The following is a 288358-nucleotide window of genomic DNA, read 5'->3' on the forward strand; positions in this document are numbered from 1 at the left end:
TGAAATCTGTTTGGGCCTCTCAGTCCTTGGCAGTAAACGATCTGAAAATTGTGACCAGAGATGGGGGTAATTGAAAAGGTAGTGTAACAAAATAAGCATTTCCCTCCTAGTTCAGAGAACCCAAAACTGGAGTACAAGTGGGTGTATTTGGCTTTCTGTTTTGGGATATGTCCAATTTTAATACATGTGAAGTACTTAGAGGTGGAAAAACACCTTGTAGGAAAGCTGTGGTAACTGTCCTGCTGCATATTTGTGTGCTGTGGAACCAGGTAAATGCAATGCACTCTACTGCTTCAGTCATTTAGATAGATAAAACCAACCTTGGCTAGCGAAGCCCATTAAAGCTTCTGAACTTTGAACTGGACGTTGGCCTTTTCCCTAATAGTTTTTTCATTAAATTCATTCTTGTGGCAGGTGCAGCACAGATACCTGAGAGAGCACTGGGTTAGGCTGCAGTTGCACAGTGAGCTGTGAGGTGTGCATTTTACTCCTCATCCTCTGTCTGGTGTGTCTTTATTTCTGTTGGACAAAACAGCAGAAATGATCCAATCTTTTGCTGTGGTAGTTGTGTATGTGCCCATGCCAGAGCTTGTGCAGAGGCAGAGGAGGGATCTGTTGCAGTGGGTCACTGTGCCCTGTGGCACCATTCCTCTTTGCCCTGTGTTTTCTCAGAATCTTTGAAAACTGGGACATTCCTGTTTCTTGCTTTGCCTCCTTGAGATATGTGTTAAGCTCACATGTAGTAAGCATGAGTATTTGGTCTTTGTTGTTCTTCCTGGTTCTTGCCAAAGATATCTTTCTCTGTTTCCCTTTTTCTTATAATTAGTGATGAAACATGGGTCCCTGGCCCTGGAAGCACCAGTGGTGAGGTCCCATAGGCACATCAGTGTCTCTGTCACTCTGTCTTGCCAAAGGTCCTTTTCACAACACTCAGTTGCACTCTCAATGGAGCTAATGCTGCTTCTGAGTGTGTCCTGAGAGAGCAGGGAAAAGCTCAGAAATCGGAGGGGAATTACCGTGCATGCACACATGTGTGCACAAACACACACACACACACACACACACACATACATGCTTTCCTCTGCTTTCCTCTGCTTTCTAGCTTCACATCTATTCACAACTGAAATACTGGTTTTGTATGTGAGCATGGATGTAGCTCTTTGTCACAGTAGTGGAGCTGGAAAACCTTTTGGATGTTCAAACCCTGTTACTCTGATATTGTGAAAGATCTTTTGGGTCCTCTTCAAACCATGTGACATGCCTTTTGGATTGCTGGAAGTTGAAGGGATACCATGACTATTTTCTCTTCTGAGACCCTGTAACGATTTCTGTGACGTTCCTAGAGGTCTTTGGGCAGGCAAATATTCTCAGACTGTCTTCACCTTAGCTCTGAGTGACAGCTCTGCTGTATATGTGTGTCAGGATGGAAACTGGCTGTAGGGTTACGGGTTGAAAATGAACCACAGGAGTTAAGAGTATGGAAGCTAAAAGTTTTCATGATTTCAGGGTGAGAGTGGAGAGGTTCAAGGAAGAGAAATTTATTAAATAATCATCATAAGGCACAGAAGGTTCCTGAGCTGAAAATAGCTGGAGGGTTGGAGCGTATTAGGGATATCTATCATATACTCTGGCAGTTGTCATGCTGTTGGAGGCAACTCTTCTTTGGCAGGGGCAAAAAAAAATCAAATTATATGCAATCTGTTTTAATTAAAAGAAGTATCCAAACCTCTCACCCTATGTTGCTGAACTTTTATTTGTCTCTTTTAAGAAGCTTTCAGTTGCTTATGTCATTCAAGTTACTTACCTCTAATTAATTCATCCTGAGATTGGAGAAACCATAATGTTGTAATGAAGGTTTGCCAGGACACTAGAAATTTCATGCTGGAAATACTCAGAATTTTCAGTCCTCCTTTCCATGGCTACTTCATGCTGATGGTTGATAGTTAAATTTTGATTGAGCCAAGCTCTGCCTTGAACTCCATATCCTTGTTAGCACCTTCTCAGCTTAGTAGTGCCCGAGTGACCTTGTTTTTCACATTGCTGATTCGTTGCTCTTTTCCTGATGTTCTTGAAGTCACCTGTTCTTCTTGTACTCTATTCTGCTTAAGTTAGTTTTGACAATGCCTCCAATTTTGTGCCATCAACATATTTCACTATCACTTTTATGCTCATTTGACCAGTGTTGCTAATGATAGGAAGAGAAAAAAAAAAAATCAGGAGAACAATTGCTGTTGTACTGTGTTTATATATACTATAGAGGCTTTAATTCTGGAATTTCTCCTGCATCAAAAAGATGAAGTGTTGCGTGTAGATGCTGTACTGGGTGAAATCAGTGCCACAACAAAAATACTGGATTGGCTCAGTGAACTGAAAATTTAACTCAGAAGTATTATCAAAGTAGGCTGATTGTTACTGGTAGCATTTTGCTTTAAAGCCTGCCATTGAGGGTCTACTTAGTAACTTAATGCCCCTATCACTTTGGTAGTTATTATGTGACTAAAAATAGTCATGGCAAGTAGTCTTGATTTTTTTCCTATTGGAATCAGGCTTATTGCATATTCCCCCTAAATGTATTTGATTAAGGTAATTGTCTTTCACAGTATTCTTTAACTTGTCAGGTCTGTGGCTGGTGGCACATAAAACGTTGAGTAATGAGTAAAATAGCTTAGCAACAGTGACCATGGTAGCTACGGGGAATTTCAGTGTCTCCTGTGTTTATTTGCATAATAATTTGTTTCATAGTCAGTGTTCAGTGAATTACTAAATTGAGAATACTTCTTAATTAGCCCTTGTGTTATGACATCTGAGAAGTTATGCCTGGGTTTGATTAACTACATTTGAGTGAAATGAAAGGCAAACCCCCTGTTCTGCCTTAGGAAGTACTAATAAGTTTTGCAGACTGTAGTTACTTTTCTCCCTGAGACCCAGGATTAGTCTGGTTGCCAAGATGATGCACACTGCCTGTGGTCTTACACTGGCACTGGGTGTGAGGCTGGCAATACCCAGGCTGACATCTCGACTGCTATCTAGCATCCCTGGGAGCGTCCATGTGCATCACTAGGAGGTGCTGCTGCGAAAGCATGAGGAAGATCATGTGGCTCTTGCTCATGGAAGGTGCCTAAAATTGACATCCACACAGAAAAAGTACAGCAGCTTGCTCTAAGCTATGGGACAGGTTCTGTTCCCTTTCTCTGTTTTGGCCAGAGCATATTCAGGTAAATCCATCTTTGACCCACAAAGTCAGCTGCTATAGCATCGGCAGCTGCTATGGTCCTATTGTTAACCCCTTGCCCACACTGCAAGTAGAGCTCAAGCTGAAAACACCTTGAGTTAATTTTGCCCATGCTCATGCTCCTTTTCTGGTGTTATCATTAACATCTTCAGTTAGGGACTTGAAAAGAAAATATCTATCAGTCCAGCTTGTTCTTTATACTTACACTATATAACTTCATACTTATACTGTATAAAGTATATGTTATACTGTATATTGTATAAACTTCATATTTATACTACATCAGTTGCTTATTCAGTTATAGCTGAAGTGCTCCTGTCCACCCATGGTTTCTGACTTTGCCCCAGGCAGGTGCTAGGTGTAACACCCAGTGTGCAAAGTGGTGGGGTTCAGTATGCAGTTTTTTTGGTCTGGCTCTGTTGAACTACTCAAGACCCTAGGTGGGTCTTGCCGTGTTTCTGTGCCTGAACACTGGGCACCCTGATATTGTAGGTCTGGTCATGCAGTCATTCCCTTGGGATGTGAGCCATCCTGTGTTGGAGGTTCCTATTAATGCTTAGAAAAAGAGCCTTAGTGTTGTCTGAGGCTCAGTATGGTGCTGTAGGACTGAAAATAAAATGGGACACCTCTTAGCTCTGAACAGAGTGGGAATGCCCCGTAGTCCCTCAGGGCTGACTTAGCTGGGCCATCTATGCATTGCTCTGCTCTTCATGCACAAACTCCTAAACCTCTTTTTTCCCCAGATCAGGCTGCCTTGCACATTCTGTAGGGTTCATATGCATGGTTCAATTTCAGAGGAATGTTTTAGGTTTGTTTTTAATATCTGCTGTATAAACTCTATGTATGACACCTTTTGATTTAAACATTTCTCATTATATTTATGCTTTTGGCAAAAGTTTAAGGTTACAAATGAAGTCATTCGGCTCTCAAGTTAAAAGCCATGGAAGCAGGATCTGACTATTTTAAGGTTTCAGGTGTAAAAGGCAGTAGCTATTCATAATTGTCACTATGTCTTTTATCTCAGGTAACTTAGGGTTTAGCTTGGCTTATTCTGACCTTGTAAAATGATCTATTTATGGCTGTTGTATTAAGCTAGGGTCAATTATTAATATTTAAATGTTACATTATACACTTTCCTCTGATTAATTCCTTTTTCACAAGATACTTTCCTGGAGAGGACACAGCAGACTAACTGATTATAAATCAAAATATTTTTTTATAGTGCAAAAAGAAAATATTATTCTTATTGAGGTGGAAAAAAACCCTTGAGTCTATATAAATACCAGGAGAGCTGTATTCATAGCATCAGTAAGGATTTTTTTTTTTTTTGCCTTAAAATTTAGAACTGAATTAACCCATTAATGCTTAAAGTGCTGGATGGTTTCTAGTTTGGATTTTTTTAAAGATTGATTGTGAGGAGTGCAACTTTATTTTTTTTAGCTTGGTTTTGAGGGGCTACCTTAGGGCAGTAAGGAAAGAAATTGTTCAGAGCCTCTCCAGCAGTCCTGTGGATTAATTGTCGAGTGGAGTTTATAAAACCCACTCCATAATGTGTGCTTTACTGTGATCTGCTGGTAGCTTGTCCTGTGGCTGGCCCTTCTGAGCATCTCTGCAGGAAATGTGTCAGTATCATCACTGCGACTGTGAAACAAGCAGCACCAAGCAAGGGACAATGGCTGCTTGCAGTGATACCACTGTCAAAAGAAATGTATGTCAAACCAAGCCCTTTGTCATGCCATAGATGGTATGCAGTCTGCCAGTCAGTACTGAGGAACAGTAAACCAGAGAAAGTACTGCATTTTGGATTAAGAAAACCCCTATCCCCACCCGCAACAGAAAATTGAGATCCAGACCACTTGTGAGCATCAAGAATTTATGATATGGGCTTGGGGGAGGGAGAACAGGTGTTTGAGTTTTGATTATTTTTATTTTAGGATGATAAGCATTTAATTGTGGTGTCCGGCCAATTTGTGGCTGAGAGTTAGACCATGATCCTAAAACCCTTTGTAATTTCAGATGTATGGGGTAATCATTTGGTGTCATAGACTGCTACTGCACACTCTTAAGCAGATGCTTCATTTCATCCCATAGGTGAATACACTTTAGTGATGCATAAATTGATTTTTAAAATATGGAGAGGAGAAAAACAATGTACATGCATGGTTAGCTCCGAAAGTCACAAAGCTGTTGTTTACTGGACGGCTGAAGGAATGAGCTGAAAGAATCCCTTAGATCTGGTCTGGGTCCCAGCTTGTGTACAATCCAGTGCTTTGTTGCAGTTTGTCATTTCTGCAGTGCCTGAAGCCTCTTGGCAGCAAAAGCAAATCTGGGGTGTGGGCTGCGAGTCTGCAGCTGAATCTGTGTTGCAGGATGAACAGAGATTTGTGGTCTTTAAGGCAGGCTAAATATGGGAGATGCAAGTCCTAAGGGAACAAAAGCAGCATCTAGTGGTTAGCTGCCATGAAAGAAAGGTGAGGACACAGCGTATCCCAGGCTTAAGTGTGTTTCAACTTAAGGATAACATCTGTCCATACTGGCACTGATTTGTGCATGTGAATTCTACAAAGCTGTCTTCCCTAGAACTTTGTTGGAAAAAAAAAAATTGTTAAGAAACAAAATATCATCCTGCTAGATGTGTTATAAACACTTTTGAAAATGTAATCAGAATTTAACTTCTGTTCACAAAGGATGGCATAATTATGTCACAAAATGGAACTTTGATACTTTAAAAGCTTATACTGTGCATACTATCCTAAAGCTATACTTTGTCAGCTCAAAGTTTTTACAAAAGATTGAAAGACCTGTTCTCTTTATTCCTCTTTATTCCTCAGTATCCACTGAGGATATGTATGAAAGAGATGGATAAAACTGATCAGCCTGTTAGAGCTGTAATTCATAAATACTGTTTTCGCAATTGTCTTTGACAGCAATTGCTGGAATAAAACACACAAAATGCAAAAATAATAATGGCAGCTAAATGAATACCTCTTTATTTATATTTTTATTATGCGTGATACAAAGAGGAACAGTCAGCAGATATTTAATTTCTATTTTCTCTCATTAAACAGACAGTCCCAAAATAAATGAGTTTCAGATTAGTTTTACTAAACCTGTTTATCTAATTATGGCTTTCACTGCACTTGAATGAATGGCTGCGAATCAATAGGTCTCTTAGGTCACCAGGACATGCATTAAAACTGGTGAGTCTCCAAGCTGAACAGCAGGAGTGATGTCTCTTGTTTTTTTCCACTAAGATGTCTGTCCTCAGTATATAGAGAATGCATAAACTGAGAACGTATCTGAAGCTCTGTTTAAAAAAATCCCATTTTTAAGTTGACTATTTGCAATTCAATTTATCTATAAATATTTACATTACATTGGTAGAGGTACATTGCATACACACACACTCCCCTCCCTTGCCCCAGTTATCTCAGGGGAAGCTAGTGTAGATAGCTAGTGTAGATAGACCCCATTGTAGTGGGTCAAGATGATGGTTCATCTAGTCCTATATCCATAATTGTTAAGGTTAATCTAACAGGTAGCAGTTTTAGCCACAAATATGAAGTTTCTTGTGATTTCAAGAGAGTGTGTGGGCAAATGTGTTGTATAGTCTGCCTTTCACATTGATTTTTTTTTTTTTTTTTTTTTTTCTGGTTTCAAAAAGTCAGAGATACCTTATACTCTTGACACTTGGGAATTGTTGCCTTTAATCATTCTAGTTACAGCTTTTCACACTGCACATATACAAATCCAGCCTTTTAATTAATCTGGCTAGTGTTTGGGCTTCAGACTCATCTTGGAATTCACATTTATAGAGCTTGTGTGTGGGATTTGGTGATAATGACTTTATAGGGGATGGAAAAATATGTTGTGTTTTATTCTGTTGTTAATGAAAGCATATCTTTTTATTAGTTTTGATTATCCCACCTTTAATTTCAGTGACCTTTCTGTTGTTCCTCTGAGGCAATAAACTTCCAACTTCTGTACAGTTAGCTTTTATATATTCTTTTTTACAGCTGTTTTTTTAAAGCAAGAAATCCCAGCCTCTCTAGATGCCTTTTCTCATGCTGTAATCATGTTTGTTACCTTGTTTTGAACTTTGTCTGGTTCTGCAGTGTCCCTTTGAACTTGTGGTGGCTTGTGCTGAATGTGATATTCTGGATGAGACTGCATCACTGATATATATAAATCATGCAGTTTCCTCCCTCTCTCGATTGTGTAGGCTTTTCATCCTAACAATTTGCTATCTTTTTAGAGTTCCTGGTGGCACCGATTAGTTTTTCACTGAAATGTTTTCACAGCCATCCAGGTTGCTTTCTTTAAGTTGATATAGTTAATTTAAAACCATGTAGGTTGTCAGCAGTTTTCCTTCCATGGATGTTACTTTGCATTTCATGTGGATAAACAATTTAACACACAGAGTTATCTACTCACCCACCAGATAGTGGACTTGAGGTCCATTTAAAGTTGTTAATAGAGTTCTGATTGTGACTAACTGAAATCATACAAGCAAAATTTGCTTATCTTGACACTGACATTGCAAATACATTTTATTTAACAGCATTAGACCTAGGTTATAATGTTGGGACATCTTTCAATTTTCCTTTTCTTAATGGAAACAGCATGTTTAATCCTGTTCTTGTCCTTCATTACTTCACTATTACTTAATCAACTACAATGTTTTGTCTCTCCAGGAAAGACAATTTTAGCTTCTTTTGAGGAGTTCTGTGTGCTAGGGTGAATTTTTACTATCTTTGTTGAAGTTGGAGGTCCAGCTTTAGCGTATTACTGTTTAGAGGGTCTCTAAACGTACAAGAAAACCAGCTTAATATCATATCAGTCTTTGCTTTGTTACAATATACTGTGTCAAAGGCTTTCCTGCTCTTGTGGGGAATGTAAGAATGCTCATGACTGGTGAAGCTCCTGTTGGTGGGTGGACAACTGTTTGGAAGGCTCTACACAGATCAGTAACCAAGAACTTTGTTAAATCTTTGGATGAGAGTGTTAATTTGATGAAGGATAGGGGTGTTCTGCAGGGGGATCTGGACAGATTAGGTCGATGAGCTGTGGCCAATGATATGAGGTTCAACAAGTCAAAGTGCTGAGTCCTGCCCTTGTTTCACAACAATCCCGTGCAATGCTATAAGCTTGGGGATGTGTGGCTGGAAAGCTAGTTGGTGAAAAAGGACCTGGGCTTGCTGTTTACAACACTGATATTAAATCAAAGTTGTGGTCTTACTTAAAGCAATGCAAACATGTGCTCTTTGAGAATCCATTTGTTGTGGCTATAGAAAAGGGCCTACTTCAGTTGCTTATTAATAGCAAGACGTTACAGGAAAATTTATGGCAGGATGGTGGGAGTGGATAAGGAAACATATTCTTCCATTCTGTGAATAAAAATAATTCCAAAGAAGCCATCCAAAGCCAATAATTATGTCTGGTTTATAAACCAGAGTTAAAAGCTTTCCCCTGCCACTGAAGAGCTAATGGTAAATTTTGCGAGACTTCCAAAACTGAAAACCTGATTTTTTAGTCTTTTATTTGAGTAAAGCAAGAAAACAAAGTGAATCTTCATCCCTTGCTTTAGCAATTCTCCTTGTTATCTGACTTTTAGAAACAAAGCTAAATACTTTGGCTGTGTGAGTCATCTTTTCAGCCTGAGCCAACTCCAGTTTCAGTATGTGTATGCTTGTTTCTTTACATCCTGACTTTTTCCCTCCTAAGTCATTGTTATCTCTTGGCATAGTGGAGAAATTAAAAATGTCAACAAGCATGAGGCATGCTAAAAACATGCAAACACACCTTCTATGTAATCTTCCAAACCCCAGAGTGTTCCTGTTCCCATTACTTTGTTGTTCGTAAACTCATCTGATCTTTTGATCATATCCTGGTGGAGGGAGCAGGGAAGTGAATTCCAAGGCAAGGGTTTATTGACCAGGAATGGTTTCCCAGAAGCCCTCTGCAGCTAATTTCTGGTGTGTCCAGTGCCTACAACAAATATTATTGCATTGCATAGAGAAAATGCAGTGAATAGATTAGCAGTGAAGAAAAATACATTTTTGCAGGCTTTGCTTTTTGAAGAAATGTCTGTGTGTATTTACATACCAAGAAGATGCTGGAACTCCATTTAATTTTGCTAAAGTTATTTTTGGCACTTGAGAGGTGACTAAATAAATATGTTATCCCATCGGCTTAGGCTGGCTTAGATGAAATAGGTGAAGCCCATGTGGTTTGTGGTGGTGGTTCCAATGAGACAAGGACTGGTTTAAAGTCATCTCTAGAAAGCTGTCATGGGAAAGGATGGAGCAGTGAGCAAGTTGATCAGGGTGAGAATCAAACGGTTCTTGAAGACAGTGTATCTCAAAATGAAGGTCTCTTACAGTAAGTGGTGATTTGCCATCAATCTGCTCCACTGCAAGAGTTTAACTGATGGCTCAGGTGTCCTTGCTGCTATTGAGCTGGATGGGCCTTTGAGATTGTCATGGCGAAGGGGCTAGAAGAGTCTGAAGAGTTATTATCTACTTTGGTAGGGCATCCAGTCTTCCTTGGTTAATTGGTGAGGGCAGACTGAGCATCACAACAGCCTGTTAGAATGTCACTGACATCTTGCTTTTTGATAGTGTTTATAGAAACACAGGTAGAGCATCTCTGCTAGTCTGACAGTCAGTCACTGTAATGGGGAATACTGCAGTATATTAATCTTCTGGATCATTTTGCTTCCCTGCTTTCAGTCTAAATTCTCTAACAAATTAGCATCTTCCGTGGACATATTGCTTGAACCAACTTTTAAAGGCAGCAGTTCCCCATTTCTTCACCTCTCTTTCCCGCTTCCTGCTTTGCATAGGTCAAAAAACATTTGTTGACTTAAAGTAGTATTTATTACTGACTTTCAAATCTGGGTGGGCTGGTAGCCACAATACAGTGGGCAAGTGTAAGGAGGATAACAACATATTGAAGTGATCAATGTTGCAAATATCGGCTATGATGCAGAATATTAGAGAGAAAGAAGGTTAATTCTCTTTGCCCCTAGACCTGAAAAAACATGGTCAGTGTTTACCTCTGATTCTTTTATTTTGATAGGACAAAGCATACCTTCAAGAATCTTGGAGTGAAGACTCAATGTGGTGAAGCAGAAGGTGGTGGCTCAGTTCTGCTTTAAATGAATATGCTAAGGAGGATCCTGGAAGAATCCTGCACAGTGGTGTGTGTGGTAGAGCAAGGAGGGTGCCCCAAGTAGCACAGGGAATGTATGAGCTGCTGCTTCGTCTGGTGGTCAGAAGTTCCTCAGAGGTACTTTTTTCTAGTATTGGCTGCCAGGACTGACTGTCCTCAGGTGGTGGAAATGTGACCCTGTAGAAAAGGCAGTGATGCCTGAGTCTTTTCCTCTGATTGTACTATGGCATCAGCAGACCTATCTGCTGGCTTCTTTGAGGTTGCTTTGTTCAGGATAAGCTCCTATACTTTGGCTGTGAGTAATGCAGAGGCTGTTCTGCTTTTCTTTGATACACCCTAGTTCACACAACTGAAAAGCATTCGTGTATTCACATTGTGTCCCTCTGCTTCTCTCTTACGTGTTCTGATGAACATTTCTTTAAAAATAGTTATAATGCTATGACTGCTGTTTTCAGTGAGGGTTGAAGTACCCTTCTGAGTTATTTCAGGTTCTGCAGCTGCAGGCTGTGCTTACTGCATCATGCACGTTTTGAAACAGCCTAAAAAAGGTCATCTACAAATTTCAAGCCCAAAAGACTTCTGTTTTAAAACAAAGGCTTATGGTCAGTTGAGTAGGAAGGCTGCTTAACAGAGTTTCACTGAATCGTGCCAACTACAGTTAATCCCTTAGCATGATCTTCTGATACATATTTTCTGGACTATCCCCATATCTGGTGGACTCCTGTTCTATCATGAGATGGAACCCCAAACAGTCCCTCTGGAAAAGTAATATTAGTTACAGCATCTGATGTACAGAGATCTTGTTGAAATCACAGAGAATTCAATCTCTTTGCCAAGAGATACATTTTACACAAGCATGTATGTTCAACTTCATAACATACAATTCCCCTTGGATCCTCGCACTGCTGTAATATCATGAACTTGTTTTTTCCCACTGCATGCATGTTTTTCATGCTAATTTAGACTCTAGCACTCTTTTTTGTTTGTTTGTTTTGTTTTGTATATGACTGAATATGGGAATGAGATTGACTAGCGTACAGACATCATATGGTAGGACTTCTGCTGGGATACAAAACTAGTTAATAGTTGCAAATGCAATTAAAGGTTAATTAATTCAGATAATCGGATGTAAAATTAGAAAAATCTTACAGTTCTTTGTCTTTCAAATTGTGAGGTTTCTTTTCTGTTTAAGGAGTAGTACTTTTCTTGTAAAAGAAAATCAAAGTGGGCCTTTTTGATTGTTTAAAGACTTCCTAGCGTATACAAATGAAAGAAAGAAATGGGAACTATATGCTTTAAATACCAGGTCTAGTTTTCTGGAGGGTTTTTTTCTGAGGGCTGGGTAATTACCAGGATTCATGACTTATGTGGGACAAGAGGCTGATGTGGGACAAATTGAAGGAAGATTTATTTATATATTTGTTTATTTATTTAGGCTGCCCAAAACCATTTATTCATGTATACTTTCTCCATAAAGTGTTTAGTGCAACACAGTTTAATACTTCCTGTTTCTATGAATTTGACTGGAGTATTATCACAGAGGGTATTAATCTCATATGAGTAGCTTGTCAGATTCTGTGGCTTTTTGCTTAAATTGAGTTTGGTTTAACATCTGAACATATTCTAAGCCGGAGGTGCAGGGATCCCCTGTGCAGGCCTTGTCTTACCTCGCCCATGCTGTCTTGAAAAGAAATTATGAGCATGGAGAACCCTTATAAGGACCAGTTCTACTTGTGACATTTTTGAAGGCCTCTTGTTGAAGCGACGTCCTACCCTTCAAAACTGTAGATCAAAATGAGACAACTCCCTGGCACCAGTTGGAAAATCTCAAGACATAAAGAAACATCCAGCCCCACACAGAGGATTCAAACTTTCACATCAGTAGGAAGGAGGAGTTGTAGACTTCATGGAGTTTAGAGTGAGTAAATTTACAGTGTGTAAGTTCAGAATAATGCAGTATAGACATGATGTGACATATCCATATGCTTCTGTAAAATCAAGTGTGTGCAAACAATTTTTATATGAATAGAGAATTAAAATAAAGATGTATATCAGAAGAAAGGCAAGTAATTAAATTTAAGGGTAAAGAATATCAGTAAGGAAATCTGCCTCTTTAGAGTGGTAGCCCTGCCTAACTTCAAAGACTATCTTCTGTTCATGAAGGATGTTCCTATCTACAGATGTTTCTGTGACATTATGGGGGTGCTGAGCACATCTTTTACTTTCTTAATACCTTAATCTGCGTAAGGTATGTTATTTATATTATTTGGTTATGATCTTATCACAATAAATAAAACTTGTATCTGTTATGTACTTGGCACTTGATCTGTTTCTCCATGTCAAATAATAGACAAGACTCATCTTTGTTCTGCACCTATGATATTTTCTGGTTCTGCGAAGTGTCTAGTGAAATCTAAATTTACCTAAGCTGCTTTTTAGTGGTTGGTTGTATATTCTAAACTGTTTATGTTCTAATCCTATTCCATATCTACTGGTTACTGCACACTACTTTCCATGTTACTCCATGTGCTATGTAATCAGGATTGAATGATAGGGATGCAGTGGTTTCTGGCACATTGGCAGAGACTTTTGAACTGCTTTGTTTTTCAAGTCCCTCCCTATCTCAGAGGTAACAGGCATCCTTTGGGAGATGGAGTGCACTTGAGTTTTCATTTGTTCCTGCCGGTAGTGGAGCTCCAGGTGCTGCCGAGGCTCTATCAAGATCAGCTGAGGAGTTCCTGGATCTACTTTGCTGAGGAATTGTTTGTGTGATCCAAGGGAACAATTTTTTTTCCTTGCATATTGAATGCTTCTTAAGCTCTTTATACAGTGATGTCTTGACTGCTTCATGAAATTGAAATAGTTAAACTTTAATGGTTTTCTACAAGCAAAGTACAGCTGTTCTGGAAGTGGTTAAGAACTCCCACTATCCAGCCCATAGTAGCTTATGCCAAGAGCTACTGTCAGTGAAAATAATATTGTTCCCAAGAAGTCACATAACAAAATGCTGCCAATCCAAAGAACAGCACTGCAGGTTCTCAAACTGTTAAGGCTATAATGCAAGCTTCTTAAACCAGAGCTGGTTCATCCAGCCAGGAGGCCACTCCCGCTCTCTGAAAACCTCAGGAAAGCAAAAATGAGCAGTTTTATTCATGATTTCCTGTGTTTTGAATTTCCTATAGGTATTTGTATTTAGAGCGGGGCCACCGTGGCTACCCAGCAGGGAGCTTGGGTGTTTCTATAGCTATCTTCATCAGCAGGTCTGTAAGTGTTTTGCAGAGCAGAGTGGTCATTGGTTGTTCCCATTCTATGGGAAGGGAAATAACTTGCTGAAGGTTGTGACCACACCAGGTTCAGGAATAAAACCAAGGTATGCTGAATGGCCAGATGCTTTGTCCAGTGGGTCAGTTGGTCTCTGCAAAATCAGAATATCAGTTTATTGGAAAAAAAGAATGAAGAATTTCAACATCTTGTGTCTGAAAGGAGTAACTTTTCTCTACTTCTAGGAATAAGGTTTGGGAAATTACCTGGTGACCTGCCTTTTGTGCAGGCAGTGGTGAGATTGGAGCTCTCTGAGAGCAGGGACATTAAAAACATACCTTTGCACACTTGTAAAGCAATTCATGAACCGTTTGTCCATGTAAAAAAAAAACAACAACCCCATACCTAGAAATATAGGCATTTGTCAAATAGTAAACTAAAGTGCTGCAATTTACTGTGAGGTATTTTCATAAATCATAATGAAGTCATTGAATTTTAATTTTGTTTTTTCATACATGAAACATTAGATGTACTGTAGTTATTGAAGTCTATTAAGCTGATTCTTTATTTGCAAATTGCTTTTGAAAAAACAGTTTTTAATGGATTTTGTTATTCAATAATATATATACTTTGTATTGACATTTTTACCTATTATTGTCCACATCATTCACAGCTGATTTGCTGAATATTTGCTGATATGTGAAGTTTTGTTCCTGCATCTGTGTTCACTGAAATAGCTGGAGCACTATGGAATATTTTTTCCCTTCTGATGCTTGTTATAGTTCTCGCAGCAGAGGTGAGCATCCTTGCATCAGGGTCGTGGGGGCAGTTCACAAAAAGGCTCCTGAGCCTGTACTGGGAAAAATCAAGTACCTAACCATGCTGATTTTGCCTGACACCAGGGATGGAACATTTGAACTTGCATCTGCACAATGGATTGTCAGTAGTGATAGATGAGATGAATCACTTGTTTAATTGATAGTCTGCTTTAAAAATTTTATAGTATTTAATCTCTGACAAAAGTGGATTGCTGAAGGCTGAGTTCTGGCACCAGTGTTATCTGCAGGAATGTTAACAGCATAAGTGCATTGGCTCCTCAGCAGTTGGTACCTGGTATACTGGGTATATGTGATGGGGAGAAGTTTTGGTGAAAGACTGACATAAAAATATGTGTTTTTTTAAGAGCCTTTTTTAAACACAGGGTGCATCTAGAAAAGTGTTTCTGGTTGCTCTGCCGCTCCACAGACTTTCTCTCCCATGTATGATGCAGCTGGAGGTGCAGAATTAAGTTATTTCTGGGAGTGATGGAACAGGACAGGATTATGGAATACTTGGACTCGAAGGGACCTCCCGAAGGTTGTCTGATCCATTCCCTGGTCTGAGCAGGGATAACTTCAAAGCCAGAGCACTTGTGCAGGACATTGTCTGGTCAAGTTATGAAAACTCCAGGAAGAAGACTGCACAGCGTGGGCAGTTCATGTGTTTGACACATAATTTCCCCATGAAATTTCTTTTTTACTAATGTGTGCTTGTGAGTCAGGCTGCCTGGCTTGCCGAATGTCTTTGCCAAGTTGCCATCCTTCTTTCTTTAATTTGGAAATGTGTTGTGAGAGGGCATTTTGCTGGCAACAAAATTAATATGCCAACAGAGGTACTTTGAAAAGCAGTGCAGACAATCCACATTTTCCTACTCCTGACCTCTCTTATTATTGTTTTGTTCATGTCTTCATTTAGATCTATCTGAAAAGTCATGTAACTTGTCAGTGGGGGGGCATCTTTTTAATTATAGAGTGAAATATCCAGTATGCATTCTTTGGAAAGCTCCAAAAAATGATTATTAAATTATAACTTGCATCATTAGAAATATTAATTGTTGCATAAAATATTACTGATCACTAAAACCCCCACCCATCTGCTCTTGTGTGCTACCCTTCAGATCAAAACCAAACCAGATGCTGATGACCAGGAAAACAATGGTAGATTACAACGATAATCTACTATATTTATTAGTTGAAGAGCTTTAAAGAAAAATAAATGCAGCAATATTGATAGATTTTTATGGTGACGGTCTGTATAGGGCCTATTTTGTACTGAAGAAAAGGGAGGATATTGCTTTGCTGTGAAATGTTACTGGCAACCAGGTGGAGTGAAATGCACTGGGAAGCTTTTAAGGTAGCATTAGGCAAGGTATAGCTGAAATAGCAAACTAAAGCACAAATATTGCAACAAAGTTGTGTTAATGAAGGAGCACGAATAGTCAAGTGTACTCTGCATATTTTAATGTTATGTAAAACATGATAAAAAGCAGTAAAATTCTGATTTCTCCTTCTTTTCATATTTAATGAACTCTCATTGCAAACACTGTATTAGCATATGAGTTGAAAATGTCCATAATTATTTTTGTAAGAAGGAGAAGAGAAAACTAGTTTAAGCTCTGTTTCTGTGTCGTAGACTATGGCTGTAGTCCATGCAGTCTGTAATTGATCTATGGAGTTAAACAAGATGGGATTTCTGTTTTACTTAAACTGATGCACTTCTGTGAACATGAAGGTGGGAAGTAAGGTTCCCTATTACTGAATTTTGTCATGTCAAACTTTGCATTTTGTCATGTCATTTTTTATGGGCATAGTTAACTTCCTTTTTATGTGGACAAAGAAGAGACACTGAGGATTTATTAGGCATGTTTTATACCATTGTTCCTTGGATAGTTTTAATTCAGCATAAACAAATGCTTCCTCTGAGCATAGCTGTACCTTCCTGCCTCTCTCAATGTCCCACTGCTTTCGCCTGTGCCCCTGCTGCCTGCTTGCTAGCAACGGTGTTTGTATGGCTCCGTAGTGACTGGTGGAGGGAAATGATCTGGCTTAAAATGAATCATTTTGTAAGCCAGTTCAAAGCTATTGGTCCTTCAGCTTGGTTCAGGACATGGCTTCACAAACACATGTGGAAGCACAAAGCAGAAGAGTGGTGGGATGGGAAGGTGAGGCAGGAGGTGGAGAGAGGACCCAAACAACTTGTCAACAGCCTCCTTTTATAGTACTTTAATCTGGTTGTGGAAAATACATCATTAGCAGGAGAGTGGCCATCTCTTTTTCAAGGAGTATGAAGTTTCTCTAATTCTGGCATCGGCCATTTCACCACTCCTCCCTTTCTCTCAAACTGAGTTGGCTTTTGTGTCAGGATGCCCCAGCTTTGTTTGAGGCACAGGATAAAGACGGAGAGGTTCAGGCCTGTCATGGTGCCTTTCTGAAGCTGGATTTAGGCAGAGCTTTCCTGCCATGGTAGGACTGCGGAAAGGAGGGAGGAGAGCAACCAGCCAGTCCTACCATATTGTCTTCTATGATATTCTTTCCTATTCTTAGCTTCTTTTAAATAAATAAAAGGGCATTGCAAACAAAATTTGCTCAAGTGCATTAGATTACACTCCTTGCAAGACTTTAAAAGTGGCTGGCTTATGCCAGATTAACTAAAAAAGAGCACTGTTCAAAGCATAAACCCATTCAACAATATTTAGTTTGGTATGTACTGGAAAATATGCTTCTAAACCCATTGCTTTCCTGACTGTTGTCATCTTGGAAGTAAGTCTTTAAACCTGAGGAGCACTGCTTCTCTTTATAAAGAGCAGCCATTTTCTTTGCAGATACCTTTCTGTTTTGAGGGAGGTGGGAGTGAACCATGAATTATGGGCTTCTCTTTTGTGAAATAATTTTGCAGGTTCATTTTATACAGAAAGGATGTGAGAATATACTCTTTAGTTTCCTTTCAGTAAACTAAAACCCATTTGGTTTTCTCCAAAGACCTTTGCAAGCTTACCTGGGTATCCTACATTGGAAGCTCTGCTAAGTACAGATTTTTCTTTTTATAGGTTTTTTTTTACCTTTTTATGCTATACCTAAGTATATGAAATTTCAGATTGTCAGGTGAAGATAACTTAAAAAGTTTTATATTTAATTTTCAAAAAATACTAATAAAGAGAACTGTTCCATTGGATGTTCTTCATTACATATGAATTCTGACAGTGGGTTTCAAGAGGAGCAGTGGAGGAAGGTTGTTTGTTACGAATATTATTCAGCAGAAAGTCAGTCATATTCTGTGTTTTCATATGAATGATAACTGCTGAAAGTCAACTACTTCCGACCCAACTCTGCTTGCTGTGCCTTAGCAACCATGAGGAAAAATCTGTTGCCACATGGAAACGGATTGGGGTTCATGACAACACTTTGTATACCCAACCACCCTCAAACAACAGTAGCATTTCATCTACCTAACACAGCACCCATGTAATTTCTGCTTAGAACTCCTGATTTAGACAGTAGCAAGCAATGTCAAATGCAGAAATTCAAGGTGACGAACTGATAAGCCAAATTGTTCATAATTCTATCTCCCTTCCCCCACTCATGCCTGGCATGAGTAAGCACTGGGAATAAATGAGCATTTACTCCTCCAGAAATCCTTCTTGCGTTGCAGGTTGAGGAAGGTGTGCTGGGCAGGTACAGCCCAGCTTTGTTCCAGGATTCATGTTCAGATTGGGGCAACTGGAGGGGAAACTGTAGTTATTACATCCGCTTGCTTTTAGCAACTCCAGCAGATCTTTTTGAAGACAAAACCCCAGAGGGTTACATTGGTTGCAACAGTGGCAGTAGTTTCTATCACTGTTTGGCGCTATCAGTGTCATGGTTTGTAGTGAGAGAAAGAAATCTGTCTAAGAAAATTTACTTACTTTTTGATTTGTGCATGGAGTGGGAGAGAAGCCTGAGGGAAATTAGGTAAATACCCTGGTGGTTTTCTTGAAGCACTGTATTGTTAGAGTTGAATGATTGGTGAAGAGCGAAAAGCATAAACAGGTGATTGTTTTTGAGAGTGAATTTGGATTCAGCCTTATTTGTGATTCTTTTCTGTATGTTGTCTCTCACGGTTGGAACATGAGAAGTTTCCATCATGAATAGTTGTGGAAGTGTATTTTGGGCTTGGATGCTAAGATGCTTGTTGAAAATCTGTCTGAATATATAATTTCCTTTGTGGTCACATTAGGCAATTTAGGATTTAGGTGTTCAGTGGTTGCAGAATCCCCGTCAGGGAACAGAAACAATCTCATTATCAGGTAGTCTGTGTTACACCATGTGCATTTCAAAATGAGATTATTTTTTTTTCAGGCTATTCATATTTAGGAAGTAAGCCCTGGTAGAGCACAACACTGAAGCATTTGGTTAATTTTAAATATATCAAGTAATCCAATTTGGAATGCACAAGTGCCATCCTGAATTTTTTAGGGACAAAGGGATGCTGCCCTGAAACTATGAATAATTCTTTTCTTATATTTGTACACTAGAACATTCCTAGAACTGTTCAGCAGTGTGGAGTTGAACATGGGCATGTTTGCAAATGAAACACTGATCAAACAGACAATATTGATGAGCCTGTTGTAAACTGGAAACAGGTGAAGTTTGAGTGCACATTTAGTGAACATTAAAATAATGTGGCATTATTTTAGTAATGCAACCAGATAGAAAAATTTGAAAAATTTGGAGTGGAAGTTTAAACAACTTGCTGGGGGCAGGGGGAAGAGCCCTGATCTTGCTTTTTCTTTCTTCTTTTATTTTTGAAACAAATTCCTCTATAAAAGATTTAGAAACAGGAATAATCTTGATTAATAATTATAAAAAAGTCTTATTTTTGCTGTTGTGTTTTTGTTTTTGTTTTTCCCCCCCTTGTGAACTGCACAGGGATGTCAAAAGCTCTTAGAAGAAAGGCAAAACATTTGTGGCCCATATTTGAAATTATTATTTTCCTACAATTTCCACACCTGCTTCTGTAGTGGTACAGTGTGACTTCTAGCATAGACAGGTTGCTGGCTGCTACCACTATACTAAATCCCAGCTGAGGAAAGCACTTGAAGTGGAGCTCCGAGCACTCTTGCTTTGTTTCTTTCTGAGCATGATGGTGATTAAATTGCTAGCAGATGTATGGAGCATTGCTGATGCTACTGTGACTGAAGTGCTGGCAATGGCAGAAATATCAGCAGTTGTTGGAACAGCTTGGGCAGGAGGCAGAGCACAGGCAGCTTGTAGGCAAGTCATCCTCTGAAGTTGAGATGAGGCCAAAGCAAAATCCCAGATCTAAAAATGAGGAGAAAACTCAAATGCATCTTCAAAAGTTATGGCTGAAAACATGCTCTATAGTTTCTTTAGCACTTGATTAGAACATTAACTAGGTTGTAGTAAATGCATAGGGAGTTGTTGTAGTGGAGCCAGTTCAGTATTCTGCTGAGTAAACAACTAAGTTAACATTTCCCAGTAAGATACAGCTTGATCTTTCAAATGGAGACTATTCGGAGAAAACTCCAGGAACAAACTTGCCAACAAAGTTTTCAAGCTGACAAGCAGGTATTCTTTATTGCAGCACTGGGTGACATGGGGGATAGCTCCTCCTAACGTGTGTCCCCCTATTGCTACACAAGGCGTCTTTATATAGTCCCTGGGCATACATACATATTCATGAGGCTACATATAGATTACATCATTTTCCAGAAAGATCCCTGCATGCGTACAGACTTGTGGTGGTGGTCTCTGAGGGTTGTTTACTTCTTCCAACAATCTTCATCACTTCTGGCATCCTTTGGAACATGCCCAGTAGATGCTTATACCAGCTTAATTGGTTTGTTAGCACCAGAGACATAATAATCCTCCTGTCCTCCTACTTATCAGTTAATTTAACTGTAGCCCATCCTGGACACCTGCCATTCCCAGATACTCCTTATCCCCGTGTCCTGTTCTTCTAGACTGTTTTTCTTAAAACTATGTCAACTATAATGATTTATCTTGTACAAGAATTCTCAGTGTGTTCTCTAGCTGTACTCTATTTTTTCTATGTATCATGCATCTCAGTAATTTTCCATTGCTACTGTTACAAAGCCATGAAACTTAACATTACTTAAAACTGATTCTAAAGGTTTATATATTCTGTTTTGTAATTTTGTGCCCCTCCTTGTCTCAAATCCCCCCTTTTTCCATCCTTTTGCAAATTCTTTTGCAACACTTTATATACTACCATTGCCATCTAAAGTCTTTTTGAAATAATTTCCCATTTCTACCTGATGCTTAATTTCATTCCTTTTCCAATCTTCATGATTTATCATAGATCATTTACAACACTAGAGGGAACATTGTATCATACCACAAGTAATCAATATTAAAATAATTAACGTCAATATTCCTGCAATCAAGACCAAAATATGCTTTCATTAGTGCACTTTGCTTGTGTAGCATGTTGTGGGGGAATACCTTTACAAACCTTTAAAAAGTGAGTTTGTGCTCATATATTAAGATATTATCATCAATGTCATTGCATGCTTAACTTTAAATAAGGGCGGAGATTCTCAACTTGTTTAAAAGTAATTGTCCAGTTGACGAAATACCAATTTAAACCCAGATATAAACCTTGCATAGTAATATCAGCCATTGAATTAGCTACTGCTTTTAAAAGTCTGACTGGATTATTTGATTCTTCAGCTTCTAATTCCATGAGCTAGCTGTAAGAAATATTTTCTAATGGTTGTTTTAAATTACTTGCTGATCACTTTTTCTAATCCTCCTGTTCTTTTAACACCATTCTTCTACTCCCTGCATTTCCAGTAGTTTTATATACCACAGTGAACTCCTTTCTATTTTTTTTCCCAGTTTATCCGTGGTTTATTCAAATTTGAATCCTGGCAGTCCTATTCCAAAACTTCTTCCTGGGGCATCTCTTCTAACTGTCCTCTCCTGTCACATGCAAGTTATTACCACAAGCTAGGATGCCGTTCCTGTGCTACATTCATACTTCACCCTCCTGGTTCACCCAGCAGGGACCAGCTCCTTGCCTCTATCTTCCTGCATATCCAGTAGGGAAGCTAAAGTCACCTATGCACACCTACTCAGGTATGATGGGAAAGCCCTTCTGGGGAGGACACCCAGCTCTCTGGATCTGCTCCGCATATGGTTTCCTGTCCCAGCAGCATATGTGCTGCCACATCCTCATCTCCTCCCTGAAATATGGCTTAACAAAGCTTTTCCTCAAGCTGATGAAGAGGCACAGGGAGACACTGGGGTGGCAGTGCCTAGAAAGCAGCAGTTGGCATGGGCAGCAATAGCTGTTCCAAGGTAGTTTACGTGAGTGATGAGTTGTTTGCTTGATGACTCATTCTAAGAGTTATTTGCAAATGTATTTTGAATTAGTGTGTGCATTAAAATAATTTGGGAGGAGCAGTCTGTATTTACCAAATGTCTTCAGGGAGGAGTGGTGTTTCTCTCCTCATGGCAGCCTGAATTTTGGGGTTTTTAAACAAACCGGGGAGCCCTGATCCACTCCGTCTTCATTCTGTTTCTGGAAGGGAACTGCCCAGTTTGTCCCCAGCAGCCAGTCTGCTGAACAGAGGTGTGCTCAGTGGTTAAATATTTATTGAGGCAAGCTAAAAAAAAAAGCACAATCATACTGTTTTGGGATTCCACAGACAGAATTCATCCTGTCTTCTTTTTTCCCATTTCAGGGCTTACATTCCTTCTCTCTCCCCTGGACCAAAGCTGGCACTGTGTGGTTTGAAGGATAAACTAGCAAATTTTTTTCTGAACAACCCTGTTGTTCTCAGCCTGTTCTCACAGGGAGGTAGCTCCAGCCCTCTGATCATTTTTGTGGCCCTTCTCTGGACCCACTCAGGCAGGTCCATGTCTTCCTTATGTTGGAGGCCCCAGAGCTGAATGCAGTAGTGCAGGTGGTGTCCACAGGAGTGGAGGGGGAGAATTACCTCCCTTGACCTGCTAGCCATGCTCCTTTTGATGCAGCCCAAATGCAGTTTGCTTTCTGGGCTGTGAACACACATTGCTGGCTCATATTCAGTTTTTCATCAATCAATACCCCTAAGTCCTTCTCAGGCTGCTCTCAATCCACTCATCGCTTAACCTGTATTCATGTTTGGTATTGTCCAACCCAGGTGCAGGACCTTACACCTGGCCTTTTTGAACTTCATGAGTTTCATATGGGCCCACTTCTGTTGCCTTTCAAGGTCCCTCTGGATAGCATCCCTCCCCTCTAGAATGTTGATCACACCACAGTCATACCACTCAGCTTGGTGTCATCTGCAGACTTGCGGAGGGCACACTCAATCCCCAACAATGTTAATTAATACTAGTCCTGGACCCCTGAGGGACACCACTCATGATTGGTCTCCATCCTGATATCAAGCCATTGACCACAGCTCTTTGAGTGGGACTATCTAGGCAATTCCTTAATCCCCAAGTGGTCCACCTGGCAAATCCATGTCTCTCCATTTTAGAGACAAGGATGTGTGTGGGTCAGCAGTATGAAAAGCTTTGCTCAGGTCCAGGTAGATGACATCAGTTGCTCTTCCGTTATCCACCAAAGCTGTAACCTTCTGTAGAAGACCATCAAATTTGTCCTTTTTTGCTGAGTTTGGTTTTATATTGTGATATAACTGCAGCCTGCAGCAGCAGCATTTTCCCTGGCTGAGGCTCAGCCGTCATCTGAATGCCAGGGACCAGGACAATACAATGTCAGGATCTGTAGTTCCCACTGGCATCACTGGAATTAACTTGCTGATTACAAGTTAAATAACATCATTAGCACCATCTTGGGAACGGAGCAGAGAAGGGGGAAATCGATGTATAAGCTTTTACTGTACTGCTGCAGTGAGTGAGCCTTGTTGAATGAAAGACTTGGACAGAAACCAAGTGAAGTGCTGTTATTTAAGACTGCTGCAAAACCAAGGTGTTAAAGATGTGCCAGCTAGGAAAAGTAAATGGGATCTGAGGTAATGTTACGTGCTTACAGCATCTTTGTTGGGTACGAGAGGGGAATTAAGCTTTTATGTTATAGTATTTCTATATGGAGCTACTGTTATACATGTAACTACACTACCATCTGTGATGAGCGTGGAAGGGTAAACAGTTTTAGATGCTTCTGTGGTTCCTTGTCACTTCTCTTGCCTGTCTAAAAATACGGTAACAGGAATATAGAGGGGGAAAAAAAGACAGGTGGCACTACTGAAATACAAATTCTGTAATTCTTACAGGGTGTGAAGGGTGTTGAGTTGGGGTTTTTTTATGATTGCAATATACCAAGTGGGAATTGGATCCTTCTCAAAGTGAGGGATTAATTATGCTGCCTACAAGTTGGAATAATATGAGGGACCACCACACAATCCTCCTATTGTGCTGCCAGTACTCCCGCACAACGTCTTCTGTTCCATTTCCAAACTTCTTTTAGGCAATGTTTATTTGTGTCTTGTGTGACTTGTAGTAAGATAGAAGTTGCCAGCAAGCATCACAGTAGACAGTATCTTGTCTTTTAACACTGGCAAGATATGGAAGTATCATGTTGTGTAAAGTTGGAACAACCTGGCTCTAGAAGAGATGTTTATCCTAGCTGTTTGCCTTCCAGAATTTTAGGTTCACGGTTAATTTTATAACTTTAAATCCCCAGTCTTTATCAATCAGTGGTAAGGTTTTGGCATTTGTATTTCCCTGCTGTGAAGAATTATGTGTCATTTTCCTTTCTATCTCCTCAAACATGAATTCTCTCAAATTTCATTTGGTGGTCATTTATTCTCAGTTACATAAACCAGAGCACAATGTCTGCCTTTTCGTTGATTTGTATAATTGCATTATGTGTCTTGTAATCTCTCCTTTGTAAGTTAAATAGTTGCAGTCTTTTGTGTCTCTTCTCATATTAAAATTTATCCAGATCCTTTATTATTCCTACTACTGTTATTGTCTGAATCCCTTCTAACACTGGGGAGTCAATTTTTTGAGATGCTGCTATCAGTGCAGCATGTGGCGTGGTAGGGACAATGCTGTTCTACATTAAAGCAGTGTTACCTTCCCATTGGTCACTGCTTTATTCCTCATTTATCCTATGTTTTTTTAACTTCAGTTAAGAATTTCATTTGCGAGAGTTGTCTTCCTTGAGAAGTGTTCTGTGACCCTGGGGTGTTTTTAGTAAATTGATAGTTTGCTATAAGAGCTATTAGAGCATGTGTAATCACATTTACTCCCTCTAGTAGATGCTACTTTTAATGTTGAGCTCATGATGATACTGTCGTTTTAGCCAGCTTTTTCTAGGTTTATCTTGAAATTCTTCCCTGTCATTTTTGGTCTTTCTTGACCCAAATAATTGTGTGTGGTGTACACACTTTGCCACCTCATCTTTTTTTCCGTCTCAAGAATAAATGTAGCAAAACCCCACAGAGCTGAATTTGCCAGTCCTTTTTCCTGATGTGAGAAAAATTATTTGGAGACTTCAGTTAGACTGCACAGATGATTTGATAAATTCTTTTTATTTAGTTTTCAATAGCTAAAACAGCCTAGACTGCTGCTTCTTCACAAAAATCAGAGCAAAACTAAAGCTCTACCAAACTGTTTTACAGACCCTGTCCAGAAGAATTTCAAATCCCTACCTGGAAACTCCTTCAAACAAGGTACTTGTCAAGCTTCTTCTTAATTCTATTTCATCAAACAACATACTAGGAATCATTTTGCTTTGATTCAACCTCTTAATTGTAGCTTTGAAGACACTTTTGAACGTGGCCTGCCATTAAAGCCAGTTAACAAGTTATAATCTGTGTTAGAAACTGTCTTCTAATAGTGAATTTGCAAACTGAATTTTTGTGAATTCCAACATGCACTCACTTCCCAGCCATTTAAATGATTTCCACTGCTTAGCTTACCTTTATAATATTTGAGAGCTCTGCATTTGCATGTTACCATACTTCACTGTCTCAGGACTATTTTATATTCCTTGAAAAATTTCTAAACATAGGAAACAAAACAGAAACAAAAAAGGTGATACCGCAGCATTGTTTTTCTTTCAAGTTAGTTGTTTTTAGATGAAGCTAGATGTGTTTTACTGGGATAGTGAGGAAACATCACACATTCCTCAGAAGCCTGGGTTAAAGTGGTGTATAGAGTCCAGGTGGAGTATGGTTTTATGGAAGATAGAGTTGGGTCTCGTTTTGATAGACACATAGAATCATAGATAGTTTTGGTTGAAGGGACCTTAAAGATCATCTAGTTCCAACCCCACTGTCATGTGTAGGGACACCTTCCACTGCATCTACAGCCTAGAGAGAGAAGGTAGAAATCAGGTGTAGGGGAAGTCAGAGTGCATCCATTCTGAAAGACCACATCCTCCTGGCAAAATACAGATCAACTGACATGTAACTATCATAGGACACCTCCAAAGATTCTGAACAGTACCAAAAAGCTATGAAATGATGTCAATGTGTATTAGGGTTGTATTAAATTGTTTAACTCCAGTAAATATGGAATAATGTTTAATTTTGACTGTATTTGTGTGGTTTTAAAAATAATGTCTGTCTGCTTTGATAGAATACCACTTGTTCTCATTCAGATTTATCTGTTCAAAGGAAAACTGACATATAGTAAAACCCCTGCTTTCCTAAGGCAGCAAATGTACAAGTAGTCCACCCTATGGAGGGGATTTGCAATCCATGATACAACTGAGTATGGCAGAAGCTGGGGTGCATTTCCTATGAGGCTTTCATAGATCATAGAATGGTTTGTGTTGGAAGGGAACTGAAAGGTCATTTAGTTTAATTTGCCAATGACACCAAGCTGTGTGGTTTGGTTGATACGCTGGAGGGAAGGAATGCCATCCAGAGGGACCTTGACACACTTGTGAGGTGGGCTGATGCCAACCTCATGAAGTTTAACCATGCCAAGCGCAAGGTCCTACACCTGGGTCGGAGCAATCCCAGGCACAGCTACAGGTTGGGCAAAGAAGAGATTCAGAGCAGCCCTGCGGAGAAGGACTTGGGGGTGTTGGTTGATGAGAAAATGAACATGAGCTGGCAGTGTGCGCTCGCAGCCCAGAAAGCCAGCCGTATCCTGGGCTGCATCAAAAGGAGCGTGACCAGCAGGTCGAAGGAGGTGATCCTGCCCCTCTACTCTGCTCTCGTGAGACCTCAGCTGGAGTATTATGTGCAGTTCTGGTGTCCTCAACATAAAAAGGACATAGAACTGTTGGAACAAGTCCGGAGAAGGGCCATAAAGATGATCAGGGGACTGGAGCACCTCCCATATGAAGACAGGCTGAAGAAGTTGGGGTTGTTCAGCCTGGAGAAGAGAAGGCTGAGTGGAGACCTCATAGCATCCTTCCAGTATCTGAAGGGGGCCTATAGGGATGCTGGAGAGGGACTCTTATAGAGACTGTAGTGACAGGACAAGGGGTAACGGGTTAAAACTTAAACAGGGGAAGTTTATATTGGATATAAGAAGAAAATTCTTTCCTGTTAGGGTGGTGAGGCACTGGAATGGGTTGCCCAGGGAGGTTGTGAATGCTCCATCCCTGGCAGTGTTCAAGGCCAGGTTGGACGAGGCCTTGGGTGATATGATTTAGCATAAGGTGTCCCTGCCCACGGCAGGGGGCATTGGAACTAGATGATCTTAAGGTCCTTTCCAACCCTAACGATTCTATGATTCTATTCCAACTAATGATCCAACTAAATGATGCCATGGGCAGGAATACCTTCCACCAAACCAGGTTGCTCCAAGCCCTGTCCAACTTGGCCTTGAACACTGCCAGGGATGGGGCAGCCACAACTTCTCTGGGCAACCTTTGCCAGTGTTTCACCACCCTCACAGAGAAGAGTTTCTTCCTAATATGTAATCTAAATCTACTTTTGACTGCTTGCTTATTATTTAGCTGGGGAGAAGGCATTGCTCAGAGAGAGGGATTGGACAGTGGCAAGGCAATTTACTACAGAAGGAGTAAATCTCTATTTGTCACAGTTTTCAATTTCTCTTTTCATTCAGATTTCCTGTGCTGGAAGAACTCTCAGGAATATTTTTATTCTACAAGCGTCTGACCTGATTAAAGACAGGGTGTACCTTACTGGCATTTGCAGGTAACCTGAGATCATTCATTCTAATCAACTGAATGGGTTTTAATTGCATTTGTCTATGCATCGATTTGACAAGAGAGTAAATTCTAAGAGCGAGATTTTGTGTGTTACTAAGAATTGAAACTATTTTCTAAAAAATTCTTTAGAAGCTCATGTGTTTTCATGCCTTTTCTTATGTTACTTCGTCAGTTGTCAGAAAGCAGCAGTGGCCCAATTGTATGTCCATTAATTTAATTGCTTATCGTTTCATATAAAATTGTGTCTGTTATTTTGCTGAAAAGAGAGAGTATTAAATTCAGCCCTATCTGGGAGTTATAAAAGAGATTAATTGGACTTCTAAGATTTAATTACATAGTGATTTTTGCATGTAATTCATGGAATATTTCTGTAATGAAGTGATTTGCCATTTATGTTGCATTACAATATCACAGTATCACAGTATGCTAGAGATTGGAAGGGACCTCAAAAGATCATCTAGTCCAATCCCCCTGCCGGAGCAGGAACACCTAGATAGTGTTACACAGGAATGTGTCCAGGCGGGTTTTGAATGTCTCCAGGGACGGAGACTCCACAACCTCCCTGGGCAGCCTGTTCCAGTGTTCTGTCACCCTCACTGAGAAGAAGTTTCTTCTCAAGTTTAAGTGGAACCTCTTGTGTTCCAGTTTGTACCCATTACCCCTTGTCTTATAATTGTTTGCCACTGAGTAGAGCCTGGCTCCATCCTCGTGACATTCCCCCTTTATATATTTATAGACACTAATAAGGTCACCCCTCAGTCTCCTCTAAACTATAGAGACCCAGCTCCCTCAGTCTTTCCTCATAAGGAAGATGCTCCACTCCCTTAATCATCTTTGTTGCCCTGCACTGGACTCTCTCCAGCAGGTCCCTGTCCTTCTTGAACTGAGGGGCCCAGAACTGGACACAATATTCCAGATGCGGTCTCACCAGGGCAGAGTAGAGGGGAAGGAGGACCTCTCTCGACCTACTAACCACCGCCCTTCTAATACACCCCAGAATGCCATTGGCCTTCTTGGCCACAAGGGCACAGTGTTGGCTCATGGTCATCCTGTCGTCCACTAGGACCCCCAGGTCCCTCTCCCCTACACTGCTCTCTAACAGGTCGTTCCCCAACCTATACTGGAACCTGGGGTTGTTCCTGCCAAGATGCAGGACTCTACACCTTCCCTTGTTATATTTCATCAAGTTATTCCCTGCCCAACTCTCCAGCCTGTCCAGGTCTCGCTGGATGGCAGCACAGCCTTCTGGCGTGTCAGCCACTCCTCCCAGCTTAGTGTCATCAGCAAACTTGCTGATAGTACACTCAATTCCCTCATCTAAATCATTGATGAATATATTAAATAATACTGGTCCCAGTACTGACCCCTGAGGCACTCCACTAGTTACAGGCCTCCAACTAGACTCAGCCCCATAGACTACAACTCTCTGGCTTCTCTCCTTCAGCCAGTTCACAGTCCACCTCACTACCTGATCATCCAAACCACACTTCCTCAATTTAGCTGTGAGGATGCTGTGGGAGACTGTGTCAAATGCTTTGCTGAAGTCAAGGTAGACCACATCCACCGCTCTGCCAATATAAATGCTTATTTCTGTTTTCAATTCTGCCAAAATGTGTAGGTCTCTGTTATAGCACTGTTCATTCATATCCATATTTAAGAAAAAGCCATAGCTTTGTTTTTAAAAATATAAGTTTACCAATAATATGTAAGATGACGTACATTCTAAAGCAACACTCAAGGTCTTACACATAGATTTTGTAGCTGTATTGCTTATGCCTGTGCTTGGAAAGGAAATAAAGTCCCAAGGTTAAAAGCTATATTTTATTTAGCTTTTTTCCATTTTTGCATGACTGTCTGTAAGCAGCACAAATTGATAAAAATATTACATATTGTTAAGTGTGCTGCATGAATTAGATATGTGAGGGAACTTGCTTATCTGACACTAGTTCCCTCGTAACTTGGAGCATCCCCTGAGGCTTGCCAAATTAATTTCTTGCCTTGAAATGAATAGGATTATAGAAATTAGTAATTGAGATAAAGGGTTTTTCCCTGCCGAACAAAATTATTCACTTTTAATAGCTTTAAAAAAGAGCTCTTTATTATAAAAGAGCAGTTTAACATTACTGTAGTATAAGAAGTGATGTTTTGCTTATTTTCAGGAGAAGCTGTGTTGGATCAGAACTGGTAGACTGGCTTTTGGAGCAGTGCCCATTTGTTAAGTGCAGATCTACAGCAGCTGGAGTGTGGCAGCTCCTCCTGGATATGGGCATTATATTATCAGGTCAGTTTTGGTAGTACTTCTAGCATGATGAAAGCTAAGAATTTCTCCTCTATAGGGTAAATAAGACTCATGTTTTTGATGGAAGAGAAAGGAGGGAAACTAAAAAAAAATGCAGATAGATCCAATTTTCTTGACAGTTTTTTATTTTACTATCTCTTAGGTAGGTTCACCTCTGTGGTCTTTCATTTCATAAATACCAAAGATGAATCTCTTTTAGCTAATTTCCTTCCTTTTTCTTTTGCAAATGTAATTGCTTATTACTAACCATGTGTGTCTTTTCCAGCCTATTTTTTTTTCTCTGCAAGCTCTTTTGGGGTTTTCACAAGACAAAAGCTGTTCAGTTGCTGCAGATCATGGCTTCACTGGATGACTTCCCTAGCTATTAGTGATTTTCCCTTTGTTCCAGGTTCTTAGGGTTCCCATGTACAAATACTCGACACCAAACATGATACAAACCATCAAATGCTCTAGTCTGTTGTTGATGCGGGAGTCACAGACAACGCAGAGACGATCAATGTGATCAAGCGATTGCCAAATTTATTACAAAGCTTTAATTCCTTATATACTATTTCTTACATGCAGTTACAGTGATTTGGCATATTATGATTGGATACATGTCTTGAAGACCCTTAGTGACTAACATATAATTGGTTAAGCACAGATGTGAGAGCTTGACCTCAAAAGCTTGCCAACAGTCCACAGTTCTCGTTAACTCAGTGAATTCCAGCTTCTTCTTATCTTGCTTGCTTAAGCTTCCTCGGGCCTCTCATGGCCTTGCTGTATCTTTCAGGATTATTCAGAGTTTATGTACCAATTATGCATTCTCCTGTGAGAACACTGTCTCCAAATCTCCCCCTTTTTGTTTTAGATATGTTTTGGGTGACCCTACTTGAGCAGGGGATTTGGGCTAGATCATATCTCCAACATATGCCAACTACAGGCTGCTGGGCCTGCCCCTTTTTTCTGCTGTATAGCTCTCTGATAACAGGGGTGGCCATCCTTCACATCAAGGTCTGGCATGGCATGTGTCCCCACCGCTCCACGCCTGCTGGGTTGCAGCCAACAGCGGAGCTAAAGGTTCTTCTTGGTGGCAAACACAGAGGCCAATCCAGTCTTGCCCTTGACTGTGGTAGCAGGCATTTTGTCAGCCTCAGTCCTTGAACCTTGTTGTCAATGCAGAGTTTCACCTGCTTCATCCAGTGACAAGTCGCTACTACAGCAAGGCACACACAAATTTACATTAGCAGAGTAACTATTACATGGTGCAGCAGCATGTTGAAGATGCTGATGGCAGCGAGGGACTAGCCAAAGAAATTTCTTACCAGTGGAATTCTCCCACCCTCCTAATTTGTTCCATCACCTGCTTTATAACACTACCATTGTATTAGAATCTTTCCAGCTTTTGCCTTAGCATTTTCTAGCAGCTACTGCAAATTTCCATACTCTAACATCTCTTTTACAAGTGACAAATCTATACAAGGTGTAGTTCCTCATTAGCAACTGGCTAGTAAATACAGGTGGTTTTATACACAAAATCACAGCCTCTAATAATAGCTACTTTACAAGCACACATATATTCAAGCTGTTACTTTTCAGTGCCCCCAAGTGATGTTTTGCAATCATTCGTTTTTCTCTTCCTCTATCTCATTCTGCTTGGGGTATTCACGGTCAGCTCCTGTAGCTGAGGCACCAGGTTTTTCCATTCGTCTGTCCAGCTCATGGCAAGGCTTGACAAACTTTGCAGGCAGTCGCCATGGACCTGTAGGCAGAAGGACACAAATATAGCCCCTCCTCCAGGTTATCAGTTCTTGAGAAGCAGACAGGTTAAACTGCACATTGTTAACAGTCGAAGAGTTTGCTGCATCATTGCCTCTTTTTTTTTTTTTCTGCCACCCTGATGCTGCTTATGTGGCGGCTCATAAAGCTTGTGGTTGTACTACCCCTCTTGCTTTTTTAGTTAGCAGTTCTTATTTCAACCGATCTATCTATTCCTCCAAGTCTTGGATTCACCCCCAGGTTACCTTAAGCATACTAAACAAGGCTCCTACCATGCACCCACTGTGTTGCAGGTGCTCTTTAGGCTTTGTCTGTGGTGTCTCTACAAACTGCCTCAATACCTCAGTAGATTGAGAGGTGGGGTTTTGTTTTTTTTTTTTTTTGTTTGTTTGTTTGATTGTTTTTTGTTTGTTTGGTTGTTTTTTTTTCCCTTCACTCCTTGGCTCTGGCGTCCATCCTGGCCGTTCCGCCAGTGGAGCACCGGGAGCTGAATCGGAGGTCAGCTTTTTTTCTTTTTTTTTTTTTCCCAGAAGTCGCTCACCCTGCTTTGCACAGCTACAAATGCCGGCCTGCTCGACAGCAGCTATAAAAGCCTGCCTGCTGGGCAGCAGCTACAGCTGCCTGCCTGCTTCAGCAGCAACCATAAATACCTGCTGGCAACTGCACTTTTGCATTAACCCTTTCTTGCCCGAAATGTTAAACTATTACCTGTTAAAAACTTTTACATGAACCCAACAACAAAAAATACGCAGAACAACGTCTGCCCTCAACACACACACATGCACACACACTTATGGGATCCCACAAGCACGCTCCACACAACTACAATATTTGAAACACAAAAAGACAATTATTACTCCCACTACAGTCCCATGTACAGAACGTGGCACAAGGACCCTGTGGAGACTAACAGGAAACCAGCTCCGAGAAGCATCATTGCCGTGCGAGGTGGCAGGCTCATCCTTAGCGGCTGTCCCCACAGAGGCTCTGCCTCCCCCACATTGTATGAAGCTTGGGCTTTTATACTGACCAAAATGCACACTCATTCCGACACAAGTGGCCAGCCTATGGAAGAAGTGGCCAGCAATATCTTTAAAGGTCTCCAAAGGTCGATAGAAACCTGGACATACTTATATTTACCAACTTCTAGTACATGAGTATCACAGAGAAACTGTATTAAATGAGTTGTATATGGGCTCCCAAGTCCATGGTCCGTCACAGTATGCCCAATACCCCTGATAAGAGCATAAGAGAGACCTTCCCACCACCAGAAAATCACACAATACATCTGTATCCCAAGCTGGTCTCGCTTCCCTGGAGGTTCGGGGGAGGTGGTGGGTGGGGGTGGGGGTTGTTTTTTTCTGTTGTGTTTTGTTTTTGTTTTTTTTTTTTACTTTAATGTAAAAAAGGGTTGCTCGCTTCACTTTAAGAAAGGCTGAAAACATCCATAAAACGGATGTCCTGAGCTCAAATTTCAATTCATTCAATCACTGACAAAGGGGGTGTCCTGGGGTGATGCTGACTCTTTCCAGGGTTTCACCCATCGAGCTGGCACCCACCGCAAACCGGAATCTGTAATTTACACACATATAACCTCAACCTGTTAGTTTTACTTCCACAGGACCTTTCCAAATGCCGGTTTCCAAATCCTTGTACTGGACAAGAATACCCGGAGTTTTAGTCGTACAACCTGAACCTAATGCCTGACCGTGTATTATAGCAGGGGAGTCATTAAAGTCTCCTGTCAATTGCAAAAAAAATCATAACATATACAGCTTGAGTATAAGAGGATTTTAACCCATATGTGGTCACTGATTGTCAGGCCTCCTTAACTATTTTGAGATCAAAAGCTTCCCACTCTTTAACCCCCTGCTGTGTAGTAAACACAGGATATGCAGAGAGGCCCATTGCAGAAAATTCACCAGTAATAATTGCATCTTTGATTAACCTGTGCCAACAGTGCGCAGGATTTGTGCCCCCTGATACCTCTCTCACCCCCTCCCCCTGTTTGCCTTCTTTAAGGAAGGGGTTTTGCGGAGGATAAGGTGGAGGCACTGATGGAGATGTCTCAATCCCAGTCTCAAGGGCTTCAAGCTTTTTCATCAATTATTGCAGCTGAGCGTCTCCAAGGCCAGTGAGTAGTTGCTGATGAGCTGAGCAGACTGACCCGGGAGACGAAGAGTCAGAGTCTGGAAGCAGAGGATATAAATGTGGCTCAGATTCAGGGGACTCGGAGTCTGATACTGGGTCGAACTCAGGGTCTCCATTGTTCGCAGCTATGTCTTTCTTGTCAGGTGTCTCTCGTTCGGTATGTGGCCATCTGCGGACCTGGCTCTTGCTTTCATCAGCTCGGGGCGTTGATTTTTTCGGCGCCGTTCCAGGTACCACAGGAGGTGCAAAAGTCATAGCTGCAGCACTATGAAGGGGGTTAGGGGAGACAGTCCCTTCTGGAGCTGTGGCAGCAAATACAGAAGCTACCTCAGCCCTTTCCAATTTCATCTCTTTCAAAGTCTCAAACACCAGTCTCCAAAGTGTAGAGTGTTTCTGTGCATCTTTGGTGCCTTTACTAACCTCGCGATCATGGGACCACTTTAACAGCCTCTGTAAGGTGGCACTATCATATTGCAGTCCTCTCTTAGAGAGAATGTGTTGGAGGAGCTTCACCACCGCCTGTTCCTCTTTGGATAACAAGTGCCCCATCTCCTCCCTGGCCGCTCACCTGATCAGGGCGAGATTCCTGAAGTTTTGCAGACGTCTGACTTCCCAGCGCTGGGGCAGCGCTGAATTTTGGCCGGCTCTCCGCCCCCTCCTTTTCATCGGACCTTCAAACTCGTCTTTGTCGAGTTACCGATCGGAGGGTCCCTGTTTGGGCTATTGTTGACACGGGAGTCACGGACAACGCAGAGACGATCAATGTGATCAAGCGATTGCCAAATTTATTACAAAGCCTTAACTCCTTATATACTATTTCTTACATGCACTTACAGTGATTTGGCATATTATGATTGGATACATGTCTTGAAGACCCTTAGTGACTAACATATAATTGGTTAAGCACAGGTGTGAGAGCTTGACCTCGAAAGCTTGCCAGCAGTCCACAGTTCTCATTAACTCAGTGAATTCCAGCTTCTTCTTATCTTGCTTGCTTAAGCTTCCTCGGGCCTCTCATGGCCTTGCTGTATCTTTCAGGATTATTCAGAGTTTATGTACCAATTATGCATTCTCCTGTGAGAACACTGTCTCCACAGTCTATTTATTGAGTTACTAGTGCAAAGCAAGTACATATATTAATGCAAAACAGGTTACATACATTCCAACCCCTGGTTGCATGGGGTACCACCGAGGAGAAGAAGAAGATGGAACGTGTTGCCTGGTCAGAGGGGTGGTAGGCAGTGCATTGTCAGGGTGTCCCCCGAATCAAGATGTGCATCTGGCTTTCTCACCTGTCTGTCTCTGCACAGGTCCTTATATCCCCCCTTGGGCTGGAGTGGAAAATTACCAGTTGCAACATCAGCCCATATGTGGCCAGCATGTGAACAGAGGTTTACTGGTATAAGACTCCCTTTTGCTAACAGCGGTGTTAACTCCCTTATTTCCAAGGTTATGTTCCCACAACCTGTGCCAAACAATACTTTTCTATTTTTGTGTTTCACCACGGACCATTATCTATTATCAGTGACACACCCTGCATCTCCTTGTTTTTCATAGTTTTAGATTGCAATGGATTGAGAGGGGACTCAGCTCCTTGAGACGGTGGTGATGCCAGGTTCTACCTGTATGCTCCCACCTTCCCAACCAAATTTATGGGTTTGGTGCAGCTAATGTGGTTGGCATTAATTGCACCAGTAACCAATCTCTGGAAATCTCATGGAATTGACTTTGTAGTTTTGTCGCTATAGCTACTGCGGTAGCTCAGCTCAGAGCATACCCCACCCTGGGATCTGTGCTAGGCACTTAACCTTTCTCCTTGTGAAAGGTGAGATGTTATGGAATATTTCCTCTTACGTTCACTTTAACCTTTTCTGCCATATGCTGATGGTATGGTGATCATGCAGCCTCAGCAAGGGCTGAATGACTCTCCCAGCAGGAGGTTGTGCTCTTGGCTTTGGACCTCATTCTTAGGTCCCAGCTCAATCCTGATTTTGCCGGGGAAGATGCTGTTGTAACAGCACATCATCTTACCTAGGTCTAGTTCACAAATCCAGCAGCCCTGAATTTGAGGAGAAGCTGGGATAATTAGTGGCTGCATCTCCATTATTGAACTTTGTTTATTAGTGCCTGACCATTAATGAGGACAGACTAGGAACTAATGGAAATTGAGGCTCAGAAATCTGACGAATGGAAGGTTTTTGTCTTCTAATTCCGAACTGTTCCAAAATTGATTGAATACTCAGCAGTCTTAATGCTTGAATTTCAGGAGCCTGGAATTCTTCAAATTGAGTTTTTGGGGTTTTCCTGTTTGGGTGCACTGAAGTAATACTTCAGGGCAAGATTGCTTCTGTGCCAGGTTTATAATCCCTTTGCCCTGTATGGTGGCGCAACTCAGCATTAAGGTCAAGAGCAATACAGAATGAGGTGAGGACACAGAACCCTTACATGGTAAAGGTTTACAGGCTATCTAATGTTACCTTTTTTTCCCTAACAGTGGACAGACAACTCTGTTTTCAAGACACTCGCGCTTTCTACCAGTTCTCAGTGGATGAATGTACCTACCTATTCTGTGACTATGAGAAAGAGGAAGGATGGAAGAATGGAGTAAAGCTCCTACTTCAACTACTGCCGTTATCTCCTGCCAGGATTGACATGTGTAATCTGTAAGTGTTCATGTACAGCTGTTTGCAACTTTTGCTGACTGTTTTGTAAGTCGCTGTCTTATAATGACATTGTTTACCTCCAAACCACTGTGCAAATGAGACAGCTTTCTTTTCAGGGTTGGCAAGCTTTGTAGAGATGGGCTCTGTAATTGTGGGTAGATAAACTAAGGCCCTCAACTCGGGGTTTTTGGCATATTGTGGTTCTTATGCACTAGCTTGCTGACTCTAGCTTACTAGATTACCTGAGCAAATGGCTTTATTTTTTTTTTTTTTCTCTCCTCTTACATCCAGAAGTTTGGCATGAATTAAGCAGCAGCCATGCTGTGGAGCTGACTGACTGGTAGACCAGATTCCCTTGCGCTGTGTCAAGATCAGCCATCAGATGGAAAGAGGGAATAGGTAGAAATGTGATAGATGATTTTTGCTGGCTACTGCACGTTTGCCAGAGCTCTGTAATCTCACATCATTATTTCTTTTTCAGAATCCACCTTTTAAGAGTTTCACTTCCTACATGTCTCCTCTTCTGCCTGATGTTGGATACCTTCTGTGCTGATACAGATGCACTCTAATGTTACCTATTTAGATCAGCTAGAATGAAATCAAAGTTATCTCTGCCACAGTAAGAGGCCAAAATATAGGAAAAAGGTCTTGGTGAGAGGTCTGGAGGCTCATGATCTCTCATGCATTAAGAAATCTGTAGAAGCTGGCCTGGGTAGGCAAGTTGGGTTAAATTCCGTCTTTGTCCCTAGCATAATGAATCCTCAAACCCAGTACTTATACTGTGAAGAACTATTACTCTGCCAGTGCAGTGTCTGTCAAGACAAAACATTCCTCTATAAGTACTTTCCTTCTCTACAGGTTAGATTTTTAAAACACATTCTCTCAAATAAATGTCCAATGGAAATGGTTTAAAGGAGCACCAAAGTCCCTGTAAGCTATCTCAAGCCCAGCTTCTTAAATTCAGACATCTTGAGCTGGTGGAACAAAATCTCAGTAATTTCTCTGCATGGCTCAGGGTGGAAACTTGATTTTTTCTAAGCAGATGATGCATATGAGAGAAGAACTTTGAATATTTTTTTTTGCAAATTGTAATTCTTGTCTTCCAGCCTATGCTGGTGCTAAGCAGTCTGGCTGTCCCTTAAATGTGAAGGTGATTTTGTCCCTTAAATACGAGGGAATTGAGTTTTTCTCTTTATCACTGCAAATCAGTCCACTTTTCATGGTTTATGACTTCTCGTGCAAAGACTTTGAATCAAAAAGAGCAGATAGGTTATATTGATGTGATACGTGAAAGATGCTGGATAGGAAAATGCATTGAAAACTTTTTAGGTCTGAGTTTACAGTCTGCCTTGCAGTTTTATCATTCCAGTGCAACTGTCATTTCTACTGGAGGATGATCCCTGTCACATGAATTAAACAATTACTCATTAATGTACATTTCCGGCTCCTTCTGCTCACATTATTCAAATTTTCATAGAAGTTGTAATCCCTTTGGGAACATTATCACTGAAGAATTATTTTATGGAGGTTTTACCTGTCAGATTGTGAGGGTGCTTTTTTAAAAATATAATACATATATAAAATAAATATATATACATATCTATATTATACATATATAAAATATGCATATACAAAACCTGAATTTTAAATAATGGCATACTCTTGAGGGACAGTAATATTAAAGGGAAAGGAGGCTTTTCGGATTCAAAATTCTCCATTCTCAATGCAAATAATACACAATGCACAATCTGGAAGGGAATAGATGTGATGAGGTGTTTGTTGAAGTTATCTGTTATAAATAAACCTATATACTCTTTATATATATATGTATGAAGAAAGAGGGCAATTCTAAAACTCTTGTTGCAGTGAGTGTTTGTCCTTTCTCAAGTATATGAGCTGGTTTTCATATCAGTAGAATCATAGTGTTTCTTATGTGTTTTTTTTTGTATTTATTTTTCTGTCTTAGTTTTTCTCATAGTCTGTATTGAAGGCATTAATTTTGTGTATACATAGAGATGAAGAAATACTTACTTTGTTAATTAGATTGCCCGCTTTTGATGAAGTCAGAAGCGACTGCCTGCTTGTGCACCAAAAGGCAATGCTGAACATCTCCTGGTGGTCTCAGGAGCCAAATGAGCTCTGCCTCCTCCACAGCAGCCTTATGCTTGCCTGGACTGCTGGCTGCATCAGTGGATCTCTGTGGAGTACCATGGATCTGCTTTCCATGAAGGAGTCTGTAGGCCTGAGTAGGCAGTAGCAGCTCTGGGAAGTTCCTTCAGAATTCCTTCCAGAATTTCTTCTGGAAACCCTGTTAAATAAATGTGGCCTGGTCTCAACTTGCTGTACAGATCTGTGAGGTATTTGCATTTGCTTCTGGTCAGTATTAGCAGTGTTACTATATAGTAAGTTCTACAATGAAAATAGTCTTCTGAATCCTGAGACATGCTTGCAGTTCCTGAATAAATGTTGCCTTTTCACTTTGGCAAATTCCCCACACACTAAAGCTGCTCACACTAAACTGAAGGCTGATGTTGTTATGTGTATTCCACAGGACTGAACTGCTGTAAATGCCAAATGAGATGGGACTAATGCAAAGGCCTCTTGGGCTTGTTAATCACAGGGTTATTCTGTTATTCACAGAAAAGTATTGAATACTGCAGTAACCTGGAAACAAAACATCTGTATTGAAAGCTGTGCCACAGACTTCCTTACAAACTTGAGCAATTACTTAGGCTCTCATCCAGTGCCTCCTGAATTGTTTTCAAGTGACTGTAATGGCTTTGTATCAGGTGTCTAATCTTTGTATGCTTATGTATCCTCCTTTGTAAATGCGGGTGTTTATAACAACACCTAATTCCCAGAGCCACTGGTAGACTCAATGAACATTTCAAGAATGCATTGGGTACCCTAGACTATTGAAATGTATCCCATAACACTTTTTTTAATTATTTGAAGAGATATTAACGGGATTTTTTTTCTTTATCTCATGTTCTTTGTTATTTTCTTTTCTTTATATTTTGCACTAGATTCTGTATCTTCTGTCCTGCAATAATTTACATTTTATTAATTTCGGAAAAGTAATTTGGTTTTAAGATATATAGCCACAATGGGATATTCATTTAGTTATTGCCTTATGGAGTTTTTGGAAAGCTTTTGCTGAATGCAGACAACTCTCAGGTATCCATGGCTCTTTTATTGTCACTGTAGGTGGAGTGTAAAGCCAGCATAGAGACATATGCAGAGGCTCTGCATTGGAAAGTTGAGGTCCAAGACCAGGACCATCGCTGTATCACTGTTGCTTCCTCTGTCAGTGGGTTGGGAAGCACTGTAGTTGCCTTCACATGGTGCACTACTGTACACCAGTACAATTATGCCAGTACCAGAAAAAGTGTGCTGGGCCTGACTTGCCTCTAGAAGCTGTACAAGCCTAAGTCTTGTTTGCCAGGGCTTTGTAGCTTTGTACCAGCCTTACTAGCTCTTGGTCTGTCCCCTTTTGAAAAAATAGGGTGATATCTGAGCTGATTCCGTTCCTCAGCATCCATTCGTTCTTACTTTTTTTCCATTAGCCTGGGTATCACAATACACTCTTCCTCTTTGATTATGTACTATAATTTTTAGTATATTGATGGTTTCAGAAGTATTGAATTTCATATGTAGATGAATGCTGGGAGTATTTTTAAATACAAGATGAATTGATAAAGGCCCAAGATGGAAATAGCTATGCTATATGCTGTTTTGAGTTTACAGATTGCATCTGTGGCTGTGTCTACTATCTTCTGTCTGCAGTTTAGAAGAGCCAAGTCCTAGCCTGCTTCTGAGAGATCGGAAGCGATCAGATGTGCAGGGAAATATAAGCATCTAAAAAGGGCAGTTATTTTAATCTCATTCTGAGTTATAAAGTCTGAAAATCAGTATTTGTAAACGAAACTGCATTCATTTATTTCTTTTGGGTTGTTTATAACACTTAAAAATGTTAACTCACATTTTTCTTTGCATACGAAAGGCAGTTGTGAAAATAATCAATTTCTAATCTGATTTACCATTTTGGTCTGAATATACCTGTCCCAGAATGAATGCATGTGTTGTTCTGTGTTTCTGATTTTATTTTTTTATCAGGGAAAGAAATTTTTGGACATGGGATGTAAGAACCACAATATACCAGCTGCATATTCCAGACATACTGTCAACTCTCCCCTTAAACACATCAAGGCATATGAGCAGTTATTTAATTTAGTCAAAGATAGAAGCTTCTGCTAATACCTGAGATTTACAGCAGCTGCAGTTTTGTGTATCTGCTTGGTTTGCTGGCATGCCATGCATCTTGAATACCATGAAAAGTAAAGATCTCAAGGGCATTTTCTTTTTCTTCTCATAGTAATAACCCCATCATATTGGTATCTTTCTTATGATTGGCTTCTGAAAGGCTCATAGATGTTTTAATGATGGAATTAAACTGGTAAAGAAAGCACAGAAACACAGTCCTATCCCATGCACTGTCCACAGCAGCTTTTGTGTGGCTTTTTCCATATAGCCAGACTTCTGTGACAGTTTCCAGAAGGGTTCTTCTTGTACTGTCCCACTTCTGCAAAGACACATGAAGTCTGTCTTGTGAGTAACTGTCAAGATAACCTAATAGTGTTCTCAACCATTGCTCTAATTTGCTAATTTATGGCTTCTCAATGTGTTCTCATGTTCACATTGTTATTTATTTATTTATGTATTTACTATCAAACTTCATGTGTCATATAACGATTTTGATGTTGTCTGCTTTTATCTATGTGAGCTTACATTCCATAGGTGTTACTCCACACTAAAGTGTGTGTGTGGGGGGGCAGATGGAAAACTCTTTGGTCTGTTAATGGAGTGTTTTTTAGCAGAGCAAAATGCGCACTCAAATAAGCAACTCTGAGCTAAGAGTGTCCTGCAATCTTCAGTTATTCATCACATTTTTATAGCTGAAGAATTCTCTAATTGTTATATGTTAGTCCAGTCAAAAGAGTTCTTGACAGCAGAGGACAAAGGGTATACTCTTGTCGTTACTGACAATTAATTATTGTCATGTTGCAGTCAGCATTTTGATGTGGAATGTCAAAAAGCCCTTTTACCTTAGTGCCTGTGGCTACACAGTTCCTTGCTTTTCAGGAATCAAAAGATGTTGAAACAGAATGAAAGAAATAATAAAATCTTATTTTTATTTTTTAAGGCCTGATCACAGAATAGACGATACAGCAGAAACCAATGCCGAGATTCTTGCTCATCTCAGTTCTGCGGTAAGGTCACTGCATCAAAGTTTGTACTGTTCATGTTTGAAATATTGTCATGTTTTGGATCCTTTCAAATTAAAGACTTGGTCTTAGTGAGCAGGTGTTTGTAATGCAAACTACCTTTTTGTATCTGAAAGGGGGAAGCTTTATTGAGTTCTCACCGTACAATTCTAAAGCTATTATAATCAGTCCAAGCAAGGTCTGTTGCAGCCTGATCTCTTGTAAACTGTGCTATTCATGGCCCAGGAGATACCATTTTTGAAGATAGGTAGCTTACACTCAGATTCTCTTGGTCGACATCAGTGTAAAGACAATGATGGCATGGGGACAAAAGGAAGAGAAGGGGCCTCAGCAGTGCTGGCATAGATTATCATAAGATTCTGAGGAGACCCACCCAGGAAGGCTGGGTATCTGTCTTCTTAGCTATATTTAGCCTCAATGAACTCCCTCATAATAAACAACAGCTTATCCTGTCTGTGCTAGAATTTGATGCATCTTGTTTATCTTGTTGTAAGATCCTTGTTCTAATAAGCAGACAGAAATGACTTCAGAAGGTTAAGCTAGATTCATTCAATCTGAAGTAATCTGCATGATGGTACAGAATGCACCCTCAGCAAGTTTCCAGGTGATGCAGAACTGGGAGGAATGGTTGATATACCAGATTTGCCATTCAGAGGGTCCTTGACAGGCTGGAGAGATGGGCCAGCAGGAATCTCATTAATTTCAACTAAGGGCAATGCAATGCCCTGCATCTGGGAGAAATGACCTCATGCTCCTCTACAGGCTAGGGACTGACCATCTGAAAACAGCTTTGCAGGAAAGGACCTAGGGGTCTTGGTAGACACCAGGTTGAATGTGAGGCGGAAATGTGCCCTTGTGGCAAAGAAAACCAACTGCCTTCTGTAAGGCCATTGTCCTCTGGCTGGGGAAGGTGATTATTCTCCCCTGCTCAGAATTGGTGTGACACACCTGGAGTGTTGGGGCCAATTCTGAACTCCCAGTGCAAGAGACATGTGGAGGTACTGGGTTCTATGTGAGTAACCATGGAGATGGTTAAGGGAGTAGAGTATCTGACTTACAAGGAGAGGCTGAGAGAGCTGGGAACTAAATGTGGAGAGCAGAAGGCTATTGGAGGACCTCATCAGTGTGTATAAATACTGGATAGAAGGGAATAAAGAAGACAAAGCCGGGTTCTTGTTGGTGGCATCTTGTGATAGGACAAGAAACAGTGGCACAAACTGGAATTCAAGAAATTCTACTTAAACATGAGGAAAACCTTATTTATTGGGAGAGTGATTGAACAGTACAACAGGTTACCCAGAGAGGTAGTGGTCTCCCTCCTTGGAGGTATTCAGAACTCAACTGGACATGGTCCTGAGCAACATTCTCTAGCTGACCTTGCTTTTGAGCAGGGGTTTGGATCAGGTGACTTCCAGAGATGCCTTCCTACCTCAGCCGTTCTGGGATTGTATGGTTTGGCAAACATCATACCTAAATCATGCTATCATCAAAACATGGAATTAGTACAAGTTCTGCCTTGGATGTGTGAGAAGGTACAGAGATGAAATTGAACCAAGTGGGGTAATGCTGCCATGAAAAAGGCATGAGGGAGGATAAAAGCTATCTTAAGTGAAATAAGTATTACCTTGAAATAGCTGAAAAATGGAAGGGAAGGAGAATTTGTGCTCTCTCTTATCTCTCCCGAATATTGCTTTCCCTCCATATAGTAGACAGGAATCTAAAGTACTCACTGTGAGTTTGTGGAGAGGCTTTATGTGTTATATGTGTAAGGGAATTCGACCATTCAGCTTGGACCACTCAGCAAAGGGCTGAACTCACCAGGATACAGGTTCTCACTCTTATTTTTTCCTGTCAGATTCAGAGTTTGTATGAAAAAAAGGGTCCTGTGAACAAAGGCTGGAAACCAAAAGTGAAAGTATTAGCCTGCCGTGTTCACACTGTCTTGATTTTTGGCTCACATGTATTTTGTACAGAATCAAGCCAGTCTTCCTTGAAGAATTCAAAATTCAGAGTCCTGTTCACAATACTATTCAGGCTAGTTTTTCAGAAGTGAAAAAAAAACCACCCCAAACCTTATTTGCAGCCCAGCACTAAAACAGTCAGGGATTAGTATTGACTTTTTTGTGTTTTTCTAGGTTTGAATGTTCAAATCCTTTTGGTGTTGGTAACACCGCTGTATCTTTTACTTTTCTTGTTGCTTTCCTTGTAATTGAATAAAACATTCCATGGCAGGTTAGAAGGATTCTTCTGTGTCAGCTTTTCTTTTTTTGGAACTAAATTTTCAAACCTAAACTGATTGTGAAGGTCCAGCCCAAGCAGCACTGGAGGAATCTGTGTGCCTAAAAGAAAAATCACCATTTTAGTATTTGAAAGTGCAGGGAAAAACTGTAAGCAGACATGCACGTACGGTCTAATTATATATTTCTGTAACTCTATAAAATCTATTGCTGTTGTAAAGGGTAGAACTAACCTAAACGTAAGTAGCCATATGGCAAGCATATACATCTGAACTAGTTTCCCAGGCACTCCTTACAGGCAGGGAACAGTAATAGGGCCTTTTAGGATGCTGAATATATAATTCATTTTGAAAGTATACTTTAGGGAAAAAGCAGTTATACTTTAAATTCCATTTGTAAGGTATGCGCTTGCTATGAAGGAGTTATGGAATGACTAGCAGAGACAAGCATCTGTACAAGTTTGGTGAATTACTCTCTCCACCTTTTTTTCTTTACTGTAGCCTGGCTTTTGTTATTGGCCTTTCTTTTATTACTTATTTCCTACTGCTTTTTGTTACAAGGTGGTGTTTTCCTTGTTCTTTTCACATTCACTGCACAATTTGTGACTATTTTTTTTAATAATTTTTGTATTATTTTTATTATTTTTTATGATTTGGCCAGTCTACAACTGATTAGTTAGGGAAATGCACTCTTGGTTTTAGACAAAGGTTATGGAGATTGTAGAAGATAATAGCAATAGCTGCATGAATGATGCAAAGTCAAAAGGACAGCAGGGAAAAAACTACTGGTTTCTTTATCATCTTAACTTGTGCCTAATGTATGGAATGCACCTCTTTTAAGAGCAGAATCAGATATAGAAGATAAGTAGCTTGTTGAGGGTCTCGCTTTTCTTTTATGTTTTATTCTACAGTGGAAGAAGCAGAGTCAGCCAAGATAACTGAATGGAGGCTATTGAATTATATGCTCATATCATACGCTCCATTGCAATGAGGCACTGACAACACCATTAAACTTAAATTGCAAAGGTAGCTGACATGCAGGCAGTGCAAAGTGCCTTTTGAAATACGTTTGCGTTGGATAATCTTTTTGGTCGTGAAATTTTAAGAAAATGTAGTGATTACTCCTGTGTTTAAAGAAGCATTTCAGAGCTGTCATGCATCCAGTGTCATGTCCCAAAGAGAAGCTTCAGTGTCTTGTCTGTTAAAAGCAGAGCACAGTGGGATGGCTATGAGTGTTTACACTGCAAAGCTCTTAACTTACCTTGAGATGGGACAGAAGAAAATATCAGGATGCAGCGAATCTGGGAAATACAGTTTTCTGGTACTTTAAGAGGTCAGCCAATACCACTTTTGTTTTTTTTTGTTTTTTTTGAGTCCATCGAACTATCATTACTTGACATGCAAAAATGTGAACTAGACTTTCTTTTCTTAAACCCCTGCTGTTTAGACCTTTCTGTTGCGGGATTTAATTTTGAGCTTCTGTAGGGCTTACCACTTTGTCTCTACATCTGAAGTTCTATTTGGCATCTAGAATAGTCTCTAGAATACTGTTTCACAAAAGACTAGTATCAGCAGAAAAAAGAGAGGGGGAGAAAAGCAAAGGTGATATGAACTGTCTAATAGATGTAAAGCTATGCTTTCTATGATAAAATTACCAGATTCATGGATAAAAGAAAGAAGTTGTCATTTACTTTTGAAAAATCTTTCTCTGTCCTTTGAAGATGAGAAAATTCACTCTATAAATATGCCATTTGTATTTAATCTAGCAGAAGTATATGTGGGTACCAGTCTGTATGTACACTCTTGCTCTTTCATACTGAAAAAATAAAACTGATTAAGATGCGGTAATGTGCCAGCAACACACTCACAATATTCTCTTGTAAGACACATAATATTTCTGTAAATAACGTGGTAAGCAGGCCTTTAAAGTTTTGATATCTACAATGCTACTTAAAATGGGATACTATTTAGATAATGTAGCTTTGCAGTGACAAGCTATATGTATAAACCAATTTTTTGTATTTAATATCTCAATGTGGTAGGCATAGTTCCTCTTTGAATTTGTATTTTACTTTGAGTCCACATTATTATGTTCAATGTGATGTGCAACTATTGATTTTGTTAAACAGGCAGTAGCTGAAATCCTATTAGGAAGAAGTATGATAATGGGTAGCATGTGTGCAGTGAGGAATGAATGTTGTACATGGATTTCCAACGGTTTAATGATGCATAGGAATTGCATGTCCAGCTGAGATGTCAAGTGCATTTACGCTAAAGTAGACAAAAGCATATAGATTATGAAATCTAGGGACATTGGGAAGATCAAAAGGATGCGCAGCAGTACCAATTTATTGTGATTTCAGTGAGTCCTATGAGTGGGAGCTCAGAGCGTCACGATGAAACCCTAGGATGAAAGAACATCTGCTTAAAACTAGAGGAGCATGCTTTTCTCTTGCTTTAATTGAAGGATTTTCCTCAGATTAAGTAATATGCCGGTGCATTTCTGGCACATGGCAAAGAATTAGGTGTAGACAAAATACAGAAAAACATTCTTTCTATTGCCTGGAAAGTACTACCTAATAAGCAAAAGTAATACTGCAGATATAACCACAGGATGCCGCAATGCTGCTTTTTCTTCTGAGAAGATGGGCTTTTCTTTACAGTCACTGGGAGATTTGCATTTTTCAGTTGTTTGGGTTAATTGGTATAGTTTACAACTGTTGCAGATTGTAGTGTTTCTTCAGGATAATCTTGAAGACAATGTATTTATTAAATGCTAAAAGAAAAATTTGAGACGTTAGTGCAGTAAGTGTTTCTTACTGTCATAACCTGTGAGAATAGACCAGGATCAGGGCATCGACATTGCTGAGGTTAATGAATACAGAGGGTCAGATCAATTTAGCCATGAAAAGTCATTCAGAAACAATTTGGGCTTTTATTGGAAATCCTGCTTTTACTCTGGGTTGCTTGTCTATGTTGTTACTAGTGTGCATTAATTGCTGCAAGCAATCCGGCACGCAAGTTATTTTTCCACAGAACTGTTCTTTTCCATCTTACTTGTAGTTTATGCTTACATTAGCCATGATTAACAGTTCTCCAGACATGGGAATGAGTGTACAGGAAGGAAGGAAGGGAAGGTAATACTGCCAGCTTGCACAATTGTTCTGGAAATGGGGCAACATTTAAGAAAACTGTGGCACTGCGTTCATATTTTCCTGCTTGGAGTGGCAGAAAGCTCTCCCTCTCAGTGGGGCAGCATCAAGGAGTAGAAAAGATCCTTGTACCTTGCAAGGACAGCAAAAAAAACTCCTTCATCCTTTGCCACAAGGGAAGGAAGGATGTAAGCAGAGGAAGGGTATGGCCTGTGGTATGACTGCCTTCTGCTACATGTAGAGTGTACTGCTGTGTGGCTGTTGATCAGTGAATGCTGGAGTTACCACTGTAGTGAGATGACCTGGCTGATTTTGTCTGTCTTTCAGCTGAGACCAATATTATCTTAACTATCCTTCTTTCACATTTTCAAACTTTTCTTCAGAGTCATGAGAGTGAGATGTTGACAGTTGTTAGTAATTTTATTACTTTGAGGATCCTCCATGGGCTTTGTGCCTTATTGTGAACATACCACGTCTTGTGAATGATGTTTTGAATTTCACATGCTCTCAGAAACTGAATGCAAAACTTCCACTGTAAAGTAGCCTTGAGTTTTGTATAGGTCTGTTAGACAAGAGGGCTAGTATACCCTACAGGAGACTTTGTACAGAGAAGTAAGATAGAAAAATAGTTGGAATCTCCTATATTTGTTTTCAATACTAAAGACAGGCTGCCTTAGGAAAATGAAGGAAATTGAAAGGAGCTGTGAGGTATATGAAAGAGTCAGAACACGGATGGGGCAGAGGAAAGGAAGAACTGAGGTTTATGCAGGAGAGTGTCTGGGGTGCTGTAGGGTACAATGGGACAGGAGATGGCAGTGAGGAAATATGAAGCATAAAAATAATGCTTACTACAGAATTTTACTGTTAGAAAAAGGAATAGACCTGTGGAGAGAAGTGGGTGTTGAGTTGGCTACAGGTGATCATGCAGAGATTATAGGGAAAATATGATGAATGCAGAGACAAGAGGCTGCAGAAGGGAGCTGGCTAGCATGTCAGGGCTGTTTCATCACAGGCTAAGTAAAATAGCCTGTAAATCTGGAAATCAGATTACTTCTGCATGTTCATCTAAAGCTAAACTTCAGTCCTGAAATGCTCAGCCATGCTATTAGGAGGGGTTGTTTCCTCCTGAAAGCTCAAAAAACTGAATGTCACTTATAGATGTGAACCTCAGCCAAACCCCAGCATAGAGAACTCTTTTATCCTGGAGTCACACATAAATCCAGCCTTACAGGGTGCTCAGCAGAGGCAAAACAAACATTTAACAAGGAAAGGAAGAAGCTTCAAGTGTGTACTTGTGAAAGAGATATGCTGTGCAAACAAGTTACAGGTTGGGCTACTGAATTACCCATTCTCTAATGTCATGGGAATTCAAGGAATGTGCAGTATTTACCTGAAATTAAAGTTGTCATAGAATTCCTAGCTGAAAAGAAAATAGACTTGCTAGGAAAAGTGACTGCAGTTTCAAAACCAAGTACCTACATAATTCCATATGCAGTGGACAGCTCCAAAGGTTTGATAGCCAGTATCTTACAAGTGTTGCATTTTGTTTCATTTGACTGTGCTAGTAACTATAATCATCCTTTCCTTTCCTGGTATTTTAGGTGCAGAGAGAACTGGCTGCTGTCATTGCCTTGAAAGCAAGGAAGTCAGGTATGTCAGGCTGGACCTGAGAGGGAGTTTTATAATGCCATTCCCTTATGTCATTTATTAAAGTATTTGAATTGTCACTGTTGTTTCATTAGCATGGGGAAGCAAAGGGAGCAGACCTTGTTCCTCTCTCCGTGAAGAATCTGTATATACATATATATATATATATAGCACAATGCAGTTACTGCCAAGCTTTGCTTCCCCTAGCTCATCAAATCTAATGGACTAGCTGATCAAATCAGAGTGTTACAGTTGAATGTCAACATGGGTCTCCTTCTTGCCCAAAACACTATTTTCTCTGGGCTTGCACTTTATAAAAGAAGGCTGTCTAACTTAGATTTAAGACAAGTAAGTTGATAATTTTCATATGTTTTCTTTTATGGCCCAATATCTTGTACCATCTTTGCTGTGTTTAACCTGCCCAGTCAGCAGGACAACCACAAAAGGACAACTTTGTGCATGAAGGCGCTCTTTCCTGAGGACTTGTCTGTATATCTGTATTGATGTGAGGGAAGTTTCTGTTATCATGGCAGTAAAATGGGAAAGGCAGATGGATGATTGTCCTGGGTTCAGCAGTAGCAGTCATGTTTTTTTCCTTTGTGTTAACTGGTGCAGTGCTGTGTTTTGACTTCTAGTTTGAGAACAGTGTTGGTGAAGCCGATGTTGTCGGTTGTTGCTAAGTGATGTTTACCCTGACCAAGGACTCTGTGAGGCTCATGCTCTGCCAGGAAGGAGGGGAAGCTGTGAGGAAGCAGGGACGGGGCGCCTGACCCGGGCTAGCCGGGGAGGTATTCCATACCACAGCACGTCATGCCCGGGGTGGGGGGTAACTGGGAGTTACCCGGAAGGACAGGAGCTTCCGGGTGGAACTCGTTTTCTTGGCCGGTGGTATCGTATTCTCTTCCCTTGTTATTTTCCCTTATCATTGTTTTAGCTGATAGTAGCGGTGGTGATCTGTTGCTGGACTGTTCTTGTCTCAACCCGTAGGAGTTGCACTCTCTCGATCCTCCTCCCCGTTCCTCCGGGAGCGGGGAAGGGGAGAGCCCCGGTGCGGGGGGGGGGGGGGGGAGACGAACACGGACCTTGATTGTTGTCAGCTCAGCACCACTCACTGGGAGTGAGTGAACAAGTTACCTGACTGGGTTTAAACCACGACAATGATTGAAAATCTTTGGCAGTATAAGCATTTAGAGTAAATGCTGGTGATACAGTGCAAAGGCATTGGAATATGTGGTCATCTCAGCTCTATCAGTGTTTGATAGCACAGCCATTTTCAGAAGGTATCAGCATTCCTGAGCTGGAGTGGAAGCAAGAGACCTGTTTTCCAGGCACTGCAGGGGAACTAACAAGACCTACTTGGACAGACCTGAGTCTATGCAGAGTTAACTCTCTGATGTCTTCATGTACAGTACAGTTAATCTGCAGCAAGGTCAAACTGCATATGCTGAAGTGAGAGTTGAATGTATTTCTGGAGTAAAACAGAGGTGGAGTTTCCTGAAATTACTGGCATGTTCCCAAAGCCCCTGAGGTCTTTGGGAGCATTTTCACTGACCATCTTTTGTTATCTTTGGTGATTTTGCTGGGAATTGAGATCATCTATCCTGCATTTTTTGAGCTATTTTCTAACCTGCTAATAATATTGTGTCATAATATCTGTATCTGCCTGTCTGTGGCTTAAAAGTACAGCACAAAAGTTATTACAACATACACATGACACATAACATGATATTTTAAACTGGAGGTACCAAAAAGATGTGGCTGGCATAACTGCAGATACGTCCTTGTGAAAATGTGAGTATTACAGATATATTCTAGACACAGTTTGATGCATTTTTGTCTGCAAATAGATGTACCCTTAGGTCATATCCACAGTCATCCGTAAATGTAAATCTGCAGAAAGTAAACAAAAATCTAAGTGTGAATTCAGACCTAAATTGCTTCTGTGTAATAGCTTTGCATCTGAAACTGCTGTTGTATATGATGTCAAAACCCTTCAGCTGCTTGCCCTTACCTGATGTAATCCCTGTCACACCTGAATTATAATGGGTGAATATGGAAATGTTTCTGCTCTGGTTTAGTGCAGGAATACACAGGCAATTTTAAGGAAGAGCTCAAGGTAACCTTTTGTTTTTCTGTAAAATAAGAGTATGGTGCCGGGTACCTTTTTACCTAGTGCTTATACAGTTTTAGGAAATCTCCTTCCTTGCTTCTTGGCAGTTGTGTTGGCAAATATTACTACTGTTACTGGCAATAAATAAAACTCCATTCCCCAAAAGAATTGATTTTAACCTGAATTAGCCTCTCATTTCCTTTCAGTAGATGGCTACATAAATGGTTGTGTCAGTAGAAAATGGGAGGGGAGTTAGATTAGGAATGTGCTGCAGGAGGTGAAAATAGAAAGGAGGGTAGCTCTTGGAGCCTACTTTATACTAGTGTAATTGCAACCCATATTGAGCAGTTAGAAAGTTACAAATCATGTTTTAGTTAAAAATCACAGCTTTAAATAAACAAAGTTCCCTATAGAGCTTTGAAGTGCTGACCAGCCTTTCCAAATACTTTAAACACTGAAAATATCCATTTAGATCTGAACAAAATATACCTCTTTAGTCAGTTTAACTAGTGCATGCTTGTTGAAATTTGCATTTCTTTATGCCTCATCTTGGATGACTGTAAAAAATGTCTACATGATAAGGCAAAACTGTAAGGTCTAATTTAAGTTAATGCCTTTACTACAGTAGGAGCAGAGTAGATTAGGGTGGTTGATTATGCTGTTTTGTTTTATTGCTGACAGTTATAGCAGTTACTGACAGCAGTTACTGACAGCATAGCAGTTACTGTTAGCAATCAAGCTATGGTGCTGTGCCTGGTGAAGAGAGGTGTATTTCAGAGGAAGTACTTCTGGAGCTAAAAGCCACAGTATCTTTCGAATATACTGTTCTTCTAACTCTCTCCAGGACTCCTTATAATTCCAGGAAATAAAGATCAGACAAAGGGTTTATTTTGGCCTGAAAAGAGTGGAACATTAGGCCAGCTGCCCTGGGTGGCTTCTAGGCTGGTGGGAGGAGAGTGGGTGCCTGGCTTATTTGCCCTGAGATATGTGAGAGGGGAGTGCAGGTGATGGGCACAATCCTAACTTGCTGTCTGGAACCTGCCTGCAGTGGATAATTGATTCATTAACTGAAAGCTTTCCTAGAGATTGGCAGCCTGAAAACCAAAGCTGTCGTGTAGAACTTCCTGCACTGTTCTTGATTGGTGATTTTTAAATTAGAGTATTTCCTCTAGATAGCTGGTTAGCCCTGTGTCCTGGGTTCAGCAGGAGCAGTCATTTTTCTCCTTCTTAGTAGCTGGCAGTGCTGTGGTTTTGACTTTCAGCCTGGGAACAACACTGATAACACCAATGTTTTTAGTTGTTGCTTGGTTTACCCTGACCAAGGACTTTCTGAGTTTCATGCTCTGCCAGGGAGGAGGGGAAGTCGGGGGGAAGCAGAGACAGGACACTTGACCCAAACTAGCCAAAGGGGTATTCCGTACCACAGCACGTCATGCCCAGTATATAAAGTGGGGGCAGTTACCCAGAAGGGTTAGATCACTGCTCTGGTCAGGCTGGGCATCGGTCGGCAGGTGGTGAGTGGTTGTACTCTCTTCCCTTGTTATTTCCCTTTTCATTATTATTACTGGTGGTAGCAGTAGTGATTTGTGTTATACCTTAGTTGCTGGACTGTTCTTATCTCAACCCATGGGAGTTACATTCTTTTGATTCTGCTCCCCATCCCTCTGGGAAAGGGGGGAGGAAGGCGGGCGGGAGTGAGCGAGCTGCTGCGTGGTTCTGAGTTACCTGCTGGGCTTGAACCACGACAGTTCTTTGCTTTTAAGCATACAGAGGATTTTTATAGGTGACATAATATTTTTGGCACAGTATCACGTAACAATAATTTCCAAACGTCTGTTTTCAAAAGGCTTTCTCAGCATCACCAGTTTCTTTCAACTGTCAGCCACTTATCACAGAAAAGGTGAGCAAATTTGGAACACTTATCTTCTAGTGAAAAGAACCGTATAACTCATCTTTGAGTTTGAAAAATCCTTCAATGCACTTTGCCATGAGATAACTGGTGAACCTGTGTGTGGTATAAAATATTTTTATGGTTGCTCCCCACCTCATAGTACTACTTAAAGGTCATCTTGGTATAAAATTAACCTCACTGATGACAGCTTCTAGCACCTTGTACACTTCTGGCTCTAACGTGTTTGATTCAATAGCTTACCTATGAACAGCACAGCTTTTTAATTTAATTTGGTGCAATTTCTGCAAGCTTACCCATGAATCCTCTTGTTGCTGGGGTTGGTGTAGTTGCTGTACTTGGAGTTGGAGTAACTGCATTATCTGTTGCTGTCAGAGTTTGAGTAGCTGCTGTACTTGTCACTAGGGTTGGTGTAGCTGCTGTATTTGGAGTTGGAGTAGCTGCATTGTCTGTTCTGGTCGGAGTTTGAGTAGCTGCTGTACTTGTCACTTTTGCCACTTCCTCCCAGTCAGGCTGATTTCAGCCTTCAGTACAGTCAACTCTTGGGATCCTCCTGTCACTCCAGAAACATAAATGGGTTCCACCCCTTGACAGCTTGATGGCATAAGGGTACACTGTGCGCCGGTATCTACTAGAGCCTTATACTTCTGTGGGACCGATGTGCCAGGCCATCTGATCCACACAGAAGTGAGTGTATACTTATATGCGTATATTTATAAGAAGTATAAGAAAGGGAGTGAGTGAGCTGCTGTGTGGTTTTGAGTTACTGGCTGGGCTTAAACCACAACATGCTACCAGTAAGAGCAAAATGTGTTTTTTTTGCTTAATGTGAAGACTGTATAACTTTTCCTGAATTACTTTAATTTCTGGATTTACCTCTGCCCTTAGAGAGGCACTTCGCAGTCATTTAGTTGTACTAGAAAAACTGGCTGATTAAAGCTTCCATATTACTTGTCTAGGACTGTTGTAGATCACTGGAAAAGTGATTCACATGGAAAGAGCTGTACAAGCACGTAAACGCCACAAGTACATAAACACCACAGCTCCTTCTACAAGAGGGGAAGAGGCTCCAGCTAGGAAGGTTTGCTATGCTTGGAGGGGGGGAAACATTGCCTTTGGTTACCTGGCTGAAACAGTTTTGTTTTGTTTACATGAAGCTTGGATCTGCTACCTAGTGTATACATATAAAGAGTAGTAATTACAACTATTTCAGTTCTTGGGTCAGAATTGATGTTAAAGAGATTTAAACACTGTTTCTACAAACAAAGTGCTTTGAAAACCAAGGCAGAGAGCTGAGTCTGCTGTGGGGTAGGGCTGAGTATCAAATTGTTGCTAGTGCAGGATCTGACTTGATGGAGAATATTGGCTGCCAGAAAATAAAAAGCCAGCAGGGTGAGAATGCCTTATCCCAAGATGTGTTCTTATGTTTTTATTGTCGGGTGGAAGAGTAGGAGAAACACATAAAACTGACCGGTGGCTGAAGGAAAAATGCAGAACCTGAAAACTGAAAAACTTCTGCACTGTCGAAAAAAAGCTCTATTTTCATATTTCAGATGTATATTGCAGGTATACCACTCTGATAGCAAGGCATAAGATAAAAGAGAGGTACTTTACAGCTGTCATGCAGAGTTTTCTTTGCAGATAAAACTAAAAAAGAAAAAAGTTAAAATGAATGTCTGTAATCCTGAGGCTTTGATCGACGTCAGTAACACTGTTGACTAGAAAGCACATTTATATTTCATTAGAATAAAGCTCTCATTATAAAGGTGACCTAGGAGAGGGAAATGACCTTATGCACTTCTCTGTGGCTTATAAAAATGCATAAAGAAGTGTTCTTACTTAACCTTCCTTGGTTTGGTAAAAGGTCTTTGGGAAGCAAGTAACTGGAGCAGAAGAGAACTTTCCTTTTAATTGTAGGCACTTGGCATTAGAATTGTGTGTATTTATACCTTGCTGGCTTCTGATGGCTTCTGCAAATGTGCTCAAATGTATCAGAAATGCAGCCTCTCATATGGTTTACAAGGGGTGGCATTTTCTCAATTGCTTGTCATGGCTCATGGCATGTTTCTTATGAGTTAGAGATGATAGCTAAAACAAAGATAAAAAGCAGCAAATAGCCTAAGGCTGGAAGCTTTAGCCAGTAGCATAGCTACACAGGTACATCTGAACTGATCAAAATCTGTCAGGGAGATACTCTGAACTGGTGCTAATCCCCTCCCCTCCCATACAAAGCACTTTGGATTTCTGTGCATGAACCTAGCTGCACCCCATGGCATCACCCATTATATCTAAAGGAATTTCTATAACTTTATTTGTGCAAAGGGCCATTAGTAAGAGCATAGTTCTGTTCCTTGTGTTTCTGAATACAGGGCCTAATTAAGATAACAGCTGACATATCAATGAGGTAGGAAGAGGATGATTGCAATTTCTCTTCAGGCATTGCAGGAGCAGCAGCAGGGCTGTGGGTGCTTCTCCCTCCACCTGTGAAAGGCAGGGCAGCCAAAAAAGCCCTAGCACTTGTGTGGTTTTGCTCCCTCTTAAGAATGGTATTCAGTTTTCCACAATATAGTTAGATACTTTTTAGTCAGGCCATTTTTAAATTGCCAAGCTGTACTAATTTGTTTTAGAAAATGGGTCATTTACATTTTATTTATAATAATATAACTTCTGTAATGTATTAACTTTATATTTGAGACCTTCTGGATTACCTCCACCCTATTCTGACATCTATGTATGCATATCCACCCTTCCCCTTTTCTTTTGTATTGCTTCTGTCAGGACCTAACTACCTATGTGATTTGCTTAGTATTTCTATTTTAGATGATTCAATACAAAGCAGTCACTGGGGCTTGCACTTTGCTGACGTGAATGAAAATCAAGCTGTGAACAGCTATTCCTTTCCCCAGCCACTGCACCACCTCTACAGCACTCTGTCAGAGCTGGTTGCATGACTCAACTCGAACACACCCCGGGCAATGTCAGCCCAGTTAAAAACATGAGAACAGCCAGGCTGAGTCCATCCAGCTGCAGTCCTACTGTGAGTGATGAGTACGGGATGCTTAGAATAGAGAAACAGAGCAAGTACAGTCCTTCTTACAGTCCTTCTTCTGATGTGCGTACTCAGCATCTACCAGTCTATGCTAGAGGGATTTTGCTGTACCCACACTGCTGTGTTATGTAGCCTTTCTGGACCTTTTCTCCATTAATTCATTGAACTGCTTTTTAAGCCTGCTTATACTCCTGACATTCATCATTTCTTGTGGTGGCAAGTCCCACAATTCATGTGTGTGGTATGTGAAAGCACATTTTTCACTTGTTTTAAATACATTCCCCACAACCCTCATTCTGTTGTGATACAGCTCTCTGTTGATGGAAAATGGTAAATAATCCATGCCCAGTTCGACATCGTACTGCTCTGGATTTTGTGCAGCTGAGTTGTCTCATTTCCAGGCTAAATCACTACTCATTCATCATACCAATTCTATTCCATTAAATCTGATCATCTTTGCCACATCTATTGTATTATTTTCGAGATGGGGCAGCAGCATGTGCTGGAGTCAGCACAAAATGAGGGTGGCAGCTTCTTATCAGGGTAGGGAGGTGATGGGATAAGGGAAGGAGTACAGTAAAACCCTTTTGGCAGCATTAAGCTCTTTTATCAGCTTAGTTAACTCAGGGAACTGCATCTTTACCATTCAGCCCTTTTCCTCAAGTAGCACAAATCGTTGTGAGACTTGTTGATAATTTTGCTTCACAATAATTAGCAAAATCTTTATCATTTGGAACAATATGAATGTTCTATGTTATGTCGTTACTTTTATTTACTTGTAGAGCAGAGTTGTTACATAGACAATGGAAATAATTAGGAATTTTAATTAGGTTTGTATGCATAGTTAAAAAATGATCAAAGATCATTCAAGAATGGAGCAATTCAATGTTGTGTTTAAATCTCAAACATATTAAGTAGCCTTTGAATGTACAGGTTTTGTAAACAAGCAGATATCTTTCTGGTGTACAATGTGCACAGTTTATTCTCATATATTTTCTGCTACTGCAAAAGGGCTTAAAGAGGGATGAAAAAACTTGACCCTTTCTACAGAATAAAGTGGCAATTATGTCAGAGAGGTGTGCATTTTCCTTTGTTGAAAAGCTGAAAGTTTGAAGAGTGGAGAAGGTTAATATCAGTAGGATCTCACTGTTTTCTGTGTCCCATTATGTCCCTTTAATGGGTATTTACTTAAGTAAGACCTTATTTCATTACAACTTCAATTCCTCCAAGCATCCCCTTCCTTAAAGCAAGATGTCCTGGGTTCAGCAGTAGCAGTCATTTTTCTCCTTCTTAGTAGCTGGTGCAGTGCTGTGGTTTTGACTTTCAGCCTGGGAACAACACTGATAACACCAATGTTTTTAGTTGTTGCTTGGTTTACTCTGACCAAGGGCTTTCTGAGTCCCATGCTCTGCCAGGGAGGAGGGGAAGTCGGGGGGAAGCAGAGACAGGACACCTGAGCCAAACTAACCAAAGGGGTATTCCATACCACAGCACGTCATGCCCAGTATATAAAGTGGGGGCAGTTACCCAGAAGGTGCTCCGGTCAGGCTGGGCATCGGTCGGCAGATGGTGAGCAGTTGTATTCTCTTCCCTTGTTATTTCCCTTTTCATTATTATTATTGGTGATAGCAGTAGTGATTTGTGTTATACCTTAGTTGCTGGACTGTTCTTATCTCAACCCATGGGAGTTACATTCTTTTGATCCTCCTTCCCATCCTTCTGGGAAAGGGGGGAAGAAGAAGGGGGTAGTGTGCGAGTGGCTGCATGGTTCTGAGTTACCAGACGGGCTTAAACCATGACACAAGACTAAAACTTAACAGAAGGTGTGGAATAAGAGTTCTTTTGCAAATGTTACTCATAGCATTCATTCTGGAGAAATAGCCAGTAAAGGTGCAGGAGTGTCATGCTGGTGGTAGGTCTCAGTAGCTTTATCTTTACTTTTCCTTTGCCCATTGAAATGTGGTTCAAAATAAAAGTTCCGTATGAAAACATAGCTAGGAATATTTTTAAAGTTATATTGTGCCTTAAGGATTTTGTACCTTGAAGTAAGGGAGGTACTTGTGTGTCTTCTTTAGGAGATCCTGCTTAAACATTTTATGCCTTATTGAAGAGAATGCCCACCAATGTCTTGCTTCATCCCATGAGACTCTTCCAAGATCAGGCATACCAGTAAACTAGCAATGCCTGAAAAGTATAAGATCAGACTGCTTCTAGCCCTGGGGAATGGTGCTCATTGTGTTGACCAGTCAGGAATACTATGTATGTCTCACACAAACACAGTTCTGCTGTTCTGTGACTGCATCGGCAACCACTCTCTTTGTGCCCACTCTGAGCAATGCTGGGATTAGGAAGTGCCCTGGACAACATCAGTGAACAGACTACACAGTTGTGCTCACCAGCTTTTGTGTATTCAACAGCTGATGTAAAGCAGAATGGACTCTGAGTCTTGGAAGAAGGAAAATAGCTCCCAAGAGCTCTCTGGTGGCAATTACACTGAGAGGGATTATGGCAGCATAAAGTCTGTTTTTTGCAGTTGTTGCAGAACTTCAGGCATAGTTCTTTCTGTGTAATCTATAAGGCACTTGCACAGAAGAAATGAACCATGCAGAATAGCTGTGTAGGTGACTTGATATTTTGCACAAAAAGTCAGAAAGACAGCAATTGTACCACAAAAACCCAATTCCCAGGTGAATGTTTTGTTTCCAATGCTTTGGGAGAGAGGCACTTCCAGACAGTTGAAATAATTTATTTGTTCAGTGTCCTCTTTGTTTCCTGCTCCTTTCCTGGCTGTGCCCAGAGGGCGTTTCTATGGAATAGAGCGGTCTTCTCCTTTGCACCAGCCTCCTCAGTGACTGTCTGTACCTCATTGTTTGATCAGTTCTCAGCAATCATTCTCCCTGTGCCTGCTGATCATATAATGGGCTCTTCTACACCCTTTCATCATCATGTTTCACGCAACACTGCTATAGATACATTCACTGCCACTTTATTTTTTTTTTGTTGTTTTAATTTTAAATACCATGTGCATGAGAATGAATATCTAAAAGCACTGAGTAGCGGTGCTTTCTGCATTCAGCCATCAAATGGTTTTCCTTGAGCTGCTATTGCTACAAAAACCATTTATTTTTGTCTGTTCCTGTAGTAATCCTGTGGTGTTTGCAACTTGTTTTCCACTTTTTTCTGCATGATAAAAAATTATGTGAGTTTGCATGTTCATAGAGTGGGTGTAAAATGTAGCTTTTCCTTTGTATGTATCACAAGGTGCCAGGCACTGAAAATCAAACCTCCCCTGGCCACATGAATTGACAGTAGTTGATTATCTATTAAGAAATACCTCTCTTGTTTAGCCAGAGGTGTTTTACAAATTATATATTTCTAATGCACCACAACCTTGAATGAAATATGGGCCTTCAAACCCAGATGAAATGCTTCAATTCTGATAACAAAATAAACAGAACTTCCTAACAAAGCCAGTTGAACGATAATGTGAAAAGAATAGCAGCAAAAGCTCCTGACCATAATCTGAGTTGTGAAATATTGGTAGCTTTACTTGGTATGCTCATTTTTTAATTTACAATGGCTATATAATGTAGGTGGGCCTGAGTCTCATTTAAACTGAGGTTTGTCTTTCCTCTGGTCATTCAGATGCAGTGGAGAGGAACGCCACCATAATGGTGTGCGGATGAGGAAGATCAAATCTACATCTGTCAGCCTTCTTTTTTACCACACTGGTGCTGCTCTGTTTAGATTCCAGATTCCTACCCTTGCTGTTATCTGTTCCTTTTGATAAACTCTGCAATGAGAGGAAATGTCTTTGCATCATTTTTGGGAGTCTCATTTCCTATTTGAGATCTGAGAAGTGGCTTGGAGCACTAGGACCTTGGGAACTTATTTTTCTGTGTGGAAACTAGTCCAGCAAAATGAGTACCCTCTGTGCAAATTCAGTATTAGTTCTAGATCTAAGGTCAAGCAGAAGTTAATGACCATTTTTTACGTACAAATCACTTATGAAACCAACATTATATTTCATGCTTTTGTCATTTTAAACTGAAGTGAAATGTTGGATTAATTTATATTAAATTGATTTAAACTACAAAGCATAAATATCATGAATCCCAGATTCACGTTTGAGAGAAAATGGCATTGTCACTTGCGCCGTAGTTCATTCCCCAATTTACAAGCACCTTTATTCCACCCCATACTTGCTGTGGTTTTGTAGATACAGAGGTGCTGAACAATGCTGTAAGCAGGAGAGTCTGTCTTTAATAATTTTTGCATTTTCTTTGTTTCTTTAATTATCTGATTTACTCAGCTGATTGCACAGCTGTCTGGGCAACACCCCAGAGGGATCTGCCAACTGTTTCAGAGATGTGTAGTGCACTCAGTGAAGGGAAGTCTGTACAGTAATTTGCATATATATATATATATATGCAGAAATAGTCGGAATGAATGAGAAAGCTCAAAGGCAATTTTTGTATTGCTAATAAAAGGAAACATGTTAAGGATAAGCTTAAAAAGCTTTCTCTTTTCAGTAATCTCTGGGAAAAGATTACAGTTTTGTGGTAAATAAGGAACAAGTTCTCAGTTGGAGGGTTTTATTCTTGGGATTATCACTATCTCTTATATTGAGTTTTTGGGGGATTCAGAGATACTCAGTGCTGGTTGGTTTTCCCCCTTTAATTTGGAAATAGGACTTGGAAAACACAGGAGTACATATGAAGACCTCGTCTGGCTTAAAAAGGGTCCCCAAATCTGAGGTTGGTAAAGCATTTACTTGCCTTACATAACCTACAGGATCTGGCTTTTAGTTTCCCCAGTGGTATCAGCATGAGCTATTAAATGTTTTTCCACTCTCATAAATTAATAAGCATCATCAAATATTATAATGCTGTTAAACAGTTTAGACCTGCAATAGTAACCACCATCTCTAGAACTCTATGTATAATCTCCACAAAGAATGATAGGATACCACAAGCACTATTGCTCAAAATAACAAAAAAGTTTTCAAAAATCATGAAATTAGCTTAGAATTATGTGATTAAAAAAAAAAAAAAAGCTTCTCTGCTATTTGTTTCTGAAAAGCTTCATGCTAGCAACTTCCTTTGGAAAAAAAGCCAGAAAAGAAACATGCATCTCAGAAAATTTGGGATGTAAGAAGAATGCTAGAAATTGTGAGCTTCCTGGCAGATGACAATAAATCAACTGGTGCAGGCTGTTGGCAATTCAGAGCACTAGAGCCTTCCTCAGGAGAATATTCTTGCAGATTCCTGAGGTCTTTTCAACAGTGATGGTTTGACAGGGACAGAAAAACAGGCTATAACCATCCAGCAGGGATGAGACATTGAAAATCTGTTGGCTTGTCAAATAAACAAAGTTCTTCTGTTCAGAAGTAGACTCTTTACTGCTTCCAGGGTGGTATGTGTCTTCTATCTATAGAGGGCATATAGGTGCCTTTTGCTGGCTAGCTAGAAAAAAAAAGAGATGCATGCATGAATTTCGGTCACATAGTACTGAAAGGATTGCATTCTTACAAAGGGCAGAGTAGTTTGATGTTCTAGGATGTCAGCAGGTTAAAGAACACCACTAAATAATAAATGAACATCCTCGTTTGAAATGAAGCAGCATTGATGAGAGCATAAGGGACTTAGCCTAAGGGCTGATGGAGCTTTGTACAGCAAATGGAGCTGCCTCTGGAGCAGCTGTGGGGACAGTGAAACCCTCATCCGGCCTACCTGGATAACAAGGCTGTGCCTGAGGCTTTGCAACATTGAAGCAAGTTCAGTCTTGGGAGCCGCCTAGGGCAGTGCAGAGATAAACTGCATGTTTGCCAAGGACAATGTTTATGGGCAGGAGCCCCCAAAAGGCAGGCAGTCCTGGTGCACAGTTGGATATCAAGAGCTAAAGCTGTGTGGCACAAGGAGTCTGGTAGCCATGCCTGCTTGTAGGATCCCCTGTCCCTTCCCCTGCCCTGCCTGTTGCCCGAGGCTCTGTTCTCAACCAGCTCAGCAAACTGAGGCAGATTAAAAGTAACCCTTTGCCAATCCACAAACCTCAAATGCTTTATGGTAGTACAGAGAGGGTATAGTAAGTACAGGAGGTGTGGGACAGCTAGCAGTGATGGGGAGCTAAATTGCTTTCTGTCCTTGCAATGACTGTAAAGACCTGATCACCATGTTCCAGTGTTCAGAGGGTGTCTACAATGAAGATGGAGATTCCCTTTTTACAAGGAGTCACATGGAAAAGATGAGGGGTAATGAACACAAGTTACTCCTGGGGAGATTCTGGTTGGACACTAGAGGAAAATTTTCCACAGTGAGAACAATCAGACATTGGAATAATCTCCTGGGGGAAGTGATGAACTTCCCAGTGTTGGGAACTTTAAGGATTCAGCTGGACAGGATGCTGGGACATCTAGTCTTCTAGTCTTGGTCATGCTTTGCCTAGAAAAGTTGGACCAGGTGATACTTGAGGTCCCTTCTAACCTGGTATTCTGTGATTCACCCAGAATAAGTTGCCTATGGATGGGCAGATGTCCCTGCCTGCTGTTCAGCAGCAAAGTGGTTAACTGTGATGGCAGTCCTCTTTTAAGATTAAATAATTAGCTTTCAAAGTTAACACCCTATTAAACCAAAGGGAGGAAGTTCACACCTCTCCTGGTGTTATTGTTCCAGTCTGGCTGGCTTCAGCAGCGGAATGATGTTAGTGCCTTGGTTTGTGTTGTGAACTTTATCTCTGTAGCCAGAGGAGTAGAAAGTAGAAACTTCATTTATAGAAAAGGAAGAAAGCACAATACAGCAAAGCCTCTGGGAAGACTGCAATGCTCTGGGTTCCAGGAGTTGCTTTGTGTGTGGATTTTACATATTTTTTGTTTCATAACTGTCCTTTCCACTTTCAGTTGGGTAAAAGATTCTTCTTTGTTGAGTAAGGCAAAGTATTAAACTGAAATAATGGGTATTGTATTATGTGACTTATGAAAATCTTACTCAGAAAATGTAATACATTTACTTTCATGTTTGGGGGCATACAGAACAGCAGATTGTGGAGACACAGCCCTGTGGGTAACCCTGACACCTTTGTCAGGATTCTTCCATGGGTAGGAGAAGGTCCATAGTGCTACAGGTGGCTGTTGTGACCCTCACTGCATGCCCATCTGTTTAGCTAAGGTGAGTCCTTTAGCATGCCTGTAATGATCATGCTGCTGAGGAAGACAAATCCCTTCCAATATCTTAAATCTATGTTAAAATTTGTAGCATGGCAGTAAAAGTAGGGGGAGCACTCTTGGTGGATAATGATAGCACAAAGGAAGTGGTGGATCCAGTGTGAGTGATGGTTATGTTCCCTTTCCCTTCAAACCCCCATGATTCTGCTGATTCTACTGTGGTAGCTGGTTGTTGTGGTTTAAACCCAGCCAGACAGCTTGTTCACTCACTTCCCCCCCTTCTTGTCCTCCCCCTAATCCTGGAGGGATGGAGAGGAGAATCGAAAAGAATGCAACTCCCACGCATTGAGATGAGAACAGTTTAGTAACTAAGGTATAACACAAATCACTACTGCTACCACCAATAATAATGATAAAGGAAATAACAAGGGAAGAGAATACATCACCTCACCACCAGCCAACCAATAACTTGTCTCCCCCCCCAGCCCGACCAAGCACCGACCGATACCTCCTCCAACCCTGCAGTATCCTAGCCCTTCCACGTAACTCTCAGTTACCTCCTGGGCATGACGTGCTGTGGTATGGAATACCTCTTTGGCTAGCTTGGGTTAGATGTCCTGACTCTGCTTCCTCCCAGCTTGCCCTCCTCCCTGGCAGAGCATGAGGCTCACAAAGTCCTTGGCCAAACCGAAACATCATTGTTATCAGCTCTGTTCCCAGGCCGAAAATCAAAACACAGCACTGCACCAGCTACCAAGAAGGAGAAAAATGACTGCTACTGCTGAACCCAGGACACTGGTACAAAATTATTTACTTTTGTTTCTTATTTCTTTGTTATTTTTCTGCTAATTTAATGAACTGAAATGGGATTTCTAAAGGACAAGGCTCTCCCCCACAAGAATGCTCTGTTCCAACATTTGTTTATGGAAGCATCTGCTAGCAAAATCTCAGCTCTGGTCTATGGGGGCACAAGCAACTTGGATCAGATGATGGCCCTTGTGATCTTTAAGTGACCATAAAATGTCAACATCCTGAATCCCTAGGCTAATTTGCAAATGGGCACATTTGAACTGTAGTTATCAAACTCATTTAACATCTTTTTCTTTCATTCATGGTGACCTCCCCTCCAAAGGAGGAGGAAAGATGCAGGTAGGAAAGGGTCAGTTTATGTTTGTTTGCTTTTTTGTTTTTTAATTGTCTCTCATCTCAACCCTGAACCCAAACATGGAATCATAAAATGGTTTGAATTGGAAGGGACGTTAAAGCTCATCCAGTTCCAACCCCTGCTATGGTCAGGGACACCTTCCAGTAGACCAGGTTGCTCCAAGCCCCATCCAGCCTAGCCTTGAACTCTGCCAGGAATGGGACAGCCACATCTTTTCTGGGCAACTTGTGCCAGTGCCTCACAACCCTCTCAGGGAAGAATTTTTTCCTAATGTCTCATCTAAATCTTCTCTTTTAGTTTAAAGCATTCCCCCTTGTCCTGTGCCTACAGGCCCTTGTAAGAGATCCCTCTCCAGATTTCTTGTAGGCCCCCTTTAGGCACTGTAAGTTGCTCTAAGGTCTCCTCTGAACTTTCTGTTCCCCAGGCTGAATAAGTTCAACTCTCTCAGCCTGTCTTCATAGCAGAGGTGCTCGAGCCCTCTAAGCAGCTAAGCCCTCTAAGCCTCCTCTGGACTCATCCCGGCAGGTCCACATTCCTCTTGAGTTGGGAGCCCCAGAGCCAAACACAGTACTGCAGGTGAGGTCTCAGCATGACATTAAATAGATACATATAGATCAGGGTAAACCACCTTTGCCTTTCCCTGGTGTTGCTGCTTTGTAAGATGTGCTAGGGCATTTGTATCAAGGAGCAAAGCCAGTTTATGCTGGCAGAGGAAGAAGGGTTTGGCCCAGCTCCGAAGTTCACAACTGTTTTGTATGTACATGTAAAGGTTTTAGGGAACTGTCTCAGAATCAGCGCTTGCATGGGGAATAGTTTCCCATCCCACCCTAACCTTCTGTTCACTTTTCCTATGGTTGTATTTGCAATTTCAAGCTTTTTTATTAAGAAATAACCAGCCAACTGACTGTAAGTGTGAAATTTTCATTGAATTATTACATTTTGTGAAAGAATTGTACTGTGTGCACAAGAGCTCATGAGTGCCTGGGACAATTCTGACACACTGAGTATAGAAATACAACAGTTGTATTCTTATGTGTGTGTGATGATACCCTGTAACACAGATTTCTGAATATTATTCTGAAATATTTTAAGAAGTCCATATTTTTTTCTGTATTTTATGGACAAATATGTGGTAACTTTTTCATAGAGAAAACAAGAAATTGTAATTAAGGATTGTTATTCATCTGTGTGGCCACTTCAGCCTTCAAGGAACAATGTTCCTGTGATGAAAAAAATTGTTTGAGGTGGCGTGTTTCCTTGAGTAGGTTGTAGTTAAATTGTTCACCTGTGGTTGGTTCTTAGGGCTTTGGGTAAGAGGCAGAGAGGACACAAACCTCAAGTTTGTGATGGAAATTCGATGAAAAAGAGACCCACTGCTCCCTCTGTCCCAGGAGGGCTGCGAGAATGTCAGTGTGAGGTCTGGGACTTTTTTTCCTTTAAGAAATTATTTACTGGTTCTTTTCTACATTTCTTACATAGTCTAAACAACATTGAAGCCAAGGAGATCTGGGTTTGGATTATGAACTTTTTAATCTTTATTAGAGTTGAGCTGTGAAACTGCTGATAAAAATAGCTTTTCCATTTCTTTTTTTTTTTTGTCATTGACAATATGTCTAAACTGAGATCATTTTCTCATGATCTTTAAAATTTCTCATGCTAAAATTGTTCAACACCCAAGGATACCTGTATCCATTGCATTGTGGACATATGCCCTCTTTCTCTTTGTGCCAGGTAAGAGATACTACAGTTTGTTTGCTGCTTGTCACTAGCTCCCCAACTGGATACCATCCCCTCGATAATCTGCTAGCCCAGCCCAACAGCTCCTTGAAGGCCCATCTGTTTGATTTGTTTGAGGATGCTGTCAGGTGCTTGCCCTGGCACTGGGAAGTGAAGGGGACACTTGTAATAGGAGCCAGTGACAAGAAGCTGGTTGGCAGCTGCTAACCTTTTCCCCTGGTGCAGCTGTTTGCAGAGCATCCATCTGCTCAGGCTTGTTTGAAAAGCTGGCTGGGTCAATGTAAATTGCTTAAACCTGGACCCCTGGTCTTGTTAGTAGCTAGGTGCCACTTCTTTAAATGCTGTGATTAATAGCCAGCGTCTGTGGGGATGTTTTGCCTATCAGTGGCTACAGCAAATTGATTTTAGAAGAAATCAGAAAATTGAAAGGAGAGTTGGGGAAATGTGTTTCTGCTAATGCAGCCACAGGCTTCAGAAATTTGCAATTGCTCAAACAACCATTTTTTACCATTCAGCCTTCTGGCATTGCAATGTTCCTATCTCATTCTGATCTGACTAGTGTTCAGCAAATGGATGTCCCAAATGCTTTCTGTTTCCTGCAGTGACAGTGGGTAGAATGCGGTCACGCACGTGTGAGAGTGTGCAGAAGATGAGGCAGCTCTTGAGGTGGAAGGCTGGGAGGTGGGTTACAAGGAAAGAGACTGCACAAAGCGCCCATCCTAGTTGGATGGAGTAAGTTGCTTTAGGAAACCCTAACCTACACTAGGAAAGCAGGGCCCACAGTGTTGAAGCAATCACTCTGGTTACTTCACTGGGTTGTTACTTCAAGCCTGGGGCAGAGGTATGCCACAATGTCCCAGGCATGTTCAGATTTCCCCTAGCTTTAAATGCTGCTGGGATATAACCCCCGTTACACATGCTTTCTGTTACAGCTATAGATTGACCCTGTGTTTTCAGCATTCACCTTGAATTTCAGAGGCTCACTGGTAAAGTGATGCCAGCAAAGACACTAGTGAAGGTTTATACCAGACCTCTGTTTTTGATAATGGATTTAAAAATATCCCTGAATGGAATAAACTGTATTGACAGAATGACTTTTTACCCCTTATAATTGCTTTTTTATTACTCATTTGTTTGTTTGGTTTGTTTTTTTTATAGCATAATTGGAGGGGAAGAAAGAAGAATTATACCTTACATGACATAGCAATATCAGCAGAAATTCTGCAGTAAAAGAAAAATAAATCCATATGCTTTATGTTAGAGAGCAAGGACAGTCTGAAGTTACTTTTATGTTTAGTTGCTGGATGCTGCCTAAGGTTAGGCTGTTTTTCATCTACAGCAGAGCCCAAGCAACCACACAGACACATGAAGCTAGACCTCATGGCTCACACTGCATGTAGTTCAGCTGTAATAACATGGTTGTATGCCTAAAGATTCAGGCTGAGGGCTGGGGAGAGCTTAGGTGAGGGTTCCACCTCAGGGCTAGTTCCTGCCAGCCCTTCTCCTGCTCCTTCAACAGACTATCTATTCACCAGTCAAATCCTGGGCTGCCTCAGCTCGCAGAAATAGTTTTAAGGCAAAACGGGACTGGTGATCCTTGTCTAAAAACAGTGTGCTGTGGGCTGTGGCTGTTCAGATGCAGCCTGATGACCGGTCAGCTCCAGTACCCAGGGACGAAGGAGAGGAGGAAGCACAGAAACGGAACCCTCATGCCCGTCCATCAAAGCCGTGAGCCTGGTGTTCAGGAAATAGATTTGCCAGGTCTACTGCTTCAAGGATGCTTCTGTTGTCACAACTGCTGTGGCTACACTGGGAAATGATTTGATGTACACACAAAGTTGATGATATTTGAGTATAGTGCTTGTAAGTAAACAAGTACAGTATAAAGTCAAGTCACTCTGATTGTGTTTCATTTGGTCTGACCCTCCTAACCTGCTATGTCTCACATTTCAGAATGTATGAGGGCTTAATGTCCCACCAAAATATAGCAGGTGGGTGTGTTGACTGGAAGGGTATGTTTGGGCTTTAGCTAGTAAAAATACTCATAGATGTAGCTGTTCGCAATACAGAAGTCTGATGTGGCCCTTCAGAAGTGGTCCTTGTTTCTTTAGTTAGGTAAACTGACAACTCTAGTTTCAACCCTTCTGGAGATTACAAGTTTGATCCAAAACTTTTTTTCATTAAAGTCTGGCACAACTTACTGGTGTTAAGCAACGTTAATTGAGCTAAGTCACTGGTTTCTCTGATTGTGCCAACAGCAAATGGCCTTCAGTAGAGCATCTTCTGCTACCATTTATTTCTGGAGATGGCTTTCATGGATTGTGGTGGTGTTTGTTAAGATTGAGATCACTTTGCTTACGAAGAATTTTCCAAGTCTGAGATGAGGGCTAAATCTGTTTATTTTGTTTAGTCTGGATTGACCTTCTGCAATGTAATCAAAGTAAAGGGAAGTCTGATTTTCTTTATTCTCTATGACTTATCAGGTCTTGTTATAGTGTATGCAAAAGTGGCATTTCCTTAAGCATTAGATTTTTATCAGGACTAACAGTAGCAGGAATATAACTATTTACTACTGCATTTTACTGCCTGGGAAGAATAAGGTACACCTTATAGTATTTGTCCACTCAAGGAGTTAACTAGAAAGCTAAACTCGGAATGAGGCTTCTTGAATGGTCATCCTATCTGATCTAAACTGGGCCATGATGCTTTGCTGCTTCTTGTGATTTAAACTTCCTGTTTCCAATACATTCCCTCTTCCTTACTTTAGTAATTCATCAAAATGAAGAAAATGGTGGTCAAGACATAAGAGGACTAGAACAGCTCAAGGATACTTCTGATACTCAGGTAAATGTGTAAGATTAATGGTGTCTTGGGAACTTTTTTGGATTTAGAAGTTGAAGGATCTGCTTCCAGTAGCTCTGGAAAATGGATTTTCCTCAATGTTCTGTGCAGGGGGCTGTAGGAAGGAGAATGTCTGCTGGATCTTGTCTTGTGTGACTATTTAGAATAAGATTGATGATTACTCTGGGAATTAAACCCATGATGTTGCAATTGGACAGCATTTTTCAGCTATCTTTCTGCTCTTTTTAGAATATACATATAACGAGTACCAGATGTGAAAATAAAATGATGTATTTTAGAAAGCAAGAGCATGTGCCATTTTGACTGAATTTTAATCACTGTAAGTAGACATGCAATGAAATGAAGATACTTACTAGTCACTGAAGTGTAAGCAACAACCTTTTTCTTTCCTTCCCTAACTGGCCTCATTTACAACCAGATCGTTCTTCTAGATATTGCTCAGAAGAAACTTAACTGCCTCTTAGAGTGTTTTATTGTGGAATTGGTTACCCTTTTTAATTCTGTGAATCTTTTTTGATTACTCTCCAGTTCATTTAATCATTCCATTCATTCATTCAGACTGTGCAAGCGTAGCTATACTGCTCATTATAATGGTGCTGATTATTGCTTTTAATTTAAAATTGATTTTTCCTAGTCTTGGCTATTTTTTTTCTCTCTGTTTCTCTTGCAAATCTCATGTTTCCCACCAGTTGCCACCTTTTCTCCTTGCTGAATATGCGATTTGCAGTTCCTGTCACTGATTTATCTCCTAACACCTTGCCCCCCTAAAAGCTGTGTGCAAGAAAGACAGGATTTGTAGCACTGTCTGTGAGCAAACCTAGCAGAAGGGTGTACAAACCATGTAGCTATGTGAGCAGCACCTTTATCTTTCTAAAGGTAGGGGCTGTCTCAGCCACAGTGAGGCCAGGAGGAGCTGTAGCAGACCTGGGACATGGCAGACACCTGGAGAGTGCAGGCAGAAGTTGGGGACCATTCAGGTATGCCTACTGCATCAGTGTGTATCTGGCCTTTTCTAGCTCATGCTTTGGAGTAATGCTCAAGCAACATGTTTGGGAGTGGCCTGCTCTTTTCTTAACTGCACATAGTTTCAAATCTATTAAAAAAGAAAAAAAAAAGAAAAAGTAGTAGGAGCCCTAGTATGTGAAAATTTTGTTACCTGACTGATTCCTAATTCACATCAGCATGGGGTTGAGGAGCAGGCTTCTAGAGTTATAGAAAAAGACCCAGGGGAAAATACTGACTTCTGTTTCTTTTTTTCAGGTTTTATATTACTCAGTTCTACTTGATTATTGTTGTGATTATTATTTTTTGAAAATGTTTGTTCATGTTTATGTCACAGATGTAAAAAGGAAGGCTCTGATGTGTGTGCTCAAATCTCCTAGGTAGCCAGCTAATAAGATTACGTGGGCAGATTATAAAAACCCATGAGAATTTATTATTGGGATATTGATTTGCTCAGCTTTTATTTGCCTGGAAACCATCTTCTAAAATTTGAAAGTATCTGAAACACATTTAAAATTAAACATTCATTAAGTAAGCAGTTAAAAAAAAGGACCATGTGCCCAACTAGGAGGGGAGTGAGAGTGTTATCCAAGCAGCTGTTGCTCCAATTTGTTTGTTAATGCCATAAAAATGACATCCTGTGATCACCCAATACAGTTTGGTTTATGAGTGTGAATGATTTTATTTTTTCAATCTAGTGAGGCTGGGCATGTGACTGGAGCAAAGCAGCTGATCTTTCAAGGCAGTGACGTATGTTTTTAAGTTGTCAGGTTGGTCAAAGGTGAAGCCCGTAATAATTACATTGTTTTCACCAGACACAGGAGACAGAGGTGCAGTGTTAAAAAGCCAAGCCACTGCAAACCTCTTGTGTTAGCAGAGCTGAAGGGTGTGCTGCCTGCTGTGAGCACCGCTTTGCAGGACAGAGGCTTTACTTACATTGGAATTAGTTACAAAACTGTTACAAGTGTGGAAAGAATTCAGTACAGGGTTTTTTAAAAGGAAGCATGCTGTAAACAATGTAAATAATGTAAATAAAAAATCCCATCCTGTCTGCCTAGGGATGTCTTAATTCACCTCCTTGTCACTGCTAGCATATTCATTTATGGCCTTTGCAGGGGGAATATTTTCCAATGGATGTGCTGAAACAGAAGATGTGTTGTCAGCATCTCTGCTTTTTCAACCTTAGTAGTGACTAATTTACTCCTTCTCATTAAACATTTTATTTCATTTCAAATATTGCATAAACATGTTTAATTATAGTAATTTGGGGCCAGGAATGGTAGTGAAACCTTGATATAAAGCTCCTACATAATTTTATCTTTCATTAAATTAAAGCCAGTTAAAATATGCAACTTCATTATTTTCACCTTCACATAAGTTAGTCCTTGGGTCTCTGTTGAGGTACATGAATTAGAGAACTAAGCATCAACATCTGGGCATATGGGACTTTGGAAGGTGTGTGCCCACACAAAATACGAATTGAAATTGTACTTTGCAAGTAGAGCAATTTGGCTTTATGCTTCTGTCTAATAGCTGCAAAGGTATTGCTTGCAAATTAAATTTATGGTGACAAGTGAAAATAACCAGTTATAGGAGACTCTGACAACATCTTCTCAGCCAGCTTTTGGAAGCTGTCATCAATTAATTTATTAGTTGACCCGCGTGCTTTCTTATAAATATTTAGCAGAAAGATTTCTCATGAAAAGTCAGCATAATTGAGGAAATCAGAATTAAAAGTGATTAATATTTTTCTTCTTAATTATGAAAAAACATTTGTATTTCAAGTGCATTCTTTACTGCCAGAGACAAGCATGTACAATTAACTTAGTAATACCTTAGCCCTCCCAGAAATGTTTTAGTTGACCTTTTGTCCTCTGAAAATGCAATAAAATAAATACATTTTTTATATTCTCTGCAGTTCTTTAAATTAAAAAATAGTTGGGGGAGGAGGGCATATGTTTAAATGTAAGATTTCTTTCTTATTTGAAATGGGACAATATGATTCTTTAATGTAATTGCCAGTTTGAATACAGACCATATTTGTGGCAAGGCTAATAGGTCTGTATCTAGGTAACTTCTTCCCTGGGGTGCTCATCCATGCAGGAAGAAATAATATGCTCTGTCTGTAGACAGGCAAAGGGCAAGGACTGAAAAAGAGTGAGGTCCATGTGTTCAAAAAATTGTCTTTCTCTGGTATGTTTCTTCTATTTGAACAAACTGAAGCCAGCTGTTATCCCAAAACTGAAGCCCCCTTCCTCATCTTAGCATAAGTGGTTTTAACCACTGGGCTTTGCTTCATACACTGAAGATCAATAAGTTATTTGTTCAACAGAGTGAACACTGCATTGTCGATGTCCATCTGACATTTGAAGTACAGGAACTCATAGCCATCTATGTCAATCATGGTCTGACTTGTCTGGGCACAAGAAGAAGGCGTGAAAAGTGCCTCTGCAGTACCAAGGTCCCATAACCAAAGAGATTATAAATCTTTATATTCCCAAAAATCCTAATAGGCTGTAACACTTTGAGTTGTCCTTAGCCTACGAGCCTGGGGCTTGTTATACTCTGTGCTACAAGCATCCCAAAGCCATGAAATAAGCAAGTTTGGCTGTAGTTAATATCCCCACCTAGGAAGTGCAGACATCAGACCTCAGCAAAGTCTGTGAGGATTACCTACATTCTGTGTATAAATTACTGGAGAAAAAGCAGAATGCTATGAAACAGCTCATCTGATAATTTTTAAATACCTACTGTAGAGTAAGATATTTTTCTGTTTACAAGTTTGGACAACTAGTTCAGTATATTCTTCCACATTTGATAAAACCAGTCTCACTCCTGATCTGCCGGTGATAATGGTGTGTCAGAACGGCTTTATAAATCTGTGTCTTTTATAGGGGGGTGCTTAGGGACATGCTTAATAGTAGACTTGGCAGTGCTAAGTTAATGGTGGGACTCGAGCTTAAAGGTCTTTTCCAACCTAAACAATTCCATGGTTCTATAATTTAAAGCTAAGGAGCTAATCTCATGGAAAATGTAAGGACTTTTGGGTTAGGCGCTGCAATTCCTTATTTTCTTGGTGGATTTCTGATCTTCAAACCAGTGTGTAGGTTACTTATGTGGGAAAGTTGAGTTCCTCAGGAATCTGGGCACTAAGCATAGGATATGCAAACCACAGACTGCATCTGAAATTATTCTTCAGAGCACAAGTGCCTGATGTAGGTTTGTGAGGGGATGACTTCATCTAGACTGGATCAATGTAGGCATGTAAAAATGTCATTCAAATAATTTGGTAAGGATAACTCTGGACTCAGTCATGGAACCTAATTTTTTTCCATCAGTGTTAAAGTGCTTATTTAGAAAGCAGATTTGTTCTCCTCCTCAGCTGAAGAGACCTTAACCCTCATTTCCTTCATCTTGGTAGAGAAACCAGCACACAGTAGGATGGTTCAGGTGAGCAGCCTCACACCTTCAGCTGTCATGAGCAGGAGTTTCTCAAGGCCAAAGGATTTGAGCCTGCATGGCACTAGGGGTTAGCAGTAAGGGTACCTCTGGCTTTTGGTCCTGACTCACTAGATGTTTTGTGAATTTTGGAGTAGATACTGGTTCAGGTGAACTCTGGATGAACAGTAGAAAGAAAAGGGTGGAGGAAGTGGGGAAAAAGGTTTATTTGCAGATTGCCTTTAAAGTAATTTAGCAATACCCTGGCCATGCCACATTGCCAGGCTCTCCCAAGGCATACACTGTCCCATCAGGAAACATCTGGTCTAATAAAAGCTGCTTGGCATCATTGAGCAGGGTCTTGGTTATGCAGAGGCTGTATACATGACCAGATCATGGAGGGTGATGTTAGCCACTCATCAACTAACTTTGTGATGTGTCTGGTATGCCCGTGTGCAAGTGTGAATCCATCTTTATATATATACGTGGTATTTTTATAAAAAAACCAGTGCTGAATGTTTTGATGAAACGCTGTCAGCATAGTTTGAATAACTTGGCAGAATATTAGCAAAAAAACCATAGTTCTAATGTGGATTTTAAAGCAAATCTAATTTTGTTCCCTAAACAAAATGAGGAGATACTGCTTTGTTATTTACAGAATAAATAAACATGGTGCAACTCTCTTCTAACTCTTGAGGCTTGCATACGCGAAAAATGTTTGGAGCTGGAGCAGATGGAGTTGTATGCTGTTATTTTTAGGTGTGACCTCATTTGTGCTTCATTCTTTTTCCAGGGCTGTTCCTGGCTAACTTTCCCATGAGTTTTTAACCTCTTGCTCTTGTTCTCTTACGTAACAGGAAACAGGCTGACAAGAATAAATAAAACACAGGGTATCTAATAGTCACACTCAGAGGAACGGTTGATTTAGTTAGCCCTGCCTTTGTTCCTCCAAAGTAGATACATTTAGAGATTCATATGTGCCTCAGCTCTTCTCCAGTTGTTTCCCAGGAAGCAGTGATTTGTCTGTGTTCAGCAAGTGTACCAAAGTACCAAAAATATGAGAAAACAGATGCATTTCTTTTAAGGTTGAAATCTGTAGCGGTGTCATGTCTTGGGACTGTGGATTTAAGTATCTCTTTGCTCTTTCTCCCACCCTTAAGGCAGGGGTTTTGTGCAAGCTCCAGGGAAGAGATGACATTGGACGGATTGAGCTGGTCCAGAAGCTGGCAAGAGAAAACTGCCAGTTTTTGCAGGCGGATAGAAAACAACTGAAGAAGGCAGAGCAAGTAAGACATTTCTTGTTTGGGTTTTTGGTTTCTTTCTGGTAGGGAAGGGAGATTCAGGTTACAAAACTGAAATAGCAAATCTGATGGTCAGAATCCAGGGCACACATTAGTCGTGAAGCTGTAGCTGTTGTCCTCTGGCATTTACATTTCTCTGAAGTCCGTTCAGTTCAATAATTGTCAACACACTTGAATTACTACATTGTCACTGTCAGTTACTGTTATTAATGTCATGTACACATAGGAAATAGTGGATGATTTCAGGATGCTTTCTACCAAATTGTTTTTAGTGATTATGAAATACTTGGGGTTTAGGATGTATTTAAATAATGTATAAGGTATATGAGTGCTTCAAGTACTTTGTCTTAAAATTACTTTGCTGCTGGTATATTTGGATGCAAATATTGGCTGGCACTTTTCAGTAGGAGTTAAAAAGAATGGTGTGGATAGGCAATTCAGCAGTTTCTTTTAAAAAATTGTGTTTTCAACCAAAAGTGACACTGAAGAAAGCAGCATTCTGTTTAATGCATCTGAAAGCACTCATTCAGATGTTAATAACTGGATTCAACATGCCGTAAAACTTCACGGGTCCGCTTATAGCACAATGTATTGTAATTTTGTTCTCCTAGTAAAGATTTCTGTTCTGATTGCATATTCATCTAAAGATGCCCAGGATAATAACTGAAAGAAACAACAAAAATCCCACGTAGTCCTCATATGTCTTGCTATTCTGCATATGTAATTTATTCCATTTGCTGCTCACTGGACAGTAGAAAAAAAGCATATATTTAGGAAAGATTTTTCAGCTCATCTGCAAGCTTGTTCCTACTGAAATAAGGTTGTGCAAAGGAAAATAGAAAGATGGAATCTTATTTCAGAACCTCATGCTGTTCTGTTTCGCAGAATTTAAGGTCTAGTCTGGTGTAATTAAATATGTAATTTTTTCAGTAGGTATGCAGGAGGGAGGAAGATAATTAGCTAGGCTCAGATCCCTGAGATTGAATTGTAGCTCAGCTGATCCACTAGCCATTGACATCTGGCAGAATTTCCATCTATCTTTAAACCGTATCTGCAAAGTGCAATTAAAAGTTTAGGTAATCTTCTTAAGTAAAGAAGATTTTAAGCCAGGGGAGGTTTCTATTGTGTTTCAGGATTTGGAAGCAAGATTACAGATGCTGCGGGCATAAGGGAGAGGGGAATGTTGGGACTGACAGTCTGAAAACTCAGTGGATACTTTTGCTGCTTACTTCAGTCATTGCAAATGGTGCTGAGGTGTCAGCTGCAGCTCTGTAGCTGCACAGATTACAGAACAGTTCCAAAAATTGAAAGGAAAGAAGTGTTCAGCTTTTCTTCTTTGAAAAGTATGGTACTTAGCAATTGCTGCTATTTAGGAGATGAGTGACTTCAGTCTAGTGGGAGCTAGAGCAAGCTGCTCATATCCATACTGAGCAGTATTAACACAGCAGTTACTGCTCTTGGGCAAGGATGTGCCTTTATGCTTAGGAGGTGACAGAAAAGAGAAATGTCGCCTGAGACTGCAAAAGACCAGGTCATTCCTCATATGCCTCTTATTTCTGGGGGAGGAATATGTTACAGCTCAAGCTGGCAATTACAAATTATGGTTGCTTCCCTCCCTCTTCCCCCCCCATTCTATAAGGTGGGGGTGACATGGAATTTCCTGATGGTCCTGGAAGCTCATGCCTCGATGTAAGACAGACTTGCAGTCCTCAGTTAGCGTGTATTTGCTAAGCCCACAGTCAGTCTAGTGATTTCATTAGTCACCCAGAAGGCATTACTAAACATGGGAAAGGTCTGTCATAGGGTTCTGAGTTTAGCTGACTCAGGTAATTTACTTTCACTGGAAAAAAAATAGGCTTTACTGTGGTGGGGCAGTTCGCATACATTCAGGAAGCTGTGAGCTTCCATCCCTTCCTCCCCTCCCTCCCTTGTGGTCTAAGAGCTGCCCTGGTGGATGTGCAGGTGGCAGGATTTGGCTGGCTGAGCAGAGTTCACTGCTCCAGGGAGCTGTTCCATCTCTTCTCCAAGGAGAAAAGTAGCAGGCTGGGTTGTAGTAAGTACCACTCAAATGCAGGCTTTCAGACCTTCCAATCTCCTCCTGCTGCTGTGAAAGTGGTGGCAGATTCATTGGCATCGACTTACCGCCCAGTCCCTTGTGCCTGCTGTAAATGTTAGAGGAACAGCATGTTCAGGGTGTGGTGTCCTTACAGAATTATGTGTATCATGCCCATCTTTGTTCTTCTTAAAAAAAAAAATAAAATAGTTAAAAGCATAGCTCACTCTTACATTACTTTCTTAGAGAGTAATGAGCACTTGATCTAGGCAGTAAAATGGAGCGGCTCTGTGTGTTCTCCACAGAACCCTCATTTCTCAGCAAGTATCCCTGCCCACCAGCTTTCCCTCCTGGGGCTCAAACTGTGCTTTCATGGTGGATCTGCCTCCCTCAAAGGGAATGGCATTTGGCCTGTAAATGTTATGCCTGAACATCCTGCCAGGCTCCTCTCCCTGCACTCGGAGAGCTGGCGATCTGGGCTGGCCTCTTGGCAGCCCATCTCAAGGCAGAAATGCTGCTGGTTTGCAGAGCTCTGTGTGTCAGTCAGCCCAGGGCGGTGTTGCTGTTTGGGGCTGGGGACATTGTAACCCGCTTGGAAGTGAAGCTGCTCTTTCCAAGATGGCCAAGGGGGAATTTTTGCTGAAAGCAGTGTTCTAGTTCTCCTTTAGGAATACGCAACTTCCCTCCCCAACTTGTGTGCACGATTATAATTGTGCATATGTATAATTCCTCTCTGCATGTACTGTATCCCATGCACATAATGGGAATTGGAGTTGGGGCTCCCCTGATGCTATCCACTGTGTTTTTAAAGCAGCTCTCTTCAGGTTATTATAACATCACGTTTTCCAACATTAGCAGCAAACACAAGCATATCATGATTGAGCTGTATATACAAGCATAGTATGACAGAGATCTAGGCTGTGAGGAAGACTGGTGAGCCCTCCTATCATTCAAGTGAAAAATCACCATCTTTGTCTGAGTTTGAGGACAGATCGTAGTGACTACTGTAGGAGATAGATGACATGGATGCACAAGTCTGGTCTTCCAGAGGTTTTTGGGCAGGTAATGTACCTAAAGGTGTTCTTCAGCATGTGGTGGTGGAGGTCTGTGGCCCTCAATGGGCAGGTGAAGCATGGATTGGTTTGGGTCGCTGGTTTGAAATGAGGTGAAATGTAATTATTATTTCTCAGAAAAAAAAAACAGATGATCTAGAAGAGGGAAAATACCTGACAGCTGGGTGGTTCACTGGAGGAAAGCTCTGTTTGGAACTGTGGTGGGAGAGAGAAGGGATTGCTTCAGTTTAGATGTGTTCTGGAGGGTGTAAAATTAGGGTATGTATATATGATGATTTTGTACATGGCTACATTTTTACTTGGTACTTTTAGTACCGAAGTCAGAAAGTCCATACTGCTTTTGTTTCAGGTTTCTAGTATGTTATCATTCTTTTCAGATTTATGGTCTGAATAAAAAAAGTGTCCCCAAAAGTCCTGTAATTTAGAAAGTTTTGTGCTCTGATTCTATGTGAGCTGCTTATTTGTTTTTGATACTGCAAGCTTGCTGTGACCGGGTTAGACTGGTATATTGGAATTGGTGTTCTGTGGCACGCTGCCAATTTCCTCTTTGGTGAATATAGTGTTTGCAGAATGCTCTAACTGTAATGTTGCTCACAGACTTGTAGAGGAAACAAAAACTAAATTAGAGTGATTTTTTTTCCCCAATCCCACTTGCTAATGTGTTAGAATGAGGTACTTAATTAAGGCATATGTGTTAGGTTTCCTAAAACTTCAGTTTTGCTAATGGGTAGAAAGTAAATAGTAATAAATAAGCTTCTAAATAGGCAGATAAGCTTCTTCTCTGTACTGTTGCATTCCTACAATTATATTCAATGTATTGATAAATAAATAAAATGAAATGGTTGTCTAAAATCCACAGAAATTATTTTGATATCAAACGTGGGCTAGTGTAAAAATAACTGTGAAAGCTTGCAGTTCTAATTTATCATTACATGCAAATCGCATTTATAAGCATAGGGAAATGTAAAACTGGATTTTTGTATTTTTATGTTATTTAAATGTTTCATACCCTTAAACCAATTGCTTTGACAGAAAACAGATGAACAATCTGTATTGAAATATTCAGTTATGAAATGAGCCTGCTGTTTTGAAAAGTTTGCTTAGTCTTAGCGTTAAGTAAAATGTAGAAAGCAACTTCTGTCTGTAATCATTTGAAGTAATTTGTCGTAGCTTTTTTTGCTGAAGCATGCATTTGAGATGCATTTGAGGCACATTTGCACTCAATTGCATTTTTTTAATTATTTTTAAGCAACTACAGCTTAATTAAATTAAGCCTTTGTAATAGCTGTGATAGTTTGTACAGTGTTTCCAGATATTATTTCAATGAAGCATTGCACTCATTAATTAAATCACATCTGTTTATAGTTTTATTGTCTTAGCAAACTTATAGAAGTGCCTTTCACCTCAGCAACAGAGGGAAAATATTCTTTAGATTATATATAGTACCACTTCCATAGTCAAATCAACTGAATAAGTTTCTACAAATTGACACTAATTTTCAAATAAAATTCAAGATTCTCTAATGTGTTCATTAGAGAGCAAAAGAATATAAATTTCTTTATTCAACTATACAAATAATATTCTAGGCTGGGGGTCTTCTGGTACTTTTGTGCACCAATGGGGAGGGAAATGTTTCCAAAATCCACCTTGTAATACCTTTACAGATTAATATATGTATTAGAGTTATGAACTGTTTAAAAGTATGTAAGTACATATAGCTTGAATGTACTGATTCTGTGATTTAGCTAGTTAAAAATGAAAGAGATACAGGGGTGTCAGGTATGTTTTCAGAAGGACAACAGACACTGAAGAACAGATCTGTTAATTTACTTTTGTAATCAGTGTTCTCATTAAGAAGACAGATGATTTGCTCATTGAAGCAGGTTAATGGTGGGGCTGAAGTTGTTAAAAGGCTTACAAAAGAAGATTAACAGTTTAGAGCCTTGGGTCCTATAGATTACTCACAACAGAGGAATTTCTTGAGGACATTCCAGCCATGACGCATCAAGGTTATTTTAGGGTACACCTACTTGTCCAGCTGGACACCTGCATGGAGACAAGAACTAACGTCGGGACATGTCCAGAGCTGTAGTTTTTGTAAGCTTGACAAAACTGTGGCCTTGCACCATTGTACTATTGAATTCATGGTCAGTAATTAGAGCTCTGGTAAAATGCTAACATCAAATGTCTGAAATCTGTGCTTTTCTTTTTAAGAAAATCTTCACTGCTTTTGTTGTATCTGCTCCGCCTGGGACAGATCTATTGGGTAGCTTGATGGCAGATTAACTGCTTTTGGCTTTTGGAGCCTATACTGCATCTCTTGCAGAATCAACATGAACCCAGCGACTATAATCAAGTGAACCTAACGACTATAGCACACTAAAATTTTTTGCAGATACTTTTGTGGCTTGAATAGCTGTGAGGTGGAATAGATGTCTGAAGTCAGTGAAACAGAATGGATTTAGCACAACAGCGCAGGAGTTTGCTGTTTCCCTTCACACCTCTTAGATTGACCAGCATTAGCAGTTAGCTCTACCAGGATGCTGACAGTTTGCAATTTTTGACTTAGTCTTCCACTACAAGCCAAGAAAAAAAAGAGTCTATCAACGAGGTTGTTAGTTTATAGCTTCATGTTGAGTAAGAGCAAGTAATTAAGAGGTAGGTACATGGGTGCAGTAGAGGTAACCTGAAGTTCAAGTCTTTGGTCTGAATCAGTAGGAACAGGGACTTGAATCTAGTTCTGTCATGTTCTGAAGAGAGTATCCTATTCCAGACGGTTGATCTTTCATCTGCTGGAATGAATGCATAGCCCCAGGTGATCACCTGTTCTTCATAAGCCAACTTCTTTATCTTCTAAGGAAAAAAAGTCTTCTTCAGGTCCTAGAATTTTTTTTTCTTATTTTTATTTTTATTTTTTCAGTGCAGAACAGGCACAGGCATCTTTTTGAAATGGAAAATGTTTGCCAGAGATAAGGATTCTCTTGCTCAGATGTAGGGCTGGGATCATTTGGCTGCTAGGAAAAGCTTTGTTCCAGTCTCTTCTAATGGGTTTGTTAAAATAATAAGAAAAGTATGTTTATTTACTATGTACTTTTAAGAGGACTTACTATTCTTTTTGTTGAGTTTATTTAATGTGGCCAAAATTTTTGAGGTTTATGACCTCTTGCCAGGAGTGCAAAATAGCAGTGAAATTACATGATCTGTCCTTCTGTAAAAATAAAGCATTTGAGGAGAGTCATGCCTGTTCTCCCATGATTTGCTGTGAGCATAGTATAGGAACATGTCAAGCAGGAAGCTCACTAGTTTCCTTTGAGTTATGTTACATATTCCCATAATACTTCCTTTCCTCCAGATGTTTGGCCTAGAGTTTGAAAGAAAAGAAAGCCTAATTTGCCCCTCTTTGATTTATTCTGTAACACTAAACTACTTTGTATAGAAGGAAATTCCACATACACATTTTGCATGCTGGGCTTTCTTTAGCGTGGAACAGTGACTCATTCTTGTATGGGACAATACCTTAGCTACTGGGCTAAAAGGGGTAAAAAGGGCACATGGTACTTAGCAGGCTAAAAACTGGGAGCCAGAACACTGAATTTTTATTTTTGACTCCATCAGTTATTTAATAAGTAACCTCCAAATTATGTCACTTCCCTGCATCTTTGTCTACCCAGGTATAAAATGGGGTCTTAAACATGTAGGACCTTGAAGGGTGCTATAAAACTGCAGTGATTAATGAATGTTGATAAATTGCTTTGAGATCCTTGAGAGGTGATTTGAGGATCCCAGAAAGCTGGAAGTGGGCTGGACTTTGAACTGCTGGGGGCAAAGAGGTTATTTTATAAAAGCCAGCACATAGCTGAGGCCAGGCAGCCACTGCACAGCTTCTGGGTCCTTGGGAATAACTTTTCGTGGCTGTGCCATTCCCAGCATCTCTACCCCAGCTGCTTATCCCCAGCCCTGGGCTGCTCTGAGAAGAGACACAGGGAATAATTCAGCTGAAAAATAAAATAAATACACATTTATCATGGGGTTGTTTTCCAATTGGATCAGTTTCTTTTCTGGTATGGGGATATAGATAGAGGGTGAGAATGAGACATGGTGTCACAGACTCTTATTGGCAAAAGCTACTCTGCTTCTCATGGTGAAACACAGCCTTCCTCCTTCATTTGCCAAAACCTTGTGACTTAACCAAATCCAGAAACTAAACTGGGTCAAATTAAATGAACATGTGGTCAGCATCAGAGAGGAAGATGCTAATCTGAGCTGGCTGCAGTGAAGAGGCTAGAGTTTCAGTTTTCTCACATGTAAAACCTATTTGTTCAGGCTTTGAACTAAAAACCAGATACATTCAGGCCTGGGTTTCCTTGTGTGGATGGTAGATAGCTGGAAAGCGTACTGACAGTCCAGCTTTGTCTCATCATGTGTGAAACCTGAATCTTTTCAGTGGAATCCACGCATTGATTCAGTCTGTCTAAATTATCTGTCAGTCTGTACACAGTACCTACAGCGAGCTAATCATTGGGCTATATTGATCTCTTTTTTGTTTCATAGATTTGATGAACTTGAGTAAAAGAAGCATGTGGCTTCTAAACAAAACCTCCTTTGCAGTGAGTTCTTTACTTCTATTCCCGCAAAGGCAGAAGTAGTAAATTAAGCCTGGGTGGAGGATTGTCCTACCTGCTTTATTACTAGCACTGAAAGACTTTCCAGAGGAGTTTGAGCAGTTCCTAGTGTCCCACTTGGGGACTCATCAAATCCTGCACATTGCAGGTAATGGCATCTGATCCCCAAGGATATGGCAGAATCCCCTTCAACCAAAGAACTTGGGGTGCTCCTTCTTTAGAAGGAGCTCCTATGTGTGCATGTGCTGTGTGTATTTATTCATTAAACAGTCTGAAAACCTTGCTAAAAGCCAAGTTAATTTCTTACAGGGACTACTTATGAAACCTTTTTTCACCCCCTAGAAGTAACTACCCATTTGCATAGTTTTGGTAGCATAAAAAAGCTGATTTCTCCTGGTGACCCATTTGTTCTGGCACTCGTCTCATCCTCTTCAGATTGCATCGGGTTTTCATCTAGGAGTTTCTGAAATGTTTCAACCTCCTTTTCAGTTCTTCAGATGAAAACCTGAACCTCAGGTATTGCATTTGAGACCTGTACAAACTTCTGTGTCCCTACCTTGGGCACATCAGGGCTGTGAATATCAGTGAATTTCTACTGCTCACAGAAAAAAAAATATAGATCCAGGCTGTCTCTTCATTGGGTTATCTTGCAGATAACTCTTTGTAGGTACATGTTACCAAAGATGCCTCCCTGGAGAAGAAGGGGGATGGTGGAGTCAGGGTGTCGGGGACTCAGGAGTTCCCTGTCCTATGCAGGCTTTCTCTGAGACCTTGGTGAATGACCAAACCTCTCAGATCCTTACTGGTATATGAAGTGCTGCTTACCTACTTTCAGGAGCATTGTGAATGGAGGCTCTCAGGATGCTCTTCCACACTGATGTGGTGTTTGTGTAGTTAGGATGTACTGGCTGGATGATGGATGCCATAGATAAGTTGAAGCAGTTTCCCTTTCAAAGTCTGAAAAGGTTGCTTCAGGTGATGAATTTTTGGTGGGGAACCCCAATATCAGGTACTTTCTTAAATGTTACCCATTTTATTTTATTTGTTTGTTTATTTATTTAAAGAGGGCTAGCTATAGCCTTCATTTCAGGAGACCCCTAAAAATGGTTTCATTTTAGACATCTTGTAGGAGCATACTCGGGAACCGAAGGAGCATACTGCAATTTTACAACAGAGTTGTGGGTGTCTGTGCTAATTTGTGGGGGATCTCAGCCATCCATAGAAATGAGTTGCTCTGTTCATGCACTGGGTGGCCAACTGCTCCCTGTGATTTGTCTGTTCTCATTCTCTCACCCTCAGCTGTCACACAGATGCACTACATATATATACAGCTACAACTATCTCTTCCCTGGTGCAAAACTTAGTTTTGTACTATGTAGGTAAAAAGACTACAATTCCACTATACCATTTTCCTTCTCGGCTGCTGTAGCAATGCACATAAATTCTGTATAATATTTACTAGTTAATCAATTGACACATACTGTTTTCATTGCAGTGACATGTAAATAGTAAATATTTGTATTAGACAAAAGCTATACAATAAATCATGTGTATAACTGCTGTTTTAACATGCTATTAGTTTTTAATTTGTGTGATATTCAATATGCATTAAAGGGCCCCTAAGAATAGAAACAGTAAAAAAATCAGCGATTTACTCATTTAATTATGATAGAAATTCAAGTCTTACCTGCTGCAAGAAGAAATAAAGGTTTAGCATTCCAGCAGAAATATCAAGATGTTGTGAAAGTTGCTTGACCATTATAATGTGAAAATTAACTATAAAATCATAGTAATTTGCAGTTTTACTTGTAATTCATTAACACTGCAGTTTCCAGTATTCCACTGCTCTCGTGCATGGAAAAGATCTGCATCAAATGGTTGGGTAAGCAGCCAGCTTGAAAAAAATCCTACTGATGACGATCTAATAATACTTCCCATTCTGGGGATTCTTCATTTGAGCAATTTTGCTAATGCAGCACAGCATGTAATATCAATATGCCCCTATTACTTCTGTTTTTATGACAATTTGTTCCAATCTTTTTTACCTTTTTTTTTTCCCCTTCAGATTTGCCATGCACTCGTCAAGTGCTTACTACAGCAAAACTTCTTTTCTTTGCTACCTCAGAAAATCTGTTTAATTAACTTTATCTGTACTGCATTAAGGGCAAGGAGGTAGCAGCAAGCTCTAAATAGGCTAGGGCTTTTACGAAAATGAAAAGCCCCATAGAGTTGCTTCATCATGGGAAATCACTGCCAAATGTTGTGTGAGCTCTTTCTTTCCTGGCACACACAATGTAGAGAAGCATTTTCATTTTTAGCATCTTGACATTCAGCTTTTTCTATTGCTTTAACACTTTTTAGTATATGAATATTTTCCATTAAAATGGTTTGTTACGCATTTGCTTATATTGAAACAGCAACTGAGATAATATAGAGATACAGATAATTAGAAGCTTAGATCATGCTGTACAGAAACATCTTAATAAGATCATATTAAAAACTGCATTTTATTTTTAGCATCATCTAATGTTTAATAAGCTAAAGCTTAAAATCTGATGAATTTATAATGATTTTGTGATTTGATATTCAGAAAGACTATGTCCTGAATACCAAGTGAATTAAAGTTATTGTGGATTACCATTGCTGCATTTTTTATTTTGACTTTAGAAACTGTGTTTGTTTAGTGTTTTCCACATTGCTAACCTTGAAACACAGTAATTTGAAGAACAGTGCTGAAGGTTAGCAATGCTTTCACTTCAGTCATCAGGGGGCAACAGTCTGAAGTTTATGGGGGTTGAGAGGAATTGTCTCTAAGATCTTCAAATAGCCTGAAAGTTCTGGTGATGACACTTTATCATTATCCTAAAAATGTCCTTCTGTGATAGTGAAGTCTCACATAGCTAAAGGCAAAGGTGGCTGGGGAAGGGGGTTTAAGTGATGTCAGGAGGATGGAGATGCTTGAGAAGCTGCTAATCAAACCCTTCTGTTGCTTTGCGAACATATACACCTGTGTCTTCACAAAAATATCCTTTGGCACAGCATTGTTTTGATAGGTCAGGTGAGTAGTATGTGCAAAGGTTATACTTCTTATGTCAAGTAAATGCTCATGAGCCTAAGGTCTTGTCCCCCTCTTTTGCTGGTTGTTAACAGGTAGCCACTGCACCAGTACAGATTAAAGGTAGATGAAGAAACATGCTTTGCACAGGGAGAGTTTCCTCTGGAATAGGTAGCCATGTAAGACAAAGATGACAGGGTTTCTTTGTCTTTACAGAGTGGGTAGTTGCACTGTAAACTGCACATCATTACTTATACTGGAAAAAAATCCTAACAGAGATCTTTGGGAACATTAAATTGTCATCACTTGCCTTTTAAGGGAGCAAAGGAAAATGTAAGCAACTTCTGCTTAGAAACACCTGAAAATATCATTAATTTTATTAAAAATCTAGCAGAAGCCTAGTGTTTTAGATGCCTAGGATTTTAAAGACTTTGTCTTCCCCCCCGCCCCGCCACCTTCCCACCCCAGTCAAATCATTGTGCTCTTTCCTTGCAGTCTCCTAATCCTCCAATGCCTGTGTTAAAATTCAAGGTATCCATAAGGCACACATCCTCCTGACCTAGTGCTGTAGTTATGATGATGCATGAAATAAGTCATTACAATTACTGAGGCAGTCTTGAGCGCTTAGTAACTCAGGCAATTGCTTCTTGAAACATGACTGAACTGAAGGAAGGATCATTAGTTATTTCCCTGGAGTACTTGGGTATTGTAACTCTCTCCCCAGGATTCTGTTAGGGAGTTAAGACCTGGTCATTTGTTCATACTTCTCATTTTATCTTTCTTTTACTCAAATGCTCTGTGGCAGCTGATGAATTCCAGATTGTGTCTCTTCTTCAACCACAGCATCTCCTTACCTGTCAAAGTTCAGCTCAAATAGCAAATGACCAGGTGGGAAGGAAGAGCCCAGCAATGACAAAAGAAACAGATTTAAGAAGTCATTACTGGAAGGTCTTATAAGATAAAATAACTTTCTGAGACATATAACTCAAAAATGAATTTTCTGAATAAGGAGAAGGAAGTTGGTTAGATGAGATCCCAAAGTTCTACACAAAAAGAGTATCAACCTGTAGAAAGCTATATAACATGTATAAAGCTATGTAAGTCAGGCAGGAATTGAAGCCAGAAATGGGGTCTGGGTCAGAAATGGAGGTCAGGATCAGAGATACATGAGGATTTTGATATTTATTGGATGACATCATAGGTTTTGGGAGTGTCTGAGTAGTCTGTACTATGCTGTCTGATGGTAATGGGATGTGGTGTGAGGAAGAGAATGGGATCAGAAGAATATAGGTGTCAGTGGGCATTTTCATCCCCGGTTGAAGCCCTTGCTGGCTGAAGAAACGACTGTGCATACAGCGTGATACCAGAAGCTGTCAAGTCGTGTCACAGCGTGGCTCTCTCTCCTTATAGATAATATCACTCAGGTTGCTCAGGAGATGAAGGAGGAGATATTTTGAGGGAGGAGAAAGGGAGTGATCAAAGGGAGATTAACTCTGGAATCTGCTGTCAATGCTGCTCCTAAGGGTGAATTAAAAGGATAGGGAAGGAGCCTTGTGTGGGCATGATTGTGGCTGAAAAAGAAGAGCTAGAAAAGTGCTGCAGGGAAGTACAGTCGAAGCCTAGCAACTGATGGATATTTAATGCTTTATGAATGGGACTGGTAGTAGAGCAGTATGATTTGAGGGGATTGTTCTGGAGAGCTTTATATTGTTAAGAGCAGGGAAGAGAGGAGGCCCTCTTAGGGAGAGGTTATACATTAGCTGATGATAATACCAGAGCCCAGTAAGACATGCAGCAGCCTGGTTCAGGGCTGATTCAAGGATATATCAGATGTCCTTGTTTTGGCGGCGGCAGCAGCCATCAGAAGGGTGGGGAAGATGGCACCTCCAGCTGCCCCAGTGCGATGTGCTGCTGTACATGTGGCAGCTCTTCATACTGTCGGGAAGGTTTTTTTTATTCTACTACTGTTATGAACAGTCTTCTGATGCTAGGGTACAAAGTGAGTTTGAGAGCTACACTGTCATTTATAAGGTTTCTTTGACCTGACTGAGGCAAATCCTAGCAAAACATTTAGTGTTTGATCTTTTCTTTTCAATATTTCTTCTAACTCTAATGATAGATCACCCCATGCAAAAATAAGATACTGGGTTGCTTCTATCAAGTTTTTTAGAATAGACAGTGAAATCTGGACTGTGTCACACTCCTGTGCATGCTCCTCCACAAAGGAGGAACAAAATTCTGTGCAGAGGAGGCCATGCAAGCACACAGATGCATTTAGTAGAGATGACTTGTATCTCATTGCAGATATCATGTGATTTAACAGTTGCCATGGTAACAATGCATTTTTTCATTCCATAACTTGAATAAATGTTGAGATTGCCTTTGGTGTAACTAACTTACCTCCTTCCTGAAGTTGGGCATGATTGTATTATCTGAAGAAAGCAGAGAGGAATCTCTCAGTATTCATGCTGAAATAAATTTTTAAAGCATGTAGCTAGTCAAGAAGTAGGTAGATGATTCCATCTGGAATAAAATAAAATATGTGACTACTTAAAATCACAAAATGAAAGAAATATAAAAAGTTACTTCATAATGTGGTGACTGGCACTGTATAACTGTAATTTCTACTGTGTGTGACACTTTGGTCTTCTTCAGTACACGAAAATTTGATTAAATTTATAATTTTATAGAGGTATTCTTATGTAGGCATGCAAGAAAGCACTTCTTTTCCTTGTTGTAATATTGCAACAAAATTTCTTTATTTCTTGTGTTAATTTGTTCCCATGCATGTAACATTAGAAAATATCATTTTCTTCACTGACGTTAGTGAGCATTTTATCCTACACAGCAGACGCAGAGTCAAATCTCCTGCTATTAGGCAGAAGGAGTGGGTTTTATTTTTCTTTCTAACTCCTTTTCATTCTGGCAGCATTATTGCATGCTCTATGCATTTGTGTCTACTTAGGATACATTATCAAGTCTGCGAGTGATTAGTGGCTTATCTATTTTTGAGTGATTTAGATGCATGAATTAATTAGCAAGAAAAGAGCCATTAGGAAGCATTAGTAAAAAGGCTGGTCATTTCAGACTATTTTGGAGGGAATTAAAATCATCATTCAAACCCAATAAAATTGTATTCATAGTGATTTATGCTTTTCTCTAAAGAAAAATCACTGCATTATATCTAACTTAGCTGAAAACAGCCACCAAACCACAGGATATAAACTCTGTCATGTCTACTGTTGGTCTAGAAGTTAGATAAATTTGTTTTATTTTAAACATGAACTTTGGATTTTTTTATTTTTTTTTCCTGCTTTACTCAGTGCTTTTTCACACTTTCTGTTTAAAGAATTGGTTTAAATGTCAGTACATTTGAGGGAGTTTGATTCTGGAGTTCCTAAGCTTGGGCTTTGTATAGTATTCTCTGGTTTAGAGTTCATCTTAAACCTTTTGGGAGGCCAGAACCACCTCCTGCCTTTGCTGAGTACTCTCATGAAAAATGAGCTGCATTCTTCTGTGAGCATAATGCATCCACTAAAAGATATATGCCTTACAGTGATAAATGTAATGAACAGCACCTCAGTTTAATAGACAAGTTTTAGTCTTTCTAGTTGGAATTGTGGCTTGTAATGTGGATAAGTGTATATATTTAATTTAATTTTATTTTTATTAGAGTAATGGGATTGGCAGCATTCAGAGGTGTTACGGACATAAGGCAAGAGACAAAGGTTTCTTTGATAGACACTAAGTGGCTAAGCCAGGTTTTTTAAATAATATTTTACTTTGCACGAGGTATAAACTGGAATGAAAGGCAAAGAAAGGGATCAGCAATTTTGTCTGTTTGACTTAGAAGTTGTATGTGTTCAGCACTAGTAACTAGACCAATATAAGGCTGAGAGTATTGTATATTTACTGCCATCTCTCCTCCTTTCCTTCAGGAGACCTTATTTGTTGCTACTTCCATTATAACGGTTGTAAGGCTTTGGTAAACGTGTCTTTACCACGGTGAATATTAGTCTACATTAATAAATTAAATCCACTAACATTAGTGAGCTACCTTCTGCAGCTTTTATTCTTGTGTGAATGCTGTATGGAGGCTGCCATAGAAGCCAAGTTCCATCCCTGCTGAATGTTAATCGTCATCTAGTTCCCCTCGTATCCTAGTAATTTCTAGAATTTCCTCCTTCTGATGTTAAGATTATTCTCAAGTATAAATTCTGTATATCCAGTCAAACATCTTCCATTTTTCTTTTCCTGAGGCATATGGTAACAGTAGTATCTGTTATCAGGCATGGGCTATCTGGGTTAAGTGTGCAGTCCTCCTTGAATCCTTGGCATTCCTCCTCCCTTCATGGCTCAGACATAAGTCCTGCAGTTCTTATATCGTTTTCCTCATACTTTTCACTGCAGCTAAGGCTTGGTCTGCTTCCACTGATATCACTGAAAGACAGTCTTTGGTGGCTGAAGGGATTTAACTGTTGCTTCATCTACCTGTCCTGTCCTATCCTGTTTTTCTACAAATGCACATGCTCTAGGCCTGCAATTCTTCCATATCCCAGTATTTTTGAAGTGCTGCCCTGCCAGCTGTGAGAGAATGATAATAGTATTAATACCATCCTCACTTCTTTTGTCTCTCTCTCCACACTTCCCCCTCTCTTTCTTTTTCCCCTCCTCTTTTGTACAGTTACAGAGAGAAGTTCTCCTAAGTTGTCCTTGCCAAGGTGGGAGCTCTCTGTCAGGCTGTCACTCTTACCTTCTAATAGCTATGAAGAGTGTGTGCTCCGAGAAAAACAGAAATTCGTAGCCTACAGTTGCCTTAAAAAGACATTTTTTATTATCTGACAAAGAGTTGTGGAGTGTTAAGGTTATGATATCATTATATCAGTGGTTGTGACACCAGTAATGATTTTTTTTCATGTTATTTTAGAAGATGTGCCCTTTGCTGTGTGTTAGACCTGTCGCTTCTTTTCGTTAAAGCGCTATCCATGAAAGCGCTCTCAACTTAAATGATGGTATTTGGAGGTAACTGCGGGCCAATCAGGGGTATGGGCAATTTGATCTCGATATAGAGCATTTTGTGATACTAAACTGCTATGAAATGCCACATGAGGCTCCTCTTTTCCTGCTCCTTTTGCCTTTCTTGAACTACACAGATTTTTTCATGTTTTTTTTTATGTGGCCTGTGTGATGAAACCCCAGCCTCATTTGCAATGGGATCACCATTTGGGAGTGTTGCACGACTGAGCTTTTTCTTTTTGCCCTAGGACTTAATCACAGCCTTTCTTGCTCATGTAAAGACTCTCGTTTAGCAATGCCCTATTCCCATGAGTGGTTTCTTTCTTCTTAGTAATAGGGAAAGCAGAAATAATCCTACTCTCAGCAGTTTGGGGATTACAGGCAGAAATTGAGTTCCTTGATATATGACTGTGTAGGGTTACTGATCTTTTCCTTGAAGCTTGTTGTCTGTCATCTCTTAGCAGCACTGTCCTTTTGACTCCTCTACAAGGATAACTTGGTATTAATGTTGCCTTTCTTGCAGATACTCGGTATGTAGATGAGAACCCCAACATTTTTTCTAAAAGGGCTTGTTCTGTGCATTATCAGATGTGATATTCGGAATTGGCTTCAGCAACAAAGGATTTTGATTTATTTTTTTCCCATGATGTGGCTCATGCTATTTTTACCACTATTTGTAAAGCTGACAAATTCAGAGGAGATTATTTTGAGCCAAATGTCGGCCCTTTGTTTTGCAACTCCAAGACAGATAGCTCAGTGTGAGACCACTGGGAAGTTTTGATGTGATCCCTGAGTGCCATTTGGTGGCAGATGTGGTGATTGAGTCATTTAAAGCATTTAATGGTTTTATAGACTGGTCAGAAGTCACTGAGAGCCAAAACATCACTGCATAAGGCATTTTAATAGCATTAATGGATTTCTGTTTCTCACAGTATACTGTGAATTAGCACGTTTATGAAAGTAGATTGAATGACTGAAGAGAGAAATAGATAGAATAAGTGGAAAAAGTTCACAAGATGAGAAAAATAATGAATGTAATATGTATATGCTATGAGCTGTATTTTATAGTGAAATAAAATAATGCAGTCTTATGTAAGAAATTTTTGATTCTTAAGAATTGCCACATGAGAAGCTGCTGTTGATGTTCCTGCAGTCCTGTAAAGTAATTTTTCCCCTGAAATTTGGGAAAAGTGATGATCATGCAACTGACTGCAAAATAGGAAATCCCATTGAAAACGTTTTGTGCTGTGATACTTTAAATACAGGTAGAATAGTAGATATATTTATTTTCATCTTTCTAGAATAAAGAAGAGGGCAACCACTGCAGAAAAAAAAGACCAGTCTCCTTATATAGCTGGGTTAAGCTGTGCTGGTGACTTTGAAATGCTTTTTTCCGGCTGTAGTTGATGGTGAATCAAACCTGTTAATGTAGATTTTGGTCTTGCTCAACACTCTGTGAAACACAGCAACTTTTTCTGAGATGGATTATCCAGAGAGGTCAGAGATATTGTTGTCCATCTGCACTTTAATTTTCATGTGTTCATTTCCATTTCCTTGTCAAATAAAAAGGAATAACCTGTAAAGAATAGAGGGATTTTTGTACATCTGTTTGTACTTTGATGACTTTAAATCTAATTCTGCAGTCTGCACAATAGCAGATTCCAGGGAAAAACATAATGAAGTGTAAGCAGGCAATCATCATTAATCTTTGATAGATGCTGCCTGAAAGATTGTTTCTTACAGGAGGAGCTGTTAATAAAATGTTGGGGTTTTTTTCTGTACTTTGTTTCATGTTTGTGATATAAATATATTTCTGTTTTACAGCCAGGGCTCATCTCACTGTCTACTATTAGCACTGGCAAATGCATCATACTCTAAGACTGCTTTTTCTATTGTTTCTAAGAGTTGTTGTATCTTATCTACTTATTCTGAAAGGTGTCTGCCTCTGCCTATTTAATTTTTTAATGAAAGATACAGTCAACTTGGTTCAGAAGCTGCTAAGAGTAAGGTTAGGCATAAATACTGTTTTGCTATGTTAAAAAGAATTCTGGCAGTAGTTTTCTGGAAAGCTCTTGTGCCCTTGTACTTCTGAAGTGGGATCCGAAATCCCTTTGGGAAAGAGTCTTTGGGTTTTTGCCATCTTCATAAATATCTGCCCAAATCTGGCTCAAGTTAGAGGCCAAAAAATACAGTTTGTACATGCTCTGTGAAGAGTTTCTAGAGCTCTGCAGGTTAGTATTTGAAGGCTTGCTAAGCTTTGAGCATGCTACAGCATGAGCTGTGAAGGCTTTTCTTTATAGCTGTTATCTCCCAGCTGTTATGATGTAGGATGTAGTGAGCCTGGATGGAGCTCTGTGGTAAAGCAGCTGTACCTCTATAACTTTTGCTGTGTCCAGGCTGGCTCTCAGTGGGCAGGTTTGGGGATCTCAGTGTCCCACTGAGGAGGCAGGTGCTTCCAACCTTTGCAGTGGGTACAGCAGGGTCCCCACAGACAAGGACCTTTTGTCTCTGTCTGGACCCAGTCCTCAACATATGCTGAACTGAAGGTAGAGCTATATGCATTCATATGCATATGAAGGTAGAGCTGTAGGGATGGAGCTAAATTAAAGACTATCTGTCAGTGTTTCCCAGTGTTCAGCCTTGACCTTTCTGTCTTAATAGTGTCCTTCTAATTCTTTGTTTGCTAATATGTGCCTGGAATTGATTATAATAGCCAAGCAAAAAGATATCTGCCCAGGAAAACAATTATTCTTCTGAAATGAGGAACGTGTTATTTTGTGGCTTTTGTTCTGCCCTCTCACCTATTTGAGCGCATTCCATGTGCTGCAGTGGCAGCCCCTCCACACTTGCGCTTCTCAGCCCCTTCCTGTGTCAGTTTTATATTTCAGACCTCTTACATGGAAGTATTCCCATGTGTGAGGGAAAGCTCCAGGAATTCACTGAGGGGAGCAGTCTTGTCTCCAGAACACAGGGGCAGGAATCCTTCATATGTGCCTTTTCCCCTACCTCTCAAGGGCATGCCCTGGCACCAGCATCAGAAGACAGAGGCAGAAGTGATAGGCATTATCTGATTGTGCTGAGTTAGTTCTACCAAATTATGCTATGAAAACAAAATTTTCCTGCTCTCCATAACTCCTAGAGGAGGCAATTTCTTTGTTACTTGATGTGATTTCAGAGCAGCCTGTGTAAAGTTTGCTTTGTTGTGTGTTGCCCATAGAAGAGTCTCTTTGCCTTTGCTTGGTTGGCAGCAGGAAAATCTGTCTCCAGACTGGATTTTCTATGCTTTCTTAAGTCTATAGGTGCCTTATAGGTTATCTCTTAATAGCTGTATTGCTTCTTTACCCATAGAAACCATCAATGTGAGAGTCTCTGGATCTGGGTTTTTCTGGAGTAGCTCTGGGTCTGATCTCTTTATTAACAAAAAAGCAGGTGGGGAGATGTTGAAGAAGAGTTCTGTCATTGGGAAGTGCATAGTTGCATAGTTTGCATTGGTAGCTAGCAGTGTTCCAACCTAACAGGTGCTTTAGTACTGCAGAGGTGTCCTGTCCTGTGGAGGAATTATGTGAAAATGCAATTTCTATTCAGTGAAGCCGGCTTCTGAATATACTATGTCCATTGCAGAGCTTTTTTTTTTTTTTTTTTCCTGTTAGAAAGCAGAGCAGCTTTCCTATTTCTAGCAGCTGGAGGAGGCAGCAGATTCTGAGTGTTGGTTCCTCTTTTAATTAACTGGAAATCCAAACTTTGTGTTTGAGAAGGGTTTTTGAGAATGTGTCTGCTTGGTGAGATGCTGAAGGGGGAACGCCATCTTCCAGAGTAGCCATTGTTAATGTCCTTTCAGTATGAGAGAGCTTTCGCACTCCCAGTGCTCCCAGTTGACTTGCTGCCAGCTGCTTGAGTATGTAATGTATGTATGGGTACACTTAAAATCCATTCTCATATATATGGAAAGAGATGGTTTGTACAAATACATCACATACATGCCCCATATGTGCTGCAGTTGGGAATCTCAGAGGGCACAGGGAAATGAGGATTTGAGCTATTTTAGAGGATAACAGAGGAAAGGCAGGGAAATGGAAAGATTTATTTGTTTTGATAAATCTCCCTGTTACTGAATTGCTTTAATGTGGCACCTCTTTCTTGTTCTTCCTCTCTTCTTTTGGTGCTACTCTCATTCCATCTTGTCTAATGCTTGGGCAAAAAAACCCCCCACATCCGATGAAATGGAAGATTACAATTATGCATCAGTATTCCTGTGGCTGCTCAGTAATGTCCCCTGGGAGTGTTACAATGAATATCTGACATTAATTGGCTCAGTACCTGTATGTCTGACCTTGCAGAAATTTAATAGATCAATTCTACATGTTGTTTACTGATAAAAGAAAACTTCTTCAGGGCAAGGGCTGCACGTTTGGACATACCTGTGCCCCTGTGACAACCAGAAGCAGCTATCAGACTCACTGGTTTTGGAATAAGAAATAAAATAATAGAAAGAGAGACCATAAAGTGGTTTCCCTCCCTTGTTTTGCCAAGCTCTGTTCCTCAGCAATTTCTACCCCTCTTAAAGTCTTTGTCACTGCCAGAGACTCTACATTTGATTGCACAAATGCTGTTTTTTCTCCTTTGAGTATTACATGCCTTCATACGTGTGTTTAACATACTGAACAATATAACTAAACCAGGTCAGAATTAGAGGAACAGCAACTGGATGTACTTGCGTAGAAACACAACTCTTTTGTGTCGCTCACACTCTGGTGGACTGAAACTGCCGGGAGGGCAGATCTTTGGCGATCTCCATGTGCCCTGCTCAGCAGCAAACCCTCATCTCCTGTGGTGCCCAGTCAGCTGGTGTTAGCAGCTCTGTGGATGTGGGCTGCGTGTGCAGAAATGGATGATTGTTCAGCTCCCTTCATTTTCAGGAAGCCGAGGGGGAGAAAGTCAGTGTTCAAATCCCAGTTTAGCTGCGATTCACACACCGGGTGGTCACTGGGCTTAACTTTCTGTGGGGTGCTTGTTTTCCAAGTTTAAAAGTTGTTCGCAGGGATTCGTACACGGATTGAAGAGATGCTCACACATTGCATGCCTATTCCACTAGGTTTATTGCCTTTGTTGAAGTCCAGTAGAGATGCTTTACAGAATGTGTGTTCTGCCTCTGTATTACTGGAGTGCTGGGAGCTCTTGCCGCTTTTGACTGTTGCTGCTTGTCCCCCGCTTTATTTGATCGGCTGGGTATTAAATAAGCCATCACCTCGGGGACACGGAAACCCGCACCCCAAACCCGGCTCTTGCGAGTTAAAATCCAGCGCAAGCTGCCGAGTACCGCTTCCAAAGGGGAGCTCGTTCCTCCCCTCTGCCCCTCAGATATCTGAGGTGTGGGGCGGCCCTGGGCAATGACCGCGGGCTCTGTGTTGCTCTCCCCCCTGCGCACGGAAGGCGGACGATGGAGGCGGCGGTGAGCGGGCGCGGGAGGAGGCCGGCGCAGCGCTGGTGCTGAGGAAGGTGTGGTCACGCAGCCCAGCCCCCGAGCGGCGCGGGAGGTAAGGCTTCCGCGGCCCCGGGAGCGCGGAGCTTGGCCGGCCGGGCCGGCTTCCGCGGCGGCGGCGGTGGGGCTGGAGGGTCTGCGGTCCCCGGCTGGGCAATGGCCCCCACCGGGCGCGCCTGAGGGGGAGGGTGCGGCGGGAGCGGGGCCATGGGGAGCGGCAGGGTGCGGGTGCCCGAGGCGCTGGCGGGCTGCTGCGGGGAGCGGTCGCTGCCCACCTTCGACGTGCCTTACTTCAAGTACATCGACGAAGAGGATGAGGAGGACGAGTGGAGCAGCCGCTCGCAGTCCTCCACCGAGGATGACTCCGGGGACTCTTTGCTTTCTGACAGATACGTGGTGGTGTCGGGGACGCCAGAGAAGATTTTGGAGCATCTGCTCAGCGACCTACACCTGGAAGCCGCCCAGGACAAAGAGACCGGTAAGGAGCCACCACACGGGGAGGCGGTGGCCGGGGAAGGGCCCGGTCCTGGGCGGGAGAGGGTAAGAGGACCCGGTCCCGATGCCGGCAGAGGGGGTCTGCGCGGGGGTCGCTTTCAGGCATCCTCTGCCGAGAGCCGGCTGCCAGCCTGATCAGCCTGGGGCAACGTGAGGAGGAAACCGCGAGCGTGCGGCAACCGGGAGGTGGCCAAGCGGGACTCCCGGGCAGGGATGTCGGCTGTGAGGAGGGCCGCTCCCCAGCCGCACACTTAGCGCAACTTGAGCCTCTTTTATCTCGGGCAGTCGTTGCCGCCTGCTGCGGCCTGCCTTGCACTGCACCAGTGTCTCCTCAGGCAGAGGCTGCCATTCCCCGCAGCCTGCAGCTATGATTATTTTGATCAGGATACTCTCTCTGCGCTTCAGTCTCCTGGCCAACTACTCGTTTTGCCACCACCCCAATACTTTGGCACACCTTCTGTTTCACAAGCCCGGCTTAGAAGTTCCCTTTTAACCCAGAGCACGGTGTATAGCTGTGTCTTCAGTCCTTCTGTGTCTTCAACCAGAGACTGTAGTTTGTTCCAGCCTAAAGCAATTATTATGATCCGTCTGCTTGACATGTGGTTTAATTTTCAGGTGGATCTCTTGGCTGTATGCACCAAGGTTTATGTGTGTATGTATTGTCGCCAAGAGCTCCTGGAGTTGTTTATCACAAGTGCCTGCAACATGCAGTTCGTATAAATAGTTTTAATAAAAGCGGCCAGGCTGGTGAGACTTTCAGAGCTCCCCAATACTGACAAGAAGAAGGCAGCTGGCTCTAAATGGTGCTGTGCATTTGATCGTTCCCAACAGGGTTAAAATGTATGCTGCTGCTGCCTGTATATCTCTCTCTCTACAAAAGAGATTACTGAGAATAAACACACTTTAATCCTTTTAAGTGACTGAAAATATAAATAACATCTGTGATTCCCAGAGGAACGTCTCAGAACAAGTTGTTTTATATGGGACAATAGGCATATTCGTAGTGCTGATGTGTGAATGCTCCGAAGAAACATATACGGTGTCTGTTGGTGGTATTATTATGGTATTCCTACTGCTGCTTTTGTCTGCCTAGACATTAATATTTAGTGCAGAGGGAAGGTGTGATGTTTTTTCTTCCACAGATGCCCTCAGAATAGCTCTGGGAGCAATTTACTTGAGCCAGATCTCAGGCAGTGTAGTGAGGGCCCTTTAAGGTCAAACGTTGTATCTAGAATAAGTTTCCTGTTAATGTTTATGAAATGCGGATTGAGGGACATTAGCTGCCTGCCTTCCTGGTCAGCTTCATCTTTTTTCTTTATAAGCTCAGAACCTTGCTGGAAAAAAATGTGATTTTCACTAGCGATATGCATTATATTTTAGTGTTCATAAATATAAAAGATTCCTTACATGAAGCATTAGATGCTGTATGCATCTGCAGGTGTACTACCTTTTCTTTCTTTTCTCTTTGCTGCCCTCCCTCTCATCACCAGGAGACTGTTCATAAGCCTGTTCTCATTGTTGCAGAGAGGGGCTGCTAAGCTGCCCTCAAAACAAATGCTAAGCCACTACTTGGAGTGGTTGTTAGCAGATGGTAATGTATTTGAAGGTTGATTGGCTTCCCTTCACCTCTTCTGCCTTATCCTAAGACCTTTTAGAGAGAAGCAATTAGCTCTGCCCTGTAGCCAGGGTTAACTGGATCTGGAGGCAGAACAAAGTAGATGTGGCTTCAGTTTTTTGCCATCACAAAGAAGTGTGCCAAACCTTGCTCAGCAGCCTTCCACTTTCCTCACTTACTGGTATTTTTCTGACTTTATTAAGCTGGTAATATAGAACTTTGTCAGAATGGAAGATTTTGGGAATTCTGTTTCACAATGTTCTATGTGGTAGATGCCCCTGTAATATTTTTTTATCAGTCTGTTTCGCAGACCTAGTGGCATTTGGCATGAGGAAGTATGGGATATTGACTGTATACGTGTACTTTGTGTGTGCAGCTGAAGGCATCCTTCTGCTGATTGTGTGTTTGATTTTGCTCTTCTTTGCATTTTCTGTAGTTCCAGTCTGGCCCATCTCAGAGAACGGTTGTGTTGCAGAGTCCTGCAGACTTGTGTTTTAGCAGGCATAGCTTTGCAGAACATAAAAGGACAATGCTGTTGTACCCTACTGCTGCTCCTGTTGTCAGTCTGCCAGTTCCAGGATGAACTCCTTGGCCTCCTGCTTTTCCTCCAGTCCCCAACCTGTTTTTCTTATTTGTGTCTATAAAGAACATGAGAAGGAGCTGTTCTTATGTATGCTGGTGCATGGGAGGCTGTTGTTCTCTTTGACCCTTTGCACTGCTTCCCGAAGAGGGATTCTCTGTGTGTTTTCATTCCCACTCTTTGTATAATAAATCATAACTGCAACTCTCTATGGTCATTAAAAAAAAAAATTAAAACCACTGTCTCGTGAGGTTAGTGTGGTAATGGAACACTGCTTCTTATAAATACTGACAGTGGCTGAATGATGCACCATGTATTATTACTTCCAGCCATCCACCATTTTCCAGCCCAAGTCAGCAGGTACCACTTGCAGCTGGAGAATGAAAGGGAAGTTTTGGATCTGGTCTAGAATAAATGTAGCTGGGGTCCAGCCCAGACCTCAAGGCTCCCTTCAGCTCTGCTAAACCTATAGCAAGATATCTTGAGAACTCTGCTGTGGCATCCTCTGCTATAATAAATAGGTGGGGACCTGGACTGAAGAGTCATCCCATTTTCTGTGGTGTTATAGCAATCAAGGGCACTAAAGAGGACACTGCAGTGTGCATAGCTAGACTAGTCTATTGCTCAGATGACTTCCTTAGGCAAGGATGTCTTGAAAGCCTGAGGTTTGTAAGACTTGGAACTTAACATGCTTGATACTGTTTAATTACTGAGGTTGGGTTGTTTTTTTTTTGGGTTGTGACTATGTCAGGGATTATATGCGAGTTCTTGTGGCGCCATCTTAAATTTGGGCTTGCCAGTAACAAAGGCTTGCCAGCCATCCATCTCAGAGGGATAAAGTTTTAATCTCCTGAGTTATTACAACCTGCAGTGTCCCAGCCCCCAAGAAGATTGTTCCTGTTTCTTACCATGACATGGATGGAAATTTTAAATTTCTCTAACCAACAGCATTTTTGAGTCATGTCTTAAGGTTGTTGGAATCACTGGGGAATCTCTGCTGAGTGTGTACTTTAGAGGGCAGTTTGAAGTTTTACGAGTTGAACAGAGTAAGACACTTCAAATATGTCAGTATCCAGGCAGAAAATGCAAGGCAGACTTCCTGAGCTAATCTTCATCAAGGATGGGGATTTGAACAATTAAATCTCCAAGAAGCCAAATCTTAGTGTCTTAGAATCTCTGATCCCTTTCCACTGACTACAACATTTCTTTCAGAGTTGTTGTCCTTCTCTGAAAAAACTTTTATTTCTTGGGCATTAACACAATTTTCTTCTCTGGATATTATTCTGATCTAGTTTTTGTAATAACCTTGGACTGGCTTTTATTCAAGCATGCCATCTTGCCTTGTGGTGGTTACATTCAAAGTTTGGCAGCCTCTGGAATGACACAGTGGTTGTCACATCCACTTCCATTTCTATGGACTTGCCTGGATCCCTCAGACCACTTCCTTCAGGCCACTGAGCCACCTCTCTCAGGCAGCTTAAGCAGAATATCTCAGAAGCACAACATAATCTCCATCATCACATGTGATGACACTACCTGTCTTTTACCTCCCTACTGCAATATTAATTTTAGGGAATGAGTACGGAGAAGAGACTGATTTGTGAAGGTCTATGAGAGCAAGAAGTGGTGGAAAATGGAGATCTGGAGAAAGCATATAAGTGAGGAATGGTATGACTGGAACAATATGATGTTGTTGGTCTTAACTGATGTGTCTTGATGGGACCTTGACACACTTGTGGGCTGATGCTAACCTCATGACGTTTAACCATGATAAGTGCAAGGTCCTACACCTGGGTTGGAGCAATCCCAGGCACAGCTACAGGTTGGGCAAAGAAGAGATTCAGAGCAGCCCTGCGGAGAAGGACTTGGGGGTGCTGGTTGATGAGAAAATGAACATGAGCAGGCAGTGTGCACTTGCAGCCCAGAAAGCCGACTGTATCCTGGGCTGCATCAAAAGGAGCGTGACAGGCAGGCCGAAGGAGGTGATCCTGCCACTTTACTCTGCTCTTGTGAGACCTCACCTGGAGTATTGTGTGCAGTTCTGGTGTCCTCAACATAAAAAAAGGACATGGAACTGTTGGAACAAGTCCAGAGGAGGACCACGAGGATGATCAGGGGACTGGAGCACCTCCCGTATGAAGACAGGCTGAGGAAGTTGGGGCTGTTGAGCCTGGAGAAGAGAAGGCTGTGTGGAGACCTCATAGCATCCTTCCAGTATCTGAAGGGGGCCTGTAGGGATGCTGGGGATGGACTCTTCATTAGGGACTGTAGTGACAGGACAAGGGGTAACGGGTTAAAATTTAAACAGGGGAAGTTTAGACTGGATATAAGGAGGAAATTCTTTCCTGTAAGGTGGTGAGGCACTGAAATGGTTTGCCCAGGGAGGTTGTGAATGCTGTGTCACCTTACCTGGGACAGTGCATGGTCCTTGAATTAGTGGGAATTCTCCTCTCTCACACAGAAGCAGTTTTAGCTTTAGGATCTAGAAGGGGCCTTCAGACCATGTCTGTCCTAGAGGTGCTGTGGAGTGAGGGTTACTTTTGTTTAATCCTTTCAGTTTCCACCCTTGCACCAATGACACTACTTTGATGTTGGGTAATAGCATCCTCTGCAGAGCTTTATGTGACCTTTTAGAGGAATGGTACTGCCTCGCATCAGCTGACTGTAGTCAGCTGCTAAATGATATTGTGAAAAAGGGTTACAGCTTGGCCTTTTCTAGGTGTGTCTTTTGTTTAATAATCAAAAAAAAAAATCTGATTGCTTTTTGATATTTTGGTGGGTTTTTTTTTGTTTCATAGCTATATATGACATTGTTAGGAGTTTTGCTCACTGTGCTTATTTACTGATGAGTAAAAGGTGTTAAAAAATGTACTCCTGTGATTGCCACACAACCTGATGTGTGTGGACTGATGCCAAGAAGAATAAATATTTGCCCCACACTTTGTGATCCTATCTTCCAGCTTTTAGGATGGGGGGAATAAATGCCTGCTAGCCCTTCCTCTTACTAGTTCTTTATAATAAAATATTGCCTGTCATCATTTTGAGGGATTTTGTAAACTTTTCCCCAAAGTTTTAGGAAAACTAGGTGAACTGAGTAGGCTAAATGCTATGCCTATAGGAGAGGAATAATAGTTTAGCGGACTGCATGGAACAACATCATCTAAGAATAGCAGAAAAGCTGAAATAATCATTTATCTCAGTGTTCAGTGTGAGAGAACCTGGGAAGGTTCTTGTGCAGAGCCATTGCTTCATTAAGCATGAGTCTAAGCTCTCTCAAATTGCAGAGCCAGTAGAAGTAGGTTTAGAAACAATCAATAAAATGAATAGTAACAAATCACCAGGATCAGATGTTACTCCCCAAAGACTTCTAAAGTAGCTCAAATATGAAATTGATGAACTCCTAACAGTAGTTTGTAATCTGTCATAAAATCATCTTGAGCAGCAGAGGAAGGTGAAAAATGTGATGCCAATTAAAAGTAGTGGTTCTGTCTGGGGAACCATCTAAGCAATAAGGTTGTCATTTTACCAATACATTATTCCAGCATAAAGTGGCACTGTAGTCAAAAGAAGCAGCTCAGCCTTTGGTGAGCACTCATTCCTGTTGCTGCACTGGTCCCTTGGTGCAGTCCCCAGGTGACAGCCTGTCATGTGATTCTGTAGCAGAATGAGCAGGGAGCTGGTCCTAGTTGATACTAATGTAGGAAATGCCAAATTTTTAGTTTTAAGACAGATCAGTTTCCTGATCATCTCTATCTGTCAGTGTCACAAAGTTTGCCCTGATACAGGGAGAAGGTGGCAGGGAATGGGAGGTGCGCAGGTGAGGACAGCAGGAGAGAAGGGACTCTTGCCTTCAGAAGCTGGACTTGCTTGCAGGAGTTTGATTAAATGCAAAGCTGTAGTATAAAGCTACGCCTTTGTGCTAGTAAGTTGACTGGTGGTAGAGTAAAAGCAGAAGGAGGAAATGCATGCAGAAATATTGTACTAAGGGAAGGGAAATGTGGTGGGAAATGTGGTGTTTGTTTTTTTTTTTCAGAGATAAGCCAGATTTTGTGTAGCCTGTAGAGCTGTTAAAGATTTGAAGGAGTGTGAAGGTATATATAGTCTGGTGTGCCTGTATCTTATATTTGTATTTCCACATTGCTTTTGGTAAAGTTCCGTGCCAAAAATCCTGAAAGAAATTTAAGGATCCTTTTAATAAGGAAGAAGATGCTTTTCAGGACTGATGATGACTTAAAAGAGAGAAAATGAAAAGTAAGAGTAAATTGTCAGTGTTTAAAATGGAGAGAAGCCGCCATTGAAGACTGGGTGCTGTTGAGTGTGGGATGAAAACTGAGATAATGGCATCTGCCAATAATATTAAATGGCTAGGGGTCTTGTAGTAAGTGAAGCCATACTAAATTGGTGGCCATGCAAGAGTATGTTCTTGTACACCCTGTTATCCCACCTCTCACTGCCTGTTTGAGCTGTTGTGTTGTCCTGTTACCACACTGACAAACTTAGGTTGTCTCTTCAAGGTGAGTTAGATTAGGAAGCAGATCTAACTCAAAAGTATCCTCATGGAAGTAGTAAGAACAGGGCAGTCAAGGACTGGGAAGATACTTTAAGTGTTAGGAGCGGTCCCTCTCAAACCAGCCCTGTGCCTGAAGAAGGATGAAAGGAATAAAAATCTGCGTGATATACTTGCAGATGAGATCCAAATTTAAAAAATGCAAGTAATGCATTTTCTAACCCAGAGAAAGGAAATCCTTTCTCACCAAATCAGAGGTGCTGAATTGGCTAATATCACGCAGAAAATAGGTCTTTGGAGATAGAGTAGATAGTTCTTGGAAATTTTTGATCATCATTGATTAAAAAGACAAAACTATTTGAGACAGGACAAGCAAGAACCACTGCTATACAATTGTATAACTGTGTAATATGGTATGTATAATATGGTTCCTTCTAATCCCCCTGCTCAAAAAGGTTGTAAATGAACTAAAGAAAGTTTGAAAAGGGCAGCAAGTGTAATTAGACGTATAGGTGAAATACATCTAAGAATGAATAGTGTAGGTTTTGTCATCTTAGAAATATAGTTTCTGTAAAGGAGGCATATAGTGATCTTTGGGACTATGGATTGCATGGGGCAGGTGAATATGGAAAAATATTCATTGTTTCTGGTAATGTGGAAAGTGTTTTTTTAACACAGTGAAATTTCTGGGGTTATAACTAATAAAAAGGAGTTCTTTTCTGATATGGTGCACAGCTAAATTATGAAACTCATTACTGTGAGGATTTTGTGGTAACCAAAGATTGGAAGGGTTCAAAAACAAATCAGGCAAAATCCCTGCAGAAACTCCATTGTGCAGTGGTGTTGATACAGCTTCCTGTTTGGAAAGTCTCTGCTGCCAGTTGCTGGAAGCTAGAACAGTGTATCAGAGAATGATAACTCTGTATTTGTCTTTTTCTTATCTTATTTCTTCCCCTGGGCATCCTCTGTTGGCCTCTTACCAACCATCTGGTTCTATTGTATGGGGGATCTTTGAGCTGACCCAGTGTACTGGATGAAGCCCATTGCAATTTGGAAGCAATTAATCAGAATCTGAGGTTAAAATATGGTACTAGTTCCTTCCTGTGTGAGTTATCAGTTCAGTTGGCAGCAGAGAGCAGTTTTCTGCTGATTGGCTTTGCAAATGTCATGGTGGGGGCTGGAGCTAGGACAAGAGAAGCAGGAGCTTCTTTCTCTCACATTAGTGAGCTGAATCAGCTTGGGGACTGAGTGCCATGCCTGGGATTCACTGCAGGCAACATGTCACATGCTGTGGTGCCTAAGCTCATAGGAAACGCCAGCAAGGGGAATGTGTCTGAGATACTGTCTCCTGCCAGGCACTCAGGCAGTTATTTCTGAGAAATTAGGACTCAGAACCTGAAAAAGGAGTGGTTTTTTTTTTTTGCACTTGGGCATCAAGGCTTGTTAGGGCAAACTTCAGAAAGGCAGTTTGGGAATGCTGCTCCTGGCTTGTCTCACTGTTATATTAAGTGACTGGGAAACTAGAAGACAGCATGAGGAATGGTGAACATCCTAGTGATCAGGGCTCTGTCTTCATTATCAGGACTCTGTAGGTACTGAGGGTATTTTTTCAGTTCACCACCACAAATACTTCTCATGGTGTAAGAACGCCTAGCAGAGCAGGCCCTTTCAAGGAGGAAAAGGTACTGAGTTACCCATCAGACAAACACATGGTTTCAGTATGCCCAGGAATGCCCAGGCACCTTTGGGCACCTCAGGCACCTAAATAGATTTCTTTTATACCCTGTAGAAGAATGTCTTGAGGTGATGACCTAAGGGCCAAAGTGTTTAAAGTGGTTTGTGTTTGAGTCAAACTTGCAGAAGAAAAAGCTACCATTATAGTCAATTAGATCGTAGTATTAGTTTCTCAATCTTTTCTTTGTAATTATGGGGATCATTATAGCTAGTTGTCACCTTTTGCTATGTGAGAAAGTGATAAGGAGCTGTCCTGAAAGCCTAGAGTGAAACCATTTATTATGAAGATGTGCACTGTAGACAATATGTGGGTGTTTGATGATCTTAGTGGCTTAAACAGGAAAGAATTGGGAAGCACAGTTCTAGCAAGAGAATGTTTTTAGGGGTGAATGAAGATCTGTAATTTTCTTTTGTCAATGAAAAAGGCTTTTAGTTTTATTATTTTTTTTAAGTAATAAAAGGCAGGATGTGTTCATTTGTTGTACTGCAAAATAGACTTGAGTGATATAAAAAAATTGATAAAACATTTGGAAGACAAGTTGTTTTGATTTGGTAAGGTTTCTGGAAAGCTAATGTGACCCTAAAGTATTATAATCAGTTATTTGTAAAATCACTTTTGCCCTAATGACATTGGAAGTCTAGGTGATACGAATTATCAAACCAATGGAGTTAAGTATTTCAAAAATATGAAAGGATATATGGTCATATATATCTCTAAATTAACAGATACAGTAAGTAGCTGAGATTATAAAGGGATGTGTTAGTGTATTTGAGAAATTTTCTGTGGAACTTTTTTCAGAATGTTGCTTTTGATATTTTTTGATTTTCCTATGGTGTTAAGCCAGGAATCAAGTACGGAAGGGATTAAAAAAAATGCTTCCAGGGTTTTGTTTTATAAAAATGCTTGTGTTTTGGAGATAAAAAGAGTAGCAGAGGTTGTCTTTTAGTGTCTGCCTTTTGCTTTTCTAATTGCTTGAGTGTGGCTGGTCAGTGTCAAATCTAGCAGAAATAACTCGTGTTCCAGGGTCAGAAGGCTAGGACTGAGGGCCATAGAGGCAACACGGAAAACTGAGTCACTGCACAGTGGTGATGCCAGAGGGATCTCTCTCACCAAAGGAGATGTTGTCTTAGAAGTACACCAGCAACTTGGATTGATTCCCTGTCTGGCTTAAGCACTACACTGGTGATTGAGTTAGTTCCATGGCTGCAGGTCTGGAGATGAAGCAGGCCAGGTCTGTTCTGTTGCAACCAATGAGATATTGGTTCCAGTGAGCCATAATAACGTCAAAGGCAAAGGCAGTCAACATCAGCTTAGCAAAAAGTCATAGCCAAATTCTGAAATATGTCTAAATAGTGGTAACTCTTACTGACTTCTGTCTCCAGGAGATCCATTCCTCTGCAGCAATGGGATCAAACCACAAAGTGTGAAGGTGACACAACTTTCTAGATCCTCTCAGCTCTGTTTTCGTGATTTCCCAGGATGTGGTTCATTGAAGCTGACTAATCATAAAACACAGAGTTACCTCAAAGCTGCTGTTTCTGATAGGGGAAAAGTGAGACCTGATTTGTAAGGGAGTAGTGTAAGAGGAACAGCAACAGATGGTGTGTGGGTTGGCAGGTCAGTTAACTGTAAGAGTAGGAACTGGAAATGAAAGACTGAAATATCAGTGTTGCCTGCTTCTTAGAAAGCCTCCACATGTCCTGTTCCTTCAGCATGAGCCACAGACCATCAGGAACCTCAACTGTGGTGCCCTTCACCATGCATCTCCCATATTACCTGGGTATTTCCTCATTCTCACTACTAAGCCTTGTGTTCCTTTCTTTCCTTCTTAAGGCTTTCTACTATCCTACCTTGAAAAACCGAATGTTGTCTTCAGTGATCTCTTTTTTGGGTTGCTTTTCTGCAACATGAAGATTCACCACCTGCTGGCATAAATAGGGGTGTTTGTCCATTAATAACTTCTGTGTTGCTATTAGCACTTAATATGATGGTTATTAAGTTGAAAGCTTGTTCTTAGGATACAACAAAGCCCTCCTTCCCAAGAGCAGACTCTCTGTAATGTTATAAAACATGGAGATGGTGCTCTGAATTCAGACTTTTTTGGAAGGAAACTTTCGCAGAGTGGGGGAGTTTTTCTGTAAGAATGCTGAAAACATAAAAATTTATGTTCACATACTTGTTACATCTTTGAGTCCAAGAATACAGTTTGTGCACTGTCTTCAGGGTTTGAATTCCAGTGTTTCCAGTGCTCAAAATTTATATGGCTCAAAAATACAATGATTTTCTTGTGAGATTAACATTATCTGAGGAATATAAAGAGTGTGTTCATTCCCTGACTGCAGGGTGGTAGGATAGATTCTCTGAAGACTTGTGCTTTGAGGTTGTGTATTAAGAATCTGAAAGAAATGTGTTCTTCAAAGCTGCTTTTTTCTCCCTTGTGAACTAAATTTACTCTCCCCCATAATTCTTTTTAACATGCCCTGAGTTCAGATTGTTTCATGGTATTATGAAAGTAGCAGCCTTGGTCTTTTTGTGAACAAGAACGGGACTGTTTTGGCTATAGCCACACTATAGTTATCATTACTTTACTAAGCTCCCTGTCATGCTGTCTGTTACCCTTTGGTGACACTTCATTGTATAGTGTGCTGAGGCAGTTATTTTCTTCCTCCTCTTACCATTTTCTGTAAATCCTTGTACTCAGAGCACACCCATGGAAATTAAGAACAAAAAGCCACCACAGAAGACCTATTTGTGAACCATTAATTGGAATAGATTTGTGCCTGTTTCCCGATGTGTAGTGTTGATAAAGCTTTCTGTGGGCTCTTAAGATCTCCCTTTTATCTGCGAACCCTGAGCTGCTTTACAGCACCAAACTCCTGTGCTTGCTATGTAGCTGAATAAACTCAATTGCTTGAGAAAGCCTGCTTGTGACGTTAGCAAACTGGTGCCAACACACTCTGGATTACCAAGTGCAGCAGAGCTCAGCTCTGCCTTGCCCTAGTGCTGGCTGGTGTCTTCTCTATTGTGTCTGAGGAAATAAGAAGGGAAGAAGCAGCTGTGGCAGCAGCTACTGAAGGCTGGGTTTGCTGTGTGCTGAATGAGGTTGGTAGGGGATTCTGCTGTGGTTTGTGTTATCTTGCTAGGTTTCCATTCTAATGGGTGAGTCAGGAGATTGGCTGTTAGATATAGGAATATTTTTATGAGAGCAGAGGGAACCATCTAAAAAGGAGATAATGGAGCAGATTGTGCTTGGCATAAATTCAGAAGGTTCATGCATTAACTGCCATCAGTAAGCCTGTAATGCAGGCTTTAAATTGCTGTCACTTTTTTAGACAGGAAGGCTTAATCCAGTTTAGTTTCAGTTAGGGTATATAAGACCTTTTAGGAGAGTTGTTGTGCCAACATGTGGTTGGCATTGGAGACAATCCTGCTTGATTTTTTTAAAGTCAATTTTGATCCTTTCAGAGATTGAAATACGAGTAGAATTACAGCACTTTGACAGCCAGAGGTTTCTTGTGAGGTGTCAGTTACCTTCATGAAGTATAGCTGGTTCTGGCAGAAAGAGCTTTTTGGAATAGCATCAGTTACTGCAATAAAGTAAATTGCTTGTCCCATCGTTTAGACAAGGTGAAAAATACTGATGTGAGTTGTAGCTGTGGCAGCAGCTCACATCACTGGCTTCTGAGCCAGGCTAAGATCATGGGATGACCTTGTCTCAGTTCAGAAAAGCTTATGAGATCTGCCTGAAACCAAATCAGTACTCTCTGTGAAGTGAAAATATGATGGCTTGTTTTCAAGGACACTGAGCTCAAAAACATTCTGGGGTGGGAGGGCAGGGAAAACAGATCAATGTAAATAAAGTGACAGTGTTGATGGATCTAATTTTGATGAAAGCTAATAATAAAAACCTTTGACTTTCTTTTGACAGCAGTAGGGATTGAACTGTGATTTTATTCCTTTGCTTGAACTTGAGCTTTGATGGAAATATAAATTGCCAGAATCAGGAATGTAATCATAGAGAAATCATGCTGTCTGACCTGGGAGTGCTGGAGGCATTTATACTCCACCTTCCATTGCTTTTCAATTTATTTTCTTTTTTCTGCACCCTGAATCCCCCTCCTGCCATTATCCCTCCTCCCACCCACAAGGGTCTACCAATTACCCAAGCAGCCTTTCTTTAACCCTCCCCACCTCCACTTCTTAGGATTTAGGGCTGGTTGAACTCTCAAAGAACCACCACAGCTAAAATTAGAAAGCCAGATACTGCCTTTGTTCTTTCCCAGTTGTGAATTCAAAGCCCTGGAATCACTACAATAATGAAACCCTTATTGGCTTTCATTTCCCTCCCCACAGAAGCCTTGTCCATGAGGTTTTGTTTGTTGTTACTGTTAGTACATCATATGGGATGCAGCAACAAGCTGGAAGCAAACAAACAACAGTGAAAACAAACCACAAACAAATAGCATTTGTCAGATCCCTTTTGTCAAGAGGTTTTTCACTCAGTCTTAAAGCAGCAGTGAGCATGCAGCACTGCCCCAAAGCATGGAAACCACCAGTAACAAGCAAATGTAAACATTTTGCCTATTAAGGCAACTATAGATTCTTCTCTTATGACAGGCAAACAGATGCAGACCTCTGGCCTGCTCGAGCCCAGCCTGACTGTGAGGAAGCAGCCCTGGCAGTGCTGCAGTCTCCTTACTGTCCTCTTCCTCCAACCCAGAGAAGGAATGTCCACCCCGAGCAGAGCCTGGGAAACAAAGGGAAGTTGCCTGCTCACCTTGCTGTCTTTGTGAGAGCCATGTAGGGCTCTTGGGCCATACACAGGTTGCAAATGCTTTGAAGGTGGTGTCTATGCCTGCATTGCATGCTCCTCCCAGCAGGGCTTCTTGGTGATCAGGGAGTCCTTCCCCAGGGCAGTGTGAGACCTTGGGGGGCTCACACATCCATCACTTTGCCATTGTGGGGACCCCTGGACCTCTGAGGTTTGCTATGACAGAAGCCCCAAAGCACACACAAGATTTTGGGATGTGGGCAGTTGGGAAACCTTGGCGTGTTGGGCAAGCTAAGTCTAAACTTTTAGGCTGGGGAGGGTCTCTGCCAGCTGAAGCTTGGTCTCTCCCATATGTTCTCCAGACCTTCAGTACTCTCCCAGATATTTCTCTTCCGTTGCAAAGCAGCAAAAAAGCATTTTCCTGAGGTCTGGACTGGGGTGGTGTCAGTGGGTTGAGGCAATGTCTCCAGTGTGATGTGTTTTGGTACATCTTATGGGTTGCTTGTGCAGCTTATGTAAATGTTTTGAACATTTTATTTATTTTTCTTTGATGCGTACATACAGACTGTGTTAGTATTAATGGGAATCTGATCTCCTACTTCGGTGAGGGTTTTGACATGCAGATGGGCTACAGGGCATTTGATTTAACATCTCAGGTTAAAGGACTGAAAATTTGTTCAGGGAGTCAAAGTTAGTAAGACAGAGTTTTGGAAGTTACAACTATGTGATTACAAAGAACACTAAATCTTTCATAACAGATTTGTAAAAGTGTCTGAAAAACATGAAAATGCCATCAGCTTTGCAAGAAATGGCAGTATTGGGTTTTCTTGATAGATGGAGAGCATTGAGATCCTCCGAGAGGGGACAGTCATGTAGGTCTGTGATGAGAGATTTTACAGCAAAGGGCAGGAACAGTTGCCCAAAGTGCTGCTATTTGTAGTGTTAGCAAGAAGGCTAGCTCCTCTTCTGAATCCCTGTGACTGAGGAGAGCCCTAGATATGAAGGCAGAGAGATTACCAAAGTCTGTCATTAGGCTATACACAAGCTCTGCTGAGGTTCAGTATTTGACAGGATTAGGATCGTGTTCTCTACTGCAGAGAATGGCAGATCTGTATGACCAAGTTCCAAACTGAACAAAAAAGGGCAGGTTTTGAACTACCTTAAGATAATTAGAAGTTGTTAATAGTTTTCGGATGATCTCATTTCAAATGGGAAGTGAATGCACCACTTCTCATGGAAATCTGTGATTTATTTACATTTTAAAATGCAGATGTAGGCATATGTGTGATGATTTATTTCTTGTAATTGGATACAGTGATTAAATGAGCTTGAATATTATACTTCATTGTTCTTCTGGGATGTGGGCTGTTGTATCTTTAAAACAGCAGCTCCTAATGGAATCAATTGCAGCTTCTATATATTTGCTGTAATCAGTGATGTGTTTCTAAAAACTGATTTGTAAAATTGCTTTTAAATATATGTTCTTATATAGGGAATATCTAGCTAGCTGAAGGCTGGTATATTATCGTTGAAGTCTTCCTTTAAGATGCTTTTCTACCTTCTCTGACAGGCATTCTTTAGTAAAAATAAATACAGGCTTACAATTTTGTAACCTGAAAGAAGCTATAGGAAGTGTTGCACCAGCAGTAGTGTCTACCAGTCTGCAGCCATGGACTGCCAAGTGATTGCAGTTTGAGACTGACATCATGTAATTGATAATTTTCTATAGACTAGCCAGGGCTGATACAGAAAGGATAATACTTCTTAGTCCGAAAAAAATTAAAAATGGGTTATTGTAGTTGGCCTTAATGACTTAATGAATAAGCAAAACAGTTTACTGAAAAAAAATCCAAACCCTTATTTGCAGAAACAAATGTGGAAGGATAATGAGTTATCATTTTACACATATAGAGGCGTTCAGAAGCCACAATGCGTGACTGGTGATACACAAACACAAAGTAAGAGACATTGCTCTGCCCTAGAATTTGAAGGGTCCACTAGGAGAAGACCCAGCAACCTGGAGCAACAGAGGGACAGGAGCAGCAGTGACAGGAAGGCCTTGTGAGAGAAATGGGGTATGGACAGAGTCTGCAGAATTTTAAATAAAGAGGCTATCTCAGTGATGCTAGTAGTTCCAGTGTTTCAGATTGTATCTTTTAATCAAAAAAACCCTATACCTACAAGTGGCAGCTTGAGGCACTGTCTCTGCATCTCCTTTGGCTAAGCTATTCTAGTTCTACAAACGTAGCTGTGCTTAATGGCAGCCTTTACTTCAGTGAGACAATAATTTCTCTCTCATCAGCTACAGATGCCCTTATTCCCATTACTTATAGGAATATAGTGTCTGAGAATTTGCTGCACTGCCTCAAATGTGCTTGGAATTTGTCAACAGATTCAAAGGTTACAGGGCTAAAGGGGAGGAAGATTGATGGACAGTTGGACAGATGGTTCAGTTGCAAAAGCCATTTTCCTTTGGGGAACAAGAAAAAAGAAGAAATTCTGAAGTAGAAGGTATGCTGCTGTTATTTAATTTGAAGAGGGTTTGGCAATTTGATAGGGAAGGGTGATTCACAGTAGGATCACCATCTGAATCTCATATTTGATGGTGTTTGCCTCACTGTCAGGAGGCCAAATGTACTGGTATTATCTGCATGGGGCTGTGAAGAGATGAGCAGAATGGAAGTGAGGACACTGAGTTTGTAGTCTCAGCCCTGGCAGGTACCTTCTGCCTCTGATGAGCCTGTGTCTCTTTCTCTGTACACTGGAAAAATAAAGCATGTATTATAAAAGCTGTGCTGGCACTTATGGCCTAAAAGACCTATAGAAATGAAAGATGGCAGCAAGTGCTAGTCACAGCTGGATGTTTTTATGTTTAGTGGTGAAACATCATCACGGAGTAGATGAGCCAAGAGGCCCAGTTCAATACAGTGTCCTGTTACTGCACTTTGTGATTTTTTTTTTACCTTTATCCTAAATGCTGCATCAAATTCGTGTATGCTTGTGCAGAAAGGTAGGGTTTACATCTCAACCAAGGAGATTCCTCTGTACCTGCAAAACTGAACAAACGCTGTTTACAGGGTAGAGAATGCATCTCTTGCATTAGATGCTTTCCAGCGTGTGCATGAAAGATACAATATCTCGTAAGACTTGGGAAACAAAGATACAAATGAAGAAAGCTGGATTATGCCAGTCCAAAATTATACCTATCAGACAGTTCTATTCTGCATGTATTTTTGATCATTAAATCAATAAATAACACTAAATAATGCCAAAGTGAATATATACCTTTAGAAAATTACCCCACTGGGCTTTTGGCCAGTAATTTCTTAATGCCTCCACTTTATTTAACTGAAATAAGCTAGGCCATCAAATAAAATCCCTGAGTAATTATGGTACAGCTGAATCAAGAATCTAATGCTGAGCTCCTCAATGAGAGAGAATGGTTTGAAAATTATCAAAATAAAGGTGTTCTTTCTCAAAAGCATGGTGTGGAAGTACTGTGTATTGCAAGCAGTCGAAGGCTCTTGCGCACGAATATGGTTCTGCTGCCACAGGGAAATATGCCCATGCAGATATTTTAATACTCACAAGGATTATCCAGGTCTGGATAATGTCTGTTCTTCATATTTTACCCGTGTATGATCTTTAAGCTGTGGAAGGAAGAACCTTTGTTATTTCTTTCATTCTGCTGTCAATGCAGGGTTTTACTGACAAACCTGATAGTTTGAAGTTGTTAAGATGTTCTTAATACATATACAGACTATGTATTGCTGTCTTCCATTAAGTTGTAATAATGAGAAAAGCTGCCTTTAATCAGTTTAATTACATGTTAACCTGTCATTGGATTTGGGTGTATAGCAAGTACAATTTTTGGCTCATAATTTAAGGACATATATCATGTAAATAAGTCTACAGTTAATGTAACATTGTGTTTTAACACCACCATCATGAAACTCAACAGGTTTTTTTTTTTGGAACCCATTCACCACATGAGGAAGCAAAATGCAGCTGCCTTTCGAGTGCTCTGATGCCCGTTGTTCTGGTTTTATGCAATGAAGCTGTGCTTTTCTGTCCCAGCGAGCAGGGAGGAAGGCAAGTGTGGAAATGTCAAATGCAGATATGGCCCTATTTGGTTTTTGGGTTCTTTTGGGTGCTGTGTCTTTTCTGCCAGTACAAGAAGGTCTCTGCTCTGTGTGGTAGGTGTTCAGGTACTGCATAAATTAAATAGCTCAGAGAGGTCTGAGTAGCGTGTGCCCATCAGCTTCAGAGTACTATACACCCCTGGGCAACATACTGGAACTGGCATCCTTAAGCACTGCAGTGGCACTGAAGTATGCTAATGCCTGTCTGAGTCTCCTGTGGGATTTGCAAGATGTATTCCCTCCTCTTCCTTGCCCCCTGGCCAGTGTAGCTTGTGACACGTTGCAGCCATGCAGCTCCTTTGCCTCCATATGTCAGAAGATGCTGGCAAGTGAGTCACTGCTTCTGTGGTTACATGGCAATGGACCACAGCTGCATATGCAAGACCCTAACCTAGTCTGTGCAACCAAATGCACCGAAGTGTCCTACCACTTGACCCAATGCATTTCTCTTCTGTGTGCTGGATGAAGTGCGTGGTCTGTATGTTAGTGTAGTGCATGTTATTCCCATCTTACACTGAGATTTGGACCATACCCAACAATTCTTGCTCAGATGAAAATGCCATCATTCCCTTTGTAGGCAGTTCTGCCAAATCTACAGAAGGCAGGAGCGTTTTGCCAGTGGATGCTTTGTTGTGCTAGGCTTCCCTGAAGAGCCTCGGGTGTTTACTGTTGGGGAGCTTTCACTGCTTAGCATATTTATGATAATTTGGTTCCCAGGGGCAAGCAGTGTTCTTCTTGTATCTCCTTCCCTGGGCCAAAGCACAAAGAAATTTCCCCTTGCTGCTTTGTAGGGGGAAAATTATAAATCAAAGCTTCTTGCTAAACACTTTTAAAAATACACAGTGCAGATCTGTACATTTCTGTTCCCTTAAGGGAGCTATCCCTCTGGGTGGTATGGATAGCAGTTAGCAGCAGGTGATGGGGATAACACTGCACACTGCAGTCTAGGCATTGCACCTGAAAAGCTTTCAATGTGGCATTGCCACATGTAGTTTGACCTGTTCTTCATCCGTATTATGTACCAGTGTGGAATATATTCTGGTCACTGTACTGCAGTTGTCAAAATCTGCTGGACTGGATGTTGTCCAATTACAGTGGATTTTGGAGCCTGTCATTAGGTACCAAAGTTAAAACTTTTGTGGCTGGTAGTCTTGATTTATTTGAAAATAATGCCAATTAGGATTTATTTTATATATATATGTATATATATATATATGCATGGTATTTTGGGGTTGTAAACAGAAAATTTTAGTTCATGTTCTCAGAAATGTCTCTAAAAAGTAGGCTCAAGTTGAAGATACTCTAAAAAGTATCTCAAGTTGAAGACCCAGAAATTAATAACTCAAAATCTTGTTTTGAAGATACAATGATATTTTTATATTTAAATACAATATTAGATTTGATGATTATTGTTTCTTAGGGATAGATATTCCAATTCAGCAGTGAGAAGGACATGCTAACTTGAAATTTGGTTCTTCTTCAGTGCCAGTTCCTGTCTAACAAGTGTTGGACAGCAAAGATGCAAAGAATGAAGATTCAGTACATCTTCCTTTACATTAACTTTCTGAAAGTCGAATGGCTAGTGTATTTTTAAAGACTCAAATTTATGCTGAGTTATGGACCTGGGAAAAGGCTTGAGCAGCTGTGAGCACTCAGTTGGTAGGACCAGGCTTGCAGTGGGAGAGGGGCAGGTGATGCAGCCCCTTTTTATGTGCTGCTGTCTGTTGCTGGAGGATGGCTGCATGACAACTGTGCTGCTACCAGGCAACAAAAGGTCTTACTGGTCCTGCTGAGGCAGTGGCAGCTCTTGGTGGCACCTGGAAGTCATGTCGTTGAGGGGTCCGGGCTGGAGAGCACTGCCTCTCTTTGGGTGCCTGAAAAGAGGGTGATGGCAGGGATGCAAAATAAGTCCATCCAGGTGCAAGGCAGAAGCAGAAAAGTAGAAACTTGCCTTGCACTTGCTCATACAGTTTTGACACACTAGTGACTGGAGTGCCACTGCATGCTCGAGGTGAAAACCCATGAGGTCAGACCAGCAGCAGACCCTTACTGCTGCATGGCCATGTTTTCTGCCCCATAACGCAGCTGGACCCCAGAGCAGAAGGATGAAAGGGAACCATTACATCTTTTATCTTTTGTCCTGCTGCTCCAGGCAATCCTGGCTTGGCTGGATTATTTTAAGCAATTAGTGGAAAGGGAGGATGGGTTTTTGTCCTGAAGTACTTTGACTGATGCCTGATGTGAACAAGGAGTGGCTGCCTCTTGTAGTGAGGCTTGTATGAGGACTTCACGTGTATGTTAAAATACCTCAGTTTACTGTCAAGCAAGGTTTCACTGCGTGGAAAGCTTGAGTGTTTTATTTGCATTAGTCAAGGGCTTTTTTTTAATACAAAAAGTCACAAAATCTTAGGGTGACTGCTATAGGCAGTATTTCTGATACTTCAAAATGTATAAGAAATAGGGGATTTGTCCAATAATTTCAAATAACCCCGACCATTATAGCTGCACATTAATCACCAGGGCTCCCTCATACCTTGAGGAAAAAAAAAAAGAGCTTCAAATTTCTGTGTGGAAAAATTAGTGCCTCATTAAAGCTTGAAAAGTTTGACATTTTCTCTCTGCCTGTGGTTTCTCAGGGCTTTCTGTCCCTCAAATGAAGTAAGGAACTGCTCCAATACATGTGATAGCAGCAACTGGAATGCACCTTCAGAAGGATCTTTGACCTTACCAGACAGAATGTGTTTGAGTCATTCTGCAGATGTTAAAATTCTGCCAGAAGTTTCTGGGAGATGCCCTTAGAAATTATTCCTAGTTTTGACTTTTATGCTCTAATAAGAAGTCTGGTTGTACAGGTTAAATATCTTGCCCTTATATTTTTCCCTTTTCTAGCCTAATGCCAGAAATAAATGACTTGCTCTTTATTCCTTTGTGCATTGATTTCTCAGTGCTTCAGTAGTTAGATGACAAAAGTACTGTAATTGTTTTAATACATTAGCAGCACATTATTTATTGATGTTCTTTTTTCCCTTGACCTTCTTTTTCAGTGTAATTTTTTTTTCTTTCTTTTTTTTCCTTCATGCTGTGTCCATAGTGGCATAGCATTATTATATGATTTGATATTGAATTAAGGGCTAATCCTGCAAGGTCCTCAGTGCCATTGCCATCTGCTGAATGCAAGGGAGATCTGGGGCCACTCAGCACTCTCAGACATGAGCTATACCTTGCTAAATCAGATAGTAATGACAGCAATTTGCATTTACTGTTTGTACTCAAAGACATCCTGACATTTTTAGTAAATGACTGTGGAATTACAGATTGTTGAGGAACTCCTATCTTAGAAAACAATTGCCCTCAAATCGTTTTTCCATTTCTGCAGAGCAAGCAGTTTTCCCATTACAGCTACAACTCTCTAGACCTACGTTTGCATTCCTGAAAGGTTTCAGAGCATTGCATAGTAATATGTGAATCAAAACATGCAAGAAATCTACATGTAGCATTGTCTGCCTTGAGGTGTGATTATAATTTTTCTCATTTTACAGAAAGGAGTAAGAAAGGTGACAAGAATTTATCAAGCTTAAGATCTTTCAGCACTGAGAGGCTGAAAAACTTGATAATGCTTTGCTTTAGCCCTCACTTAGTTTAATTTGAATGTGGTGAGTGAATATTTAAAATAGAAGAAAATGTCTGTTCCCTATAAAACAGTGAGTAATGAGCATCCGTTTTACTCAGGCACAGGGAGCTCATCTATCAGTTTACCCAGCTATAACCCCATCTCATAGGGCTGCTTTTCTTGATGACTGTGAGAAATGCAAATTTTAACTATTTCTGAGCAGTCAGTTGCTAACCCCATCAGTGAATATTGTCTTTAAAAAAATCATTTCCAGTATGTGCTTTGAAGTCACAAAGTATGTTAGCATTATTGACCCCAGTTTTTCAGTCATATGCAGGAAGATAAAAACCCCAAAGGATTCAGTTGGGTTTTGGGTATTTTTTTCTTCCTAAAATTGCTCTGGACAATGAGCCTCACTAAATATTAGAAGTGGCTGGTCCTGCAAGGTAGGGATGATGCAGTGAATGTAAATTAGAGCATATTTTGAAGTTGTTGGTGATTTTTAAATTTGGAATTCTAGCTAATGCTGGTAAGTGTATTAACATAAGGGGATGTCAGGAGCTGACCATGTGGTCACCATGTTGTTTTTGCCATAATCACAAAAGGGGAATGGTGTAGCTAAAGAATTTTAGAATTTGTTGAATGTTGTCTAAAATATGTCTATTTCTCAGACTTGTTCTTTCTCAACCCCTTCCCCTTCTTTAGTAACCCTAAAGAGATCTCAGTAAGACACAAACCTCAGGTTTTGCATTGATGTTTGAAAAATGTGTGTCTAACCCTTGTTCATATTTCATGCTGCTGGAGTTCCTACACGATGTAACAGGGTGATCAGAAAGCCAGGACAAACTGGAAGTTGTCTTCAGGTTATCTCTTCTTGTGGGTATAAAGGGATTAATGACTCAAAACTGGCATTAGGAATAATTATTTCTGGCTTAGCTGGACAGGGTATCTAATATTACCAATAGAGCAATAGGTATGTTCAATTTGATCCACTGAACATCTTTGTAATGTAAATGTGTATCCAGTGTTGTTTAGGTGTGATGGTTTAAAGACACTGGTTGGTGCATGTGCTTACCAGTATATAGTATGGGGACATACAAATTGCCTGGTGGATAGTTAGAGAAGTATATCTGTCTGTAACATTGGAATATTTCCCTACTTTTCGTTCTTTGCTTGTTGTATGTGATAGCTAAACTGAAATATTTGTTTTTAAAAAACTGCCCTCAAATATATTTAATAAAAATAATTTTTTACTCCATTTGACAAAGGCCTTTTGTTTAGCTTAAGTCTCTTTTCATGTTTATGTAAGAAGTTATTAATGTGAAACTGCTACACTGATGCCTTTGTACCGCTGTGGTAGTTTAAGAAAATGCTTGAGAAGAGCTCACAGGTGTTAGACTTGGCAACACCATAAAAGTGTACTGCCTGTCCCAATTTGTTAAATGTGCATCACGGACAGTTTCTCTCTACAGATCTGTATTCATTTCTAACCCAAGGCTTGGTAATTGGTACCCATTTTAGAATCAAATTTGGTATCTAATTCCATGTAAGAAACCCATTCTACCCTCCTGGCGTTTACAATTGTGACATCATATTGAGCTAATATTTGCAGAGTTGCCCTCTCAGAGAAAGGGTATGAACTGGTTAGAGAGGTAAATGGGCACATGGAAAGCAGCAGGGAATCATCTGGATTTTATAAGTACGTGGACATATATGGTGTGTTGTTTATCCAAATATATGACCATTTACTGTCTCTGGGACTCTAGATCGCCCTTCCCCACCAAATACATGCATCGTTACTGTTTGCTATCGTCATCATTACCTTACACATGCAATACACTTACAACCTCTCATGCAGACAAATTGCTGGGTCATAGAATGGTCTGGGTTGGAAGAGACCTTAAAGACTGTCTAGTTCCAACCCCCCTGCCATGGACAAGGACACCTTCCACTAGACCAGGTTGTTCAAAGCCCCATCCAACCTGACCTTAACACTTCCAGGGGTGGGGCAGCCACAGCTTCTCAGAGCAACCTGTTCCAGTGTCTCACCACTCTCATAGTGAAGAACTTCTTCCTGATATCTAATCTAAATCTATCCTCTTGTAGGGTCCTTTAGTTACCAGCTGAAACCAGATGTTTCCTGGGAAATTCATGTGTGTGAGAACATCCCATGTATATATATTCTTTTTCCATCCCTTAGCCACCCTGAATGTATCTTGCAGAAGGACTTGTACATGGAAGAAAAATGGGATGAGCTGTACTCAGCAGCTCCCAGTAAAGCTGGTGTCCATGCTGCCTTATTTCACGTGGTGAAAGGAGGGGACACACACAGCCCATGAGAAGCTGTCTCAGCAGAACCTGACGCAAATTGATTATTTAATGACAAACAAGCACAGTGCCTGCCTTTTAATTATTTTTATGCCTGTGGTACTTGTACACATTCAGTGTGGTGAGATTACTGCCTAGGGCTGCCCCCCAAATGCTGCAAGAACAAGAGCCCATTGGACTCATGATGGTTCCGTTGCATGTCCTTATGAAGCTTTAAAATGCTTGAAATTGTCTTTGATATTAAATATCCCATAGCTGCAAGCTAACTGCATACTTTGTAATAATTGCTTAGCCAAATAAAAGAAAATTGTGAGGAGCAAAGAAAAATTAGATTGATGGCTAGAAGAAAATTATTGAAGAAATTCATGAAGGAGAGGAATTAAAAATATAGCATAACTTCACAGGCTTTTGCAGACTTCCCTTCCAGTTTGAGCTTTTCTTTTCCAGCTATTACTAAGCATTTTATTCTCCCTGTGTACTACAAAGAGAAAAGAAAGTTTTTCTATGGGAATAACGGGGAAGATGGCTGCAAGTTAATGCAGAAACTGGGACACAGTGATATTTAAAAGCAGGGGTAGGTATGTATTTCACTGCCATTCTGGGGGTATGGTGCACTGTAAATAATGATGTGAGTGGAATTGTCTTTTTTTCTCCCTTAATTCTTAAATCAACTGTGACTAAACAGAAAAACCCTGTAAAGACATGTTCATAATTATCAGCCCAAATTGTACACTTAGAGCCCTTCATCTTTCAAATTTTCTGCTCTTAGTGGCCATTAGTAGCAGAATGAATAATCTGATGTGAATAAATTCTCTCACACTTTGTCTTTCTCTCTGTTTGCAGGTTAAAAACAGCAAATCACTATTTGTGGACATGTATTAATGTCCAAGCGTATCTGAGAAGTGTCCAATTGTTTGTTTTGAACAAATTCCTTTTGAAGAATCACTACACCCTCAGGTTTTGTGCCCTTTCTATGGCATAAAAAACCATTCTGGAATGATTTTAAATTACAATGCATTTAGGAAGAAAATGCAGAAGACAGTTACAGTGAACAGTAGGACTTCAGGGAAATACAAATACCTACAAGCTAGTGCAGGCATTTGAAAATATGAATATTATTGTAAAGTCTTTAGGTAAATTATATAAAAAATCATAATATATATATTATGTATATAAATATATAAGTCTCCTTGTAATAGATATTTAATCTAGCAAAAGCACTTTCATTGCTTACTTGTTAAAGTAATTTAACAGGTGAATGATACTATTAATGGACCATATGTAGAATTCAGACTTTTTTTTTTGTTCCAAACTTCCTTCAGGGTTTAAATTTCTAAGCAAGTTCAGAGACAATTTGAAGAGATCTAGCCCCATATACAAGCTACAGGAATCATAATTTATGAACTTTTCTTCTTAGAATTTCTTTTGCATTTAGAAGAAAAAAGAAATCAGTTGCAGAATTTCATTGATAAACATTGCAGTTTTGCTTCATCTGTACTCAGTTTCTTTTCTGAACACATGGCTATGTATTCCTGAAACTCAGATATCACCTATACAGAAAGCTGGGGAAATAATCTGTTGTAAATATCTCTGACTTCATGAGGATCACTGCACAGTGACATTTTAGTGAAGAACTAAAATGTGGTTGTTGACTCCAAGATCAGTGATTTCCAAATAAATGTTTGTGATACCTCGAACTTTAATAGCTGCACTGTATCATCCAAAAGATGTGCAACAGAATGAATAGATGACCTTTCAGATATAGAACAAGCTGTTCACAATGTCTTTTCATTTACTGAAACAAAATATAGTTGTTATGCAGAGCTAATACTTTCCACCATTTTTTAACAATGTTGGTGAAATATAAAGAATTTAATTGTTTTGATCCTGAATGTCAAGGGGTTTAGCTGCTTGTCTTTGGGTCAGGACTTTTTCTAGATCAGCTGGTTAAATACATTGATCTAGCTAGATTTATTTTTCTTTTAAGAACAGTGGAGGTATTTTGAATCCCATGCTCACAGGGTGGGATATCAGTAGCTATCCATCCATGTGATATCCCCATAATATCTGGTTTTGAATGATGTGCAGATGAATTCTTATTGCCATCCTACACTGCAGCTGTGAGGTCAATAATTCACTGACAAGGATGTACAAGGCAGCTGTAACTCAAATTGGTCTAAATTATTGTGAAATTGCAGCCTTGGCATGAAAAGCTTGTGGGATGCTCTCAGTTGCATGCTTGTAGATGAGGACTAGCTTGGACTAGAACAGATTGCAAACAAATAGTGAGAAACTTGGGATACAGAAATCAGGGCTCAACCTTATCTTTCTCATTTGAGGTATTGTTTGTAGTTGTAGTTTTCACAGTTGTAAACCACCACTTAAATTACAACTGAGTAATTGATACTAACTACTAACAACTAGTTATACTGGTAAAGCATTTTTTTCTCTGCTATATAACTGGAATAAGTTACTGCTATTATTCAGCCTCTGTTCCTGTTCTTATCTGAGAAAGCAGGTGTTGCAAACCTGTTTTCTTGTTAAAGGGAACATAATATATCTGCTGGAATTCAAAGAAATACAGTGAGCAGGAACTCCACAAAACTTTGAGGAAAATATTACCATGTTGGGAAGAAAAAAATACAAACACAAACATTCTTGTTTTGGGGTTAAAAAGAACAATATAATTCTCTTGCCTGTTTGAAGAAAACTAAAGATTTTGTTGTTTGTGAACCAAATACAAATTCATTCCTAGATCATACATCATATGTGAATAGTTTAATAAAATTGGAAGCAAACTTGTTCAAGAACTGTAGAATAATTTCCTTGGAAGGGATCTGTGAAGTCATCTGGTTCAAACTCTGCTCAAAACGGGTCTGATAAGATCAAGATGCTCAGAGCTTTACCCAGGCAATCCCTGAATATACCTGATGTTGGAGATTTTGCAGTCTGTCTAGGCAACCTGACCTGGTGGTTGACCCTCCTCACAGGAGGTGAACACCCCAAACCCTGTATTTAGACAAATTTTCCTTTGGTGTAATCTCTGGTGGGTGGCCCTTATCATTTTGCTGCACACCTCCAGGAAAAGTCTGTCTTATCTCTGCTCTGCCACTGGGTTGTTAAGATCACTGTAAGATTACCCAAGCCCTTCATCCTAGAGCAAACCTAGTCCTCCAGCCTCTTGCTATGTGCAGTAAAATCCCAAAACTGGTGTAGCAAAGGAATGAGGAATGAGAAAGTTACACAGGGTTCCAAATTGACAGTGCTGTTTCTCCTGACAGCCTGAGGTGCTACAATTGCAGTGAGTAGCAATGGTCTGTTCATGAATATCTTCAGCCCAGTTTTGTAACACTGATAGAAACTAGGTGGAGGAAAACACCTCGCATAAAGTAATTAAATAAATCTTAAAGAAAACTTATCAGCACTTTATAATGATTCCCACAAGACTAACCAGCTAAAGATTTCAGTCTATTTATTTCACGGTTCTCAGCTACTGTGTGTAGATGTTAATCTACATGTTAAGTACATGGCTATCACTGTGTGTAGATGTTAATCTACATGTTAAGTACATGGCTATCACAGTTTTCTCTCTTTCCTATTACTAAAAGATTTTCTTCTGAATTTCCAGAACAACTTAGTTGGTGGCAAAGTTGCATTGCATTCAGCAGAGCCAAGTGGTGTTTGTGATAAGGACTCTTTCTCTGGAATCTGATTCCCAAACTCTGGGTTATTGTGTGCATAGTTGTGCTTGTTGGTTCTTTGAGAAGAGGGGATATGCTTGTTAAATCAAGGATCTGATCTCTCGAGTGGTAACATACTGCTGATTGTTTGAAACTTGAAGTTTGAGGTATTCTGTATGCTCTGGACCTTTTTGGTTTTGGGGGGAGGGAGAAATGGGTGTCCTATCACTCCCATGCATGCTAACAAGAGTAGATGCTCTGTTCTTCCCCTCACTAATTTACTGCCCCTTGGGCTTCTTTGTCTTCCTCTGCAGAAACTCTCCTGGATGACTTCCTTCTCACGTACACAGTCTTCATGACGACCGATGACTTGTGCCAGGCACTTCTGAGGCAATATCCTTTTATTAAGTGTTGCATTAACAGGGCACACGCTTAGAACTAGGCTTATCTATTGTCAAACCTTATATCAAATGTAAATTGCATGCCTTAGTTTTGCTCTTTGAATATTGATGTTATAGAAATACAACCCATTTAATTATTTTCGAGGTTGTGTGTAAAAGTGGTGAGAAAAGAGAACAATTGTCAAATATTTATTGTGGCATGCTTAGAAGTTGGACTGCACCTGAGATTTTGGCATCAAACCCCAAGAAATGCATGAATAGGAGACATTTCAGGAGAGCAATTCGAATTACCAGTATCCTAGAGAAAAAGACCTACAAAGAAGGATTGAAAGAATTGGGATTGTTTTACTGGGAAAAAAAAAAGAACTGTAAACTGGACAGTTTTCAGATACCTAAGGAGGAAAGAAAGGAAGGATCTGTTCCCATATTGATGTCATCACCACAAGAGGTGGTGAGATTAAATTGCTGTAAAACAGTTTTGTGTTAGATACGAGGAAACACAAAGCTAAAGGTGCCTCTGGATAAACCTGCATCTAAAACACACACATTTGTGTATGTACATACTTAACTTCACAAGAATGATTGAAAAATGTGTTAAAAGAGATACCTAACTTATAGCAACAATGCAATCTTGTGTCTGCTGTATTTGTTTAAAGATAAATAAACCTTTCTAACTGTCAAAGAGTAACATTTGAAGTGGGGTTAAAACTTATCCAGACATACATGTTGATTCTTAGAATGCCTATATTTGTGTAATACATTTCAGAATGTGAAGAAAAAAAATGGATTCTAAGTATTTTACAATCTCTGCTCCTTTCATCCTGTGATGCAGTATATAATTCTTAAGGCATTCGGAGATAAAAGATTTTTTTTCTTGTCTTTCCAATTACTTCCATACGCTGGGGATCATTGTTTGAATGAACTTGTAGCTATAAAATGAATTTACTTTTTTTTTCTCTTTTCTTTTTTCAGCTTTACCTTTTGTAGTGAAAACATCATCTTTTGACCTAATAAAAGAAAGAATAGCAAAGGGACAGGAACAATGTACAAAGTGGGTATCTTCTGTCATTTGGTGCTACTGCTTTGTGAATAGAGAACAATGATAGAAACGGATTCTTTCACTTCTTCCTTTAAATTAATAGTGTCATTTCTTCAGATAGTATAATTTGTGCAGGGAAAAAGAAATTGACTTCTTCTGCCTGGGATTTTTGTTGTTGTTAATGATGCTCTCCTTCCCACAGACATTCACGTTGGCACCAGTCTGCAGGACAAAGGTTCATTCCCAGTTCTGCAGAAAAGATATGACTCAACGTTGTATACTTCCTGTTGAATTGATTTTACTTTTATAGGCTCGCCCCTCTAATCTATAAAGGAGAAAAATCCTGTTGGCACAGAAGATGAACTGACATTTCTATTACTGAGAATTTAATTCCAAAAAGTTGATGAAACTCCTAGAGCTCCAGATAAGATAAAACGTTTTAAACTGAAGAATGTAGTAAAAAAAAAAAGAAATCATAAAAAAAAACTTTCACTAGCAAGTGAGATGATTGCAAAGTCTTTTTACCACTTAATTCTTGACTTTCAGTGAGACCTTATTATTTGTTCCTTAACCTCCTGTACCTATTGTGCTAAGAGCCACCAAGGTAAAGAAGATGACTCTGATGTGTCCTGTAGGAAACGAAAAGTCTTGCATTTGGTGTCACAGTGGACTTCTCTCTACAAAGACTGGTTACATGAAGATGAGCATTTAAAACAATTTTTAAAGGTAATGAAATACTTTATGGTGCATTTTAGCACTGTTTAATTAACATACTGTGTCTAAAAAGCTGCAACAGCCAAATCTATAGTTTTTCATACTTAAATTTTATACACAATATCTAGAATATGAAATTATTTACCTGTGTCTTCCTTGAATGCCTTACAGATAGTCAGTTTGAACAGAAGACCTGTAAAGTCAATACACTCAATGTCAAAAACATTGCTTTCAGGTATGAAACTTATAGAACTCCATGCTTTCTAGAAAATTGGAAAAGTTAGAGAGTGAAGGTAAGAAATAAAACGACAAAGATGTGGAGGTTCCTTGGACACACTGTTTGTGTCTGCCAAAAGAGGGGCTACAGTCAGCATGCAGAGGATCGTGGATGAAGAGAAAGTTTTGAGGTCCTTGTAAGAGATGCTGCTTTGAGGAGTGAAATGCTATTCCACAGTGTTTTTCAGGTGTACGCGGAGTAAAGCTTTATGTATTTTTAATAAATGAAATTATGTCCTTCTTTCTGAATGAGCTCCAAAAGCTTTTATGATTCTGCTGTAAATTTACAAATAGCCATGTCATTGCTGACCCAGGATCCACCTGGTTGGGGTTTTTTGGTTGGTTTTTTTGGGTTGTTTGTTTTCCCCTTGCTGCTTGAAAGATGAAAGTATTTAAGGAGACTATGCAGGGTCTTCCACCTTTCCCAATGAGATTCTTTGTCTGAAACTGTTCTTTTCAATCTTTCACTCAAGACAAAGGGATGAAATATTGAACTGAATTTGGAGAAAGTCTTGAGCTTCATTTTTTTAGGTATTGTTTTGGTTTTGGAGTAGGACACACTGTATATGGAAGCAAAAATCCATTTTGCTATTTGGCACTAGTGTTATACTGGAAAGTGGACATCATTCCAGCCATCAGTTAAGGTTATGGGGCTTGTCTTTTCTGGCCATGTGTATTGTCACGCAGTTTCTCTGCTTGAGGCTTCTGTGCAATATTTAGCAGCAGTAATGTTAATGATAGTTGAAGTTAGACGTGCAAAAACAATATGTAGGATTGTAAGCCAGAATTGTTCATGCTGAACTTTATGAATGTAAGCATGTTAATTGGACCAAAAAAAACTGATGATTCAGCTCATACATATGATCCTCATTTTCTTGGAAGGGAAGGAGAAGGATCTATGCACAGATTCTGAAAAAGTATAGAGACAATACTTCCTACAATTTCAATCATAAAAACTTATTTATTTACCTTTTGTCTGAGGTAGTGCGTTTCATGTTTGAATGAGGTTCCTGATTGATGGCATTCAGACAATGCCTCCCCCTAAAATAACTAGGGTTTATTTATTTATTTAATAGCTTACAATGAGGATTATATTGATAGTTGTTTCTGAGAGATATCACTAAATTTAAAATGCATGCAAACATGAAGAAAAGTGAATGAGAAAATTCTCCATTTTAAAAGTCGTAATAAAATTAACCTGTTTGTTATAATTTTGGATAGGTGATCATGGTGTGGTCTGTTCTCAAGCTTCAGAATGTTTTCTTCTGACCTAACCTAGGTTTCCTGTAACAGCCACAAGTGTTGTTTTAAATCTTTGTGTGTGTAGTCAAAAATGTTAACATTTTGCCTTCTTGCTTGATGATCTTATAAAGATTGTTTCTCCAAAGGCAAGCTGAATATGGATCAGTCTAGAAGTTTTAACAGGAACATTCTGTCCTTATAGCCCTTGCCTAAATATAGTGATGAAATTAGCTTTAGCAAGCTAGTGACTGAATTGGTTTATACTGCTGATGTGGTGCCTTAGATTTATGTTTGAATTATCAGATGTTTACAGATACTGTTTTATTTTGTAGACAATATACAGGAATGTGTTAGATGATGTGTATGAATATCCAGTTCTTGAGAAGGACCTGAAAGAATTCCAGAAGATTCTGGGGGTGCATCGTCGGCAGTGAGTATTGATTATATTTGTGATCAAGTCTCCTTAGAGTGTAACTTATTTTTGTTGTCATCTTGCTATAATTCAGTAAAACTAGTACTATATTCATTTTTACAAACAATCTCTTCTTTAAACTAAAGCTAGATTATTCAATCTTCTCTGATGTTTGTTGAGTGGTGTGTGTTTCAACAGTCACTTCTATCTGTTTTGGTTGTGATGACTTGCAAGTAGAGTGATATTTTGAGCAAAAGATGGCAAAATTTCCCTCAGAAGCTGAGTCTGTGACTTCAGATGGTACCTTAATTCTCATTTTCTCTCTGCAGTCTGTGGTACTGAGAAGCAAATCTCTTGCAGTAGTCATCTTGGGGTTATTATTTTACTAACAGTGGTGGGGTTTGTAAAATATATTTCCTTGGCAATTTTTGCAGACAAATGGAGTTGATTTCCATGGTTTGGCACTGGGGAAGTGGAAAGAGCCATGTCCCTGAGGGTGACCCTGATTGCTTACCCCAGGGCCCTGAGCTGCGCCCATGTTCTCCAGCAGCTCACAGGCTGGCAGCGTTGTTCTTCACTACATCCATTGTGCAAGTCACAGAAAAGTTTTCCGGCTAGGCCATACACCCTTAATTTTCCCTGAAGGAGCTCTGCAGCCAGTCTGTGGTGACTATTTAATAATAAAAGCTTTCTGATGTAAACTTTATAACAGCTAAAACTTAATTTTCCTAGGCTTTGGCTGGAGAGAATAATCTGGGTTTTCCTTTTTGTTTCAGCACTGTAGATGAGTATTCACCTCACCGAAAGGTAATGCAAACCTGATTGTTGCTGGTTGAAAGATAACTTACTATCGCACTTTCTTCCCCTCTGTCCACTTCCCTCTCTTTTCTTGGCTTCTCCACTGAAAATGACAGGTGGCCAAAAATATGACAGGATACATCAGTGAGGTTAGACCCTCAATATTACATAAGGAATGTTTATTTTCTGCCATTGGAGCCTGAATATCAGCTATATGAGCTAACCTATGACAGTTTAGCATCTTAACATGATGCTCGGAGATGTCAGAATTCAGGGGAGGCCTGCGAGTGAGTTCCCCACTGGGCTGGAGAGATGTAGTAATCTGGACAAACCAGGCTGAGCATAGGCATTGACATGGATATCAAGTAGACAGAGCAAAGGGGGGATTTGTTGTGACAGAGAAAGAGAAAGAAAGAGCGGAACATAAATCTGTCTATTTAACTGGAGGGAGAAAATGCAGAAGGAGAAAGCTGGTGTACAAACTGCACAGAAGTGAATTGCTGTGCTCATAAAATTTACAGGGCTGAAGCTGAAGTGTATAATAAGATTAAAATGTTGCTACGGAAATGTGGAAGGCAGAACATGAGATTGTAGTGAAATTGCTAAATAGGCTGATTGGTACATAGAAAATGTATGTAAGTGTATATAAGAAATGGGCTTTGAACATGACTACAGAGAGCCTTGAATTATGCCTGCTGCTTAGGCTTGGCGTGTCCTGCTTCCTCCAAAACAAAATCCCACCTTGGCCATTATTTAGTAAGGCAACTCCTAGTTTACTGATCCAAAAAAGGGTGTGTGGATTTCCTATACAGAAACCTTTTAGGCCAGACATATAGGCTGAATACTGTGTTCTATGAATTGTAAAGGGCAGGGATGCAAAGAGTCAGTGTTGTCTCTCTTTTTTTTTTTTTCTCTCTTCCACTCCCTTACAGAATAAAACCTTTTTCCACCAGTTCAGTCTAAAGGAGAACTGGCTGCAGCACAGGGGAACCATGAATGAAACAGAAGAAAGTAAGTATGATTGAAAGAGTGGAGAAAAAACTCCAAAACTGGGAAATTGTTTCTCAAGGGCTGCCCATAATGTAATTTTTTTTTTCTTTAACTTCCATGCAACTTCTGAACAGCACCTTAAGGCTACAGAAGAAGATTTGACTGTGTAGAGTTAGCTTCCTGCTTCTTACTCTGCAGGGGTTTGACAATGATGTGGTATCTCAAGGGGGTTTTGTCCTGTCTGGTTGTTCCAGCAGCCCTATAGTTGAACTGTGTGCTCCCCAAGAGTGTTGGCAGCGCATCCAGTTGTTAAATATCCATGTTAAACAAAGGATATAAAGGAACATTGCTGCCATCATTCCCTCATAAATGACAGAGAGGATGAGATTTCAAACTCACTGTAAGCAAGTTGTGTTGCGCACTGAACATGGAGTCTGAATATTCCTGTGTCGTGGTTTAAACCCAGTCAGGCAATTCGTTCACTCACTTCCCCCCACTTCTTGCCCTCCCCCTGCTCCCGGAGGGACGGAGAGTCAAAAAGAATGCAACTCCCATGGGTTGAGATAAGAACAGTTTAGTAACTAAGGTATAACACAAATCACTACTGCTATCACCTGGTGCACCCGACAGACTATTACCCGCTGCTGGTCTTCCAGACAGGTGGGGAGGAAGCTGCTTCCCGCAATCTGAGGGGGATGAAGAAAGACTACAGGGCCTTGGGGCGGATGGTGAAAGAGTCTGGGGCTCAAGTGATCTTCTCCTCTCTCCTTCCATCTTCCACTGATGTGGGAAGGAATGGGAAGATTCAGTTCATGAACAATTGGCTTCGAGACTGGTGCTACAGGCAGGGCTTTGGATTCTTTGATAACGGCTGGCTTTATAGGGCACCAGTCTGGACAATGACAAGTGAGAAAGGTTTGTCTCACAGAGGGAAAAGGATGCTGGGGCACGAATTAGCAGGGCTCATTTGGAGAGCTTTAAACTAGATTCGAAGGGGGATGGGGTTGTAGCTGGGCTTGCCCCAGTGGGGCAGCACTCCAGAATTAATGAAGACTGGGAGGCCTCCTACAATCCTAGGGTGAAATCAGTGTGCTCAGCTCGCTCCCTGAAATGCCTGTACACCAATGCGCGCAGCATGGGAAATAAGCAGGAGGAGTTGGAAACCTGTGTTAAGTCAGGAGATTATGATCTGGTGGCAATTACAGAGACGTGGTGGGACAGCTCACATGACTGGAATATAGTCATGGAAGGCTATGTCCTTTTCAGGAAAGACAGGCCAGCCAGGCGGGGTGGTGGGGTTGCTCTTTATGTGCGGGAGGAACTACAGTGCACCGAGTTCTGTCCAGGGACAGATGATGAGCAAGTTGAGAGTCTGTGGGTGAGAACTAAGGGGCAGGCTGGCACGGGGGATACTGTTGTAGGTGTCTGTTACAGACCACCGGATCAGGGTGAGGAAGTTGACGAGGCCTTCTACAGGCAGCTGAGAGCGGCCTCACAGTCACAGGCCGTGGTCGTCGTGGGGGATTTTAACTTCCCTGATGTTTGCTGGAAGGACCACTCGGCAACCCAGCCACAGTCCAGGAGGTTCCTCCAGTGTATGGATGATAACTTCCTCCTGCAAATGGTGGATGAGCCGACCAGGAGAGGAGCGCTGCTGGATCTCATCCTCACTAACAAGGAGGATCTGGTTGAAGCAGTAAGGGTTGAGGGCTGCCTTGGTTGCAGCGACCACGAGATGGTGGAGTTCAGGATCTTGTGTCGTAGGACTAGTAGAATACCAAGTAGAATTGCAACCCTGGACTTTAGCAGGGCAAACTTTGGCCTTTTCAAGCAATTGCTAGGGGAAATCCCATGGGCAGGGCTGCTTGAAGGTAAAGGGACCCAAGATAGTTGGTTGACATTCAAGGACTGCTTTTTCCGTGCTCAAGATCGGAGCATCCCGACATGTAGGAAGTCAAGGAAGAGGGCCAAGAGACCTGCGTGGCTAAACAGGGAATTGCTGGGTATGCTCAAGTGGAAGAGGAGAGTTTACAGGTCATGGAAGGAGGGGCTGGCCACTTGGGAGGAATATAAGGCTGCTGCTAGAGGATGTAGGAAGGCAGCTAGGAAGACTAAGGCATCCTTAGAATTAAACCTGGCAAGAAGGGTCAAGGACAGCAAAAAGAGCTTTTTTAAATACATGGGAGACAAAACTAACACCGGAGGCAATGTAGGCCCACTGATGAACGGGATGGGTGCCCTGGTGACAGAAGATAAAGAGATGGCAGAGTTACTGAATGCCTTCTGTGTCTCTGTCTACTCTGCTGCGGGCAGTCCTGAAGAGCCCTGTACCCCTGAGACCTTAGATGAAGTCAGGTCGACGGAGCGGTTTGCCTTAGTCGATGAGGAATGGGTTAGAGACCAGTTGAGCAATCTGGACATCCATAAATCCATGGGTCCAGATGGGATGCACCCGCGGGTGCTGAGGGAACTGGCGGAAGTCATTGCTAGACCACTCTCCATCATCTTTACCAAGTCTTGGGAAACGGGAGAGGTGCCTGAGGACTGGAGGAAAGCAAATGTCACTCCAGTCTTCAAAAAGGGCAAGAAGGAGGACCCGGGTAACTATAGACCGGTCAGCCTCACCTCCATCCCTGGGAAAGTGATGGAACACCTTATCCTTGGTACCATCTTAAGGCATATCAAGGATAAGAAGGTTATGAGGGGCAGTCAACATGGCTTCACCAAGGGGAAATCATGTTTGACCAATCTCTTAGCCTTTTATGAGGAAATAACACGGTGGATGGATGATGGCAGAGCGGTGGATGTGGTCTACCTTGACTTCAGCAAAGCATTTGACACAGTCTCCCACAGCATCCTCACGGCTAAAATGAGGAAGTGTGAACTGGATGATCAGGTAGTGAGGTGGACTGCGAACTGGCTGAAGGAGAGAAGCCAGAGAGTTGTAGTCTATGGGGCTGAGTCTAGTTGGAGGCCTGTAACTAGTGGAGTGCCTCAAGGGTCAGTACTGGGACCGGTATTATTTAATATATTCATCAATGATTTAGATGAGGGAATTGAGTGTACTATCAGCAAGTTTGCTGATGACACTAAGCTGGGAGGAGTGGCTGACACGCCAGAAGGCTGTGCTGCCATCCAGCGAGACCTGGATAGGCTGGAGAGTTGGGCAGGGAGTAACTTGATGAAATATAACAAGGGAAAGTGTAGAGTCCTGCATCTGGGCAGGAACAACCCCAGGTTCCAGTATAGGTTGGGGAACGACCTGTTAGAGAGCAGTGTAGGGGAGAGGGACCTGGAGGTCCTAGTGGACGACAGGATGACCATGAGCCAACACTGTGCCCTTGTGGCTAAGAAGGCCAATGGCATCCTGGGGTGTATTAGAAGGGCGGTGGTTAGTAGGTCGAGAGAGGTCCTCCTTCCCCTCTACTCTGCCCTGGTGAGACCGCATCTGGAGTATTGTGTCCAGTTCTGGGCCCCTCAGTTCAAGAAGGACAGGGAGCTGCTGGAGAGAGTCCAGCGCAGGGCAACGAAGATGATTAAGGGAGTGGAGCATCTCCCTTATGAGGAAAGACTGAGGGAGCTGGGTCTCTATAGTTTGGAGAAGAGGAGACTGAGGGGTGACCTTATCAGTGTCTATAAATATATAAAGGGGGAGTGTCACGAGGACGGAGCCAGGCTCTACTCAGTGGCAAACAATGATAGGACAAGGGGTAATGGGTACAAACTGGAACACAAGAGGTTCCACTTAAACTTGAGAAGAAACTTCTTCTCAGTGAGGGTGACGGAACACTGGAACAGGCTGCCCAGGGAGGTTGTGGAGTCTCCTTCCCTGGAGACATTCAAAACCCGCCTGGATGCATTCCTGTGTAACATTATCTAGGTGTTCCTGCTCCGGCAGGGGGATTGGACTAGATGATCTTTCGAGGTCCCTTCCAATCTCTAACATACTGTGATACTGTGATAATAATGATAAAGGAAATAACAAGGGAAGAGAATACAACACCTCACCACCAGCCAACCAATAACTCACCCCCCAAGCCTGACCAAGCACTGACCCATACCTCCTCCAACCCTGCAGTCTCCCAGCCCTTCCGGCTAACTCCCAGTTACTTCCTGGGCATGACGTGCTGTGGTATGGAATACCTCTTTGGTCAGTTTGGGTCAGGTGTCCTGTCTCTGCTTCCTCCTGTCTTCCCCTCCTCCCTGACAGAGCATGAGGCTCACAAAGTCCTTGGCCAAGCCATCCTTGTTATCAGCTCTGTTCCCAGGCCGAAAGTCAAAACACTGCACTGCACCAGCTACCAAGAAGGAGAAACATGACTGCTACTGCTGAACCCAGGACATTCTGTCAGTGTTCTTAAAATTTGTTTTTCTACCTAATAATTTAGTGTGCAGTTTGATGTCTCTCTCTTTTCATGAGTTATAACCATTCTGAAGAGAGAATCTGCCATAGGATGAGCATCTGATTTACTGTCTGTCAGCAGAGGCAGGTTAAGAAAACATTATAAAATCAAATTACTTTTCTTCCCCAAGGCCATATGTTAAGTTCTTTCTTCCTTATCATCTGCATTTCTTCTTTACTACAATACAAAAAAAAGAAAGATATTCTTGAGAATAGAGTTTTTAACTGCTTCTTGCATGGTCTCCATTAATGAAAGTGCCCTGAAGCCATGAAGATTTGTAGGACAAGCACAGAACTACATACATCTGTCAATAAAAATAAATTAAAACCCAGCACTTTTGGACAAGAGAAGTTTTGTCTTATACCTGTATGGTAGCAGCTTTATTGCAGTAAGAAGTGCTAGAGTAGAAAGAAATTTAAAGTTTAATTAAGCACTTAAGTAAGTATGAAATCAAAAGTTCTGGCAATTCTTATTATCAGGTATAATCATTGAAATATTTATGCAAGTCTGCAGCCCTGTTTCTTCCCTTTTAATTATGTGTCATGGTTTAAACCCAGTCAGCCACACAGTCTCTCTCTCATTCCCCCCCGGCCTTTTTCCCTCCCCCAGCTCACGGAGGGATGGGGAGGAGAATCAAAAGAATATAACTTCCACAGGTTGAGATAAGACCAGTCCAGTAACTAAGGTATAACACAAACCACTACTGCTGCCACCAATAATAATAATGATAAGGGAAATAACAAGGGAAGAGAATACAACCACTCACCACCTGCTGATACCCAACCCAACCGATAGCTCGCCCGACCTGAGCAGAGAGCTAGCCCTTCTGGGTAACTGCCCCCAGTTTATATATGGGGCATGACGTGCTGTGGTATGGAATACCTCTTTGGCTAGTCTGGGACAAGTTTCCTGTCTCTGCTTCCTCCTGGCTTCCCCTCCTCCCTGGCAGAGCATGAGATTCAGAAAGTCCTTGGTCAGACTAAACATTTGAGCAGTAACTAAAAACATGGGTATTGTCAGTGCTGTTCCCATGCCAAAAGTCAAAACCACAGCGCTGCACCAGCTACTAAGAAGGAGAAAAAAATAACTGCTACTGCTGAACCCAGCACAGTATTCACCCCTTATTCCATACCATTCACGTCATGCTCAGATGCCACATTTTCAATATACCATTGCTCTTACGTATATACATATATATATATATATACATCCACACACATACACATACACACAGGTATCATTCCTTAGTGCATGGACCAATCTCTGTAAAGCTGCTGAGTCCATTCGGTCCATGATGTCAGGTTCCATCTTTTGTAACAGTCTTTCAGAGCAGGAGAGGCTGTGTGCAGTGCTCATCCTCACGAATAACCTGGGCAGTAGTGTCCATTGCTAAGTCCACCCCTCGATCATGAGTCCATCTTTATGTTGTATCTCTGCCCTGGTGGCCTGAAGTGTCACGGGCCCACCAGGCTCAAAATAATTCACCCTCCCCTTCAGCAGTTTCTGCAACTTGTCGTTGGGGACTCCATACAGCTGCCTTCCATCTCCAACGCTTCCAAAGCACTGGAGGGGCCCAGTGGCCTAGATACTGGCCCATACTGTCCCACACACCCTGCCACTCATTACTGTCCAGCCTTGGGGAAAATCTCTTGGTCCTCCTATATCATCATCTAACCTCAGATAACCCAAACCCGACTCTGTTTAACTGCTTAACAAAGTCAAAACCACAGCACTGCAGCAGCTACTAAGAAGGAGAAAAAATAACTGCTACTGCTGAACCCGGGACATTATGGCAGCTGTATTTCAAAGAACTGGCTACAGCAAACTCAGTAAAAGGTGTAAACACAAAATTCTGGCAAGCAGAGAGAGCGTACATCCTTTTTGTAACAGAAACAAGGACTAGCTGAGCTGACCACAGCATTGCTGCTGGGAATCTTCCTTCCAGAGAGCCTAACCTACTCATGCTCTTCAGTGGAAGTGATGAACCCAGAGAATTTCTTCAAATCGGTTTCTTTTATATGTGCTGCAAGTGATTCATGGAAAGAGTTGTCAAAACTAATTGCATTGCTATTTGGGCAGCCTCTACTGGTGCTAAAATACACTGGCAATGAAAGTAGTTTAGACGTCTAGCCAGATAAGGTAGCAGGAGCAGTTGAAGATTGGGGAGGTTGAAAATCAGGGAGAGTGGTTCTTGTGAAGCCTCTTGTTCCAGGTGGAAGTGGAGGTCCAAAATAATTTCTGCAGCGGATATGAAATGTATTGAAAGGATGGTGATTTATCTGAACCTAAAAGGAAGGGAGAAAATATGGCAACAGCTGGGTTTGGAAAGATGATAGGCAGTAGAGCAGGGTGTCCATAATAGATCCTCATGGTGGGGTCTCCATTTCCATTTACTTGCATTTCCCAGGGCGAGGAGCTGCAGTAGCCAGGCAGCCAAGGCATTGCCAGGGTTTGGTCTGCGAGATTCTCCCTGCTCTGTCAGATATCTCTGTCTAATGCTGAATGTGTCTTTCTTCCTTTTTGCAGTTTTCTGCCGTGTGTATATAACAGAACACTCCTATGTCAGTGTGAAAGCTCAAGTATCCACTTCAGCTCTAGACATACTGAAGATTGTAGCAGAAAAGATCCAGTACGTGGAGGAAGAGCTGGTGCTGGTGACGGTCACATTCTCTGGTGGTAAATAACCCCCCTTCATCTGATTACTTACCTTTTAGTGCATCATGTAGGGGAGGGGTGACACTTTCTGGTGCAAGAATACAGCTGTTCCTGTGCAGGCCCACAGCTGGGTGACCACAGGAACAATGAGGAGCTGCTTCCCAGAGAGTCGTTTCCATGGCAACAGCTTATTCTTTGGTACCATTGGATACGGCATCCCCTTGCTCAGAAAGGAGTGCAGACTTTCAATCTCCAGCAGTATTGCAAGATTTTATTTGTTCCCCACAGATAAATCTCCTACTTTCATATTTAAATTAATTTGGAAGGCAATGAGGCATGGTTTGCTTTAAAAATGCAAAAGGGAATAGCAAATACTATATGTGTGTCTGTTTACTCATTTACAACGTGAGTAATGAATATTCCTAGCAGAAAGGAGGGAGACATGTATTTGCACGGCTGAGATACCAAGAGCAATCTAAGCAATATTTTGTAAGCAGTTTTGCTTACAACTGGCATTTTTTGCTTATTATTTTAGTGCTTCTCATTGAACAGAAAAGCTTATTGTCTTTTTTAAGGAAAACCAGACTGACTGTAGGCTGATACTAAGGACCAGCCAAACCCCCAGGCATTTCCTTGGGGTCTGGCAGGTCTCAAGCTCTTTGAAATTGTTTTGCTCATTGTGGTATCTTTTGGCTCTTAGAGTATATAAAGAAAGCAATTTAACTAGGCACATAGAAATGAGAAGCTGAATCTACAAAAAGGGACTAAGAGTGTAGAATACTTGGCTGTGTTCTCAGATAATGGTGTCAATCCCCTGGGGCAAAAGATGCACCTTCGCTACTTCTTAGTCAGTCTAGTTAAATTAACTATACACAAATGCTGGGTTGTACTGTGTATTTATTTGATTCAGAAGTGGTAGGTCACATTTTTCTCCCCTACACAGAGCTCAGTTAAATAACCATTTTTTTACAGGGCATCAGTGTGGGTGGCTGAAAAATGGTGCCCTACTCTGGCTATGGAAAGGCTGGGCACGGAGCAGTCACAGAGGAGCATTACATGTAGATGTCCTGGCCAGCTGAGCAATAATCTTTTACAGACATACCCATTTTACCTTTGTGTGTGCCCATTCCAGTGCATTTTACAGCACTGCAAAATCACTGGGCTGCTGTTGCTTTTCAGGTCTTGTGCTCCTGTTCAAGAGCAGAGCAAGTTTTGCTCTGATAGCAATAAATCTGGTGCTAACTGCCTACTTAGCTAAAGAAAACCAACAGTTCATAAGTAATGAAACACACTATTATCTTTAGACCACACTGATTCCCAAGAAAGCTACAGAATAGAAGTGGTTGCCATGTGGCTGTTCAATAAGAAATAATTGTTAAAATAGAGGTACAATAGGATTGTCATTTGTTCATGAGCACTGTAACCCTTAAAATGCTAGTCATGTTGCCTGAATTAATTTGAGATAACACAATTTTGGTATCTTTGTTCTTAGCATTGTCAGTCCTGTGCTGCAAGCGATAATACATGAGCCTGCCATGCTTTTCTCTTTTTTTCCTTGGTATTTTTGTTGTGTTTGCATGACTCAGAACTGTCATCTGCCATCCACTTGGAGGGCAGCAGTGTGAGCACTGGAGAATACATTTTTATTGTACTCCTGAAATGAACAAGCAAGCTCTTTTTGTTCAAAATTACCTTGAAAAAGCATACTGGTAGTTCAGCATAAATGTATCTGGTGTCAGTGTGAACATGGATAAGAGGCAAAACAGTCTGAAATGATGTTTGGCTCTCAGACCCTTCCTGGTCCTACTCCTCTGTCATGGGCAATGTGAAGTCCAAGGTAGCTGTCAACATGACTGTAGTGATTTTGGGTCTCCATAATACAGTCACTGTAATCAAACCTCATGTGTCAGGTATTGGAGCCTGCAGGAAGAGGCAGTTTTCCTAGGGCAGATTTTAGCTGTGTTCTGCTTTACTTTTTTGCTTTATTTTTCCCAACACCTTTCTCTGGTGCATCCAAGATTGCCCAGAACTGAACCACTACTCTGAAGTGGAAGAGTCTTTTCTCTTTGCTTTTGTTTTGTAAATACTGTACTGTAAAGGACTCTTCAGCCCTGTTCTGTGGGATGAGTTTCATGGCGCTGAGATCCTTCAAACTTCTTTTCCCGTCGAATGACTGTAGCTACATCTTCACTCCTGCTCTTTTCTGCTAAACAGCTCAGTCTCTGGAGGCCGAAACAGTTTGTTCCGACAAAAGTCTGTACATGTACAGTAGCTACACTGGGTTGAAATTGAATGTTCTGTAATGTATAGGAGGTTAGAATGGGGGTTCAAGGGTTTCTTTCTCTTCTATCCGATATGAAGTACACTTTGAAAGCAGATGCTGGAAGGTTTTGTGCTCTAGTCCAGCATCAGAGACATCTTTCCTTTATTGTGCCTGAAATAGTGTGGAGATAATGGTCTCCACAGGGAGTGGATCTGATGCGTAGTTACATTTTAAGAACTTGATGTGGCTGCACAGATACATTTGTAATGTTTTTCTCATATTTATATACAGCTTTTACACCTTGTCTGTAGCTTTTGTGTTTTGTTTTCTGTTTTTACAGAAAAACATGAGCTACAGCCAAATGACTTGGCTATCTCAAAATCTTTGGATTCATCCAGTCGTATGTTTGTGTACCGGAAAGATCTGACTGATTCTTTGGTAAGAATCTGTATTGTTTACCTCCCAATTTTTATTTGTCTAACTCAAGAGGGCTTTTTCAATGCAGAATTTATTTTTTGCTTCCTTAGTAAAGCTTAGTGAGCTGCTCTATAAAAAGTATCATGCATTAACAGCACTTATTTGATTGAACAGTAATGGAATTTGTTTACCAATTTCATGTAGACCAAAGATTCTGTACGGCTTAAATCTTTCAATCTACATCAGCCTGGAAAAGCTGACTTGTGTTTGTGCAGAAATGGATGGGATGAGGGTTATTCAGGGCCTGTGTGAGTTTTTTTTCTTTCTTTCCTACCTCCCCCCCCCCCAAGTCTCCCTTGTGCCTTTATAACACTTAAAGTGGCCAGTACATAATCATACAAGGTGATGGACAAACTCCATGGAATTGCTATTTGTAAATATGGTTGTTGTGTGAGTTCTACCAAAATTACTGGACATCAGTGCAACCCCAGTGCTGTGGCAGCCACATGGGCAGTCTGTGGCTGGCATGTATCACTGGTGGTATGTCCTCTTCCCTTCCTTCTGTCTGTATTGTCTTCCCATCCTCCCGCTGGTGCTGGGGAGGAGAGCAGATTGAAGGGAGCAGGTCTCTCTCATTCTCTCTGTCCTCAGAAACCAGGATTGCATATTCTCTCTGACCATGATTTCCCAAAACCTCAGTGAGGCAGGAGCAGTCAGGCACTCAAACAATTACTCTTTCAATAGTTTTCTGCTAGTTATGCAGATGTTCCAAGGAAAGTGCAGGGATGGTATTGCAGCTGACTTCTGTGTTGTCACTACCACCAAGATTATGTGCATTTATCCTAGGGATGAGAAATGTCTATTTACATTTTGTTGGATCAATGTGCACTGAAGAGCTGACATGCTGCTATCATTGTAATCTGTCATCCTCATTACCTCCGGCATTCTAGCCACCTCCAAAAATGAGGATATCAAGGGAAGGTTTCCAGCACAGATGGGTGACAGCCAATCTAGTTTCATTAGTTACATAATAAAATTCACAAAACTTGTAACTGTCAGACATACAGCATCAAAGTAATGGCTTAACTGGTAAGAGTAATCTTTTATCGTGGCAGATGGTTCATGTGCCAAGTTTCAGCCTAACAAGGTAAAAAAAAAAAAGAGAAATGCAAACTTTTGAAAATCCAAGAAAATAAAGGAAATGTCAAATGATCCTTAACACCGGGAGTGCCAGTGCATTTCACAGTAATATGCTAAGTAACTTTAATGAATCTGAACCCACAGTACTTTACTGTTTGGTGATTATATTTGGAGAAGATTAATCATAAAATGTATGTATTTATGTTATTTGTAAAGGTGGATTGGCAGGCAAGTTATGTGTATTTATTCTAAATCCAGTGTGTTTGCAGAATGATTCCTTTATCTTACAATACAAAAATTTTCTGGTGTCTTAATTCAGATTTTGTTTTCTGAATGTTTTGGGGATTTGATTTTCGTTATGCTGGCTGCTTGGTCAGGTTTAGAGAGGGAGGGAGAAGGCCTAATCCACTAGCAAATCATTGATCCTATTGACCCATTTTCTGTTTCAAGCTATTTATTAAATAGGCTGTAACTCTTGATTTTGATTAGTTTGGGGAAAATCCCTCAGAGTGCACTTAGAGAAGATTACTTACTCAGCTCTGTTTTGTACCTTGGTCCTGTAGCTCTTTCACTGCAGAACTTTTAGAATCTGCTAAGGATTCTTTGCTCTTGATTTAGCACCCATTTGGTGAAAATGAGGAATTGCAGCAAAGGTCTGTAAGAATTTTGGGAATCAACACCTGGGATCTTGCCTTAGAACTAACAAACTTTGACTGGAGCCTCTTCAATGCAATTCATGAGGTAAGAAATGCCTCCAGGTATGTTACGGTCATGCAGCATTGTGGTGCATTTTAGAGCACTGGTATTCCTTGATGTTCAGTTCACCATCATGACAGAATGATTTGGCAGCTCTCAGTGGTGGTATTGAGTCAGGTCCAAGAGATGTGTTGCAATCCATGACACTGAAAAGGAAAAAAACTGTGAAAAGTTTGTAACTTCCCTGTACTGGGGCAACTCTTATGTTCCCTGGGTATCTGGTGGATTTTATTGAGATTTGCCTAAAGAGAGTAGAAGAGCATGGTTATTTTCTAAAACCGGCCTGTATGAATATGTTGTATATGCCAATTGTCTTTTGCACTGGATAATGTTCCAGTAAATATAGGACTCCACAAATAGGTGTACATGTCACTTAAAAATACCATTCACTGAAAAGCATATTGTCTTTCTGAGAAAATGAAGGGGAAATTCCCTTGCTTCTCATCATATGCTTTCCTTGATCACCATTTATACCCAAGTCTTGTTTCAAAAACACAGTTCTAAATAATTTGTAATTAATTTACATTTAATTATTTTTATATCCATAATAATGTTGTCAATGTCTTCCAGCAAGAGCTGATATACTTCACATTCAGCAGACAGGGCAGTACTGAAAACACTGAGAATCTCAGTCTTCTGCTTCAAAGATGCAACGAGGTCCAGCTTTGGGTTGCCACTGAGATACTCCTCTGCAGCCAGCTCTGCAAACGTGTACAGCTAGTCAAAAAGTTCATCAAGATTGCTGCCCAGTAAGTTGCTAACATTGCAAAGCAACAAAAATCCTTGAATTCACATCCTTTGTTTGGTGGGAGTAGGTGCAAAAGCAAAGAAAGCAAACTGATTTGTCACCTTGTGTTTTAATAGTGTTGTAAGCACACCTAGATAAAACAGTCCATAAACAACAAATACTGGCCAAAACTAGACATGGCAGAATATATGCTGCTTAAGTCTTCCCCAGCAACTTAGCCACTGTATCTGCAGGATCAACTGCAAAATCCCTGGTGGTGCAGATACCTTCTTTCTTAGCAGAGATAACCTGAGGACCATGTTACATAACTATTTGAGCAGCAACACTGTTATTCACCAAAGACTACATGGAAACCAAAAATATTCTGTTAGAGGAAACTAGCTACAATAAGCTGTTGCCCTATGCAGTCTTCTCTGGACTACTCATTAATTTATTGGAGGTGAGGGTCTTTATTAATTAAGTTTGATAGTATATTCTTGTGCTGCTACTAAATAATGTTGGCATTTCTTCTATGCCTTGGAACAGAATAAAAATATATACTATACACAGAGAGTTCTTTTCTCTGTAATCACTCTTATTTTAGTAACCAGGGAAATGGAGCAGTTTAAATATGTGCAACCATTCTCCTTGCCTCTCTTTCCACTTGTAAGTCTTCTGCAATATTTGAATGTGCATGTTCATGGAAAATGTATAATTTGTTCTCTTCATCGACTGAATTGATTTAATTTGCAAGGCAGTTACATACAAAAGAGTGTTCTCTGCTGAAGCAGTGCCTTTGGTGAAATGAATTCTTCTAATCTAATCTAGTGTAACTCATAAATGTGATTTGATTTAGATTGCAAGTTGTATGGTATCCATATGGTTCATTTTTTGCCTTATCAATGGACAAGTTTGGTCAAATTACGTCAACATTGGTTAGTTCTGTGTGTCTTGCTTGCACCACAGTAGCATTAATTTGCATTCCAGGAAAAGCTTCATGTCTATTCCACATGAATAGAGATATATTCGTTACCAGGCTAAAATGTGCCTTTATTTGAATCCCATCTCTGTTAAGTGAAAAGCCAAAGCTATGGAGACTAAATACAGTTGTCAATAAACAGCAGACTGGCTTTCCCAATGCATTGCATCATTGTAGCCTATAGATGATGAAATAATCAATACACAAATAAGTGGGTATGTGGTTTGCTTGGGATCTTTTGTAATCAGAAAAGCAGCTTTCTAAAAGAAGACATTATCATATTTTACCAATTCTGGAAGAGCTGATAGAAGAGGAACAATTAGAGTAGAAGGAAGGTGTGCTTAGCACAGGACTGTCATCATGAGGCACAAGCTAAGAAGCCCTGCTATTTTGGTTTTGACTAAGGCAGAGAGGTAGGGAGCTGTGAGCAGCTCTCGCTGCTTCCTGTTCTCTGCTTCCAGATTTGGCCAGGAATCATTGCCTATGACTCTCAGCTTGTCAGGAAAGCACCAGGACTAACACCTCATGCTGAATGTTTGTGTACTTTACTGCTGAAGAATATGTAAAAAGATGAAGGCTTTTACACAAGTGTGTCAGTACATAAAAGGGAGATGGAGTTTGTGAAACACAGATGCATACTCTCCCATAGATGAGCTAGTCTAAAATAGAAAACAAGTGATTTAATAAAGAAAATAAATCAGCATGTTGTTAGAAATTAACATTTTGAGGAGTTACAGAAACAGGTCATGAAGGGTTAAAATAAATGGATTATAACAGCAGCCTTCTCTCTTGCCAAGCAGTGGCTGACTTGAAAAGACATGCCTTCTCTCTACAGTTCTTTGTGTGAAATGGGCCCACCCAACAGACAGTTTATTTGAGCTGTGTTGGACACCTTTTTTGTTTTAAAATTAATTACATTTGGGACCTGTCTGACTTGAATGATAGAAGGGGTCTGAGCAACAACGTTATGATTAGGACAGCTGAAATGAGGTGAGAAATACAGTCTCGAGATAGTACACAGCAATGAGTGCAATTGTTATAAAACTTGTAAGAAGTGCTGGAAAATTTCCAGACTAACGCCTTGGCATGTGCTTTTCTCTGATAAATCCCAGTTAAGGCAGTGGATTCGTTTGTATGTAAAATTATCTTCAAAGAGGATTCTCACTCACACAGAGATGCACACATATGTTTATTGTGATCTTCAAGAACCTGCAAGAAAAAGGGGAATCTTGTTTGAAAAGGACTCAATATTTCAGGATTTCAAATATCCTAATTATCTAGAAATAACCAGGGTCTGATTGTATATAGTAAAATGTCACAACATAGAGGTATCAAGCAAATTCTGTAGGGACATATATTGGGACCAGTGCTAACTGCAACTGATTTATAGGGATATGTGAATTGAACATTAATCAAATTTTTAGACAATAGAAGTGATGAGGGTTTGCAAATGCTGTGGATAATAGGAAAAAAAAAGAATGATCTGAGGAGTCTAACGACATGTGCAAACAACAGTAGGATAAGATTTAATTTAGATAGATGCAAAGTAATTCAGCTAGGGAATGCTAATACTGAGCTGAAGAAATAAATGCATGATGGTAAAGAACAGTACTGTAACAGAGGTCCTTTTGTGATAGTAGATGACAAATTAAAGGCAAGGACAAAGTGTGATGCTGTTTCAAATAAATAATTTGCTATTTGTTTTACACTTGCACAGAAGAAAGGTGTGAGAACTTAGAGCCAAACCAGTAATTAGGTTTCTCCTTCTCTCCCCACTGTCTCACTACATCTCCTTGGTAAGAAGGAAACACATGGAAGAAAAGTTAAAATAAATTAGAAGAATTCAATGAAAGATAGTAACAATATGGAAAAGTAGATTGCAGGTCATGACCACAGAGAGAATTGAAGGAACTGATGATGTGCAATTTATAGAGAAGATGAAAAAGGGGATGAAAATATTTATAATACAACAGAATAGAGGTCAATTATTCTGTATGGTAAAGGATAGCTGAGAGTAACTTGAACATTGAAAAGGGAAAATTACTTTTGACAGCAAAGGGAAAAAAAACCAACTGCCAACAACAGGGTTGATGAGACAGTAGAACATTTGCTAAAAAACTTCTTAAAGACCCCCTCTCCTGGACTGCAGGTGGTCATGAGAGGACATTTAATGAGTTCATTATGTGGAAGAAGATTGTATGTTAGTGCTGAGGGTTGAAATGAGACTCAGTAACCTAGGATACCTGTGCTTTCCATTGATCTCTAATTCTGAGTACAAAAAATGAGAATACAACATTCATATTTTTATTCCACAGCTGTAAAGCCCAAAGAAATCTGAATTCATTCTTCGCTATTGTTATGGGTCTCAATACTTCATCTGTCAGCCGGCTGTCTCTGACCTGGGAGGTAAGATGCATCTTTGTATCTTTTAGACCCTGTCAAAACCACTTCTCACAAAGGTTGTATACTGGTGAAATACCCTTTCTGTCTAATTATTGGGGTTTTTCATGCTGAAATCAAACACAGAGTGAGTGTTAGCAGAGAAACTTCATTGTGACCTGAAACTTCAGATACGCAGTTATTCAAATAAAACTGTCCTTCCAGAGCTTTTAAGTAAGAACAAAGCAAGGAGATCTTACCCTCTGAAAGATGAAATAAAAATCCTAGCATTTTAAGTAGATGTCAGAACAGAAAGTCTCATAAAGGTGGCTACAAAAAAGGAATCATGGAATAATTTAATTTTAAACCTAAACCAACCAACCAACCGACCAAAACCCAGAAAATAGAAATAAACTCTCTTTAATTCTCCTTTATCAGCATTTTTGCAGCTGCTCATCTTGACAGCAAAGTTAGGAAATGGGCCATGAATAAGGAACGTACTGGAGCACAGACATTATCTGCTGAAGAAGCTACTGGTGCCTAGACAGAGCATGGGATATTTAGAGGAGGGTCCCACTGGGATCTGTGCTTATATTGTGTATTTAATTTTTTTCTATCCAAGTAAATTATTGAGTGTTAGTGTCTGCCATCTTGCTATATCTGCTGATGAACTGAAAATTAGGGAAGGAGCAATTAAGTGTGATGGGGTGAAGCCCTATTCCTCCCCCATGTCCCCAACACCACAGGTGGGCAATACTCAAAGAATACTAATCTGTAATACAAAGTGACAGAGAATGGCTGTGATCTCTTGCCTTGGAGATATTCGTGAGCACCAGCAGCTGAAGACAAATGGCATCAGAGACTTAAAAACCTGCTAACCACTGTCCAGGAAAAGCCTTCCCCCTTAGCTGAAATCATGCATATGGAAACATTGCTGTGTAGCTGTGTAAGTCAGTGGCTTTGGCACACAGAGAAACAAGGGCAGTGACTGCTTCTGCAGGGAGGATTTTACAGGGACTTAGATAGGCAAGGAGGAGTGAACTTTAAATAACAGGTGAAGCAAAAATGTTAGAGAAAATACACACCTGAGGACAACAAATGATACAGAAACCCCTTGTCTTTCCTATTTCTAAAATGCCCCTCTAGGGGACATCTGCCTTTGCCTGCTCTTACGGGTTGCCTTCATCCCATTTCTCTGGGCTTTGGTAGGAGAGTGGAAGGTTTTCAGTGTCTCAAAGGCAACTGGTGGCAATGGTGTAGATCTGTCCCGCAGAGAAACATGTAGAACTCTTCTGTGTGATGAGACCTCTGGATATCATGTGCTGCTGGTGGAGCTCTCCCAGAAAGAGTAGAATATATTGCTTGTCAGAACAAGGGGTGCATATGCGTATGTATTGTTTAAAATATGTCATGGTTCTGTGTGTAAAATAGTTATGAAGACACATGCATTTAAAAAAAAAACCAAACCACAACTTTATTGCACTGGAAATTTCAAAAGCAGAAGGTTATTTGCATTAGTAATGTGACTTCTAGGAAGTAGAGCAATGTTTATAAATTAATTATAATTACTTACACTTGTAAATGAAACAACCTAAATTTAAGCAACCATTTAGACAGGAAACTACATTGGCTCTCCACCTGAATTCTTAAACAAGTAGTATTCTCCCAAACTCCCTCTTCTACCTTTTTTTTTTCCCATGATATTATGCAGTGTTTTAATGAGCCTGAGTTTCCCTGATTGAAGATGTTAAAAAGTGCAATTGCAATTCCATGTTCTGTTATTTTAGCATTTTAATCGTACAGCACATCCATTTAATCTTCATTGTTCTAAAACTCTTTTCTCTTAGTTAAGTGTCACTGTGGCTGTCGGAGTCTAAGTACAAACAAGATAGGGGATATCTTTTACTAGACTAACTAGTATGGTTGGAAAAAAATGGGCTTGAAGGGTCCATGCACCCTACCTCAAATCTGAAATAACAGCAGCAAAATTCAAGTTGGAGAAGAACAATTGCTTTGAGTACAATGAGGTGAATCCATTAAAACATCTTAGAAATAAAGGAAGCGGATGCCTGTGGAGTAGAGCAGGTGTTAGCATATAAGGCAAGAAGGTAGTTTGTGTCTGAGCTCTCTTGGAAGGTGCTCTCTGCCCTCCCTGTAGGATTAGGATGAGATATCGAAGATGGATTAATTGTTTGTTAAGGAAATACCTCTCTCTGGCACAAACATGTGCCAGCACTAGCGCTGGTCAGCACTGGGGGTGGTGTATCAAACAGCACCAAGCGTGATGGCTGTTAATTTCTAGAACCCTTGTTTTAAGGAAAGATTGATAACAATAAATAATTTAACCTGGATGTGATCACACTATCTGAATTCTCAGCCTGTGTTACTGCTTCTCTCTTGATACGGATATTAAGGTAAACACAGCAGACGTAGAAGCTAAGGAAGAAAATGAAAACAGCTGCTAACAAGCAGTTTCCAAGAGAGAAGGATGCAGATACCTGAGGTGAGGTTGTAGGGGTAGCCTCACTGGCACTGAACATAACATGGTCTGTAATTAGGGCTCTTGGAACTGAGGAGTGGAGGTTAATTGCCTGTTGGTACTTTCAGCAGGCACTTCAACCACAGCAATCTCATGGCATAAAAATACATCAGCATTTTTCTGCCTAAATCAACTTTCCTTTTTTTCCTTTCTGTTTTCCCCACTTCAGAAAATTCCTGGGAAGTTCAAGAAACTTTTCACTGAGCTTGAAAGTTTGACAGTAAGTACAGTGTTGGGAGCAGAACAGCATTGCTTGCCTTTACCTGTCTTCCTTGTGCCTGATTTATTTGGCAAATCACAGCTCTGATGTGACAAGCTGCAGCTCCAGACAACAGACAGCCTCCAAAGGCCACGCAGCTCTCCAGAGCTCAGAGGTGGTCTCCAAACACACAAAAAGAAAGAAGCTGTATTCCTGACAGCTGGAAGAAGGGCAGAGAGGCGAATATAGTGTTGGTTCCCCAGCCTCAGTTTGGAAGCTGTTCTTTTACTCTGGTGGTTAATCAGCCTTTATCTGAAGCAACATGCTGCGGATCAGGAGAAACGGAGAACAGCTGACGTTGGGAAAAAAAAAAAAAATCAAAATCCAAGGCTAAGGGTCGTTGTCAGCATTATCAAAGCTGAATAAACAAGTGTTTCCTCTGGCTGTCATGACAGTGGGTGCCTGGTGAGATTGCTGCCTGGTGCGGGGAACATGAGACCTAGCCTTCCAATGGCTGTCCATGCTTCTGTACTTAAGAGTCTTTTATAAATTAATGTGTTTTCAAGATTGTGTGTGAGCTTGTATACAAAAATGGTTGTTTATACGGGAAATGGAGATGCCTTTTTGAATTACTTACACAACACCACTGAAACATACTTTCTTTTAAAATCTCTAATATGCTCTACTGATCTGAGATCAGTTTTTTGTTGGGATTTTCTTGTTGTTGTTCGGTGATGTTTGTTGTTGGTTTTGTCTTTTTTCCAAGATAAAATTGATCAGCAATACTTTCAGAGATACATTTTGTGCTAGATAGTAAGCACAAGAGATAACAGGAATTTGTGGAACAGGAATCTATTCTACAGCATACTCCCATTTTAGCACTGCTTCATCTAGAGGAATGTAATTGTTTTTGTTCCTTTCACTGTTTATGTTTCCTGTTCAGTTTAGTAAGTCACCTACCTAGTCACTTTATCTACCTCGTTTCCAAAGAAACCTTTTGTATCTAAAACATGTTCAGATCATAAGCCCTTAATGGATTTAGAATTGCTTTTTTTATAGCATATTGATTTTTCTCTCTATTACCCAAATGGTTTTGTAGGACCCTTCTTTGAATCACAAAGCTTACAGAGATGCATTCAAGAAAATGAAATCACCGAAAATCCCCTTCATGCCCTTACTTCTGAAAGGTAATGTTAAAGCTTGGCTGCTCTTATTCGTTGTGGTTAATTAAAATAAGCACAAGGTAATCTTTCCTTCAGGTGGCCTTATGATAACCATGTGGCACATGTAGTGGTATCTACAAGGTAGCACTTGGTCTGGATAATAGACATCTGCCTTTTACTAATACAGGGGGAAGATGGCAATTTTCACACGTTTTCAGTATCTTCCTGTCAGTTGTGGATAGAGCAGTGTGCCATTGCTTTGGCCGCATCCTCTTCAGTGGAGAAGCGAGACCTTGCAACCCCATGGAAGCAGCCTCAGTCATGCTGCTGTTCTGTGATGCTTGCTCTGCCTCGACAGGGTGAACCTACCCTGTGTCTCCCTGAAGGCAGAACCTGTTGTGTCTTTTTGCCCTGAGAGCAAGGGTTTTTATAGTCTTTTATAGGTCTGAAAGAGATAAATAAAATCTTACTAGTATAAAAAATAGTTTTACAAAATTATTAAAACACAGCTATGTGTTTAATGCAGTGAGCTGGGCAGCTAGTTGAATGGCAGGCATTTCAAATATTCTGTTGTCTTGGAATCATGAATTATTAATTGCCTTGTCTTTGAACATGGCAAATCTATTTGATTATTCCTGTATTCCAAAAGTGTTCTCTTTAGGCTGTTTATTCCAGCCTGCTGCTGCTGCTATGAGTTTTAAATGTTTGAAGACAGTTCTCCAGATCAGTCAGTGACAGCTCAGGAGCCATCAGGCACTTCCCCTCTTTGCACATTTCAAAGGAGTTTGCATTAATTCAGATGGATACAATTATCAAGGCTTAAAAATCAATATTTTTTAAGTGCTGTCTTGCCTGCAAACAAAAGGCAGCAAACATAAACAAGTAACTTGTAGCAATGTTGTTTGCACAACAGTACAATGTGATGTATAAAAACATGCACATAAGCAGCATTTAAGTCTCTTAAAATATATTGGAAATAACAAGGAGACTTTGCAAATTAATACAGTAATTTTCTTCAGTACTGTCCTGGGTTCAGCAGTAGCAGTCATTTTTATTCCTTCTTAGTAGCTGGTGCAGCACTGTGTTTTTCTCAACCCGTGGGAGTGACATTCTTTCAGTTCTCCTCCTGGTCCCTCCGGAAGCAGAGTGGGGAGGAAGGGCGGGAGTGAGCGAACGGCTGCATGGGTCTGAGTTACTGACTGCACTTAAACCACAACAGTTCTTTTTGTCACCCAATGTGGGGCACGAAGGGTTGAGATAAGAACAGTTTAGTATAAGTTTAGTAAGGTATAACACAAACCACTACTGCTACCACCAATAATAATAATGATAAGGGAAAGAACAAGGGAAGAGAATACAACCGTTCACTACCTGCTGATACCCAGCTCAATCGATACCTCGCCCGACCCAGCAGTGCACTAGCCCTTCAGGGTAACTCTCAGTACCATCCTGGGCATGACATGCTGTGGTATGGAATACCTCTTTGGTTAGTTTGGCTCAGGTGTCCTGTCTCTGCTTCCTCCTGGCTTCCCCTCCTCCCTGGCAGAGCATGAGGCTCACAAAGTCCTTGGTCAGAGTAAACATTTGCGCAGTAACTAAAAACATCAGTGTTACCAGCGCTGTTCCCAGGCCGAAAGTCAAAAACCACAGCACTGCACCAGCTACTAAGAAGGGGAAAAAATGACTGCTACTGCTGAACCCAGGACAAGTACAGTGATCCATAAGGAGATACTGCCAAGATTGGTAGTTCCCAAAGTATCACATAGTACCTAGGACTTTATTCCATGTCGAGCATATTTGTATTATTTCCAAGACCAATAAAATAAGCATGGGTAGGCAGAGAAATTATTATTAACTCAACAAATTACTGCATTTCAGCACAAGACAAACAAAAGTAGCTTCAAGAAAAAACTTAAAATCATGAGTAGCCTTTCTTTGATTATGAAAAATAACTTCAGAGTGTTCTTTTAAAGTTAATTAAATTTAAATGCAGAGCTCTCTCACAGCTTTGAAAAATCAGGCAGATTTTTCAAATTTGTAATAAAGGTACTGTGATGTACTCTTATAACCAAGCTCAGATGCAATTTTCTGCTCCACTGAATTTATCTAGACTGTCAGTTGTGGCTGCAAAGCAAATTTCTGTTCCTTCCACCCTCAGAGATATACACGTTGCTGTTACTGACTTAAAAAGCTCTGCGGAAATTTCTGCTTCTGGTGTAAGTTTTTTCTTAGAAGAGATGGACAGTTTTTAACTGCAGTGATACAGAGGCAAGTAATGCCTGTGTCCTGAATCTGTGTCCTTTCTCTGTCCCTTTCCCTGGCTGCCTCAAAGCAGCCCAGCAGAGTTGTTGTAGAGGGCCTCACTTCCTCCTTTTGTCCTGCTTAGTGCTTGCCCCACTTGGAGCTGGACTTGGGGTGCCCATGCTGGCATCCTGCCTGCCTGAGGCTGACCCCAGCCTGTCTGCCCTGGGGGCACAGGAACTCTCCATCACCTTTCACAGAGCTCTGCCTTATGAGTGCAAGCCCCTGGTTTCCACCAGCATATGAAGCCATTAACATTTCCATTCTGAGGAGTTACAAAATGCCCCTCAGACCCAGAGTGAGTCTTTGAAACAAAAGGAAATAAAGGCAGTTTGGCTGTTATGGGGGAGGATGAAGGTGGTTGGGGGGTTACAGAGCAAACCCCAGCATCAGCTGCAGGGGTGCTCTAAAGTCCCATGAAACTAGGAGGACCAAGTGGGTATCAGAGCGAGTCCTAGAGATGAGGGTGGCACCTCTGATAAGAAGGAGATGTTTCCTATTTACTCTGTGCCATTTGCCTGCTGGCAGACACAGCTGTGACTTTTAAGAAGCAATGGTATTAGAGTACTGTCGCATTACAGTAGTGCTCTCTCCTCCTGGAACTCCTGGAGACTTGCACATCCAGGAGAGAGCTGATAGGGACATGGGAGGCAATGCTCATAGTATGGAGTAGTACTTGAGTATTGATACTCCTAGTATCCAAGTATTTTCAGTAACCAGGAGGATGCATTACTGAAGTCAAAGCAGCTTCAGTCCCCATGGGGAGTCTATCCATGTCCCTGGTACTTCATGTCCAAGATAGGTCTCACTTTGTGTTCTAAGTGGAGAAAATGACCTCAAGCTACTGTTTTAATTATAATCTTAATTTAGCAACATTTGTTTTGTTTTGCCTGTTATTCCTTCCCCTCCCTGCCCTCCCCAGTTCATTACACTGTGTTCATTTCCCTTCCAGGAGCCAAACATAAACCTTTTCCTCTCACTGACCTTTTTGTTGCCTTTGCAAAATCTCTCCTACAACACTATGTAAAAGCGTTTCTTCCCCAGCTATAAAGCTTATTTCAAAGCTTTGAACTTCAGTTCAGTGGCTTGTGTTTAACCTCCCCAGCTGGCCGCTGCTGTAGCCCTTTGTCTCTGGGGAGGACTTCAGAATCACTGTGTCCCACAGAGAGACATGAAGGGGTGTCAGAGTCTTCTCCAGCATCTGGTAGCTATGCCCCCATGGAGCTCTGGGCTCAGGGACTGTCCAGTCCCAGCTGGGGCTATACGTACATAGTGTTGTTATCTGATAATCTCTTCATGTCATCATTATACCAGGCTTTTGTTCCATTGTTATAAGACATTGTGTCAGTCCTTAACGGGATACTTTCCTTTTTTTTTCTTTTTTTTTTGTTGCTGTTTTTTAATTTTATTTCTTTGTATTAAACAACAAAGCCATGAAAAGTGATTCTTTCTCCCCCTTTTTTTTTTTTTTCCAGATGTAACATTCATCCATGAAGGAAATAAAACTTTTCTGGATAACCTCGTTAACTTTGAGAAGCTGGTAAGAAAATTTTGTCTTTCCTGTTTTTCAAAGAGATTCATGTTCCTTTTTCCTTTTCCCTTCCTTATCTTGTAAGACTAAAAAGGCTTTCTTCTGGATGAATCAGGGATACAAAAGGACAATCAGGATATAACAGCCAGCACTATCTCCCTGCCCTTTTCCTCTGCTCTTCTCACTTCTCACTCCTTCCTCCCCTACTTTTGTGTGAATGGCTAAGCCAGTAATGGCCAGCACCACTGCCACACACTCCAACCGTTTATTTTCCCAGTGTTATCTACTCCTTTTCACCACCTCATAGACTATTTCTCCTCAGTTGAGCTCTCCTGCTTTAGCTTTCTCTGAATTGGGTTTCCCTTTTTTTCTCCTTCAAGGCACTGAAGAAAAGGTTTTTCTAGTTTAATCACTTGCTACTGGTACGATAATTCCAGGGATCTTAAATGAAAATAAAATTATTGATCTGGGTTAGTTGATGAAGAAAATAATGCCTAAAATATGAATTAAGCTGACTGTAAATACCATTATACTAACTTTATGTAGAAGGGCACTTACTGACATTGTATCTTTAACCACATTTCCTCTAGACATCAGGTGACACCTACTCTGGCATATTACAGATAGAGGTTTGATTTCTCTGGCTTTCATATTTCATTTCTTTGTTGATAACATTTTCATAGCACTGAAATCCACAGTTTGCATATCTGAACAGTAGAGAAGTGGAGAAATTTTGAAATTTTTTTTTTTTGTTGGCCTGGAGTATTTGAACAAGAAATGATCTTCCCAATTGCTCTATATGTGCCACGGGACTGTTAGTCCAGATGGCTATGCCTCATGAATCGTTCCCAACTATTGAACGTACAAACATGGGCTTATTCACAAGTCAGATGTTGAACTTGTTTTCACATCCTGTCATACTGTATGTTGTCTTTCAATTTGCAAATAGATGTAGACTTTGATTTTTGAACCCGAGCTTCTTTTTTTGTGTTTTCTATTTTATTTCTGTACCTTTTCTTGTTGTAGTTACCAAGAACAAGCATTTGCATTTAATGAAAGGTTTTCTGGTCCCAAGTCCATTAACTGTTTGACCTTTAGGTGTCTGCATAAAACGCATTAGCATATTATTCTTCATTGCCTCTTTGAAGTACGTCCAATTAACATGTAAATTAAACTAGCTGTTAATACACAGTAATTGTTACTAAAATCCCCCCACTGGCCCATATATTTATTTAGTGAATACATAGGATCTGATTCTTGTTGCACTCTTAGTCAGACCTTGTTTGTTTGTTTGCTTGTTGTTTAATCATTTGTGTGTTTAATGTATGCTGGGCTTGCTGGCTAAGATTCCTCATCCTTTCTGTCACCACTGTGTCTCCAGAGGCAGTGGCAGCTTTCCTAATTGACTTCAGTGAGCCAGGATTTCACCTTTTCCATGCAAATAGATAATGGGCATTTTAAATGGCAAAGGGGAGAGTCTGAGGTGATGGTGCTGGGATTAGGGTTGTTCAGATTGACATATTATTAGTCAGATCAGACCCTCAGGAACATGCTGTCTCATATAGCCCTGAATACGTATGAATGCAGGCAATAGTGCAAGCTTAGGAAGTAGGGGTTTAGGAGAGATTTAAATATGAGTGTAGTGGAAACTCAGGCAGTACATGTATTAAGCTGGCTCATCTGGATGCTAAGGCATTTAGTCAATGAGCATGAACTTACTAACAAGATGCATCACACATGGTCATGTATACATCAGTTTATGTTTCTTTTTCTCATTATAAGGGCTTTGCAGCAAGGAAGAATGTCTTCCTTGGTGTTCTGTACTGGGTGCTGTGCACTTTCTGGCCTCTGTTGAGAAAAGTTAGGATTGATATTGGCTCCTGCTTGGTTTGAATCAAGCCACTGACACTCACCTGCAAATTCCTGTTGCAGAAAAAGAGGAAAAGAATTATTCTACCATAGCAGGTTACTGCTTAGGGGCAGAAACTTACTGTCATAAATGCATATAATTTCTACTTACAAATTTCAAAGCAAAGATGGTTTTTTGTGTCTCTATTTGGATCAGTATTTGGAAATATTTAATTTCTCATTAAACATCTCACCCAAAGGACACTTTTTTAGTCCAAACCATTGTTTTTTCCAGCTGTATCAGCTGGTTTAATACAAGATATTCTCTCTCCCTACAATTCCTGCCTTTTTTTTTTTTTTTATGGTTTTAGACCATCATGGCCTCAACAGTCCTACGTGACTAACTTGATTTGAAATTACATGGTTGCATTGAAGAGAAAGTTAATTCAAAATATAAAGAAGGGAATTTGCAAAGAGAAGAAAGTGAAACAATCTTTTGTCTTAGGAATATTGCCTAGTTTTAACTAAAGTTTAAGGGATTGCAATGGTTTATTTAACTCCATGTTGGGTAAACTCTAGTCTAGATAGTGTTAGATCAATATACAGTACCATACCCACTTCCTCAACTAAATCTGAAGGAATAAATGAAAATATGGTATTATACTGTTGCATCTCAAGGTATTTCCAGTATATTTACTGAGCTGATTCACTGAAATGTGGCTCCTTCAGGCTTTTTCTCCAGTCAGCCATCACCCATATCCTAGCAATGACATGTCTTAGCCACACTCCAGCAAACTTGAATACAGGTCAATGGGCATTAGTGGCTTAGATAACACCTTCTTACCTAGGACCTTCAGCTCTAAGGACTGTGTATATGCAGCTGAAGGTTCTCAACCACCATCCCTCAAATATCTGGGCAACTCCCAAGCCTGAGTTTTTACTCTCCTCAGTTAAAGGGGTGCTAATGACCGTAGGTAGCTGGTAGGCTGAAAGGCCACAAAAAATGTGTGTTACTCATCACACTAAAGGTATGCAAGCACCTGCTCAAACAGTCAGAAAGTAACATTTGTTTTGCAGTTGGAATTGGCTGATTTTCTGTATTACAGTTGGATCCCAGAGAGTTGAAAACACACAGAGAGAAATGCCTGATTAGGCTACTAAAGCCAGGGGATTTGGGGTTCTGCTTTAGGAGAGTGTTACACAAAGAGATTCTTCCATTGTCAGAGCATCACCTTCAGGTGATGTATCCCCACACTTACTACAATGGAGAAACAGCAAAGAATGACTGTGTGCAATACTGGGATCTCTCTTACTTCTAAAAGCCAAATGCAAAGCATAGCAGCTTAAAAACATCATAGCAGCAGCTCTGGTGGAAGTTTAGCTCTCCTAATACTCACAGCATTGATCGTGAAATCTAGATCTCATTAGAACTTTATTATAATCACTGCAAGGACATCAGCACAAAAGATTGCACGAAGTCATGGCAAGTGATGCACAGTGGGTAACAAGAAAAATTATTTTGATTCACTGATTAAAGTAATATGAAGTTTCTGGTAAACGTGATAAATTTTTCTGTGGAGGAGCCTTCTAAGCCACTTCCAGGGTGTTGAGAGAGCTGTTTTGTGTCATTCTGGTCTTAAGCATCCTCTGCTCAAGATATTTAATCCTTTCCTCCTCTGATTATTTTTGAAAAGAGCATCAGCTGTTTACGTGATCTATTAAATCATTCCTGCTAACTGCAAATTGCTTAAATTACTAGATTTAGTGAAGAGTTGCCACAGAAAACAGTCAAATTAAGAAAAAGTAATGCCTCATGAACTTCTGTGAGCGACATCTAGTGAAAATTAGCACACTGCACTGATTTATAGTGAGCAGTTCCAGTTCTCATAAGTTTAAGACCTGAGCCTAAACAAGAAACCAAACTTAAACCTTTTATTTCCTTTGCTTAATCTAGGTGAACATTCAGTATCTGTGTTAGCACCAGCTTTTTTTAACATAGTATACATACAGAATAGTCTTATGTGGTACATGCCTGTAGATGTGTCAGGGTACTTCCTCTGCAGTATTTAGGCTATGGGCTGGGGAATTTTTTGTGTTGGTTATCATACTGCAGAAAACTGCCTAGCTGGTACTGGTGCCTGATTGTGCAAGGCATTATACAAGTATGCTGCTGTAGGCTTTCAGTTTAATAAAAGTGACAAGAACAAAAATAGGCAATTGTTTGTTTGTCAGTTTTTCATAACCACTTTCTATGGGCTCTTAGGGAGTTGTTCTTATATAATCTGTAAGGATTATATAAGTAAGGACCTTCTAAACTAACCCTGTTGGATCATATATTATCGCTAAGACAAAGAGCAAAGTCTCTTTCCTGCTGTCTTCATTTTCTACCTCACTACTGGGTTGTTTTTTTTTTTTTTGCTGTACAGTGTAGGCAAGGAGATTTTTTTCCAGGTTTTTCTAGTGACAAAATCCATGTCAGATTTTTGCACTGATGTTTTATATCTTGTCTTTGCAGCACATGATTGCAGATACTGTTCGGTCATTGAGACATTGCAGAAACAACCAGCTTGGTGAGTAGGCAAAATTTGCTACTTAGTTTGCCTTTGTACAGCCTTGAGGTTTTGTATTTTTCTTCTCTGCTTCCTTTCCACTTGCTCAGATTTACTACAGCAGGAAAATGTGGTCAACAATTATTTAAAAAGTTGGCAAGAGGGGGCATCATTGTTGGAAGGTCCTCAGTTGGATGGAGTTTTACTTTACAAAATATTTGTTGAAACAGCTTCAAAATTCTTTACAAATTATTTTCCTGCAAGAATTATGACCTTTTCAAAATACCATGTTAAGATCTGTGACAGTTGCTCTTAATCACGAAGGTCTGTGGTTTATGCTTTGTTTTTTACTTTTCCAATCATAACTGAGTTACCTCAGTGCCCTGCTACTCTGTTTTGGTAATGGATTCATAGCTGTCTTGGCTTCCAGTAGCTAAAAGATGGTATTTGTCACCACAGCTTTTCACTTGGCTTTCCACCAAGAGCAATTGTTTGCTTAGTTTGGGTTCTCAAGGACATTTCACAAAATGGTAGAAGTCTTGAAGATACCAAGATCTTGTGGGTTTCATCAAAGTAGCTGACTAGGTAGAAAAGAGGGAGTCATGTTAGTACCTCTGCTAATAGAGCTCTGCCTTCTTTAGACACTGGAGGATCTACATTTTTAGGAATGGCCACAAGTGCATCAGCTGCACAAAAGAATCCTTCTTTTCTGTGTTTCCACCTGTTAAGCCACTAGAGAATCCAGTTCTAAGGTACCATGCCAGAAGACCCCAGCCCACTTTGTTCTGCTGCTTACAGAAGAGAAACCTTGTTTTTCTCCTTCTCAGCATTTCTTATTCTCTGCAGAGAGGTTAAACACAGGAAAGGGGCAAACACAGCACTGCTTTATTAAGTGGTTAGTTTTTGAGCTAAACCCACTAAACATGTCATTTATTGAGGCCACTAAAACTTCTTTTCCAAAGAGAAGTTCAGAACTGTGCTGTAACCTTGGGGGGAAATAAAAAGGGTTTGAATTGCTTCTTTTTTTTTTAACTGAATTTTCAGCAGCTCTCAACATAGACTCCCACAAAAAGAATAATGATAGTAATACTTTTGTATGTAAATTTATGCACCTTGGAGAATGACAGGCACTGTTAAGAGCTTTGCTGAACATTTGTTCAGAATTACCATATGTCTGTACAGTCTGTTTTTCAAAGGCTGCTCAGTATTATGGTTCTTGTGTTATTTTGAGATACATATGTATAAGAGAGGGAAAGGGAGAAGGACATACCTTTTGTTTTTATTCTGTGAAACAAGGTAGTGAAGGAAATAGTGACTAATTCAAACAATGCCTCTGTAAATTAGAATGTCTCTTATTTGGTGTTATAAAATGTAGCATTGGTTCCTTTTAATGATGTGAATTTTATTTTTTGCAGCTTCTCTGCAAATCCTTCATCCCATTTTTGCCTTTTTTTTTTCCCCAAGTGGTTTTGTAAGTGTTGCAGCATAAATCTAAGGTTAATACCTGAGATTTATCATATAATCTGATAGTTTGAAGTACCTGGTTGTTGTTTTACTTTACCAGAGACTTGATTTATTGTAAAGCTGGCATTTAAAAAGCAGCTTATACAGACATCCCTGTAGGCACTTTTTTTTCTGAAATTCATTTAGGCATGAAATGAATTCACTGAATATTTATTGAGACTTTATGGACAGTTGCCTTTTCTAGTGGGCTAATTTTGCCCTCAGGAATGTGAATCTTTCTACTGAATCAATTTCTAGATTGGTCTAAGAACAACAAATGTCTCACTGTAGGAAAGAATTCAAACAAAACTAAGCAAGGAATATTATTATTGTTTATGGACTGTATCATGTGTATTAAGCTTAAGAAACTGGTTTGGTCCTGAGCAAGAATGAAATGCCTTTTTAAAAGAAATAACACTTTCATACCCTAAATCCTGAAAACAAATAATAGCGTTTCCAAAAACAGGCAAAGCAGCCTGAGAAAATAATGTAATTCAAACTTTTGTTATTTCAGGTGTTAACGAGAAATACAAATGTTTTTCAGTACATTCAGCACAGCTGCTGGGATTCTATTCCCTCAAAACAAAAAGGTCATCTCTGTATCCCAACACAAATTCATCATGTCCTGTTCTCTCCTACATTTCTCAAGTTAGATAGCTGCTCAGAAATAACTCTTAAAAATAGCTGCCCAGGAGCCCCATTAGCAGCTGCACATAGAACTGACTGCATTGACATCCCACATTACCCATGCAGCATCGTACAGCTCTCGTCAGAAACAAAACGGATGGTCAGTTTCTGGAAAGCTTCTTGTGTAGCTGGAGAGTGTGGAGAAAATGATGATAATATATAAAAGGAGAGGGAGGGAGTGTAGGAGTTAAGGTGATTGGTTTGGGAAATTTTGAGGGGTTTTCTTCTTTAATTTAGGATAATATTTAAAATTGCTTGAGGACATGGCCTAGGATGGAGCTCTCCAACCTTCACTTGTTTGTCAGCAGTCAGCAATGTGTGGGAAACATTGCTTTGTCTCCCTGTCTTGATGGGTCTGGTGGCCATGGTTTTAGCTTTTCCTTTTGCACTTCTGCTGGTCACCAGCCATGCTGGAGGGTTTCACAGCTGGCAAGTTCCCACAAGCCAGTGTCAGGCATAAAGCTTATAACAGAAAACATCTGCTGTCCCAGCCACCATTCAATTTGTCTGTTACACAGCTAGTTCCTCTTTCTGTGTAAACTCCCATGAAATGACAGCATGACTGTTATTGTTACATGATGTTGTAACATCATCTGTTACTATATCAGAAATCACAAGTGGAATAGATCAAAAGGCAGGGGCCTGTCAGAGCAGCTTTGAACAGTTTTCGTATCTGTCTGCTCTATTGTCACCTTTCAGCTGCTCTGAAGGAAGTTATCCAGGGCCTGCTGTCTTGTGTACTTGTGCTAAGGTTGTTTAAAAGTTACAGGCTGGGCCACCCACTCCTGCTGAATGTCCTGTCGTGCTGCTAGAGCAGCACAAAGAAAACTTTCAACCACCCTTACAGGAGATGGGAGGATTAAATCTTCCACTTGGGAAGAGTCAGCTTCTTGCAGTCCACTTGTCCCTCCTTTGTGCACACTGGCTGGCCAGCATTGCTGCTTTCATTCTTTCTTCTCTCCTTCTCTGTATCCAGCTGTTTCCTCACAAATTGCACTTAAAACAGCAGGTACCTTGGATTACTGGCTGTCCTTCTTGTGACTGTCCAGCACCTGACAGGTTGGCATGCCAGGGATTTTGTAATGCACAGGACAGAGAAGTGGGCAAGGCATGGCTTTCTGATCCTTTCTCCTGTCTTGCAGGCAATGAAGTTCCTTCAAAAGAGCATCACGAGCTGAAGCCATACGTCCATCACCTGCATGTCATTGATAACCAGCAAGCTCTGTTTGATCTTTCTCACAGGATAGAGCCGAGAGCGTGAGCGTACACGGCTTCATATAACCTTGTAACTCCAGCACTTTGAATTAAGTGAATGTTTATGCCAAGCATGTTGCTTCCCTATATAAGAACAGTTTACTGAGTTTTATCAGTAGCTCACACAACATGCACAGGAAAATCAGGCAAGAGCCAGCAAAGGAGCTGCTCACAGAGTTGCAGGGTGAGATTGGTGCCATCCCTGCTGGACACTAGCACCCCAGGGAGGAGAGCAGCATCCTTTGAGCTCAGAAGCTTGGTTTCTGTGAAAATATTGTTTGGTCCAGTGTAGCTTTCAATGCAAATCCTGACAGTATCAGAATGAAAGGAATGGTCGTGTCGCAGCAGCAAAACATTTCAGCCAGCAACATGCCACAAGGGGATTGATTGTCAGTTCACCACAGTATGTACTTCACTAATTCAAGGCTGCCAAAGTATTGTTGCCAGAAATACTGGGCAATCCATGCAGCTCCCCAGAGTCCATTGGAGCATCTTCTTTAAGACAAGTGCTGACAACCAAGAATGAGAATATAAAAAGACAGCACACCAGATGAAACTCAAGAGTGCATTGTGAAGGTCAGCAATAAACAACAGTTCACACTGTTATGGCCCATTAAGAATCTGCTTTATAAAACACACTGAAAGAGCCAATCCACTTTTGCTGCAATTTATGGACACAATTGTTTGTACACTGAAAACATGTTATTTTCTTCCTTTTCAGTTATCTGAGATTTAGCACCAGCTCCTGCAGTTAATGTTTTGTAAATTATGATAGTGGGAGCTTTGTTTTCTGCTTGGATTACAGCCTTCTTGGTGTCTACTCAAAGGCAATGCCTAGATCCACCTACATTCCTAATTCACCTCCTGGAAATACTACTTCAGCGGGTAAAGCTTCACCTAACTTGCACATGCTTCTAGTATTTAAACAACTAAAGGGTACACCTTACAGGGTACCAGTGTAATTACCTGCATACACACTGGGCTCTCAGTTCAGAGTCCTTTTATTGCTTTTGTCCCTCTCACACCCCTCCCCATGCCAATTCTTCTATAGCTAAAAGTACTACTTCTGGGCATGTCCTGAGGCAGCATTTCTGAAGTCTTGTCTACAGCTGACCTACATCTAAGCACCACCATCACCGATCACGGTAGTTCTGGTTTTGAGCGCTAAGCTGCCCTGAAATAATCTAGTGAATACCACAGGCAATGTGTTACGCAGTCTGGCATGCATTTGTATACTGACTTACGGCAACAGTCCCTTTGCAGAGCAGGGAGAATACATTGCACAGCTTGCCCATCTCTATTGTATGTTTTCCACATGAGGAAGACTTTCAAGAAAATGCTCCTTTACTGAAATGTGGGAATACTGAAGCAGCATGCTCTTCATAATTGTGTTATCTCTGGTTTAAAGGGATTAAAAAAGAAACAGCTTTAACAAGTAGTCTCTGGGAATCTGTAGAATGCATTTGGTTTTCCCATCTGTGAAATACTGTATAAATCTGTTGTAAAGGAAACAGATGTTTCAGAAGTGTATTTGCTTGTACTTTGTTATTATCAAATACTATATGTTTTTTTTTTAGGAAAAAAAATATCTTTTTACCCAGTAAAAAGAAAAAAATAAACTCTTGCTGGCCATGGAGTAAAAATTTCCTATGTTTTTCTGTAGATGTGACTGCACATATTGTAAATAACTCTTTTGTGCAAACAGACCAAAACTGTTCAGATGAGTATACTAGCTGTGGTGGGCTCCTTTTTGCAGTGTAAGAACACAAACCAGATGCAATTTGCTGCTTGTGTTATTTCAGTTCTGGCTACAGCACTTGAGGAACTCCCACCCTAGCTGCATTACCTGGATGGTTTGCTTGTTTTTGAGCTCCCCCTTGTGAAATCCTTTTTTTTTTTTTTTTTACTGCGGCATTATTTTTTCGAGCCTGTATGTAGACCGACCAGCCTGCATGCTTCAGCTCATGTGGTGTAACACTGTAGTCCACAAGTTGTTCTTCATCTAGCTGAAGATGTCCCTGCTCATTGCAGGGGGGTTGGACTAGATGAATTTTGAGATCATCCTTCCAACCTGAACTACCCTATGACTCTACGATTCCCTTGAAATCCGTAGGAGAGGTAGCATAGGAAGGGCATGCAGGGTGAGAAAGTGGGACTGTTTCTTAGTTCATGCATTTGGCTTTGTCATAGTTTTGGTAGTGCCATTGATAAACCAGCAGCAATGGCGGAGAAGAATGAAAGACAGGGAAGTGAAAGAAGGGGAAAAAAAGAATGAAAAATGTAAGAAGAAAAATTACTTTGTGCTCTGGCTTTGATTTGAAAATATGCTAGAGGCCCCTTGAAGGCTCCTCATTGCCAGTTTGGATTAAGTGGTTTAAGTAATGGTATGGTAATGGTTTAAGTAACTGGATGGGTAGTTGTTCCAGTAGTCTTTGAACCAACTGAGGTACTGGCTATCTGCATTGCTGCAACTTTTATACTAAATCAGGTGTTGTCAGCCCCTTGCAGCTGGCATAAAACCAGTTTGAAGGCACATAGCTAGCATTAAGCTCGCTATATGTGTTGTGGCTACTTAGACTACTGTTTAAAACTTCAGAAACTAGTTTTTGTAGGGTCCTGTATAACTCCAGTATTAATTTCTGGTCTGAGGGGCTAACGTGGGTGCATCAGTTTCACATGGAAAATATGGACCTCATAATTGTTACTATAAAGGAAAGGCAAATAGCCCGAATCTGTAGCTATGTCTAATAGAAAAAAAAGAAAAAAGCCCGTTGTTTAACAGGTGAAGAGTTGCAGAGCTGAGCTGCAGACTGACAAGCAGTTTGAAGATGTAGTTGGGAGGAAGACCAAAAGTAAGCCCTGTGAAAGGGAAGGAGGGCATTATACAGCCTCTGCCAGGGTCCAGCACTGGTGATATTGCGTGATTTTTTTTCAAACCTTCAATAGTGCAATCAGCTCACATAGGATAAAATCCATTAATCTTGTAAGTTCAGTTTATTGCAGTCACACCTGTGGTTAAACACTCTGCATATTTTATTTAGTAGCTAGGAGGAGTAATTAGACAGACAAAGGAAAAAAAGATTGGTCACCTAATACCTCTTTGATGTGGGATTTTTTTGGCATCAAATTTAGATGTTTTGATGACATAGCTTTTTGATTCCAGCACCATCTTGGATAGCAATAAATTGCATTTGCATGACAGTGGCAAAAAAGAAAAGGTGTTAGCAGAAATAATAAGACATGCTGCTATAAAATTACAGAGAAATATGTATATACTAAACATTTTAGCAGAGTAATATTTGTTTGCATAGCCTATATATTATCATTTTATACACTGTTAAATACTGGGATGAAGGCAATGAGCTGAGGTAACAACACCTGCCTGTTTGTTCTCTCTGACTGCCATAATGCTGTCAGCTTCCATTAAAAGTAATAAAATAGAAAAGCCCAAATCGAGGTATTTACCTAACTTCTCAGGGACTACAGCTAGTAGTTATCCACCATTATGAGATGTGGTATGTATGAAATAATCCGATTTACCAGAATCAATATTGCCAGTGTTTTCCTTTTCATATTTCATGCTTGTCTGCCTCTGTACGTATAATTGTGTTGTGCGTTTATGAGAGCTAGTAAGCAATAATTTATATGTCAAAATGGCCAAGCAATACAAGGTTAAAACTTGTAGAAGCAACTGTTACATTTATCTTGCATTTCCCGGTGTTTTTTAATATTGCTTTTCAAAAATATAAAAACTACCTTAATGAAATCTGGGCTCTGTGCCTTCATGCCTATCACATGTACTAATTGTTCCTAATGAACTTATTGTTCCTAACTGGAATATTTTACTTCCAGTCATTCAATTCTGTGAACCCTTGCTGCACTTACAAGGTGGATATAAACTCATGTGGAGGCTTAGGAGCCTGACCCCATTCAGAGCTGTCATCTGTCTCGTCAGTGGGACTTGCTGGTACCAATGTTTCAGAAGCAGGGATGATGTTAGCGGGGTCTCAGCTGTCCCCTATCATCGCAACGCAGTCTGAGAGTGGCCCAGAGCCACCATGAGAAGTCCCAGTGGGAGAGAGGAGGACTAAATCTATCTTACCTATCTTCATATACCCTGCAGTCTGCTTATCAGCACTTGATCCTCTTACTCAGGACAGCAAATGCTTTTGCCTGTCATCAGACATCCCTGCTGGTGTGGTTTCCTCTCTCTTCTCTCCACTTGTCTGCAGCAGGGAAGGCAGAGTTCACGATGTATCATGCTGTAATGCAGCTGAGGCTTGCCCTGTACTTCCACCCTTGCCACTTACAAACCCTGGGAACCACTAAGTCAAACTATCTGGCTATTTCACACAGGAATAACACTTAGTATTTACAGCCTGACATCTGATCAAAGTGCTTTACAAATAAGCAGTACTTAACCCTCTATGCACCCACACCCTCAATAGTTTTAAGGATGCCCTACAAAGCATTTGTGCCAGTGTTAATGTACAGGTAGGGTGAATTTTAACTGTAATAATAAAAACAGTAGAGGCTCAAATTATTGACACAGCTGTATAAGGATATTTAAAGATACCTTGCATCCAGGCGTCCTTTTCCAGGTCCAGCTGCGCAAGCTGAAGAACTTCCAGTCCCAGCTTTTCATCACTGGAGATCACTGCTCCCCACAGTGTAGCCCAGAAGCAGACCTGGGGAGTATCTCCTAACCTGTTGCAGTTAGCTGGATTACTTCCAGCCACATGTGGCTGAATGCAAGCAGCTCACTTTGCACCAGAGTCTATCACCTTTGCTGGGAGGTTGTCATGAGAAGCTAGGGTGATGATACCTTTAAGACAATTTGCAAATGGGAAGGCCAGAGCTGAGGATAGCTGTCTTACAGCTCTAGCTATGCTAGAGAGCCACAAGAAGAGGCTGCTGCACTGCAGAAGTTGTCCCTTCAGACCATCTTGATAAGCTATTCAGAGGACTCCTCTATTCAGTCAACCAGAAAGAGCTTTATTGGCAAAGACCTTCAATTTGAGCTGCTCAATGGACTTTAGCTTTAACTGAAGTGATTAGAGAGGCCTGTGAGGAGTAGCATGAAGGTGATTAGTAGCAGGTGGGTGCAGTTTGCTTTGGGGTTAGTATAGCTCTCTGTGCAGAGTGGGACTCACCTGTATGGGAATAACTGCTTTACTCTACATAGAGGTGATTCCCTCTTTTCAGTGGGAAAAACCCTGCTCAACCTTGAAAAACGAGCTTCACATCCTAGCAGGCTTTTACTGATGCCATGCAGAGCCCTGCCCTGCAGTCCTGCTCTTTTCTGCCATGGGGGTGGCAGCTGAGTTATGCAACAAAATCCAAAGAAGGTAAGTCTTCCTCTGGCTTTAAGTGCTGTCTACCTCTACACCTACAATAACCACTATTCCACAATGGAGAGTTGTGTGATGGCACCCTACATACATGGCTACAGTAATACCATGAAATACTTCTGGTTGTATCAGAGTTAAAAGAATCATGCAGTGCAGTTAATATGATCTGGAGAACTATGAAGGCCTGCAAAAGTGGGCCAAATGAATTATTTTTGGAACAAGGAGAGAAATTTTCTCCTCTGCATTCCCTCTTGTCTGGAAGGAGATCAGTGGAATTTCTAAGATCCTTGTATAGGTCCAGAAAGCCTAGCAGAAGTGAGATTGAGAAGCAGCCTCAGAGCCTTTAAGAGGTTAAAGAATGGCAATGATTCAGCCTGGACAATTTTCATTTTCACTGTCCATGCAGTGCTAAGCAGTTAGAGCTAGTTTTGTCCCCAGAAGCTCTATACTGCCACTTACTTGCAGTCTGGGCTTCAGTATGTTGTTTTTTTTTCTCATCACTTTCTTATCCCAGGTAGACTATGGGAGGAGGGAAAGGGGCATCATCTTGAAATTCTTGGAATCTTCTGCTCTGTCCTGGGTTCAGCAGTAGCAGTCACTTTTCTCCTTCTTAGTAGCTGGTGCAGTGCTGTAGTTTTGACTTTCAGCCTGGGAACAATGCTGATAACACCAATGTTTTTAGTTGTTGCTAAGTAATGTTTACGCTGACCAAGGACTTTCTGAATCTCATGGTCTGCCAGGGAGGAGGGGAAGCCGGGAGGAAGCAGAGACAGGAAACCTGTCCCAAACTAGCCAAAGAGGTATTCCATACCACAGCACGTCATGCCCACTGTATAAACTGGGGGCAGTTACGTGGAAGGGCCAGATCGCTGCTCTGGTCAGGCTGGGTATTGGTCAGTGGGTGGTGAACAGTTGTATTCTCTTCCCTTGTTATTTCCCTTATCATTATTATTATTGGTGGTAGCAGTAGTGGTTTTGTGTTATACCTTAGTTACTGGACTGTTCTTATCTCAACCCATGGGAGTTACATTCTTTTGATTCTCCTTCCATCCCTCTGGGAGCTGGGGGAAAAAAAGGGAAGGGGGGGGGGGAGGGGAGTGAGCGAGTGGCTGCATGGTTCTGAGTGTCCAGCTGGGCTTAAACCATGACAGCTCAAAGAGTGCTGCTGACCATTTTCAGGTCCCACTTCCACAGGCGTAACCCACTTCCGTAGAGGCAATCTTTTCCTTGCCTCCCCATTGAGAAAAACAGAGGCAGTTAAAACCAAGGAGAAAACCTCATTTGGGGGTCAGGAAAGAGAAGATCCATACAGGGGGTCATATAAACCCAGCAGCTGAAAAGGAAACTCTTCCTTTGGGTTCTCTCTGGGTCTGATCGATTGCACTTGGATATTTAGCTGTTCAATTTGCTACTTTGCACAAAGAGGTGGATAGTGCTCTTTATGGTCCTGGTGCCATTAGTTCCTCTTCGTAAGTTTTCTCCTCTCATTGCTGTAATAAGAAGTCAGAGCAATCCTTTGGGGTGATAAGAAGCAGTGCATCAGTATAATTTAGAATAAAATTCAATTGGAAAACCAAACTTACTTTATGCTTTTTAGCATGAAAATGTGGATTCAGTGGTCTTAAGTTTAGAGAAGCACATGGGCAAGACAGGAAGATGTCTTTAAGAAGAACCACATGAGCTAAACCACACTGAAGGACCGTTCACTGGAGTAGCCTGCCTTGAATAGATAGATCTTAAATGATGGTTTATGCAAGGAGGTGGGTTATAGGTTGCCTGGTTTTCAAACAGATTTTCCTGTAGAAGTTGTCAGCACTTCTAAAACTTGCAGCTTTTTAGTTTTGTTTCCTGCTGTCATTGTCACCAGTGCAAGTCATCTCCTGTCTGTAGCGGCAGGAAGAGCTGTTTCAGGGCAACTGTTAGTGTTCCAGCTAAGGTTATAAGTTAAAAATGGTTAGGAGTGGCAAACAGCCTCTTTATAAGCTGCAATAGTAGATATGAGGTAAATGGCACTGCAACAACAGCAACAAAACCAAAAACAAACAAAACCAAACCAAAAACCAAAAATGGGTTAGACAGGGGCGTTACTTAGCATGGGGAAGTAGCATTGGCAGAACTAGCCCAATAACCTAAGTGGTCAACAGGCTGTGAGAAAGCTGGGGCTGTTCAGCCTGGAGAAGAGAGGGCTGCGTGGAGATCTCATAGCAGCCTTCCAGTATCTGAAGGGGGCCTATAAGGATGCTGGGGACAGACTCTTCATTAGGGACTGTAGTGATAGCACAAGGGATAATGGGTTCAAATTTAAACGGGAAGTTCAGGTTAGATATAAGGAGGAAGTTCTTTACTGTAAGGGTGGTGAGGCACTGGAATGGGTTGCCCAGGGAAGTTGTGAATGCTCCATCCCTGGTGGTGTTCAAGGCCAGGTTGGGCAAAGCCTTGGGTGACATGGTTTAGTGTGTGGGGTCTCTGCCCATGGCATGGGAGTTGGAATTAGATGATCTTAAAGTCCTTTCCAACCCCGACCATTCTAGAATTCCAAGTACCCTTCCACAGAGGCACTGCCAGCTGGGACAGATGGCTTGAAAACACAGAGCTGTGCTCTGCTGGAGAAGAATTTGCCAAGGGTTGTAAACAAGGGTGATTCACTCCTAAAAATGACAAAGAATGGTGCAGCTCCAACCCCAGATCAAGCATCTCCCTAGTAAGTTATACAGACTTTGACAAATGCTTGTGAGAGCTCACCGTAATGCTACGGGAAGGTTTGTGCTGCTTCATAAGCAATGAAGCTGCTGCTGAGGCCAGCCTAATTACTGTTTGGGCTTGACCCCAGCCAAGTGTGCCTGTTGGAAGCACTGACTGTGGTACAGAAAAGTGTCTACTGAGGAACTCAGCTCAGCAGCTCCAGATGACTATCCTTCAGCCATAAATCCCTCAAAAGTTTGAAGTCTTCAAGTTATGGAAAAAATTCCATCAAAACAAGGCCAGCTTCTGTCATAAGGGTGTCTCTCATTCAGAAAGTCTCTGTGAAGTCAAGTTGACCTACTGATTCCTGAAGGGTTTTAAAAACTCTGGATGCTAAAACATCTGCTGTAAGGCTGAGTGAGCCCTTGGCTATGATACAAAACCAAATGTACTCTCTGAATCCAATCTGAAACACTTCAAAGCAGCAAATAACTGCAAACTGCTTTATGTGCTACTGATGCTGCCTTTCATACAAGGCCAGCACGTCTGGTCATCATGTAGTTCAGGAAGGGGACCAGGCAGAGCTGCTGGGTGTTGGGTGTCCTGTCACACACAGATGAAAACTGTTGTGGCTGATGTCAGTTTTCAGCACTGACCTTAGCTCAAGGCTTATAGCTACATGCTCCAGCTTCAGAGTGTGCTGTTGGTTGGAGGACAGTTTTCAGTCCAAGTAGATGATGATGTGCTCATAGGAGCTAGCAGAGAGGTGCAAGACAGGACTAGGAATGAACTGAACAAATCCAGCATAGCAGAGGCAGAACAGGGGAGGACTGTTAGGGAAAAATAACATCCAAATCTGAAGAAAACTCATGTGTGTCTGAAATTTATTTAGACACTCTTTTTTAGGGCTTATTTGATGAGGTTTGCTTCATTTTAAGTGAGGTAATTTGCTTTTAAATAAGTTTCTTCTGAAAAGTATAACATCGTTTAGCAAATCAAATTTAATTTTTTGCTTTTCGCTAACTTGATTTATTCTCAGAGCAATTTGAGTGACTCCAGGGAACTTGGTCTGGCTTTGTACAAATGCAAATGAGGAAAAACTTAGGTTAAATGTTAAGGGTTTCAGAGGACGCTGAGAGATGTGGCAAAACTAGGTATCATTTTCCAGAAATAACTGGACAAGAAACTGCTGGAGCCATGTGTTACTAAAAGGCAGGGTTCTTATGGGGGGTGTCTCTGCAAAGACCACACCACCATTTTGACCAAGTAAAAGGCTTGGTGGACTACGATAGATTGCAGCAAAAGCTGCTACTAGAACAAACTCTACTAGCAGTTTAACCTGCACTTAGCAATATCTTCCTTTTCGAAAGCTTAGACATCACTGACATCTAGTGGTAAAATCCTGTGCCCAAGGAGCCAGTTTATTGCATCAAACCTGCCTGTTTGGTGCTGGTCAAACAAACCTCAGGGGACTGCAGGACATAATGCAGCAGTGAGAGGCTCCTCTATCATCTGAGTGGTTCACTGACCGCAGTTGATTAGATTTGTTGACTCAGATTCCCATTTAAGTGAACTGATGGGATTGTCTGTTCAGCCTTTTTGTGCACATTTCCCCATGGATTTAGTTTTCAGGCATTATGATGAGCATGCACTTTCACTTAGGGCAGATGCTAATGGGAATAAAGACTGCTGCCTTCTCATCTGTCATAAGCCCCTGGAGTCAGCGTCTCTTTCAAAGCTGTCTGCAGTGTGAGCATTTGGTCAGGGGCAGCTTCTCCAAATGCACTGCAGATTGTCTGGGTGTGTTTGACAAAAGCAAGCAAATCCCCTGCCTGCTGAGTTAATGGTGTGAGGTAGAATTCACTGTTTAATCAAAGGAGTGGTTTTGTGAGGCCAAGGAGTAAGTTTTTTTCTGAAAGGTGCTGTGGTTCACATGGTCCTTACAGTCTTGGTGATAGTCTGTGGCTGTGTTCACCCAACCTTTGATAAAGAGGAAAGCTGAGCAACTGAAACTGCTTTGCATAGTGGTGCTGGGTTTTGATCCCAAATCCCATGTGCTGCAAATGAATTGCATTATAAAAGGTTGCTCCTGACTTCAGAAGTCTTAAATGCTGCTGTCACCAAGGTGTGTGGTGAGGCTGTGCTGGCCTGTGTATCCTGGAGTAGGTGCAGGGCACTTTGCTGCAACTGGGAAAAGGATTTGGGCGCCGCTCTGCTCTCTCTGTGCCATCATGGGTCACATCCTCTTTACCCTGGGCAAACCACAGCAAATTATCCATGTCTGCAGTATTCCCATGAGCACAGCTGGGGCCAGACAGCTGGGATTGCCACATAGTGTCACATGGAAGCTGCATATAGGTGACAAGGGAGCATCTGGGAGTCAGTTGTGTTGTAAGTTGCAGGTTGATAGGCCAGAGACTGCTAAAATGGAAACAATTCAGAAAGCCTAAACATGGAATCACAGAATTGTTAGGGTTGGAAAGGACCTTAAGATCACCTACTTCCAACCCCCTGCCATGGGCAGGGACACCTTCCACTAGACCAGGTTGCTTCAAGCCCTGTCCAACCTGGCCTTGAACACTGCCAGCGATGGGGCAGCCACAGCTTCTCTGGGTGACCTGTGCCAGGGCCTTACCATCCTCACAGTGAAAAATTTCTTCTCAACACCTAATCTAATCCTACTCTCTGTCAGTTTAAAGCCATTCTCCCTGTCCTATCCCTACATAGCCTTGTAAAAAGCCCTCTCCAACTTCTGACATGCCCTGTTGCTGGCCAGGGACAGCTGCAGGCAGTAGGGACTCCAGTAAAAGTAAAGACTAATCAGATTTTGACATGACTTGGCAAGTATGAGGACTATAAAATTGTTACACATACAGTTGTGAAGAAACATTCAAAAGAGTAAAATATTTGTTTAAGCTGTAGCTGTTTGATAAATTGTGCAAAGGGCTCCAAACAACTAATACAGAAGTACTTTAGGAAATACACACATGATGAGCTGACTTCAGCTGTGAGGTGGGACTAGGATGATCCCCAGTCAGTCATTCCCACTGTTGCATAGATGCAGCTGTTCCTAAGCCTTCTCATCAAGCCAAATCATGAACCTGGGAAATTATAGTATCTAAGGCAAAACTCCTCTATGTCATAAACCTCATATCTGAGATACAGACACAACTTGGTAACTGTACTTCACCCCTGGGCCTAATATGTGCAACTCTAGGGGACTCTCCAGAGACTAGTTGCTCTGATGTGGTGACTATGGTCACAGTGACAGTCACTTGTCAGTCTGGGGTGATAACAGGGACTGTTAACAGTTCCCTGGACTCAGGAATAAGAGTGCTTATGAACAGCAGCTAAAAGAAATGTCAATAAAACTTGTTCCTTTAGTGCCACTCAGAAGGATCTGAAGGCAAACGGAAATGCTGACCTGTTAAAGTCAGCACGAGGCAGACAGAAGTTGCTGTTCCTTTTTCACAGATGAAAAAAAGTGAGAGAAAGAGGCAGAGAGGCTTCACAGGGGTCACACATAGCTGGGACACTGTCCAGATTGCTTTTCACCCACCTTTGAGCGCTTCCAGACCATTGGCACTTCTGTGCTTGCTCACTAAACCAATTATACACCGAAAAAAAATTCAATGAAGACAAAAGAGGTAAGAACCCTGTGGAGACAACTGGGAGCTTAAGCATGGCACAGCACTGCCTCCTCCCAGCTGGCAGCACACAGCCTCCCCATTTCCAGACAATTGCCCAATTTTCTGCTAGGAACAGCAGCCCTGTAGTTGCTTGTGCAGGCCGTTTGTTCACTTAGAGGCTTTTTGTGCTTTCTTTTGATGAAACTGGTGTGATTTGGAAAATCTTCCCCTCTGGATTAGAAACCCCTTTCCTAGCCAGTGACCTTTCCATGGCTTCTGCTCTGCAGCCTTTTCTATTCCCCATGGCTGGCTGATGGCCGCTTGGGATGCGAGCAAAACTGAAGTTGGTTTATGAGTAGGGAAGGTGACTTGCATGGAGCTAGATGATACAGTCCACAATTGCAGGCATGGAGAGGGTGTTTTAGAAGGTGGAGAAAGGTGCAATCACCTTTCTCAGGCTCCTTGGGTCAAACTGCTTTGGTTGGCACAGGGTCTGCTCTTTATGGTGGCTGTTCCCACTGTGGGAGCCTTTTTGATCCCTGCAGGTATGCATGTCTCCAGTCAGACCCTTGATATCTTTCTCTACGGCTTGCATTAGCAGTCGTTATTCTCTGGGTCTCTTACCCTGCCAAAATAGCAACCAGCTCTTAATGTTTTGGACTTTAGCAATATTTTGCATATTGTTTTATTTTTTCAATTAATACCTTCATTGAAAAGGGGGATTACTTTTGTATTCCTAGCCTGCAGTATCTAAAGCTGAATGCCTGAGAACAAGAGCATACTGTGACAAAAGACCAGGTAACTTGACCTAGAAAATTGTGCCTTGTCTTGTGCACAGGTTTGCACCATCTGTTGATTGACAGATGAGGGAATTACAAGACTAAATTCTGCTCCTGAGCTTTGTTCTCCTTTATGCCAGCAGTCGCTTCTGGTGTAACAGGCAGTTCTTGCGGGAGCAAGAATTTGCTGCTGATAGAATTGAGGGGAAAGAAGAAGTGGTTTTAACACAGATTCTAAAGAAAAATGTCTCATTTGCTACCCTGTCTTACCCCTTTTTAGCTTTTCCTCCAAATGCGGAAGAGTTGTGAAAGGCTCAGAAATAATTATATGTCTATGAGGCAATTCAGAGGGCAGCTGGGAGAGATGAGAGGGAGTCAAACAGGAGGGTGCAGCACTGTTCTTCATGCCTGTGGTGCTATGTGGCCAGCAGCAAGCCAGCTCTTGTCTGATGTACTTTGACTCTTGCCCAGCAGAAATTTTACTGGTTGTAAGAATCAGCATGTGGGCCCATTTGAGCAAGGCACCATTTGTACACTTTGTTTTGCATCCTGAAGATTAATATCTGGTAGTGCTAGCAAGGCATTGATCCAACGTCATAATCTTGCTCCTGCTTTTACCACCCTAGGCAAGTAATTTCTGCTGATGTTCCTTTGTTTCACATCATAGTCCTTTCCTCCTGCCTTTTTCCAGTCCTGCTTTTTTGTTCACCCTGCAAAAAAGGTGAATTGTCTCCTACTGTCACTGGCAGGAGACTCTGACCATTTCAGAGCTCTGTACATGACACTGATATCCTAGTGTTACTGCTGCCTTGCTCCTCACTGATTACTACCAGTGAAACAGAATCATCATTTTTAATATTTAATTGGGGGTGGGAGAGGGAGTAATTTTTGCTTTCTTCCTTGCTTGTTATGTCTTCAGCCATAGTATGAAGACAGCAGGAAAACACAAGTTGAGTATTAGTCCTATTTCTATCTTGGATATTTTCCAAAATGCTTGACTACCTTACGGCTTCTTTTCTGAAGCTCACCTAAGGAGTATAAGCAAAGTGCGTTAGGACTCTCAAAAAGAAGAAGCCATGGAGGTCCTAAATGGTATTTGGCCAAGCAAGACATTTTGAATATACCAGAATGGCACCAACTTGAGAAAGAACTGCTGTTACACAAAGTACATAATAGTACCAGCATTCTTCATGGCAAAGACATATTGGCCTGGCTTCTAGCGATAAAGAGATGTTCCTAGCTGGAGCAAGTTGGGAAGAAATTGGATTAAGTCTCCTATTTTGATTTCAAACACATAACATGGAAGTGAGCTCAAGTAACGTTTGGGATGTGCTTTCTTTTGTACAAAATAAAAAAAAAAACAGGCAGAAAATACACACTCTCAGGTCAGCATTGGCGAGTGGAAGAGGAGTCTCGCAGTGCCATCTAGGGACTTCTGTGCTTGAGAGAGGACTACATACACTGAAGTTCTCACTAGCTGGGAGCCGACAATGCATTTTAACTGGTCTTACGTTGGCAAGAGAAGTCCCCAGAAATGGAGGATACCTGTTCATTGTTGCAGAATGACTCTAAGAGCAGGACCATAGAGTTCTGGAGGACTGTGCAAGCAAGGCAGGGGGTGGCCCCCACGGGTAGCCGGAGACCGGACCTGGGAGGAGAATGTGGAGGAAGCTGTGGGGGCTAACCAATACTGTTATGCCAAGAAGGAGTGGCTGAATACCACTCCTATATATGTGTGAACTGCGTCACAAATAAAGTAGAAGTTGCTTATCACCCATATTGGGTTGGCCTGTCTGCTTCTCCTCGCCGCTTACAAATGGCGCCCGAACAGGGACGCGGACTACAGGGCCCTGGTCGCTGGGGACCCGGGATGCAGGGCCCCGACTAGCGGGGACCCGGGATACAGGGCCCCGGTCGACGGGGACCCGGATTACAGGGTCCCGGTCGACGGGGACCCGGGATACAGGGCCCCGACTAGCGGGGACCCGGGATACAGGGCCCCGACCGACGGGGACCCGGGATACAGGGCCCCGACTAGCGGAGGCCCGGATACAGGGCCCCGGTTTAACGGGGACCCGGATACAGGGCCCCGGTCGACGGGGACCCGGAATACAGGGCCCCGACTAGCGGGGACCCGGGATACAGGGCCCCGGTCGACGGGGACCCGGAACGGCGAGTGAGCGGCGCCGGCGGCAGCGGCCGGGAAGCGCGGCCAATGCTGCTGCGGTGGCGTGACGGACCCGGGTGCTTGGACTAACCGAAAGAATCCGCCGCTGGGGCGAACCAGACACTGCTGCGTCGGGAGGCCGATCCGGAGACCGAGGTTACAGGACGACCCAGAAGAAGACGATCCGGAAAAGGCTGGCCATGAAAATGGACCGAGAGGTAGCCCTGGACTTATTACAGTGCTTCTTATAAAAGCGGGGAACTGAGCCCTGAACTTTTTACAGTGCTTTTTATAAAAGCGGGGAATTGAGCCTGAGACTCTAAAGCAGCTAGCAGGTCTAGTGGCTAGGGAAGGCAAAGAGATTTTTTTTTTGCAGATCCTAATACAATATTTGAGGAGAGTGAGTGGCGAAAGTTTGGTGATGAACTATTTGACTCAGTGCTTGATGATTATAAAAAGGCAAAGAAACTCGGTAAACCACGGAGGGAAGTAATGAACTGTATAAAAAGATACAAGGCAGAAAAGAAAACTGCCGCGGTAGCAACGGAGAAACTAGGAACAGACGTCCCCGGTCGGTTGAAACCGGGGGAAGATTACAACTCGTTCCCCCCAACTCGCGGGAGCACAGGGTTTCCCACCCCGCACCCCCCCCTTCCTTTTCTCCCCCTCCATCAGAAGGTGCCGCGGAGGAGGTGTAACCCCCTGCTCCCCCACCACCCCAGTTCCGAAAGTAGGGACTTTGAAAAGGACGGAGAAAGTATATTAGAAGGTATACGCATGATAAATGTCGAGAAATCCGAAAGAAAGAGGGCGGTGCCTCGGCGCCGGATCGATTGCGGCGCCACTTTGAAGCACGCAGTAGAAAATAGGGATCATGCGCGAGCGGGAGATTTAAAGGAACCGCGAGCCTTTCCAACCCACTATGCCTTAGAGTGGAGTCACGGAGGAGCCAGGTCTGCAGATGGCTACATACCGAACGAGATACATCTGATAAGAAAGACAGCTGCAAGCAACGGAGACCCCGAGTTCGGCGCAGGATCAGCCCCCGAATCCCCTGAATCCGAGCCAGATTTATATCCTCTGCTTCCAGACCCTGACTCTTTGTCTCCCGGGTCTGTCTGCTCAGACTTACTGACCCTGGAGACGCTCAGTTGTAACAATGGGTAACCAAATATGTGATCATTACTGGGGAATTTTCTGCAATGGGCATTTCTCCATATCCTGTGTTTACTACACAGCAGGGGGCTAAAGAGTGGGAAGCTCTCGATCTCAAAATAGTTAAGGAGGCCTGACAAACAGTGACCACGTATGCGTTAAAATTCTCTTATACTCAAGCTGTATATGTTATGATTTTTTCTTGCAATTGACAGGGAGAGCCCATACAGTTTCTCTGTGATACTCATGTACTAGAAGTTGGTAAATATAAGTATGTCCAGGTTTCTATAACCCTTGGAGACCTCTGTAGATACTGCTGGCCACTTCTTCCAGCACAGGCTGGCCACCTGTGTTGGAATGAGTGTGCATTTTGGTCAGTATAAAAGCCCAAGCCTCATACGATGTGGGGTAGGCAGAGTCTCTGTGGGGACGCCCGCTAAGGTTGAGCCTGCCACCTCGCACTGCAATGATGCTTCTCGGAGCTGGTTTGCAGTTAGTCTTCACAGGGTCCTTGTGCCACGTTCTGTACGTGGGACTGTAGTGGGAGAGTGGGAGTAATGACGGCTTTTGCAGGGACTAAAAAAAAAAAAAAGAGGGGGGAGAGAGAGAGTAATGATGTTACATTTAACTTTAACCTGTCTGCTTCTGAAGAACTGGTAACCTGGGGGAGGGGGTATATTTGTGTCCTCCTGCCTACAGGTCCATGGTGACTGCCTGCAAAGTTTGTGAAGCCTTGCCATGAGCTGGACAGACGAATGGATAAACCTGATGCCTCAGCTACAGGAGCTGACCGTGATTACCCCAAGCAGAATGAGATGAAGGAAGAGAAAGAACAAATAACTGCAAAACATCACTTGGGGGCAACTGAAAAGTAACATCCTGAATATGTGTGCTTGTAAAATAGCTATTATTAGAGGTTGTGATTTTGTGTATAAAACCACCTGTAATTACTAGCTAGTTGCTAATAAGAAACTGCACCTTGTATTGTATAGATCTGTCACTTGTAAAAGAGATGTTAGAGTATGGAAATTTGCAGTAGCTGCTAGAAAATGCTAAGGCAAAAGCTAGAAAAATTTTAATACAATGGTAGTGTTATAAAGCAGGTGATGGAACAAATTAAGAGGGGGGGAGAATTCCACTGGTAAGAAATTTCTTTGGCTAGTCCTTCACTGCCATCAGCATCTTCAACGTGCTGCTGCACCCTGTAATAGTTACTCTGCTAATGTAAATGTGTGTGTGCCTTGCTGTAGTAGTGACTTGTTACTGGATAAAACAAAAGGGGGGAGATGTGGAGACAGTGTTCTCACAGGAGAATGCATAATTGGTACATAAACTTTGAATAGTCCTGAAAGATAGAGCAAGGCCATGAGAGGCCTGAAGAAGCTTAAGCAAGCAAGATAAGAGGCTGGAATTCACCAAGTTAATGAGAACTGTGGACTGTTGGCAAGCTTTCAAGGTTGAGTTCTCACACCTGTGTTTAACCAATTATATGTTAGTCACTGAGGGTCTTCAAAACATGTATCCAATCATAATATGCCAAATCACTGTAAGTGCTTCAGCCGGGGCCTTGGCTCAACTAAGCATACTGGGTTGCTGAGTTGCTAAGCAGACAGTTCTACATCGAAGGCAATTTCTGATTTGTTTTAATGTTGACTCTGTAAGACATGCAACACTGCAGAACCTTTTGTTGTTGGAACAGGGACATGGATGTGAAGAGTTTGGTGGAATGTGTTGTATGAGTCTCTCTGATTATGCTAATTCGATGCACGCACAGCTGAGAACCCTGGCTCAGCTTACCCAGCAATAGTAAATGAGCAATATCCTAAGAATAATTAGATGGTTGTCTTCATGGGGCATTACAGGTTGAGTCAAACACTGTTGTTTGAAGTATTGCACTTATGTATCATTGTTAGGTTAATCATTGTAGCTATTAGACTTTCTTATAGTTGTGTGATAAAACAGGTGAACAGAATAACCCATAATGCCTTGCTTGCACAAAGAAAAAGGGGGGAATTGTTGCAGAATGACTCTAAGAGCAGGACCATAGAGTTCTGGAGGACTGTGCAAGCAAGGCAGGGGGTGGCCCCCACAGGTGGCCGGAGACCGGACCTGGGAGGAGAATGTGGAGGAAGCTGTGGGGGCTAACCAATACTGTTATGCCAAGAAGGAGTGGCTGGATACCACTCCTATATATGTGTGAACTGCGTCACAAATAAAGTAGAAGTTGCTTATCACCCATATTGGGTTGGCCTGTCTGCTTCTCCTCGCCGCTTACAGTTCATTATCCAGCCTCTTTCATATGGGACATACAATATTATAGAGAAAGCTGTCAAAAGGTATAGGCACATATGTCTAGTCCCTGAGACATCTCAGGTGAGTTCCGTATCTGAAAACCATGTAGATTCATATTTACTGTTTCCTTAATCTGGCTGCAAAGAAGAAAAGAGTAATCTTAGTTCTGGCAATGAACTGGATCAGGCTTTTCTCTTTCTCCACTCAATTGCAAGGTCTTGTTATTGAATGGTCCATTTCTCTCCAGGAAAGGTGATTCTTGCTTCATTCTGATCATGTTTCTATAGCCTGGCTTCATATTTGCTTTGCACATGGGGAGTCAAGAATAATTTGTGGGTAAGGTGAGTGTCTATGGCAGGATTCGATTTGGGGAAGTGTCCTCATGATAATCCTTGTTTGAAGCAAAAGTGCTGAAACAAAGGTGTCGTATCAAATACAGTTACAGCAATACTAGTGGCAGGGATGACTCTGCGTTGTGATGATTTAACCAGAAATGTTTAATGTCACAGTAAGACACAGGCATTTGGCATCCTGGGTCATTCCCCAGCAACCATAGCAGAAGCTATTTTAGGCTTTTGCTATTTTTATGCAGTAATGATTTTCCCTGCTCTAATACTGTGAGCAAAAAGTAGGGCGTTCTTCAGAGAGATGTGGTATGTGGAGTATTTGTGACAATGTGGTGTGATGTGTCTGAATAGGGGGAGTCCAGCAGGTTCCTTATTGCTACTAGAAACATTCCTGGGATCATGTTTGTTTTCAAGACCTCCCAGTGCCTGTGTCATGATTAAATCATTTCCAAGCACAGGCGTGCTGGACATGGCAATAGTTCAGATAACATGATATAATGAGTGTTGCACTCTTTCCAACATGCTTTTATTGACACCTGGTTAAACCAGGAATTTCCTTTTATTATGAGAAATGCATTCGATTCTGTGAGATTACACATGCCTGATTCATTTTCTTTACAAGGAAATGGAGAAGTCATCTGTGATATTTGTCTATATGTATAGTTAAATTCTGTGAGAGGAAATATTTGATCTTGAGCTTAACATGGGATAAACTGTAGCTGAATGAGAAAAAAGATTCATTTTCTGAAGTGACTTGTACCATGCTGAATGCTGGTGGGGAATTTGTCTAACAGAGCAATGCAACAATGACGCCTTCTGTAAAACACTAGAAATGTCATGTCTTATTTCAGCTTCTACTCTTGGAAATTTCTAATCTGTATGCTGTCAGAAAGCTGAAGCAGTCATCTCTGCAGAGAATTGGTTTCCCTACTGGGCTGTGCAAATGCATCCTAGGCTGAGAGGTCCCAGGCTTGACAGTAATAGGAAGCCTTCTGCAAAAAGATTAGGAATGTAAAAATCCTTTCAGCAATCCTAATCCACCTGTTTTTTCCTGTCTAAAATCATGCTTAGCCAAATGAGTGGGAAGCTGAGTTCCTTATCAGAACAGCTTCAAGTTCATAGCAGCATGCATGAGGGCCCCAGCCCTATGTTTGTGGCACTTTCAGGCTATCTTTTAATAATATTCCACTGAATCGTATTTCCTAAATTAATTTGTTTTAAAGAGAGAGCACAAGAGGGAGCCAGACTCTGCATCCTGGTAAGGCTGTTGGCTGTATGTTGGGAAGCAAGGGGAGCCTGGTCCCCGCACTCTGGGCTCTTTCTGCGTTTCTTCAGTGACTCTGGCCTGAGGTGCACAAAGTCCTGCGGGCCCCAGGTTAAACCTCTAAGGCTCCCCAGTCCCCATTGGTGCCCCGGGACTTGGATGGCAAAGTCACATCTCTTATCATTTCTTCTGACATTAACGGAAGTGGCAAAGGAGTGTCCCACTTAGTCCAGTCAAGCTGAAAGGAGGTGGCAGATATGGCTTTGATATCCTTCCTCCTGAGGGGGAAACACAGCCCAGATTTCCTATTTTGTCCTTCCATCACTATATTCTCATGGTGGAGATGCAAGGTGGAGAGCACTGGCAGGATCAGCTTGATTAATTTGAAAGAAGATCTGAGATGCCAGGGGCGCTTGTTCTTTAGCAGGGTGCCTGAGAGCTGTTGGTGTGACTCCTCTGCCTCCTGGTCTGCATATGGTCAGCATCCACACTGCTGAGGAGCTGCCCTTCCCAGTGTCTGGTGCTCCCAGTCAGTCCTTTGACTGCGATGCTGCATCCTGACATAATCCTCTGCAGCCTATGTTGTCTGGAAAGGCATAAAGCAAGCTCTTATCTGCCACTTAGGCACTTGCTGGCTTACTAAAAACAGCATGAGACTGAAAAATCATCCAGATTCCTTCATATCTAATGTAGCAGTTATCAGATAACATGAGGTTAAATCAATGTTTTAATACTTTAACAGCTACCTACAGGGTGTTACAGGTGAACACACCCCTTGGTACAATATGGGTTGGTAGTATAATGGGAACACAGGGTGTATAATTCTGTGTACACAACCCTTACCATGCGGCAATTCCAGCTCACAGGCTGGGTAGGCATCAAGAGAGGCAAGGACAACTCTGCTGTTAGCAACATTTTCTCCACCTAGAACTTGTCAGGTTTAGACAAGTCTCTAAAACTTCTTGCAAGTCACTCACTGCTTTCTTATTTTTAAGAGAATAAAACTAAGAACTTGAACTCTGCTCCACATCATACATCCTCAGGATTTTGGTTTGTTTTTTTGGGTTTTTTTTGGTGTAATTTGACAGGCTACAGCAGTGCTAGTTCAGCTTTTTTTGTGTTTGCTTTCCAGACAACACTTCTGCAACTGACAAGCTTGCACAATTATAGTGTAGATTATTTAATTTGTATGTATTAGAACTCTTCAAGACTCTACACCATTGTGTGCCAGGTAAACAAGTGTCATTTTACACATCAGGCAGCATTAGCTGGATTTTATCTCCATCTCCGTGACCTGCCTTCCCTTGAGTGTACCAGGTATAATGAGGACAAAGCTGGAAGAAAACTGAGAAGAAAACATTATTTGAATGGTATGTCATGTTTAGCATATCAGATGGAATGTCAGGAGAAAGTTACTGTGGTGGCTGCTATCTGAAATTCAATATTGTGTTAGCTTTAAGTACCAATCTATATAGATTTGTGTAGGTGAGTTAAGCTGCTGGCCAAGTCTCTGTTGACATCAGTGACATATTTGCATTTCAGTGCTTTTTGGATTTTATCCTTTCATTGCAGAAATTTAGTTTTTCAAACTTAGCCTCTTCCCACCCCCTGGATACACAGCCTATGCATCACCAGACTGTTGCTTCATTTCCTATGAGGTGCCTAGTTTCCCATGGCCAGCAGTGGATGCCAAACTAGCCCTGAGAGCAGACAAAGTGCTGGGCAGCAGGTCTCACACCCACTTGACCTCAGGCAGCAGTCTGAAGGCTTTACCAGCACCTTCTGTTCATTTTGTTTTGGTGTGGGGGTGACCCTTGTTGAGAAACATTGGCAACATTGCATGCTGCCTTGCAGACAAGAATTGAATCCTGTTTGGGGCTGAGCAATGTCTATCGCATTCTGAAATTTCCTTGAGACATACTGTATTTAAACCTAGATGTATATCTCCTCCCACTCCTAATCTGGCACACACAGGCGCTTGCACATCTTTTATCCTAATAAAGAAAGGGTGAGTTATTCATAGAGGCCCAGCTGGGTCAGACACTGGTGCTTTTTGTTGGTGCTCTGTGGGGTGCCTCATTGCTTGGCAGGGGTAGGCATCCACTCAGCCATGCAACCGTGCACTGTCACGTAAAAAAGAGCATTAATTGAGGGGTGTCAGAACAGGGGAAAAAAATAAACAGTGGGTTTGTTTTTTGTGTTTTGTTTTTTTTTTAGAAGAGGGAGAGAACAAGAGAAATATATGTTTTTAAGGAGAAGGAAATAAAAAATATTTTTCTGACAGCTCTTATTTTTGGAGGGAATTTTCCTTTCAGAACTGTATGTCAAACTTTCTGCCCATTTCCATGCAATTTGGCAGGGCAGTGTGTGTAGACAGCACTGAAAATTGAACTGTTTCTTCTGGTTTATTTTCCATACTTAATAAAGCACAAAGTTACATGCTTTCAGATCCAACCTGCTGCCCTCTACAAATGTCGTGCATCAGCAGTAGATGCTACATTATTTTAGGTAAAATTATGGCTGTTTTTAGTAGAGACATTTGGGGTTTTTGTTGTTTGTTTTTTTTTTAATTAGATGCTATGAATCAAAAAATCTGAATTTCATATATGTGCACATATATGTGCAATATATACAGATGTATATATCTTCAAGGGAAAAAAAGAACAAAATTAAACAAGTGCTTGTTCTTTTGGAAGTGCCAGGAACTGATTTGTTACATAACACAGCAAGTTTGCTAGAGAACAGTATAAATTCTATAAATTAGATTATCTACTAGTAAACCAGAGAGTTGAAATTCCTGGGATTTGAGGAGTGACAGGTAAACAGTAGCACAGCCGCTAACTTTACCTGTAGCTTCTGCATGATGATATAGTTTCCTTAATAAATGTGACTGCACATTTCAGTGCTGCCAACAAGGCTAAATTAAGGTTTACTTTAGCAAAATAATTTTTTTTTGTAAAATTCACTTCTTTCTGTTTCCACTCAACCCCTCTTTATAAAAACACTGAGATGTTGAATACTAATTTCTTTGTTAAACACATTGTTCTGTGAACAGTGAAATTAATGAAACCTGATTTTTTAGTTAATTAAATTGGCAGTTTCCATGTTAATTTCTACACTTTCAATCCTTTCATGTCCACTACAACAGAGCCTGCTGCTTCCCCCATGTCCCATTTTATTGTCAACCTCCCTTCCCTCTCTCCTTGGTCTAAATTCTCCCTCCCAAGGCCTCAGCAACCTCAGCTCTTTGCTGATTGCCATCAGACTACAACCATCACAACTCATCCCTATGTGGGCATGTGCTGGCCTGGCTGGACTCTGGCAAGTACAAAATTAATGGACAATGGGGTGCACCTCACTCGAGGTTTTTAGGGAAAGAGGGAAGGTTGCTAACCTGGGTCTCTAGTTTCTTCAGCTGCAACTTTTAAGAAAATTTCTAAAAGCATGCTCGGAGCCTTTCAATTTCATGTAGTGCTGCACAAGGAAACTGTAAAATTATAATGTTCCATATAAGCCTCATGGAAGTGCATTTGTGTGGCCATTCCTTTTTTTCTCCTCAAACAGCAGCCGTGGTGAAATCGTCTCTCTCGGATGTAGCACTGAGCTTTTTGTTAGTGGTTTAGAAACACGACAGTGAAGCAACTGGCACAGCAAGAGAATGGAAGAAATGAGAGCTGTAAGTTAGACTATGACAGGCTCTTCCTGGGATTTGAGTCTGTGCTAAATTATTTCTGCCTTTCCATTTTGTTGCTTTCCTTGTGAGGTGTCTGAGATCAGGAGGCTCCTTGGGTGGGAATTTTGTCTGTGACAGCTGTCTGAGAGGTATTCACACAAAGAGATGGCCCTTCAGAGCTCTGCTAGGAAAATCCCAGCTTTTCAGTGTTTTTGTTGGTTAGTTGTTTTTTTTTTTTTTTTTTTGTGTGAAATAGCCCCAAACAGGAGTGTAAACAAAGCAGAATGCATGGTGCTATCATGGTGGGAAACATAAATGAAGATGGGCTGTGTTAGATAGTTGACAGACTCGTGTTCAAGGTCCACTGGCCTCAAAACTGGAGCCTATGATCAAAGTGAGGAATTGGGTAGAACTAATGCAGGTTTTCATAGAATCATATAATCGTAGAATAGTTAGGGTTGGAAAAGACTTTCAGACCATCTAGTTCCAACCCCCCTGCCATGGGCAGGACACCTCACACTAAACCATGTCACCCAAGGCTTTGCCCAACCTGGCCTTGAACACCACCAGGGATGGAGCATTCACAGCCTCCCTGGGCAACCCATTCCAGTGCCTCACCACCCTTACAGTAAAGAACTTCCTCCTTATATCCAATATAAACTTCCCCTGTTTAAGTTTGAACCCGTTACCCCTTGTCCTATCACTACAGTCTCTAATGATGAGTCCCTCCCCAGCATCCTTATAGGCCCCCTTCAGATATTGGAAGGCTGCTATGAGGTCTCCACACAGCCTTCTCTTCTCCAGGCTCAATAGCCCCAACTTTCTCAGTCTGTCTTCATATGGGAAGTGCTCCAGCCCCCTGATCATCCTCGTGACCCTCCTCTGGACTTGTTCCAACAGTTCCATGCCCTTTTTATGTTGAGGACACCAGAACTGCACACAATACTCCAGGTGAGATCTCACGAGAGCAGAACAGGGGGGCAGGATCACTTCCTTCGCCCTGCTGGTCACACTGCTTTTGATGCAGTCCAGGATACGGTTGGCTTTCTGGGCTGTGAGCGCACACTGAAGACGGCTCATATTAAGTTTCTCATTGACCAACACCCCCAAGTCCTTCTCTGCAGGGCTGCTCTGAATCTCTTCTCTGCCCAACCTGTAGCTGTGCCTGGGATTGCTCTGACCCAGGTGTAGGACCTTGCACATGGCATGGTTAAACTTCATAAAGTTGGTATCTTCCATTTGCACTGACAATTTCGGGACATTTTTGTAAAATCCTTCCTAGCATTGCTTGCATGTCCTGTTTATGATGGTTCTCAGGAAGACACATTTTTGTCCAAGCACTTTTTTTGGCTGTTTTTTTTGAGGAGGCATATGACAAGTTCCCTATTGAACTCACCATAATAGGAAGATGGATTTATGTTGACCAAGCTAACTTTTATCCTTGAACCTGCTTGCATAGATAGACAGCATATAGTAAAAGAGGTGAAACAACCTGGGACTTCCGCTTTTATCCTGTTTTGCAGGATTAGTGCATTAGTAACGCTATGACAAACTCTATGACTTTGAAAACTATTAGCAATTCAAAATGGACAGGAGTGGTGCAACTGGAAAGGCTGAAAGCTTTACTATTAAAAGGTCCATTTATTATTTACCTACACAAATTGATGTTACTAGGGCTTTCCCAGAAAATATTTCTTTAAATCCTAAACCCCCTAAATATTTCATATGATGTGTGTTTGTTAGTAATTAAGAAACCAAGAAAGTGTGGCAGACATCTTTATACAGTTAATTATGTAGCAAGTTTCCTTAATTTCCAAATCTAATCTGCATAGATACAAAGATCACAGAACAATCTGAAGACCTATTCTTTAACCAGAGAGGGAAAAAACAACAAAGGGAGTAATTAAACTGCAAAAGTCTATACAAATAAGATAGTATCTGACAGAAAGCCATGGGGAGCATCTTCCTTTGTAATTCTTCTTTTTTTTTTTAATGGCAGTGTTTAAAAGCAAAGAGAGAAAGAAACAAAAGTCAGTAAGAAATATTTGAGCATTGAATTTTAGTTTGCAATATCTAGAGAGGGGTTTAAAATTTTTTTTACCTTGTGTTGTCCATTTTACCGTTCTCTGTTTTTTAGCTGTACTCTATAAAAGACTAAAAAGATTATTCAGAGCTTTCCAATATGGAAAAGGTACATAATTAATGTGTCCTTCAACTTCTGGCATACTCTGTAAATCTGTACTAGGTATCAATAAGTGCCAGGATAGACATGTACTCATAAGTACTAAATTATATTGAATGGCAAGTGGCTCCCTGTGAAATCCCATGTTTGTTGAAACTGGGATATTCACACCTTTATTTTCTCTGTAGAGAAAGGACCTCAGTGAGGCATCCTGTGCCAGAAGTTTCTGGGTTATGGCATAACAAGATAAAAAAAAACAAACAAAAACAAAAACAGAAGAAACAGGTAATATATTTTTTCCCTTTTGTTGCAATGACTTAAGCAATGAACAGCAACCCTGGGGGAAAAAATATTGCATAAATGTTTGATTCTTGAAAGGCATTTTTGCCAACTGTAGCACTAGCTAGACAACATATGGAAATTGAAGTACTAGAGTGACATTAAAAAACAGGACCAAATCAGTACATCTTTAGCTCATGTGGAGACTACTGATGTAATAATAATGCAGTAAACTACAATATGATACACACAAAGAAGTCTTTTCCTACTCATAGGCATGCAATAATTTATGCTACTGAAAGCATAGTCTTTTAAATTTCTGTATAATAGTAGAAAGGTATCTCACAACTATAAAATTAATGAAAACATCATTGGCTGGATTTTGCATTGTTTCTATCAGACATCTGGAACAGGACATGGCGTACTGGTTGCCTAAACAGCCCTTTGAACTAGAATGAGTTTTTGCAGAATCAGTTACTCAAATTGATGTAAGATTTGTTAGTGGTCCACAATTCTCATTTCATCATTCCAATTGTTCGTTATCCCAACTGCTGTGTCCATACTCTAAATGTGTTGAGCTTCCACTTTCAGCTTTTAGATCCCATTATTGTCTTTGACTGCTAGTTTATTACCACTGTTCTACAGGGCACAGGCCATGTTTGTGAGAGAGAAAACCATGGATGATTGTTAAATGCATAGAAACAACATGAGACCCAGAAAACAACTTGAACCAAAATTTTTTTTTGGGGGGTAGGAGATTTTAGAGGGAGGTATAAATTTGCTCTGTCCTCATACATTCTTTCCAGACATCCACATCTGGTGCTGTGGAGAGGCGATATCTAGCTGAACTGACATTCGTTTTGATCTGTTCTGGCTCTTCTTGTAGTTCTATAGGTACTTATAAGTCTTGTTAAGTAATATTATGTTTTTATCTGTTTTGCTCTTTGAATATGTAGGTGGTACTGACAGATTTGACTGTAGGGCACTTTTTTGACCATTGTGAATGCATCAATGCAGCTCTCAAACTGTAAAAGAACTGTAGGAAGTGTTTCAATAAGAAAAACAGATTATAACTTCTCTACAGCTACGTGGTAGCCCTTTCTCGGTATACACAGAAGTCACATTAACCTTTTGTCAAAAGTAGTATGCTGAGAAGACATGTACATTTTCACTGTCCACCAGGACTGTGAGCTTTTACCCTAAGTTACCTTTTTGCCAGAGCAGATCCCCATTCAATAAAGATACGCTGCATATTTTGTTTCCAGATTTGTAAATACAAATGCATATTCCTTGGTCATGCCCATTTTGAAACCCCTCAAACTGTGCTATCTCCATGAGCACAACTTTGTTCTGTCTTTGTCACAGAAGGATGCTGTGGAAGGTGGTGACTATGACATGCAAAAAGCACTACCTGCTCCTGCATGTGTTTTTGTCTGTTAGGTGATTGATCTATAAGTAATCATGATCCTCTGCCTCTGAATTGTCAACGACTCAGAAACCTGTAAATCTACTTTGACACGGAAGGGCAAAAAAGGGTTCCCTTTGACTGTTTGATCCTCATTAAGAATTGGTTTTCACATTCTAATTATGCAAATATTTCCCCAAGGTTTAAGAAATACCTGTGGGGTGACATTTAGGCTGGGAGAAGAATTAGTTCAGCTCTTTCTTATCTAGGCTTCTAACATTGATGCGTGAGCAAATGAAGGCATTCTTCTTATGTCTCCTTATTAACTATGATTGTAACTTCTCAAAATTTCAACTGTGGCAAGTTACTGCATCTATCTTTTACTTTTTGTCATGTTTTTGGTTTTTCTTCTTCATTTATTTACTTTATAAAAAATTAGACTGGTTTGAGATCTTTTTATTCTTGTGGGGTTTTCTGGCTCCAAAAAATAGTTTTGAGCAAAGACAGAAAGAACACCATCTTTTAGGATAGAGGCCTTTTCATTCCCATGCTGAAGAAATTAACTTCATTTCTGAGCTCAGAAGTTTGTTGGGGCTTTTTTTGTTTGTTTTTTTTTTGGGGGGTTGTTTTTGTTTTTTTTTTTACCTTCTCAATGAGATACAAGCAGTATGGAAATCTGAGCTATCATATAAGCAGAAAAAACTGAAACAGTGAAACTAGCCAGTTAGGAAATGGCTATAGCTGCTTGGGGCCTTTTATTTACTACTAGCAAAATTCTAGTGATAACAGATGAAATTATTTTGTACCTTTGACTTTACTGAGGATAGGCAGCTAATTTTTATAATATTTTTTAATGCAAGTAGGAGATATTTTAAATATTAATGTTAGTATTACTGAGAAAAATGTCTCATCAAAATCAAGGAAAGAGATTTGGGGCACAGATTAAAAGACAGATTTAAGTTCTACTTTTCATATGTATGTCTTCCCACTATAGCTATTAGAAATAATTTTGCTTAGATTTACATAAAATATTTATCTTTGGAGAACTTGAGTTAAAGAGCTATGTATTCTGTCTTGAAAAGCATTGTGTATGCTATGCATGTTTTGGGCTTAGTAATGCAGCAGTCATTTCAGTGATACAAACAAAATATCCAAACCAATAAGGTAACTAAACCTTTAATTACTGTAATGTATGTATGGAGCATTTCTCCTCCTCCCTACTTCCCTTCGCCCAAACCATTCTTAGTTCCCTTGGGCATCGTCTACCAGCTAAAGCATCGAATCAGTCACAGCACACTTAAACGGCTGCAGGAAATTTGTTTTACAAGGCTGGTTTTAACTGAACTACCTGCTGCGCACCACATTGCTACTGTTTGTGAAATGAATGATGGGAAAAGCAAGTCTGTGATTTCATTTGTTCAGACCGATTAGTCACACGTTGCATATGGTATCATTTGCTTGTCACTTAATGACTGACCATCCTGCCTGAATCATTAGTGTGGCAGTGCAATGAAAGGAAGACATAAACATAATGATGAGCTCAAGCAAGTGGAGTGCTGTTTTACCTAAACGAAATGGTGTGCAGAAATCCAGAACAGCTGCAGGTGCTCTGACGACAATGTGGGAAGCAGTTAGCTTCCAATTTAGCAGAAAATTAAGAGTGAAAAAACTGTTATTTGTGAGAGAAGATACTCATGGCAAGCAATCATCTATGCTCTATGTCCACAAGATGAGCATTCAGCTGTCTTTGTCGTGACTTAAAACAATTGGTATCTTGGGCTGCATTCAACACCAGATTGGTGCTTATTATCTGCAGTTTATTCTTTCTTGGGATATTTTGTAAACACCACCACCCCACCCCCCTTTATTTTATGGTTAATTTGCTTGCTTGAATGTAAAGCCATTTAAACTGAAAAATCTGGATTGTGGTTCATCATTGTGCCAGTGCTCTGAGCTGTGTGATGCAACATAATTGGCAATTTTCAAATTCAGAATCCATTTTGTTTCATGCATCCACACACGCGCACACACCCCCAGCCACCCCATCTCTTCAAACTGGTAAAAAAGCAAGATCAGAGCATGTGGATTCCTTCAGTCAAATAACAGGAATCAACAAGAGGCAACTTTTTATAAAGTTAAATAATGAAATTCCATGGGGCAAGAGAACATAATTCCCAAAGAAGTACTACTTTTATCTTCCAAAATCTTAGAAGAATTCATGGATCCAGAGTATCCTTATTCTTAGCTAACCAAAGCTTCTGCCAGCTTCAGCAGATCTTCACATTGCCCAAAAATACTGGAAAATCTGAAGTTTTTTATTATGTCATATTAAGTGATTTTGGTAGTAGGCTATTGAGAAAAAACATGTTGGAGGGAGGGACAGGAACTTTGCATTGAAAAGGAAAATACAATCATTTCTTAAATGAGTGTTTAAACCTTTAATTACTGTGCCTATGTACACTGCTATTTGTTCAGTAGACTTTAAAATCCACTTTTTGTAGCTGGTGATAAAATGCAAACCAGGGAAAATTCAGGCTCAGTGTCCTTCTGTAAAAGCATTTTGGTTTTCCTCTGATGTTTCATGTCTGGCATTTGTTCCTGGAGAAGTTTTCACTTCTCTGCTCTTGCTTACAGGACTTGGAGGCCAAGGGAGTTTCTGTGTCTTACCATCTTACCATAATGTACGACACTGGCAGGGTTGCTTATTTTTTTAAAGTTTTATTGCTTCAAAAGTGACTTGTGTTTATACAACAACCTCTGTCCTGCCTGAGCTTATGATTTTACTACTTCCTTGTGCTCCCTTTCTGTTCTCACCAGCTGGCCACAGCCAATACTCAGCTCCACTCTATTTCCCCCTGGCTAATGGCCAGCTGCCTTGCCTGCCAACTCCATCTGCTATCTGCTGATTCCTCTCCACCCATTTCCAATGCTCCTGTTACTTCCAGCCTCTACTTCATTAAGTATACCCTCTGGTTTTTCAGTAATGGACGATTCTTTACAATGCTGGGACAGAAACGGTCTTGGTCCACCAACCCCAGAGCAGTAGACACCAGATTTCCAGTATCTGCCAGGTTTCATGTGCTTGGGAGAAGATCCCACTGAACAATTTTCCTAGTAGATCTCTGCATGTTCACCGCAGTATGCAAACCTTTATATCTGAGGACGTTAATTTCATCTGCAATTGATAATGGCATTGTAAACTTTGAGTAAAAGTTATTCAGTGTGTAATTGTAGATCCCTTGTTTGAAGACTTACGGGATCTCTCTGTTCCACTCAGTTCAAATTCACTAGGCCTGTGTACTCTGAATTTCTCTGTTTTCTGTCAATCCACAAATCTGTTCACACAGTACCACACACAGTATCCTAGAGATTGGAAGGGACCTCAAAAGATCATCTAGTCCAATCCCCCTGCCGGAGCAGGAACACCTAGATAATATTACACAGGAATGTGTCCAGGCAGGTTTTGAATGTCTCCAGGGAAGGAGACTCCACAACCTCCCTGGGCAGCCTGTTCCAGTGTTCCGTCACCCTCACTGAGAAGAAGTTTCTTCTCAAGTTTAAGTGGAACCTCTTGTGTTCCAGTTTGTACCCATTACCCCTTGTCCTATCATTGTTTGCCACTGAGTAGAGCCTGGCTCCATCCTCGTGACATTCCCCCTTTATATATTTATAGACACTAATAAGGTCACCTCTCAGCCTCCTCTTCTCCAAACCATAGAGACCCAGCTCCCTCAGTCTTTCCTCATAAGGGAGATGCTCCACTCCCTTAATCATCTGCGCTGGACTCTCTCCAGCAGGTCCCTGTCAATCTTGAACTGAGGGGCCCAGAACTGGACACAATATTCCAGATGCGGTCTCACCAGGGCAGAGTAGAGGGGAAGGAGGACCTCTCTCGACCTACTAACCACCCCCCTTCTAATACACCCCAGGATGCCATTGGCCTTCTTAGCCACAAGGGCACAGTGTTGGCCCATGGTCATCCTGTCGTCCACTAGGACCCCCAGGTCCCTCTCCCCTACACTGCTCTCTAACAGGTCGTTCCCCAACCTATACTGGAACCTGGGGTTGTTCCTGCCCAGATGCAGGACTCTACACTTTCCCTTGTTATATTTCATCAAGTTATTCCCTGCCCAACTCTCCAGCCTGTCCAGGTCTCGCTGGATGGCAGCACAGCCTTCTGGCGTGTCAGCCACTCCTCCCAGCTTAGTGTCATCAGCAAACTTGCTGATAGTACACTCAATTCCCTCATCTAAATCGTTGATGAATATACTAAATAATACCGGTCCCAGTACTGACCCTTGAGGCACTCCACTAGTTACAGGCCTCCAACTAGGCTCCGCCCCATAGACTACAACTCTCTGGCTTCTCTCCTTCAGCCAGTTCGCAGTCCACCTCACTACCTGATCATCCACACCACACTTCCTCAATTTAGCTGTGAGGTTGCTGTGGGAGACTGTGTCAAATGCTTTGCTGAAGTCAAGGTAGACCACATCCACCGCTCTGCCATCATCCATCCACCGTGTTATTTCCTCATAAAAGGCTAAGAGATTGGTCAAACATGATTTCCCCTTGGTGAAGCCATGTTGACTGCCCCTCATAACCCTCTTATCCTCGATATGCCTTAAGATGGCACCAAGGATAAGGTGTTCCATCACTTTCCCAGGGATGGAGGTGAGGCTGACCGGTCTATAGTTACCCGGGTCCTCCTTCTTGCCCTTTTTGAAGACTGGAGTGACATTTGCTTTCCTCCAGTCCTCAGGCACCTCTCCCGTTTCCCAAGACTTGGTAAAGATGATGGAGAGTGGTCTAGCAATGACTTCTGCCAGTTCCCTCAGCACCCGTGGGTGCATCCCATCTGGACCCATGGATTTATGGATGTCCAGATTGCTCAACTGGTCTCTAACCCATTCCTTATCGACTAAGGCAAACTGCTCCGTTGACCTGACTTCATCTAAGGTCTCAGGGGTACAGGGCTCTTCAGGACTGCCTGCAGCAGAGTAGACAGAGACAAAGAAGGCATTCAGTAACTCTGCCATCTCTGTATCTTCTGTCACCAGGGCACCCATCCCGTTCATCAGTGGGCCTACATTGCCTCTGGTGTTAGTTTTGTCTGCCATGTATTTGAAAAAGCTCTTTTTGCTGTCCTTGACCCTTCTCGCCAGGTTTAATTCTAAGGAGGCCTTAGTCTTCCTAGCTGCCTTCCTACATCCTCTAGCAGCAGCCTTATATTCCTCCCAAGTGGCCAGCCCCTCCTTCCATGACCTGTAAACTCTCCTCTTCCACTTGAGCATACCCAGCAATTCCCTATTTAGCCACGCAGGTCTCTTGGCCCTCTTCCTTGACTTCCTACGTGTCGGGATGCTCCGATCTTGAGCTCGGAAAAAGCAATCCTTGACTGCCAACCAACTATCTTGGGCCCCTTTACCTTCAAGCAGCCTTGCCCATGGGATTTCCCCTAGCAATTGCTTGAAAAGGCCAAAGTTTGCCCTGCTAAAGTCCAGGGTTGCAATTCTACTTGGTATTCTACTAGTCCTACGACACAAGATCCTGAATTCCACCATCTCGTGGTCGCTGCAACCAAGGCAGCCCTCAACCCTTACTGCTTCAACCAGATCCTCCTTGTTAGTGAGGATGAGATCCAGCAGCGCTCCTCTCCTGGTCAGCTCATCCACCATTTGCAGGAGGAAGTTATCATCCATACACTGGAGGAACCTCCTGGACTGCGGCTGGGTTGCCGAGTGGTCCTTCCAGCAAACATCAGAGAAGTTAAAATCCCCCATGACGACCACGGCCTGTGACTGTGAGGCTGCTCTCAGCTGCCTGTAGAAGGCCTCGTCAACTTCCTCACCCTGATCCGGTGGTCTGTAACAGACACCTACAACAGTATCCCCCGTGCCAGCCTGCCCCTTAATTCTCACCCACAGACTCTCAACTCACTCGTCATCTGTCCCTGGACAGAACTCGGTGCATTGTAGTTGCTCCCACACATAAAGAGCAACCCCACCACCCTGCCTGGCTGGCCTGTCTTTCCTGAAAAGGACATAGCCCTCCATGACTATATTCCAGTCATGTGAGCTGTCCCACCATGTCTCTGTAATTGCCACCAGATCATAGTCTCCTGACTTAACACAAGTTTCCAACTCCTCCTGCCTATTTCCCATGCTGCGTGCATTGGTGTACAGACATTCCAGGGAGCGAGCTGAGCACACCGATTTCACCCTAGGATTATAGGAGGCCTCCCAGTCTTCATTAATTCTGGAGTGCTGCCCCACTGGGGCAAGCCCAGCTACAACCCCATCCCCCTTCGAATCTAGTTTAAAGCTCTCCAAATGAGCCCTGCTAATGTGTGCCCCAGCATCCTTTTGCCCCTGTGAGATAAACCTTTCCCACTTGCCATTGTCCAGACTGGTGCCCTATAAAACCAGTTGTTATCAAAGAATCCAAAGCCGGGCCTGTAGCACCAGTCTCGAAGCCAATTGTTTATGAACTGAATCTTCCCATTCCTTCCCACATCATCAGTGGAAGATGGAAGGAGTGAGGAGAAGATCACTTGAGCCCCAGACTCTTTCACCATCCGCCCCAAGGCCCTGTAGTCTTTCTTCATCCCCCTCAGACTGCAGGAAGCAGCTTCCCCCCCACCTGTCTGGAAGACCAGCAGCCAGTAGTAGTCTGTCGGGTGCACCAGGTTGGGGAGCGCCCTAGTGATATCCCTGATCCGGGCTCCAGGCAGACTACACATTTCCCTATGATGAGGGTCAACTCTGCATATTGGGCCCTCTGTTCCTCTCAGAAGGGAATCCCCTACTACAATGACCCTTCTTTCTTTCTTATCAGAGGCAGACTTGAGGTGCAAAGTTGACCCCATTTTCCTATGTGGCCTTGTGGGCTGGCCTTGCCCCACATTCTCACCTACCTCTCCTTCAAGATCCAGGGCCTCGAACCTATTACGGAGGGACACCTGGGGAAGCAGGGCAGGAAGGGGGGAGGGTTTCCCACGACGCCGAACTGGAACTTGCTTCCAACCCTTGTCGTCTTTTTGGTCCCCTACCTCTGCACAACAGCTACAGGGCAGGGGGTGTCTCTGGCCATCCCCCTCTGTGTGAGAAGGCAGGGGGTCCTTCCCCTTTTGGGGGGGTATCTCCCTGGAACCGTTCCGACTGGCACGCCAGGGAGTTACTGCACCAGTCGATCTCCCTTTCACACTCCCTGATGGTCCTCAGTGTCTCAACCTCCTCCTTAAGTCTTGCCACCAGGCTAAGCAGATCTTCTACCTGCTCACACATCACGCAGGTGGAATGCTGTCCTCCCTCCCCCGGCAGCAGCAGGCTCTGGCACTCCCTGCACCCAGAGATCTGAACAGCCACGGTTTGGGACAGGGTCTCTGTCTGAGTTGCTGCAGTCATCTTACTGCAAGCTCTCTTTCTGGAGGCAACCATATTGGCCAGCAGTCTGGAACACCAGCAACAGGGTCAGCAACACGCCCTGCTTGCTCCTCCCTGCGCCTGGCGGGCAGTGACACTGCGCTGCCCTCGCAAAGGCTCTTTCAAGGCAAGCGGCAGGGGAGTGGTCACCGTCACCGTGGGAACGCCCCCCGCCACGTCAGCCGCTCTCTCGCAAGGGCTGCTGGGGCTTCGGGGATCGGGAGAGGTCGGGAGTCGCGATGTCTCTGCGCTATCCCCTCTGATTTTCCTTATCTCCGTTGACCCTCGCGGTCGCTGAAGCGTGCCGGCTGTGGCTCTAGCTAGGCTAGCTCCGATCAGCTGACTGAATTCAGCTGGAAGGTGCTGCAACCTCTAGATGAGTGACCTTATGTGAAAGAAGGTTACAGTTACTAGTTTAACAGATGAGTACTTGGAAAACAAATGGAAATTTGGCAATTACTAGGAAAGGGACTGCAAACAAGATGGAAACCACCAGGTGGTGGCTAGTCTCTTTTCCCAAAGAACAAGCGATAGGACAAGAGGTAATGGCCCTAAGCTGTACAAGGGAAGGTTTAGACTATTAGGAAAAACACCTTCACTGAAAGATTGGTCAAGCATTGGAACATGCTGCCCAGGGCAGTGGTGGAGTCATCATCCCTGGAAGTATTCAAAAACCATGTAGATGAGGCCTTTAGTGGAATGATTTTGTGGTGAACTTGGCAGTCCTGGGGTAATGGTTGGACTTGATGACCTTAAAGGTCTTTTCCAACCTAGATGATTCTATGATTTTGCTGCTCTATAAACTAGAGACGTGCTTGTGCCTTGTCCAGTGTTTGGCTATCTAGTTGGTCCACCATAGACATGTCAATAGAAGGTGTATGTAGAAAAGGGCTGCAGAAATCCCAGACTTAGGACCAGGATTTCCATATGAGAAAAGAGATACCAGGGTGGAAAACAAGAGACTCATATGTTCATAGACAGTGCAGGTTACTCTGAATTCCTCATCATACAGAAACAATGTCAGACAGCACTTTCGAAAAATAAATAAATGAATAAAAGGCAGTGCATCATGGCTCTCCTACTGTATTTCAGCTTCTTGCTTTAAGAGGTTTTACATAACCTTCTGCATATGCTTGTAACTGTTTGTGTCTCTGACTAGCAGTGGAGCAGCATCTCAGCAGCACAGTGTTATGACAGGAAAAGTTCAGTTATCCAAATTTAATGGAAAAAATCACATTACAACAATATTGAAAGTCTGTCTCTGAGACAGGCATTCATTAGTACTGCAAGGTGAATTCTGTAAAGTCTGGCTCACTGAGCAGTTGTTTAGCCCAAATGTTATAATTGTAAAAGTTGTAAAATATTTAATAGGAGGTAAAATATTTAATAGGAGCTGGCTCGTGTTGCGTTTGCGTGATTTATGTATTCAGATGGTGAGGTGCAGTCTCTGCACCCTAATTGACAGCAACAAAGTCATGCTGACAGCTGCCTGTGTATAATGACTTATATTTAAGAAGTGTTTTTACAGTTGATTTATTTACTCATTGAATTTAGAATATCTGCAGTGGTAGAGTTCTTTTTAAAAAAATAGTTTCTTAAAAAGAAGAGTTCTTAACTCACTTTTTAACTCACCAGTTTCTTAAAAAGGAGTAGACTAAACAAAGGAAACATTGCAGGATTTACAGAGCATCTTCAAAATCCTTGCAAGAGACCTGTCTGGCCTCCCCCACCACTTTTTATGGTCACCTAAATTCAAGTAGAAAACAACCAAAGCTATCTGCAAACTCACCACAAAAAAAAAAAAAAAAAAAAAAAAATGGAATCAAAGAGGAAAAAAAAATACTCAACAGTTCAAGCAAAAGCATTTTGATATTCTTGTTTGTAACTTTATTCAGAAATGAATCTGAATTTAATTCACAGTATGTCAGTGCACCATCCCTATCTTTCAAGATTAACTGTACTCAAAATATTCCTGGTTTGTTTTTTGTTCAGTTTGAACTGTCCAGTATTCAAATTGGAATTTCTTTTTCTAAATATTTCTGTATCAGTCTCTGGTTCAGCCTACAGAGTCCATATCTATATCATTAAAACTATTTATAACCAACACGTGAGGAACTGTTTGCTTCCCTCAAGTGCTCAAGCCCTAGCTTTCCAGGTATACTAGACTCAAAATCAAACATCTGCCATGCCATACAGCTCCACATGGATACAAAAAATAGTCAGAAGTCCTAATGATGATCAAATACTGTTCATATATCAGTCAGCCATGGCTGTTTGGTTTCCTATAATCCAAGAGTATTTACAAGTGAATCTCCTCCCCTCATCCCTGTCTTCAACCTCATATGTGTGGCACTGGGGCAGCCAGCAAAATAGAGTGACCACACATATGACAGTTTTACATCTAATAGTCTATAAAATGCTGCAATCATAATTTTTTAAGGGCTTGCTATTTTAATTACCTTTAATTATTCTGCTTTTAAAAGAAAGTAATTAAGACTTGCTAATAATGTAAGACTTGAAGAGTGTGTCAAGGGAAGTAAATTATTGGTGTTAGACACACCACCTTCTGGTTAGATAGGCTAGCTCCAATGTAAGCTGTAAAATTCGGACATATATTTCTGGAGTTGGATTACAGGACAGAGCTTCTGGAATTGACACATATTAATGTAGACACAGGCACAGACACATAGACACAGCTCAGTTTCTCAGGAATTGTAAAGAAGAGAAAACCTACATATATTAAATTTAAACTGATAAAAAATGGTTAATTAGATTTTGAGGTTCATGATAAATAGGACAGAAAAAGGGTTTTTGAAAAGAAAGATTGGAGTGGAAGACGAAATGGAAAGCAAGAGATGGGTGAAGGAAAAAACACACCTCTAACTAAATAGTGAAACATCATAATTTCTCTTGATTTCAGTTGCTGTGAATAGAATCATAGAATCATAGAATCATAGAATAATTAGAGTTGGAAAGGACCTTAAGATCATCTAGTTCCAACCCCCCTGCCATGGGCAGGGACACCTAACGATAAATCATATCACCCAAGGCCTCGCCCAACCTGGTCTTGAACACTGCCAGGGATGGAGCATTCACAGCCTCCCTGGGCAACCCATTCCAGTGCCTCACCACCCTAACAGGAAAGAATTTCCTCCTTATATCCAATACAAACTTCCCCTGTTTAAGTTTGAACCCGTTACCCCTTGCCCTATCACTACAGTCCCTAATGATGAGTCCCTCCCCAGCATCCCCATAGGCCCCCTTCAGATACTGGAAGGCTGCTATGAGGTCTCCATGCAGCCTTCTCTTCTCCAGGCTCAACAGCCCCAACTTCCTCAGCCTGTCTTCATACGGGAGGTGCTCCAGTCCCCTGATCATCCTCGTGGCCCTCCTCTGGACTTGTTCCAACAGTTCCATGCCCTTTTTATGTTGAGGACACCAGAACTGCACACAATACTCCAAGTGAGGTCTCACGAGAGCAGAACAGGGGGGCAGGATCACTTCCTTCGCCCTGCTGGTCACACTGCTTTTGATGCAGCCCAGGATACGGTTGGCTTTCTGGGCTATGAGCGCACACTGAAGACAGCTCATATTAAGTTTCTCATCGACCAACACCCCCAAGTCCTTCTCTGCAGGGCTGCTCTGAATCTCTTCTCTGCCCAACCTGTAGTTGTGCCTGGGATTGCTCTGACCCAGGTGTAGGACCTTGCACATGGCATGGTTAAACTTCATGAGGTTGGCATCAGCCCACCTCACAAGCATGTCAAGGTCCCTCTGGACCTTCCCTCCCAGGTATCAACTGAACCACACAGCTTGCTGTCATCGGCAAACTTGCTGAGGGCGCACTCAATCCCACTGTCCATGTCAGTGACGAAGATGTTAAACAAGACTGGTCCCAACACCGATCCCTGAGGGGCGCCACTCTTTACTGAATGAAACAGTGAAAAGCCATACTCTTGTTTACCAAAATGAAATGATATCAGCCCAGGTTTTGCTGAATGCTATCTGTTATAAAAGAAAATATTCTTTTAATATGGTTTTAAACTTGGTTTTATTTTTCTAACCAAGGAACTGTCAATGATGTTCTTTTTCCATACTAGCAAGTAGTAGCAAAATAGCTTCAGATCAGCTTTCAGTATATTACATATCACTCCATAACCCATCCTCCTCTCACATTTACACAAAGAAACAAGTAAACCTAGTGTGTCCATTCAGAGCCTTCTTTTTCTTTTATTTACTTGAATTCAGAAAAAAGTCATACAGAAATTAACACTGTGAGCCAGCATGGGGACCAAACAGAAACTAGAAAAAAACAATAATACTGCTGCTGTTGCAGGCACTCCTGTACAGTGCTCAAATTGCATAGTTGTCAGTGCTTCCTGCCACATTTTGTTTTGTATAAGCCACTTTTGTCTTCAGCTAAAAGCATTAGTATATTTTGCATCTCTTCTGTATTCTGTACCTTTGTAATCAAAATCTTTTTCTAAAAAAAATTTAAAATATTTTATTTGAATAAAACTCCTAAGCATTGAAAGTATAATACAATAGGAACTCGTTACCACTTTATTTCTATATCCAGTCCAATTCTATAGCTACATGGGTATATTCTACTGGGTAGGTCAGGAAATTCTGAGTCTACTAGACACTGGGTAAAACGCCAGCACTGCTGAAGCTACTCACTCTATAAGGCTGCCGAGAGAAACTGTGGATGCCCTATCCCTGTAAGTGTTCAAGGCTGGGTTGGATGGGGTTTTGAACAAAAAACAGCCACAAAACAGCAGAGGTGTGTGGTGCTCTGCCCCAGTGTCCTTTCCTGTGTGATCGGACAACTATATCTCAGTGCCTGCTCTCCATCAGGCAGGTGGCAAGAAAGACTGACTACACCTCTGTTACAGGTCACAGTAAAATATGCCTTCATGTTCCTGGTAATAACATGAAACAACCACAACCTTCTGAAAAAATATCAACCCCAAGCCACAAATTCCCTTCTCCTTTAAACGATGCAGCCTTAGGCCACCCATAATGGAACTGGAAGCCAAATCAACTGTTGCCATTGTTTTCTACATACAATTTTTTTTTTTAAGTTAATTTTTTAAATTTAAAAATAGAACTGTATTTTTAGAAAATAGTACAAAATGTGGGGAAGTTTGAATGCTTCCAGAATACCCTATGGCACAGTTGTTAAGGCACAAAGATGAGAGAGGAGGGGGAAAATCCCAGAGAGATGAGAAGGGATGTAAACTCCAGTTTCCTTTATTCTTGGGTTAGTGCACCAGTGACTGAACTCCTGAGAAAACAGGAGATAATGTTTCCTCTTCTTTTGTGAATCCAGCTCTTCTTTTTCTCAGGAACACCAAAGGTGTTTCATTAAGTGCTGAAAGGAATGTTTGCAGGCAAGTGAATTTTTGGTTTGTTTGTTTCAGTGAACGGAAAAGAAGAAAGTTTAATCCAAGCAGAAATAATCTATTTGCACAGCCTCAATCCTGCATTTTTTTTTTCAGATGAATTAGTTTACCTTTCTTCTCTTCCCAGTGTCTCCAGGAGTCAGCCTATACATCCACCACGGTGAAAAACACTTTTTAGTTTGGTTTAGTGGCAGAAAGAAAAAAATCAGTACAAGAACATTTTCTGTGCTGCAGAGTAAGAGCATCTCTATGGCCTCCTCTGCAGGCACATTCAGTTTTCACAGAGTTTCAGTGAAGAAACTGAGAGGAAAAAAGTTGCTCCTGCTGAGGCAATGAAAAGTTAAAAAAGGCTCTGGGAAAGAACAGTAGGTCCAAGAGGAGGATTTTCCCACAGAGTAAATTGTTCGCAGGAATCCCATGGCTTCATTGTAACAGTCCCCAAGGCAGCACTCTTCCTGTTGGATTGCTGTTGTGGTAAGCCTAGCAGGAAAGTGAGCCTTGCAAGGAGCTAAGCAGTCATTAAACTTCTTAACTTTCATTCATTAGTTAGAGCTGTGCTGATTTGACAAGGCCTTCTTCTGTAGCTGTCTAAATTCTCACCTCTAAGAATCTGTTGAAAGAAAACCCTCCCTCCTTCTTCCTAAGGCGGCTTTAAAGTCACAAAATATCAAAAAAACCCACAGTCTTTATGCTGCTCTAATAGAGCCTTCTTGTGTAGTGCCAGTATTGATTTTAATACCAGAGTGTATATATATCGCACTTGGAAAGAGTCTGATTCTACCTGCATTTAGGAATATAAATTCAAACTAACTTTTACACCTGTGATCCAGACTTAAAGTAGGGCCTTTTAGAGACCAGCTCTTTTATTGTCTCCTGCAGAGCCTAAGGGACGAGCTGCAAGCTTTGTGGAGGGCAAGGTGTCCTACTGAGGTAATCTGCATGAAACAAGAGATCTTGGAAAAACCTCTACCAACTATTTTGCTTTTCCAGTGGTCTTTGTCTTATTTCCTTTATATCACTGTTTCCTTTCCATAGTGAGAGTCAGAGGCACATAAGCTATCATTATGTTTTGAGGCCATTAAAGCATTATTACCAGTAGTATTAGGCAAATCTACTTATAAACAGTGACTTTATTTACCAGAAAAATGGTTTCTAGGGAAACCTCTTCTCTGCTCAAAAGACAGAGAAGAAAAATATGCTGTTCATTAGAATGGCTCCCAGTAGACCTGCTGCAGGAGAGGGTCTCCTGTGCCTCTCCTATACCACCTTCCTTCCCTGGGGGAAAAATGGAGCCTTTCCAAAGACTGCGCATGGTTCAGAGGTCTAATCCTCAGCTAAGGTGTGCTTCCTGATGGATGTTTAAAGAGATGACATCCTAAATGTAACACTCTGAAAGATTTTTAATACACATCTTTTCAACACTGATGAAAGAGAGTAAAAAAAGAAAAACCAAAAGCAGCATATACCCATTTATAAAGGATTTGACAGTGGATTCAGCAACTACCTTCAGGCATTTAAATAGTTCCTACTTGGATGGGTAATCAAGATTTCAAAGGAATAGGATAACATATTCTCCCTCCTGCTTCCTTCACAGGTTCCTCAACACCTTTTTCAGTCAAACAGCTTTGTGTATCGTGTCCTCAAGGGAAGGCACAGTGGGGTGAATGTGCTTTGTGCCCAGGTATCCCTAGGACTCGGGCACGCTGCTGATGCTTTGTGAGCGCTCCTGGATATGTCTAGTACTGTCTGCTTCTGGGTATATGCCAGTATCGTAGATTCTATGAGAGTTCATGCTACACCTCTGCGGAGAGTCTAGCATGACAGCACTGGCCTTAGTAGTCCTCAGGGCCATCCTAATGGTAGTAATTCCTAATTACAAGCTTCACACAAGATCCACAAGTACAGTGAGGTTATGGGGCAGCTCCTAGCAAGTCTGTGGGGCTTCACAGCCAGGCTGGATTAAGGCAGAGCTCAAACCTGCTAAATGCAGGAAGGCTACAGGTTTGCTAGAAGGTGGCAGAAATCAGTGACCCCCAGAGTCCCTCCCAGACCCATGGTGTCCCCCCATCTCAGAAACCTAAAAGCCCTGGGGCTGCATAGCCAGGTTTAACTTAAAGGACTGCTAAGCAATCCCTGCTCTATTTAGCTAGAGAGAGATTAAATTATGTTTCTCAATTCATTTTAATGTATTTAATGTTTATTTCTATATATGCATGATTGCTTAATTTAGCATAATTATTGAGATGAATTGCAGCTAATATTACAAGAAAATTGTAACTTGTCATAAAACAAGTGGGCCATATTGTAACAGAGCTGTTACCATGTAGAAATGCTCTGCTAGAATAGCTTAATAACACAAATAAATCCATACTCCCCAACATGATAATTCTTCAGGGTTTTGATTAATTGTTAGGAAGCAAAATGGCTAACAAAGTAGTATATATAAAAATATCTTCTCACAGCAAAAAGATTGTAAATTTTAACTCTATCACGTGAAAAATTGTAAGCAATACACACAATGCAATGAGCTGAATAAATTGATATGCTTAGGGCCTTTGTTGCTAGAAATACTTTGTGTTATAATCAGACACTGTAACTCTGCTCAGCTGTAATTTAGGTTTCTCCTCACAGTTTAATAAGTGACAGACAAGAGTTTGTGTCAACCAGAGCTTCCAACAATGTGCGTCTTCACAGCTTTCCCCATGCGTCTGAGGCCTGACGTTCACAATCCAGTGTCTTTTCCATGGCTTAGGTAGCTCTGGAAGCAGTTGTTGCTTTCACCTCTCTTCCAGTCCTCATCCCCACCTGCTGCTGCCCAGTCCTGATTGTCTTTAGCACCTGTGGTGCTACTAAGTGCCATTTAACCACACGGCTACATCACCTCTTGGAGTCTAAGTCACCTAGCAGGAATGGAGTATGAAAGGGCATATTGCTGCTTTGACTCCTAAACCAACATGTGCTTGTGTGAATTTTGTGCAGCTACACAGGCTGTGTCATTCCAGGTGGATTATGAGTCACATCAACCCACGGCATAAGTGACAAAGATCTGTTATAAAATGGTTGTTTATTCAAAGCTCCAAGGGACTTCAGTCACTATAGAATAGATGGGCCTGTGAAAGTTACAGAGATAACCAGAGCATGCAAACAGTTCACTTGACTGGGTGCTAAGAATTACTTTTAGCAATAGGATAATTTTTCTTAAAATTAAATGTAGCTCTGAATAAAAAATTTGCCATCAAATGTTCAAAAAAACAATCCTCAGCCACCAAAAATCATGACCTTGGTTTAAAAGTTATGAATTTAGAAACAAAATATATTCTTTTATATTTCTTTTTTGCTTAGAAAATGTGGATTTAATTAGGCAAAGCTTCAATCTTTTCTCCCCAGAAAGGAGGAAGTTTACTTTTTTGCTTATTAAGTGCTTTGCAATGCAATCACATTAAGCTATTGAGCTGCTACATGAAGCAGATTTCTGTTATGGCGTAAACACTGAAATACCCACAAAAACAAAATAAGAATTTATGGAACAGGCATGAGTTGCACACTGCAACTTCTTTGCTGTCACTAATATGACTGTAGGTATGCTGCTTCTTTTGGATTCTTTCTCTTTGACTGATGATTGTCACCATCAGTTGAAATGGGGCAAGTGCAAAAAAAACCCTGTGCTTTTTGCCAGGACGCTTGCAAAAAGTCTCCAACACCTTTCCCAGAATAACAGCTGGATGATATACAGTAGCTACCTGTCCTGGGTTCAGCAGTAGCAGTCATTTTTCTCCTTCTTAGTAGCTGGTGCAGTGCTGTGGTTTTGACTTTCGGCCTGGGAACAGCGTTGATAACACCGATGTTTTTAGTTACTGCTCAGTAATGTTTATTCTGATCGAGGACTTTCTGAGTCTCATGCTCTGCCAGGGAGGAGGGGAAGCTGGGAGGAAGCAGAGACAGGACACCTGACCCAAACTGACCCGGTATTCCATACCACAGCACGTCATGTCCAGGATGTAAACTGAGAGTTACCTGGAAGGGCTAGTGCACTGCTGGGTTGGATTAGGTATTGGTTGGCGGGTGATATTGTATTCTCTTCCCTTGTTCTTTCCCTTATCATTATTATTATTGGTGGTAGCAGTAGTGGTTTGTGTTATACCTTAGTTACTGGACTGTTCTTATCTCAACCCGTGGAAGTTACATTCTTTCGATTATCCTCCCCATCCCTCTGGTAGCAGGAGGAGGAAAGAAAGGTGTGGGGGGGGAGTAGACTGCGTGGTTCTGATTTATGGCCTGGGCTTAAACCACGAGACCACCCAAATTTGCACTGCTGGGTGCAGCTCTCTGTGGGCTGCAATTGTGCTCCTGAAGTTCCTGCAGACTGGGGTGCCATGGAGTCATTAGACCCAGACTTTTGTCCAAGCCATGGAGGATGTCAGCACTCTCCTTTGGCAATCTATTACATGAGGTCCTAATGTTGCTAAGTGTCTGATTTCACCAAGCCAGTCATGTGTCTCCACATCATTTGTTTAGCCCAGAAATGAAGAAGGATAAAAAAAGTATTTTATAGCCAAAAAAAATATTACTATTATGGGAAACACAATCTCCCCATTCAGAAGCCTTTGTGTTAATGTAGGCAAGCCAGATATGTGATTAAAGAGCTATTTTAAATTAGCTACATTTTATTTCCTGCACCTCTGCTGTTAGGATTTTTGTCTCAATATATCTAACCAAATTTGCTGGAAATCACATTCTATGAATGGCTCTCCAGCTCTATTCCATGAATGCTTGATTTTGTACCCAAGGTGAAAAAACCACTGAGACACACACTGAATTTCACCTTTACGTTGTGGATGCATACACAAGATTAATGCTGCACCTGTCAGTCTTCAGACAGGTTTAACGAAATGGCTGCTTAAGCTGACTCCTTCTACTGCAGCTGTGCTTTTTGCTCCAGCTAGCCTTGGAATACAGTGGAAAACACCCAGTACAACAGTATCATATTCAGTCTTCATAGAAATGTGCTTGAGTAAGTGTTAATGGAGTTTTATCAGAATCTGAAGCACAGTCTTTGGGCACCATGCATGGGCTGAAGCTTCATGGGTTTTGCTGGTCATGTGTCTCAGGTCTAGCTCATGTTCAAAGGATTGGATTATACCTCTTTGGATGTTTGCAGACTTGCAGAAGCTGCAGATGAGACTTGAGGCCTGGCAGAAATAGTTGGAGTATGACACAATCTGCTCTGTACCATCAATCCTGGAAAAGAAGGACTGAAGTTAAATCCAGACTGTGAGAGCATCCAGAGAAAAATATTTTGGTCTTATTCTCTGAGCTAGAAGGATATCAGACCAATTTATGCTAAAGCAGCAACTTTTGCTATAGCAAGGATAAGGGACATTCCAGAACGGTCTTAATTAAAAGAAAAGACATGGTACTGTGATGTAATTTGAGGAGTTTATGTTACACCTCAGAGAGTGTATCATACATTTAAGCTAGGTTCTTTGAAAAAGAAGAAACAATATCCCAAATCCCCAAAGATTTCAGCATAGTCCCAGCAAGATCCTGCCATGGTAAAAAAGAACAGCTAATACAGCAAGAACGCTCCTGTATGTACATAAAAGTACAGGTTGTGCGTGAAATGAGGTAACCAAACGTATCTGCAACTTTGTTTGGTGTGAGGAAGGAGACAGGTTTCATGTGCCAAAATTACCGCCCAAACAAATACAGCTTCAGTAATACAGAAGCATGTGCAAACTAAGCCTGAACTAACCTCATACCTACAGATTTTCTGCTTCAATAATTTTTAACAGCAAAACCAATACCCAAGCCTTAGCCTGTCCTTTTGCCTCAGGTTCTCTGCACTACTGTTTTCTCCCTGCCATTACACTGAGCTGCCTTTTTCTGATCGCCCACTACCAGTCTGCATCAAAAAGATTATCTGTTTTCCCTTCACTGAGCTTTCAGAGCTCCAGGTGTCTGTTAGAGACTCTCTGGCTGCTGCTGAGCTGGGTGAAGAGGCCCTAGGTGTAGAAAAATATACCCTCAAGGCCCTTGAAGACCTCTGCTCTTAGAAGAAGATAAACTGAAACAGGATGTTGTCTGGTTTCAGGGTATACTGGCAGCAGCGATCACTGTCTGGTTTCCAAAGCATACCCTGAAACTGTACTGAGATGAACTGGGCTTAAGGGCAGGAGAAGAATCTGTCCCCAGTAATGGAGAGCTGAATGGGCAGAAGAGTGAGGAGAAAAAGGCGAAAGAAAACTTCTACCCAGATTTTAAAAGCCCTTCTGACTCCAGATGGGTTTTATTAATGTAGCAAGTGTGTCCTACCCTACAATTTTAATCCTTTCAGTTGGCAGTGGTTTACTCATGAGTGCAGAGATGCTCATGATGACTTCAGGGAAACTCAGCCCCGGTCTAACCAGACTCATCAGCTTCTGTCTGACTGCTGTGTAAATGCCATGGTGCTATTGCTGAAGCCAGCAGTCACCTGCAATTGAATGGCAACAAACCCAAGGTAAGAAGCTTTGCCAGTGCTTGTGCTTGGCAGGGCAGCTCAGCACTGGCTGGGCTGGAGCCACACGCCCATCGCCACTCCTTGAGTCCTGCTTCTGAGAGTGGCCTTTCACCTGGGGTCAGTGCAGAAAGCATGCAGCTCAGCTGGTTCTGGACCTCTGCTGATGCTGTGCCCATACCAAAAAAGCATGAGTTGTATGGGAGAGGATGGGGAGAATCACCCAAGCTGCCACAGCAGTGGCTCAGGTCTGTTGTATCATCCAGGTTACCTGATTTTTCTGACTCCCTCATTTTCTCAGAGTGGTAACAAAAAGTTAACCTGATCAGTCTGAGATACTGCTCTCTGGGGTGCTCAATTTTATTCCTGTTTTCCCCTAACCTTCCTACCCTTCCTTTTTTTTATCTTCTGCTCACTGTTTGCTCAAAGAAAGGAGTCTTTGCTGGAGCCATCTTTGAAAAGCTAGTGCCAACCTTCTTTTGCTTTGAGCTGGAACGGGCAAATGAATAATACAGTTACACAAGACTGGCCGGGTGCCATCAGTCACACAGTAGCATGGTTGTCTGGCACCCTGTAGAACTGGCAGCAGTGACTGGAAAAAATAATAAAGACATTCATATTTTTATTATGGAAAGATCAGCTGAATAGCATCCTGGTGATGTATCATGCCTTGGCAGTCAGAGAAACTCAGAAAGGTCTAGACTCCAACAAAAAGGAATTAAAGCACATTAATATTCAGCAAACAGGGTGATACTGAAGCAACCAAACAAAAGCTGTCTAGGCCTTTAAGATACGACCCTTTCTCTCGCTCTCTTTTTTTTAATATTAATTTCTTCCTTGATTGTCCCATTTGTTACCTGCAGCAATAGGGAGCAGAGCATTCCTCATTTTGCTTTGGTCACTTAAGCGCTAAATTCTTCAACACATGCCAATAGCTAAAACCATATATGGCATGCAAAGCATGAAGTTAAAGACTGTTCTACACCATTGTATTCAAGCTGGAGATACTTCAGAGCATGAAGACATTCAGGCTCAGGTTTTTGAAAACAAATCCCATTTGAGGCAAAATTAATTCAAAAAGGCCCTGAGGCTCCTTGGAGTGGAATGATGTGTAGTCTCAGATGAGCTATGATTGCCCTCAGCAGAGCCAGAATTCAGATTTATGAATCCTTTATCAGAAAGGGTCCCTTGGGTTTTCCAAGCTGAAGAGCCAGGGCTCCAGCTGCTGCATTCCCCAAACGGGGCACTGCTGTGCACCTTGTTAGCTGTCTGCTGCCTCCCCTCTCCCTTCCTAAGGAAGGAGAGGGATGGTGATAGAGGTGGTTTCTTCTCTTTGCTGCTGAAGGTTCATCCTTTTTCCAGCAGTTTGAAAGCGGACACAAAACCCCACTCTCCAAAGTATTGACATGGGGTCTGCTTCTTGGGCTTCTCTGCTGAGGCGATGTACCCTGCATCACGCTTCCCTGCTAAAGGTCCAGTCTTGGTACACCCCTCAACATTCAGAGATCCTATAGTTTGGGCAGCATGTGGGCTGGGGCATCACCCACCTGGATCCATTATTCCTCTTTATAAGGTGGCTGTAAGGTAACTGGTGAAATACAAAGTCAGGCTGAGGGAATGAAATGAAGAGGAGGAAGGAATGGTAATTGAAAAGCTTTGTGTTTTTGTTATGTTGTGCAGCCGTTGCTCTTTGTCTTCTTAATGCTGTTGATCTGCCTTTGTCTTTTCAAATTGTAAATTCTTCAAAGCAGGGCTTATTCTTTATTCTCTGTGTTTAAAGGGAATACCTACTGTGTTTAAATAGCATGTGTGATAAAGAAATACAAAGAGTCCTTAAGAGAATAGTGTCTTCCCTGCCTCAAGATTATCTGCATTTCTGTAAAACAGAATGATCTCTATTTCTTGTCCTAAGCTATAGATTTTCCTACTCATTTTGTTCCAGGACTTACCTTAGACATCACTGCATTTGTATATACAAACATTTTGTAGGTTACAAAATGCCAACTTCTGCCTAAAATGCCAACTTCTGCCTAAAATCTCTCCTGGGAAGTAAAAGTTCCCTATGGTACCTGGGACTGCACAGAAACCTCTACCTTGGGCCCCACCCCCCAGAATAGAATTAGGCTTGATGTTTAAAAACTGAAAAGTGCATGGGGAAAGCTAAATCAGAACAGACATGAAGAAAGGGTTAATCGCCACAAAGACCAGCATAATCCTGACTGCATTGATTGCCATAAGGTTTTCATTAGCAAATGATTAGCAACACTTACACCAAATAAAATGAATTTCTAAACAACAGGTAGTAATAATAAAATACGTTCCTCATCCAAGAGTCATTAGAAGGTAGAGAAGGATTATCCATAAAGAGAGGATTAGAAAAAAAGAGAAACCCCTGATGTAGCAAAGGGAGCCCCAGCAGGCCAACTGGCTAGATTGAGGTAATAATCTTGAATTTCTTCATAGAAATAAATAAAAGTAAAAATAAAGATCAAAGCCAATAAAAGAACCCCTTCACATGATACACTGTGCTATGGATAAATGCATGTGCCTTTTTAACAATTGTTTCTAACAGGCAAACAAAGAAGAATCAGCAGTAGGGTTCAGTAATATTTAGAGACCTGGGAACTGATAATGCTGGGTTTATACCTGTGTAACTCCACTGACTCCTTGATTTAAACCAATGTAAGTAGGAGGAGAATCCAGACCCACACAGTACAGTGTGCTATAGGACAAACTGCTGCTCACTATTTCTCTGAGTGCTGGGGGCAGACAGAATGCACTAATAAGTCTCTTCAGTTTTCTGGGATATTTTTTTTTTTTCCTTAGGAATGTTTTTGATCCCAGTGATATTCTTGCCTTAGTAGAAATCATTGTTCCCTCCATTTAGTGCTGGGAAGAACAGAGTCAAAGTTTGCCTAGTCTGACTTGTTACTGGCAGGTTTTCAGCTGCTTCCTGAAGCAGTATTGCTATGGGAACAGGGAACATGGAAAGGAGGGAAAAGTAGTTCAAGGAGCAGAGGCCAGGTATGAGGCACCTCTTTCCTATGTAACCAAAGCCCTCAGCCCCAGCTGGGATGGCTTAGCCAGGTTTTCAGAGTGATAAATTAGGCACCAGTGGTCTGCTCTGGCCTACCTCACCACTCAGTTTGTGAAACTGACTCGTTCTAGGAAAAATTATGAGAAAATATTAGGAAAAATCTCTTTATAGGAAGAATTTCTTCACCAAGAGGGTGATCAGGCATTGGAACAGGCTGCCCAGGGTAATAGTGGAATCACTGTCACTGGGAGTGCTCAAAAACGTGTAGATGAGGCCTCAAGTAACATGGTTTAGCAGTGGATTTGGCAGTCCTGCAGTAAAGGTTGTACTTGATGATCCTAAAGGTCTTTTCCAACCTGGTTGATTCTATGAGTCTAGAAAGACCCAAGGATTTACACCAGCAGTGGATGTGTTCAGCTGGGGGGGTGGGGGGGTGGTTCAGCTGAGTATCTCAGATCCAAGGCTGTTTCATAGGAGCTGCAGTAATGCTTCAGGCTGGTGAACCCAGCCTGCCCTCCCCTCGGATGTGCCTTGGTTAACACTTTCCGTGTTCCTCCCCCCGGGTTCTGCACGCTGCCGTTTCCACTGAGCTCCAGCACCCACCGGGCCCCCCGGCGTACTAGTAGGCCGGTTCTCTTCCGCGCACAGAGCTCTGCGGTAGCGAGGACAACCTCTGGGCCACCCACTCGCCCCCCCGAAACCTGGGGCAGATCCTGCTGTTCGTATTTCCTCCAGGAGATGGCACCATTGCAGCACCCAACGGCGGCGGAGGCGCAGCGCGCAGGTAAGATGCGAGGGACGCCCGGGACATTTCTCGTCTTTTTCATCCTTCCCGGGAGTCTTTCTTCAGGTAAGTCTGAAGCAAAAAAAAAAACAAAGGCAGGCACCAGGAAATCTCGCCCTATCAGAGTGGTGAGGGCAAGTTTTAAAGGGGTGTACCTGAGACGGAGGTTTAATGGGGAAAAGGTTAAGTAAAGTCTGTGGAAAAATAAGTTGAATCTTCTGGGATTTGTACTACACACCCCGCACTGTCTCCCCCCGCGATGTGTGGCTTTGATCTAGAAGAGCAAATATGCATCTGACGAAGACGACTCCACAAGGTACAGGGAGGATGAACGGATTATCTCATGATATCCTGTCCACAGCCCCAGCTTTGCCTGCCTGTGCTGCTTTCCACAGTGTCCTCAATCACACGGCCATGCCCAAGACAGCAGAAGCAGCTTAAGACATTATTATCTCTGCCTACTTGTTACGGAGTTGCTGCTGGAGGTTGTCATCCCAGCAGCCACCACTGCAGAGCCTGTGTGTGCTCCTGCCCAGGCTCAAGGCAGAGCCATCTCACAGTCTGCAGCAGTTATGGGAGCTGGCATGGACTGTAGATATTCCAGCAGCTCACCTATGGGGAAACAACTTCTGGACCAAAGGTGGGAAATTAAAAGCTACCAACAAAGCCTCTCAATGCATCCACCTGCAAGCCAGCGCCACACTGCACCCACCTGCAAGCCAGCGCCACACTGCACCCACCTGCAAGCCAGCGCCACACTGCACCCTGTGTCTACTGCTCATAGCACTAAGTCTGCATAATATACTCAGAAATAGGAAAATATCTTTCATATTCCTTCAGCTTCTACCATACTGACGTTGAAGGAGACTTTGAACTTTACCTGCTCTTATAGCTCTACTTTACAATGAGGGACTAAGTTAACAAAATGTGCTAGTGAGAACAAGTCACCCAGATGCACTAAGTTGATCTGTGGCACAGAGAACCACAGAACTATGCCTTAGAAACAGGCAAGTTACTAACACTAAAGTCAAAATAGGGTCCCTGTCCTACCATAGCACTTGGTCCATGGCTCCAGAGCCAAGAGGATGCACTGCACAGCTGTCAAGCTCCGTGACTCCTGCAAAGAAGAACCAATATTGCTGTAGTAGTGATGCTGTGCTTCAAGCTTGTAATATCTGCATGCCCAGTGATCCATAAGCACAACAGCCATGCCAAGAAGAGCCCACATATCCTCTCCTGGCCCACCTGAGACCAAAATACTCCTCTAGGTGGGTGCCATTTTACACCCCATTCACATGCATGGGAGGAGTGGGCAACCTAGGGAATGAGCAATTCCACACTCAGGCAAAATCTTAGGCACAGTCTCAACAAGGCAAAACTTTCTGGAGACTTCCTCCCACTCTGCCCCCTCCTATGATTCTGCTGGAGGAGGGGGCAACCAGACCCATTATTTATTTAACACCAGATTGTTAAAAAAGAGGTTTGAACTGACTGCATAAAGTAGGTTTCATTACCTATAGCACTTCGCATTTCAGAGGAGCTTGTATTGTTACACAGTTTGAATTGTTTGACAATATAATTATTATTATTAGTCCATAATGTACACTAACAGGTCTGGTGGTGAAAGGCTGTATATTAATGCACAGTAACTGTGTTTCTGTGGAGGGGATTAAACAAAACTGTAACTAGGGTCAAAGCTATGCCTTTGCCTCCATCTGCTAGAAAGCAGACATACTTGCTTAAATTTTAATCACAAATTAATCAAACAAAAATATGGTACATTTTGCACTGGAGGGGTAAATGCTAATTTGGCAGCTAAAAATATCTAGTATGGAAACACCGTAATGGTAAAAGATACTGTAGTTTGCATTTGAAAACATACCTGATAAGATCCTTGAATTGGAATTAAACAGTGAAAATCAGGACAGAACGGCATAGCCCAGTGAACTAATTTTACACCTTCTCTCCTTCTGAAGGTTCAGATAATTTCCTGGCAAGGGATGTTAAACCCATATTTTTTTCTTAGTAAAGCCTGACAAGTTTCTGGAGCTCTTCTGTAGCTGCATGAGTTTCTGGAAAGGAGAGATAAGCTTTTCCCTATTTGCCAAGCAATGATGGCAAACAAAGCAGTATTCTACAGGCAGCAAAAGGCTTTTAAAAAATGTGGTTTATTTGTCTGGCTCAAGGTAGATGCCTGCTAGACTGAGCAAACATGCATTTCAGGCTTATTTCTCTATAACCCATGTTCCAGTACAAAGTACAGGCACAGAACTGGTTTCAGGATGACTGGTCTGTTTGTTTTTTTTTCACAGAAATTTTGTGTGGTAATAATATTACAGGTACAGCACACGAACAAAAGCCTTGAAGGTATTCTTCCCACCTTAGGCCCCTGCCAGGGGAGCATCTTACAAAATGGTCATCTGTTGGAAGATGCAACAGCTGGTGAACATGATTGCAATGCACTGTCCCTTCAAAAGCACATAAAACATGATGTTTCCTGAAAAGAAGCAGTACCCTTCAGCAAACTAGTTAAATTCATCCAGAAATGGGCAGAAGGCGGAAGATGGAGATGGTGGCTAGAGTATGAGTCCAATAGATGGCCAGCAGATTAGACCCTTGAAGGGTACTAATGAAACTTCACTTTTAGCAGCATGCTTATGTTTAGACTAAAACAAATCTTCATACCTTCTTATCTATTCAATATCCTGCTAAAAGAATCTTTTGCTTCCCTGCATTTGGCAGGTTGTACACACACAACTCAGTTCTGCTCCAGCAGTGCTGGAACTTGTGCTGCTTTGGACTGTACTGAACATCTTAGGCAGCCATGACAGGCTTTGCCACTGGAGAGCACCTTGTGCCCTCACTGCTCAACAGGCTTTGCTGTAAAAAATGCACCTTAGAACTGCAAAGGGCAGAAAGAAAATGTATACATTACTGGCAGTTGGCCCATCACCCAGTTATCTTTAGGGGATCTTCCTTCCTGAGAGGTTCTCCTGTCAGGAAAGACAAATTTGAGTTTCCTCAAATCACCAGTTTGTTGGAGAGGTATTACTTTTGCTGTGGCTGTTGCCACCTCCTCTTTGCTAGGATGTGACAAGTCAGGTTCTTCTCAGCCTGCCAAAGTCTCATTTTCCCAGTCCAGCTGTTACCCTCCTGATGATGGAAGGAGAATTGCTTCCAAGAACCCATGAGAGAAGAAGGGGAAGGGGCACTAGGCTGATGTGTTACTTTAGCATGGAGGTGATCAGTGGAGAAAGGAGGGAAAAACCAGCAAGGCCAGGCCAGCCCCAAATTTCCTTCACACCCTATCCAAGGAGAAAGCTGATGTCCTCTCATCTTCCTAGAGGAGGGCAAGCCAAGCTGGAATCAGACCAAAGCTGCCTAGGGAAAAGTCAGTAAGGCAGAGAGCTAGTGCTAATACAAACCTGTTCCCATTCTTGCATTCTCTATGTGACTACAGGGAAATGGTTTTTTTCTTTGCCGTCCTGGCTGTTTCCAAGGGAGGTAATATCAGAGAGTAAACATTTAATATCAGCCAAGTGTTTGGGTTCCACAAAGAGGGTAGAAGTCTTTGTTCCTCAGCCATCACCTGAGTCCTCCCTTTCTTTGAGCAGAGTAGGTGCAAAGCCTGTCCTGGAGATCAGCTAGGCCAGGCATTAGCACCCTTTTCATGGCATGCTTCTCCCTTGAAAAATTTCAGGCTCTCACTGCTGTTCACTGTGGCATGTTAGCAAAGGGCTCATCTTTTGTCCTGAGGGATTTAGTGGATTCAGTGACTGATTTGCACTTTTGTAACAGGAGCTTCCCAAAAGAAATCTAAGACAGTGATCTGTCTCCACGTTCTGCCAATCAACCTGGATATAAGGTTTTTACTGTGTTGCCACTTGCCTTGTGGCTCTGTTTAAAGGTGTAGGAGAAATTGTCCTCGTCAAGGAGCTCTCTAACTAACCTGACATATATAATCCTATAACATGTAGGCAAAGCATGACAGCTGCCAATGATATATAACTGCTCTCTTTGGCTTTTTCCTTGTGTTTTAACTTCTCCCAAACTGTTCTCCTTCCCGTTTGTTCATCTCTACCTGCCAGGACCTGCTGCCTTATGAACTGATAAAAATTAAATTCAGTGTAATTTGTGCGTGTATGGGAAAGGGGCCACTGAGGACAATTGAAGGTTATTAATTTTGGAACAAGACAAGATCAAAAGGCTTCCCCTGTTCTGCCCGTACATCCTTTGCTCCTATGAGGAAAACTTCGTGGTTTGAGAGCATAAAGGAGTTCATGATCGATCTTGAATCTGCAAATCTGGCAGATTGCAGCTCTTACTGTGTCTCCTCCACAGAAAGGAATGTAGTGTTTTTCAGACTGTGGGTGACAGCTACTTCTCAAAAGACACTAGGAAGGGGGGATGCTGGAACAGCACAGAGTCTTGGAGCATCCAGCAGTCTGCAAAATCTTCTGTCTGTTTGCGGGGGCCATGGCTTTTCCCTCAGCAATCCTTTGAACTCCATTTTTGGTGAGGCAGGTGAAAGGTGTGTATAATTCACTTAATTAATACCTTACCCTCCTCTGATGTATGGAGCAAACTTTATCTGTTTGTTAGTACAAACCGCATGGTAGTTACAAACTGTGTCATAGTACAAGCCTACCACTCTCTAATAGATATACCTGTAAGTCTTTGGACTAATGGAGTACCTTTCTTAAAAGGGTCTGATCCCGAGAATCTTTGCACTGATACAATAGAGAGGATAGTTCATAAAAATAAAAAGAAGAAGGGCTATTCCTACACTAGGCTATATTTTTACATTCTTGACTTTCTTGAGCCACAGGGCAATACTGATGGGCTAGGAAAATATTTTTTAAACACAACAAATTATGGTGAGTTTGGTTTTGTGCTTTATAACACAAGATGAAGAATCCTACTGCACTCTCTTGTTTTGGTCAAAGACGGCACTCATGAATTTTTCCATAGGATCTTGCCCACTCGTAAAGTCAACAGTGTGAACAGCAGTTGTGCCCCAGGTTACCAGGATCAAAAGAAAGGCAGATGCAATGTGATAGACATATGCAGTCATTCCCCTTGTGCCACATCCTCTCCTTGCCCCTAAAAGAAGATCATGGTAGTCTGAGAGTGCAAATGCAATCAGGACATCTCTTGAATCTGTGACTCTTCCTCTCATTCCCAGTTATTGATTATTGTATCTACATATACCTTCTCTTAGACTGTGAGGGACAGAATTACTGCTTTGCACCCAGCACCAGCTACTGATTAGGTACTGTGTGGGCTCTTGCAGGGGTGTTAGTATCATTCAGAACTTACTCCTAAAACATTGTTAGAATAACAAACAACTTCAATGTTTTTTTCTAAGAGAGTTTTGATTTCACTTTAAAGTGATTTGAAGTAACCACTGGACGCTGTAAAGCAACATGGGCTGAATTTAAGCTGGTTTAATTTAATTTGCATAGCAGGCACCTTTTACCTGGCATATTCTCTTGACTTGTGCAACCTTTAAATGCAAAGGATAAAATGCTCTAACATGGCCTGGGAAGCAGGTATTTCTTCCCGTAAAAGCTATGAAATTTTGAAACTCTTCTAGGAAGACGATGTTGAAAATTCTTTCATGGTGGAGTTCAATCAGCATATTATGACATGGTTAACTATAAAAGCAGGAAATTGGACACCTACTTCCCAAACCTTTCGTCTCTAATGAATGCACTGTTTCTTGATATTTGTTCCCATGTGTTGTGAAAAGACTTATCTGCACCTTTGGAAGCAGAAGGGTAGACAAAACCCACACAAAAAATGGTCATTCAATTCAGTTAAATCTATTGGGGCACTCTCCAGCCCTGTGTTTGCAATCTGTGCTCTAGTCAGTGACAAAGCACAGATAAATCCAACAACACAGGCAGTTGTGTCTACCAGATGCTGAGCACTGGCACAAGCCTTGTTCTTTCTAGGGATAAGGCACAAGAGATGGTGGCAAACACTTTTTCAGGGCTGTGGCTCCAGAGAACTCTTCCTGAGGGAGAGTGTGTGGTTCCTTGATGAGACAGAGATTGTAGGCAATGTTCCTTGCTCATGAGAAAGACTATCACACTGCAGTCACAAACTGCACCCTTAGCCAGAGTCAGGATGTCAAGCAATGAGCCTAGACATTTTGCATGAATAGATGGTACTTCTGGAGCTGAGTGAGGGGCTTGTTTTGCCCCACAGAGTTCTAATAAACTCAGGTGAAAAGGGCCACAAGTAGGAGCAGCCTGGCCAGATTTTTACTGGTCCTTTGCTAATCAGTTTTGAAGTGGAAAGTCACCCACTAATCCTGTAGTTACAGATGTTTGCTGAGGGGATGTTGTTGCTTTGGTTCATTTTTGGGTGGCAAAAGAAGGGCAGTGTACTGAAATATCTGCAGGCTTTCAGTGAGCTGCAATAGGGGCACGGAGGGCACACAGGTCTGCTTCTCTCTGGAGTATGCCAGCAGGAAAGGACCTTGCTCTGGTGCTGTACCAGTGTTGGCAGAGGGTTGAGAGAAGACACTCAATCATCAGCAGCTTCCGAGTGCCAAGAAATAATACCTGACATACAGCTTCTTTGCGTGTTTGTAGTCTTCCACCACCTAATTCTTTGGGACATAATGAACAACTTGAATTGCAGACGTCCAGATGATGGATTTATACCAGTCAAACTTCAGTGAGTCTGTAGTTTGCTAAAAATGATGATCTTCAGCAGGATTTACAGAACTGAAAAGTCAGCCTCAGAAGGAAATTAAAAGGATGACATAAGAGAAAGAATTGGGAAATGAACCACCTAGAGTATATGGATGAAATGGGGCATTGCCGCATGTTCCGAGCCTCTTTTTAATCCATGGAAAGCAGGAGGAGAAAGGTCAGATGATCCTAGTTCATAGGATATAAACCTTAGAAAGGAAAATCCAAAGCTCTCTTCTCTGAAACAGTAAGATTTATTTGTCCCAGATGAATGGCTGGGAAGGTAGGGTAGAAAAGAGCATTTCCCATGTCAGACTGAAATGGTCCAGCTCTGCTGATGCTGCAGAATTTACCCATGGAGGAATTAGCTAAATCTAACACAGCTCCCTCATGAGCAGTTTGGAAGCAGTCATCCATCAAAGTGGGCTGAAATGCAGCTAAGAATTAATAAAACCACATGACATATCCAAATATCAACAAGGAATTTTAAGATTAATTAATTAGCAAAGGACATGACTGTTCACCTTGACCTGAGACTTGCAGAATTAGATCAAGAAAAGGATGCCAAGTATGCTCTCACAAATTTGGAGTGTGGATTTTTTGCTGTAGCAGTAGCGTAATGGAAAGGAGAACACCTTCTGTGAAGAAGCTGTGAGCTGGTGTTCATCTACCTTGTGAGTACAACTTGCTGTATAATGAGTGTAATAGAAAGGGGGAGGGGACATTAATCCTGGTTCATCTACCTTATAAATGACTGGAAACAAAGTATTAGTTTGCAGTCTGAAAGAAGGAAATGAAATTTTCAGAAACGCAAACTTTTTGGTAACCCCCCCACTCATTGCAGCTTTTTCAAGGGAAATGTGAGAGAACATAGGGAAGGCTCTCTTGGGGCAGCATTCAGGCTACTATTGCAAGAGATTAACCAGAGGGTTCATTTTTAGTTGGTAGTGTAAGAGCACACAAATTTCGCCCTTGGCCTCACCTGCAAGCCACTTTGTGGCAACTGGCTCCAGCACGTGTGAGGAAATGTTCTGAGATGGGTGGGTGGAAATCAAGGTAGCAGGAACATCTTTGCTTTTGTTGTTGTGTCGGGTATCACTGACACCTCACCCTCGGAGCGCAAACCTTCACCACCACCAGTATCTTTGGCACTGGCTTTTGAAAACAGTCTACAAATTGACTTTAAGCAGCTTGAAAAAACACTGGGTTTTGTATATAACTTAAAATTATGTTTCTGGGTTTTGTTAACAGAATATGTAATGTAAAAACTCGGTTTCAGTTAAGATAATTTAGTATCTGTATCTCTTTGTAGATACCTTCCAGATAAGCATTTTGTCCTGAGCATCATTCATGTAACAATTGTGTTTGGTTCATACAGCTATTAGAAACCAAAATAGAATATATCAAAGCACCAGAAACTGTGATGGAAGATGCCAATGAGTTAATAGTCAAGGACAAAGCTCCTGGATAAGCATGACCACAAGTAAACCTTAGATTTGTTGTTTTCTTCTGTACCTTCTGAAATGGTGATTTGCCCTGCACAGCAGAACAGATCTTGGCATTTGTTTTTCACTTACTAGAGGATTTGCAGAGCAGGAAAAGAGGATTATAATTCCTCTCAGCAGAAAGTAATCCTTTTGTGTTAGGTATGTCAGCATTCATTGAGAAGTGTGGGAAAGTGCATGCTACTTAAAATACTTGACAGGTCTCAGAGAAACGTGGTGGCAGGAAGATGGGAGCAAAGCCCCCTGTTGTCATTACAATGGCCCCCAAATTAGAGACTGTTGGAGGGAGCAGTGAGTGAGGGAGCTCAGGACTGAGGACTGATTTTAATATTTATCCAGCTTGGTCAATTCACAGTGTTAAAGTCCAGAATTATAACCTAGAGTGGTATGTGTTCATTCAAAACTAATAGCAAACAAATTTTGAATTCACAAGGTCACTCCAGAGAGATGGTGGTCCTGTCTTGTAATTTTACTGTGCATCACTAGCATGTTAGTGAGGTGGCCCCCATAAACTGATGGTTCTGCTACACTTGATACATATTCTGAGCAGCATATAGTTCCTTCAGTACATATCTGTTCTGTTCAGAAAGTTATAGTCTGATTATAATGGTCACACCAACCCAAGACAGAATTTATTAATGAGTTTCATAGTATAGTTTTTGGAGTCCGAGTACCTGGACGGAGACATTATCAGCACCTTTATCATCATGGAGTGACGAGTAAGTTCAGAAACTATTCTAGACTCGGTTGTTAAAAAGTAATTCAGGATTAATATATTAGGATGAAGTTGAAAAGTACCTGGAATCCAGATGAACCTCACCTGAGCAGCTGATGAGATCCTACAGACAAGGCAATGACAGAAAAACTATTGGGGATTAAAAAACCTTTGAAGTCATATGAAATAAGGTAAAGAAAATGTGCAGGAATTCAGTGATGGAAAATCCACACTGAGAAGTATTTGAGGTACAGCTGCAGACGAATTAAACAAATGAAATTTAACCCCCCCCCCCCCAACATTTCTAATAAAGCAACATAAAGCACAATAGCTGACACAAAGGGCTTGAAAACACTGGGAAAGAGAACAATTGTGAAAATACAAAATGAAGTGGAAAGTTAACAGAAGAAGAGAAACAAAGCAACAAATTGCTTAAAATAGCTGAAGATATTATCGGGCAGTTTATACTGTATTTGTAACAGCATAATAGCCTCATATCTATTGTAATGGAATGCAATTTTATTCACTCTGATTTAGCACAGGACAGTCAACACAGTCATTTTAAATCTGTTGTTCGCTATCCAAGATAGCATCTTGACAGCTACTAACAAAGTGTTTCATAATGCAGACTGCTGGGGACAAGTGAAAGAACCAAATGCAGGGTCAGCAGTGGAATACATAAAATACACTTCTTTCAGGAATGTTTCGCACAAGATATCTTTAGTCTTTCATATTTTAAAATTCTGCATTTCAATTTTGCTGACATTATACATAATTCACATAATTCCCCCATTTTGTTTTCTACTGAATTCCCTCCTCCCCACCTCATCCTCAAAGCTTCTTATTTCTGCAGCCTGAGTGACAACTGCAGGTGCCTCTATAGTGGTTATTGCAGTGCAAACCAGTATTTAAATGGCCTGCTTTGGCTAAATGGTTCTTTGTTTGCATGTAACTACTTTCCTCATGTTCCCTCCTAACAAATACTGTCCATGTGGATGGAATAGAAAGGCTTGGAAGTGCTTACATGGGTAAGTACTTACTGAGGCTCAGATCCCAGGATACATGGAGAGGCTCTTCTATGTTTTAGGGTGGCTGTTCAGAGAGGGGCAGAACACAACCATTTCTCATGTGTCTCCATTTTCCTACAAAAACATTACTTTTCTCTGACTTTTATTTTAAGTCAATATTTAAAGTACAGTAGTTAAAATAGCCAGTCAAGCCTGGGAACTTATCACTGTAGGCAGAATGCATTTTGCAAACACTGAAGCTACTTCACTGCCAATCCCACGAGGGCTCTCTGTGAGTCACCTGCAGAGGCCATCCTGTTGAGATGGATGTTGTGCTTATGAGGGAGAAACGTTCAGATGGAGGAATGGGAAAAAGGAAGGGAACTTTATCAAGTGTACCTTAGTCATGAGAGTTAATTACAGCTGTATTGGAGAGTGTACCACTCCATTACCACAGTTGCAGCAGGGAAATACCATCTCAGCAGGTTTCTGCCAGATCTGCTTCACATTGCATTAGACAAAGGAAGATTGACAGTGCCAGCAGCACAGGGGGAAGCTGTGCATGGACCTCTACCTCAACCGATCACCCATCTTTGTGATCACATCTCTGCTCAAAGGGCTTATTTTCTCACTGAACTCCTCAGTATTCATAAAATAATGTGCCTAATCTAGTAACACCCTCCTTGATTAATAAAGGGACACATAGAATCATAGGATGGTCCCGGTTGGAAGGAACCTTAAATATCTAGTTCCAACCCTATTATATTGTTAAGTTTTGAATAAAAATTAAAATTCTTAATCGAGGAATACAGGTTATTCAGAGGAAACCAGAAAAACAGTTTCCACATCTTTATTTTCATTGTTCTTCCTTCCAGCTGGAGTGGAAGAATACAACATAATAGGAAATTGCTTGGAGGAAAAATGCTTAAAAAATTATATATCCCATTTTTTTTCAATTCATTTTCTGTAATTTGATTTATTTTCCAATCTTTCTGTTGAAAGAAACCAGCTTTGCTTCCCTCACTTCCACCTTTGGAAGTTGTGGCTGCCTCAACCCTGGCAGTGTTCAAGTTGGGTGGGGGTTTGAGCCACCAGGTCTATTGGAAGGTATCCCTGCCCATGGCAGGGGGCTGGAACTGAATGATCTTAAGGTTCTTTTCAACCCAGAGGAGTCCATGATTCTCTAAAAGTGTATTCCCCCAGACAAGACCGCTCCTTTCATACTGACGGCCGTTGCCGTGTGAGGGGCGTGTAGCAAACCACCGACGACACTGGATGCCGCCGGGGGACCCCTCAGAGGACCGCGATCTCACAGGGGCATCCCGACAGCCGCTACCCGTCCCCAGCCAGGCCGCACGGGGTGCCCCGTCACTATCTCGCCTTTCCCGCCGCCACTGGGAGCCGGCTCCACCCCCCACTCCTCCTCCGTCCTCTTTCTCCTCCTCCCGCGGCAGGGCGGGCGGCTCCGTACGCCATGGTGCGGCGCGGGCGACGGCGGGGGGCGGCGGCGTCGGCGGCGGTAGCGGTAGCGGTGAGCTGCGGCGAGGCGAGGCGGACGGCGGGTTCCGCGGGCCGGGCGGGCAATGCATGGCCGCTGGGGGAGAGCGCCGGCTTGCCCACTCTCCGCCTGCCCGAGGCAGCGGCGGCCTTTGTCCGCTCCCCGCGCCTCCGCGATCCGAGTGAGCGTGGAGGCCCTGTGGTCCCGCCGGGCGCCCTCCACGTGGCGCGGGGGCTCTGAGATCGCAGAGTGCCGGGAAGGGTTTGGAGACCGTCTCTGAGGCGATGAGAAAGTCTCGGCGGTGATGGGTCCTGCAGCGTGTCTACTAAGGGCCAAGCGTAGGTTGTTAGGGAGAAGCTTTGTTAATTAATTACTCTGTGTGTGTGTAAGCCTGGGGGCGTGACTTTAAAATAGCTAATTTTTAATATTTTAATTCTGTTCTTTTTTTTTGTTGTTGAAATGGCGAGCTGCCGCATTTATTTGAGTTGCTTGATTATACATGTGTGTTGGTAAGGCTGGAGGCTTAGGGACAAACGCAGGCGTGCTTCCAGAGAAGCTGTGGCCGCCCCATCCCTGGCAGTGTTCAAGGCCAGGTTGGACGGAGCTTTGAACAACTTGGTCAAGTGGAACGGCTCCCTGGCCATGGCAGGGGGATTGGAACTGGATAGTTTTTAAGGTCTCTTCCAGTCCAAACCATTCTATGATTCTATGATTTAATCTTTACGCCCAACTGTGGTCTGGTCCATGCCTGGTTCCTGCTTGCATCAGGCATTTTTGTGGTTCCAGTCGCGGGATGTGGTGTGGTGAGTATTCCATGTAGTGGGAAGGAGCAAGAATATCAGCATCTCTGATCAGCTGTTGTTGATGGAAAGTTAGGGCTTCACGTGGGCTTTTGTTAACAGGAGGGTTGTAGTGACACTGAAACGTCTGTTAGGACCTCTGTCCTCTCAGGGACTTTGTAAACCTTCCACCTGTCTATGACCTCATGCTCGCCATCTGCAGTGGGGAGATAAAGACACTAGAACAATTTGGGAGAAATCTGATTGACATGGTACAATAGAAGCAAGTGACACTTCTCTGGTGCTGTAATGAGAGGCTCTTACTGTCTGCTGCTCACCTTTCTGCTGCACAGGTAAAATGGTGTGCATCATGATTCCTGTAAGGCTCAGCAAAGGGGAGAAGGACACACACTGTTCTCAGTACTTTTCTGTTTCTCATGGAAGCTTGTTTTTGGCTGAGTGAGGCCTTTGCTGGTTCTTGCTCCTCTTTGTGGTGCACTGGTGAGCAGAAGGGATGTGGTGGTAAAGGTTTCCTTGTCCCTAGTCACACATCTGCTGACTGGTGAGCTAGCTTGTGAGTTTGTGCCTCCATTTAGAGCAATAGCCAAGGAAGTCAGCAGTGCAAACTTGCAGTTACATTTCCCATTCCAGGGTCTAATTGCTGTGCTGTCCTTGCACAGCAGTTTCAGCACACGAAGCTTGTTAAAGGACTGCTGGCTGACAAAGCTTTTGCTCCCAGAAAACCTGAATGCTAGTAATCCAGGCAGAAGAAAGGACATGTTGCATGCCTGTTGCACAAAAGTGTTTTCCTTGGAATGCTGGGGCTCGGGTAATAACTAGGCACCACCACAGAGGAAAGGGATGCTGTTGAATCATGCAGAATTAATTCTGAAATAGGTGTTAATACTGTATATATCCATGAGATACTAGACAATACAAAATAAGAGATAGTAGTGGCTAACAGAGCATTTGGGCTGTGTTTGTATGCTGCATGCTGATATTCCCGTTATTATCAGTGTTTTTGAAAAGTAGGGGATGGTTTCCAGGTAGGTATTGTCTATAGAAGGTAACATTTTAAGTAACTTGCCTTGTGATTATGATGGTTGGGCATTCTATACTGGAGGATAAAGTAGCTTGATGGATTTTAGTTTATTATCAGTTTAAATGAAGCATTGTAAAAACAATACTCTACTGTTCTGAAAATACCTGAGTTTACTAAAATTTCATGGAGTACTTGACTTTAGCAGTAGGTTGACTGGAGTGAAAATTACCATAACTTTTCACAGGGACGGGTGGAACCACCCTGGAAGTTCCAGGAGTTGTTTCTGTGACAGATATACAGACACAGGCAGTATCTATCTTCACCTTCCGTGGAATCAAAGTATCCCTCCAAAGATTATAAAACTGTGATTCATTTTATCGCTTGTTCCTTCTCTCTGAACACTCACTTGACTTTCACCTGCTGTCACCTGTGCTAGGAATATACTGCTCTGGCCAGCAGGTTTTGGGTTTTTTGCTCTGGTGCTGTTCATGAATTTTGGAGCTCTTCTGGGATCTCCTTGCCTTCCTAAATTGCATTGTTGCCCTTGAGTCTCAGGCTGGCTAGTGCTGACAGCCCTTTTGACTGTGCATCTAGTTGTGTGATTCTTTTGCACTGCAGTACATGACTTTTCCTCTCTTTGCCTCCCACATCACACATTTGTATGATGTTTAAAATTAAGCTTTTGTACAATGTTGTTCGCCTTTTATGGTTCCAGTATAAGACCAGGGTCTTGACTTGTAGATAGTTTTGGGGTTTTGGTTTGGCAGCTATTGGCATTCTGTCTGGGGCCCTCTATTCTTGGAGTGCTGCCCATAATTGTCAGCCTTGGAGTGCTTCCCCATTTGGTTGTTATTTTGGGGCTATGAGTTCCAGACCCAGTAACCTAGTAATGCAGTTCCAGTGCCTGTAACCCATGGTGGTGTGCCTTAGGCTTACCTCCATATTGAGCCTAGGACAAGCTTTTCCAGTGTGTGTTGAAGGTGTGACTTTGCACAAATTTGGTTTGTGTGAGTACTTGTTGGAGAATAAACTTGGATAATTTCAGTTTGAACATTACTGGAATTATATGTCCTCTGCTTCAAATAGGAATGCCCATGCATTGTGCAAACTTGAATGAGGGGAACACAATGCAACTTATTTATTATTTTTTTTTCCATGGTAGGAGCAAAAAATAATTACATCTAACCCTGCTTCTTCCACAGTGCGTTCTCCTGATACATTGTCAGAGAAGAATGTGCTATTGTGACAATTGGAAATGGAAGTGGCATGTACAAATATCTCTTAAAAATACTAAAGAGGGTGGACAGTGGTGTAGAAATAACTGATGCTTCCCACTGAAGCTCTGGGCATGCACACACAGAAGCAGTTATCTCCTCACAGCCTGCCGGGAGTTGCCTTACAGAAGGTCAAGTTGCATCTGTTTTGTATCGGGAAAGTTGCTTTTTCACTTGAGACATCAGAATTCTTCCTGTTGATGTGGAAAGTAAATCACCTCAGGCTTTTCTTTTTCTCTTTGCCTAACAAAGGGGGTGGAATGTGTGGGGATGGCAATAAGAAAAACATTGGTGTGACTGGGGGGGACCTTTAGGTGCCTTTTTTCTCCCATCAGTCGTGGATGTGTGGGAGCATTGCTGAAACAGGTCTGACATCCCTCCCAGCTTGGTTTTCACCCTTGGTGCCAGACCTGTCAGCCCCCACAGGCACACACAGGCTGTCTGCTCCCAGTTCTGCAGGAACAGTAACTCTCCTTCATGCAGCCCAACAAATCCTGATGCATTCCTGGGTGTATGGGCAGTATTTTGTCAAATTTAGAGATGGGGAAACTGAGAGGTGGGGATGTCTTGAACCTTAACCTTCCATATGAAAAACTTAGATGGCTATTCTTGCAATAGTTGGATTTGGGGGCATTTGTAGCAGGGAATGTTTTCCATTGCTTTTGAAAAGTACCTTGTGGGTGTTTTAAACAAGTAAGTGTTTTTTATGTGCAAAAATAACTGAGCTCAATAGGTATAAAATTTCCTCCTTTGATTTTTTCAGCAGCAGGTAATTGTTTCCAGCTTTTACCGGATTTTCAGTACTTAGCTTTTGACTAGTAACTTCAAAAGGTAGTATTTCTCACATCTCTGCAGCATTTCAGCAGACCACTGTCTGAACCTGTGATCCATTCAGTTTGAAATATTTTCCCTGAGCAAGCCCAAAATGTGCATCGCCTTTCTGCCTTTGTGTCTTTAGGGGTTTAGTGCCAAAAAGCTCCTCTCTTGAAGTACCTGGGTTTTTAAGGTCCCTTCCAACCCAAACCGTTCTAATATTCTGTAATTCTATGATCTTTCAAGTGTTTAAACATGAATATTTTGACATTTTGTTTAGGCAAATACGTATTTTCTTTCTTGGTATATGCTACTTTGTTGACAGTGTTAAAGTGCTAGGCTCTTATGTTGATTATAAATCAGTTTCTGAATGTTGTAATTGAAAAAATGCAAATGTCTGTGGCTTCCAGAACTACACAATAACAGTAAACAGTGCATTATAGCAGAGGTGGTTAGTGCAAGCTCATCCTTGATGTTTGTCTGCTGATGGCAATGGATGCTGGGAATAAAGGCAAGGATGCTCTTTTTGAACTCCTGGAGTATGCCCACCTCATGTGGCAGGTGTTGTCTGTTGTTAGCCTAGGCCTTTTCAGTGAAATGGAGACTTGTCAATGACTGAATGAGATTCTTCACAGTTGGGCTACAGGGAGCGAGGTGCAAACTAAAAATATTTTAAATTCTGCAGTAAGTTACTTACATCAGTATCTTAGTGTTTGGGAATGCATAAAATTCAAAAAAGGTGTTCTATTGGCAAAGAATTTTTTGGTTTCTTTCTTTGTTTAAAATCTGTAATTACACCCCCATAATGGCTCTTCTGGTGCAGATCTAGAAGTAACAGACAAAGAAGAAATTAGTTAGGCATAAAGTAATCACAGCAGTGGCTAACTTGGCTGTACAATAGCACAAGAATTAATGTAGTGGCTCCTGGAAGCAGTTTATTCATAGCAGTGAGGATCACAGCTCCTTACATGTTTTTCCATTAAAATGCATGGTGCTTTATTTTTAATGCTGCTCTGGACTAAGTGAATTTCAAGGGAGGTGGATTCTGGCCATTTGTTTAAGAGGTGGGGTAAGGAAATGTCTAAAAGGGTTCAAATATGGACAACACAACTTCTGCAGTGCATTGGATCGTGCAGTACATTGGGTTGTGCATTCTGCTCTTGCTCAAGCAACAGTGAATCAGTTTTGCATCAATCTACATCAGCTTAATAAAAGTGGAGCAAGAACGAAGTTAAGCCCATGTATACCTATTAGTGTAGCTTGTTTCAGAGAGTGAAGCTTTGGTCAAGGTGCTGTTTGCTCTTTTAATGGGGGAGGAATGTTGTCAGCAGCATTACTTTTGGAGAATGAGCTGCCTTTGGGCCATTTGTCTTGGCATAAATAAATAAAGGATAAAATAATAATAGAAACAATCATTGTACAAGGCCCTGTATGAGCAGCCTTGGTTGTCTGTGATAGCGGACAAGGCTGTTCTTGTACTGGACTTCATGTTGGGGATTTTTGCCTGAATATTTAGGGTTGGAAACTACCTCCTTTGGAAGAGGAACTGGCCTTTCTCACCAGGCAGCTCTTGATCTCATGTTTGCAAGAGTTAATGAGAGGAGTGGGAAGTCCATGTGTGACTTTATCACACAGCAAACAGCAGAAAGGCTTGCTTCGATTAAGAGTAGCATGTGACGTGTACGTGTGGTCCTGGGGACATGGAAGATAGATGTCTGGGTGCTGTTGAGTGATACGGGCACTTTTCTGCCCAAGCATTTCTCAACGACTGAATGGTTTTGCAGATGATACTGGGATGTGTAAAACCCTCTTCTGAAACTTGGCAAAATGCCTTCTGCCTCCATTTTTAAGGCTGGATTTGTTCACCCTGTCCTTCCACACACCAAATCCTAAAAACAGGCTAGGTGGAAGCTGTCTGAAGGTGGCAGGCTTCAGGTAAGCCTCTCCATGTAATGAGCTAGCCTGTTACATAGAGAGGCTTATCTGAAGTGCTTGTTCAATGCATGTGGTCAGAGGGAATGGTTGGATGTGGTGATATGAGTCTCCTGTGCTAGGATCAGACTTCTTGAACTCTGAAGTTGCAACCTTGGTCACATCAGAAAGTGCTTCTGTCTGCCTTTGGTAGTTCTTCCTCCTGGTGGGCTACACTGTGGGCTTCTTACAAACAAGAAGTGGTTTTGGTTAAAATAGGTTTTCACTTCTTACCAAGTGTTGTGGAAAAAGCCCTGCAGCAGTACTGACAAAAGAGAATGAGTTGCATTGGTTTTATTTTGGGAGTTAGCTAAGTGTCTGCTAAAATACATAATAGTACTGTTATTGCATATAATATTAAGGTTTCTATGGACTCGATTAGCATTTTGTTACATTTGAAGATGCATTGCTCACTATTGAGAGGAGGAACAGTGGTGGGTTTCACTACCAATAAAGGATGCATTGAGCATATGCTTGCAAAGATGAGACATACATATTTTTACATCTGAGTGCTGTTCTGTGGAGTTAAACACCCTGCATATCACATCCCCTCCCTTGCCCCAAATCTGGAGTCTGTATTTAGGGGTTAAAACAGACCGTACTGAGTTTTCCTGGAGTTTAGCTAAATAAGGCACAGTGTACGTATAGCGTATTTTGTGAAACAGATTTGCATTTGCATAGGAGCATAAAAGTAAGTTGAACTGTTGCTATTTTGAGTTTTCCTAGTAAGTTGGCGTGTCCGACTCATGTCTTCTCTCTTGTTTTGAATCAGCAGCAGATACCCAAGGATGTGGCTGACATTTTTAATGCCCCCAGTGACAGTGAAGATTTTCTGGGGTTCCAAGATGATGCTTCCAGACAGAGGTTGTTATCAGAAGACACCTATGCTAATCGTGATTCCCTGAAGCCAGGAAAAAAGGTAGGAAGAGATTGCCTTGGCCCAGTTATGCTTTCTGGGTGCAGTAGTACTCTGAGCCTGTGTCAAGGCTGTGTAAGCTATTACTCTCTGCAAACCCCATAATTTACAGTTCTCATATTAAAAATGAATGTAAACAAACTTGCTTCAGTGATTGCTTTGAAAAACTGATTAATTATATAAAAAGGAAAATGAGTTTCATTAAAAGGCAAGTTTAAGTGAAGCAAATAGGAAAGGGAGAATTATCCTGGGCTGATATGTTCTCTGACTACATACAACAGTGGAAATGCAGGATAATAGAGGGGCATTTGTGAGTATGCGGACTTCAAGGTATTTCTTCCAGAAATTTATCTTGGTTCTGTTTCTGCACTAAAATCACATTTTAGTGGTGGTGACCCACAGAAACTACCAGCTCCGGTTGATGATTGTGAGATTTGCTGGATCTCTGCTCTCTTAATGGTGAAGTACCTAGATCAGCATAATGGTTTGTACCTGCTTAAGAGGTGCTGAAGACAAGGATGATGACTTGAGTTAGCAAAGGAAACAGAGAGAATGAGGCTTGTACAAGTGTGTACTATTTCTGAGCCTTTGTAAGCAAGTGGCCTCGGGAGAGTGTAGAAGCCTTTTGGGGGTAGAGACACAGTCTGCTATGAAGAAAGACGGTGGCTAAAATGTAGTGAAATGGGTTCTAAATTGCTTTGTAGTGTTGTTGCTAGATGGGAGTACTAGTAACTTCAGAAAACCAACAGGTGGCTTGCTCCTGTATTTGTGGCTCTGTGCGGAGCAAGAAGGATCAATAAAGAGAGGTGGTGATGGAGCAGGAGCCTTGTGTGGGAGCCTGAGCTTCTGCTGCTTGCTTGGGACAGCTGGCACCTTACTTTACTTCTCCCTGCCTTGGTTTCCCAACTTGAGAGATGGAGATTATGATAATGATCTTTGCTACAAATTTTTCTAATGAAAAATGCTGTGGAAGTGTTAGGCACTGTTAGTTTAAGTTGTGTTACTGGGAATCCCAGTGAGACTTGTTCCAAATTTACAGCTGGCACTGCAGCTTTCCTTACCATTCTTGCGTTTCCCTTGGGCTGAGAATTATTTTAAATCTCCATCCGTAGAATTGGGCAGTTGTTGGGAGAAGAGGCAAGGCAGCTGCCCTACTAGGGGGTGAATGGGATCTTGGTGCATCAGGTGTTCTCTTGGATGCTGATGTGCAAACGTACTAATAAGTAGCAACCTCTGCATGTGTGCTTTTCCTTACGGCTTTCTGCAGTTCTCCTTCCATAATCTCTATGCTTTTGTGGAGTTTCAGCCATTTCTCCCGCAGTTATCCCTGATGCCATTTTTACCTTGTGCAGACTGTTCTTCGTAGGAGTGACAGCATAGCTCTAGGTGTGTTATTTTCAGTCACTTCAGCTAACAAAGTTTATTTCCCTCCTCCCTTTTCATTGTGGAATTTCATGAAAAAAACGGAATGCATAACAACTTTGGTTTCCCTCCAAGAAATGCAATTTAACTTTAAAGTAACTTCCCTGTTGTGTTTGTTCCTTTCTCAAGCAGCTGCACTGCAGCTATCAACAAAAGAGTAAAGCAATTTTGCTCAGAGAAAACTTATTCCAATTACCCGTAATAATTTGTAGGAGATGTTTAAGTGCAAAAAACCAGCATATGTAGTAGTTCCCTCCTCTCCTTCCCCTCTAAGTTTTTCCACTCATGTATTGTGTCTGTTTTTCACCAGACATTTTAAGGTAAAGAAGGGTGTAATTAAAGTCATGGAAGGGAGAGAGTTGAAAGGAATAATAAAGATATTTAGTAAGTGTATTGTATGAAAGGTCATTTTTGTATCTCGCATGAGAGGAAGAAGTAGCAGAAGAAAACTGGGGAGACGAGTGTTGCTGGCTTTCAAGAGGCAGGTGTGGTGTGAACATGAGTTATGTTCCTACATAAAAACAAGTTTTTCAGGAGACTAACGGGCAAGTTGGCAGATGGTCTTCTACTAATTCTAACTGGGAGTATGAAAATACATTACTGATTTAGTAAATGCATTGTGTTTAATTGTTATATAATGTGCATATTGTAGAGTGTTTTAATGAGATCTTAGTTTCTTTTTCATGGACTGAATTTTCACTTCCTAGTCTGTAGGCAGAAATTTGGGATCTCTATACCCTGGAATATGTTTGAATGATAAACTGCACCATTGAAACAGAGTTGAACAGTTGGAAGGTGGAGGGATATTAGTCAGGCTATTCAAAGCTCTGTGGTTTTGTGTTGGTATCTGTCACTTCAGTGATAGTGTACCAGGATACGAAGTAACATATTCCATCTCAGAGACCCTTGAGTGCTGCTGCAGCAAGCCCAGAAGAGAGGTTTCATTTTTTTTTGTTTTTTTTTTACTGTGTTTTTGGTTCATATTTTCTTCCATTTGTCCAGGATTCAGCAGTAACAGTTATGTTTCTCCTTCTTAGTAGCTGCTGCCGTGCTCTTTTGGCTTCAGCCTGAGAACAATGTTGATAACGCATCAGTGTTTTTAGTTGTTGCTCAGTAGTGCTTATCCTTATTAAGGACTCTTCAGTCTCTCATGCTCTGCCAATGTGGAGGGGCACAAGAAGCCACGAGAGAGCAGAGACAGGGCACCTGACGCACACTATACCACAGCACATCATGCCCAGTATGTAAACTGGGGGGAGTTACCTGGAAGGGCAGATCTCTGCTTGGGTCAGGCTGGGTGTTGGTCAGCAGGTGGTGAGCAATTGTATTGTGCATCACTGCTGGTTATTGTTGGTTTTTTTTTTCCTTCCCTTTTTAGTTTTATATTCTCTCCCTTTGTTATTTCCCTTATTATTATTAGTGGTAGTTTTGTATTGTACCTTAGTTGCTGGACGGTTCTTATCTCAGCCTCTGGGGTTTATTTTATATTCTTTTGATTCTCCTCCCCATTCCACTAAGAGTTGGGGGGAGGAAAGGGGGAAGTGAGTGAGAGGCTGCATGATTCTGACGTACTGGCTGGGCTTAAATTACGACACCATTCAAGGCCTGTTTTTTTAGATCCAGAAGAACGAACAGCATGATAATTTACACATTAAAAAGCGGATAGTTTATTTTCATTGGGTAGTACTTAAGAAGAGGAGAAAGAGGCAAAGCAGAAGAAAGTTTCCCCTGCAAGAAGCAGCTCAATTAAAGCCCTGTGCTCAAAGTGAAGGGGGGAAAAAAAGATAAATCCTAAGCTAAATAACTTCGTGCTGAAACTGTATGTCTTCTGCTTTCTTCTTTTGACAGGCTTTGCCTGCAAAGTGCTTTCACTTTGCAGTATATGCCATCTAATTGGTATCTTCTTGAATCTCAGAACCTGTTTATTGTGACTGAGACTACTGTGTATCTGACTGGCTGTCATAGCTACTGGCTGGTGTTTTTAACAGGGGGTTCAGTTTCAGTCCAGATACCTCACTGAAGAGCTGCAGAGGATTTTTGCAGAAGACACTGATTCTGAAATGGAAACATTTGAAGGCTTTGCTTCAAGTGAGGTGGATGTGAATAAAAAAGGAGTTCTGGTAAGGCAATTACGTATGTGTGAATGTATATGTTGACTTCTGTTTTTTTTCTGTTTCTTCTGTGTAAAACTCCTGTTCTAGTACGAGTGTTTCTGATACACTGTGATGTTCTTTCTTCATGCTGAAGAAAAATATTTTAAAAGAGATAAAAAGCTTTATTTAGTGTAACATCACATATGAGACATGAGGACTTCTTCCCTTGCTTGTAGACTGTGCTGGGCAAGAATCTTCGTTTGAAGACAACCATGTCTGTATCAGATTATTAATATGTAGATTTTGTATTGGTCTCTGCACAGGGAGAAGTGGTGTACTGTGAACTTTTAAACATTTGTTGGCTTAGGTGAATTTATGACTGTGCCTTTGGGTGATGAGGCTGCTGCCTAGAATTAGTGATTTAAAAATGACCTTTTTGTGTGTCACAGCCAATAATGTAACATGGGATTCTTCCTGCCTCTAGGCAGTAGAGTCGGATTTGAGTGATGAAGAACGTGATAATTTATTGGGTAGCGAGGAAGAAGAGGAGGAAGAGGTGAAGAAGAAAGTTTCCCCCAAAAGAAAAAGCTTTGGCCTCCGTGTTGCCTTACAGTTTCCCACCAGAAAGTCATCTGAGAAAAAAGTTCCTGAACAGGAGTTTTCTAACTTACCTCTAAAGGAAAGTGAATCCCTCACACCTCATTCAAAAGAAATAAGCTGTAAGTGGTGGGATAAACTAGAGGGCTCTGCTTCAGAGTCTGAAGAAGACATGAAAGAAACACAGGAGGAAAGTTCCAGTGCTCTGCTTAAAAGAGCTATGAATATTAAAGAAAATAAAGCCATGGTAAGACTTAGAGGACTTAATGTCCTCTAACATTTACATCCTAATACTTAGCTTCAGAACAGTTGAATGTTGGGGTCCTTGCTGGTGCTGTGCTGGGACTTTGGGAAGATCTCATGGTGGTTTGTGTTAGAATTTTTCTGCCTGGAAAGACTGTAGAGGACCAACAGCATCCAGACATTAACCCCTAAAATAGCCTCAAGTATGTCTAGTCTGCTAAGACCAGAACTGAACCAGTCATTTTGCATGTGGACGTGAACAAAGTTACAGATGCCTGAGCTGTAGTCTTATATTCAGAACATGTCAGAAAAACAGCATGTCCCTTCAAATGGTTCGTGGTATCATTTGCACAGCAGGGTTTATACTTTTCATTTGGTCTGACAGATCTGCTGCAGTTAGTGATTGGAAAGCCAGCTAAAAACTGCTAAGGATGCTAAAATGTAATTTTTCAGTTGTGTTGGATGTGTTTACAATTATGCTTTGCTATATAACTACTGAAAGTGTGTGTTTGTGTGTGTGTAGGTCAGGAAAACAAAGACACTGATCATTACCTAACACTTTTTCCTCTGTTGTCCAACATGCCACCAGCTCTCTATCAAGCAGCTGTGTAGATCCAAGTTGATGTTGGATTAGTTTTACTGTATTCCTGGAAAAGTTGCGGCTGCCCAAGTACAAGTACACCTCTTGGGTGTGTAGGCCTCTGTGTAAAAACTTCTTTTAGTTTTGTACCTGTGTTTCTAATGTCTTTTGTATCCTCACTGCTGTTTGTGTTGGTCTTGCTGCTTTTCCACTGTTCTCACTCTTCTAGTTCAACCATTGTGAAATTCATTGGCATCCTAGTTGCAGTACTGCAGTGACATTGAATAGGTCTTGGTAATGCCACACTGAAGTATTTACTGAGAAATGCATCCATCAGCATTACTGTCTGTGGTTTGCAGCATTTGCGAAATCAGCAGTAGCTGTCATGGTTGAAAAAAGGGATATTCCTAGTCTTTGCTACTAAGGACCCCTGAAAAATGATAAGGAAAGTTTCTCTGCTGCAGTGTCAGTGTTTAAAGGGACACTTGCCCTGGCAAAAAGTGCAGGTGTATCAGAAGTCATTCAGAAAAATAGCCCATAGGAAACATTCAATGGTCTTCTGGTCAAGGGCACCCTGACTTCCTTCTCTCCCTCCTGTCATGGACTGTGATTTTCTCATTATTGGTCATAGATGTTGTAACCATGTTGTAATGTCCTGCTTCAGTGCTGTTTTGACAAGATTGGATGTTATTCTAACTAATTCAAAATCCCAGTAAGAATTAATGGGAGCTGTGAAGATAGCACTGCCTGCAGAGTTTTGCTTATTCAGGGGTAAATTAACTGCTTTTATGAGCCCCGCTTAAATAAAGTGCCTCCAGAAAGATTTCATGTGAAAACCTGAAACTTCATGTGTTTAGATATAATTCAGAGTATATGTGAGGAGCGGGTGATTGGTGTTGGTTGTTTGCAAGTTTGCAGTGAGTTTTCAATGTGGCATCACTGTTGATTTCAGCTTGCTCGGCTGCTGGCAGAACTGAATTCTATACCGGAACTGTTCCCAGTGAAAACCCCCACCTCAACTCCTTTGGTAAGTCTCTGCTACTGGCTGGAGGTGATAGTCATTTTTCTAAACTTAGGATTAATGTGTTACCTGATGAAATGCTTTCACCATGATTGTTTTGGTTTTCTTTGGTTTTGGTCACTTTGTTTGCATAGGTTTGCTATTGGTCAGTATTTAAGTACCAGAGGTTATGTGAGGAAATGGAATTTTACAAGATAATTTATGGAGAAATATGGAGACTGAGGCGAGATGCTGCTTTGTCATTTTTGACCCAGAAATACTGTTGAGATGCTAGACAAATGCTTGTATATGTGAGAACAAGGAAGAGTAGTTGCTTTCCTTTGGGTTTAGATCCTGTTAATATCCCTCTTGCAGGGTTTTCTTCTAAAATCCACACTTCGTAGCAGACCTATGCTGAAGAAATTGAACCACTTCAGCATGAACGCAGAATGATACTAATATTATTTCAGCTGACTTTTCTTGACTAGAAGCAGAGATGTGAGAAAATATTCAGCTTCTGAAGAACAGGGAGAGCTAGCTTCTACCTTAATATGCCATACATAAAATTTTGGTACTGTTCTGTGGTATTAATTGGACTAGAATTAGACTGTTATTCTTCTCTTTCTAGAAACAGAAGAAAATCCCAAGGAGGACATTTTCGGAAGGCCAGATAGCACGTCGCATGAACCCAACCAGAAATGCTCGTCCACCAGAAAAGTTTGCCTTGGAAAAGTTTACTGTGTCAGCTATCAAGTTTGCAGAACAATTCAGTAGCTATAGACAACAAAACCTCCTGAAGAAGAGACTCAGTGTGGTATTTGCCAGACTTTGACATCTCCAGTAGTCAGAGATTAGGAAACATTTAAATTGTTGGCCAGCACTTAGATCAGACATCACATCCTACAGAAAGCTAATGAGAAGCTTTGGTTGGGATTAGCTACAGAAAAGTTATCTTCAGGCCTTCCTGCCTCATCTTTCACCTATTAACTGGGCTCTACTTGTGACCTGTGTTGTCCAGTCATGACAAGGCAGTTTATAAGGTCTATTATTTATTCATTATTTGAAAATTACTAGAGCCCACAATGTAGAAGGCCTTTGAGTGGCAAGGCAGTGGGGCTGGTGGAGGTGGCAAAGGAGATCTTCTCTATCTTCAGACTCAGTGAAGAAAATAACAAAAGAGATAGAAGTTATATAGCTGAACTGAGAATGAATGAAGGGAATTGCACCAACAAACTGCTGACGTACTGGTTAGCCATTTGAGAATTGTAGGTTTTATTCTTTCCCACTTTCTTAAAATCTTGTTTTTTCCTCCCTTGGCTTATGGTGTCGTTTTATATTTATTGTATAACTTTTATAAGGAGGTTTGCCTCTGCACAGGCTGGATTCCAGTTCTGCTTGTAGGAATGAGAGCTTGGCATAGTTGAAGCATTATAGAGGGAACGTGGCTATTAAGAAAATGGAGTAGCATTGAATGAGAACCTGGGCTGGTAAATAGCTACTTTGGAGAGAAAAGAGCTGATCTTGGGTGAAGGATAAATTAGGTGTTAAAGAGTGTGATAGGGAGAAAGCTAAGGATCAGATGAAACTCATACATGAATAGGGGTCAAAGAGAATGATATTTGGAAGGAAAAAGGAACACTTAAGTAATAGTGAATGGAGGACTCCCTTCTGAGTCACAGGCAGAATAGTAAGAAAGGGCTCTGTATGACAGGACTAACCTAAAACTTCAAGAAAGCTTTTTTGGAGGACATTAGAAATTGTTATTGGAGAAAGCAATTAGAGAGTATGGTGGGAGATTGAAGGAGCAAAGAATGGGAAGGCAGAAGATCATAGTTCCTTATTTTAAGAGGAAAGAAACAGAGTATGAACAGTTACAGTAGACATGTGCAGGGAACACAAAGAAAAGGGTGTAGCAGAAAAATATGTTAGGGATTGTAGAAATAGAAGTAGTAGTGGTGGGAAGGAAGAACACAGAATGAGTAAGTGGAGTATAGAAAAGATTATGAGGGAGAGAAAGAGGTGGTGATGGTTTGGAAACTCTTATTCCCTGTTCCCACTGCGGTTCATGAGCCACCCCCTCTAGGCTGCATACACATTATAAATGAAAGAATTTGTCACCAAGTGTGGTGACAGAATCTTCATAACACCAGACAAAAAGTGTTGAGATGAATTTGTTTAGCAGGGGAATTGTGGAGTGCGCAAAAGGAGGAGATCATCAAAATACTCATCCAACCGTCCAGTAGAGGATATTACTGAGGAGGACTTGGACAACATTGCAATCACTGTTAAAGATAAAATCTATGACAAAGTTCTAGTAAGTGGCTGCTGTTCTTGAGTGTGACCATGTGCTTAAAAATGAAAGTTCTTAATAGTTCACTGGTATTTGCTAAAAGGTATGCTTTCCTGCATTAAAGAGAGCAGCTTGGCAGTGTAATATTACACAAGCACAACTTTGAAAGCTTTGCCAGGCTTCTGTGGGCCTGCCTCTGCTGGTTGATATGCCCCACCAACTTTTTCCTCAGCAAGGAAGTACTTTCTTCATTGAGCTGTTAAGTGGGATTTGCTATAGCTATGAGTCACCACTGATGAAAGTTGACATCCCTTTGATCTCTTATGCTCACTTAGTATAAATGTGGTGGTGGTTGAACTATTAAATAATAGTGATCCCTGCTGCTCACTGTACCCCTGGAAGTGACATTTTTGTATAGTTTGGGTAGTTTCCAAAGCTCTTGATGAAACTTGTACTTCCTTTCTTTCATTGGGTTTGGCTATTATTAATTGTCCTAAAGATCTAAACAGTTAGCTTGCTATTTCATGCCTCATTACATTTGCAGAAATGAGTCACAAGGTCATTTTCTGAATAGTATTAGCTCTTTCTGAGATAGATAGAGGAAAGGATCAGAACTGCGACATGAGATTTGAGTTTGAGACTCCTAGCGCAGCTGAAGCCGGCCACTGTAAAATTCCTAGCATCTCTCCAGAGATTAATTATAATAACAGAACTTATTAATGAAAATCATTGCTGAATTTGACTTCAAATTGCCGACTTTGAATTCAAAACAGAAATTTGTGCTTTGCTATCAGCAGATATACTAGCAAAGGTCAGCAGTGAGCATTTAAGATGTCCTTCGGACATACAGGTTTCTTCTCCTTTCCAACTTTAGGGTAGTACTTGCCACCAGTGTCGACAAAAGACAACTGATACGAAGACAGTCTGTCGCAACCACGGCTGTGGTGGAGTGAGGGGACAATTTTGTGGACCATGTCTTCGAAATCGATATGGGGAGGATGTGAAATCAGCACTGCTTGATCCAGTAGGTATTTCCAGGGCTTGAAAGAAAGCGTAACGAATATCGTTTTGTCAGTAAACTGAGGAGCACTTGCTCATGATAACATAGAGTTCAAAGCTTTTTGCCATGAGAAAATCTCTAGTTACTGTTAAAACTGACACTGGTCTTGTTGGAGCTCAAGTGGAACATGCTGGACCTGGGTTACCATCCATCCATCTTCCTGCTTTGAAGCTCCCATTTCTTACCAGATAGTGGAGGGAAAGCATGACAGCTTTTAAAAAAAGAAATCTGTCCCCTTTCAGAAAAATGCAAAACATTCCCCTTTTTTTTAATGCTCTCAGTCATGTAGCATGCAAAGCAGGTTCCTTGGTTTAGATTCCAATTTTTAAATATGAAAAAAAAGGAAAAGGATACCTAGAAGTCTTAGGGTTGGTTCCCTCTTCCCTGTTGTCCCCCAAGGCTCTGAGGAAGGAGGAAGGGCAGGCTGCTGCTAGAGAGTAAGGCATGTGGGTACACAAAAAGCCCTCTGCAGAACAGTCCTCCCTGTGCTCAGCTTGTTCTGGGGCCTCCTCTCTAAGGCCTCCTGCTTTAGATCTGGGTTTCTGGGCTGTTCTGAAAGACAGTGGAGAACTAATGGCTCTGATTTACTAGCCTAGTGTAGCAATGGCTGCAATTCTGTAATGCAGGCTGTTAGAACTTGCCTGTCTGTTAAGTTGCTGGGCAGCTGGGAGATCTTTAACTTCATGTACATGCTGGGTAATTCAATCCCAGGAATCATGCTATACCAGCAGGCAGAGCCAAAGAAACCTGTCACAGGGGGTACTTGTCTTTTGCTAAGGCTGTTCGCTGCAGTCAGCCTAGCGCAGATGAGTTACTATTAGGCATTGCGGATGCCTTTAGTCTATTTGAAAATCAATACTGAGTACATCAGAGAACCCGAGTCTTCAGAGTTTAGAGGTATTCAAGCAAACAGGATAGTACTTAATCATTTATTTAATCAGCAGAATTTGCAAAGTGTTTATAAGGTTGGTTGGCTGGTTGATAGAGGTTTCTAAAACCTTGTGTCTGAGTAATGGGAAGGTGACTGTAATCTTACTCATGTCTTGCCTTTACTTCTGCCTTCCACCTTCACCCCCCTTGCAGGCCTGGATCTGTCCTCCTTGTCGTGGGGTGTGCAACTGCAGCTACTGCCGCCGGCGGGATGGGCGCTGCGCCACGGGCATGCTCATCCACTTGGCCAAGTTCTATGGCTACAACAATGTTAAGGAGTACCTGGAAAGGTGAGGGTTGTGCCCCATGGTAATTTTCTTTTAAACTGTTGTAGCCCTTTAAACAATACCTGACTTCTGTGGCCTGGGGCAGATCCTGGACCAATGCAAAAGAAACCTTTTGGACTTGAAATCAGCTTCGGTAAAGTGAGTCACATGGTCTGTAAACAGCTGATTTCCTTAAGAGATTGAAATGCTTTTGCCAATTTGAAATCTGTATTGATTGCTTGGAGCATATAGAAGTGCTATTTTGGAAGTTGTCAGCTTCATCTATGGTAATTGTCTGTTTATGGAGAACCAGAATTTCCTAGAAAGCACTAACACTTTTCTCACATTTTCTAGTTTACAGAAACAACTGGAGAATAACAAATGAGAACTCTGAACTCAACGTGTGCCTGCAACTGATTAATATGTTGACAATATTTGACTTCAGAAGGTTATTACCATGTTTTATAAAAGATAGAATTGTAGGGTAGAATATATGCATTTCTTCATTTAGAACTTTGATTGATGTGGTCTTATGCAAAAGATCTCTCAGGAAAATATTTTGGTAGAGAAATCTACATGCACAGACCTATATGTTAAGTGAAATGGCACTCTTGAACTTTGAGTGGTTAATTTTTGATAGAGCTACACAACCATATGATTGAGAACTTGGTCAATTTGAGCAATATTTTTATTTATATAATTGTGCAAGTTTCCAGAAAGGGTGTTTAATAACTATCTGTAAAGCATATCCTGTCTTTAAAGAAACAAAACGCCCTTCGTGTTCCAGCTTGACCCTAAAGATTCAGTTTTCCAAACCTTTCAGAACCTACTCCAGCACCTGTAGTTTATGGAACTTTGCATGCAAAGAAGGGAAGGGTACTTCATCTGAATGGATAATATTTCAGCCAAAGCTGATGCAACGTACCAGTGGGGGATGATTTTTTTTTTTTTTTTTATTCCAAAGTGCAATTAGTAACTGAAACATGGAAGTGGAAGACTCGTTTATAAAAAAAAAGAAAAAATTAAAGAATTTTAAACATCATCCCAGGTGATGTACCTGCTGCCTGAACCAACTACCTTACAGCAGCTGGTAACAGGTTAACTGGTTTAAATCAGAGTTCAGGATTACTTTTTTTTACGTACAGTTCATATTTAGACGTTTTTTTTGTATGTACAACCAAACTTTCAAACTTTGTTTAAATGCAACATTTGTATTGCAGTATGGTTATGTTAAAATTCTTGTAAGATACATGTTTCATTTTATGTAGAGAGAATAAAAAGTAATGAAGAAGAGTAATTTGTGAGTTGAACTACACCCAGATGCTATTGTCTCCCATTTATTTTCCATAGCTGCTGTAACGAAGGAATGTTTGCATATCACTAATAATTATGTGGAGAAAGACATGAACACAACAGTGACAGATGAGGACATAACACCATAGAGCACATAGAGTGTTACAGGAAAGATTGTGGTTTTGGGAGGCAAATCTGCTCCAGTTGATTATGAAAAATATCTCCTTTTGCTTTAACTACAAGGCAGGTTAAGAAAGCAGTACATAGTAGTGAAAGCTTAGTACTAAACTGCCAAGAATAAAGCTGCATTTGCTAGAGCCCATTTAGGTGGCTTCTCCTTGCTTTTCGTAGTGAAAGTGCAAACATAAGTTGGCCTTCTGCTTTTGGTTTTAGAAATTGGGCATTCATAAACATTATTAGTTTCACTTCAATCCACTGGAATAGCCCTCACAAAAATGACTCACAAGTCAACTCCTTGAGCCAGTTCAGCTATGGTCCCAGCTACATGCCTTACCTGATGCCTACAGTAAAGATAGGCACATGGTGTTCTATAGTGCAAGACCACAGTACTTCAGATTCAAAGAGTTGCCTATTGCTGAATACTTAAAGCTATGTTTAAATATACAGATCCAGTGTAGACTGTTGTTGGCCTGTTGTGCGTCATTGCTTTGCGTGAATGTGGAGATGAGTATGTAGCTTCTGCTGGGAATGGACATCTGGTTTCATCAGCATGCCCTTTCATTGAAAGCAGGGACTCGAAACTACTTATCTTTGGGACTTCAAGTATGCCTGTGACTGAATGTATCTGTCAAAGTCAAGTGCTCAGATTTTCTCCTAATGATTCACTAGATTATGGTCAAGTATTCCAAGAGGTGGAGAACTATGCTTGCAGTGTTTAGCACGTGTTTGTTAGAAGAACAGATACAAACACAGCAAACTCAGCAGCTTTCAGATAGTACATAGCCCTTCAGCAGCACAGAACTCGTCTTAACTACACTGAAGAGCCTGTTTGTATAATATCAAAGTAGCAGATAAAAGTGTTGCAGATGCTTCTTGTGGATTTTAGAAATGTTTATTTAGCAACAGGAAAGTTTATCTATCTTTGTAAATACCAACACAAACACAGAAACTGCATTTCATGAAGTTCCTTGATACCTTCCTCATATCCAGAGGAGGAATGAACAGCCTTTGAGTGACTGATTCAGGTTACCATTTCAGAAAATCAACAGTTAAATGACATGCCTGTCGTTGCTCCAGTCTCCCATCCTGATTTTCCCCTTGGGGCTTACCTGCTGTAGTGGCAACTCACTTCCAAAAGAGGTGCTTTCTTTTTATTACATTCAGACCTGGTGAAAGAGTACTGATGATGTTTCTCTAATTGCTGTTGGAGTCTCTAATTAGCTCTAACTCAGTTGACAGCCTTTCTAAGTTAAAACTAAAAACCCGTTTTGACGGTGTGCCTTAATTGTCATTCCTAAACTAGGTGCTTCACTCTCAGCAAAGTTGAAAGCTGTTAAAAGAGGGATTGCAGCTCAAAAGATGAACACAATTTCCATTCAGGGACAGCCTACAACCATATTACAGCTACTGCAATAATTGACTGCTTGGAAACCTAAATGAAAAATCTACTCTTGTCATACTTACACATCACCCACTTAGGTATATTGATACATCATGCTAATACAGGGTTTTTAAGTATTTAGTTGCTTCTTTTGTCTCCCCAGTGGCCTATAAGTATTATGCCCTAGCAAATAAAAAATTCAGATTTCTTTAGATCTGTTCATTTAGAAATTACAACTTTCTGCCAAGGTGGAAGAAAAGACAGGAGAAAGGTGGTTTTTTAAATAACTTTTTTGTTTGTTTTAACTGTGACTGTATAGATGGCTTGATCCAGGTTACTGACATCTGGAAATTACTAACCTTATTCTGCACCTCTTAGAGCTGCTGAAAATTTTTAGGCTATCTGTACTGGGGTAAAAACTAAAGTCTCCAGAATAGTCTTCAAGCTTCTGAATCTCAACTAGATGAGAGTTGCTGTTTTATTACAATGCAGATGTTGTTTAGATCCAGTTAACAGTTATTTTAATGCATAAAGTAGAGTCAGTGATTAAGGACACCAAGCTGATACGAAATTTAAAGTCACAGTGGTCCAACATCAACAGTCCATTGCCATTCCTAAATTTCCTCAGTGCTGTTCATAGGATCACACTTTAGTCTAACTCCCGATGGAACTTACCTAATAAAGGGAGTTACAGTCCCTGAACTAGGTTACTGAGATCAAGCAATTTAAGCTTATTTCTTCCACAAAAAGCCCACAGATACAAGCTCCTTCCCCTGGTGGGTAGGCATAATCTTTGGTCTTTCGGGTAGCATCTACAGTCAAGCACACCTTATCTAAAGTCCAGTTGTTCTTGCATACCATGCTGTGCAGTATAGCTTTAAAAAGTAATACTTCCAGTAACTCAATATTCAGACAGTAATTTTAATGTCAGAACTGTTAATGGCCCCTCTTGGACCAGTAGTGCTCAAGCCTGAGACTGGCTGGGGTTTTGTTTGGTTTATTTTTCCTTTGGCTGTTATCTGAAGGAAGGCAGAAAAGCTGCGTGAATACAATTATTTGGAAACAAAATATTCTGAACAGTACAGAACAAACCAAAACTACCATGACATATTCACTGAATTGGTTAAATAATAATGGTAGGAAAACTCTCACTCTGCCTTTTTTAAACTATAAAATTCAAGGTTTCATTTCCTTAGCTGTTTTGTCCTCACATCTGATTAGGCTGAAGAAAAGTCCTTATTGGTGCCCCTGCTTTCAGGAGATGATGGTCATTCTGACATCTAGCTGATTTTTCTCTTTTTATTTAGACCGTGCTCAATGCTCCAAACAGCATCACAAACACAGCTAACACCATCGGTGAAAAAAATCAACGTCTGGCAGTGAAACCACAACACCCAAGTCCTTACAACCATCACTGCTTACCTGTCAGAAATCACAGGGTTGAACAAGCCAGATGGCCAGACCACTGCTGGCAGTGCAAGGTCCTGTGTCCAGATGTGAAGTTCTCCTTAACACATGAGATTGGTAACCCTAAAAGTGGCAATAGCTTCTGACTTAATCTTTATGTACCACTTTTTCAACATAAATAAATTACAGACTTCAAGTGTAATAGTTCCTTTGTCTACAAGAAAAAGTACATGGCTGGAGTAACCAGAAAGTACATGCTTGCATAAGCACAAGGTTATGGGTTTAGGGGGATTTGCTCTTTCCCTGATGGCCAAAATCAGCTGTAGAAGGTGATCAGCATGTGGCAGGTTGCTGGTAGCAGAGAGTGTGAGTATGTTCAGACCTGTAAAACTTCTTGTCTTGGAGAAAAACCTGATCATGACCATCAGTCATGTTAACACCATTAACGTGTTACTCAGAAACTGCTAAAAATTGGTAACAACAGTTGTTGATTCTTAAATGTAAATTGTCTGATACCATCTTCAGTAGTGCATTTAAACTTATAGTAAGTCAGAGCAAAATACAAATTAGGAGCACAAGAGTCTGACAGATGTTGAATAATGGCATGCTGTGGCATACACTGCCATGAGACATGTCCTGCGTTCAGCAGTAGCAGTCATTTTTCTCCTCCTTGGTAGCTGGTGCAGTGCAGTGTTTTGACTTTCGGCTTGGGAACAGAGCTGATAACAATGATGTTTTGGTTTGGCCAAGGACTTTGTGAGGCTCATGCTCTGCCAGGGAGGAGAGGAAGCTGAGAGGAAGCCGAGACAGGACACCTGACCCAAGCTAGCCAAAGAGGTATTCCATACCACAGCACGTCATGCCCAGGAGGTAACTGAGAGTTACCCGGAAGGGCTGGTAGACTGCAGGGTTGGAGGAGGCATCGGTCAGAGCTTGGTCGGGCTGGGGGGGGGGAACGAGTTATCAGTCAGCTGGTGGTGAGATGTTGTATTCTCTTCCCTTGTTATTTCCTTTATCATTGTTATTATTGGTGGTAGCAGTAGTGATCTGTGTTATACCTTAGTTACTAAACTGTTCTTATCTCAACCCGTGGGAGTTGCATTCGTTTCGATTCTCCTCTCTGTCCCTCCAGGAGTAGGGGGAGGGCAAGAAGGGTAGGGAGTGAGTGAACGAGCCCTCTGCCTGATGTTAAACCATGACAAGATATCAGAGGAATTTCCAAAACACTGCCTATTTTATCCATATCTAACCACCTGCAAGGGGATATTGCTGGTGGCAGGGAAGGGAAAAAGGAATCCTACAGAATGCTGAACATCCCTAGTACTTGGAATAAAGGGAGGTGACAAAGCCTTCGCTTTAGCCAAGTGCTTGGCATTTTTGCAAAACACATTTCAAAGTAAAACTGACTTGCATTACAACAAAATGTAGACAAAAAAGTAAATGGAACAAAGCTGCTGGATTTAGATCACTGGAATAGCTCTGTGCATGTACTGAAGGGTACTTACCAGTGGGCAAGGTAACATGCTAGTTTAGTCCATATGTCTGGCACAGCATCATAGAAGAGTGCAGATTGCAGCACTGCTGTGTGGGGAGACACGTCAAGTCCAAAAAACATACTCGCATCGTGAAGAATAGCTATTCCATTTACAAAAAAAACCCCAAACCAACAACAAACCAACAATAAAAAGCCCCAAAATACATAGAACAGCAACAGTAGTGTTAAAAAAGTCACTTGCCTTCAGCCAAGTCCAGCTGTTTAAAGAGACCTATGCATCTTTGAAAGGAGAAGGTTCATCCACTCACACTCTTGATGGCGAACAAAGGTGTAAAGCCTCCAGGCAGTAGTGCTCTGCATGTTCCTGCTGTATTAAACTCCTCAGGAAGCATCTCCAGAATATCATCTTCTTAACCTCTCCAGACCAGTAAAAACAGAGCCATTAGAAATCACTGCAATCCACTCATTTTGACTGTTCTACTTTGAAGTCTGATTTCTTCTTCAGGAGAGAGCAAACATCCTATTTTCTTAGGCAGATAAGAACCAGAGATTCTCTCCCACCTTTGCTGTCTCTTTGACAACAGCATTGAGAGAAATGACTGCAAACCTGTTAACACTTGGCAACTTCTATTTAGCTTTATAGTTTCAAGGAACATCAGCCACCTGTGAGAGACTGATCTGAAGTCAGACTCCTTTGTCTCGAAGACTGATATGAGAAGCTGAGATGGAATTCCACCAGAGAGATGGGTAGGAGGAGTTGAGATAAGACTCCAACATCCATTGCCTCCGAGGAGAAGGGTGTGAGGAGCTGAACTGGGACTCCACTTGCCTGAGGGATAGGTGGGAAAGAGCTGAGATAAGACTCTTCCATCCATTACCTCTAGGATTGGTGTGAGGAATTGCTGCCCGTTATCCCAAGAATTGCTGCTGACATGTGCAGTTGAAGAGCTGGCTTCAAGACCAGGGAAACTGGTCCACCAGGAATGTGTAATATGTGACATGAAGAACATTAGAACTCATTATAAAAGGGCAAAAAGGTAATCATGAAGAGGAGCCGTTGCCATGAGGAGGACTCCATAAGGACACCTCCATAAGGACACTCTCCACGAATGACTACTATGGACCTTGAGGGACTCGTTCCATGCGACATCGCCATGAGGGCAACTCCATCAGGACACCTCCAAGGGTACCGTCAAGGGAATGACTCCAGGACACCTCCATGAGGACTCCCACCTCCGATGACTACTACAGACTCTTGGGGGGCACTCTGCTCTGATACCAACTACAAACCCTGAAGGAACCGATACTGACTACAAACCCTGAACCATCACCACCTCTGATGACGGATCCCTGGGACACCACTGGATCCATGGGACACCACTGGATCCACAGTGATGACTATCTCTCTCTCTCTGCACTCCAAATTCTTGATTCATTTCCACTGCTTTTCCAATCTGTCCTATTGCTATCTATCTCCCTTATTACAGTAATTTCCCTTTTTAATAATAATTGTCTTTTTGTAATAAACCAACTGATCAATTATGGTACTTGACCTCATTTGCGTCTTAATTTTGTTCTTGGGATCATGAATGAAACAGGGTCTGACACTCAGGTTTTCTCCAATCAGACCCTGACACCCCCGAAGCAAACCAACATGTCAACCCAGGGCTTGGGATTACTGCTGTTACAAGGATGAACCCTGTGATTGCCTTGGGTTTCAGTTGTGCGATTAGTAGTTTGTGTTTCTACAGTACTTAATAGCTTCACCACCCCCTCCACCACCCACAGTCATTACTGTCTCAGGCATTATGCAAAGTGCAGGCACACACACGTCTCACCCCCAAAAAGAGCCTCTCTCCCTCCCCACAGGCCTACTCTGGAACTGAGATAGATAGAACATAAATGAAGAACAATTCATAACGGTACTAATGAGCAGGAACAGATATCACAATGTCAATGCAGCTCAGCCTCCATCAACCCTAGCTCTGGCAGCATTAATGATGAATGCGACATATGTAATTGTTCACACTCCCTCAAGTGGGCAGGAACTGAAAGTGAAAAGCACAAGCTCCCTCTGGGAATTGAAATGTTTGGTATCCTGGTTTTAGACAGTTAATCTCAAAAAAGAACTGTTGTGGTTTAAGCCCAGCATCACATAGCTGTACACTCACTCCCCTCTTTTCCTCCCCAGGTGGGATGGGGAGGAAAATCGGAAGAATGTAAATCCCATGGGTTGAGATAAGAACATTCCAGTAACTACAGTATAATACAAAACTACTACTAATGATAAGGGAAATAACAAAGGGAAAGAATATAAAACTAAAAGGGGAAAGGAAAAAAAAAATAAACACAAGTGATTCACGATACAATTGTTCACCACCTGCTGACTGATACCCAGCCTGACTCGAGCAACGATCTGCCCTTCTGAGTGACTCCCCTCAGTTTATATGCTGGGCATGATGTGCTGTGGTATGGAATACCTGTTTGGGTCAGCTGTCCTGTCTCTGCTTCCTCCTGGCTTCTTGTGCCCCTCTTCACTGGCAGAGCATGAGACTGGAAAGTCCTTGATCAGGGTAAGTGCTACTGAGCAACAACTAAAACATCAGTGTGTTGCCAGCATTGGTATCAGACTGCAGGTAAAACACAGAACTTCAGCAGCTACAAGAAAGATGAAAAACATAACTGTTACAGCTGAAACCAGGACATTTGGCTACTTGCATGCAGAGCTGTCAGATTCCCTCATGCAAAACCTCCATGATCTGATGGTGAGAAGAGGAAAAATAAAAGGAGCATCCAGAGGAAAACGAGAGTAAAGAAAGAGATGGAGAGCTGCAGAACAAGGGTGGCAGTCATGGGGGAGTTCCTATTTTCTGCAGTATTGAAATACTGTCACTGCTTCCTTCATGGGGATGCCTGAATTTATTTAAGCACTGTCACTACAGAGGCGAGTATTTTTTAAGTACTGAATTTCTGCATCCCCTCAGCACACAAGGAAGGATTATGATGCCATTTTGCAGATGAGAGTGAGACACACAGGACAGAGAGTCACACAGGAAACCTGCGGGAGAGGAGAACTGGAGCCTCAGCTCACCTGAACTCCCATCCTAATACATAAACCACAAGATTAATGCTATTTAGTGTGCTGTTAATTTGGGGCTTTACACAAACACATTGCACGCTTAATAACCTTAAAGGGGTCACAGGGAGAGGTAGGTAGAGGAGACAGGTAAGTGGAGTATGGAGGTAGGATAGCACGTCAGTAATCTCATCTTGTCAGAAACAATGATCCCATTCCACTTTCCACAGAAATGATGCCAGTTAGAACATTTCTATGTGTTGATGTTCTTTCCTTTCACAGACAGGACATTTCTTTATGTATTGATGTCCCTTCCTATCTCTTCTGCCTGGCTGTTAACACCCAGGAGCTGGAACAGAAAAGAAAAAAAGATACTCCACTACATCTCTTCAAATGTAGGAGTCTTGTACAGGGTTTTGCACTGCTGCATTAGCCTCAATGAGATAGATGGCAGCGATAATTTTCACAGCAGAAAAAATTAAGATCTCAATCAGCTCAGTATTGAACCAAATACTATTAACTGCACCATTCCTACAGAACAGACAGGTCCTACCCCTGTCAGGACATTAAAGATAAGACTCGGGGTTTTGGAGCAGCTCAAGAATTAAATAGGTATACAGAGGGCTACAGTGAGATATACTGTTGGTGGACTGCTTTCCTACTGACATCACATTTATTTTCTAGGCTCCTCCAGCTCCTTCACTGTAAGGACTTCACTGGATTCAGTTTCTCTGAACTTATTGTCATAGAGCTGTCTGGGATTTAAACCAGACTTGCAAGTTGTTTTTTGCTGAAAAATATTTCTGGCTTTAAGTGGTACTTTTCACAGAAGCTATTTCTTCCTAATGCTGGGCCCACTCCACAGAATCACAATAAAATTTAACAGCTTCTGGCATTTAGAACAGTCAACAACAAGCTGCTGCTCACAATACCACCAGTAAGCACTTATTTCTGGAGTCATTTTGGTTTTGCAACCAGCCATTTACCTGTGCCTGAACCTGCACCCCTAACCTCACCCACAATGAGCTATGTCTTCAGATGTCACTTTGAAGTAGTGCCAAGGTGCTGAAAAAGTCCTGTTATTTACCTCAAGCAGAAGATCAATTCCGTCAGACAATCTGTGCTTACCAGTCTCTCTGCTGGCACTTAAATCAGGTTTTACTGTATTTGCGAGAGTCATGCACGCAGAAGGAGACAGCGGGTTACAGAGGTTCATAGCAGGAACTAGTTCCTCTTCTGTCCTTATGACAGATCCCAGATGAGGTACAGCAAAGCTGACGTATAGTGGTTTATCCTAATGCACCTCTTGGAATTAATTTAAGCTAAAAGAACTCATTAGCAATACAAATAAGTAAAAGAGAGGGTAGTCCCCCAGCAAATACAAAGTGCCAGCACTGGTGAAACGCATTGCCATCCTGTTTGCATTCATTTGGCAGCCAGTCAATGAATGACTTCCTGGTTTTGCTGGTAATTCAGGGCTCTAACATTTTCCAGCTATGGCAGAAAATTTGGAAAGATATCTCCCTGCTTAAAATACCAGTGGATCCACACTCGGGGTTGGGTCCCTAAACTTTTCAAAGGCCATATGAATAGCAGTGATTCTGCTCAGGTTTCACCACCTATACTTATTTTACAATTATTTGAATGAAAGTTCAGGCTTGTGAAGGTTAATGGACTGACTAAACTGGAAGCAGTAATTCTTTACTTATCCATAGTCTAGAGGCAGAGCTGGAGCTGGCAGGATGAGCTTCCTGTCACGGCCCTGCAACCTCAGCTGTCATTTGGAGAAATCATCCTCCACCGAGGTCAGTAGTACACTGGTGTTTAGCCTTTCCATCTCCATGGCAACTTACTTTTGGACATCTTCTTCTGAGCAGTTACTTCCAATTGCCTTCATCTGAGTGTGGCTCTTTGACATATGAAAACCCATTTGTTAGGGACTGAGGTGACACCAGCAAGCTCATCCTGCTCACAACGAAAAGGCAGCTTCAGCTGCGTTGCCAAGGGTAAAACCAAAGCTGCTCAGAATAGATGCTGTTAAGAGAAACAAAAGAAGTTGAAATATTGCCTGTCAGAAAGCTTCATGGTTATATAGTCACATTGATAGGTTTTGTTTGTTTAGCAAATAACTACATTAAAACACAGATTTCTTTTATTTCAATCCAGTGAGACTTATCTATAAATATTGCAATGAAAATATCAACTTTGTGACTAAAATTCAGTAACAGCATAAAGTGTATCATTTGAGAGTTATGTCATGTTTTCTACCTTATTCCTTATAGAAAGCTTTTAAGAGAAAAGTACATTTTCAAAACACCGCATGATATAAAAGAACATAACTCATTAACAAGTGCATGTATTTTCCCAAACAGACCTTTAAAAACATAATCTTCATGAATGACAGGAAGGTAACCTACTGTGCCTTTCTTAGAAGAGAAATAAAAAACTTGTATCTGATTGCAGTCTTTTATATCTCCTCACTAGGAAGCACTCAGTAACTGAAATTCTACATTATTTGAATTTGGGAAGTATTCAAGAACTTTGATAAAAATTGAATAAATATTAATCCCATCACCATTACATCATATAAGCGCTACGGTTATTGTAGAACTCTAGTCATAATGCCACTGTTGTAGCATGTGGTTAACAGTAGTAAAATATTTGATTCAGGGAACTACCTTTCTCTTTTATTTGGCTTCACAGAGTTTGAAGTTTCCTTTTTCCTACCCTTTTGTTTGCAAACTTGCTGAGGGCACACTCAATCCCACTGTCCATGTCAGTGACAAACATGTTGAACAAGATCGGTCGCAACACCGATCCCTGAGGGACTCCACACGTTACTGGTCTCCAGACGGACATTGAGCCATTGACCACAACTCTTTGCGTGCAGATATCCAGCCAGTTCCTTATCCACTGAGTGGTCCACCTATCAAATTGATGTCTCTCCAATTTAGAGACAAGGATGACATATGGGACAGTGTCGAACGCTTTGCACAAGTCCAAGTAGATGACATCAACTGCTCTACCCTTGTCCATCAGTTCTGTAGCCCCATCATAGAAGGCCACCAAATTGGTCAGGCAGGATTTCTCCTTAGTGAAGCCATGCTGGCTGTCACCAAGCACCTTGTTGTTTTTCATGTGCCTTAGCATGCCTTCCAGGAGAATCTGCTCCAAGATTTTGCCAGGCACAGAGAGGAGACTGACTGGTCTGTAATTCCCCGGGTCATCCATTTTCCCCTTCTTGAAAATGGGGGTTACATTTCCCTTTTTCCAGTCCTCAGGAACTTCACCTGACTGCCATGATTTTTCAAATATAATGGACAGTGGCTTAGCAACTTCATTCGCCAGCTCCTTCAGGACACACAGATGGATTTCATCATGGATTTTTGTACGTTCAGGTTTTTAAGATAGTCTCGAACCAGATCCTCTCCTACAGTGGGCCTAAGGTCTTCATTCTCACAGTCCCTGCATCTGCCTTCCAAGACTTGGGTGGTGTGGTCAGAGCCTTTGCCAGTGAAGACTGAGCAAAGAAGTCATTCAGAACCTCAGCCTGTTCCAAATCCTGTGTAGGCAGTTCTCCCGATAGGCTCTGAAGGGGGCCTACTTTCTCCCTAGTCTTTTATTCGCTACGTACCTATAGAATCCCTTCCTGTTATCTTTAACATCCCTAGCCAAGTTTAATTCTAACTGGGCCTTAGCTTTCCTATCCTGGTTCCTAGCTTGCTGGACAATATCCTTGTATTCTTCCCAGGCCACTTGTCCTTGCTTCCACCTTTTATAAGCCTCTTTTTTCCTTTGTATTTTCCTCATCAGCTCCTTATCCATCCAAGGATGTCTCCTGGCCCTCTGCTGCACTTCCTTCTAGTTGGGATGCAACACTCCTGAGTTTGCAGTAGATATCAACAGAATATCAACCAACAGTCTTGGCCCCCCGCTGCCCTCTAGGGCTGTATCCCATGGAACCTACTAAGCAGGTTCCTGAAGAGGCCAAAGTCTGCTCTCCTGAAGTCCAGGGCAGTGAGCTTGCTGCACGCTCTTCTCACTGTCCTGAGGATCTCAAATTCAACCATCTCATGACTGCTGCAACCAAGGCTGCCCTGGAGCGTCACGTTTCCAACCAGCCCTTCCCTGTTGGTGAGCACGAGGTCAGTTTGTGATGAGGCCTTTCCAGACAGGAACCTTTACACCCTTGGGGGCAGTATTTGCCTCCCAAAAGTTCAAGTAAAAACTTAATTATAGGCTTTAAATACTGCATGATGTGACAGAACAGAACAAGTAAAATATCTGCAGCTCTTCCAAGCTGCTTGCTGCAAGTTTATTTCAATTTGAATATATGAAACTTGAATCCATCTTTTTTTTAAACTGTTTTGAAGAGAATGATAAAAGAAATAAAAAAAAATAGAAAAAGAAAAAAGCCACTGGAATATAATATGTAATGCTACATGCTGGTGATGGGAAGCCTGAACAGACAATCCCTGTGAAAAATACCAACAACTTTTGGGTTTAGAATGAAACATTCTTCCAGTTAGAATAAACCTGCTTTTCTCTTTGTTGGCAACAGAAACACATTTAAAATTTTTCTAATTTCATATATATTTATCTCAGGAAATGTCTTTTTCCTTTGTGTTTTAGAAGAGGATTTCAATATTCGCAGTACAAGCTCATTCAGCTGCACACTTCTGGGGCTCTGCCTACACTGAGATGATCAAAGCTAGTGAGATAAAATGGACATTTTGGCTAGTGTGAGAGAACTGAGGGGTTTGCATTAGAAATATTTTGGGCTGTCAGGTTTGCATAATTGCCACTGTAGTCTCCAGAAAACTGGTCTGTTGGATGAAAAAAAACACTGAGCCATTGCTCAGTGAACGGATATGATGAGGATGGAGTTCACACCCCCTTCACAATGTCAAACAGTAACTCCATGAACATGTGTGTGGGGATCAGAAGGCAGAGGGGAAGAGTGGGACAATGAGGCAGGATCAGGCATCTTCACCTGAGGAGATCTCAACTTTCAGAAGCGACTGTGGTGGAGCTCATCTTAGCAACAGGAAAATGGGTTAAGTCAATTTGAGATGCAGAAGATTAAATATTCACAAGGAAGCGCATAAACTGGTACAAGTGATTATGGAGGTAAGGCAATTTCCACTAGCTGGTGGGCTATCTCAGGTTTCCCAGTTTATGCTTTCTGGTCAATCTTTAACTGGCTTAAGCAAAGTTGTCCCCAAAGGATACTCAACCTGGAGATTTTTTTATTTATAAATCTGTATATGGATATGTATATGTACATATAGTCATAAACATGTTTATATACATACAAAGTTATGTTTTACAAAACTATAATCTCTCTTTTCTCTGTTATCTCTGTTAAAAAAATGCTTATAAAGCCACAGGGTAATGAATCACTTACCAATGCAATGAGAAGGGCCAATAAGTCCTCCCTGCCATCAGAATCCTCCTTTTCATTAATTAGCAAAATTAATTATCCAGCTTATGAATTCTGGTTTGAAAAGAACAGATCTTAAACAGCAAGATTTGTTAGCAAAGAAAAGTAAGGGTTGGAATAAAGTTATTTTATAGACTGTTTTTTTTTAATGGGATGCATTATTAAATCATCACTATAAAATTAAGCAATTATTTCACTATGAGACCAAATACAACAGAAAGGAAAAACAGTTTCATGTCCTATTAGCTAAATAAAGGTCAGTAGGGTAAGAAGGAAAAGGAAAATTAATTTCTAAGAGTAAATACAAGTTGGGAGATATGAAGAAAACCATGTCACCAATGGGTGATATTACCCTCTCTTTTTTTATTTATAAATATCTCTTAAATTTCTTTAGCTACTAGAAGGGGAGGATCTATTTAGTATTATCCTGTATCATTCACTAATAAATAATTATTGCCTTTATTTAGGCATTTCGTATACAGAACTCATGCAAATTACCTCAACTGAGTATTTAAACTGTACAAGTGTGAAATATGCTGTAGCTCAGAAATAAAATCACTCATCTACCCTTAACTTTGACTCAATGGGAACATTACTGAGAAAGTCACAGGGTGACATCCTTAATACATAATAATGACACATGCAGGAAATGCATCATTATTTATACATGTGACGTGCTGTAAATTGCTTCCATCATCAGAATTAATTGTAGTGATTATTAATGCAGTGTTATGAGCTATCAGAACTGCTGTATGTAATTACATTAGTGAAAATGCTTCATTACCTGCCTAATGAATTTGGCATATCTGCACATGTAAACCACTGGTTTTGTTAACATAATGAAGGGCATTTTTTTCCCCCTTAGCTACTGATGTGAAACTGGTTTGACCTATATTACAAAGTTCAAGCATCCACTGCCAGAAAATCCACCACACCCCCTTTGGTCGGGTTTATTTTCATACTTAGCAATGGCATTGTATAATGACGGCCACTTAAATAGCAGCTTCAGAGAAAGAATTGTGTCCCACTCATTCAGTACAAACAGCTGAGTTGAAATAACCTTGGTGTATGGTTACCTGCCCACTGTTTCTTAGCTTCCTAGGGGTCTCTAAGTAGTTGCAGAGGACAGTCATACAGACAATGAGATCTCTAGCACTGAGCAGGTTCCTTTAATTCCAGCCCCAAAGGCCAAACTGCAGTCTCTCAGCAAAATAATGTGAAAATAGTGCACAGAAAAAAAAAAGGACACTTAAATTCCACTTCTCTGATGCACAATTCAAGGGTATCCTGTCAAAGACAAAAGGAATACATTTATCCAGTTAACAACTGGCAGCATTATTGATAGCTGTGCCTGCCTCAACTGCTGAAAGGGAGCACTTATAAGTCTGGAATTTGAAGGAGAGCGTGAATCAGATTTCTTAGTGATCAGTGACTATTAAGCAGTATTTTCTGTAGCTCCCTGTAGTTTTCAGATACAGAAGTGTTGATGGGTTACCTTTTTATTTCCAAATGTCCCTTAGGAAAGGAGAACTGTTGTGCTACTGAAACAAATCAAAAAAAAAACACTAGAACTCTATAGATATTACTCAGATAACCGCTATAGTTTCCTAGCATAAATCATCCATAGGTTTTATCCCAAGCTGCTAGTTTAACATTTATTAAAAAGCATACTATTCCTTCAAATTTTAAGCTGTTTTTTCAAAGAGTTATGTTTGAAATTTAAGTTTAATAATACTTTTTTCACCTCCTTTGTTTATAGTGTTAGTAGAGAATCTCAGCAAGATGAAATTCTGTGCAGGGCTTCATCTGGTTTTTAAATTACCAAGATGAACTAATTGACATTTGCCTATAAAACATGCAGAAATTAATTCTTTATTTTCTGACAGTTTCCTAAAGTCTGTCTTTTAGTTTAAGAAGTGATTGACATTACAAGGTGACTTTTGATGCCCTTAAAAACATAAATCTGTGGAAGAAACTTTAGAGGGATAAATTCATAGCTGTCGAAGGAAACATGTCATCCTGAACTGAACAACTGGTAGCAAAGCCTGCATAAAGGTGAAAAGTTTTACATATGACAAAAACCCTTCTTAAACCAGAATCCTGAGTTTAACTGTGAAACACACAACACAAGTTTCTATGCTGGAGAAAACCACAAAACATTCCACCTGGATTGGGCATAGTTTAATTTTCTTATTACACCCCCTCCTCCTAAAATTAAGATACCTTAACCAGAAACATATTAATGATATTAAAGACAGTGTCTACATAGAAATTTGCTGCAAACAGTTATGGTTCAAAATAATGGAGGAGAAAAGAGAGTTCTCTAAAGAATCAAGCTTAGAAATTAGCTACTTAAAATACATTTATGATGTTGATATTATTTACATAATTTTATATATATATTATTTATATTTTATACATTTTATATATATATAAATTTCTTGGCCTGAATTGGGACAACAGTATCTATGGATTGTCTTTATCAGAAACTTTGTCTAGGTTTTTCATGTTTCCATTAAAAATATTATTATAATAATTTAAAAAAAACATTGAAAATATTATTACAAAAAAGGAAGAAAATTGCTGCATTAATAGTTGTTTGTTTAGCTATAAACCTACAGCCATTCTTCTTTTTACAGAAGTACCTTTCCAAATCCCCTCATACCACCAAAATCTATCCATTTCTAGCCAAGGTAGCTTTGACCCAGCTGTTTTACTGCACAACTCTCTTTTTACTAGGCATTGGTTAGCAGAGTTCCCTTCAAAATAAACTCTTACCCTTTTCTCTTACCCCAAGCTCTGCCTTCATGTGTCTTGTGCTCAAATAAATACATGTTAATACATTGCTGGAAGACTAATGTGCACAGTTACGGTTGCCTTCGTCATGGTCTGCTTTGCTGACATGAATAAACTGGCTAGTACGAAGAATAAACTTGAAGATTCTTAGCTCCTGCCATTTCTTGATATGTGTTGAAACAGCAGAGGTGTCACCATCAGTCTCTAAAGTTTCAGGCTCTGATTCTGAAGCTAAGGAATATACTGGGGATCTGGGACTGTGGGTGTTTGCCCATGCAAAGATAAGCATAACCCACCACACACTTGGTGTCTACTCAAATTCCCTGTAGATCTGGGACCTAAGACAAAACATGTCCAATGAATGATAGGAGCAAGAATGAAGAACTGCTAGACAAAGAAAAATGTATACAGCTATTCTGCTGCTTAAAAAATATGTTTCAAACCACTTCACAGCCTAATAATCTTTAAGCTTCTTAATTTATGAAGACAATGGAAAGTCATTGATAGATCAGAGAAGTGAGTTATAATGGAAAAGTATCTGCCTCCAAAGCACCTACCAGTGAAATATGGGAGTATCAAGAGAAAGGTTTACAGTGTGGCTGGGCTACAGCTGTTTTCATCCTTCCTTTAGCCCACACTTTTATTTGTTACAGTATTAGCACTTCAACTCAAATTGCAGCTCAGCCATGTAGTTTCTGTCTGGCTCTTCACTGCTGTGCCAGAACCTACTGATTGCACTGGCTTCCATCTCTGTGCAGTGCAAAAGGAATTACAACTCTATACACCAGCCAAAGAATAAAACATGTCAGTCATGCTCTGGCTGCTTTATCAAGAGACCAAATAAAAGTGTATTCCAAATTTGTTCCTTGACACGTGGAAAAAGGAATAGGGGAATAAAAAGAGAGGAAGACTTTCATATCACATCACATTACGTGATATCAGCCTGGCGGTGCCTACATTTTCATATAGGCTGTATCTATCCACAGCAAAGTGGAAGTGATTCAAGCCTTAATATAATAACAAAACAACCATTTGATATATAAGGTGTCTGAGTTTGAAAAATTATTAAGAGTGATAGAAGAGTTAAACCTGTTACCAAAAGGTTTCAAGCCAGTCTTTTTCTGCGGTTTTGCTAACCCCTGTGCCAACTGGTTTTGCTAGATCTGAAGCCAAAGGAATTTTTAAAGTATGACCCAGGTCATTTAGAATAGCAGTTTTTTTAAAACATAATACAGCCCCTAGCCTCAAACAAAATGCATACTAAAATAAATCATCTTTTTTCTTCAGGATTTTTTTTTTTTAAACACAAACATGTAGAGCTTTTTTTGGGCCAAACCCCTGAAGACTGAAGCTTGAGAAGCAGTGAGTACATCCTAATCCCCTTAGCTCCAGCTAGCCTAGCACCATTAGGGATTTGGTCCAACAGCTTTATTGGAATTTCCCCAATCTTTTATTATCAAAAATATTCACAGCAAAACTGTCACCTCAGAACCCAGGCATAACAGGCAGGAAAATGGATCAGGTCTGTGACACCAGACGCCTCTCAGGAGTTTCCCACGTATCCCTGTGGCTTCAGACACACAACACTGCTGATTCCCATTCTGCCACCTCCCATTTTTTTGCCCTGTCCCCAGAGCAGCTGAGAACTCTGAAATCCTCCTAAAACCCATCTCTGCTCTTTCCTTCACAGCAACATTTCTGTACTTGCTAACAGAAAAGGAGGGTCATTTTCAGACTGCATGAATAGCTTACTCATGGAATCTGGTTAAAGAATTCTTCCAGTTTCACTGTTGATGAAGGAGTTGTTTGTGTCTGTTTGCGCAACACCTAGCACACCAAGGCCCCTTGCTAATCCCTTGGGGGTTTTATTTCAGCTGGTGACAACACTAGCCCATCCCTTCATTTGTTGCAGGCAACTTGGTTGATAGCCAAACATCACTGAGGTTAAAATGAGGAGGGAATCACCCCACTCCCACGACCTCCTTAATATCAAGGCCTGGAACATGCATTTCTTGTTTGGCTTCAGGAGAAAGGGATTGCTACAAATGTCCATTGGCTATTTAGCATAAAGCGGTGCTCTTAGTAGCATTAACAACTGCAGTGTTCCTGCCTACTCCATCGTTGTGCCAGGAACCACAGCTCACCAGGGGATTGCACCGATCTTTGTGTGTGTTGCAGAGTGGGTTCTCAGTCCATGTAATGCTGGCCAAAGCTGCGGCTGCTATCTCAGAAAAGCAGTACTCAGGGTTAATTACACAGCATCCCAAGGGGGTGTCAGACCCAGTTCACTCAAGTCTCCACTATGGCCCAGTCAATGGAACAGGAACTCTTAATTATGTGGGGAAAGCATATGTGTGATGGCAGTCCTACTACCCACCAGAGGATTTCTGTTGTATCTCTCTTGCTCCTCCTGGGAGGGTGAGGAGTGTTCAGCAAAAAATGACATACATTTTATTAATATGTTTATCCTGTTACAGTCAAAAGCGAGAAAGAGCAAGATTATTTGTTGTTTAAAATGTTTACTCTAACCCACTGATTGTTTTGTTTGTGTTCTGGGAATATCCCTCCAATTGAGGAGACAGTCCCTGTCAGAAGGGCTGTTTGACACTTGGAAAATAACTCAATGGTCGTGTCGGGCAGCCTTCCTAGTTGCCTCCTCTGCAACCATCTGCTGGCCTTGTCCTAGAGAGACGTTAAAATCTTCCAGAGTCTACAGCGAACTCAAGTTTTTTGTCTGTAAAAGAAATAACTGGGGAAGGGTGAGTGACAGAGAAGGAGGAGACATAAAAATTTGCAAAGCTGAAAGGAAAAAGAACGATAATGCCCCCATTAATTTCACTATCACTTGTGCAATGCATATTACTTCTTCTGAAGCACTTCACTAAATCGTTACAATTTCAACAAGCAAAATTGCGAGCTCTCAACAGTGGCCTTATTGCTGGTATTAGAAAAAGACTGCAGAAATCTGTTCCCTAGGTTTTAAGATAATGAACCTTTTGACATTTTGATAGATGCTCGGCATTGTTACTGAGCTTTAGAAACTCTTACAGGGAGTACATAGCAATTCCCTTATGAAAAAGAGAGCAACATGTGGTAGATATCACATCAGTTTTTTAACTGATTGGTTCAGGGGGTAAATGCACAAGCCTCTCACCTTGTGAGGTCTGAGTTTAAATTGAGCACAGTGAGGTCACAGCTGTATTAACCTGGTATTCTTACTATTGTCTGTGGGGAATAGTAATCCTAAGAATAAAGCCACAGAGCCCTATACAATTGAATATAGCTTGTATAATGACCATTATTTAGTCACAGGGGGCACAAGATTACATGAGCATGAAGAAAATTGCCCTCTGGCCCTCATCAAGTCAAAAGGTAGAAAACAGTACAAAGGAAACCTGCATTATGCCAAGCAGAAGAATAATACTTGGTCTCAAAATTTCTTCATGCTATAGTGCTTATAGCCTTACGCTTTTCATCCACCGCATTTACCACGAATATGGGAGTGTGGGGTGGAGGAGAAACTTTAGAACTTGAATCTTCTGCTGAAAATAAACTGTGCCCAACTTTCCCATAGTAATGTATACTCCATTGTAGTGACAGATGATTCCAGAAGACTTTATTTTGTTTAGTAAAAATACACTTTTATGTGTGTATGAGCACATACACACAAGTATATAATCGCATATCAAATTACCTACATTTCCAGCCCTGCATGTTCCTTTTCACTTTCAAGGTCAATTTTTCTTTCTTTAATGGGAAGCCAGCTGAATGATTCTTATGCAAGAAGCAAATAAGAGGCTTACTTAGTGATTCAATATCTTCAAGTGGGTCTGCTCCTGGAGACAAAATGAGTAACATAGGAATGGCTGGACTACTCTCTTCATGGATGCTGCGAAACACATCCTTGTGCTTTCCACGTATCTTGAGCCAAGCTTTTCCCCCCTAGAGTTCCTATACACATGAAAAAACATGCACTAAACACCAAAAACAGTCTCTGATACAGGCTTCAAGCCTTGAGCAGCTTCTCAGACTTGAGCAGCTGACAGAGATTGTCAAACAATCATTTCATCAACAAAATCGTCAGGGAAGTGAACTGAAGACAAGAGGGGAGGCAGGTGGTGAAGCAAGGGAGAAGAGAGTCATTCCCATTTCTTTGGGACAGGAGCCATTTGACAGAAAACAGCAACTTCTGAATGAGAAGACCTCTTCAGTAATTGAGTCCAGTAAGTCCTTATATGCAGGCAATACTGTCACATAAGGCTGGGCAAAATATACACTCAGGGTACAAAGCCTGCATTCTCAGAAGGCATGCACATGGATAAAAGTTGTGGTGGTGGGGTGTGGAGGATCAGGTCTATGAGGCCATCACTTGGGATTAAAAGATCAAAACAGTACAACTGGAAAACAGCTGGGAGAATATTTGTAAGTATCCACAGCTGAATCTTTCATGGTGTAAGAGAATTTTCAGGAAGGGTATGTCAGTGACACCAGATAATGGTCCGTGGTGAAACACACAAAAATAGAAAAGTACTGTTTGGCACGGGTTGTGGGAATATAGCCTTGAAAATAGGGGAGTTAATACCATTGTTAGCAAAAGGGAGTCTCATACCAGTTGCAAGACACATGAGATAATGGTCCGTGGCGGCTCCTCCCCAAAAATCTCCTAAAAGTCCCTATCCCTAGAGACCCTTTTTGTATACCCGGCTACTCCTTCCAATGTAGGCTGGCCCCCTATGTTGGAATGAGTGTGCCTTTTTGCTAGCATAAAAGCCCGAGCCTCATGCAATGCAGAGAGTCAGAACCTCGTGTCACCCAGTTCAACGTTGCCTTTCGTGGGGAAACCTGATAACATTGAGCCTGCCACCTCGCACTGCAATGATGTCTCTCAGAGATGGTTTCCTGATCGTCATCAAATGTTCTTTGGGATCAGTAAGATAAACACTCACCAAAAATATCCATCACTGTTTCTTTTACTCTTTGCTGGCTCTTCCTCCATATCTTTCCCTATAGTAATAAACTAGTTGTTTTTTTTTTATCCATTGTGTCTTGCCTCCCTCTCAACCTGGAATCCTCGAACTCTGGAACAAAGGGAGTCCTGAAAAATTGTCATTCCATGGGGGTAGCTACCAGCCCTAATGGCATAATGAGAATTAACACTTAGAAATATTTCTTTTAGCTATTAATAGCATAACTTATTATATTTCCATTTATTAATGCGCACTCTCCTCATGGTACCTACATGCAATCTAAAAGAAATAACAAGCATGTTCTCCGAATATGATGAGACTCATGTCTTACCACAGTACCTCTTCATAAACTCTTCACCAGCAGAACAGGCTAAGAATCACACTCACTGATTTCAAATTCAGACAGATCACCCAGTTTTACGTTATTTGGCTAAGATCTGAGTTTTCTCTGTGATGACACATACAAGCCTCTCTCACACACACCTGCCCTGAAAGACATGCCCCTCAGATTTCATACCTAAGTGCATATGACATTCTGTCCAAGTGGAGTGCCCTCAGTAAAATTAGTTTCTGAAGAAAGCTTTTGTTTATCCATTCTTGGGGAAGCTTTTCATTTTCTGGACATTGTGAGTCTACCCACTTCTTTCACCTCTTGGTGGATCTTTCAGTATCTATCTATTCCCCTAATACATCCATCACTGACATAGACTGGAAGCATGCTAAAGACAAATACAGATGGTGTACCTTCTGTATGAAGACTGAAATGGGAAGATAAATGCAGATACTTTTGGGAGTACATAAAAAGCCGTAATTTAACTGATTCAAAGGGACTCAGGATTTAGCTTAAAATACTAAATTACGTATATATATACATGCACATAAAAATAATATTATTGATAAGAGTTTACTTTGGTCAGTATTGCCATACTGTCTGCTTGTTAAACATCAAGGTATGACAAAGTGGAAACCTCATATGGAACATTTATTGTGAGGAGTCGTATGAAGTGAGGAGTCTTATGAAGATCAAAATTTTATTTTAAGGAACTGGACAAATGATGGCAAACCAGAATTTCCTCACAACGCACAATGCACTATGTCTAAGGAAAAATACACTTTTTAAGTGTATTTAAGCAAAGTGTTCTTAAGCAAGGACAGTTCCTCTTTAAAAGCATCACTAGTTCTACTAAAATTATGGTTCAGTGTATGGCTTTATCTGAAATTGCCTATCTGTAGCATGCCTTCAGAAATAACATCAGAAAGGATTTAGAACTGAAAAGCAATTTTCCCAGCAGACCTTAACGGCACTGCACGACTGAGTAGTTAAGAAGTCAACAGGACTCTTGCAGGTGTGTTCAACTCTGAATCAAAGAAGGAAATCCAATTCAAGGAGTTCTATCTCTTTAATTCTTAGAAGAATCTTCACAGCATACAAAACTGAGAAAGGTCAACTTGCTTCAGAGCCACTTCTGCCTTAAAGTATTCACTTCTCAAAGTATTACTGAATAGGGAGCTCAAAGCAACAAGGATTTCTATAGCTGCATATTTTTGAAACTCTGACATAAGAATTTACATCTTGCTGAATGATATTTTGAAATATTTATTTGAAATCTATTGCAAATGGAATTATATTCTTAGAAATTAGTTACCAAAGAGTGTGACAATTTTTTTTTAAACCATTCCTACATACAAAAAGAGCTGAACTTTCCTTTACCTTTTAAAAATGACACCATGAAAACCAAATACAACCTGCCAGTGAAGACTTTTTTGCAGAAAATATAACTGCATATATATATCATATATATATACACACAATATATTTTTATATATGATAATACATTTACATACAAATTCACTGAAATTTAAAGATGAGCTAGCGAACAACAGCAGTTATTTTTCTTTAGCTTGTGGGAACAAACAAACATAAATATGTAAATCGTGCACACTGAAGTTAACCTTAGACAGATTTAGTTACAATTATTTTATGCTAATACTACTGAAAAATTACATATTTCTGAATTCCACCTAATTATCTCTATGTATCCTTTTCCTGTCTCAGAAGATAGGAAGAAGAACAAGTAGTGCACAGCTGTTTCTATCACCATTCTAAGCCTCTTCAGACTGCAAGTTTTCACAAAGCTTTTGGGAAATTTGCTAATCCCGAGTGGTTTTTGTTGTTGGGTATTGTTTGGGGTTTTTGGGGGTTTGTTTTACATTGAAGCAGTCCCAGCACATGAGCTGTATATATACTGAAGAAAACTCCAGGTTTCTACGAGATTTTTTTTAGTTTTTTTGTCAGTTTAATCATATATAGTGGGGGAAAAAGAGACACCTTTGCCATGATACCATATATTCTCTTTTCTTTTTGATATAAATATATTCATCTGTCAAAAGCCTCCTCTTTTCCAATTAAAAATATATTTAATAAATCAGAAGTTTATTGTGCCCTTTACTCTGTAACAAGATAACTTGTTTGGGCAGAGGTATTACCTTCTAGTGAAGAAACAACAAGGCCAGTAAGTATCAACATCATTGATCTGAAAAATTTTGTCACCTGAAAAGTTGTTTGGGCTAAGGAACTGAACTGATCCTTTCCAAAACGTCCTTGGCTTGTGAAAAGAAAGGCTGAATATGTGACAGCTTCTGTCAGGTTAGACATATGACACTGAATATCCCCTGATTTTTCAGCCTGCTTAATTTGTGGGAGATTGCATTGAAGGCCTGAAAATAAGTACAGTTATTTTAATTTATTTGAATTCTGCTTTTTTTCTTTTTTACGTGTAACATAAGCTGACTGTAGGCTTCTAAGAAGAGCTGGCATAAGCAATCTAAAATGCAAAGCACTTCTGCAAGAGGCTTTTGAGGAAGCTTTCCACAAACTAGTGGTGAGGGCTGCAAATGCCAATACTCTTCACTTAAGCAAACTGCTAATTTTGCAGTGGGTGATCTCCCTTCCTCATAGCATTAGATCATTTGGTAGATTTGCCAGAGTGAATTCAGAATCTCTCAAAAAAAAGTAAACTTTGCAAGAACATTCAGAAAGCATGGTCAGAATAAAGACAGTTTACAAAGTCATTTGTGGGAATGTACTGCATTCCCATGAATGCTGCATGACCAGCAGGAGGTCACATCATGTTCTCCTTTGTCAGACACACAGACCTGAAAATGTAAACATCTGGTACAAGCGATAACTAATATATCAGACCTCACTGCTGGAAGCAGAATTCTGTTCCTTGCACTTTGAAACCAAATACAGGAAGATGATAAATTTTTACCCTCAGTGAAAACTGGTAGATGGGGTTCGAGCTGCCCAGGGTGCTCCTAACAAAATAAAGAATGGACACTCTTACAGCCATTGGTCTGTAGCGCTCTCTTGTCACATTAATCTGAGCTTCATTTTCTTTGGCTTCAGCTTTCTATAGGATGACAATTGCATTTAGTTTTTAGTGCACCACAATTATCCCACACAATTACCAACATTTTCCTATCCATACAAAAATGCATATGTATATACTCTAGAAAACTGACTTCTTTTCACAGAGTAGCAAATATTTAAGGTAGCAAATATTAAGTAGCAAATATTTAAGATAAAAATCAAGCTTTTTATCTTAGACAAACATTAGAGAACAACTGTTTTCTGCAGCAATATGCCTGTTTACTTGTGAAATTATGTTAATCATATATGAATACATTTGTTCATATTCCATGCTGATACTTACTTGTTTTATGAGTTCTGACTCAAGCACTTAAATGAAAAAGAAAAACACCCATGAATATGTGACAATTACATACCAGAAATATGGAACTCTTTTAAGTGGGTGGACAGCCCTTGCTGTACAGAGATGGATTTGACTCTTCTTAGCTTATAGAAATGCTTCATTAAAATAATTACTAACACACATCTTACAGGTGACTTCAAGTGGTTAAAAATAGTTCCATTATTATTACCTTGTGCTATATTTCTGCTGCAGTTAACTTTGTTGATTTGAGTTTCTCCACAAGTTCACTGTTGTCTAAGAAGCTGCCCTGGGAAGCTGACAGGCTGAGTAGCATGCCATCCTCCAGTGACCCGAGCTTAGTCTTGAAACTATTCTGCTGCTTGGCCAGGGTGGACTAGCAGAGGGAGTGAAAACACTGCATTTAAACAACCACAGCCAGAAATTCTGATTTATACCATTTCTGAACTATAATTTCTGTTTAATTACATCATTTGATTTAATTTAATTTCTGAAAGAGATAGTTTATCTTCTGTCCCAAAACACTAGAACTAAGGTTCTGAGACACCCAAAGAGAGATGGTCAGGGTCAATGCAGACCAGCACTCTAGCTGTCTCCTAGCCTCCTTCCTCCTCAGACCACACGAAAGGACTGGTCTCTTACCAGAGATGGAAAGTGGTAATCTATGTGGCAGCTGAGAAAATCAACAATAGCACAAAGCTAGAAAACCCCACTTCATCAGCAAGAAGCGGGGGAAAGCATGGTCATAGTCAGCTCTGCTGGCTTGACCTTCTGACAGTTAAATAGTCTTATAGCTCCATCAGACTCGGACCCTCACACCAAACCCCCCTCAGTGATACAGGTGCTGTAAGCATACAGCCCCATGTAGAACAACATGCAGATACAGAGGAGCATGGCTTTCAGATCATGTTCCCAAGTATATGGCTTTCAGTCTGCAAGGGGCAATTAAACCTCTCTGACCCAGTTTACCATTGCATGAAGCAGCAGTACCTCAAAGAAGTGTAGCAAATCTTTGTGGATGAGGCTAGTAAATTACATGTGATAGCTGGGAAGACACACTAGAGAAATAGGAAGTGTTCTTATTCATTTCACACCCTTAAGTGGTTTTCTTCATTTTTTATCTCATAGATCACAGTCTGCTCAAAGTCCTTTCTATAACCAGCTATAAAAGTGTTTCTCTTCATAAGTTACTGTACTTTGGCATGCCTGCAGCAGCCACAGAACTGCATCTTTGCAGGAATAAATTATGATCTATTAATCAAGTGCCCCAGGTCCTAACAATGCCATCATATCTTCTTACGAACTGGCATGAAATTTTATTCACTCTTACTGGCTCAAGATCACTGAAGCACAAAGCATGGTAGAGGGCTTTAGTCCTGCACTGTAAATTAAATGCAATGCACAGAGCAAACCAAGCAGTAGAGAGAAGTGTGAGAATAAAATCATGATTAATTTAATTTCAAGCAGAGATTTAGGTCAAGCCTAACCCTCTGGGAGCATGGATTTGAGCAAATCAGTAGAAGTACCTGCTACACATTGCAGAAGCTGGTCCTTAAAATCTTTCTAACATATGGGTTACTAACAATTACTGTACAGCAGATCCAAACAGGTGCATTAATACTAGTCTCAAAATCTCAGGAGGGGCAATGGGCAGGTCAAAATATAGTCTTTACCTTACATTTTTCTAAGTCTGGCTTTTCAACATTGACAGTCTCAGTCAACAGCTGGTCTTCTAGCCCTTCCCTGGTGACAGTAAAATTAATGAGGATGGTCTAGGTCTGCAGTTCTGGCTTGTAGAGAGGGTTAGCCAGTTTAGTGTGAAGGATGAGATAAAAATTCTTGTAGAATTCATATTCTTTGCTTTCAATCTTCATATATCTGGGAAGGAATAAAATGCACATCAGTGGAGATCTCAGTGAATTTAAAAAAACATAAATAGCTTGCAAAAGATGGACACCGTATGATCTTGGCAGCATAGGAAGTGGATACAACCCAAAATTTAGGTGCCTGCAGCTTAAGAAACAAAATAACAATGGTTAAAACACACCAAATTCTATGAAGAATACACAAACCATTTCTTAATTGGCATCAGCTCATTTGCATATTCAGCAGACACCAGTAGATTATTCACTGCTGTACTGAAGAGCTGCGGCTTAGGGGTAAACGTCTGTCTTCATTACTTACCACAAACTTAGGAAAGTTTTCAAACAACTCTTAATGAGATGATTGTAAGAACAGTTATTTCCTTAAATATAACTCACATTTCCATCTTTCGAAACACTTTAGCAGTAAATCCTAAAAAAACTAACCAGATATATATATTTATAACAAACTGGTAGTAAGTAGAGGAGAGAAAAAGGCTGGTGACTGAAATAACAAAAATAATTTTTAAGGCAATCTGCTAAATGTTGTGTTCCAAGACAAGTATTTGCTGGCTGAAAGAATGAATTATACCAGGTTCACTTTTTATTCACTGAACACAATGCCTTAGTCTAGACATGTCATTTCCTGACCCCTTGCCTTCCATGAGAGTTGTCAGCCTGTTCCGTACAGCAACACTACTACTGCTGAAATACCAGTCGTACTTCCTACTTCTATGGCTCAGCACCTAAAAAAATGGAAAGACTGCTTATAGACTGCAGTGTGTGCTGCAGCGCAGGTGCCACAACTTTTTGTCATCTGCTTCCACAGTGACCAGTATGCCAGTCTTCAGCCATTGCCTGTCACACATGAGCACAAGTACTCTATTTTATGTACAGCAATGGCTTTGAATGTTCTCTGCCATAAAGAAGATCCAAACATTAGCAACAAAATTCTGTTTAAAAGAAGTCAGTAGAACATTTATACAATGGAACATAGGTAGACACAAACCCTTTTCAGAAAATTCAAATTGCTATTTGTTAAGTTAAATCAATCTTGAAAGTGTTTGCATTAGTATAGATACTAAACACTTAAAATGCAATTCATGAAATGAAATTCACATCAGAACATGAATGAAAGTATTTTCTGTACAAATTTTAAGTCAGGAATACATATTTCAGCTCTTAGCATCCTTGCCTGCTTCTGACATCCCCTTAGCCAGAAGACACAGGCTAGATGAAATGATATGCTGAAAGCACTTCTGCACTTCACCAAGGATCAGGAAGAAAAGAGAGTCACTTGTGGTATACTACAAGTGAAGTCCTAAAAATAGCCTACTATGTGTAGTTCTAGAAAACCCATGACTCTACATAACTCAGTATCAGGTGTGTGTATCTTAAATAGTACTGCCATGCAAACTACTGTAGATGAGTTTTCCTGGCTTATGCTTGTATAATTATGAAATAATTTAGTCATGCAGTCATGTCCTTCAGACAATACAACCTTTCTCAGCTGGACATGAATTAACCTTCCAGTTCTGCACATGGATTTCAATTCTGATACTGTGCTCTCTCCACAGCCTTCAAAACGGACTACAGCTGGAAGGAACCTATCAGTAGACCTGATGCACAGAGAGAAATTTTACCTCACTTTCAATACATATGCAGAGAGACAAGAGACAAGCAGAGATCTGACACAGGACAACTTTATCAGTTTGCTTTGTCAGTGGAACAAGGAAGTCACACTGTATTTCAGAAGGTCTATGTGGCAACATAATAAGCTTTAGAGTTCTGGATTCAAGTACTTTATGGGCTCAATTCACAGAAGCAATAAATTACCAATTTCTGTGATTATCATCTATGAAAGGCAAAACTATATAATGACTAAGTGGGTTGTATTACTGTAGCTGTTCTAGGTTTTCTGTTAATTACAGATCTGGAAAGAATAAATGTTTTGTTATTGTTTTCACAAGGTTCAAGGAGGATAAGCAACAGCGATAAACATACAGGTGGGGAAACCCAGTAGAACAGCTTCATTTTTTTTTTTCCCAGTGAAATGTATCTATTTAGAGATTTAGAGGTTGATTCTGAAGAAATGTAGCAGATATAGGCACTATTTATGGATGATGATAGAAGGCACATTTATATATATAAAAAAAGGTCACCAAAGAAGTTACTAAAGACAAGTTCTACTTTGGTGATTTTTCTACATAATCTTCATTTCTTCATTCCACCAGCAGAGGCAGATAGAATGGACTGAATTAATGCACCATTCTACCCAGGAGAAAACAGAGCCTCTTTCGTGTGAGCTCTATCTCCATGTTATTTAAGAGCATACACAGTAAATTAAAGAAAGATTGTTCTCCACAAGTTTTTGGTTTTATTTTCTGTTGAAAATTTTGTAGACCTTGAAATAAGGGAATCACAAAGCATTTCAAAAATCCTGTATGCTCTTTGAGGAATAACCGATTTTTAGCAAAAACAAATAATAAAACCAAATAAATTTCAGAAGCTAACACAAGTATTAAACTCGCAGCTATGAGAAGTCTCCACTATGGGAATAGTGGAACATCTTGTCTGATCTGTCAAAATCTGAGTTATCATCACAAAGACCTGATTTTCTTTCATATGTGCTGCCTACGGAAACATTGCCTAGGTCTTTCAAAGATGGGATCTCATGAAGACAAAAAAAATACTGAGTATAGGAACATGACTTCATATCATGAAATGCAACAATAGTTTATACAAAAGCTTTTCGTAGCAGATACTTTAATGCAACTCAAAATCAAAAGGACTATATTTCAAGGCAGATGTTCTCCAAAATATTCCATGACTCTAAATGGCAGACAGTAGAGTAGCTCCCCATAGCTAGAAGTTTTCTATAAGCTCAGCAAGAATGAAAAGAAGTGATAAAATTTTGGACAGGAAAAGAAAGGGAAACAATATTTTTCAGTGTGAAGAAAGAGGGATAAACACATTTTCCAAAGGAGCCTTCTTTCAGTTCCTGCTGCTTAAAATTAAAAGCTTCTGGAACCAACTTGCAAAATCCAACAAGTAATGTAGAGAATGAGGTTGAATAATTTGAGTGGAAACAACTGCAGAATGGAGCTGTTACTAGGCAATCTCAGTAGGCAAATGGTGCAAGCTAGTTTGACAACTAGTTCAGTGGAAAAAGCACTGCCTTAAAGTTGCACAGCTGGCGAGACATTCAAGGCAAGGAAAGCTTCTCCCTGTGGAGAAACAGAGTGAATTGTCTTGCTGTTCCATGAATAATAGTCATGCCTCGTAAGAATGGAAACTTGTTCATACAAGCTACATTTGCACATAAATCAAATTTCAAGGCATTTTAAAGAATCTTGTAATAAGCTAATCTTGCAACTGACAAGGTGGACTACCACTTTGTGAATGTGCAAAGGATCTGAGCAAGTGTAACAGCTCATGTGAATGCAAATAAGGGCCTTCTGAACAGTGAATTTATTCCTCTATCTGCTTTCCTATGAGTCAAAATGAAATTGATCTATTATAGTTAATGCTCATATCCAGTGATCTCCAAAACAATAGTGCTGGGGAGATAGGAAACACACAGATAATCCTCAAATATTAGAGCCTATCTGTACCAAACCTATTCAATAGCATCATTCCTCTTAGAGCAGGCAAGGACCAAACCCCAACACCGTGCAGAACTGGCACCTGTTTATTTGACTTACCTGCTTCAGAAAATCTAAGTACATGCATTTTGAATCATTTTTGTATACAGTGCTAATAAGCTGCATCCAAATTTTACTTACTTTTTTATTGTGACTTTCATGCTTATAAAAAGCCGTATAATACAACCGATTTTTTTTTAATTATTTTATCTCTTTTGCCTTTTCTCCCTCTTCTTAAAATATTCTCAAATATTTTAATAAAAATTTTAGCATTTTAAAAACATTTTGAACATGAGATCACAGTTTAAAGTGTATTAAGACACACTGAGCAGGTTGGCAGCTCCAAAATTAAAATTTTTAAAAATCTAAATTTGAACACCTAAGCTTGTTAGGCTTCTAAATATATACTAAGAAGGCAGTAAACAAGAACGCTGATTTTCAGGTAACAAGTACCTGTATTTCAGCCTATGATCACCCATGTTTTGAGGAAAATAAATATGTATGTATATTTGAAGTTCTCTGAAGGTGAGAATTTCTTTTGCAGGCTTTATTCAGAAAAAATATCAGAATATGGCGCTACAGAATATTGACGAGTCCTACACAAGAACAATCCTGGTAAACATGGAAGGAGAGATACTTTCATGAAGCTGCTTCACAGATCGGTAAGTTCTCTAAGATGCAGGCTAGTAAATTTGCTTTGGAAGAAGTACAAGTTGATAAATCTCCCTTGCTATGCTTCCTGTCGATAGATATGATAAGATACATTTTACTTAAAATTAGGATTGTCTGAATCTCAGTGGATTTAATTATTTGTAATTATCCAGTTGTTGTCAGTATGTGGCCATTTTATGACAGTGGTATCTACTGTGTGGGTCAGGTTCAACTGTATATCTTTTCAAACACAGAATTAATGTACTATTGATGAAACCATTACTAGAACCAAATTAAAGTCTGGGCTGATGTATTGGTCTACAGGGTGCTGTTAGACATGAAAGGAGTAATCAGTATTCATTAGTTCATACTCTGCAACATTCCAATTATTAATGAACTTCAACTATTGAACTGCACCATATCTATCACAAATACCTTTCTAGTCTTTCTTTATTGGGACAAAAAAAAATTCAAAGTACCTGACACAACTAGTAAAATAAACAAATAACAAAATTTAATCCAGAACAGGAAAAACTCTGCTTATTTGTTAATAAAGGAGTATATATATTATTAGTGCCCCATAAAGACGACCTGCCTCATCATTAGTGAGCCACAGAATGCTAGGTCATATAACACCACTTAAAATATTCACAAGAACCTGTGTTTGAATAGCTCCATATATTTGTGCTTGTGTGCAAAGGTCTGTTATGCTATATGGATGTCTTTGCTAAGTATATGAAAAATTATATTGTTGTGATCCTTCTTCTTTTCAATCCAACATCTTTTTATTGATTTACATCATTCTCATGTCTTAAGGAACTCTTACCCGGCGCAACTTCTGATCTGTCTTTCAGACCAGTATAATTCCAATTTTCAGTAGAGTTTTTTCACTACAGATACTAAAAATCTACATGGTCTTACTCTGAAGTACTCCAAATACCACTGCAGAAAAACGTAACAAAGAGGAATCATTTCAAGATGCCACAGTGCAGGGAAAAAGTGCATCTTCCAGGAGCTTCATGTGTGCAAGAAGATTTGAGCTGTTGTGTATTGCTTAGATTTATTGCGTAGGCACCGATACCTGAAGCATGGGGGGGGGGGGGGGGGGGGGAGGGGAAGGAGGCAGCGATAGCTTGGGTAATCTGTCCAAAACTAGATATAATTTTTCTTTCACTTTTCTTTCATATTTTCTCTTTTTAAAACCTGAAACTATGCAAGCACTCTAAACACTCTTTGAATAACATTTGACACTCATCCAGAAATACTTCAGCGGTATTCTCCGACTTTTCTCAGAATAAACATCATATTCTTCAACATAGAATCATAGAATAGTTAGGGTTGGGAAGGACCTTACGATCATCTAGTTCCAACCCCCCTGCCATGGGCAGGGACACCTCACACTAAACCATATCACCCAAGGCCTTGTCCAACCTGGTCTTGAACGCTGCCAGGGATGGAGCATTCACAACCTCCCTGGGCAACCCATTCCACTGCCTCACCACCCTCACAGGAAAGAATTTCCTCCTTATATCCAACCTAAACTTCCCCTGTGTAAGTTTTAACCCATTATCCCTTGTCCTGTCACTACAGTCCCTAATGAACAGTCCCTCCCCAGCATCCCCATAGGCCCCCTTCAGATACTGGAAGGCTGCTATGAGGTCTCACACAAAAGGTCAGAACATTATGTTACCCTCCCTTGTACCATCTAGCAATCCTACCACTCCTACCACTGCAGTGGCAGAATAGGGAAAACACTAATTCAGCCTTGCATTACCAAATTCAAATCTGAATTTCCCACATGAACACCCAGCTACAGATCTCTGAGGTGGAGCTCACACGGGCATCAATGCTGTAAGCCCTTCCATTGGGATGGAGAGGTCAGAACAGCCCCTGCACTCGGGTCTGTGGAATACTTGCATGAGAAATAGGTCACAAGAGTTTTGATGCTAGCAGACTAGGTTTCTGGGCAAAACTATAAAGACAGTAACACCACAATTACATCTGTCTCAATGGATTTGTGAACACTGACAAATGGAGTGGTTTGATGCATGGCATGTTGGCAGCAATACTGATGGAAAGACACCCCCTCTCTAGCTTGCTTATTTCTGCCCTGTATTGTTTGTATTTTAAACCAGTTCATTGATCTGGTTTCAGTGTTTCACAGAGTGGCCCAGAAACCAGCTATGGCAACAAACTGCAAAGTAGAGGCACAGTTTTCTTAAGCTGATATTAAAGCTGGAAAACCTTATATTGTTAAATTTAAATCAGGCTAGATTTAACCATTTCAAATACTTTCCTTTAGCTAAAGTTGCATAACATGGAAATGAAATAATTTATTTTCTTTTGAGCCAAATTGTAATATATATACTCCCTGTTTTGTACCTTTTTTGAAGTAAAACAAAAAAGAAAAGATTTTCACTTTGGGTTGAGAAACTCACATGCATGTCTGTATTGTATTCAAGCCAAACTTGTGAACTGGGAAGAGAATTTTGTTATCTAATCAGATACAGATACTAACATTTTAATACCTACTCATCATCATTTTTCAGCCATTGCATTTTAAAAAGAACTTCATGAAGTGTTATGAAGCAGTAAGCAAAATATGGCAACCAAGAAAATGTAGATCTGGTTGTCACGGCAAAATTCTGATTAATCAAGTATACTTACTTTCCCTTTTTAACTGTATGTCTTCCATGCAAGTACGGGATCAATAGTTTCACACATGTTTTTGATTAGTACAGTCTCTTCACAAGCCAAAATTCTTTCAATGGTCTTCAGAAAACTTAAGATGAAAACCAGAAAAAACTCCCTCAAATATTAGATAAATGCTAGTTATAGAAATATTTCTCTTATATTAATAGGAGTTTTTCTAAAAGAACATGGTTAAATCATGCAAAACTGTTAATAAATAATTTCCCTGTGGTTAAGGGTTTGACAGTTTTGAATTCAAATTCTTTCTACCTATGCTCTTGCTAGTCCTCATATTAAAAAATATATATTGCTGGGGCTTTTTTTATAAGCAAATACCAGGATATAGCTCCACATTGAAGACACTAGAATTAACAGACGGAGGTTGAGGGAGTACATATATCTTTTAGCTTTTTTTTTTTTTTTTTTTCATTTTTGTTTTTGTGTTATAGCTTTTGGTATATTCTCGTCTAAACAATAAACACTTTCTTGAAGGGTTAGAATCCAAATGACTTCGGAGAACTCTGTCTCAATAGGCACTGAGAGTAGATAATAGTGGAAGGATAAGTAAGCAGACAACATAGCTTCACAGAGAGGTACAGGGCATAACAGAAGAGAGCTCATTCAGAGGAGCAGACAGGTTAAATGATTAACATTTGTTTAAAAAATAAGTGCATTACTCTGACCATTTACTATGCTGAGTAATCATGTGTTACATCTGGAATTCAGGAAAATAAACTTAGATAGCCCTTTGAAATGGAGCCGTTAAATCTTATCTACTTGGGTCCCTATATAAAAGTAAGCATGAGAAAAGATATGAACAGATGAATTACCTGCAAGAGCTACCAACTTACATATAATTCAGTAATAGCAATGAGAATCAAAACTATGTCTGTTTACCAGGAAAGGACCTGATACTGGCTTTTGCCTTGAATGCCATACACTGGATTGAATCTTTCCCTCTGTAAGATGCAAGTGCTGTGTTCTGTTGACTAAATTGGACAGCATAAGTAAGGTAATAGCATCAGGCTTTGCACCTTACCTATTGAAAAAGTGATTTGCCCCTCACAAGAAGAGCATTTCATCTTCCACTCTATTTTCTTCTCAATGCTTGAAAACAGCATTAAAAAGGTCCCCTTTAAAGCACCATTTAAAATGGGAAATACTGATATGGGTATGTCCTGGGTTCAGCAGTAGCAGTCATGTTTTTTCCTTTGTGTTAACTGGTGCAGTGCTGTGTTTTGACTTCTAGTTTGAGAACAGTGTTGGTGAAGCCGATGTTGTCGGTTGTTGCTAAGTGATGTTTACCCTGACCAAGGACTCTGTGGGGCTCATGCTCTGCCAGGGAGGAGGGGAAGCTGTGAGGAAGCAGAGACGGGGCGCCTGACCCGGGCTAGCCGGGGAGGTATTCCATACCACAGCACGTCATGCCCGGGGTGGGGGGTAACTGGGAGTTACCCGGAAGGACAGGAGCTTCCGGGTGGAACTCGTTTTCTTGGCCGGTGGTATCGTATTCTCTTCCCTTGTTATTTTCCCTTATCATTGTTTTAGCTGATAGTAGCGGTGGTGATTTGTTGCTGGACTGTTCTTGTCTCAACCCGTAGGAGTTGCACTCTCTCGATCCTCCTCCCCGTTCCTCCGGGAGCGGGGAAGGGGAGAGCCCCGGTGCAGGGGGGGGGAGACGGACACGGACCTTGATTGTTGTCAGCTCGGCACCACTCACTGGGAGTGAGTGAACAAGTTACCTGACTGGGTTTAAACCACGACAGGGTAAATAAGCAGTGGTGTTGTAATATTTCAAGTGTACAAGTAAGTGCATTCCAACAAACACCAATCCCTTACAAAAATCAAGGAACTTGGGGGCAGTAAAACATAAAAGCCAATTCTTCAGCATGCACATACCCTTCCTGTCCTCGACGTACAACATTAAGGTCAGCTCCATATTTATTCTTTATCCATTTAATTCCCTGTTGCTCGGGATCTATCATCAGAGGGCAGTACTCACAGCTTGTTAGAATAGTGACGTTTTCTGCTCACATCCTATCACTGGACAGCCACTTGTTATTTAATGCCGCAATCATAGCATCATCCATCAACATGACAATTGTGTCCAGACCCTTCATCACAGGAACAGAAACCTTTGAATCAGAGTGGAATATAATCATCCAGCAAGGTTACCAGGTAGCAAGACATGACTCAGTGCAATGCACAGGATAACTGGGCTCATATAAATTAGGCTTTCTAGGCAGCAAAGTAAGGAAGAGCCTTGTAGAGTTTTAGATGCAGAAGGGTATACTAGAAAATGTGATAAGAAGTGGTTTATCATATTTATAGCAGATTAAATAAAAGAAAAAGTGTTTTCATTTAAGACATTTACATCATAAAAAATAGTTTGGTAAAGTTTCAAACCCACCATGTATTATCAATTGCAGTGTATACAGTTACCTATATTGCAAATTCAATGCTCTTGAGCATGTATTTCTGGAACCATAAATCAGTATCCACACAAAAATTATAAAACCAATATTCCCATGTTACCTTATTAATGTAGTTCAGTGATGTGTTAACAAGCTCAAAAGCCAGAGAGAGAAAATCATGTCTGAGAGCAGAGGCAGCCTCAGAGCTCCCTGAGTGGGACCAGATGTGGCAATGTTATCATGTGAGTGCCTGCTCTCTAAGACAGGCACTTAGAGAGTACCTGCTCACTAAGGAGGAGGCTGTGATCTCCATGTACACTAGAGCAGCTGTCAGACAGCAGGCTTGCTGGATACTAACTTGTCACAGATACTTACAAGGAGATGAAATTAAAAAGAAATAGAACATCTGAAATGAGGGCTTTCTGAATGGTTGCGGTTTGGAAGGGAAATGCCTAACAACACACAGAGTGAGAGTGAACACCTAAGATATTTGGAAAAGAAAAATTGTTAGTGGAAGCATAAAAAGACCTACACTGGATGATGCCTGGAATTGCTGAAACAAAGGCCAAGGCCCCAGCAATTCCTTCATTATGTTATTCCAGGCTTCCTTATTTGTGATTTCAAGTTTAAATTCAAAATCCACAGATAGAACCACAGCATCATCAGTATTTAGCCTGAACTACCTTCTATATTGCTCAGAAGTGTTTTAAAAACTCTTCAATCAAAATTTTCCTCTTCCTTAGACATGCATAACTCCACATGCAGGTTTGTATACTGGAAATTATTTTAAAAGTGCACATTAAACAAAACTTCTAAATCTGGTGGTTCTTTATAATGAAAATAATTACATATATTTAAATTGAGCCAAATTTGCACAATTATGAACAATAAGAACGGCACCATATCTCTAGTACAGTTTCTGTGGCACAACGATATAGTTAACATATTATTATGAAATGTATACCACTTTAAAATTGTCTAACCCCTGATTTTAATCACAGTGCCCCAAATAAACCTAACTTTTTATAACTTGCTGAAAATACAAGTACAAAAAGACCAAAAGGCATATATGCCCCTCCACAAGCAAGCAATATACTCATCTTCCTTGCGTAACACCTTTATCTAAATACACCATAAGACTGAAAACATAATTTATCTCTGGACTGTAAGGCAAGCAATACAATAATTTCCATGAGCTGAAATATTTCCTTGTGGAAAACACTAGCTTTGGGGTATGACGAGGGTTTCTAATACATTTATCATGCAGTACAAGAAAAATATTTTAATATATAGATACATCTATTTTTATCATATCTGCACAAAGCTTCGTGACATAGAACTTTGTATTCCTTCTAAAGAGGACTACTAATAAATATCTACTTTTAACATCACTATGCAAATGCATTTCTCTCCTCTTTTCTACTCTTCCTCACTTGCAGCAAAACAATCAAAGCCTAGACAAAGTATTTTTTATCACTGCTGTTCAATGAAAGCATTCAAAAAGTAAAAAATTAGATTATTTTTTATTTATAAAAATGTTCAATCCATTTCAGAGGATTCTTAGAAGAGCTAAGAATGACAATTATTTCCAGGGTCCCATTACTGAAAATAATAAACATATAGGTGTAATTTTTTTTACGTATCAGCATTAATCTGCAAGGTAGAAGGAGGTTTTTGAGAAATAACTTCATCAGCAGACAAAGTTTTGGTGGAAAAGAACAGGAAGATTTTCCAGGCAAAACAAAGCTCCACAGAAATTAGTGACTCTTAAACTCTCACACAAAATACACATCTACAGAAAGATATCCCTGCCGTTCTGAATGCTGACCTTGGAAAGCTTAGATTTGGCTTTAATGGTATTTCAAATACGCCAGGCAAATCAGCTGGTCTGCCGTGCCTTAGCCTTGTGAATTAAAATGGGGCAAGAGTAGAATAAACTACATTAATTATGATATAATGCTATGATTTGTGGCACATGAGAAATAAGAAACAATTAGGAAGAGGTGAGGAACATTTGCAGCAGTAAGGAGGAAAGGAGCAGTCCAAATCAAGAATGGAGAAGGATTTGCAGAGACCACTCCAAGGGTTAGAGCTTCTATGAATTTATTGAGTGCTATCACAGTTTCCTCCATGTACAAGAGAAATGGGGATTATCGTAAATACATGCTCTTACTAGAGCTGAAAAGCTAAGCAGAATAGGTCTCCCTATACACCTTTCACTATAGCATTTGCTGTTACACAGGTGTTAGAAGGGACAGAATTTGGCACTGAGAATTGGAAGGGGATTTTTTATTTTTTTTTTTTTTGCCAAAGAGAACTCAATTTCTTTCTCTGATTCCCCTGAATATGTACCTGTAATCTGAGGGAAGCATGTATGCATGTATGTACTGGAAAACAAATACCTGCAAAAAGCCACTTTAAAATACTGTTTTGTGCTTCAGATTCTTGAGTGCAGCAATTTTAGAAAACCAGACTCTTCACAGGAGACTCTCATTTTATACAGTAAATTTTACCTTTCATGACTTTAGAAAAGGAATCCAGAAATGTTCCAATCAGTTCTTGGCGATACTGTTTTGTGAAAGACGCAAAGACACAAATGCTGCTGTTAATAAGCTGTCACTACGTAAAGGTTTGTTTTGTCCTTTGAGAGTTTCAAAGACTGGGTCCAATGTATGTTTTTAGACTACAAAGCAAAATTAGAAAACGTTATCTCCTGAAAACTTGGAAATGGCAGAATGTTTGGTCTCCACATTAAAAAACAGAGTACAATAAGACAGGTACTGTCAGCAAGAGATACCCTTCCTAATACCACAAGGCTGGAAACAATCCATTCTCTCTGGTATGGTGATTTGAGACCTTTGAAGCTGCAAAAATAGAACGGAGCCCTTAATCAAGCATTCTATCTCCTTCCCCTCTTTGATTTTTACATTTGTCTCAACCAGATACAGTATGGCAGACACATGGCAATACTGGCAGCATCTGGCATAATACTGCAAGGGACAGTATGACACTACTGCCTTCTGCAAAGTGCAATCATTTTCAGCAAGATTCGAGAAAGGCAAGGAAACAAGAATATTAGAAGGAAATAAACAAAAATTAAATAAAAAAAGGAAAGGATAAAAAGCTGTTTCAGTCTTAGCAAAGATATGAAGACTTCTTCTTTTTCATGCTTTTTTCCAAGGTAAACACAAGGCAGAAGAGTTGCAAGGTTTTTTCCTTATTATTTGTTTGGCTTGTTCTACCTACTAGCTACAGAAGTTTTACTGCATTAAAAGCCAAAATAATTTTGAATTTTGACAGGAGGAAAGAAGAGGGTGGTCAAACACACAGGTTTGCATAAAGAGGTTATAGAATTTCCAATCTGGCTGATATTCAAAACCTGACTGGACATGATCCTGGGCAGTCTGGTCTAACAGTCTGAGCAGTAGCGGTGGACTAGATGACCTCAGAAGGTTCCTTCAAGCCTCAATGATTATATCAGAGCTTAACTCTAGAAATTGTTTTCTTATTATTTTTCCCCACAGAAAGCCCTGATTTGTGGAATCCCTTGTGCACTTGGCAGAGTTCATCTTAACGACACTTTCCCTGGGATATTTTGGATGACTAGGCAGGAACAGTCTAAGATACTGATTTCTTATTAGTAGCTACATGGAAAGCTGCTATTTTATTCCAGTTGTGTTTTAAAGACAGTCTATTTAAAATGTTAAATGTTGACTAAAGAATACCAGGGAAATGAAAGCATCTTATATAAAGAAAGCTAATATTTAAGATATGGATCAAATCATCATTTTTGTTTCAATCAAAACTTATGACATGGTGTAAAAAACAAATTAACAGTATTTGGCACGTTATACTTTATTGTGTGTATACAATTCCCAGCAAAGGAATGAATATATGCTGCATGTATGCTCAAATAGTTTCATCATGGAAAGGAAGGTAAAAACTGATCATCTATTAGAGTCATCTTCAAACTGATGAAATTCTAGATGTAAAATTAGAATAGACCACTGTAACCCTTCTTCCTTGCTTGTACTGTTTGAAATAAATACTCAAGATAAATGTTTGTTCATTTGACAGGGAAACCTCAGGAAATCATTCTTCAGTGAGCAGGGGGACTGAAGCAAAAAAAGAGCCAGTCTGAAAGAAGGAAAGCACACTGCTGAACAACTTATAATCACTGTCTTTTACCCACTGTCATACAGACATTTATTTTTCATAACAATGTCAGTAATCAAAACATATATTTTCAGGCCTTTACATGATGTAATCATAATCAATGAAGATCACTGAATGGAATGCATCCTTCATACTTCAAATAATTATATCTAAAATGCTTGCATTTCAGTGGTGCTAGCTGCTTGAGAGCTTAAAGGAATACTCTTAGACAAGCTCATTCTTGAAAGCCTTAAAAATGTATAAAATCAGTCTCAAATAACAACTCATTATAAACATAAGTTTCTATATGTACAAAACCAAAATAACAAACTAACTGTTAAATTTGATATTCATGAAGTATTTTCCATCTATATTTTTCAGAAAAATCAGAAATATTTATGGTAATAGTAAAACATCCTATCCTGTAAAAAAAAGACACAGATATCAGAAGTCTCAAACTCTCCTGTTATAAAACAGGAATATAAAATATTCACTAAGAAAACTGAAGTACTTTTGATTAAAGTACCATGCTTTAAAAAGTTAGCATTTAAATGTTTCAGTGTAAATGCAAGACTTGGTGATTCTGAAGGCCTCCTAAACCCCAGTTACGTTCATAAGAGATGCCCAACAAGTGACAAGCAAAGGACTATTCCTGTTGAAAGGTCTAACAGCAATTTTTGTAATGTAGCAGTTTTGTTTTGAAGTGTTTTAGAAATCTGTTTTTGCCTATGGAAGTCATTGGATTTTTCTTTAAACCATTAACTGAAGGCAACAAGACAATAAATACATTAATTTAAAAGAAGGCTGTTTGATTTATCCATTCTCTCCTCTTGTCACTGACTGGTAAGTCATAAACAATAAAAAGCACCCACCTCATTCTCCAAAATAGCTTTGAAATTTGAAGATTTACTAAACATAGAATGATTGTCTATTTAAATCTTCAGTAATTTTACTATACAACCCAAGCACCATAACTCACTAGTGACAATGGCTAGCAAGGGTTTAAGAGTAGGAACATGCAGTGTAATAAATTTCCAGACAGTTAAAAATCACTATAATTTTATTCTAATGCATTATAGATTGCCTGTAATGTCATCCTGCCTGAGGTGGCCCATTTCTAATTTTGAACAGCTGTTCAGCTCAGGAGTTAGTTAATGATTAAATATAAATTGCCTGATTTATTAGTCTGAATAGTTGAGCTTCCAGGTCAATGGACAATAGACAAAAACATCAGTCTTGATGATTTTCAGAAGTTAACTCTCTCCTGTTCTAGTCAAAAAGAATTTGTTCTCAGAGAAAAAGACTTGATGCTTTAAATTAATCCTTTTAAATGTTTTCCTTTTAAACTTACACAATAAGATCACTAACAAAAACTCAAATCTTTGAGAAAAGCTTCTTTCAACTATGTATAAACCTTCAAATCCAAGACTCAGAGACTACCCTATGGAAGGTCATTGGCATCCACAATGCTTCACAAGACTTTGGAGGTTTGCAGAGTCAGGCCAACAGTGACCATCTCAGGTGTCTTGGGCAAATAAAAGTTTTCATATGCAGATAGCAATATTGACTCCACTGTTTTTCTACCAAAGGCAAGATTATTTACATATTTTACATTTCTGGGCATATTGATTTCAGAAACAAGGATCAAACCCTGGTCTATTTTAATTACACTGGTGTTTTTTGATTAGTTATATACTCTTACAATATTTCTCTCCAAACTGATTAAACCTTGGTTGCTAGTCTCTGCCGAGAGATTTGCAGAAACAAAAGTAATCATACTCTGATCATAGAAAGCAAGGTCACAGGGAATTTATGAAAACCAACTTAAAATATTTATTCAGACTGCCTTGGGAACTCACAAAGTAGTTTTAATATTGGTACTTTTCATTTCCTGTAATTTACACTTATTTGTCAAGAAGGAATGGTTGAAATTCTGGATGATGAGTTGAGACAGCATGATTTCAGTAAAGACCTGGGAGAGACTGCACAGCAACGCTGTGGCTGACTTGAATATTTACTGACCATTAAATAGGCATGTGTTAGCTTTAATGGTGTTTGCCTGTAAATAAAGCTAATAAGCACACTGAAATATATATAATTTTAACTTAAGTACATTTTATTCTTATTTAAAAATTAATAGTTTCTGCAAAAGGAAAAATACAAAAGCAAGCAGCAAATATATCATTGGTGCCTTCCACTTATTTGTGATCTAAAGTGCAACACTGGCAGATACAGGGTGACTCCATCCTTACCTAAAGGATTATTCAGTCTTTCTGCTCATTAACTAAAGGCTGTCCAGGCTGGCACAGTGTGCTCACAGTTGTGTATAAATGTGGTGACTTAGTTACCAAGACTTCTCTCTAGCAATCACGTCAACATCAGTTGCACAGAAATATGTGATTTTTAGGAAATGCAATTGTGGTGCAGTAGATTTTACTCCCCAGGATTTTATTATAAGGTTCATTTGTTGCTTGGTTTGGTTTTTTTGTTGTGGATTTGTTGGTTTTTTTTTCCTTTTTTTTTTTAAATTTTTTCTATTTAAATTTTTTCTAATGAGGGTTATCTTGTTGTTTGTGCCACCTTCCAGCCTATTTTCCCTACACATAATCCTCAAAAAATTAAGTTTAAACTCATAGTCAACAAAATATTTCAAATATTTTAAAACTCACGCTAGGCTGAAGATTCAGGCAAATTCTTCTTACTTCAAATCCCTTGACCAATCTGTTGGCCAGTTCAATAGTTCTGGTGGTTTGTTTCACATCATCTTGACATTGGACTTTCTCTGAAACTTTCTCAAGTGAAGACGTGAGCTTATGCATATTCATATTGATATTCAGAACCTATTCAGAAAAGGGATTGGTAAATATTATACCTTACGATTTGTTGGGTTTTCTGGTGGGTTTTGTTTTGTTTTTTTTGTTTTTTGGGGTAGGGAGAGAAAGAGGTTTGTTAGGTTTTGGGTTTTTAGGGGTTCTTTTTTTAATTTTTAATTTAAATAATATTTTAAATAATTCTAATGAGAATAGATGAATAATTGCAGACAGTGCCTCTAAGTCTGAAGGATATAAACTTTAGAGGAAAGTTTTGTTGTGCAATATTGTTGTTCTTTCTGCAGCTCCTGACACAACAAAGCTATGTTAACTAAGAACAATTTAGAACAAAATCACCATTAGAATCCTTTACCAAATATCCATTTAAATGGTGGAGATCACGTGCTTGGAGATAATAGCAGGAGAAGTGTTTCTGCCTGATGACAGGCAGAATGGCCAGATCTGCAGGTGCCAGACAAAAGTGCAAGTTTCTTGTGCTACGTTCAGTAACAAACACCCTAGAACACACTAACTATGTCCTGTGTATTCTGGAGCATTTAAAAATGTAATGGGGAAAGAAAAAAAGCAAGAACGGAATTGTTATTTTCATTTTGTATATTAGCCTGCTAGCATAAGGTCCAGCAATTTACTCTTGGGCAGACAGGATGGTTTCAGTAATGGCAGAAAACAAGCAGATCTCCTGCATGATGATCCATACCTTCACCCAAGATCTTGAACCACACTTGTATGCACTCTGCTCGAAAGGCAGCAACGTGACCTCTCTCTGCTTTCAGGGCTTTCATACTGAATATACCTCAACTCAGGAGCAGCAGCTACCCACTCTCAGTGAGCTCCTGCAAATTCCCTCTTAGACTTTGGAATTTAGACTGCTTATTAGACTCTTCATTTTCTTCAGTCTCTATCACTCCTACCATATAACAAGTTGCAGTAGAAAAAGCTGCAGCATTTTCTCCAGATTTTTTTAAGTGAGCAGTTAGGATGACACAGGATTTTTAGATAAAATAATTTAAAATTGTTTCTGTTAATGCCTATTTCTCTAAAACAGTTGAAAGATGCTTGGATGAGGAACTAACTTGTTATCATTGTTGAAGATACAATTCTCCATCTTTCTGAAAAAGGCTAAGAAATACTGTAATAGTCAAGAATATTTAGTCAACAATAATTACACACTGAAATGGTGGGTGAGGGTGAATCACAAGTTTCTTCTGCTTGTAAAAATAAAAACTCTGAACTGTTGTGTTTGCTCATCAAAAAGAACTTAAAAGAAGAAAGCCACCCACAATGTGTTTATGTCACTTTTCCTTTTCATAAGGAAGATAGATAAACACATTCTTTCCTAGTCTATAAAAAAAAAAAATCCCTCCATTTCGGTAAACTAAGAACTAATGAATAGAAAGCTGTTAAAAAAGTCAGATATTGAGTAATAAAAATCTAAGAGGTTAACATCTTGAAAAGTACCGGTTTTACAAGTAATCAGATGAGGTAAAAATTGAAGACAAGAACAGAGCTTGAAAGAGCATTTTGAAAAAAAAAAGATAAGGCAAGACAACAGGGGCAAGACAGCATGCAAATTGCTTGAATCTGTTTTGTTTCTATAGAGTAACTACAGAACTAACAACAGTGAGTTCCCCTTTAGAACAAAATTCTCCTACTTCAGGTATAATAGAAAAAATGCAACAGGAGCAAGGAGTGTGTACCCCCACTAAAGCTTAGTGGATTTGCAGGATCAAAGATTTACACCTCATCTGCCAAGTTCGGTGTTTGTATTGGTGGTGTGCAATAAAGAAATTAAAAGTTAATATACAAATTAAAAACAGTAAATGTATTGGCAAAGGGAAAAATATGAAATCACAACTTGGAGCTTAATAAAAAAGGTTGGCTTGATTTCTTAGGGATAATGAGGCAGCCAATCCACTTCTTTTTAATGGTGATGGATCATAAATTGAGAGACTAACAAGTTCTGCTCAATAAGGGCATCTCACAGAGATGGACTGTAAGTAATATTTCATCAGTCTAGCATGCAAGGTGTAAGAAGAAAGAAGACAGACACAGTTCTTTACTCTTTATTTCTTTTATTATTTTTTTAAGAGAGACATTTCTAGACATCTCAAATTTGCCTGCATGATTAACATAGATCCGACTACAGTTCAGGTACACTCATCCACCAAAGTCTCAAGCACTAAAAATGGCAAGGACATTCTTCTGCACCACTTTAGGGTGGGGGGCCAAGAGATGGTCAAAGCTATCTTTGTTGACCCATTAAATCTGAATCTCCTTCAGAACAAGAAAAGAAAAAAGATACTACACTAGAAGGAAGAAAAACATGAAATTGGTAAAATAATGAAATTCTAAAACAGCATAACTCACAGATTTCTAAGTTTCAGTAAAACTGAATTTTGCTCATTCTCTTAAATTGTTAACGCAAAAGAAAACAGTGAAAATAATCTCCATATTACAGATTTGTTCAGACTTCATTTATTGCTTGATTTCTTAAATTGTGAGATTTCAGATCTAAATATTGCCAACAAGAAAAGCCTTAAGTCAAAGCCTTCTAAACCTAATTAATTCCATATCTTTCAAACCAGCTGAAGCTCTCTTTGCTAAGTAGTGGTAATTAGCTTGCAGCTTGCAGCAGAGAAACTCCTTCCACCCACCATCTCCCAAGATACCATGGCATGTCTTTGTTTCAAGAGTGCTTTGTGTTGCAGGTGTCCATTAAATGAATTCTTAATAAACAACAAATAATCCCTCTCAAAACTTCAAGAGGCACTTGGTGGCAAATGTGGTCTTCAATTCAATCCTTAACTCAAAAAGACATTTGTCAGTAAAGGACTGATCTAAGTTTCCACTTCTACATGGATGTGTGCACACATAGGTGTATGTCTTTGGAGATCTTTCAAAACGGAAGGAGATTTGGTGTAATTTTATGATAAACACACATAAGCATGAGCTTCCAAAGCCAGTTATTCCTATATTCCAATAGGTCATTACTCATATAAACATTTGTCTCATACTCCTTGTAAAAATCACAGCCACTTACTAACATCAATTAACACTTCAGTTTACTAATCCATTGGTTATAACATGCCTAGATGCCTTTGAGGAAATCCAGTAATTTCTGATTAACAGTTTCATGTGCTACCACCCAAACTCTGGAATGTGTTTCAGTAGGTATGTGGGGAAAATACTGATAATCCCCAATGAAAACATATTTTTAATACTTACACTAGGTTGTAATTAAATCAATAAAAATAAAATAACAAAACAAAATAAATAAAATTAACTGGGTTCAATATATTAGAGAAGAATTCTTATTAATCAAGCAGTACTTACAAGAAGCTTTTTCCTGGTGATTTCCAGTTTTTCTGTAGCTGCTGCTAACCCAGCATTTGCTTGGGCCAATGCAGAATATTTTGGTTCTAGCACAAAATACACCTTGAAAAAGACATACAATATCAGTATATCAGACAAGAAGCTGGTCTCACATTCATTATAAAAACAAAAATGATAAAAGACTTTCAGATAACACTAGTAGTCTCTCATTATATGCTTTAGAGCCATCTTTCTACACAATAGTGAGACATGGAGATTCTCATTACTGACATAAACACTACAGGAGATTTGTTTATAGCTTATATAAGGATATCTTAAGCAGAACTGAATGCATCCTTAGTGGGTCTACTCTCCAACTAAAATTAATTTATATGTATCACTTTTGTAGTTTTAGAATAAAGGTGGAAATCAGACAGAAACTAAGTCTGAGTAGATTTCAACTAAAACTGATTAGGTTTTTACTATTTTGCAATGAAATTACAACAGGCTACAATACTAGGATGAACTACCTATCTTTCTTCACCACTGACACCCAGGTGCAGAGACCAGCTGCTGCAAAGGATTTTGTATGAACATGATTTGGGTTGAAATCTGGATCCTTCAAGTAATGTTCCTTGACTTTCAGACAATTCAGAGGAATATGCTCCTTACCACAGTTGATTAAATCTTGTAAGAAGTTGCAATCCAACAATCCTTTTCCATTTTTAAGAATCAGAAGTGAACACCTACTTTCATCACACAAGTAAAACTGGAATGCTTCACTAGCTTATTGTTTTAGAAATATTATGCAGTACAAAGCAAAAATATTTATCCCAAACGCCTTAAGTATCCACCCTAACATACACATTTTGAGATTTTATTATTTGCTTGAGGAATTTGGCAGACATGAGATAAATATTAGGAAATGTTCTCCCTTTAACTTTTCTTCTGGTTTTGCAATTAATATATTCCAGTGGCACACAGAAAAGAACAATGCAAATTGAAAGAAAATGAAGTTGCATTTTAGTTTCTTTTTCTATGGCTCTAATTTCTATCTATTCTTTTGAACTCTCATCTTAGGTATTCTATGATGTCCCACTGATCATTACCTTTCCCATAAAGACTTTTGTGGCTTTCCAGCTTTGGTCTTTGGGCATTTTCCCTTTATATGGCTGTAAAACTGTTACTGCAGCAGTAACACCAATTACAGCCATTGGTAGGTTGGTGAAGGCTTTCACTTCTGTAAGATTAACCTGAAAAAACATCAAAGGAACAGGTACAGAGCTGTGCAACAACAGTCGATTTGTTCTAGAGAAGCTTTCTGATTACCAGCATACAACTCTCAGCTCTTCAAAGACTATTTTATGTGGTGAAAGTTCTAATGATCACAGTTCTTCCCTGCTCTGCAAACCTATTGCATCTTGGTCAAGTAAGGTTAATTCCTCAGTTCCAAGTCTGAAATTGTAGGCCTCAACAAGGGAGAAAACAAGAAAAAGGGAAATATTCTGTGAAAACGTTATACTTAATTT

At 40.9% G+C, this 288358-nt stretch overlaps 2 protein-coding genes across 5 annotated transcripts; both read left to right on the forward strand.

The window, feature by feature from the left end:
• The first annotated feature begins 27497 nt into the window (after window positions 1-27497).
• Window positions 27498-162090, forward strand: RAPGEF5 (Rap guanine nucleotide exchange factor 5). Of its 4 annotated transcripts, XM_057418915.1 has the most exons (25): window positions 27498-27581; window positions 29755-29876; window positions 36298-36466; window positions 41670-41736; window positions 48741-48789; window positions 68683-68759; window positions 74378-74503; window positions 95765-95871; window positions 96206-96294; window positions 123594-123687; window positions 125316-125445; window positions 127284-127381; window positions 128140-128170; window positions 129094-129172; window positions 136081-136230; window positions 138813-138910; window positions 140648-140770; window positions 141356-141534; window positions 144807-144897; window positions 147579-147629; window positions 148708-148795; window positions 152548-152612; window positions 156967-157021; window positions 158416-158496; window positions 160333-162090. In XM_057418915.1, the coding sequence occupies exons 2-24, from the start codon at window positions 29858-29860 to the stop codon at window positions 158487-158489; spliced, it is 2109 nt and encodes a 702-aa protein (XP_057274898.1). In that variant the 5' UTR covers window positions 27498-27581; window positions 29755-29857; the 3' UTR covers window positions 158490-158496; window positions 160333-162090. The 4 variants fall into 4 exon arrangements, with proteins under 4 accessions (XP_057274898.1, XP_057274896.1, XP_057274897.1 ...); XM_057418913.1 differs by lacking the exon at window positions 158416-158496 and having other exon boundaries at window positions 123594-123672; window positions 125301-125445; XM_057418914.1 differs by lacking the exon at window positions 158416-158496 and having other exon boundaries at window positions 95768-95871.
• Window positions 162091-226621: 64531 nt separating this feature from the next.
• Window positions 226622-240383, forward strand: CDCA7L (cell division cycle associated 7 like). Its single transcript, XM_057418908.1, has 10 exons — window positions 226622-226690; window positions 228873-229019; window positions 232427-232558; window positions 233016-233375; window positions 234904-234978; window positions 235580-235765; window positions 237134-237265; window positions 238116-238265; window positions 239385-239521; window positions 239852-240383. The coding sequence occupies exons 1-10, from the start codon at window positions 226622-226624 to the stop codon at window positions 239880-239882; spliced, it is 1419 nt and encodes a 472-aa protein (XP_057274891.1). The 3' UTR covers window positions 239883-240383.
• The last annotated feature ends 47975 nt before the right edge of the window (window positions 240384-288358 follow it).

This window comes from Pezoporus wallicus, unplaced genomic scaffold (genome assembly GCF_028554395.1).
Source record: "Pezoporus wallicus isolate ANWC-B61680 ecotype Strahan unplaced genomic scaffold, APGP_CSIRO_Pwel_v1 contig_47, whole genome shotgun sequence".
Classification (NCBI taxonomy): domain Eukaryota; kingdom Metazoa; phylum Chordata; class Aves; order Psittaciformes; family Psittacidae; genus Pezoporus; species Pezoporus wallicus.

Coding starts and splice junctions, on each gene's coding strand:
- RAPGEF5 (XM_057418913.1), top strand. Junction 36,467..41,669: donor AGGATTGACATGTGTAATCT/GTAAGTGTTCAT, acceptor TTATTTTTTAAG/GCCTGATCACAGAATAGACG. Junction 129,173..136,080: donor CATGAATGAAACAGAAGAAA/GTAAGTATGATT, acceptor TCCTTTTTGCAG/TTTTCTGCCGTGTGTATATA.
- CDCA7L (XM_057418908.1), top strand. CDS start 226,622: ATGGATGCTGGGAATAAAGGCAAGGATGCTCTTTTTGAACTCCTGGAG. Junction 237,266..238,115: donor AAATCTATGACAAAGTTCTA/GTAAGTGGCTGC, acceptor TTCCAACTTTAG/GGTAGTACTTGCCACCAGTG. Junction 238,266..239,384: donor AATCAGCACTGCTTGATCCA/GTAGGTATTTCC, acceptor CCCCCCTTGCAG/GCCTGGATCTGTCCTCCTTG.